This window comes from Kogia breviceps, chromosome 6 (genome assembly GCF_026419965.1).
Source record: "Kogia breviceps isolate mKogBre1 chromosome 6, mKogBre1 haplotype 1, whole genome shotgun sequence".
Classification (NCBI taxonomy): domain Eukaryota; kingdom Metazoa; phylum Chordata; class Mammalia; order Artiodactyla; family Physeteridae; genus Kogia; species Kogia breviceps.
In genome coordinates, this window is record NC_081315.1 from 93,392,734 (window position 1) to 93,681,091 (window position 288,358).

Consider the following 288,358-nt stretch of genomic DNA (forward strand, 5'->3'; position numbering starts at 1 on the left):
ACTTTGAAGCTCTGCATTAGCTGAGCTATGAAAGTAACATGCACAGAAAGGATCTTTATAATAACAGAGAATTACGTAACGAATAACTTCCTTCTGCATTATTCATTTGATTTTCATCAGCAACCTGTGCCATAAAGTAAAGCAATACAATGATGTCCACTTTACAGCAGATGACACTGTGCAGCAAAGAAATAAATTCCCTGCACAAGATCAGAGGAATTAGGATGAGGAATCAAGTCCTTTTCTGTACCTTATATTTGCATTAAAAGATGATAAAAGTTCTACATATTCTAGAAACACAAAGGGAACAGCTTTACCAATTGCCAAAATTAGAAAATGTAAAAATTTATATTATTCACAGTGGATTAGGTGTTTTATTTTTCCATCTATAAAATATATGATTAGAAATGTATCTTTCTAATTATGCACAAAATATTAATTCTAACAGGCACGTAAGAGATCTAGTCTCCCCTTCGAATTCTACATATGACAGCATAAAGCCAAGATAATTTTTATTTTCCCTGTTTTTTTTTTAGCTAGTCAGTAGCTCACTAGCATTAGAAGATTGGTCTCCTGACTCCAAGCCTAGTGTTTTTAATCCTATTCCCCCACTGAGTTTTAGTCCTTTAAAAAGTAAGTTGCTTCCATTCAGACAGGACTAACTGATTAACCCCATCAGAAAGAGTTGCTTTCATGTCTAAAGCATAGTGATGGATTTTGATTGGTAACCGAAGGCAGAATGGACCACAGTTCTATTACTAATCTAATGAACTATCCATTACTACACTAGACAACTTTTATCATCTTTTAATGCAAATGAGTCTCTGTTTAATACTTCTGCTAAGTGTGTGTCTCATAGCATTACCCAGTTGACAGGACCATTACATAAAAATGGATAGTTCATTTTGAGAATACAAAAAATATAAACTTTTCTTTGAATATTTCTGCCCCTCCAAATGAAAAATTGTCAATATTCCATAAACTATAGTTTTGATTTTTGATGTCTTTCTTTACAGCAAATTCATTAAAAAACACTTATCTAGTTCTACATTATTTCTCTAAAAGGCATAGTTAAAATTACCAACCTTCTTAATATTTTTAATACTTTCAAATTGGAGGTGTCTCTCATCTAAAGAATTCATTAATCTAAAATTATAGCCAGAGTAGCTATTCTAACCTTCTACACAGCTGGTGTGGAGGCAAGTTACCCTCAGTTTTTGTCTGTCAGATGCTCTCATGGGAAGAATAAGTCTTTCCAACCCCTTCCTGGCAAAGGGGACAGGAAGAGTCTATATTTTAGAAGCAACAGTGGTCAAGACTTAGTGGTAACATTTGTGATGTGTGATTCTAGGTGTCTGTATGAGACAATAGCATCTCACTAAGCCCCACAGGAGTCATCTAATGGTATGATTTGGCCATTATTTCTGCTGCATGACCTCAAATCCTATTTCTCTCTTTTTTTTGGAGACTCTGTGAGCTACCTAGCATTCTTTTTTATATTCACTTTCTCAACAAACCAGCTTTAGGGGATTTCTGCTTTTTTTTTTTTTTTTTTTTTCAACTAAGACCCCCCAGCTGACATAAGAGTAATTAATCATTTAATCAATATACTGTGGCCCTCAAAGCTGTCACCACCTATCTAGATTTTCAAGCAAGCTGTGACAACTTGGTTCGTTAATCTCATAAGCAACAATGTTTTTGGCTATGTTCTGTGTTTGATGTGAAAAAAGCAATAGGAATTTTAAAAGGCCCTAGCTTTGAAGTTGTTAACAATCTAGAAAAGTGGAAAAATATATGTTTAATTACTGTATAGCATGATATGTTCTATGTTAATGCAAACTTTAGTGTATTCTGGAAGCATAGATAACTCCAAAAACTCAGTCTGGATGTGTATTTCTCCAGATGCAAAATACTTTAAAAAAGCATTTTAAGAAGACAGAAGAGCATGAGCAAACTCACATAGATTGAAAGTGAATGATGTATTGACAATTCAATATATAGTCATATAATGTAAAAATCAAAGGATATAACTAGAATATCAGGAACTGACAGGAAAGCAGTAAAAGTCAGTTTAGGACCAGATAATGAAGGTCCTTAAAAATTTTGCTAAGGAATTTGAATATACACTATGGTAGACTGTATAATGTCCCCTCCCAGGATGCCCACACCCTAATCCCTAGAATCTATGAATATGCTACCTAACATGGTAAAGACGACTTTACAGATGTGATTGACTTAAGGTTCCTGGGATGAGGAGATTATCCTATATTAACCAGGGTATATAACATTAATACATTAGTCTATATTATTAATTATATTAACTGTAATCACAAGGGTCCCTTTAAGAGAAATGAAGGAGTCAGTAGCAGACATGTGACTACAGTAACAAGAGGTCAGAGTGATGCTAGGAAGGGTCCAAGAGTCAAGGAATGAGAGAAACCTTTAGAACCTGAAAAAGACAGGGAAATAGATTTTCCCTTGATGTCTCTGAAAGGAAAACAGCCCTGTCACCACCTTGATTTTAGATTTCTGAACTAAATTCAGAAACTATAAAACTAGAACTATAAAATAATAAATTTGGGTTATCTTAAGCTGCTAATTTTGTGAAATTTTGTTACAGCAGCTATAGGAAACTAACACATACACCTTACAAGAAAAAGGAACATTACTAACATTTGTAATCCAAGTGAGAAATATGCCAGATCGTCATTTTATAAAGTTGAGTTGAATGAGGTATGAAAGTTTAATCAGAGTGACATTTAGAGTTAGGAAAGATAGGTGGCATTTGCAATAATTAGTTGAAATTTTCTGTAAATGAGAAAAGAAAGGAAGGGACAATGTGAGAAATATTATAGTGGTAGAATTTGTTAATATAAGAAATATAACATGCTAGATAAAAGGGGATCTCCTAGATTTAAAACTGTAAAATATAATGAGCATTTACAATGTAGGTAGTACTCTGCTAAGAACTTTGTATGCATTGCTATATTTGTTTCTTATATCAGCTCTATGAATTGGATATTATTATCATCATCCCATTTTACATAAAGAAGATTCTAAATTAGTTAGAGAGAGTAACTTGTCACAAATCATAGAGCAACTGAACTGCCATGTAAATAGGAATGATAGGAATGCTGAGAGGAATGAAGAAAGCATGACTGGGACAACAGTGCTACTGAGCCCATAAACACAGTCTCCTTTACTTCAGGAAAGAAATGGAATATCCAAATACTCTAAGGATCTGGCTTTGCATAATGCCTCCCTTGCTAACACAAGTGTTTAGGAATATATAACTTTTGGGAAAATGTATCAGTCTCCAGAAACAGGGTCCCAAAGGACTACCAAGCAACTGTGAAGGTAGTAATCATCCCTTACACCTGGAGGAGCTGTACAGAAAGTGTCTAGGGAGTGACATACCAAAAAGTGTCCTCAGGTTCCCACATATTTGCTAACCCATACTTGAAAGTTGTCTTTAATTGCAAATGCTGGGCAAGGGGCCATACATAATGCCATATATAATTTTGAAATTGACATTGTATTTTCTGGAGATGAAAGATATTAGAGAACAATCAAGAAGTGAGGAAATCTACTCATTCTGAAAATTCAAGGTGGTGTCAAAGTTAAAGATTTAATAGAACAGTGAATACATTCAGTATCTTAACTTTCAGAGAAACATATAGCAAATATCTATATGGCAGTGAGGCTCTGAATTTTGTTTAAGAAACTATTTGTGAGATAAAGACTGGGTAAAAGCATAATGTTCATCTTATTTTTTTTTACTTTGATTTGGTAGAAATTTGTCTAGAAATCTTCTATCGTTTTAATCTCCAAGCCTGAAAAGAAACCAGAATGTTAAGTAATAAAAAAACTTTAAAATCCTTTTGAAAATTGTACAGATGTTTTAGTAGGTTTAATGTTTCAAGTGAAAAACGTCTGTATATTAAATATATTACTTTAAAACATCATAGGGAAAACCATCTTAAAAATGTGTGACTTTAAGGGGAATACTTATGAATAAATGTAGAGAATATTTGACTTAGAAATTTTCTTTCTGACCAGCCAATCAATTCTAAAGACAATTAACTTTGGGCCAACGAGCCTGTGCGATCACTTTATGATTTCACTGAAAGTTTGTTAGTGACAAAACCAGGGCGTATTCTTTGGTTGACACATGGGCATAAGTTTGAAATGGCACAAAATATTGAAAGAAGATATTACTCTGATGAATCACCCAATAAAATTCCTTAGATGAGAAGTAATGGAAAGATTTTCACTAAATATTTGAAAGAGCAATATGGGAAAAAATAATATTATGACTAAAATGACTCATATTATAGTGGGTTAAATGTGGCTACAAATTCTCCCATTGAGGGATGGAATTATTTCTATCCTTTTAAAAGTGGGAAGTGTTACTTTTCGCTCTTTGAAAGTGTGACTCTTTTGACCGATAGAGCAGAGTGGAAATGAAGATCCAGATTCAGGTCACTGGCAGTTTCATTCTTACCCTTGATATTGGACAAAATTTGTGTGCTTCACTAGCCAAACAATCTAGAACATCAAAGTTTGGAGTAGAAAAATGTTTATTGCAGAGCCAAGCAAGGAGAACGTGTGGCTCAAGCTCAGAAAACTCTGAACTTCCTGATGGTTTTCAGGTAGAAGTTTTTATAGGCAAAATTTGGGGTGAGGGCTGCAGGGTGTGTGACTTTCTTCTGATTGGTTGGCAGTGAAGTAAGATGGCAGTGTTCCAGAAATCTTGGGCTCAGCCTGAAGTTTCCATTCTCCACCTGGGTGAGGGCCTTAGTTCCTGCAGAAGAACTCAAAGATATTGTTATGTATAACCCTTGTGGAAGAACCAGGATACTGCTATAATCTCTGCACCATAGTTTCTTGATTGTTCCTCCTTTGTTTCTGCATTCCCTTACTTTCCTGATTAACAACTGTTTGAATCTGCTCTTCGGTATTTAGGAGGCTGAAGCCTTTTTCTTGCTTATAAGAAACAGGGACAAGGAAGGGCTTTTGTACCCAGGAGGACCTCACAAGATCCCACTTGGTTATGCTCTCTTGGAGCTCCGAGCCATTGTATATGGAGTCTGAATTCCCTGCTGGATAGACCAGGAAAAAAATATGAAACTACATGGAGAGAAGGGTTGCCTGTTTGTGTCCTATCTTACAGTTGTTCCCTCCAGGCACTAGTCCTATGAATAAAGGCATCTTAAACATCTCAGGCCAGACCAATCACCAGCTAAATGCTACCTTAATGCCCCTGATTATGTCATATGGGACACAGGAAATACCATCTGATCCCTGTTGACATTCATGACCTACAACATTATGAGATATAATAAAATGATAGCTGTTTTATGCCAATAAGTTTTGAGGTGCTTATGTGCAATTTGCATAACTTCACTGTTCCTCCTTCTTCTCAGCTATAAAATAGACAAGAATCTTGAAAGTTTTCATGAGGCTTAAGTGTATTAGTGCAATGTAAAGCTTTTGATTGTCATCTGTTGATTTTTAAAATAGAAACTGGCACAGCAATAATAACTGACTTTTTTGGAGAAATTCCTAGTTGCTAGGCACTGCATGGAGACTCAGTAGATGGTTGTCCCTCATGCAGAAAAATTACATTGCTAAATCTCTGAGGTTGAATAAGCACTTTAATTTTTCTCTACTGGTAGGAGTAAGTTTACATTGATTCTTCTTAGTTCAATCATCTTGCCTTGTTCTGTTAAAAGCCAACCTCTTTTCAAAGCAGTTAATCAGAGTTACAGGAAAGCTCACCATCTACTTTTATGAGTGAATGTATGACTTTGACTATATAAACAAAAATACTTTACATTTATAAGACATAATTTATAAATATTTTCTAAGCATGTCATACATTTTTCATCTAATAAATAAATCTTGTGCAGCATACAGTGAAGAATTATTATCCCCACTTCACAGATGAAAACCATAAGAATCAGACATGGGAATGAAATGTGAAGATCAATATTAAATGTATGAGCTGAGATGAGAAAAAGTTAAGACCTCTTTCAAGATATTTTGCAGTATTCCTTCTTTTCTCTGGCATAAAAATTTGAGATAAAAAAAATTGTGTTGTACCTTTTCAGATTATTTTCCTCTTTTTTTGACATTCAGGTCATTTTCTTCTAGAAGATGCATATCAGTCTAAAATGTGAATTTCAGGAATGCAAGTTACTTTTGTTTAGAAATCTCTAAATATTGCATTTGGATAAATGAATTCAAAAGTGAAATCCCAAAAATAAACGCCCAGAGAAAAATCTGAGTAAACAATTGCCAGCCATTTTTGTACAACTGTGGTACAAAGTTCTTTGTCCTGAGAGGAAAAAAAAAACAATCCCACTTAAAGTGCCTTAACATGGATGCTTAATGTGCAACAAGTGTCGTTTCCAGGCAACCTCTGGGCAGGTGTTTAAAACTGTTCTAGCCCCAGAATAAGTGTCCCTGCTGTGGTATCACACTCTTGAAAAGCTCCAGTGGAGTCTGTGGCTAGAGTTATATATAACACACATAGATATGTGATTCTCAGTAATGCATGAGATAAACAAATTGTTCTTTTCTTGAAAATCCTAGTGTAAAATTTAAAATTAAAGTAACTTTCATTTTATCAAACCCTTTGCCAAGAGACACTGTCTAAATGTAAATTAATGGGCTCATAAAGAAAATGTGAAATAACTGAATGACTAGAAAGAATATTATCAGTCTAAAAAGTATCTCTTTAACACCTACACGTTTTTTATTCTTAATTTTTAAAATTTGTAACAGTAGAGGATGAGGCCATGTCTATGAGTGCCCCCCACCCCACAGTGAATCAACAAATTTGTTAATCCGATGACTGCATGACGTAAAGAGTATGCCAAAACTAGTCATCATGTCTAAGGATTTTATGTCCACAGGACATGATATGTAGTATTTAGTCCTCTACAATTATTTACATGTCTCTACAAATAATAGCTAACCTATTTGAGTTTTAGTTTTCTGTAAAATGGAACTAAAAATGGAGCCTACCTTGGAGGCCAGTAGTAAGTATGACATAAGATATCTTTATAAATTTGCAGCATACTCTTCAACGAAAAGTGAGCTAGTCTGTACAAGTAGAAAGGCTGTGTTGACAGTGTTTAAGAACATGGAGTTAAAGAGTCTGGATCAAAATCCAGGTTCAACACCTTAAGAATTATAACTACAAGCAAATTAATTACTCTTTCTCTCTCTGATTTATTTTCCTTATTTAAGAAAAATAACTGTCTACCTCATAAGATTGTGATAAGAATTAAGTGATGTTGGGACCCATAGAAAAAATCCTGGAGCATGATGAAACCTTGGTAACTATAAGTAACTTATTTTAAGTGAAACAGCTATAATTTTTACTCCAATCCAAAGTTACCAATTAGTTCAATTTTTACATTAAATTAAGCAATTCAGAAAAATATTGCCTTTTTGAATTATGTAGGGAAAATAGTTTTCTTTTTCATTTTTGGACTCTGGGTGACATTTAACACTTTGAAAGAAATCGTGTGCAACCTGCATTCAGTAGGTATTCCTGACCATGGTGAGAGTGCCAATTCTGTGGTAGTATTCAATTTTAGATTATAATGAAATATTCCAATCTGTTTGGCTTCTCATAGACCTAGTTACAGTTTCCTAGGTACTGAGCCTATAACATTTATCTATAACTAAAGAAATATTCACAATCTAAGTAACATTTAAACATTAATATTGCCATTTGTTCAGTTATTCTTTTACTAAATCAAAATTATTTAATAAACACCATTTATATACCAGAAACAGAAACATGTACTGAGCATAAAATGGAGAGCAAAAAAGAAACCTTCCCCCACCTATTTATTAATGTTACCCAAGGGGTCAAGTACCATTAAGTCCTCTCTCCTGTTAAGCAAGTAGTCAGTGTTGGTGTAATACTAATTTATTTTAAATTGCCCTACTCCAAATACAAACCATTCTTTCATCATACTGGAAATTGAAACCAGAGACTCCCGTGGGATGATTAACTTTTTCCAAAAATTCATTTGTAACACTACGAGATTATACTCATAGAGAAGATACTATGCATAATCATATCAGAAACAGGTATGTTTGTAAATGTAATGTGTCAGTAGACATGAGATCTCCATGTAGCATAGTGCCCAGTAGATAGTAGATGCTCAAAACAATGTTGATGGAATGGGGAAATGAATGACTGCTTCTAATAATAGCAAAGGCAACAACAATCCTAACAATTTTCTATTCAGTGATTACACTTCACATATTTTATTTTTAAACGTTACAGAAGCCTTGATAATTAGATATTATCTCAATTTTACATAAAATTGAAATGAGGGCCAGAAAGTTTTAGAAGATGAAAAATCATTCCTAATAATAAGAAACTAATTGTTTCACCTTGAAATTAAGGAAAACAGGCATAGTGAGCTTTCAGGACATTCTGTAAAGATACATGATGTGAATGCACAGCTATGAACCAGATAATAGACAAGATGAAAACAGGAAGTAGGATAGTCTATTACAGATATCCCTGTACCAACATGGGGGAATCTTAATTCCAGGACACCAGACAGCAGGAGACTTAGAAAGCCACCAGGGTTAACCTACTGGCTGATTCCTTTTCCTCTCCCTGGGAGGATGTAAACTCATTGAAGCCAAGTTCTATTTAGGTATCAAAAGAGCTGAATGCTTATAAAGGGGAAAAAGCAAAAGAAAAGGCAAAAAGTTGTCTGTTTCTGAGATTACTCCTACTATCATCCAGAACTGCATATCCGGAAGCCAACTCTTTTCTTGCTGAGATATTTTTTGTTTTGTTTTGTTTTGTTTTTATGGCTAAACAAATCATACTCTTACAGAGCAGGTCTGTATGGTCTTCTGTAAAAATAAGCAGCCTACATGAAATGTTCACCAAAGTGCATAGAATGTTAAGCAGGATACTTGAGTGTTTTGGAGAATTCATGAAACTGATGAAATTCGATGTAAAATTAGTCATGTCTTTTCCTTTGAGCATTTTTTAAGGAAAATATTATCATCTTAATCAGAAGCTCAAAGGATTTTGTAAACCAAATATGGTATCTTGGGAGACATACAGTGATAAATGCTTTATGCATGGTGTATGATAGAAGTACACATAGGTTGCCATGGAATTTGAGATTAGAGTTATAGGTTCAGACATAGGCATCACAGAACAATTCTAGCAAAAGATAATACTTAAAATTACCCTTAAATGATGAGTGGGAGTTAACTGGCTGCTTTAAGATGGCAAGAACACTTCTAGTGAGAGAAAAAGTAAGTGCAAATAGACAATTGCTAAAGAGCTTGATTCTTCCTGGAAACTGCAAGTCGTTCAGTATGGTCAGAATTAAGGGTGGAAAGAGAATCACTGTAAAAATAAAAGCCCATTTCCTTGTTAACTCATTAAATTATCTTAATTCTTTAAGCCCTTTTAAGCAACAGAATCTCTTATTATCTGACAGCCTATAGCTTAAGATATTAAAGTTCAATAATAAAATCCAGTTGGAGAGGACAGGAAATCAAGAAGATACTCATTTTGCTTTTGGGGAAATAATATATTACGTTTGAGTAATAATTTCATCATTCAAAAAATAAAATAAAATAAATGTTCTGATTTTAAAATGAGTCTTTGAAGCCAATGGTAGAAAATGAAGCACTCAAAAGAAAGCAATAAAAATACTTTTGGAAAAAGATGTGTTATCAAAAACAGAAATTAAATATAGAGAGTTTCTGATTTGTGCTTCTGCTAAAATGAAAGAAAACCTGAAATCTATGAAATCAAAGATTGTAGACAAGAAGGCAAGTCCAAAGATTTGATTGAAATGATAATATTGGGAAAGAGATTAAAAATACAAGAAGTAAGGAAATGATTTAATAAAAGTAAAATATAGTGAAATCAAGTTTAAATATTTTGTAACTTATTAGTAACAGAAACAATTATATAAAGACTCAAACCAGTGATGTAGAGAACAAATTTACATTCTTAGTTGAGAATTCATAGTGAGAAGTTTAAAGGATAAAAATCATCTAAAAGAAGAGGATGAACCCTGGGTGGGTTAGGGTTAGGATTAGACTTAGAATAGGACTTAGTGCAAGAGTTAAAATAGTGTTAGCTTTGGAATTGTATCTAAAGATCATTGAAATTACTTGAAGAGTCAAGAAAAGCAGAAAAAAATAAAATATTCAAATTATTATGGAGAAAATATTTTCTGGATTGAAGAAATCACTGACTCTATAGATGACATCATTCCTTGATTTACATGACTAATTAAATAAAGGTAACAAAACCACTCTCTGGATATCTTAGTGAAATGCTTGACTTTTAAGGAAAATAAAAGAAAAAGCAAACATTCAACAACACACAGTCAGAAGAAAAAAGTTTATAAAAATTAAAAATAGGGCTTCCCTGGTGGCGCAGTGGTTGAGAATCCGCCTGCCGATGCAGGGGATACGGGTTCGTGCCCCGGTCCGGGAAGATCCCACATGCCGCGGAGCGGCTGGGCCCGTGAGCCATGGCCGCTGAGCCTGCGCGTCCGGAGCCTGTGCCCCGCAATGGGAGAGGCCACAACAGTGAGAGGCCCGCGTACCACAAAAAAAAAAAAAAAAAAAAAAAAAAAAAAATTAAAAATAAATCACTAGCCTCTGAGATATGAGCTCAGAGTCTTTATAATCCTTTACATAAGATCAGTTAATTTTCACATAATAGAATTACTTCCTTAATTTTGAAACTTGTGGAAAACATGCCAAATTGTTTTCCAAAATAAGCATAATCCTGACATCAAAAGTGATTTAACAATAAATGCTTTGTTACGAACTTGACTGTATTCAATCTGGCTTCATTCTTAATCTGCTTTGTAACATTGGGAAATGTTACAAATGTACTAGTCATCTCTGATTGCCATAAAATATAATAAAAATTTTTAAAACATAGACTGGGTGGTATAAACAACAGAGATTTATTTCTCACAGTTCTGGAGGCTGAAAGTCTGAGATCAGGGTGCCAACACAGTTGGGCTCTGATGAGGTCCCTTGCCCTCATTTGCCTACAAGGCAGAGACAGAGCTCTGATGTCCCTTCCTCTTCTGGCAACACAACTAATTTCCTCACGAGGGCCTCAACTTCATGCCCTCATCTAAACCCAATTATTTCCCAAATGCCTCATCTCCAAATATCATCACTCTGGTTACAGAGTTTTACAGGGGCACATCTCAGTTCATTGTACTTACCTTCCTTACATATAAAAATGAAATATTAATAGAACATCTTCTTTAGAGAGCTGTTGTGAAGAGCAAATGAGATAATAGGTGTAAGGGAGTTAGAAGAGATGCTAGTACATGGTCAATACTACATGAGTGCTGGCTAATATTGTTAATTATCTCTGGCCATGATCACTGATAAATAGACATAAACAAAATGTTTAACAAAATGCAGACAATTTTAATCTAGCAGTTTTATTAAAACAGATCAAAAAAATCATTCCTTGAATTCAGGGAATTTTATCATTTTATTAAACAGTATAATTCATCTTATTACTAATTTCACATACACTATCCATATTATCATATTAGGGGATAATAGAAATAATTAAAAGGAATTTATGATATGACTTAGAAAGAGCAAATACTAAAGAACTAAGTCTGAACATCATGCATCATTCTGAAAGCTTTGAGGCATTCTCATAAAAAAACAGAAAAAGATAAATATGCCACCATTAGCTAGTATTATTTAATTCTCTCTCAAAAGTATCAGAAGCCCTGAAATAATAAAGTGCTACTGTATTCATTCTCTTCAAAGAAAAACATATCTTAGGGTATAATCATTAGTATAAGTTGAAAAATAAGTATTATGTTCAAATAAACTGATTTTTGTCCTGAGAATCAAATTAATTTTATGAACACTTAGGAATAATTAAATTAAATAAAAATTAAAAATAAGATAATTATCCAATAAGTGGTACAAAAATTTAAAAATTCACTGACCTTTATAGGTATGTCTAATCAATTCTACTTTTTTTAGTTGTATTATATGCACCCTATTTTCTTTGATCTAAAAATGTCATCAATTTAAAAACAGAGGAAGGGGTCCATACCACCTTTTTGTCAATGCTGTAACAAATTATTACAAAATTAGTGGATTAAAACAAAGCCAATATATTATCTTATAGTTGTGAAGTTCAGAAGTCTGGGGTGGGTCTCACAGGCCTAAAACCAAGGTTTCAGTAGGGATGTGCTCTTTTCTGGAGGCTTCTAGAGGCAAATTGTTTCCTTGCCTCTCCTATGTTCCAGAAGCTATCAGAAGTCCTTAAATGAGTATGGGGATCCATACAATATTCCAGTTTACAGTTAATTACAAATTCTTTGAATAATATCATAAAGTATTATGTTTCATGAAGGTTATACATTCTATTCTATTTTTAAGGAAGGTTTATAATTATCATTCATGGCTTTTGTTTTAAAAATTATTTACTGAAAGGACAATTTGTAAATATGATCTCAGATGTTCTAAAAAATTATGTCTTTTTCATCTGCAAAGGGCTTCCTTTTCCAATTTCACCATTCTTAAGAACCCCAGACTGAAATCTTTTGCCAGAATCTCTCTGGAAATAACTAAGATTGCACAGGTGAGTCAGCTTGGCTTAAAAGTGTCGCAAGTATGGGATGCCATAAACTGCTGTCTCTGTAGTACGCTGTTTTCCAGTTTCTCTCAAAAATTAGATAAAGCTGCTGTTAATTTACTTAGTCTCCCATGAGAAAGATTCTGCTGACTCTGTTGCTAACAATCTTTAGAAATAACCACATGCCACCACATCACAATGGAATTACAGCTAGGGAGAGTTGTATACCAGTTGTCTCAACAAGATGTGCGCCACAGACACAACCTCCTCCTTACGGTCAATAGGACCCAGAGATTATTGACCTTTAGGGAATCTCCAGCTTGATGAAGAATTTTCTATATGAGAAAACAGAATTGGGAATAGAAAAGGAATTGTTCGATTGTCACATTGTTGTTACATTTAATACTTTATTATAAAAGTACTCAAGGGCTTGAAAATATTTTGGTTCAAACATTCAATGGGATATGTAGCAAATAATGAGTATATAACACTTTTGCCTCCAGGAAAAAATAGTCAATTTTATACGGATATGAAAATCATGTGGAACAGACCCCTCACGTTTTTCTGTGATTGAAGTATAGGTCATCATGTCAAGGGAAATGAATGAGCTAAACAATGGATTTATTGTTGTCATTTATTTTCCTCTTCATTTCCTGACTTTCAAAGTTGTAAGACAAAGATTTTTTTTTTTTTTTTTTTTTTGCGGTACGCGGGCCTCTCACTGTTGTGGGCTCTCCCATGGCAGAGCACAGGCTCCGGACGCGCAGGCTCAGCGGCATGGCTCACGGGCCCAGCCGCTCCGCGGCATGTGGGATCTTCCCAGACCGGGGCATGAACCTGTGTCCCCTGCATCGGCAGGTGGACTCTCAACCACTGCACCACCAGGGAAGCCCGACAAAGATATTTAGAATAAAGAAATCTCAATTATTTGAGTAGTAAACATATAAAAAGACATACTGTTTAATCTCATTAGATTTATTTGAATAAAAGCAAGTATAGAAATGTTACTTTTGGTATCTGGGGTCAAAACAAATAACTAATGTATCTTTAATACAGTAAAAACAACTAGATATTTTAGGGTACAAAAGAAAAGATATTTTCTCATTGATGTTTGTACGACCCATGCAGTTTATGAAACTGAAAAGGCAACATATCAACACCTAAAGAACTAACTTCTGTTAAACATCAGATAGTCTGTATTATTAAAGTATATATGTTTTATAGATACGTTTAATAATAAAGTGAGACTAAAGAAGGCAGAAAAATTTTGTAACTGAACAATGTATTTCAAAAAATGTGTTCTGTATTGTTTAGAATTTTTAATCAATTAAGCGAACGAACTAAAATTCTTATTTGCAGAACATTTTAATCTTTTTTTCACACATAATTCAGTCATAACACAGAGTTAATAATTCTCTTTTGTTTTACCTTGATCAAGATAAGATTGTTATATCACAGAACAAATACAACTATGATATAGTTCAAAAGTCATATAACTAAATATTTGCACTTTTAAGAGTTCTATAGTATTTTTATATTATATAATTTCAGGAGGATGCTGTATACTATCTCTCTTTATCCAATTGTTTCCATGAAAACTCTTATTTATTGACTCATAAGTTTTGAACTTATGAGTCAATAAATAAGATTTAGTTTTTGCTGGTGTTTGTCTATATTAGTTTTTATTTGTTATGATTATTGTTTCAGTTTTGTATTTTATATATGTATCATTTTATTATTCATTCTATATACTTTACTGTTTATAGAACTACTATTGAAAATAGTGTGTAATACTTAAAATAAAATATAAAAACTATAATTTTAAAATATCACTTCCTTTAACATTCTGTAGTGTTATTTAATTTTTAAGTATTTTAATAATCTAATTATTAAAAGCCATAAGATATATATCTAATTATTAAAAGCCATAAGATATATATCAATAATCTCTGATGGCTTCTGACCAGATATTTTTTTCAGTTAAAACATGACTTGTTTATTTTCAGATAAGAAAATGAAACTGATATTGCTAATAAAATGAAAAATATTTTAAAAATTTAACCATGCAAGAATATGAGCACTTTGCTTTAGAATTCTGAATAATCATCTTCTTTCTCTTTTCAAAATTATCTCTAGTTTTACTAATGAACTGAATAGGAGAAATTTGAACTTTGTATATTCTTCCTTGAGTATCATATATTTATATGTGTATATAAGAAAATCATCACCTTTCCTCAACTTATTGTTAGTCACTCTTCCAGTTTGGTGTTTAAAAAAGAGATGATGTAATGCAGGAAGATGAAATTATAGTCTATGATCACATAGTCAGTGAGGTTAATGATTTTTTTTCAAACATTTTGACCCCATTTATGATACACATCAAATCCAAAACTTGAGGGAGAATGAATGGCTTTGTTACAAAGTACACATACATGTTGTAACAATTGATTCCTCTCTTTGGGTTCTGAAAAACCAATCCAAATTTCAAGACCAAGTAAATAACTTTAAGTCTCTTATTAATGCAATCTTTATTAATGTTTTAAAAGTATAATGACTGTGAACCTAATAAAACCACTCTTAAAGTTTATTAAAAAACAAAATAGAACAAAAGTATATATTTTTTTCTCAACAGTGAATTTCCTTATCCCATTTGACTTGAGTGACCAAATACACAAGAGAATGTATAAAAGTTTAAGATAAAGAAAAATGATATTACATTAATAAGATAGATTACATGAATGGATAAACACAGATTCCATCACAGCTGAAAATAAGTATTTCATACATCCTAATACCTCTGAAATACAATTTCAAATCCCAAATTAATATTGCCTGTTAAAATCATGAAACAATGCAATTAATTACAACTGTTCTTTCTATCTCTTTTCTCCTAAGTCATATGCAGTCAGAAACTCTATAATGCCGTGGAACACTAATCTGGAGTTAAGAAGTATCCTAAATTTTAAATGAGATAACATCTCTGAAACTACTTTATAACTGTAGAACATAAAAAAAAAAGAATACATCTTTTAACTTATATAGTCAATAACTGGACAAAATGGAAATGGGTTCCCAACTCATTTTCAATATGTATTCAATCCAGATAATGCAGTAATTTCTTGGGATTATGTAAGGATTTTATGTTGTGCTAGGGATACATGAATTAAATATGATGTAGGATGATTTAGAGAAAATGGTACTTCTTGCAAGAATCATGTGTTGTTGGTCACATTTGATCCCCATCTGCTAAAAGTAAAACAAAATTTCTTTAAATCTGGCCCAATCTTCTTAGGAGTCAGAATGAGTAAAATATTTTCTCAAAGCAAGTTCTTCATAGTTGAAAGGTAAATTCCCTCTCCTGAGGCACAAGGAGAAACTAATATACCTGAGAAAGGGTAATAGAATATTTTATATATCCAATCTCTTCATAAAATCAAGTCCAATAAGAACAAAATCCACACTATGTTTTCCTCCAAAGCATGTGGGAATCTATGCTTTTAATATTATAGTAAGTAAATTCACAGATTGATCACTTTTGACAGGACTCTATGTTCAAGCCACAGTGCTAATCACTGTTCATAATACAAACTTGAATCATGCAGAGGGTTTTCCTCAAATGCTTTGAATGTTGCAATGTCATGTTGGGCCATCCCAATGGGCTGTGGGCTATATACAACTAACATATGTGTTGCATATCAGAAATAATCAGAGTTTCTTTCCCATGACAGGCTAACAGTCATTGTATGATACAATTTGCTTTTCATCCTGTTTTTCATATTTTTTAACTTGCAAACTTCTCTTTACATTCTTGCTAATAGTCTTAAGTCTTACTCAAAGGCACTGAATTTACTGATAATTTATGAAAAAGAGTAAGTTACCTGCATATGATTATAAACCTATATATATGAATAAATATGTGTTTATACATACATACATGCATACATCAATAACACCCATACAAACACACACACATGAGTATGTACAGATATGTATTCTTTCAAGTTTTATAAAGAAATTTATTAGGGAAAAAATCGATGGATAAATGATTTCTGGGAATATTACACATTATTTATCACACTTATTTGTTTAGAAGACCTATTAAAGATACATATTAACAATCCTTATGAAAGATGAGATGCCTTAAAATTAGCAAATATACTTAAATTAGATTGACCCAGAATTTTCTGAACTTAATTGCCAAATTGTATTGTACTTTAAATTTATTTAAAATTTTTCTACTCTCCAAAAGAATCAATATGTTGCACATGACATGTATTTTACCATGACTTTAGGCAGGGCATGTACACTTTGTGAAACTCTTGGAGAGTCATAGGATTCATCTTCAAGTAGAAAAATTCTCTGTGGCACAACAAGGACTGTGTATTTTGAAAGTAGATTTAAAATACATTACAATTTGGCATATTAGATATCTAAATTAACATTCTGAACTCTCACTTCTCTGAGTAATATGGAAAAAAGAAATATTACCTATCTAACCACAGCTTTCATAATGTGAAGAGGGATCAATAATACATACCTCAAAAGATTGTGATTATATTTGTGAAATCATCTCTAAAATATCTGAAACACACCATTGACCCATCTGAATCCTCTAACAGGCAGAAAAACCCTGTGTTGTAAAAAGAGCATGATTCCAAAATAACACAGTTAGAGATAAGGATTGAGAATTAGATTGATTGATAGATAGATAGAGAGATATGCACACATGGTACATAAAAAGAGACTAGATAGGTAAAATTTATAATGTACTTACATGACTTAGAACAAATTGTATCTGTGACACAATTCTTACATTGCTGCATTCTGTAGTACATTGTGTTCTCATTTTTGTATAACTTCCAAGAAGTAGAAGTTTGATTCCCACCTGGTCAACACTACTGACTTGGATAGCCTCTAAACTTAGTCTCAAATAATGAATTGTCTGGCCAAATATTCTATCACACTTCTGGTATTATGAGAGCTTGGCTCTTATTTATGATTAAAGAAATTATGATAGTTCACTCCTACTGTTATTGATTTTAAGTACTTAGAGCTTTAGCTTATAGGTTATACATTTTTATTTTACCTCTTAATAGTTGCCTTTTCCTCTTCTTACTATTAAGAAAATGTTTATCTGGGCAAAGAGCCAACACTATATGCCCTGCTTCCATTGCAGCTATGTATTTTCATGAGACTAATTCTGGCTGTATTGAAGTACCATGAACCATCCTGATTGGCTTTGTAGAGGAAACCTAATTTTCTCTTTTCATCCTTCCTCCTGATAGGAATGAGTACCTAATATTGAGTCATAATGGTTAATGCAGAGGACAACAATCTAAGGATGGTAGAAAGCAAAAACTGCTCTAACTTGGATTACCTTGTAGGGCAGAGTCATCATCCCTCAGTTCTTCCTACCTCCAGATTTGATATCTATGAGAGAGATAAACTTGATATAAATCTGTTATTTTGGTTCACAGTTATACCTGCAGCTGATCCTATATCCTAATTAATAAATGATACCTCACTTTTTTTTTTTTTTTTACTGATCTTCTATTAAGTATTAAAACACATATTTAGCCAACTTATAGTAAATGTACCATAGAATTATAAATATGTGCTTTTGAAGCTTCTGGAACTAATTACTAGTTTAGGAAACACTGGGGGTAGAAGAATTTTTTAAAACAATTCTATGCTGTATTCAGCAAAATTCACAATTTTGGAAATTTGCAAGATAAATCGCCCAATTTATTGAATAAACAGATGGTAAGAGTAAAAAGCATTGGGGGCTTCGTACCTGTAGAAATTGAAAGACATCAACCACACGCAATAAGTGGATATTTTTTAGATCTTTATTTGGTTCTCAATCATCTCTGATTTTTATATGAGATAATAGGGCAAATTTGAATAATTATTAGACATATGAAGATGGGATCATTGTTTATTTTTATTTAGGGGTCATAATAGTATAGAACTATGTTAAAATAAAATATTTTAGAGATAGGGTAAGATATTAAGAGAAGCCACATGCTGTGTGGAACACTTCAAAATAACACAGAGGAGGGGAAGGGGGGTTTTAGTGGAGACATAGATGAAACTGTGATCATGAAATGAGAACTATTGAAGCTAAATAATGGCTACAAAGGGGATTAATTATGTTTTATTCCTACTTTGGTACATTTTTAAATTTATCTATATTAAAAGTTATAAAATGACGTAAATATATGCTTTAGAATAAGATCTGAGATTTCTAGTTGTAGGTCAACATCTCAGAAGCTATGTGCTTTTAGACAAGTTGGTTACTTCTCTCTTTTTTTATTATATATCAATGAAAGAGAAAAGATAGTACTCATGCCATACAATTGTTATTAGGATTAAAGTAGCTCATGCTTGTAGACCACTTAGGATATTAATAATCAGTAAATGTTAACTACTAGTTGAATTTACTCAGTGTCGTTTATAGGTATTTTTGTGAGTTAGTTTAGGAAAAATGAGTTATGAACTCAAAACATATTAATTTGGGGGCATAGCCTATTTATAACTTCTATTCATAACTTGGGAATTGCTAGAATTGTAGTAACTGGAAATGAATACTTTATATTTTCCCAAATAAGTTGAAACCTTGATGGATTGAAGCTTAATGATTATTCCAAGGCAATAATAAATAAGTCCCTTAAGAGGAGGATTATTTTAAACATAAATGATGATTGAATAAAACTTACATTGATGACAATATCTTTACAGGAGAGCAATGCAAATAAATTTGTGTTTCATATATGTCTGAGGGATTTATGGAAAATTGATGCACCTGATATTATCTCTCCCTCTCTCTCTCTCTCTCCTCCTCTCTCTCTCTCTGAAATGTAGGTTCTATAGGGTCTATAAATCATCTACAGTGGAAGGATTAAGGCCCATTGACAAAATATGCATTTATATCATTTTGTAAATTCACATTAAATGATTGTTTCTGAATAAGTTTCTCTTTATAAGTGTAAAAAAGCAATGACAGTTTTATTTTCTTCTCCTCTTATTAAATAAGCACCTTTTGACGGCACCTGTACAAATCATCATATAAATGCAAGATTTCCAATAAATTCTTTATTTTTAGCTGCAGTAGACAATTTTAGCTCTTATATAATTTCTCAGCAGAATTTAATCCTGAAAACCTTTCTAAACCACGTTTTTCTCTTGACTTCCTTTTTAATCACTTTATTTTTTTCTTCCACCTAACTTGTCATTCCTTCTCTTGCTGATTTTTTGTTATCCTCTTGTTCTGCTACCCTCTTTAAATGATCATGGTATTTCCTACAGAATACAGTATCTGGTGTTCTCTTGTTTCCTCTCTAGAGTTGCTTCCTGGGCAACCTAATCAAGGTCTATGCATTCAATTAGCATCCAAATGCATATACCAGTGACTCTACATCCTTATCTTCTATCAAGACTACATTTCAAAGTTCACGATCATATATTCAAGAATAGTTTCCCCAAAATGAAACACTAAATTATCTCTGAAATTTGTAATTTCATCTTGACTTCTCCATCTAGATAAATAGCACCCCTCTTTGTGTAGCTGCTCTAGTAGGAGGATAGGAATATGGACATTCCTGCCTCCATTGCTTCTCAGGTCTGAGGTCTACTGGATCATAATCTTACAGTTTTTTTCATTTTGATCTCTTTTCTGTATTTATCCAATCTCAATTTCAGGCCTACCTCTCATCTTACCTGGATAGCTTTACAACTGGTCTGTCTGAATTCATTCTCACCTTTTCTAACTTTCTCACTTATGCTGAGTGCTTTTCCATAAGTGTATATCTGTCACTTGTCTGTCTTAAAATTATTTCTTGAGCTCCAATAACTTTCAGAGAAGAGTAAAATCCTCCCAAACTTATCAACAGGTCTAATATAATCAAATTCCTAAATTCTCTGCAGTGCCACTGAATCAGATAGAACACATTAAACCTCCTCTAAATATACCCAGAACTTTCTTTTTTTTTTTGCGGGGGGGGGGGGGCGTTCACATTATTCTATTGTTTGAAATATCTTCTGCTTTTGAAAACATCTGCATTTTTACTGAGAAGCAGCTGCAACAGCATTCCCTCCTTGGAGCATGTGCTCACTTCCACAAAATGCTGTCGGTTATTCCTATGCCTCTCTTCTCTGTCCTTCTCTAAATGTTATCATAATACACCAAGATTCATTATAATTATTGGCTTTCTTCTGCTTCCTCATACCTAACTGTGATTTTTTTAAGTAAAAAATCTTTGTTTGCTTATAAATGTTACTCATTTTTAAAAGTGCTTGATTTAAAATAAGGCCTTGTCATGTTTGTGGTTCTAAAATTCATAACAATATGTTTAGAAAAAGAGATATTCTCATTGTTAACATATTCAACCAGGGTTCAAAATTTTTACATGGTATTTATAAGATCAAACAATATGTTGTAGAATTTAAATTCAAATTTCTCTATGCTATAACTTAGGCTGGTAAATCTGCCATTTTTATCATCTTTTTTCTCTGAAAATTTTAATTTTGAAATAGTTTTTTTTTCTCTTTTTCTTTTATTTTTTTTTGTGTATGCATGTGGTTATTATTTACACTAATGGTGGCCCTCTAAATCAGTTTCATTCCTAGCTGATATAACAAAGCCAAATTATCTAAAAATCTAATGCTTTTCTTTGAATGGCAGAGTTTAGTCACTTGCATGTATTCCATTTAATACGGCAGAGGAGTTTGGATATCAACCAACATTTCTTTTGAAAATTTGAGATTATGTTTTCATTCAAAATATGAAGTCAGTCTTAGCTACCAAATTTGAAATTTTCTAAATATATCTTGTTATTTCACCAAAAAAAAAAGGGAAAAAAAATCACCCTGATTCAGCCCCCCTACTAAGTTAAAGAAAAACCTGTCATTTCAAAGCAATTTCAGTTCTTCAAAGAATAGGCTGACAATGGTAAAAGTGCAAATAATTTTTTCAAAGTTTATTTCCAAGCTTTGTTTCTTTTACAAAGTTGTTTTCAATGCATGCAGGCTTTTACTGAAAATGAAACCCACTAGAAATACATATAGAATTATTAATGAAAACTTTTTTTAACCATACAACTTTCATTTCGATGATATTTAAACCATTAGTAAAATCTGTTTATGTGACCCTTGTCTATATAAACCATAGCAAAGGGAAATTTTGACAGTTTCAAATCACCATCATAAAGTAATAAATGATTCCTTTGTGTGGTTTTGCAAGCTACCCAAGAGTTAAAAATTTAAAAGAGAAATCTAACATCAATTGCATATTTGCCGTAATGTTTAAATTAATGTATATCTTCCCATGATGGTAATTTTTTAAATGAATAACAACCACTTACATGTATGTTTCTTTGTAAAATGTGACTTCATTATTTATACCTGTTCTTCATATATAATGAACTTTATTTTCTCAGAGCATTTGGGCACAGCTTGTTGCAGAAGTCAGTTAATTTTTCACAGATATATCTGCTTTTCTTCTGTGAACATAAGTAAACTATACATCACATTTTCCCTAATAAGAGAGATCAGGTAACTGTGTCCTGCTGCATGTTACAAGTGCAGATCTGTAGCACAGTGATCTGTTCTTATGCCTCCTGCAGAAGAGCCAGGGGAGGACTTTAAGCCCAATGGAAAGTTTCCATCATATCCAAACTCTTAAATCTCTCCATCAGTGACTACAAAACAGCTGTCTTAGAGGACTGCCCATTCATGCCAGACTAGAAGTAAGATAGTATTGTGCTAAGCCATTGACAATATGGAATTTTTTATTGTATTATTTAACATATTTTGACTAATACAGAAGGAGGCTACTAATGTGACCTACAATTAAATAAAAACATATACTAAATCACATAGTAAAAATCACCAACAATGATTTGGATGTCAGACCATGTGTTCATTGAAGCTCTAGGGGCAAAGGATAGAAAGCAGAGGTTTAGAATGTGTGTTGGTTTTTAGTAGGTATGTATCACACAGTATAATTAGACAGAGAGGAGTTCATACAGGGACTTGCCAGTTGAAAAGCATAAATGAAAGTGAGTAGAGAATGACCAGAAATATAGGGCCTAGAGGGACTGGAAAAGCTGATTGCTTATAGACTCCAAGCAGTAAGAGATAAGTCTGAGAATGGTTTTTAGTGACAAAGAACTTATTAAGATTATGCCTTGGATCAAAGATCAGATTAAGGATGGGCCCACTCTAGCCTATTTTAGATAACCTCCAGATAGCCCCCGGATACATCAGATAACTTCAAGATATCTCCTTTAGGTTATGGAAGATTGGTGAGAAGGGTACTAATAAGCAAAGCAATAAATCAGTCTTGAACGTTAAGTCTATAGGAAAAAAGAAAAAAACTTTAAGCCTGGTGTATTGAACTGATTAGAAACAATTAATCCCAGCAGATAACAAGTTTTTGAGTTAATTGTGGTCTAAAGAACTACAAGGCCATGCCTAAAAAGCTTTTATTTACCCGAAAAACAATTGTAGGGTTCATGAATTTGCTCCAGCAATAAGTTCCCTGTCAATGCAGTGTATCATTGGAAAGTTTACAAGGCTTGATTCTGAAGAACCAAACAGAATAATACATAAGGGCAGAGCCAGAGGTCATGAAGAGTAAGAAACACAGTGCCCAGCAGAGAGCAGCATTAGTTTTTCATCAAGGCGAAAAGGCTTTCACATTCCACTCCCAGCAGAATTCTAGTATTGCTATGGATCAGTGCACTCCTGTGTGTTCCCTATTGTTCCTCTTTATAAAGGAGTTTGAAGTCATTCTTTTTGAATACATGGTTGGGGAGTGGGTGGAGGGATAAAGATAATTTGTCTTTTTAGTCTATATAATGCCAAACCACAAAGAGCAGTATGTGATTGATTCCCATAAGACCTTAAATTTTGAAATGGCTGCAAAGACTCAATGGGATTCTTTTTTTAAGTTTATTTTTTTCCTGTTCTAGATACTGTTTGTTGATACCTTGAAACTTCTATGCTTTTCTTACTTTGTCTCTGTGCAGTAGAGGCAAAACACTTGGAAATTACACTTCTCAGCCTCCCTTGCAAATTTAGATTCCATGAGTAATAAGAGACACTTTCATGAGAGAAAGATGTGTGGGAAGAGAGCAGATGTGAATTTTGAGAAGCTTTTGAGTTAGCACATAGAGAATACTGGTGCTATGATCAACTACAATCGTGAAAGAGGTTACTTCAAATCAGAGACTTCTGATTTTACCAAAGTCAACTTCAATTATTCCTGTCATTGGCTCTCTGGTTCTTTAAAAAAAAAAAAAAAAAAAAAAAAATTTAAGCATATGTTTCCCTGTATTCATCATTTCTTCTTTTATAAATTCTGGAGAAATTCCAATTTCCTTATCATCCCTAATTGATACATCTCTTGGGAAAGGATGTCTACTATATGTGTTCAAGAGGTAGAAAAAAGACATTTTATGTCAGGAAAGGTGGAATGTGACAGACTCTGACTAATTGTTCACCAAATCATTTTCCTTTTGGTCCTAAGCACAGAGCTAATCTACATTTCTCAGCCATCCTTGCAATCCTTGCAATGACTGCTCTCCAGCTGATGTGGTATACTGACCAAATGTCCAAGATCCATTGGAGGAGTGTAAAATCTCAGGGGTATGGTAGAGCAATAGGGGGAAGAAGACTGAGTTTGGGTCACTGTTTGAAGGACAGCCACTCAACCAGGGACCTCTGTGTTAAACTCTTCATGAGTAAAAATAAACTTTTATTATTTAACTCCACTTATTTTATTGTTACAAAAATTAATCTATCATGATTAATACACAATAATTTCATATGAATTCAGAGTTAGTGTTGAAATAGAAAATATGATTCGTGATTACTGTCATTACTATGGAATGCATACTTCCTTAATTGTGCAAATTTCAATGGGTAAAGGTTCAATTATTTGTTAAATTATTGCCATAAAGTTGGAAGTGGAGGAGGAGGAGGAGAGAAGTAGCAATGATTTGAAGACACTGAGCCCTTTCTTGTACCAGTCAAGACTGAAAAATGAACAGATTTAAAGACAGACATTGCTATAAACTTCAGACTTCTATGTCTCGGGCCAATTTTACTTCCTCCTTTGTCCAAAGATTGCAGTTCTTTCCTCTTCATTCTTCCTGCTCAAACTCATGCCACTCTTACTGTTTTTGTCATACTCACGAGACAATGGTGCAGTGGAAAGTGCAAGAGATGTGGACTCAGCAGATCTGTGAATCTGGGTGTGAATGCAGCTCTACTAACTCTGTTTTAATATCTTCAGCAAATTCTTATTAGTAAGGATGTCCAGCTTCCATTTTCTATGTAAAATACGGCTGATAGTGTACATTTAGAGTGTTTCCAGAAGATTTAAGTTTAAATGAATTAACATCTGTCTAAAATGATCAGATCATATAAATAACTCAGGAATGGTATTTTGTTCTCTTCTCATCCCTGACCTGCTTCCATTGCTCTTTCCTTAAATATTAAGCAGGTTAAAAAGTAGATATATATCACCTTACATTATTAACTATCATTTTACCAATACCAGTATCATGTATTAGATAACCTCAGATATGTTATTTAACGATAGGTTATTCAAATATAAAATAAGAATAATAATTCTTACCTTGTGGAATTATTGTGAAAATTAAAGCTAAATAGATAGTAGAAAATGTCAACTTTTAATTTTATTGCTAATTAAAACTTTTGAGAGGAGAAGCAATATCTTTTTGTTGTCATGGTAATGCCTAGCACAGTGTTAGACTACAAATTAAATAACTTAATAAATGATTGAATTGATGTAAATTGACTGATTCTGAGCCAACTTGTTTTGCTAAGACTTTTGCTTAGTTTCCTATTCCTGAGTTCATATATTTTGACATTTATCTTCCTTTAAGTCATACTTTCCAAACTATGAACATAATTTTGTTAATTTCTCAACCCGGCATTTTCCAGAATGTGTCACACAAATGACAGTTCCAAAAAGATGATCTATGAAAAAAACTAAGCCTATGGTCTATTAAGTTTAGTGTACACTAGATAGGATATTTTACCCTTGGAGATGGATGAGGTACATGAAAATATGAAGGGCTCTGCAAACTCTAGTAACTAAGAAAAATTTTATTTTTTCTTGACTCAAAGTTTCTCAAACACATCAGACAAATGAAATGCTCCTACCCTCACTACAACCACCTGCCTCCACACTCCCCATCTTAATCATAAAGCACTTACTAGCAAATTTTCAGAGCTAATATAATACGAAGATGCAGCCCTGGACTAAGCCTAAGAGAGTCTTCTATCTGAGAGATTTTCTTGGTAATGTCATAATTTTAAAAATGACATGCACATCTACCTATGCTGCATTCACTAGGTGTGATCACCTGTGTATCATTTTTGGGCAGTAGAGAGTAATCCCACTGCTTTTGTCTTTCCATACCAAGGAATATGATAAAGGTACATTTGGAGTAAATATATTTTCATTTAAGATAGCATTTTACTATTTGCAAAGTACTTTCTCATATTTTTATAAAACAGCTGCATATAAACCTTTGATCAATTATCACTTTTAGTTAGTATTATGGAACATTGCCCAGAGGCTTTTTTTTACTTTCCCAATTTTCCAGAAATCATTAAAAATTTTTAAATTACCCCAAAACTTACATCAGGACATTTAAATAACAAAAAGCACTATGTAATACATATCAAATAGAAATAGAGGTAGTACGAGAACTCCAGGCAAAGAGAGGTTAACATAGTCATTAAACATGTTTAGACACCTCAGTTTACAAAAAAGTGTTGCTTAACCCACATGCAAATACAAAGGTTTGTACATTGTTTGTGATTCAAACTTCTTTTTTTCTTTGTTCACTGATGAAACAAATATACAGAAGGATGACTGCATACACCGTGCCAAAAATCAGGAATATGATCACAAATAGGAGAACTTTCATGTGATTAATCTTATAGATTGAGCTTCATTAAACCTTTATTTAGCTTAGAGATTAGTGAAGAATATAGCCAAGCAATGAGGTTAATGTGTGTGATGTGATCTCATGGAGGGAGGGCAGTTTGATACAAATAGGAAGGACAAGAATCTATTCATTAGAGGGATAAGGAAGAGCTCAGAGCTAAAGTGATGTCAAAGCTGAGATGCTAGGTTGAGATCTTAAATTTATGCCAGACATATTTGCCAGAGATAATAAACAATTGATGGTGTAATTGAAGTAGAGGAAACAGCAATTCTAATGGTGAAAAAATAAAAATATTCTGGAATGGCAGACTCATGTAATTAAATATTTTTAGGAAGTCTGGATTAAAGATTCAGAAGGAGCAAATAACTAGACAGGTAAAGACAAAATGCAAACTATCAAGTTTGCACTTCATGGCAGAGAACATGAGGAGTGACTTAAGAGGAAATCCAGGAGGCTTTTTTCCACTAATTCATGCAAGAGATTTTTATGCAATGAATTGCAGTGATGGCAGTCAAAGTGAACAACAGTGGAAGGATACATGAGATATGAAGGAGGCTTGATGGACAGATCTTGATTATTTACTGAATGCAGGAAATCAGAAATAGCAAAAGAGTGAGAATAACAGATAGGGTTATAGCTTAAGCATGTTGCTGAGTCTGACACATGTACCATTCACTTCGAGTTCTGTGTCATACTTTATCTGTGTGAATATATCACAGTTTATTTATCCTTTCTCACACTGATAGAAAATTGGATTATTTCCATGGTTTTTCCAAGAACATTCTTGTCCATGTTTCTTCTTTTATATGTTTAAATTGGAATATAATTTCTATGTCCCATTTTATGAGAGGTTTAACTTTAGGGGATACTGTCTAACTGTTTTCAAAATATTTGCAAACACTTCAACTCCAGTCATCAATATACAGGAGATCCTATGGCAAACATTCTCTCCAATACCTGGTATTACAATAATTTTCATTTTTTCCCAATTGATTGTGTACAATATGCATTATGATCTTAGTTCTTATTTCCCAGGTTATTAATAATAATGAACAGTTTTTCATATGTTTCTTGGCCACAAATATTAATCATCAAATATAGTCAGAGGTATAAGACAATATAGACCAAACCTTTGTGCTCAAGGATTTTTTCTTTTCATGGGGGATACAGGAAAAAAAAAAAAAAAAAAAAAAAAGCCAGGAGGCTATATGCACTGTGCAGAAGGCAAAGAGTGTCAATATAGTTCATTACTTTTCCTGAGAAGAAAGAATTGAATGATGAGAAGGACAGTCCTCTTCACGCATAGGGGAAGGATAATTCAGGCTCATGTAATAAAAAAATATAGAAGTCCTAAGATGGGGATGAGTTAGATGTGTTTTAGGAACAGCAGAAAAACTGGGGTAGCTTAATTGCAATAAAAAAGGAAGAAATTATAATAGAAGATGAGTTTAAGAAAGAGGGTAGCAGCATTCATCCAACAAAACTTTATTTAATGTTTATCATTTATCAGTCATTGTTTACATAGGAAAAGCCAGGCCCAGACCCTTCTCTCAAAAAATGTGTTAAAGAACAAGTAAATATGCAAAGAATCTCTTCCTTTACTTAGTAGGTTTTGTTAGTATTTTCTCTGCCCCTCTGCAACATCTTTTATGCTTTTTGTCTCAATAATTATCTTTCTACATAGACTTTATATGATATCTATAACAACTGTTGATGGAGAAAAACATTATCCCCATAGATGAGAAAACAAGAATAGATTGATTAATAAACTTGATTAGGCCATATAATTAGTAATGTGAAGGAAATAAGAATTAAATCCAAGTCTCTGCCTCTAAGGCTAATAGAAGTTGAGAGATTTTCTTCGGTAAAAATATTATTGCCAAGGACAAATTCATGGAATGATCAACCATGTGGGCTATGAATTTTCCTGGGAGCAAAGTGGTTACACTGAACCCTGCACTCAATGTGTAGGCAGAAAGGGGTACCAGACTGATTTACATTTTTATTTTTTTTTTACTTTTCCTACAGCCACTACACTCCTACACTCACTTATTCCTAGTTGAGACTTTATTATGAATATAGAAGTAACAGTGTGTCTTATGAGCTGTAAACTGCCAGTTTAATATTTGTAGAAAGAGTATCATAGTGACTCAAACAGAACTCATGGATCATTTGTTTGTTTTGAGGGTGTAATGCTCACACTTTGGAATATTGAGCTTTCTTAGCAGTATTTATAGAGTCCCAGTGTATAGGCTGTAGGTAAATGAGGAGCAAAGATTATAGACTAAGGAAGTCTGTTTATAAACTACAAAATGAGGGGGAACAGAAGACTAAGTTTGATGCATCATAAAATCTGTTCCACTTAATTAGCTAAATTTTCAGTTCAGATAACTTATTTATCCTTCAAAATTATCTACAACAAATGATAATACTGGGAAAAGGTGGTTGACTTTTCTGTTATACAATAGGAGAACTTTAAATCAAGAAGGTATCATTAAGAGTTTATCTAATCCTAATGTATTCCAGAACTCCTATGAATTTCTTGTGTAACTTCAGAGACTTCTAGAGAAAATTTGCCCTAAATCTTTTGGTAGGCATATTTTAGAGAACCCTTAAGATCTCTATAGCAATGACTGGCTGCATATTTATATGCATAGGTGGAGATAGCCTGGGTCCTTGGAGAGAAGAGTAGAGAGAATGGCTGATCTGGGCACACATGGTTACACTTTGGGGAGTTTTCATTTTTGCTTTTGTCTGTTTTCCATAATATTCTTTCTAGGACTGGCAGATGCTCATCTAATTGCATATGAAATACAAAGAGAAAACATTCCTTGAATCTGTGTTCACAAAAATCTACAGAAAGTGTTTGTTGGATGATTAAACAGAGCCTTGGGTTGAAGAAAGAAATAAATGAATAGCCTGAACTCTACACTTAACCAAATAGTAATTTTACTGAAATGTGAAACCACTACAATTTTATTGGTTTTTCATATTTATTTTATTAAAGCCTATGGGAGAAGTTGAAACTAAAGCAAATCTAGATGTATTATAAAGCCACTGAAAAAGAATAAACTTGAAATCAAATTTGTATCTGAAATACATTGTTATCCCATTTTCAACATCTAAAATTACCCTCTTTGTATTTAAAAAAAATTGACTCATAAGCAATATAATGATGGCACATCTTTCACCAAGTCCAGGAGAAAAGGGTTGAAATGCTATGGAATAATTTCACTTTCTTGGAAAAATACAGTGAAAGACATTTCAAAGAGGAGTTCCTTGTACCCCCCATTCTATAAGATGTTGCTAAAATGTATAACAACCATTTATTTAAGGCAAAATAATCAATAGCTCAATATATGAGTTGCAATATATTTTTTTAAAAGTTGGAAAAAAGCTGAGAATACCTAAATTTTTCATTTCAGCCTAGCTAAAACAGAAGATCACCTATTCAACCCCCTGAGGAGTCAATCCTGTAGAAATTATCTGTGGCCTTCTTTTCATTTCGGGACCCAGAGATGATAGATCTTGTCTCTGCTGCAGAGTAAGGTATTCGGCAGAAAATTTGGATGCCCTGCAGAATACATTTTGCCTCATTAAATATGTCTGGATAAGCTGGTTCCGCTGGAATAGGATAGAAAAAAAAAAAAAGAAAGAGTACCTGTGCCACAGCAAAAATAGTGGAGATGGACAACAGATGACTTGAAGTAGACTTTTCTTTCTTTTTTAAAAATCTGAACAATTATTCTACTTTTGCCAAATAAGCTCTCTGTTTTTATTTTTAAGGCCATGGATATGGGGGTGAAGAGTAAGCATAATAGCATGCTCAGAAAGGCACTCCTTAAATGTTTTGAGGCTAATAATGCCTATATTTCCATTCAAAACAATGGAAATCCCATGCAGCCTCTATTACCTGGAATGATCAAGCCACAGGGGAAGGCAGAGTGCTAGTTCACTGCATTCTTGTGATAAATGTGGGAAAGCAAATTTGTTTTATATATCAAATCTTATAATTGAAAATAAAGTATATTCCAGCTCTCTGCATAAGGAAGATTCTAATTAAAATGACTGAATTTTTTTCTAAATGTTTCAGCATCTCAGTTATACCCCATAATGGTCTTTTTGGACATCAGTTATCCCTTAGAACAATGCACTCTTAGAAATAATACGAAATTGTGATGTACACATTTTGAATGCAGAATGTAACATATATGGAGGTTTATTTTTTTCCAGTAATTGACATAAGGTTTTTTCCTTAAATTTTGCTCATAATGTCAAAAGGCATGCCTCTAAAAACACTGTGATAAACTTGATTTATGGGAACTTTGTGGTCTGTGACAACCTCTAGGTCAATTCCTTACTCCTAGTATAACTAAAAAATGGTCAAACCATAAAAGGAGAAGTGCTTTATCCCCACATATTCTTAACTTTTAACACTAATACCTGTTGGTCTACTATACTTATAAAACATAGACACACTGATTGATGTGATCAAAGTTTTTGAGTATATGTTACATATTTGTCACAATACATGATTTCATTTAATGCTCACAGCATTGCAATTTTAGTATTACTTGTATTATGTATTTAGTAGCAGGACCCAGCAGAAACCAGACCCATCTAAGATGCTTTTTCCCACATCACATTGATACATAGTAAATATGGTGAAGATAATTATCATCATAAGGAAGAAAATAAAAGAGAAGGGAAAGAAAGTAGAGGTAAAGAAGAAGAAGAAAAAAAAGGATATAATGCTCTTGGGTATTTAACATGTGGTAATTAATGTCTCCATGTGGAAATTTCTTCCTAGAAATTCTTGGGATTTTTATGATTTTTTTATCCTGATTCTTGATAAAAATAAAATGAGGCAATAGGGAAACATTAAATATTTAATAATATGATATCATTTAATAAAATAATTATCCCACAGGAATTAAAGTTTAAATAAGTAGAGATGTTATTGGTTCAAAGAATGCACTGATGTCATGTCTGAAACAAGAGCAGAAAGTATTTTTATAAGTTAAGGTTGACATTTCTGGGAAGCTACATAGGAGCACACAGGAGAAAAATAGTTATGATTTTGCTTGTTGCTGTGGTCATGTTCTAAATGTGCATTCATGAACTCTTCTGCTAATGGTGAGTCACTACTGCAAAGAAAATAAGTTTGATCACATAGTATACTTTATACAAATTCTGTGAGTAGTGTCCTAAAAAATAATAAGTTTTGGAAGCAAGATAAGTACTTAAATGCCAATTTTGACAGTGCTGTTAACCTCACTAGTACAATCAAATATGTTATTTGAATACTATCTAATAACATTCACTGGAATTTTACAGTGTTTAAAAATTTGCTCTAGGCTACCATTCTTTGTAAATGTTTTTAACAGAAGAAATGCAAAGTGAAGAAGGTGTGAATATTCTTGTGGAATACTCTCTCACACATGAAATAAAAAATGATCAAAGTTCTGAATTAACAAAAGCAGTATCAATTTCAAAGGCGGAACCATAATTTATAAGCAGACAAATATTTTTATCATAAAAATAGAAAAGAGCTTATATGGAGCAACATGCATGTTAAAGATGAACATGAAGATTCTTTGGTATACACACTTAACAATTCAACCATCAACAGAAAATGAAAAAAATTCTACCTCCGAAACATTTGTGATTAAACAAATACCAAAGCAATTAGAAAGAGCAATTAATATTTTGCATGTTTAAGATAGTATTTGAAGATTCATGAGGGATAACTTTTAAGTATTCAATGTTACAGTTTCATCTTTTGATTTTTAAATGATTTTTTTTTTTTTGGTGCTTTAAAAACTTTGCCATTTATATGTGTTAATATTCCCCCTTCTAATGTTTCTACTAACAAATATCTACAGCATATATGGATAATTTTCCTTTTATTGAAATAGATAAAATAGATAGTCATATCACAAAATATAGTCCATAATCATAATGTTATCTATCTATCATCTATCTATTTATCAATTTAATAAACAAGACAACAAGCCCCAAATGGAGCTGCTTATTCTTAGCCTCATGTCACCAAACTGGGACTTACCCTAATTGTAGTTTGGCTGTCCCAGGAATGGAATCTTATACCAGGCAATCAGGAATTACCTGATTAGCACCAGCTAGGTCTTCTGCCTGATAGACCCCTGCCATTATCTAAAGGAAAGTAACTTTGCAATAACCAAATCCCTTGTTTGTATAGTGTGACACTATTGTTCCCACTTCCTTCTGCCTATAAAAGTCTTTCATTTTGTACAGCTCCCTGAAGCAACGTCCTATCTGCTAGACTGGATGTGGCCTGACTCAAATAGATTTTTGGTCAAATAGATTTTTGGTTGAATAAACCCTTAAAATTTTAATATGCCTCAGTTTATCTTTTAAATATAAGTAGATATATAACCTCAAATTTAAAACAGCCCTATCACCCTCTACCACAGACTGACTGACTGACTCTTTATTATTATGGTCACTTATTATTATTTAAAACATGTAAATAAAGTGATAAGGAAAGCGCAGAAAACCAATGATTTGGGATTCCTGAGAATTCCCAGAAATGCCAAGTTATTAATATCTATCACACATTTGGAAAATTTTTAAAATGTAGAGTCATAAGTTGATGCCACTTTATTTAGCATTTTACATACATTGTGTTATAACTTTCAGCAAAATTATTAAATAAACATCTTTATTATCCTGATTATATATATATGAGTAAAGTTTAGAGAAGGTAAGTCACTTGCCTAATAATGCTCCCCTGGTAAGGCCAGGATTTGAGCCGTGTGTGCTTGAATCCAACACCTCTACAAGTAATAATTGTCATACAATGACATTAAGCATGTAACTCCATAGTTCAAGGCTATGCTCTGCTAAATGGACCAGTTATTTGTCTTGCTACGGAATGTTTTCTAGCACTTGAATATCATCTTATTCAGTAATCAAGCTACTCATTTTCTTTAATTCCCTTATATAAGCAATGGTTCCTCCATCAACGTTGACACCTGCACCAAATACATTGGAGAACTGCTAGATTTTACTCTCTCCCTCAATTTTCAACCATTCCTTAAGTTTTAAGGATTTGGCACCTCAAGTAAGATTTCTCTTTCTTTCTCTGTTCTTCACTGCAAAAATACTGTCAGATTCTCTTACCATAGACATAGCAACAAACAATCTCCAATCCCTGCTCTCTGAGCTACAAAATTATTTTGAGATAGTATGTATATGATTTATTATATCAACCTTTCTGCTTAAAGTGTAAATAATCCTTATGTCTCTTTGATAGATTGCACTACTATTCACCAAATATTTACATTTCACTTGTTATGGTGTCCTTTTCTTCAGGAAATCAGTACTGGTCCCATGACTTGCATTGGCCAATTAAATATGAGCAGAAAGGGACACGTGTTATTTCTGGCTAACAGTGTTAAGATCAGTGGCACCGTGATAACTAGCATTGAGTCAGAGAGATGTTGTTTCATAGCCTGGGTCCCAGAGTGAAGACAACATAGACCAGTGTAATGAATGGCCTGAATTAGATGTGTTTTGTGAGGGAAAAAATGGCATTTGTGACACTGGGCATGGAGAACAGGGTTCCATTTTCTGTGACAATATAACCTAAACTACCCTGTCTGTTATAGTACCCATCATTTATAAAATCAATAGTACTCCTACAGTTTGGCATGCCAGATCTTTTATCATATGATTCCTGCCAATATTTTCAATTTCATGTGTAGTGTTCTTTCCCCATGTCCCTGCACTCTCAATGACATTTCAAAGCTTTAATGTTTTCTTAGACGTTCATGTTTTAACACATCCTTGTAATACCCATATCTCACAATATATTTTCCATTGTGAAGTCTTCCTAAAGCATCTAATACAGACCTACACCAATCCTGTCTTCTCAAAATGGTCCACATATGCCCCAAATACTTTATTAAAATTATAGTGTTGTAATATATCTGGCACATTTAGGTCCTTGACTATATAGAGTGCAGCTTGTTGAAGACAGATTATTTCATTCACTTCTGCACAACCACTGTCCAGCCTGGTGTCATATATTGTGCAGCTATTCAATAATATATTATTGAACATGTAAATGATCAGTAAACAATATATTTTGAGGTTAAATACTGATTCTTTTTAGCAAGCAACATTCAAATATACAGAGTAGGCATGATTATTTACTGCAGAAAACATTGTAAGATTTTTAATCGCCTATCTCACTTTTAAGAAAACAATATAGTAAATCAACAACTTCCTTTAAAAACTTTCACAGAGGTGAAATGTGCTGACATGCATCATTTCAGCTTTATCCAGCAAGGACCATTCATGGACAAATGCAAAAATCTTTCTAATAGTTAGGAATTTTATCACTGAACAGGAAGAGTTTTTAGAACTATTTATCTTTACTATACAGTCACAAAATTTGTAAGCTCCATGACAGCCCTATAGTTAATGAACTGGAACCCCCTTTCCTGTGTTCTAGAATTCTGTCTTTCTTTCCCACCCTTCCAGCATAATTTTCTTCCTGGTGTTAGAGCACAAATCTGTACAGTAGTCTGCATTTAATCTCTATATCTCATCTTCCCAATTCATCTTTTTTGAAAGAATTCAACATCCTATAATTTTACCCTCCATTGAACTAGAATAATTTCCACATTTAGACTATTCAGAGCCATTAAGAGAACTTTGTTTCCACTAGCATTTAATTCTACTATAATCCACTGTCAAATGCATTAAATAACAGCATCTCACAACCCTCAGTGGCAAAGACAAACTGGCGAGGAACAGCAAGTGTTTAGAAATACCTTTCTGAACCACTATAATAATCATGTCATTATTATTGAGCCGTCATATGTACAATCTATTTTATGTGAAATCAAAGTCAGTTGCTCAAATAATAACCTTTGCTATACTACACAATGCCAGTTGCAGCCTCTCATGAAAGAAATACTAGACAAGGATGCTTAATCTTCACAATAGGTATTTCTTCCTCAGTATATGGTGATCAGAAACTCGGAAAATTTAGGGTCCAACAGATAACTGTATTCTTCCCATAACTTGAGGTATGTCATAGATAACTTCCAAAGAGGGCCACCATAAAATTTTTTAAAGTCTTTATTTTTTAAGAGCAGTACTAAGTTCACAGCAAAATTGAAAGGTACAGAGACTTTCCATATACCCCCCTGCCCCAACACACGCATAGTCTCCCCAAATATCAACATCCCTCACTATGTGATGGCACATTTATTACAAGTGATGAACTTACATTGACACATTATAGTCACCCAAAGTCTAAAATTTACATCAGTGTTCACTCTTGGTGTTGTACATTCTATGAGTTTGAACAAATGTGTAATGACATGTATCCATCATTATAGAATTATACAGAGTACCTTCACTGCCCTAAAAATCTGTGCTCTGCCTACTCCCCACTCCCAACAACAACTACTGATCTTTTTATTGTCCCTACAGTTTTGCCTTTTCCAGGATATCATATAATTGGAATCACACAGTATGTAGCCTTTTCAGATTGGCTTCTTTCACTTAGTAATATGTATTTAAGATTCCTCTGTCTTCCATGGCTTGATACATCATTTGTTTTAAGCACCGAATAATATTCTATACGCTAGATGTACCACAGCTTATTTTTTCTCCCTATAAGTGCATATTATTTTCCTATTGAAGATGAAACTTATTCTCCTCTTGAGTCTGTTCTGGCCTCATGACTGCTGTGACCAACAGGAGAAGGAACAAGTTTTGTGCTGGAACTTCTGAACCCAGGCCATAAGAACACTGGCAACATTCTCTCCCTTTCTCTTGGATTGCTTCTTCTTGGAATCCACATGCCATGCTGTGAGGAGGCCCAAACAGCCACATGAACAGGCCTACAAGGAGAATAACTGAGGCCTCAGACCAATGGTTCCAGTAGAGCTCCCAGACAACTGTCAGCTCCAACTCTTTGAGTGAGGCCATTTTACACCTTCTGTTAATTCCAGTGCCACAGCTAACATCACCTGAAATAGAAGAACTGATTGATCAACAGGCTAAAGTGTTTTTGTTTTAAGCCACTAAGCTTTGGGGTGGTTTGTTATGCAGTAAAAGGTAACTGAAATAGGATTCTCCAATGAACTAAGAATTACATGACTGCTTATTCCATAGAGCAATGAATGACATTGTAAAGAAGGTAGACCTGGAACCAGATTTCTTGCATTCAAATACCAGTTCTACCACTGACAAGCTGCATGAGGCTGGTCAAGCTACTTAGCTTCCATGTTTCTCAATTTTTAATTTAAAACATGGGAACCACAAAAATAGCTATATTTCAGAGTGATTGTCAGAATAAATTGCTAATGAGGTTAGTACAGGTTTAAAATAGTGCCTTGCACATAGTAAATGTTTATATTATCTATCTTTAGTTTCTGCATGGAGTTCTTAGTCATTAAGCTGTCATTAAACTCCTTTTTTAATCTGTTCTTTTTATTCTTTGGGGGCTTATCTTCCACTATTCTTGCATCACACAAATCTTATGTTCTAACTAATCTGGAAAAGAGGTATGTTTCTGCCTCTGTAACATTATTCTTACATTTCCTGCTGTGCTCTCTTTTCCAGATTGTACTCACGTTTCAAATACTGGACTATTTCCTCTTCACTAATACTAATAATCCCCAACAATCTCACAGGTCGTGTATATTAAATTAACAATTATTTAATGAGTAGTTGCTGTGTGTCTGGCTTCATGAAAAGAGTAGTCAACAAGATGGGCAGATTCACTGCCCTACTATGGCATATGATCTAGTGTCAGTGGATATTCTTTAAGGAAACTGGTGTATTCATGACTCACCCTTAGAGATTTTGCCCCTTATTCATTTTTTTCCCACTTGATAAAGTCATTAATTCAATTTTGAAAGTATTCAGCAAACTTTTATTCATAACAAATTCCAGCATATTTATAATAATTACTTGCAATGTGCGTCCACATATCTTTTCTCAAGTTATACTGTAAATCCCATTAACATCAATAATACTATCTGCTCCATTTTGTAAGCACAGAAACTGAGAAAATGTAACCTAAATACTTGAAGCGCTAAGTGATCAGCTTGTGCATGGCTGAGTTGGAATCCAAATCTAGGTTTCCTGTATCTGAAGCCTATGATCTCTCTGATTTAGACACTTGCATTTGTTAGCTCCTGTGTTATAGATCTTAAGTGAGAATCACATATAGTTATAGCAAAATTTCTTGATCTTTAAATGTTAGAATCAAGTTTTTAAAATTATACAAGTATAGTATGCAGAAAAAGTTAGGGTCAGGTAATTGTCAAATAAGTAATATGGATCAGCAAAGGTATTACTGCAAGATCGGGGAGTTATGTGATCAAGGTTGCAGGGGGTGTAGAAAGGATGAAGAGAAAAATAAGTTTTATGAAATATGAGCTGTGAAATTTACTAGCTTCTTTTTCAAAAGAAGCATAACTATCATATTTATATTCATAAAAAACAAAAATGTTAGTAAAAAGAGAACACTGCTCATTCTCTTGTACTTAATTCAGATATGTATACCATACACAGAATACTTGTTCATACACAAGAATACTTAGAGTAATCTTTACATTTGTTATTAAAAATAAGTTCCACGGCACCCTAGAATAAATCTCCCCTTCTTTGAGTGCATCATGAAAATAGTCTTAATACCAACAAATGATTGCTGATAAAAACCCTTATTACAATGTGGTGTTTAAGATTTCCTGCTCTAATCATGATGGCTTGACAAGATTATCAGCAACATCTTTATCATCTGCCTACAAACTATTTCTCTTAGGACATATTATTTAACCTCTTTGGTCCTTACGTTTCTCATCTATACTATGAAAATTAATAATAATTTCTGCCTTAAAGGGTTGTTTGGATGATTAAATGTGATAATCCATGTAAAGTTCTTAATAGAAGACCTACATATCATAGGTGTTCAAGAAATATTATATATCCATAGTGATGATAGTAATATGGAAACAAAATCTACCTTAGAGATTTGGTAACTCAATTATATGACTACTAAGTAAATCAAAACTCTTAAGTAAATCAAGGTGTTCTTGACAGAGCACATACTCTATTCACCAAGCAAGCATAACTACATATCTGCAATTGCATCCACAAAAACAACCCAGAATTTTGTATTCTATGTCTATGTTCAAGTCAATCAAAGGAAATCCCAAAATAACATCAATAAGTCAAAGGTCACTGGCCAGCCATTCCAGTCTGGACAGCTCTGCATCAGGTACACAACTTCCACCACGTTATCCTGGTCCTTCTCAACGTTACCCCAATCACATACATCAGGCACATTCTCTTCCACCGTTTCTCATTAATTATAAATATCACAATAGCTTCTTGAGTACTTCTTAAATGTCAGAAATCTTGCTAAATTAATTTTATTTAGTCTATGCAAGCACAGTACGAAGTAGGTACAATTATAATCATTTGACATATGGGGAACTGAAGCTTAGAAAAGTTGAGGAACTTGCCTCAGTATGTGGAAGAAAAAGATTTGAAGTCAGTGAGTCTGCAGTCCACTGGTTGCAAGACACTCTGCTCTATGTCTTTCTGGTTTAGACCATACTCTTAGATTGTTTCTTTAGTGCAAATCCAATGCATCCTTCCAGGCACTGATAAAGTCTCATCTCTTTCAAATGATCCCTCCTTGATCGCTCCAGATAACAGTGATGAATCCTATTTGCAGATACCCATAATAATTATAATCTCTCATATACAGTGTAGCAATGATTTTGTCTACAAAATGTGTTATTATTTGCTGTTTATTGTAATTCAACTTTGTGTTTTCCAAGAGTCTTGCCAGATATGTCTCCCTTTTGAAATTACCTTCAACATTTGTGTATACAATTATTTACATCATTTACTCACTAGGGACAGAAAGTAGAATAGGTTGCCAGGAGATAGGGGAGGTGAATTGGGACTAACTGCTAAGAATTATGGGGTCTGTTCTGAGGATGAGGAAAATTATCTGAAATTAGTTGTGTTGGTTGTACAAAAAGTGAACATAAGAAACACTGAACTATGAATTTTAAAATCATAAATTTTATGTGAAGTATATCTCAACAAATAAATTACTTACTATGCAGCCATGAGAAGTGTAATATGACATCACTGAAAGAGTATTTCAGTATATTCTCAAGATTTTTAAAATGTAGTTACAAATTAATCTATACAGTGTGATTCAATGTTTGTCAATAGTAAAACTAAAAGGTAAACAATCTCAATTTTGCAGATAAAGAAAGAGACAGACAGACAGACAAAGACAAAATCTAGCGGGATCATAGTTTCCTGACTACGGATTGAACCACGGTCACGGCAGTGAAAAAGCGGAGTCCTAACCATTAGACCACCAGGGAATTCCCAAGACTTTTACTTTTATTTTTAAAGGGCCCTACATTGATCATGAATTAATTTTGTAAGAAGGAAAGAAAAGCAATATTTTTAACAATTTTGCAAGGGGAAACAAAATCAAGTACCATGGATGTATACCTACAAAGAAAAAGTGCATAAATAAGATCAAATATTGTGTGTGTGTTTGGTATGTGTGTGTGTGTGTGTATGTGTGTGTTTGAGAGAGAGAGAGAAAGAGACAGAGACATAGGCAAGAAAGACAAAGACAGAAAAAAGACAGAGAAATGTAGCATATTCTATCTAGAAGGGAAAAAGTCTCTAGTAAATTAGATTTAAACCAAAGTAATCATAATGCATGTTTACTTTGTGGGGCTTCTAGCACTTCCAAGTGGTCCACTCAACACAAGGGAAGCAACAAGGGCCTAGTTTTTCTTTCCAGAGCACCCCACTTCTATCTCACAGCCTCACAGCCTTTGACCTGCTAACAATTTTGTCCTGTTTATTTCCAGCAGAACTTTTACAAAGTAGTACTGGATGTTCAGGAGAGGATTCAAAACTTGAAAATCTTCAGATAATCCCAGAAAACTTTCAAAATTAAAGAAAAAAGTTTTAAGTTAGAGTGTTCTATTCAGCCAGTGTAACTGGGGGAATTCCTGGCATGGGGAAATTTTATTCTGCTCATGAGGCTACAGATTTTCTGACAACCAAAATATTAAGCCGAAGAGGCTGCAGTTGCCCTCACACTGAAACCAGTATATTTATCTTTAGAAGAGAATAAGAACTAGTCAGCAATGGCAAATAGATTGCTTGTAAACTTCCAGTTATGGAAGATTCCTTTACAAATTGCATAACTAAAGGTTATTGTTGCGGTTTACAGGCAGTTTTCCTAGAAGTCCATTGAAGATTTTAAGACTCTTACCTAAAAACTGATGCACTGTTAAAACTAATATAATACTGTATGTCAACTGTATTTCAATTTTAAAAAGCTATAATAAAAATAAATACACAAAATATTTGTGTACAACTGTATATAAAGAAAGTATAACAATTATTTCTTTGTATTTTAGGGGTTTTAACCAGGACATCCTCTAGTTAGTATTAGGAATGTTTGCTTAATTTCCAAACTTTTTTTTTTTTTTAAAACACGTCATGGGTTTTTTGAGGCTCCAACCTGATTAGTGCATGGTCAGCCATCAACTAAGGCTGAGGCACCTCTGACTGGTTTGGATTTGTTTTTTAAAATCATGTATTTGGGGCTTCCCTGGTGGCGCAGTGGTTGAGAGTCCGCCTGCTGATGCAGGAGACACGGGTTCGTGCCCCGGTCCGGGAAGATCCCACATGCCGTGGAGCGGCTGGGCCCGTGAGCCATGGCCGCTGAGCCTGCGCGTCCGGAGCCTGTGCTCCGCAATGGGAGAGGCCACAACAGTGAGAGGCCCACGTACCACAAAAATTAAAAAAAAAAAAAAAAAAAAAAAAAAAAAAATTTGCTCCAGAGTATTTTACTTGTCTCAATGTGAATGGTGTAAAAAACTGAAAAGGCCTTATGTGATATGTCTCATAATTACTAAATCAATCTTATAAAAAACTAAAAATAAATAAATAAATACACATAAAAATAAAATAATAAAAATAAAACTGATATAATGCAATTTATCTTTTTGACAGTCAGTGCTCTTATTTTTTCTTTCTTTTTAAAATATGTTTATCTCTTCCTTGACTTTCAGATAAAGTGGTATTTGAACATCACATCAAAAGGAGGCATTGTAAATTTCCATGGAATGAATATCTATGGAGATGGGCAAAATGTTAAAGATAGTTTTTCAGTGATTATCAGAAAGGGTCATATGAAGTTGGAAAATTTTCAAACACAGGTAGACTTGAGGATAAAAAAGGGAAGATAATATCTTCTCAATTCCAAGTAAACTTTGTATTCAGAATACACGGGGAGATCAGCTATAGAAAAGCCAATTATACTGAGGAACAGTCCCCACATATGGAATGTGGAAATCAAATTGAATCCTTATTCTCCACAGCAAACAGAGCAAGGACACAGAGGTCAGGAAACAAAATGAAGGGGCTCAAATTCCCCAGCTCCAGATTCATCGTGGCACAGCGTTCCCTTTATTACCAGAGCAGCAAATGTGACTGAACCAGCCACAGATGTTAGCATGTTGTCTAAGATAATAGTTTATAGTCTGTAGAATGTGTGTAATCTTCTGGGAATTTTTAAGTCAGAAGATCCCCATGTCCTTTATCAGGTGATTTTGATTTTCCCAAGAATATACATTTTTGACAAGCTGGCTAGATCATTCTGATGTAGAAAATCTACTACCCTTCCTTTGCTTTGTCTTAAATTGTTTTAGGTGTTAAGAATCTTATGCATGTGAATCTAGCAACCAGGGACTAACATGAAGAGAAAAGTAAGAAGGAATGAAGGAAGGAGTTGGCTAATAAATGAATTCTAAAAGCTACTTGGGGCTTGAATAGCAAATGCCCCACATCCTTCACATGTGTGTGCACACACACACACATAAACACACATATATTTTTCATATATGTATGTATGAAAAGAGTATATTCTGATTAATGTCAGAAAATATTTAACATATTCAAATTTAGGCAATGTCATTTTCTCTCCAACACTTAAACCTATGAAAATGGTGTGTACTAATTTCTCCAAGGAGAGGATTAATTTTATAAAAAGATAGTAGAGCAAGAACATGTATGAATATTTGGCAACAGAAAAAAATTACAATACCATCTTCATTTGCTACACATCTAACCTGTTTTCCTGACTTTCTGAAATTTCTGACTTGCATGGTTGTCGTGGTAGTAGCAGAGGTGGACTTCTCTCCTCCTCCTCCTCCTCCCCCTCTTCTTCCTCCTTTTGCATCTTTTTCTTCTTCTTCTTCTAGTTGTCACGATCCCCCAAACCAAACAGTGTGCCAATGAAGAAACCACAGGGGCACATATGTATGCATACTATTCATTGTAATAAAGAATGCCTATTGTTCTTCATTTATTTTTCCTTCTCCAGTAAACTAACCTCCACATTATAATTAAGAACATAACAATGAAGAATAAAGACTAGGTTTCCCATCCCCCTTGCAGGTAAATGTGTCCATGTGACTAAGCTTTATTTAGAAGAACATAAGCAAATGTCTTATTTCTCTCAGAAATCTTTCTTTAAAAAATAAAAGAGCTATGGCATATGAATGGCACTCTTTTTGCCACCCCCTTTTATCCTCCTGCCTAGAATATGAATATTTATATCCTGACCTATGAAAATAAATGCCACATGCTGGGGACGGCTGGTCAATGAAGGAAGGACCCTATGTTTCAAAGGTCTTTTTTTTTTTTTTTCCAAAGGTCTTTTTGAAACAAAATTAGCAACTGAGCCTGGACCACTTACCTTCCAGTCGTGTCCCTGTTCTTTACGCTTTCATCCTATCATCACCATCAACACACAAGAATCCAATCAGTTGCCCAACTCTGCTATTTCTACACTTATGTCTCTCAAAATCTCAAAACTTCTTTCTTTTCCATGCCTACTGGCATTATTAGAATCCTGAGACTGTTGTTGTTTGTTTGTTCGTTTCTTTGTTTTAATGTGAATGCTCCACTATCTCCAGCCTCTCCACACTCATACTCATTGTCACTAAATCTATACATTCTCAGCATTGTTACAGTCATGTCACATTCTTTCTCTTCAAAGATGACTCCTTAGTGATGATAGGATAAAACTCCAACACCTTAGCACACAATTAAGGATGCTTCATAGTTCTACCAGAGTCCTCCTTCATTGAACCTTTCTTGCTAACCATTTTTATTCCACCCACCCAAGGTCCCTTGTTATTTGCAGAATACATTAATATTTTCCTATCCTGAATGTATAACGATATTCATCTTTCCTTGTTAAGTTGTATTATTTGTACAGACACCAGTCTGATCCTTTTCAAGTATAAATCCATTATATCATTGACCTGAATAAAACCCAGTGGTTTCCCATTACACTTAAAAGTTTCAAGTGCCTTAACGTGACTTACTGATTGCTAATTGTTTTATTTTGGTCTGTTCTCACACATACTTGACTCTCATCCCATAGCCATATTCAGTTTATCAAACAGGTCCTGCTCTTTCCTGCCTCAAGTCTGCAAGACAAAGTTTTTGCATTGCTGGAATATTCTTCTCTTCCCTATTTTCCTAATCAACTTGTTCTAATCTCTTTAGTCTTTAGTTTATATTTAATCAGAGATGCATTCCTTGATTATCACACCTTTCAACTTAGTCCTGACCTTCTTCTACAAGATTTTATAGTCCCATTTAGTTTTAGTTTATACAGGGCTCAATAAGTTTTTCCTCTAAAGGTCCAGAGAATACATATATTGGGCTTTGTAGGCTATAACGTTTCTATCACAGCTACTCAACTCTGGTGTGATACCACAAACTCAGCCATAAAAATAGGTAAGTGGATGGATATAATTGTGTGTGATGGGCATCATCTGTCTCTGCATATTGGACTTTTTAGGTGGGAAAATTATTTGTTGTGGGGACTTTCCTGTGTATTGCAGAATGTTTAGCAGCTTTCATAATATACCCACTGGGTGCCAGTAACATCCTCAAGTTGTGATAATCAAAAATGTATCCAGACATTGCCAAATGTTCCTGGTGTCATGGGGTGGGGGGCAAAATTGCCCCCAGTTGAGAACCAATAAAATAAAATTTTATCACACTTGGTTTATAGTACTGTGATCATAGAAAGATTCTTGGTCTTTGTCCCTTGATCCTGACATAAAGCTCCTGAATCCCTTGCGATTTCCTGAGTGATGGGGTGATAGGAGCATATTTTGTTCTAGTGAGATGACTTTTAATGAGCTCCAATATAATCTTAGGATTCAACTAGTTGCCAAATATATGAAGTGGTTAAAGGATTTGAACCTTCATTCTCACTTCTGACACCTGGGGAGGAGGAGGGCTAGAGATGGAGATCTACAAAAATTCTTGAAAAACAAGATTCAGAGATCTTCTGGGTTGGCGAACACACTGAGATGCCGAGAGGCATGTGACATTCCCAGAGGGAACATGGAAGCTTTGTACACACACACACACACACACACACACACACACACACACACACACACACACACCCCTTTCCCTATGCAGCTCTTCTGTATGGCTATTTCTAACTTGTATCCTTTATAGTAATCCAGTAAAGATAAGTAAATTATTTCCCTGAGTTCTCTGAGCCGTTCTAGTAAATTATGGACACTGAGGAGGGGTTCATAGGAACCCCTGATTTATAGTCGGTCTGGTCAGAAGAACAGGTGGCCTGAGACTTGAGATTAGGGTGTGAGGTGGGGACAGCCTTTTTGGATTGAACCTTTAGCTTGTGGGATCTGATACTAACTCCAGGCAGATAGTGTCAGAATTAAATTGAATTCTTGGACATTCAGTTTGTGTCAGGGAGGTGAAGTAGTGTTGAAAAAGACTCTGGGTTTTTGATGTCAGGAGGAAAAAAAAAAAAAACCCTATCATTTGGTCTCAGAAATGTTGTGAGTAAAAATAGCTTAAGTATAAACTGTAATTTTAATTTACATATTAATGTAAGCAAATATAGGAGTCAATGCTGTATCTGATTCACTAACCACATAGCCCTTGATTATAAAAACCATGGTGTATCAAGGGACTCAATAAGTATTTGATGAAAAAATTCATGAGAGCACTAATAATCTTTTCAGGAGAGTTGCAAGGTCAAATGACAGAATTTCAGGAGTTAAAAGACAGATAATGTAGTATTTAGGGAATTAAGATAGTAAACCATATGTTCAAGGAGGTCAACAGTCAAAAGAAAAAAAGAGAAAAGCATTACCAGAGGTAGACAAGATCTAAAAAGTAAAAGGTTATTTTAAGACAGGAACAGTATGAAAGTAGAAAGGTAACTGCTAATAATAATAATAATAATAAAAAAACTAATCAGTTACTAGCAGAAGGGAGTGCTGTGGAAATGTATAATAAAAAAAAGAATTTATTCTCAAGACGAGGGCTGCTCAAAGACAGAGAAAAAGTCAGTACACTTTTTTTTTTTTTTCAGTACACTTTTAATACGAGTTTCAGGCTATGTTTTCTTTTAAAAAATTTTTAGAGTCTATTGACTATGAAAAGGCAAAATTGCCTTCAGGCTGGAGAGGCCTATTAACACCCCCATCAAGCACAGTCTTCAGCTCACTAGGCAAGCCAGAGAGGGAGAAGAAATATGTATCTGGAGAGAATGCATTTACAATGGTTAGGACCCTTAGGCCAAGAACTTTCTACTGAGACACATCTCATAGAAGGAGCCAGGGTCACCTTGCATGCTTGGGACTGTGAGAGGCAATGGTGAGCCTATGTTCACCTCAAGCCTACATGCTGTGTGAGTCACAGACTTGCATGCTGCTCCACTATCTCATCCACTGACATAAATGAATTACATCTGACTCTCTCTATTCAATCATTATTGTATCTGGAAAAGAGAATTTATTTCAAAGAAGATAAATTGCATGACTGCTTGTACACAGGTATTTTTCTTTATGCTGTTTTATAAGGATTAACTATTATTATTGAAATGAAAGTGATTAGTGATGAATCAGACATAAGTTAGGAGCTCAATTAATATTTTTTCAGGTATCCACATCTTTACCTCAGTCTCTATTGTTCTGATAAAGAAATTGTCCTGTTTATTAGAGTTCATTCTTTTCCCTTCAATGCTGGTTTCCATTTCTTGTCTTTTTCTTTTCTTGTCTTTGAGAATATCTCATCCTGGTGCAATCTAAGGAAAAAATGTGGTGAGAACAAAAAACAAAAAATTTGGAAACAGAAGACAATGATTGAAAGTAATTGTATTTATTTCTAAGGTTTCTAGATCCTGAAGCTTCAGCTACTTTGTTTTAAGAAATGGGGGTAATATCATTATTCCCCACACTGTTCTGTTTGTCAAATATTTCAATTCATCCTTCCACTAAGACTCATAGTAGGACTGCATGTCTTGAGACTCTTAAGGACAATGTGGAGTCTTCTGGTCAATGAATTTTGAACACAAGTGATATGTCTCACTTTCAGCCAAGAATGTAGGATTATGTGAGACAAATCAGTGCTTTATTTTTTCTTCTGCAACTGTGATAGAATCATTCCATAATTTCCTGTCCAATTACCTTGAGTCCCAGTGCAAGGACAACTAGTGTGAGTACCCCAACTCACTTTCCAATGTTGGACAATAGAAAAAACTAAACAAAACAAAAAAACCTCAAAACACAAAAAATAACTTTTCTTACTATAATTCATTGTGCTTTTTAAGTTGCTATTGAAACCTAATCTTGCTTACCCTGATTAATGTATAGAATGGTACAGGAAATGGGGCATTAAAGTAATTTTCTGCCTAAAACATGTAACATTGTCTTGAGAGCCAAGTGGCAGACCCTTTAGTGAAAGCTGGAAGGATGGTTATTTGTATGTCAATGTAAATATTTGGTAAAACATTAATCCATGATAACTTGAAAGGGAGAGATAACATCTAATGAACTTGAAATTTTACAGAAAGAATTTGGAAAGATAAAATGTTAATCACAAGTATAGTTTACCATTATTTTGTATTTTACAAGGTGATATAAGAAAGAGGTGCTCTCAGAAAAAAAATAGGCTAGTCCCCAAATGTGATTAAAGGAGAACAAAGGAGTCCAGAATTTTGGTTCTTACTGAAAAAGAAGAGGCAAGTTTTGTCCCACTAGAAACCATAAAAGACAAATTTAGGAAATACTTTGAGTCACAAGGACTGATTAAAATTAAAACCCCTGGCAATAACTGGATTCAGATGATGCATAGTGAATACTTTCAAGTGGAAAAATTGCTCAGAGGGAGACACTGAGAATGTGACTTTTCCATGTAAGACTAATAGACTCAGAGCATCTTACAGTTAATTCCAGAGTAAGTGGCATAGATGAAACAGAAGAGAAAAATACAGAAAAATAGAACTTTGAGTGATAAGATTAGTACATGGAGTTGATTGGAACCAAGTTGATAATTAGCCAACTATATTTTTGAAAGAGTGTAATCAACTTGGACCACTAGAGATGGCAATAATATGAAACTAAAAATAATCCTTTTTTAGTTTAGTAGGGCTGCTGCAACAAAGTACAGCAAACTGGGTACTCAAATCACAGAAATTTATTATCTCACAGTTCTGGAAGGTACAAGTCCAAGATCAAGGTGATGGAAATGTTAACTCCTTCTGATGGCTATGAAGGAAGGATCTACTCCAGGACTCTCTCCTTGCTTGGCTTGTTGATGGCTATCTTCTCCCTGTGTCTCTTCACATCATCTTCCCTCTCTGTGTGTCTGTCTCCAGATTTCTCCTTTTATATAGATACTACTCACATTGGATCAGGAAGCCACAATATATGTCAGGATTCTCCCAAGAAACTATATGTATATATGTATATATAGATATACAAAGAGATTTATTATAAAGTATTGGCTCATGCAATTATGGAGGCCAAGATGACCTTCTGTCTGCAAGTTGGAGACCCAGGAAAGCCTGTGGTGTAGTTCAAATTTCTGAAAGGTAAAGAACCAATGGTATAAATTCTCTTCTGACTCAGAAGGCCTGAGAACCAGGAGTACCAAGATTCCTCCCTTCCTCCACCATTGTGTCCTATTCAGGTCCTCAGTGAATTGGATAATGCCTACCCACATTGGAGATGGCAATACCCTTTACTCAGTCTATTGAAACAAATGTTAGTCTCTTTCAGAAATACCCTCATATACATCCCGAGAAATAATGTTTAACCAGAAATCTGAGCAGTCCGTGATTCAGTCAAGTTGACACATAAAATTGACTATTAAAATCTCATCTCAATTAATTTTATTCTCAACAATACATTTCAAAATAAGGTCACATTCTGAGGTACTGGAGTTTAGGACTTCCACATATGAATTTTAGGGGAGACACAATTCAACTCATAACGCCTTTGTTCTTCCAAAATTTCACAAGCAGGAAGGATGCTGAGAATGTTGCTCAGCCCTTATTGAGGGCACATTCTCTCATGCTCTTTCCTCAGTTGTAGCCAGAGAAAATAATGGATAAGGAAGGTCCTCTTAGAGGGTGAAGGGCTCAACAAAATTCCTGGGCTGGTGCAAATGTGTTGAATTCTAAATGACATTCCAGGTGTTTAAGAAGTTCATTATATCTTCTGGAAGCACTAGTGTTCCAGGTACTCCAACTGTTTCCTCCTCACATAGTTGTCATAAATAGAGACCATTACATTAGGACACTGTGGCCAGTGCGGGACAATCTGGCTCAAGGTGGGCAAATCAGTGATCTTCCCTGGAAAGTTAAGACGTGTCAGTGAGAAGCAGATGCTAGTTTTTCTCTTGGTACATTTAGCTGAACATGTAAATGATCACGGATGATGGCCTTGTTTGATGTGAACTGAGGAACAGAAAAAGGAGGTTGATATGAGAGGGGCGAGTGAAACAGAAACAACTGCAAGCCAAGAGATCTGCTCCTGTGTTTCCAGTAGTTCTCCAGCCAGTCCCCCTTTTTAGAGTCTATGTCTAATAGTTATTTCTGCCCTTAGTTTCCAAGAGGTACCACAGTGACCTTCTATATATCTGATGTTGTCTGATTGCTTCTGTTGCTGTTACTGTTGCTGTTACTGCAGAGTTAGCTTTGGTTCCATGCAACTAAATGGAAACTATTTAATACAGACACTACTACCTGGAGTGGAATGTTACTAAGGGTGGATACTACATATAGATAATATAATATGATATGATATAATATAATATAATATAATATAATATAATATAAGGACTGATTGAATTGAGGGAAATTATGGGGCTGTGAAGTTTTTTTCCCCAAGCCTGGAAAGATGGAAAATGATTTGTAAGTAACACAATAGTTCATTATGGAAATCAGATAATGTGCCCATGGACAGTTACTCATGTCTAAGGACCAGGCCATGGTACCAACAGCTCTTAGCTAGAATAGAAATTATGGCTAATAGGTTTAGCAAAGATTGTAAAAATCTCACTTTTAATCTTTTTTCTCCTGAAAATTGAAAATATATCCTTGTTCTGGAGTGATATAAACCCTGTGTATTGTTCTGCTTTCTATAGTCCGTGAGAAGTTCACTGAACACATTGAGAAACAAAGGGAAATATAGGAAGGATTTGCAACTTGACTCACTGCCATGAATTTTAGTAAATAGAATATAAACATTTGCTTTACTTCTTCACAATTTCAACATCTGTGAAATATTGGTGCTTTGTCATTTGGTCAGGGACTATGGTTGAGTCTCTCTGAGTGCTTCATTTGTCACTGTAACCCTCGGTATGCAATTTTGAATTTTTTGTTTCAAGGATATCATACACAAGGAATGAATGTTTTCAGTTCAATAGGTCTATACACTGTGTACAACTGAATTTTCTTAGTCTATGCTGTAAATCTGTTATACACTGCATAGCTTTTTTGCTGGCTCTTCAGTCAAGACATGCTCTTCTTTGCAAATGGACTGACTAGGATAATTCTTAGCTAAGCTACTTCTCCACTGAAAAAGGTGTAGTTAAAGTTAAAGGTTAAACTTCAGACTTCTCCAGTTTTTCAAAATTGAGAAAGAAAAATATAAGCATTATAATATTTATAGCTCAAAATAAAATTCCTCATGTATTTCCTCTCCTTGAAAGTAAAGGGTGTTTCATAACATAATTGACTTTTTGTCAGTTCCACAGTCTATCCGATGTTTGGGTTGTATACCTTTAAAGTATTCCTCCAGTTTTTATAAAGATATAGGTAGATGGATGTATAAATATTTCATGTGGATATGAACTTTTAAAACAGTTACAATTTCAAACAATATTTTAAAAATATTTTCCACTTGAAAACAAATAAGGTATTTGACATACCTTTGGAATTTGTGATTATGATTTTCAAATATATATCTTCCCTGCCTGATTTTAAAAATCATTATCGTCCTGAAACACAAAAAGTAGTTTTACATTTTTCTGAAAAAAAAATATATTTGTAGCCATCATCTTATAAAATATAGTCATAATTTAAATGGGTTTGTTAAGACAAAAGTTTATATTATACTAAGGACATAAACCACTCTAAAATCTTGGTGGGTTAAGTAACAAAGTTTTATGTCACCTAAATGCTACGTCTGTCATTCAAGCAGCCAATGTCTCTAATAGTTACTGACAGGACACGCATCATCTTAAATCATACCAGGCACAGTGCTGGACAGAAAGGAGAGCGCTTACACCAGCAATTAAATAAATATGACATCACTACTCTTTGGCCAGAAACAGTCATGTGGTCCCATACAGACATAAAGGAGGCTGGGAAGTCCCTCCTTTCATCTGCTCAGAAGGTGATGAGGACCAGATACCTATGAGCAGAGCAAATTGTTTACCCAATGGAGAATAAATTTGGAATTAGAAGTCCTAGCTTTCAATTCCATTATCACCACTTGCTGCATAATTTACATTAATAAAATTACGATATTTTTGCTACTAATCCTCCTCTGTAAAATGAGAATGCAGTAGCTGTTGTAATATTCTGAGGATCAAATGAAATCTGGTAACATACAAAACATTATATGTAAAATATAAAAGATTGCTTTTATAGAAAAATACCAGAAAAAAGAGATCCATTCGAAACAAGCAGGAAATAAAACAGATTATTTGACTCATGTATCAGAAATTAACCTAAAATTTATGCATTTGCAGGAGAGAACAAATCTATTCATTTGAGTATGTGGCAATATACCCACCAAAAAACTTCTGATGACTATTGCATTGAGCTTAAATATAAATTGACATGAATTAATGACAGGTATTTTTCTTGATGAAAATCAATATTGTTACCAAAAAAATTGTAGTTTTGATAATTTAACTAGTTATTTTTCTTCTATTTTATAATTTTTTAATTGATATTTTATAAGTGAAATTTTGATTTTGACATATTTGTGTATATTTTCTTGAATTTATCTAATTAGATTACTTTTATTCTAATAGTTTATAGCTGATTTTTTGAGCACTTCCTAGTAGATAATTATGTTTGTAAATAATAGTTTTGAGTTTTAAGTTTCACTTTTCAATATTTATATTAATTTGTTTTGTGCTTGGCCTCATCCTAACTGACTCTGTCTTAGGTTTGGTGAAGTTAGGAATGTATTTGAGTACTACCAACAGAGACCTGTAGCTTAAACAAATTGGGAGTTTATTATTGTCTGGCAAAATGGTAAGTTCAGAGGTAAATAGGTTGGGGGTTGATCTAGTAGAAACACTATATCATAAAGCTTGCATCCAACTCTTCACATTACATACTTCCAACATAAAAGGTGAAACTTTGTTTGGCTAAAACTAAACATGCTGATGGATATCACTATAAGTTCATAATCACTAATCTCTAGAAGGTCCCTGATGCTGCCTGACAATTATTCTATGTCAAGTTTCATTCTGTCTTCTCCTCTCCATATTATAATTGTATTTTCCTATGTCCTCAAAACTCCAACATCTTTCTCCCTCATCCTTTCTCTAAACTTAAACCTTTCTTTTTATATCTCTATAAACATTAAAGCAAAAAAAAAAAAAAAAAGACTTCCCCGGTGGTCCAATGGTTAAGACTCCAAGCTTCCACTGCAGGGGACACAGCTTCTATCCCTGGTTGGGGAACTAAGATCCCACACGCTGCGCCATCCTGGCCAAAAAATTTTTTTTTAATGAAAGGTAAAAAAAAAAAAAAAAAAAAAAAAAAAAAAAATTCCAGATCTCCTTATCTAATTACTATTGAATTACTTATCTAATCTCCTTATCTAATTACTATCTGTTCCCATGAGATTTTTCATATCTTCTGGTCGTTTGAAGAGCACATGGTCCTGGTTAAAGATAACTCTGAAAATTGCTCTTGAGAATCTAACCACTCTCTGCCATTCAAGAAATTTTCTACAACTTTTCACCTTTGAGTACAATGTTAGTTTGGGGCTTCTCATATATGGCCTTTATAACACTGAGGTATGTTCCCTCTATACCCGCTTTGTTAAGATTTTTTTATAAATGGGTGTTAAATTCAGTCAGCCACTTTTTCTGCTTCCATTGAGATGATCGTTTGATTTTTATCCTTCATTTTTTAATGTGGTGAATCATATTAACTGATTTGACTGATTTGCAGATATTGATCTATCTTTGCATGCTGGGAATAAATCTCACTTGATCATGGTGTATGATTTTTTAATTATATTGTTGAATTTGGTTTGCTAATATTTTCTTGAGTATTTTTGTGTCTATATTCATCAGGAATTTTGGCCTGTAATTTTCTTTTCTTGTGGTATCCTTGCTTAGTTTTTGTATCAGGGTATAGGACAAGATCAGAAATAAGACAAGTATTCCCGCTTTTGCCACTTTTATTTAATATAGTATTGGAAGTCCTAACCATGAAAATTAGGCAAGAAAACAAAAATAAAAGATGTCACAATTGGAAAGGAGAACTGAAATTGTCACTATTAGGAGATGGCATGATATCATACATAGAAACCTTAAAGAAGCTATAAAAACTGTTAGAACTAATAAACAAATTCTGTAAAGTGTCAGGATAAAAGTCAATACACAAAAATCTGTTGCAGTTTTATACACTAATAACAAATTATCAAAAAGAGAAATTAAGAAAATAATCTCATTTACATTTAAATCCAATAGAATAAAATACCTCAAAATAAATTTATCCCAGGAAGGGAAAAATCTGTGTATTGAAAACTACAAGACATTAATGAAAGAACTTGAAGACACAAATAAATGAAAGGATATTCTCTGCTCAAAGATTAGAAGAATCAATATAGTTAAAATGTCCATACTACCCAAAGCAATCTACAGATTCAATGCAATTCCTATCAAAATTCCAGTGAAATTTTTTATAGAAATAGAGCAAATAATTCTACATTTGTATGGAACCACAAAAGACCCCATATATCCAAGGCAATCTTGATTAAGAACAACAAAGCTGGATGCATCATGTGCCTTGATTTCAAACTATATTATTAAGCTACAGTAATTAAGACAGTATGGTATTGGCATAAAAACAGACACATAGATCAATGGAACAGAATAGAGATGCCAGAAATAAACCGACACATATTTGGTCAATTAATTTATGACAAAGGAGTCAAAAATATACAATGAGGAAAAGATGGTCTGTCTCTTCAATAAATGATGTTGTGAACAGGACAGACACATGTAAAAGAATGAAACTCAATCACTATCTGAAACCATACACAAAAATTAGCTCAAAATGGATTAAAGGCTTGGACTTAAGAACTGAAACCCTAAAACTCCTAGAAGAAAACATAGACAGTAACTTCCTTGACATCGGTCTTGGCAATGATTTTTTTAGTCTGACACCAAAAGCAAAAGCAGCAAAAGTAAAAATAGGCAAGTGGGACTGCATCAAACTAAAAAGCTTCTGCATAGCAAAGGAATCCATCAGCAAAATGAAAAGGCAATGTACTGAATGGGAAGAATATTTGTAAATCATATATTTAATAAGGTGTTTATATTCAAAATATATAAAAAATCTATACAACTCAATAGCAAAAACAAATAACCCAATTAAAAAATTGGCAGAAAATCTGAACAGATATTTTTCCAAAGAAGATATACAGATGGTAAACAGTTAAATGTAAAAATGCTCAACATCACTAATCATCAGAGAAATGCAAATCAAACTACAGTAGGATATCACCTCACAATTATTAGAATGGCTATTATCAAAATGACAAGAAATAACAACTGTTGGTGAGAATGTGGAGAAAAGAGAACCTCAGTAAAGTTTTTCTGGGGATGTAAATTGGTGCAGCCACTATGAAAAATAGTATGGAGCTTTCTCAAAAAATTTAAAAAAAAAACAAAACTACCATATGATATAGCAACTCCACTACTGGGTATTTATCCAAAGACAACAAAAATATTAACTAGAAAAGATATATACATCCTCATGTTCACTGAAGCATTATATTCAGTAACCAAGAAATGGAAACAATCTAAGTTTCCATTGATGGATGAATGGATAAGGACTATGTGGTATATGCAAACAATGGAATATCATTCAACCATAAAAAAAGAATAAATTCTTGCCATTCACAACAGCATGGATGGACCTCAAGGGCATTATGCTAAAGGAAGTAAATTAGACAGAGAAAGATAAATACTATATGATATCCCTTCTATGTGGAATCTAAAACAAACAAACAAACAACAAAAACAAACTTATAGATAAAGAAAACAGATTGCTAGTTGCCAGAGGTGCAGGATTGGAGAGGGGATGTGGAAGAAACAAGTAAAAGGCGTCAAAAGGTAAAAAAAAAAAAAAAAAAAAACTGAATGTCAACAATAGCAACATAAAACTATTCTTGGGTCTCTCACCAGATCTACTGAGTCAGAATTGGCATTTTAACAAGGTCCATGTTGCTAAAACTAATGGCCATTTCCCACCTCATCTTTTTTTTCTTTTTTTTTTTTAACATCTTTATTGGAGTATAATTGCTTTACAAGGTTGTATTAGTTTCTGCTGTATAAAAAAATGAATCAGCTATACATATATATATATCCCCATATCCCTTCCCTCTTGCATCTCCCTCCCAGTCTCCCTATCCCACCCTTCTAGGTGGTAACATAACACCGAGCTGGTCTCCCTGTGCTATGCAGCTGCTTCACACTGGTTATCTATTTTACACTTCGTAGTGTATATATGTCCATGCCACTCTCTCACTTCATCCCAGCTTAACCTTCCCCCTCCCTGTGTCCTCAAGTCCATTCTCTATGTCTGCATCTTTATTCCTGTCCTGCCCCTAGGTTCTTCAGAACTTTTTTTTTTTTTTTTTTAAGATTCCATACATATGTGTTAGCATACAGTATTTGTTTTTTTTTTTTTTTCTTTCTGACTTACTTCACTCAGTATGACAGACTCTAGGTCCATCCACCTCACTACAAACAACTCAATTTCGTTTGATTTTATGGCTGAGAAATATTCCATTGTATATATGTGCCACATCTTCTTTATCTATTCATCTGTCAATGGACATTTTAAGTTGCTTCCATGCCCTGGCTATTGTAAATGGAGATGCAATAATCATTGTGGTACATCCCATCTCATCTTAAGAAAGAAAGTGAAACACATGAAGAGTCTTTCCTGCTTGGTTTCTAGCACACTATGTTACCTGGTTTTCCTTTCATATCACTGGTTTCTCTTTCTTGGTTTCTTTTACAGATTCTTCTTCATCTGTTTGAGATCTAAATGTTGAAATGTCCCAGGTCTAAGTCTTTGTATTAAAAAAAAAAAATCTATCTACACCTGTCCTTTTGGTCATCTCATTCAGATTTATGGCATGAATTACCATCTATGCATGGTTGACTATCAAATGTGTATGTCTACATAGATCTCTCCCTAGACCTTAACAGAACAAAACTCAGAAGCCAACTTGACATTTACACTTAGGCATGTAATTAACATCTCAAGCTTACCATTTTCAGAACTGACCTCTTGATATGCTCTTCCTCCCCTTTATCATGCTTCTTCACCTGCCTTCTTTATCTGAATTAACTGAAATTCTACCTTTCCAATTGTGCCAGATCAGAAACTTGGGGGTCATACTGGACTCCACCTTCTCTCTTTCCACACTATGTCTGGTTTCTCAGCAAATATTTAGAATGATCCTTCAGAACATATTCAAAATTTCACCACCTCTCACTAGCCCTTCTATTCCACCCAGATCCAATTCTCTACCAAACCTCATTTTAATTATTTTCATATATTCTTAACTAGTTTCCCAGTTTATACATTTGTCCATATTCTCAACACAGTAGTTAGAAATTATAGTAATATGTGAGTCAAATCAAGCCAACTTTATGCTCTATTCTCTCTAATAGCTTTTTGTCACACTTAGATTAAAAGTCAATATGGTCTTAATACATTCAGACTGTTGTATCAAAAATACCACAAACTAGGTAGCTTATAAACAACATAACTTTATTTCTCACAGTTCTAGAGGCTAGGAAGTCCAAGATCAAGGCATCAGAGGATTCAGTGTCTGGTGAGAGTGCACTTCCTCATTGCTATATTCTGGCTGTGTCCTCATATGGCAGAAGGGGCAAGTGATCTCTCTGGGACCTCTTTTTTAACAACATTAATCTGGTTCATGAGGGTGGATCCCTCATGACCTAATTACCTCCCAAAGGCCCACCTCAAAATATCACATTGGGGATTAGAATTTTAACATATGAATTTGGGAGAACCCAAACATCAGGCAGTAGCAAACATCTTTGTGACCTACAAAGTCTTACCATATCTGGCTTCTATAAGCTCTTTGACTTTAATTTTATCACTCTCTTCCCAGTTTTCTTTGTCCAACTACAGGGGCCTCCTTACGGTTCCTCAAACATTCCCAGACGCCATTTGTCACAGACTTTTTGCCCCTGCTCTTTCCTTTTCCTAAAAGAGTCTTGACCTGGATAGCACCGTGAGTTCCCCCCCCCATGGGTTCAGGTCTATTCTCAAAATCACTCTTTAGTAAAGAATTTCAGGCAACCCTATCTAAAATGCACTCTCCTACCCTCCCAAAAAACTTTAGTGTTTTCATCGCTGCTTTGTATTTTCTACTTAGTACTCTTTACTCTCTAACATACCACATAATTTCTTTTTTTTTTCCATTTTTGTCTATCATCAATATAATTCTATATAGAAAAAATATTGTCTGATTTCTTCAATGAAGAATCCCACAAACGTGAAATAATATAGGTCATAATGACAAAGCCTTTTACCTAATAAGTGTATGAATAATATTTATTAACTGAATGAAGGAATGAAGGTTTCTTTCTTTTATCTTACATTCTGCTGTCTCAAAATTTCAGAGTGAACACTGGGGGGCCAACCATCACATCTATATTCTATGCAAAAAAAAGTTTTTTTAATGAGGAAAGACCAAGTGCAAAATATTGTCTACAGCTAATTAAGCTCCTTAAAAAAACTTTCCCAAATCCTCATACAATGGATCTCATCCACTTTTTATAAAACATAGCATATTAGGATTTTTAATCTATTTACATAAAAATTTGGTAGATAAATTTTCTTTTGTAATAGTCTTATTCAGTTTTAATATCAGAGCTAAGCCAACTTCCTTGATTTATAAAGGCTGTATTTTTCCTCGAATAGATTTTCTGCCAAAGCTAGGACAAAATTTCCCCTAGACATACTGAAGTTAATAAAAATAGATTATCTTTTTTAAGTCAGAAGTGAATGATTTAATTTGTAAAAGATCGTGTACTCATCAGCAGAAGGGGTTATTTAATACAAAGTTATATTTGCTTTATAGAAATAAAAACTTTATCTTTGGCCCCTTCATGTTAAAGACTCTGTATGTTTCTAACTCATTGTAACTCACTACATTTTTTTTTTAATGAATACTGTTACCACTCACAGAGTTTTCCAAACACTGAGCCAGAATATAGTGATCTACCCAGATACAATTTCCCTCAGTCCCAAAGGCAGCAAAACCTTCTTCCAGATACCATGTAAATATTTTTGTCATGTGTGCCATGAGTAGAAAGTATTTGGAAAGCACTAGTCTAGATATTTTCTTTGGAATTATAACAGCAAATAATCTCAGTTGCTAATTCCTCTCAAATAATTTAATAACTAGCAGGGGACTGAGTGAAACAAAATATAGTAATAAAAACCAAAAGTTAAATATTAATTAAACCTATATGAAGCTTAACATATAAAGTTTTATGGATTATTATAGAAAATGCAATTACCTTAATTCCCAAACACACACAGAATATTGCCTGAAAATCTTTATAATTCATTCCCAGCTAATTGTGTGGCTATTTGACAGTCCTAGAGGGAAGTATCAGTGTGCCCACCAGATACCTGTGTCATTTATAAATTAAGTATTCTTAGAAATGAAAAGAGTTTTGTCCTCTGAAGAAACTATATACAACAATAATCATGGTAGTTCCAGGCCTCATGAATTAACAGGCTTCATGAACACACCTCTGGGCTTGTGGATATTTGGCCACTTGCTTTTATGCACCATATTCATCACTAAGGTCACACTCTTAATACTTATGTTACTGTCTATTGTACTGACCACCTGTCTGATATGTACCCTCAAATCATGCTATTCTTTCTAACATGTCACTGTGGTCTTGAGAGCACATTATCACTCTACCAGTGCATTCCTAGTATATTAACAAGTAACACTTGCTTAGTTATAGTTCAAGAGGCTGTAAGATTTAAAGCCACAGAATTTTTGAGCAAAGTGTTTTTCTAGTACAGTTTCTCATTTGATGCCCATCAGAGCCAAAAAGAATTAGGAGAAACTAAATATTTCCATTCAAGTTTCACAGCTGAGAATGGTAAGGCAAAGTTTTCTCTCCTTCTCCTCACCATTAACCTCACCAAGTACAAGAAATGGTTAGGGATAGGCTCTGGAATTCAGTCTCATTTCCAACACTCACTGATTCTGGAATATTGGTCCCATTGGTTAAAATCCCCAAGTCTGTGCTTCCTTGTCTGTCAAGTAAGATTAAAAAGAAAATTTACCTCATAGAGCTATTGTGAGCACCACATGAAGTAATTCTCATAAAGTCCTTAGAATAGGATTTGGAACAAGTTTTGCAAGGCATAAATGTTAGTGGATATTATTATTTTTTATTATTAATTTTTGAATTTTATTTTATTCTATATTTTTATATAGCAAGTTCTTGTTAGTTATCTATTTTATACATATTAGTGTATATATGTCAATCCTAATCTCCCAATTCATACCACCACCACCTCCTACCCCTCTTCCCTCCCTTGGTGTCCAAACGTTTGTTCTCTACATCTGTGTCTCTATTTATTCCTTGCAAACCAGTTCATCTGTACCATTTTTCTAGATTCCCCATATATGTGTAGCAGAACTTCTACATATATCCTCCAGTTTCAATGGTCTATACTTCTATAACTGACCAAATCATTTATTTGATCCCCTTCCTCCTCATTAAATCTCTTTTAATTATGGCATTTTTATTTAGATGCATTAATAAGTCAAAGTTAATAAGTCAAAGGTTTATTCTCTTTCAGTAGTTATTCTGTCACATCCAGAAGAATTTACATGTCACTGATATTATACATTATTAGGTTGTTAGTTTCTCTCTCAGGGCTCTCTCATTTTCAAGTTTTTGATCCTTAAGTTACTCTTGATTTGTGCTATTCCACCCTACACATCATTTATTGCCCATAAGATGGAAAAGTCATATTTGGGCTTAAAGTGAGATTTGAAAGAAAGGTTAGAGGTTAGAATAGAACTATTCGAACTGGGTTATAATGAAGCCATTTGTGACACACTGTGGGATCATTGGATGTAAGAGAAGTACTAATTCAGCTAGGTGTTAAGATTTAGATGGCTCTGATTCATGTTGTACCATGTATCAACTTGACAGACAAATCTTATCCAAATGGAATCCAATCTCAGAGCCTTAAGAGATTTGCCCATTCCTAATTAGTGGAAAAGTAGGAAAATATCATATCCCTACTGTCCTCAGGAAAAAGAAGAAATGCAATTTGTTAATTGTCAACTGCCAGGTTGTGCCCTTTACTTGTCAGTCAGAAGGATAGTTCTGGTTACTAATTAGATCCTTTTGTACAATAGAAGAAAGGCAGTGAGTAAAAATATTTTCACTAGTGAATGTTATAATTCAGCAGATATCAGGAATAATTACCATTAATTCACTCACAGGAGGTCACATTGAAAATGCACATCTGGGTTAGTGTTTACAAAGATTTCATTTGTGACCTTGAATAGTGTTACCAAAGGTGTTAATGCAATGAGAGTTTACCAATGTATGGAAGTTCTCCTAAGCATAACTTACTTATGATCATACACATTAAGTCTGCACTTCATAAATCTATGCAGAAACTTAAATGAAAACAATCTAATTGTGCAAGCAGGAAAAATATGTTCTGATGAAAACTTGTTTTTTTAAAATATTGTAGAAGAAACAAATTCTTTAATTTCACTAAACTGAGGGAAGAACCTTTTCAAAGGTTTGAAATATTTTCAGAAAATGCCGAATAAGTTAGTTATTGGCTTGCAGATAAAATATGTAAATCAATGCTACGCTGAATTTATGTTTATCAACCTCAGCTGTACCTCCAAAGTTAAATTCCACTCTGACTACATTTTCCTGATAAGTTCTGAGTCACTGACCAGGTTGATAATTTCAGACCTTCCCCTTATTCCACCTTCAAGCCCTGACTCCTCTCTAACCCCCACTCTCAGCAGATGATCATTTCTCATAATTCACACAGAAAACTGAAGCCATCAGCTCACTACTTCTTCAACTGTGGGCCATGAAACTTATGAATTCACTTAAGTCTGCCTTGTATCTAGATTTGTCTTATTATTTAAAAAAACTCAAGATACTACCATATTGAAAAAATACAAAGCAGAAACATTACTGAATTCCTCAGGCTCCTTAAACTCTTACTTCATCTTTTTCCTTCCCTTCATAATCATAATGCTACAACTATCTCTATTAGCTATCTTTACTTCTTCAATCTGGATTTACTCTTTAAACCACTGGCTCTGACTCTAATACCTAGGCAATTAAAACACTTATTTTGTTTGGGAATGGTGGCTTGAGGTCATTGTAGGCAAGCTCCCCAGTGAAGAAGAAGAACAAATTTAGATAACTAATACTTCTCATTTTCAAAACTTAGTACAAAGCTATAGTAATCAAGAAAGTGTCATACTGGTAGAAGAATAATCATAGATAAATGGACAGAATTGAGAATCCAGAAATAAACCCTTACACTTATGGTCAATTGATTTCAACAAGAATATGATACTAAGATAATTTAGTGGGGAAAAGAATGGTGCTGAATATTCACATGCAAAAGAATGAAGTTGAAAGCCTCCCTTATACTTCACACAAAAATTAATTCAAGATAGACAGAAAAAATAAATGTTAAAGGATAAAAACTAGAGCACTCTTAGATGTAAACATAAAGATCAATCTTGACCTAGGTTAGTCAGAGCCTACTTAGATATGACACCAAAAGCATAAGACAAAAAAGGAAAGATAAATTGGTCTCCGTTAAAAAAACAAAACCTTTGTACTGCAAACAATAACATTAAAAACATCAAAACATACAGACATTATGAGAAAACATGTTTAAATCATATATCTGTAAAAGAGTATATCCAAAATATATAAAAACTCTTACAATTCAATAATACAAAAGTAAATGATAAATAATATTATTTTATGACTCAGTAACAAAAAAGAAATAATATTTTAAAAAATAATAAATAATCTGGTTATACATTTCTCCAAAGAAGGTACACAACTGGCCAATGAGCACATGAAAAATGTTTAACAGCATTATCTATTAGGGATATGGAAATCTAAACCAGAATCAAATACCACTTCACATACCCCATAATGGGTATAATCAAAAAGGATAGATAATCAGTGGAGTCAAGGATATGGAGAAATTGGAATCTTCATACATTGCTGGTGAGAATGGAAAAAGGTGAAGCCGCATTATAAAACAGTTTGACAGTTCCCCCAAATGTTAAACATAGAGTTGCTCTGTGACCTAACAATTTCATCCCCAGATACACATCCCAGATAAATGAAAATACGGTCCATGCAAAACTTGTACATTGATGTTTATAGCAACATTACTCAAGTAACCAAAATTGAAAATAACCCAAATATTCTTTAACTGATGAAAGAATAAATAAGATCATAAAATTTTGTGTATTATTTTAATAGAATAAAATTCAGCAATAAAAAGTAATGAAGTACTGATACAACATGGATAAACCATGGAAACATTATATATAATATAAATCTTAATGTCATATAAAAATTATCCCAAGTCTTAAAGATTTAGTATAAAAATGACTTTAAGTCCTTGACACCAAATGATACATTTTAATTAGATTTTTAAACAATTTTATATCATTATAAAGATTTAGATTTATATAAAAGTTTACATTTCAAAGTAAAATAAAGTATAATACATTATTATAGTTTATATAGTGTTTCCGTGTGTGTGTGTGTGTGTGTGTGTGTGTTTTCCTTCTGATTTTTTTTTTAACATCTTTATTGCAGTATACTTTCTTTACAATGGTGTGTTAGTTTCTGCTTTATAACAAAGTGAATCAGCTATACATATACATATATCCCCATATCTCCTCCCTCTTGCATCTCCCTCCCATCCTCCCTATCCCACCCATCTAGGTGGTCACCAAGCACTGAGCTTATGTCCCTGTGCTATGCGGCTGCTTCCCACTAGCTATCTATTTTACATTTGGTAGTGTATATATGTCCATGCCACTCTCTCACTTCATCCCAGCTTACCTCTCCCCCTCCCCATATCCTCAAATCCATTCTCTACATCTGCATCTTTATTCCTATCCTACCCCTAGGTTTTGCTGAACCATTTTTTTCTTTATTTTTTTAGACTCCATATATATGGGTTAGCATACAGTATTTGTTTTTCTCTTTCTGACTTATTTCACTCTGTATGACAGACTCTAGGTCCATCCACCTCACTATAAATAACTCAATTTTATTTCTTTTTATGGCTGAGTAATATTACATTGTATATATATATGCCACATGTTCGTTATCTAGTCATCTGTCGATGGACACTTAGGTTGTTATGATGTCCTGCTTTACCTACAATTACCTTACTAATCCATCAAAAATTCCCATGAAGAAATAGCAATTTTTCTCCATCATGCAGAAGGGTATATGGAGGCAAAGTAGTTTAAATGATAATCTCCAAATGATACGTGATAATTAAATAGAATAATTATTTATCTGGTATTTTCTAACAATGTAATTATAGTTATTCTAAAAGAAAAAGGCACTTTTATCCATAGTAAATAGATGGAGAGGATAATTAAGGCAATTTAAATAAGGAAAGGGAAAGGGAAAATTTTCTCAGTTTTCTAAATATTTTGGCTGAGTTCTTTTTAAGTCTAGAATCACATGAATAATTAACTAATTTCTTCATTTCTGTGTATATTTGACCTCAATAGCATGAAGTTTTATGCTTATCCGAAGCATCCAGACAATTGCTGCCCATTTTACCTTGCCACGCCCCTTCATCCAAATAAATAAAGAATTCGGATTTGTAAGTTCGAATATTTTTTAATCCTCATATTTCTTTTCCTTAATGGATATTTTAAAATTAGGGCTTCCCTGGTGGCTCAGTGGTTAAGAATCCACCTGTCAATGCAGGGGACACGGGTTCAAGCCCTAGTCCGGGAAGATCCCACATGCTGCAGAGCAACTACATCCGGACACGACAACTACTGAGCCTGTGCTCTAGTGCCCGCGTGCCACAACTACTGAAGCCCACGTGCCTAGAGCCCGTGCTCTGCAACAAAAGAAGCAACCGCAATGAGAAGCCCGTGCACCGCAATAAAGAGTAGCTCCTGCTCGCTGCAACTAGAGAAAGCCCACACACAGCAAAGAAGACCCAACGCAGCCAAAAATAAAAGAAATAATTTTAAAACAAAAAAGGTGAATAAGCACTAAAAATTCATCTTAAAAAAAAAGTTAATGAAATTAATTCTCAAGAAATTATTCAGTATAGATTTTGATTCTCATCACGCAGGAAGAGAGGTTGAAAGTAAGCTTCTCACAAGAAAAAAACATATACCTATTTTCCAAAGAGAAAAGATTGCTGACTTGTGCATTTCTAGTTAGCAAATATTAAGTAGTCTGAACTTCCTCAGATGTGGTCAGAATGCAAATTAGATAGTAGACCCACACATTTACCTATGTAAACTAACCAATGGAAATTCTCTGGAGTTTTACACAGGCTGACAACAATTCAGCTTTCTACTACAATTTGGTATGTAGTCAACATTTCAGGTTTTCTTTGAAGGTCAATGAAAACTAATGACTAAATATGGGTACAAACAATTGAGAAGATTTTTTCCCCCTCAAGGATATAGACTAAAACTATCTTCCAATGAGAAATAAAAAAATAAAAGACAAGGCTTTATGTCTGGATTATCTAGATTTATTACCTACTTGGAAAAATGTTCTACTTCACTCTTCACTCAGCTTAGAGAAAGATAGTCCTTTAAAAATATGGTTAAAAAAAAGATGAATTTCAAATTTACATTCTCCTTTAGCTGTTGTATTACTAAAAGAAATAAATCTTCAAAGTGCAAAAGAACTAAATCAGTGCTTTCTGCAGTAAATTACTTATCTTTGAGGTTTTGATTCAGATCATATTGAGATTGACCAAATCTATTATATATGGGTTTTATATTGAATATGCAAAAGCATTATTTTTACATTTTGCTTTGTTCCACTGTCTCTGTCACAATTATAATTTCTAAGAGATGTCATCATATTCATTCATATTTACAAAATAGTAGAGAATTTTTTTAATATTTATCAAAACAGCATATTACATATTCATAGATAAAATATTTGAGAAAATCACCTTCCTTGAAACAAACTATAAAAGCCTTAAAGCTCTACAGTGACAGACTTGGTCGGCCACACAGCCAGTGTAGAATTGGATTCAGCATGATTATTTCTGGGCAATAACTCAGAGCAAATAACATCAAGGAAGGCTTGCATAAATCCAGAAGGAAAAAGTGGATTTAAATCAAACTAATAGGTTGCAGAATATATGAAATATGCTTTGTACTGTGCCTTGGAGACACATGGCCAAATCCATATTCAAAAAGTAAAAACAAACCAGAGTGATTTAAGGAATAAATTACTTGTCATCATGATCTTTAAAAATGCCAGAATTTAAGGCAAAAATATAATCCTAACATTTATTGCAGCAAAAATAAATGTCAACATATCAGACTTAACTGGCGAAGACTTGTGGTAGCATTTCTACAGAATGAAAGGAACATGACAAGCTGTATTTCACATTTATTAGAATGAGATTTGGTCTTCTTTACCATAAGCAGTAGATTTAAACAATTTATTTTAATTTACTTCATGGTATTGAGGAAAACATTGACTCAGATAAGAAAAAAATGCCATATAATCTTGTTCACTGAAGCAGTCCATCAATCTCAGAAGCTAAATATGTATTATGACAACACCAAGCCTTTATAGTTAGAAAGAAGAATTGAGTACAAAATGGCTGTGACATAGTCCATGTCCCAGGCAGCATATATGAGTGGGAAATTCTGCGTGGATGCATAGTCATACATAATATATACAATAATTTTCTTGTATCTTTCCTTCACATTGCTGCAAAGCTGACAGTGAATAGTGCCCAGGCCTAAGAATGTCCTTAACTTACCCTACAGAAGTAGGTTCCTTTTTATAAAAGTTGTAATTTGTATATGTACTAAATACATAATTGTTAATTGAGTACCATTCCCCCAAATAAACAAGGTTTCTGAGCTTTTACATATTTGATATTTTGCAATCCATTTAAAGGAAATATCTCCTGTATATTCTATAGATAGAGAATATTCATAAAATTCAGAAACTATGGACAAAATGACAAGCATACTTTCTGAAGAATTGATAAAGATCAAGCATAACAATGTTTATCATATTAAAATGTGTAGAGCTGACTACATAAAGCCAATAGGTACATAAACACAATAAATAATGTATGTATGTAAATCCAAATATTTACTTACACATTGTGCATAGATAAATACTTAAATACTTTTTTCAGGAGGGCAAAAACTAAGTTTTTATTTGCATGAAGGAATGTGCCATTATACATGCAAATCTTGAAATGTCTAGTATGAAAATTAGTAATTTCAACACACTGCACTCTGCAAAGATATTTACATTTAAATATGAATCCACTTAGCAGTTAGGTAGTAAACAAAATTTCATGTGTCTAAGCATAAATGTGTTTTATATAAATATCCTAAATGTTGAAAAACTATGTCATTATATGGACTCAGCATATGCTGCCATGCTGCTAGTAAACACCAACAAGAAATTAGATAAAGTATTTTGAAATTTTCTTGCCCAGATACCTACTATGGAATTTTTATTTTAAAAGTCGCTACTTGAAAATGAAGACCTTAAAAATAAACATTGTATATGCATTTGTTTGAACATTTAACGTTAATTTTAATTGCCCAAATTCTTGCCCCAAACAATGTGAAAGTTAGTACTTTCACATTGTTTGGGGCAAGAGTGAGAAGTTGAATGCAAAGTAGGGATATAGTATGCCAAAATTTACTGCTCTCCTTAGTTTATATATACTCTATATATTCTTCTGCCAAATTAATGTGTGTTATAAAAAATAATAAATAAATTGTGTTATAGAAATTCATCTTTCAATAATGCAATTCCATCCACCATTTACAATTTTTTGTTTTCATTTTTGGCTGCAACATACTGAGAAATCTATTTTGATTAATTAGTGAAATAGCTCAATTATGATGAGTTTGCTAAATCTGAATATCCATTAGTCAATTCAGTCAATGAAAAAAAAATTAGTATGCACATAGCTCAGTGCCGGGCATATTGTATATAGTTTATGAATATATGTAAAAATCTTCTATGACAACTGGTGAATTAATTGCCTCAGATTCAGAACACTTGACCCTCAAAACTCTCCTAGTCTAGTGAAGAATACAGGCAAGTCAAATTCAGCATGATGAGTGATACAGTAAGAGTATGAAAATGGAGGAAACACCTAATTCTCATTGGCCAGACAACTGTAGGGTCAAAGGGAATTATAAGATTGTAGCTATGAAAGAGGCTGTACATGAAAAGTGATTCATAACCTGGGGTTTGAAAGATAAGTGGAGGTTATCTAGGTGGGTGAGTATGTTCTATTGGAGAACAAATATGGCATGATATAGTATGATATGACATGTTCTATTTGGAGAAATGCAACTGGCAGCATTCGGAGACATCAATATTAATAATTGTTAAAAGCTATAGTTAAAGCTGTAGGTAATTTTTGTCTTTCTCCTGCCATATATTATCATTTCCCTTCACTCAGATAAAAAGGGAATCTAACTACCCAACCAAAAGCAAAATAAGTTACCAGTTAAAGAGTCAAAGGGTTTGCACATAAAAACATTAAAAATGTATGACTCCTCTGAGTAAAAATAAAACCAAGTAAAATGAAACAACATTTTAAATTTAAACAGAAAGAATTATTATTTTAAAAATAGGGATTTTTAAGATCGATGGTTTTAAAAATTATAACGTGAATATAAATATTTTTGTTAGTTTCCTTCCAAATATGAAAACTATATTTTAATATTTAGAAGTCACATGTAAATCATCTTTCATGTTTGTTTTATATAATATACTAAAGGTATCTTCTGACTAGTCACTTTTATTTGATATTTTATTACTCCTACTAACAGATAACATGATGGTCAAAAAAAATTGGGAATTATTTTTAAGTATAATATTAATATTATAACTTTTGAATTAATAACTATACATTTCTAATCACCTACATCTAATCAAGCAGATTTTCAACTCACAAAAACTCAATTGGAAACTTTAAGTGAATCTTAGGAAGTCCATTAAAACTGTTAGCTATTTAGTATCTTTACTATATGATGAATGATACTGACTTTTTATTAGAGTAGGTATGTGTGTAGGATCATTTCTTATTATCAATGCTAAAAGTTTACACTTCCCACTTGGTGTTCTCAGTCTCTCTTCCTTACCTAAGACTCTGCAATGGCCACACAACAAAATTGGTTTTTGTCCTGATGGGATTAATATTAGAAGCCTCCTGATTGCAAGAGTATTTGGCCTCACTGCTGGCTTATGCCTCCTGATCCCAGCTTTGGCTATAAACCTGGGCTCTTGAGCTCCATCATTATTCTCCCATAAGAACTCTATTCATTTTGTGTAGTTTGACAATTGCCTGCTCGTTGTCTCTTGCTGTTTTTTATTTGTATGTATTGGTTCCCTTTGGCCATTAAAACTATACTCACTCTTACACCTATCTTGATTCATCCTGATGTACAGCTCTATCAATTACTATTTCCTCTTCTTCAACTTCAAATAAATGGATTCATGCAGTGCATATTCTTCAGTGTCTGGCTTCTTATGCTCAAATTTTTCTCATGAGATACATTCATGCTTTTGGAATACAGTAATGGTTTCTTTTTTTCCATTGTTATATGGTATTTTATCAGGTTGTATGTATAGCAGTCAAATTAGGTATGTGCAAATACAACTCAGTAATTCTATTGTCAGTGAAATGAAAAGTAAATCATTATAAAGGATCATGTACATAGATACTAAACCCACTGTTATGAGTGGTAGTAGGGCAGTGGACGCCATCTACTTCTCCCCATCTTTGGAGCAGTGGGCACGTAATTGTGAATATAAACCATGAAGGTATTCACAACAGTTAAAAGCAATTAACTAACTGAATTCTTCAAACTGCTACTAAAGTAAATACATACTACTAAAGGGAAAAATGATGTGGAGAGTAAAATATATAATTACCAAAATAAAAAGTGCAAATGCATACAATGAGAAGAGTGATGCCCATTTTCAAGAAAACAGACAAACAAATAATGCATTAAACACATTAGAATGGCTGTCTGTGAAAAGTGGATTTGGGTGGGGAAGAAAAACAAAGGAAATGAGAGACAAACTTTGAAAGAATAAGTGATAATATTTCATGAACTGAAGGTATATGATTAATTTATTACTCCAAACCTGAGATCCAACAAAAGAAAAAAAATATCTAATCTCTCCAAAATATTTGTTTCTTAAATATATCTTACTATAGCTTCTGCCATAGTCCAAGTCTCACTTGTGTCTTAAATGGACCACTGAAACACTTTTCTGTTTCATGCTTTCACTCTTTCACCCCTGTGGTCCTTTCTTCACCCAGCAATCACAGTGAGTTCTTTGAAACTTGAATCCTGTCAGTTCCCCTTCCCTTCCTTGTTTAAAATAGCTGATAGAATTTCCTGTTAGACTACTTCAGTCAAACAATTGAGTTGATTGGTATATGTTGTCGCAAAAGAGATCAAACACCATGGGAGAAATATTGGGTATCTCCATTGGAAGATATTAGAAGGGACTGGTTATAAAATTTGGACTTGTGTTGAGTGATTTTAGGTAAGGCTCATGGAAGCAAGATTTTGCTTTGGACTGGGTACTGACAAAAATGGGACATTTTTTATCATTCATTATCTCAATAATTTGCATCTAGTTGGCAGAAGAAATCTAGAAAAGTTAAAGCTATATCAAATTCTTTACCAAAAAGAATAAGCAGACACTCATGTTAGTCAAGTGAAAAGATGCTTGGTTATATTTGTGGTTTGCAGTGTGTTATTGGTTTTGTCTATGAAATGGTCTTTTGTCTCATGCCATCACAGTCACAGAGTGACATTATCTGAACTTGGTAGTACAATTTTTGTGTTTAATAGGAGAAAACCATAGCCTAGTTTTTAATGCCAGGACAAACAGCTCAAAGGTTTCTTTTCTTTTTTTTTTTTTCACTTTATTTTTTTAATCAAGGCAGATGAAGTCAGGTTTCAGGACATTAATTCATGATATCTAGATCTTTACCATTACCAACTTTGTTCAGGAAGGTATTGAGAGAATATGGTGTACAGTTGGACACAATTTGGCCCTCTTTGATCTTTTTGTTGCAGATTGAATATTTGAGTTACCTGTTGTGTAACACGTGTGTAACACACAAGATTCTGGACAGGATACATGGACCAACTGTAACACAAAAAATTGCCAAAAACAAAGTGGTCATCATTCTTTGTAATTGATTCTGAATCCAGGGTCTTACACAACCAAACCCAGGCAATGAAAACAGGTCACAAAATGCAGCTGGGACTTCTTTAGTTACAGAATTGTAGAAACTATGTATATATATTTAAAAAAACAATTTAATAACGATAAAAAAGAATTAGTTAACCTCGGAGACACAAAAATGAGTATAAAATATATAACTGAATCACAATAACGGCAGAGAACAAGAACAATGGAAGGAAGCAATGATATCTTAATCTGAGTGATGAACAAGATAATAGGGCTCTAGAGATACATTATATCTTGAATGGTCCAATGTTCTTTTTTTTTTTTTTGGCCACACCAAGTGGTGTCTGGGATCTTCGTTCCCCCTCCAGGGATAGAACCCATGTTCCCTGCAGTGGAAGCATGAAGCCTTAACCACTGGACTGCCAGGGAAGTCTCTTGAATGGCCCAATGTTCTTTATGATGCCTACTGAGTTTCCTGCTCTTCATCCTTTTCTGTGTCTCCTCTCTCTGGACTTCCAGTACCACGGACAGCCTGAATAATCACTGGTACATCTCCAGTAGTGAGAAGAGACTGTGTAAGAGTGATCACTAAATATTGAAAAAAGAATGAAAAGAGTGTGTCTCTCTTGCTGAAAGAACCTAAAACACAACCTACATCATGCTTCACATTCACATATAATTTTCTCAGATACATTTCTCCATCTCCAAGGATAAAATCTTTGTGTAGACTGTGGGAAATGAAGTTGAAAAACAGCAATTGCATCTTCATGGAGCTGCCTTTTAATGTGTACTATATCATATTGTTTTTCCATGATACACATGTAAACTCCTCATTGAAAATAGCCATTATCCTTTCCAGGCATCAGCAGTCATACCTTCAGGCTACATTCTTTACTTGCAGAATGTCTATGTTTTGTGAAATTTAGAAGTTATTTCACCAAAGACTAGATATTTATCTTCTACCCAGGTTCTCAAAGAGCCTCAGTTCACAGTAAAAAGCTTAGGTCGCCCAAAGCTAAGAGAAACTGAATAAATAAACACACACACATGTGTAAACATAAAATCATGCCCCCTGCATAAATCATAATTACTCACTTAGTCTTTATAATTGAAATGAAGTAGGCCTAGAGACACTGTACAATACCCAATTTTAGAATAATTGTCAGCAGTGTGATTGCTTGTCCCTAAGATCCATAATTGCAAAATATCTGAGATAAAATGGATAAGAGACATTATATGGTACCACCCTTTCATTTTCCAGCTGAAAAAAAATAGGCTTCAAAATCAAGTGACCTGATGTCATATTCCAAGTATTTATCTTGATGTGATTACCACTGCCCTGCCTGTGTTGTCTTAATATATTATATTTTTCCCTCTCTCCTTCCTACCATGAAAATAGTGTCATCTGCCTACCTTAAGTGACTTGACCAGGCTTTGTTTATTGTTGAGGTTTGATAGCACCATCCAGGCTCAGCGTCACACAGCTCTCTGTGCATGAGACCTCTATGAGTGGTTTTAATGATTAATCAATATATGTACAGCTTTTTGACAAATATCTGAAAATGAGTAAACATTTAGTAAATTTTAAGTGCCATAATTATGCCTAACTAGGCTGTGAGATTTCTATACCCTTACATTTACTGTGCCCTTCTATGAGTTGGCATTCCAATTTCTGGAGAAATAAATGGATTATGCATTGTCCATTCTGATGCAACTTTCAGTCTCCTCGAAGTGTTAGACAACAAACTGGTAAATTCTAATTTTCATAATAAGTTTTATGAATGAATATTTGCAGGACTTATAAGAATACAGAGGAAAAGTGAGTGCTTAGAGAATGAGTTGTTATTTCGAATCTTGTTAGCTCTTTTTTTTTTTTTCCTCAAATATATAGAATTATTTTTATTGCATTAAGTTAGGTAGTTCAACTATATGAAGAGGATGTGTATGGGTGGTGAGTAGCCAAAGGAATTAGGCCAGTTAATGTCATTGATATCTATTCTTACTATTTCCTTTTCTCTGTTTGCTTTACATTTATTTTGCTCATTTTCTAGTTTCTTGGGATAGAAACTTAGATTAAGACCTTTTCTCTTTTATAATGCAAGCATTTAGTGCTAAAAATATCCCTCTCAGCTTCATTCTACATATGTTAATTTATTTTCATTCTTATTACGTTCTCTGTATTTTTTATTTTTTTGAGACTTCCTTTTCGATTTATGGATATATTAGAACTGTGTTGCCAAATGCCCAACTGTTTGTAGAATTGCCTGATGTATTTCTACTACCAATTTCAAGTTTAATTATTTTATGATCAGTGAGCACAATATGTATGATTGCAATTCTTTTAAACTTGTTGAGTTTTGCTTTATATCCAAGATGTCATCTATCTTGGTAAATGCTCCATAAGTGTTTGAAAAAAAAGGTGCACTCTTCTATTGTTGAATGGAGTGTTCTATGTATGTCAATTAGATTTTTTGGATGGTTATTTAATTCAGTTCTATATTCTTGATAACTTTCCACCTATTATTTCTACAAATTAATGAAAATGAAATGTTGACATGCCAAAGTAGAAATGTAGATATGTCAATTTCTCATCCCATCTATATCAGATTTTGATTTATACATGTTGTGGCTGTGTTGTTTAGTGTCTAAACATTTAAAATTGTCACACCTTATTGGTAGACTGATCCTTTTATTACTATGTAATGTCTCTTTTTGTCTTTAGTGATTTTCTTTACCCTGAAGCCTACTTTATCTAATAATAAATGTTTTTCTTTAAGATAATATTTACATGGCATATCTATTTTCATTCTTTTACTTTCAACCTACCTGTTTCATTATATTTTAAGAGAGTTTCCCACAGAGAGCATACCATTGGGTTATTTTTTTCCACACTGCCAATTGTCAATCTTTGTGTTTTCATAGGTGTAAACCATTTGCATTTTAGATAATTATTGTTCCATTAGATAATTATTCATAAACATTTAGATAATTATTTTATTAATTGTGACATTTTATATTCTTTCATTTGCTTTCTCTGATTCAAAATCCTCCTTTTTTCTTACTTTCTTGTGGTTTACTGAAACATTTTTATAGGATTCTATCTGCATTTATTTATAGTGTATTTGAGTATATTGCTTATTATAAATTTTTTTTTTTAGTTTACTGTAGTTATTACGATATACATACACAAGTAATGCTTTGAAAAGAAGCATAGAAAATGTACTTCTACTGAGGGCATTTTATCCTCCTCATTTTTTAAATAAAATTGCCTTTGATGTTTCTACTGCATGCATTGAATACATCAGACAGTATTCTGATGTATTGTGATGTGCTTAATTATGATGTGTTTTCATGTGGCTTTTGTTAGGTTTATCCTACTTGGAATTCACTGAACTTCTAGAATCTATAGGTTTATGTCTTTTATAAAATTCCAGAAGTTTTCTAGTTTACTCTTTATTCAAATACATTTTTAGCCACACTCTCTCTTCTCTACATCTAGGATGCTAATTATATGAATGTTATTTTTGTTATTGTCACACAGGTCACTGGGACTCTGTTCTTTTTTGTAATCTATTTCTCTCTGCTTTCCAGATAGAGTAAATTCTACTGACCTATCTTCAAGTTCACTGATTTTATCTCTGTCAACTAAACTCTATTATGGAGCCCATCTAGCAAGATATATTTTACCTGTTGCAAGAGTGTCTATAATTGCTAGGGAAGCATTTTACTTTAAAATCTTTGTCAGATAATTTCAACATCTAAGTCATCTTAGTATTAGTTTCTCTTGACTTATAATCTCAGTCAGAGTGTGATTGAGCTGGTTCTTGTTATGACGAGTGATTGATAATTGTATCCTGGATATTTGGGGTGTCACACTGTGAAATTCTGGTACTTTATTTAGCAGGCAACTACTCTGTTTAATTGTAGTGCACAGGTCCTGGTGAAGGTAGATGCTCAGCTTTCTATTGGGTTCTGTTGATACTACCCCAGCAAAAGTGGAGTTCTGTCTCACACTACTCTGTTACAGTCAGATGGGCATACAAGCAGCTCCCAGCTGGGCACTACCAGAATGGGAGGGTTAACCAGAGTGATGACTAGTCCTTGTTCACACTGCCTTATTCAGTCTTGATGCTGATGAAGGAGTGTGAATGTTCAGTTTCCCACTAAGTCGCACTGAAACTAGGTGCCAGGGGAATTTGGAGTGCTGAAAAGCCCCAACTCATACTGCCTTGTTCAGACTCTGGACTCGGCTGAAACACTCTGGCAGGGGAATCAAAGCACTGCCTGCTTCCACTAAGCAAAGGATGGAAGATTAGCTTCCTGCTTGCTAGATGAGTACCACCATCAGGTGAGAGTTTGGAGCATGATTCCCTGCTTCTGCAAGGTGAGGGAATGGGCTGGAAGACCAGCTGCTCAGTCCTGCTAAAACCTTAAAGGTAAAAGTGCACATTTTCTGTTGATGTTTGGCTGGAATAGAGCAGGTATTTCCAAAATGCTTCCTGTTGGTAGTCTATTGTTTTCCTCCACTTGGCTAGAGAAATGAGGTTTTTCCTAGAGCTATTTTCATCTGTGCCTATTGGCAGCTCCAGATTGGAGGCTTCTGGAACTCCCTTTTCCAGAAGGGAAATGTGAGGCAAGGAGCTGTTGGACTCATCACCATTTCATTCCTTGCATTCTAAGGTCCGTAGGCAGTCTGCTCTCTTCTTTCAAGCTTTTAAAGTTTCTGTACATTGGTTTGTTGTGTTATTTCCACGGTTTTTTAGTAGTAAAAGGAAGGCTTTGGGAGGAATAGGGCTACTTTGTATTCACCAAATCTTCAGATTAAATGCCAAATAATTTTCCAGGATAATTAAATAAAGCATTGAGGATTTACTCTTATATACAAGGGATAGAAACCTCTGTGAATACTGTTCTCCCTTATTAACTTTATACATTTGATTCAGTCTCTTAAATGTTCTGAATTTTGTCTCCTCATAGAATGGAATAGACGATTTGAATTGAATAGTCATGAAACAACACACTGAATACAAATATCAATATATACATTGACCTACTTCTCTCACTCTTGTTCTTGCTCCCATCACTTTTCCTCTTTATTACTATATATAACTTATTCCTATTTCTAAAAGCATCCTGTCCTCTTCCCTCTAGGCCTATATACTCAGAACATACCTTCTATAGAGAAAATGTCTCCTGGGACTCTATTGCTGTCTTACGTGTTTGGTATTCCAAGAGAGCCAAGGACAGTGCTCTGAATAGATGAACTATCTTTTGGCCTGTGTCACAGAACTTGTGATAAAACAGTTTGAAACCATATACCACAAAAATTTCACCCGAAAACTCATTTTTGTTGGATAAGGCATTGTCTTATCTGGGAGATGTCTCACTTGACATCCAATCAATGTCCATTAATGAATTAATGTTCTATTTGTGTTACTTGACACATTAAAACAAGAAGAAGGGGTCATATCGAAATAGGACATAGATTGTGATGGAATAAAGAAAATTCTGGACTATGGCTATAGGCAGTGAATGTGATATAAGATGGTAGTAGACATAAGATAATCTATTAGTACTCCTCTGAAAGAGTTTGGGCTGGGGTAAATGAAGGTATAGGCTGCTCTGACCTAGGAGAGGTGTGAATAGGATAGAACCATAGGGATTTAAAAAACATTGTTATAGAATTTTCACAGATTTGAAGGTATGCAAGAAAATAACATTTTAAAATTACTTTTGGTGGCTAGTTTGTGTTCTTTTGACCTGGACATGTTCTGAGACTGAACCATATGTAACATTTTTGATTCAGGACATCCAGAGAATCCATGAAATAAGGCCTTTGATAATAAGGTTTGCCATTTTGCAGGCAGCACTTTTTGTTAAATAAGATCCCAAAGTCTTTGAGATAATTTAAGCAAAGATGTTAAGAGGAGAAATACTGGTGAAGCAGATGAGGCATAATATAATGTCAGATGATTTATACATAACTCATTATAGTTATCTCAAATTTCATCTAAGTTAAGGCAGCCTAAATCCATGTCATTGTGATACAAAGTCAGACAATGAATAAGACTGTGGCAATTTTCTGAAATTCAATGGCCTAAAACTATTTCAATGATATGGAATTAAGAATAAACTTCTAGGGCCAATATAATTCATATTCAACCAAACGGGAATTTTGTTTGTTTATTTAAAATGATTTCAATATTTAATTTATAAAGTACTACTCTAATATTCTTTCCCTTAGGGTTTTTGTACTCTGACATATCAACTGATCTTCTTTTGTTATTGTTTATAGTTACACTTCTTCTTTAAAAAATGATTGAACCATGCATTCTGTTAGTTCCCTAAATTATCTATTTCTCAAATACATCTGTACATGTAAATGTAATCTATACATGGCATTGAACTATAAAATAATACCTTAATATTAAGTTTATATTTTAATTTAACACAGGAAAAGTTAATTTATATATCAGTGTTATGCCAACAAGGTCAAATGGACTTAGAAAAGCATTTTTAAAAATTTTTCCTGATTTCAAGATTACTGTTTGAGAATAAAACTAATGATATTGCATTAATAATATCTCATTTGTCCCAGACAATCATTTCACCAATCCTGTCAACACTTTTTAAAGTCCCTTACATTCATTTTTAGGTTTGGATAATAAAAATTCATCTCTTGCTTTTATGAAATGTGTATAGTCCTTTCAAATAATGCCATCCACAGTTGATATAATATAAATAAGAGTTTTTATACACAAAGATGCATAAATGCAACTATTATGAACAGCTTTTGTCTTCATTTAAGTATAATTTTATGCATATACTTGCATGTGTGTATATGTGTGTGTGTGTATGTGTGAGAGAGAGAGAGAGAGAGAGAGAGAGATAATCCACATATGGGTTCAACATTTAATGCCTCTTTTAAGCTATTTCTATCAATCAGATCATCCCTAATATATACAGAGAAGTTGTTTATCTCCAAACTAGCAATTACAGTACTGCACTGATGGCACATCCATTCAAATTCACTTTCTTTCTTACTCAATATATTCATACCTTTTTCTCCACCTCCCAGCACAATGCTTCCTCATCAAATTCTACGTGTTATCTAGTGTGTCTCTTTTCTGTTCTTATTTGACAAACATCAATTCTGAATCACTACCCTTGTTTGTGTCAGTTCTTGTAATATCCCCCATGTTGGGGATGCCAATGAAGAGACAAATTTATGTTATGAAAACTGGGCACGTTTGTGTTTTGTGTCTGCTTGGCTGGACATTTTCACCTCTGGTGACATTGAAATATCTGTTGTCTTGACTTACTGTACCCAAAGTCTTCATCAGGAAGGAAGCTGTTTTTGAATATGTTCTAAAGTCTACAGAGTAATCCAATTGAAAGAAAATGATTGGGAATCATTAAATTATCTCTAACATTTACAGGGCTGTGATGACTTTATTAGCTTTGTCACATAAATATTAATGCTTTCTCCTTCAAACTAACTGTGGTTTGTTAAATCTCACTTTGACTGTCATTGAAGACATCTCTGTTTCATTGAAAATTCTCACGGCACTGGTTCCCAGGTACTTTCAAATTTCTGACTAGAATGTGTGCTTTCCTTATGATTAGACTATAGGGCAGACCTAAACTTATTTTTTATATGTTCAATCACCCGCTACTTCCATTTAGATTTAGAAATCTGACACCAGAGCTGAACAGAAAACCCTTAAATCCACAAATACATGCATTTCATAAGAATAGTTTTTTAATAAATAAGTTTAATAGGTTTCTTCTATTCCTTTGAATACTAGCACTGTCCAAATTAAACTAAGAACAAAATTAAATTGATTATTCATCCAGAGAGAACTTCTGGCTCCTTTAAAATTACTTCAAGAGGACAATTATTTGGATGGAATAGGACTAAGGTGTAGGCCTCAACTTTTCAGGCCCAGAAAGATTTTCTACTCTTCATAGATGTGACTGTTTTTAAGAGAACCTAGCTCACACTAACCAAACAGAAATGGCTGATGTAAAATCCAGAGGTTCAATTTCTCATATCATTAAAATAATACAACTGGAAAACTAACAAATGTGCATGTTGGAGATCAGTGCAAGACCTTCCAGTGGGAAAGCTCTATTGAAAAGAAACTTCTAATCAATACATTATGTGTTAAGCACACTATCATAGCAAGGAGAAACCCTTAAAGATATTAATGGCCAGAGTCATCAAGTCATTTATAATTCATCTGTCTTTTCTGTAGGAGTTTTTCTACTCAGCAGAATGCATGACTTCTTCAACTTATACGAAATATCTCCTCTTAACATCTTAGGTACACTGACATATCCTTGCTGGACGGAATACCTGTTCTAAGATGTTATGACACGTCTTCCTCTTTTGCCTAATGTCTTTCTGAGGACAGTCTTATTCAATTAATTTGGGTAATCTTCTTAAGAAATTTTAGCTTAAAATGTTAATTGGGCAATACTCTTTTAAAAATTAGTTCAAGTTTACTTGATTAAGTTTCCTTAGCTACACCCTAATGAACAGGATAGTCATAATGTTTATCATCCAAACTGAGACCCATGTTTGCATCCTATTTTGTTGAGACTACACCATAACTGGATTTTGTCAAACAAACTGGTGTATAATATTACCCTACTTGTAGGTAGTCTATACTTTTTCATATCACTAATCTCATCTGTGGAATTTAGTTGTTTCCTCTTTTTACTTCGAAATTCTGGAATTAAATTTTTGTCATTCTTGCCTTTTTTTTTTTTTTTTTTTTTTTTTTTTTTGCAGTACACGGGCCTCTCCCGTTGCGGAGCACAGGCTCTGGACGCGCAGGCTCAGCGGTCATGGCTCACTGGCCCCAGCCGCTCGGCGGCACGTGGGATCCTCCCGGACTGGGGCACGAACACGCGTCCCCTGCATAGGCAGGCGGACTCTCAACCACTGCACCACCAGGGAAGCCCCATTCTTGACTTCTTAATGACTATTGTTCTTTCCTCTATACGGTTGCTTTAGACTCATTGCATACTGTTATCCATTCCTTTTTTTCCCTCACATCTTTCTGATTTCAGTAGATTGCTGCAGACATTAAGATTGCAAAATAATAGTTGTTTGGTTACATATTATCCCTAACAGCCTTGTTAAGATGTCACAATTTCTCAATTTCATCTGAAAACTTCTTTTAGGGAAGCAAGTGTTGGGACAACCTCAACACACATACTCCAAGTCACCCCAAAATGTATTTCCCTTGGCAGAGATAATGCTATGTGCTCATGTTATGATTAGCTGAGGCATTCTGGGTAATGTAATGTATATTACCTGCAGGTCTAAAGTTTGATATCTCCCAAGAAACCGCTTCTTTTCACCTCTCCTAGATGGATTCAAAGACGCCAGTGGAGGATTCTGGTGCCATAGAAATTGGCAGAAGGATATAATTAAACTAACTTTGGCCCTGCCTTGCAGACTTTCTCTTGTCTAAGAAACAAACTTTATTATGGAAAGCCACAGTGAGTTGGGGTCATTTTACTATAGCAGTTAATCTTCCTTGACTGATACGAAAAGAAATTAATGAAAACTCCACAGAAAAGCCTGTCTAAAATCATGGGATACACTGGTGAAATAACTACATACTTGTCAGAGCACATAAGGCCTTCCAATATTTTCTCTAACCATACTTCACTGATAGTTTAAATCATTATTAAACGCATCTAACAAATATACATTAATTGCAATTTTTCTTTAGATTTAATTCATTGAATAATGTATATCAAGGCCTTACTAAATTGTCTTATCATCATACACCTGTTCAACTAATGTACATTCCCAATTTGCCACTTTGCCATTCATTCTTCTAGTGTCTAATGCATTCTGCCCAGTGTTTCCTGGTTAATCTTCATAAGGCACCATTGTCCATGCACCCCCAATGACTTCCTCTTTATGACAATATGAAGTTCAAGCATTTTAGCCTTTTATTTAAACTTTTGCTATCTTCTCTAAACTACCTAAAATGTCCAAATGACCAACTCCAATACTAATTGAACACCCCCTATATTAAACCCTATGTTAGTCATGTATCATACTAACAAGTAATTTGTACTTCCTACTTCAATGATGAAGATAATAAGCTTTATAAGGAATGACTATCCATCCCCAGATTGGATTGCTAGAAAGTGCCAGTGTGAAAACTATAATTCAAGCCATTTTTATTTTAAAGTTTGCCTATACTCTGCTAGTACTTTTGCCTTACATCGTGTTTATCTCAAAAAGGATGAGTGAAGATATATAAATGGTCATGTAAACTGAAACCATTCAAAACTATCTTAGTAACTAATAGGAAAGAATTATGATTATTTCATGAACTTTAAAAATTTTTCAAATACTGCAAACTTTCTTACTGATGGTAATAGAGGTATAGAAAAATAAAAAACAAAGAGAACTAATATTTATTTAGTGTACAAATTAAAATATTAGAAACATTGAAAATTAAAGTTTTCTATTTTTTTATAAAAAACCTACCAAGAGTTGGGGCTTCCCTGGTGACGCAGTGGTTGAGAGTCCGCCTGCCGATGCAGGGGACACGGGTTCGTGCCCCGGTCCGGGAAGGTCCCACATACTGCAGAGCGTCTGAGCCGTAAGCCATGGCCGCTGAGCCTGCGTGTCCGGAGCCTGTGCTCCGCAACGGGAGAGGCCGCAACAGTGAGAGGCCCGCGTACCGCAAAAAACAAACAAACAAACAAACAAACAAAAAAACCCTACCAAGAGTAGTTTGAATAGTGCTTGTCTTCTTCTTTCCCTATAACATACAAAATGGAGTGAGCATCTTTTCTAGTCTTTCTTAACGTGGATCAATTTCTAACATTTATCCTTTGTACTTTCAATATCATAAAAATTTCCAAGCATTTCTTAAATGTGAAGATATTTTGCCAACACTTCCTCTGGGACATTTTGATTCTTCTCCTCACAACAAATTTCCTCATTCATGTAGATAAAATTTGCCTTTATTAAGTTCTTCCTCTAGAATCAGTCTCTTGAGTGGTGGCAACGTCAACATGTATATAGTCAACTCTTTTTTCTATAACTCCACTTACTTTCTATTTGAATTCCACTTTGTTTTGTTTCTCGGTTGCATTTTCATTTTTGCTGGCCAATCTCCCTTTCAATTTTCCAGTTTTGCAAAATACCATGTGGGTTTACAGCTGGAAGACAGTGAGGCAACTGCATACTTACCTGCCTGTGCCTGACCTGACTAACAGGTGTGCAGTGACCAATCACAGACAGCATTTAAAAGAAGTGGCATAAATGGTCACTGATCATGCTATATATCTGTTAATTATGTAGAGATTTGTAGACTCAAGACCAAGTAACAAAGTTTTTACATTACACAATTATTTACAGTTAATATAGAAGCTGAAATTTGAGACATGTTGTTGGGGGACTAGTGTTAGTTAACTAAAACATGACGACTCAAATTCATACATATTCATAAATTATTCTCAAACAGTCAATTCCAATATTTATGGAAATTATTTTTTCTCTTATATATAATTTCTTTAAATCTCTACCTGTTCTTGTGACCCCCTTCCCTTCTTGATTTTTACCTAAGAATTAAGGCAGGGAATAGTCCATCATCAGCACATTTATATTTGTTGTTTTCCTCCTTCTTCTTACTCTTCTTTTTATGTAGATTCTCTTAAGCTCTAGGCCCGGAGTCCCTAAAATATGTACCCCCAAGAGGCAAGCAAGCAATACAGTTGAGTATTAAAGAAAAGGGACTTATGGTTAACTGAAGGACTCAGGTTCCTTGTGATAGACTGAGTATCTAGTGGCTCCAGAAAAATCTCAGAGATTCTTGAACCTCCGGTCATGCCAGAAAAAGGACTCAATCCTCCCAGATATTTGGAATTTTTTCCAATAGAAAGCAGAAAATTTTATTCTATAAAAATCACCTTGTATGGCAGTTCCTCAAACAATTAACAACAGAATTATCACATGATCCAGCAATTCCAGTTCTGAGTATATACTTAAAAATTTGAAAACATAGACTCAAACTGTTATACACCAATATTCATAGCAGCATTTTCCACAATAGTCAAAAAGGTGAACACAACATTAAGTATCCATTGACAGACGGATGGACAAATACATACAATAGAATAGTATTCAGCTTTAAACAGGAAGGAAATTCTGGCACATGCTACAAATGGATGAATCTTGAAGACATTAAGCTAAATAAAATAAGCCAGTCACAAAAGGATAAATACTATATGATTTCACTCCTATGAGGTTCTTAGAGTAGTTAAATTCACTGAAACAGTAAATGGAATAATGATTACTAGGGGCTGGAGGGAGGAGAAAATGGAGAGTTATTATTTAATGGGTACAGAGTTTTAGTTTGCAAGTTTTGAAAACACCTAATGCCACTGAATTATATATTTTAAAATCATTCAGATATGCTATGGATATATAAAAAAGCATGCCTTACTTTAAAACTTGGCAATTCATTCATGAAGAAAAAAAAAAAAAAAACCTGTGTAGGCAGAGTTTAATCCAAGTGTTTTAAGGGACTAATGCTGATGAAACATAATGGTGGGCTCCATAAGAAAAGACTAAATAATTGAATATATTACTGATAGGAGAGAGCTTTTGTTTTGACTTGTTGAAGGGAAACAAATTCTCTTAACATTTACATATCTGATGATTATATGACTTTCACACAGGCTAGCTTCTGCTTCAAGTAATTTTAACATTATTTTTCCTCTTCCATTACTTACATAATTCAGATCCTAGTTCTGTAGGACATTTTCAAGTGATTTCTAGTTTTGCAAAATCATGTAAAAACTTTCTAGGCCTTTCTCCATGGTTATAGCTAGAAATATTAGTCATGGAAGTGATTGCAACCCCATGGAAATATTCATGTAAACCCAAATAAAATATATCCCTCGTTAGCAGAGCCTCTTTAGCAGATTTTAAAAATGCTCATGGCCACCATAAGATGAAGATGACTCATCATGAGGGAAAGTGAGACAGAAGAGAGGTCTTAGTGGAAAGAGTTAACCAATTAAAAACAAGAGCATTCTGGGTTGAAAAATAAACAAATTGTAATTCTGAGGGAGCAGTATACAACAAAAGAAAAATGGAAAGGGTAAAGAAGACACTACAGAAAAGAGTAAAATGTGATTTAATTAATATATTAAATGATATATATTAAACAAAGTGCTGATGATATATATAAACAGTTTTACTTGGATAGTAAGATATAGACATTGGTATAACCTAGGAAGAAAGATAATGAGAATTATGGCTCCATAAGATCTCTGGGTAAGGAAATTTTTAAATTTGAAAGAGGGGGAGGGAGAAGAGATAGAGTTTTGTACACAGAAAAATAACTATTTAGCAGAGCTTTCTCAATAAAACAGGTGGAAAGAAATCCTGAAACAGAAGGCCAGTGCAATTAAACAATGGTAATAGGACAGGGAATGTATGAACTTGGCTGAGTATTTGGCAGAGAGGGAACACCAGATTTATGCACTAATGGTGCAAGATATAACAAGGAGGTACTCACAAGAGAAAGAGGTGAGTGGAATCAAGAAGACTTACTTGCCAGCTACATTTGCCATCTGTTAACATGACAGTGTGTCATCACGCAAAACTGTTCATAAACACTAATGAGTCAACTTTAAAAAAATACAACCTGTGACATCTGATGAAGCACAGATAATTGAACGTTTGTCAATTTACAGATTAAGCAAAATTCATTGACAGCCTGAGTATTCAAACTGTCAACAAAATTGTATGTCCTGTGAAAGAGAAATGCTATTCTGAATCCTGTTTTTTAAAATAATGTCTTTATATTTTTTTATTGACCAATATTTTATGGTTATGTTCAAGATATTAACTAAGACTGAAGTTCTTGGAGAAAAGGTAAAATGTTGATGAATATGATACTAAGATCTGAGGATACCTTATATTATGTACTGTCTCTCATTAATAGAAATTTGTGCAAATGTCATAAAATCATAATAGAAAATTTAGAGGAAAATAAATTTTGAGCAAGAATGTATACTGTAATTATATCATCATTGAGTTGGTAGTTGATTAAGTATATTTTCTTATTATTTCTTAGGATATGGTAGATTTTGCCATGGAAAGAGCAACAGTATTTTGGATTGTAGAAGTGGAGGGTATTTTCAGAGGCAATCATGACAGTAAAATCAAAATTCAGGTGTTTCCCTGGTGGTGCAGTGGTTAAGAATCGCCTGCCAATGCAGGGGGCTGGGTTCGAGCCCTGGTCCGTGAAGATCCCACATGCCGTGGAGCAACTAAGCCCGTGCGCCACAACTACTGAGCCTGTGCTCTATAGCCAGCCAGCCACAACTACTGAAGCCCACATGCCACAACTACTGAAGCCTGCGTGCCTAGAGCCTGTGCTCCGCAAAAAGAGCAGCCACCACACAATGAGAAGTCCACGCACCACAACAAAGAGTAGCCCCCGCTCGCCGCAACTAGAGAAAGCCCACATGCAGCAATGAAGACCCAATGCAGTCAAAAATAAATAAATATTTTTTTAAATCAAAATTCAGAGATCTCATGGGTACAATTTATTTCTGCTCTAGCAGGATTGATTATTTTCCTCAAGGTGGATGACGTGAAGACAATACTGGTGAAAAGAAAACTAAAATATAAACATCTCACTGCTACCATAGAGATAAGAGACAACCCCACTTCTAGGCACCTTCATTTTTTTTTTTTTTTTTTACTTGATCTTGTGACACACTTTTATTTCTATCATTAGATCCTTAAATTTCTACTTTTTTAAACTTCATAACAGTTGGACGGATGAGATGATCCAGGCTTTTGTTCCCTCAAAAAGCAGACAATAATTAAAGCGATCATGGTTAAGATATTATAAATGAGTAGTTACTGAATCTATTTAGATGAGAGTCAAATTGTTTACAGTCCATTCTCATGGAAAAAAATATGGCTCATTTGAGATTATATCTGAAGTTGTATATTTTCATGATTTTGGCATAATGATGTTTTACTGATGATCTTCTATGTTGTTTGGTTGAGAATCTTAGGTGTTAGATGGTAGAAGGTGCATGTATACATTATTTTAGCATGCCTAAGCCAAAAAATAGTCATTAATTATTTTTGGATACTACTTCTGATTTAGTTCATAATGATCATTGTAGTAAAACTGAATTTGAACATTATTACTAAGAATACAAGGATATAAAAAATATCTTCCCCTTTATTATAAAAATTTTACAGTTTACAGAGATTACTTTTAAGTTTTAGTTATTAATTAGGATTAAAAAATAAATGAGCATAAAAATAGTTGGCTACCATAAGGACAATCCTTTTAACTATAGTCACCCTTTAGATTAAATATCAGATTTGAAATATAGCATTTTAAGAACTGTGACAAACTAGGCCTTCATATTTTACTTTTCTTAGTAAAATAATTTGAGTATTGATTATATAATCATATGTGAAAATGTCTCAAAAAAGTCGGAACTTTTGAGAATCTGCCTAGACATTTAGGCATTAATCACTTTGCAATCCTTTTGTAACACAAAATTTGATTGACTATTATTACCAAAAATTGTTCCATGTGCTTCCAGATGAGTGTGATCTAGTATGTCAGGTAGTAATTTAAATCATTTCTCTTGAATTTAGAAATTAACGGTTTCTTATCAATAGATTCATAATTATATCACAAGATCATACAAAAATATGACAGTACTTAGTATTAGAGTCTCTTTGTTTCTTTAAAAGGGTTTAACCCTTAGGTTATTGTTGATTTTACATCATTGGCATTTGTTCTCTGGAAAGATAATTATAAAAGGAATGTTTTAAATTAGTAAAGAAATGACAATCTGAAATTGCAAGCAAGACACAGTAAACTTTTGAAGAAAAGTAAATAGTGTATGATGCATGAAGTTTTTCTTTCTCTTTCTTTCTCTTTCTTCTCTTTTTCTTTCATCATTTTTCTCTTTTTTCATTCATTATATTTTTTACCTAAGCAGTGCTATTGCCTGAATTAACTAATGGGGATGTGTCTCTAGAAAAATGGATGTATAACAGACAGGAGAATGATAGTGTTCAAGGAAAAAAAAAAAAAAACCCAGATGTATATTTTCTTTATAGTGATATATGTTCAAAAGGAATTTCAAAATGTAATAACTAAAAATATTTGTAATTATACACATAAAGTTTTTTGGCCTTAAGGAATTTCAGAGCTGATTTTTCTTTTGCTACAGATTTGCTGACCAGTCATTACTGAGATCATCAGTTTTAACTAGTAAATTTATTTCATTCAAGTGAAAAATATATTTGCTAATTTATTCCTCATTATGTTTTCTTTAACATAGGATAAAACATGAGATTTTATTTCTTGAAAGGTTTAATAAAACTATTTTTATAGAACACTTTACTTTTAATCTACTGAAAGCCTCAATTCAATAATATTCATTGAACATCCAATATATATTAGCCACTGTATTTGGCAATGAGAATATAATGCTGCACAAAAAAGAATACATTCCTGGACCGCATGCAACTGGAAGGAGCCTAATGTAGATAGAGTCAGTAGAGGAGATTTAATAAAGAAACAGAAAAATGAGCTGTGCTGGATATTGAAGAATTAAAATTTCTATGAATAGAGAATTAGAATGCTCTGTGGAAAATAAAAGGAAAAAATGGGAAAGAGCGAAGTCTTCAAGATGGTTACACAGGATGTTCCAGACTTCAGTCCCCCTCAAAGAAGACCAGCAATCAACTATACATAAATAAGACACCATTGTGAAAATCTCAGAACCTGAGGATGAGGTTGAAGCAAGCTCATGGCCACAGAGACCTAGTAGGACAGCATTAGAAAGGTAAAGGACTAACTACACTGATGGCATTGCCACCCCTGAAGCTAGGCCTAGGGTTTCTCTAGTGGGAAAAAGAGCCTATGGTGGACAGCAAGCACCCTCCAGTTCCCAGGTACCCCACTTGGGTCTCCCCTCACAAGGATCATTGGGGAAATCTTCTAGGCTTGACCACTGAGGATCAGATAGAAACAGAGAAAGGGGTGCAGGGATTATAGACACCAGCACTCAGATGTTGGCAAAGCACATTCCTCTGGAAAGCTGTGCCCCAGCTGAGATCCCAGCCAATGACTGTCCATCTGCAGAACCAAGCCTGTGACTCGACCTGCCGGGGAAGCTAGGGAGAAATTCTGCTTGGTTTAGCTTACCAACCAGAGAGCTGTACAGTCTTTGGAGCCCATCCTATGGCATCACCCAGGGAGGGAAGCAAATTCAAAGCCCCACCTGCTGCTGAATATAGTTTCCAGTGCCGCCCAACTAGGAAGTCTAATCAGAGAAACCCCACAGCATTAGAGCTCACCCTAAAGCAGGGAACCAAGCCAACAGTCCTGCCCAAATGTGACATGTAGCCTCAGGCCCCGTTTAACAAGGGGCACTTAACAGTGACCCTGGACAACCTTGGAACCACGCTACAGTACCACCCAGCTGCAGATTGGCCCTACCCAAGCACAGAGCACTGTCCCTGGTCCCACCCAAGATGTGGATGCAGCTGAAGGCCTCTCCAACCAAACAGCCCAGCTAGCACCCTTGTCCACAGGGAAGCACAATCAGCAGCCCACTTAATCATATAGCCCAGGCTGCAGCCCACCCAACTTAGGAGGCAGACTTTTAAGATTTGTATTTACCCTTGAAAAATAATCTTATGGAGGTCGTGGTGTAGATTTTTGGCAAGAGAGCTTCCATAGCAGTCTGTATTTTAAAAAAGCCTCTTTTTTCTTTTTCTGTTAATTCTCAAGCAATCCTGGTCAGGGGCTTAGTATCTCCTGGGGTGTTTACATTTCAAAGATATGATGAGATTTACATCTTCCAGGAACAGAGAAAAAAAATGCAAGTTTTCTCCCAGGAGGTTTGTGTTATATTTTTCTGTTATCATAAGTCTAAGTAAATTACTATTGATATGTAAAATGTTCCTTTGTATCAGAAAATGAACTGCATGGGGAGTTTGTCCATCCCTTGCATTGTCAATCATCCCAACATCTTCTCCTTTGTTCTCCCCACTTTCCCAGGTATTCCACCTCTTAGCATCCTAATCAGTCTTTGTCACAAGAGCTCAGCTCTTAATCCATGACAGCTTGCTCCCTCTGAGTTTTGCAAAATGACACTCAAGGTCTCCAATTTATTATCCTGTTCTCCCACCTTGTCTGCCAACCTTGAAGCCAGCAGAGCAGTGGACACCAGCACATCCTTCTCTATCCTTAGCTCTTCTTCCAACTTTCTAACTGGAGCTTCAGCTCTGGTTTGGCATTGGTGTCCAGCCTGCTAGCCCACAGTAGAGGCTGACCAATGCAGCAGCAATTCTTCTGCCTTCTTTGCCACAGTGTCTTAGATGCAGTTCCTCAAACAAGCACATCAGACCAGCCAGGTTTTCAGGGGTGTCCTCACACTCACATAGAGGTAGATGGTCAACTGAGGATTTCCCCTGTGGATGTCTCTTTCCCAAGGCCCATTTCTTAAGTCTCCTGGCTGGCTTGTCAATTGTTGGTTCACAAACTGGCCCCCATACACAGAGGGCAAGGAAAGACCCTGAAGAAAGAGGCTAACCACTCAAGATTGGTAGGTGACAGGTTTAATAATCAAGGGAACTTACATACAAGGTTAGTCTTTGGTGGCCACAAGTTGAGTAGAGCTCCACACCCACCTGCCAGAATCTTAAGGTTTATATACAGATCTTAACTGGGTTCAGTAACATGTACCATTAAGATGGTCTCAACAACACATTACTCCCTCAAGGCTGGGTCCTTGAAAGCAGCCGCTACTGTTGGAATGATGGGCAGAGTGTAATTACTAAGGACAGCGGAGTGGGGGTGAGGAGACTTTGATTGCATAGGTCCAGCTCTTGGGTCAACAGGATGTCATGTCCTCTTGACCACCTCCTCCGAAAGCATGTATACCTCAAAGGTTTAAGAATACTGTATATATTTATGAAGGTCAATTTAATTTAATGTAAAGAATAAGTTATAGATGCTAATCTGCTCTTTCATATAGGATAAAAAGATTTAGTTGAAATTTGTAATGGTTTTACAGTGAAAATGTTAAGCTAAGAGAGGTGAGACATTATGCTCAGACTATAGTAGAGGCTGCATAAAATAAGAATATCTGATAAGAAAACTACACATGCATTTTGACAATAAGAAAAAGATGAAAAATCAGAAAAAACACTTCAAATACCAAAATATAGAGTGATTTCAAAAATAATTCAATGCAATCAAGACAGAAAGAGTTGTGTTTTACATATGATATTTAACAAATGTCTATTTTCAATAGTAACAAAGAAAAGGAGGATGCAGATGATCAAATCCAATATTTTCAACAGTTTTTGAAAAGGGGACATTATTAGTCAATTGATAAAACTTGTATCAAGAATCTATATGTTGTCAACATCTGTAATTCCATTAGAATTGATTAAACTTATCTAAGAAAATAGTCTTATGAAATTATATAAAACATAATACATTCAACTGCTCATTCAATATACATTCATGCAGAGCAACCATCTTACTAAACCCACATAAAATGATCAATCTGAAATAGAATTCAAAAATTTCAACTACAAATTTATGAAGAGTCAATGTGAAAGAAGTTGAATAAATGCATCTGGAAGTAATGTCCAAAAGAACTGGAGAACAAGAATGCAAGTGTTGCATTTATCCTTAAAATAGGTTAGATTTGAAACTTTCAAAAAGAATGATCATACTTTGAACATTGATTTAAAAAATCTAGAAATATAAATACCAGTGAATCTAAAGAAGCAGAAAAAATAATCTGCCTGAGTTAGATAAATACAGAACATCACATTTAAGGGATGTAGCATGGGCTAACAGCTCTTTATTAAAAATCAAGGTTTTTGTGCAAATTGAATTTCTTATGAAAAGGAAAATTCCATTTTTCAAGCTTTTCGTTTGATTATTAATGATTTATGAGTAAGAAAGTTGGTCAACAATGCATGCCTCAATAACAAAAAAAGGCATGTCTTGTCCTTCAGATAACAGAGTACTATGAAGAGAAATTATCACATATATGGTATTTTTAAAAATATGTCACCACCTTACACCAGTCAGAATGGCCATCATCAAAAAGTCTACAACAATAAATGCTGGAGGCGATGTGGAGAAAATGGAACCCTCTTACACTGTTGGTGGGTATGTAAATTGGTACAGCTACCATGGAGAACAGTATGGAGGTTCCTTATAAAACTAAGAATAGAGCTACCATATAATCTATTAATCCCACTCCTGAGCATATATTCAGAGAAAACCATAATTTGAAATGATACATGCACTCCAATGTTCATTGCAGCACTATTTACAATAGCCAAGACATGGAAGCGACCTAAGTGTCCATCCACAGAGGAATAGATTAAGAAGATGTGGTACATATATACAATGAAATATTACTCAGCCATAAAAAAAGAATGAAATAATGCCATTTGCAGCAATGTTGATGGACCTAGAGATTATCCTACTAAGTGAAGTAAATTAGACAGAGATAGACACATATCATATGATATCACTTATATGTGGAATCTAAAAAAAAAAGGTATAAATGAACCTATTTACAAAACAGACTCAAAGACTTTGAAAAAACTTATGGTCACCAAAGCGGAAACGTGGTGAGGAGGGATAAATTAGGAGTTTGGGATTAATAACATGTATAAACTACTATATATAAAATAGATAATCAACAAGGACCTACTGTATAGCACAGGGAATTCTACTCAATATTCTGTAATAACCTACATGGGAAAAGAATCCGAAAAAGAAAGGATATACATATATGCATAACTGAATCACTTTGCCTTACACCTGAAAATAACACAACATTGTAAACTATACTCCAATATAAAAAAATAAATAAATTAGAAAAAATACAATCAACAAACAGGAGTTGGAGATGCAGTGGTACAACTATGTATAAAGTAAAACAAATATTAGAACACTACATAACTTAAAGACAAAATAATACATCTGTTAGGAGCTGAATTGTGTCCCCCCAAAATTCATATGTTAAAGTTTTAAACTCCAGTACTTTGGAATGTCACTCTATTTGCAGATAGTTCCTTTAAATATAGAGTTAAGTAGAGTTATTAGGGTGGACCCTAGTCCAATATGTAATCATAGGCCATAGGATTACAAACCTATGCCTATGTAAAACCAAATGAGTATAAATGAGTAAAGTAGAAGTAACTTCTTTCATGGTAAGCTAAAATATACTTTTTAAGAAAACAATTTTACTTTAAAATAACTAATACCTGACAAAGTATTTAGAAAATGCAAAAATTTCTAAAAAAGATTTGCAAAGTGCAGTAAAATATTTCACACAATTCATCAAATTGAAATAAATTCTTAGAAAAGTAATTTTACCTAATATTTATTTGCCTTAGTTAAAATAATATTTACTGGTGACTCCAATAAAGAAGTTCTGGTCAATAAATCAAACATGGAAAGATCAATAACTGAATTAAATTCTATTAAGATGCCCATTTCCCATTTTAAAACCAAAAAAATAAATTAAAAAAACCTATCTCCTCCCCCTCCCCCTCCCCTTCCCCTCCCCTCCCCCTCCCCCTCCTTCTCCTTCTTCTTCTCCTTCTCCTTCTTTTGTTTCTCTTTGTTTTTGAAACAAGTCTGGGTATTTAGAACACTAGTTTTGAAAAAAAAAATGAAGGAAGTAAAATGACCCTATTGCCATGTACTCACATTTTGGAATGTACTCACAAGATCCTATTGTGAGGTTTGCAGATGACAGAATATTTGATGGAATATACAGATCTTAGCTTTAAAAAATGGATCAAAGACAGCATAAGCAGAATATAAATATGAATTTTTATTTAAAATCTGAAATTCCATGTTCAGAAATTTATAGCTTGGAAACTTAAAACTGAATAAATATTCCAATACAAATGTATTTTAAGGTTCCTGACACCTAATCAAATAAATGCAAACTTGTTAAGTAAAAGGAAAAAAAAAATTAAAGATGTCCTGGAATTTAAATCAAAAATAAATTTTAAGCATATATATATATATATATATATATGTATGACTGCTCCTTGGAGAGTTCTGGTTGAAATACTTGACTGGAAGTCAGAGTTCAAACTGTATCACTTGCTTGCCATGTGCTACTTTTTTAAACACTTAGTGTCCCATTTCTCAATCAGTGCAACCTCCTTTTACTCCTTTTTGCTATATGGCACCAGGGTCAGGATATTATATTATCATAAGAGCTCATATCCATTCTGTATTTGACTTGAACTCCTTGATAATTTTTTTTCACCTTCTGTCATTGTCTTCAGACAAAGAAATTGAAGCTAAATGACGTATTCAAGGGCACTAGGCCAGCCAGCCTTATGCTATTAATTCAGATTAATAGTTTTTATTTTCCCAGTTGGATTGACCCCTTGAGCCTTGTCAACTCTAATTCCATTTCCATAAAATCGGGATAATAATACTTAACACCTAGATCAATTGAGTATCTCTGTAATTATTCTCTTATACATGTAAAGTACTTTGAGCATAGAGAGTGAAGTGCAGTCTTTTAAATTGCAAAGCTGCTTAAGAGTAAAGAGGTTGTTGAGAGATATTATAGCTCTGTTTGATTTTTGGATGAGCTGACACTTAGCAGAGGAATTATATTTATTCCCTGTTGCTCAAGATAGTGACTTTTTTTTTTGGATTGTTGGCTTTTTTTTCTCTTTAATAAAGTCCAACATAATTCAAGCATCCAAATATTATTGTCATCTCAAACAGTTACAATGGGGGACTGAGTTACTATTTATCAAAATATTTTGACCACCCTGTTTTGTAGTCCAATTCTCTTTCCCAACAGTCTAAAACCCTCTTATCCTAAGATATCTTTTCTTGCATTTTTCAAATTACTTTTAAAATTATTTGATGATCACTTAATTACTTGTTTCTTATAAATTAAGTTTACTTTTAAAATTTTATCATTTTCTCATCTTCCAATCATTTACTTATTTACAAATTTCATAGGGCAGGTATATTTGTTTATTGTTATTGTGGCAGTGGCTGTAGCTATTGACATCATTATTATGATTATGATTATTAACATTTTGATGGGTATACCTTAAACTTCTACATAATATCTAGCCATGTTGGTGAAGGTCACAGAGTTAGTAGCAGAAGTTCCCTAAAATGGGACTTCTTAATCCCCAGACCAGTTATTCTTTCCTGATACCATGCTGTTTATCATTATCTATCTATCTATCTATCTATCTATCTATATTTATACCCAATAAAATGTGTTCTTCTCCTCCTCTCTTTACATTTCTTCTTTCATTTTTCCTTTTGGGTGAGTGTGTATCAATCTGCCATTTGATACCTTTCCCAAAATAGAAAATTGCCTCTAGACTTAAAGTGCAGTTTGGAAATATAAGAGGTCAATTAAAATGTCTAACACTCAGAAATGCTGCATGATTGTCATAAGTTAACAAATAACACAGGATCATTTTAGTCTCCTCTCGTTGTCTAATCTTCTCAGCTTAAATCCCAGTTGTGACAATTAGCTCAGATAACGTGTGCATAATATTTATATTGCACTGCAAGACATACTCCACTTTTAGTATTACCTCTGCTGTGGCTCAAATATTACCATAAAGCTTCCCTGGTGGCGCCGTGGTTGAGAGTCTGCCTGCCGATGCAGGGGACACGGGTTCGTGCCCCAGTCCGGGATGATCCCACATGCCGTGGAGCAGCTGGGCCCGTGAGCCATGGCCACTGAGCCTGCGCGTCCGGAGCCTGTGCTCCGCAACGGAAGAGGCCACAACAGTGAGAGGTCCGCATACCGCAAAAAAAAAAAAAAAGTCATCTCTGCAAATTAAAACTAAAATGAGGTACCACCTCACACCAGTCAGAATGGCCATCATTAAAAACTCTACAATAACAAGTGCTGGAGAGGGTGTGGAGAAAATGGAACCCTCCTACAAGTTTGATGGGAATGTAAGTTGGTATAGCCACTATGGAAAACAGTATGGAGGTTCCTCAGAAAACTAAAAATAGAATTGTTTAGCCATGCTAAACAAATTCTGATTTTTGTCTTTAAGATCCTTGAGGCAAATTATCTTCCTTTTCCCCCTTCTCCTCCCTCTTTTTCTTCTCTTTCTCTCTCCCTCTCTCTGTCTCTCTCTTTCCCCCTTCCACCTCCACCAGGAGAAAAAGCCTGGACTAGCCTGCTGGAGTATGAGAGACAACATGTGAGACTGTTCCATTCTATAGGTAGCTTACACCGAGAAGCAGATTGCAAATTCACAATTTTCAGCAGACACATAAGAAAGACCACTGAGACCAGAAGAATGGCTCAAATGAGATCAGCCTAAATTATTGATCAAAAAAATCATGAACAAAATAAATGGTTATTACTTAAGCAATTGAGAGGAAAGTTTGCTACTGATCAATAGATAACTGATACAACTTTGAACAGGATTATATATATATATATATATATATATATTCTTTTTTTTTTTTATGTAGTACTGTCTGGGAATTATATATTTTTGGCCTGAGATCTGAGGTGAAATTTATTACATGATGAAAATAAACTTTTCAGACTTAAGATATATAAAATCCTCATTTCTTAGCGAATTTCATGTTCAATTTTAGTCTCTTCCTCAGTCAAGTTTAACCATAACTCCGTGACTATGGATGGATAATCCAAGAAACAATAATACTCTTGTCTTAGCGAAACCACTTTTATAAATAACTGTTAGATGCTAAACTTTTCTTTTTCAGTTCAGCACTGCCCCAATATAATTTATTTAAAATATTTCTAGTACTATTCTAGTTCTGGCCTCATAGTATATTACATGTAGATAATAAAGTTAAGAAATAGTGATCCCTGGCGATGAATCTCATAATTTCTTAAAACAATAGTGGTAAAATGAGTGGTGGAAAATTAATTTCCACTTCCTAGTCCCCCTTTAATTTCTATTACAATAAAATTGAAACAATCCTTAATTCACTCAACAAACAGTGTATTTACTCTGAACCAGGTATGGGCTAGGAACATAACAGCATATACAATGGAGAATAAAATAAAAATGGACTCTGCTATTATGAAGCTTATGGTAAAGCAGAGGAAGACAGAAATCATTCAAATAACCACACAAATTATATATCACAGTAAGAGCTATAAAGGAAAATAATAGGATCTATAAAACAAAATTTCAGGGGAGGTGGCCTATAATTTAGACTGGGAATCCATTAAAGTGTCCTGTTAAAAGTGACATTCATCAGAGAGTTAAAGGTTGAGTAAGAAGCAAAAATATTGCAAGTATGGGAAAGATAATGCCAGAAAGAAGGACTAACATATGGAAATGCCTTAACTTGGGAAACACATTGCTATATGAAGGAAACAGAATATCGATGTGGTTCAGTTGGATTGGGCAAGGAATAGAGATGATCCATTAGTTGGAGAGGAAGGTAGGCAGTTGACCTTGTGTGGCTAAGTACACCTTGATGAGAATTATACTTTATATCCTAAGTGCACAGTGGGTCAGTGAGGGGATATAAGGAAGTTGGAAGTATAATTCAATACATACTTTCTCTTTCTTTTTTTTTTTAGTTAAGCATTTTACAGACATAAAGTGCATAAATCATAAATATATATCTGTATTAGTCCAGATTCTTCAGAGAAACAGAAATAATAAGAGATAGATAAATAGATAGATAGATAGATAGATAGATAGATAATAGATAGATAGGTAGGTAGATGATGCATAGATGATATATTTATCACAAAGGATTGGCTGACTTGATTATGGAGGCTGAGAAGTCTCAGGAACTTATGGGTGCAAACTGGAGATCTAGGAAAACCAGTAGTATAATCAGTCTAAGTCTGAAGGCCTGAGAACCAGGGGAGCCTATAAGGTGTAAACCCCACTTCACCAATAAAAAAGATGGAGAATGTGAGAATGTGAGATGAGCCCAAGGAGGTATGCAGGAAGCAAAACAAGATAAATTCCTCCTTCCTCTACCCATTGTTTTATTCAGACTCTCAAGGGGTTGGATGATGCCCATCGACATTATTGAGTTCACTGATACAAGTGCTAATCTTATACGGAAACACCCTCACAGATACACCCAGAATCTGCACTCCCTGACCCCCAAGGCCATGGTACATAAAATTAACCATCACAGTATTCAAAGAATAATAACCAAGTGAATACACCTCTGTAACCCGTGTCTGTTGCCAGAGACCACTCTCAGTAACTTCTCCCTGTCTTTATTCCATCCTTTCCCTGGAGTCTATCATCTGTTTGACATCCAACATTTTAGATTAGTTTAACCTCTTTAAAACTTTATAAAAATGGAATCACATAGCAAGTATTCTGTGTCTGGCTTATTTTATTCTGTATGTTTCCACCTGCAGCAGCAGTACTATACTCCACCTATTTTCTGTATAATATTCTGTATTATAACTATAGCACTATTTATTTATTTATGTTATTACTGATGGGCATTTAGGCTACATCTGATTGTTCTGTAAAGCTAATGCAACCATGGACTTCTTTGTACATTTTTGTTTTACCTATGCACACATTTTTGTTGAATATATACAGAGAAGAAAAATTGCTGGACCAAAGGGTATATGTATATTCAAATTTAGTAATAATAATAAAACAGTTTCCAAGGCCTATTGTGCTCAATTGCACTTCCACTAGTGGAATAAAGTGAAAGAGAAATACATTTACTATAGGGAAAAAATAACAAAGAAACTTGTCTGTTGGGATTTTGGCATTGGATGGAAAGAAAAAAAATCCCTCCTGAGAATTCATACTCACAAACCGGTCCTCATCTGGATTTGCAGCTAGTGAGCTGAAACTTTCAAGCTGAGAATTTATTTTTAAGTGATCCCATATAAGTACCTTCAGGCACCAAGCAGAAGCAAATGCAAGTACTCTCCAGAGAAATGTTTCTTTCACTCAGGCCTTACATTATCCCATAGATGATGTTCCAGAAGAAATAAAATCAGAGTTAAAAATATATATATATATCACACAACCAATAATAAAAGAAATAGGGCTTCCCTGGTGGTGCAGTGGTTGAGAGTCTGCCTGCTGATGCAGGGGATACAGGTTCGTGCCCTGGTCCGGGAAGATGGAGCGGCTAGGCCCGTGAGCCATGACCACTGAGCCAGCGCGTCCAGAGCCTGTGCTCCGCAACAGGAGAGGCCACAAAAGTGAGAGGTCCGCGTACTGCAAAAAAAAAAAAGAAAAAAAAAAAAGAAAAAAAAAGAAAAAAAAAAAGAAATAATCATGAGCAAGAACTTACAGAAGAGACAGAAATGTCAGATTGCCAAAAAGTACAGATATCGGGGTTATAAGCCAAAATAAAATTTAATTAATTATATATAGTTTTAGATACATAAATAAAATAATTAAAGTATGAACACTTAAAAGACAATGCAAATATCTACGGAGTCAGGCAAAAGGATCAATTAACATGTAAATAGAATTATATAAATTTTGCAAATAGAATCACAGAAAGAAAAAAAGAAGTTAAATATGTTAAAGAGAAGATAAGCAATGTGAATGACTGAGAAGATGTAACATGCTTAGATGCATAAGAAAGAAGTGACAATATTCAAAAAGATAATAGCTGACAATTTTCCTATACTAAAGGGAATAATCCTCAGATTTAGGAAATATAATCAATTCTTAAGAGCATTAAGTGAAAAGAAATCTGAACTTCGACATGTCATAGTCAATCTACTCAAAACAAAAGCTAAAATAATTTTGAAAATTATATAGTGAGATAAGATAAATTGCCTACAGAGGCATCATGATGAGACTGAGAGCTGACTTTCCAATAGCTAAAATAGTAGTTAGAGGACAACATCATTTTGTGCTTTGTGCTGAGAGAGAATAACTGTGAGACTGAGACTGCATACCCAGTGGCTATCTTCCAAGAGTGAAGGCAAATAGACTAGTGTTTGATTAAATAACTGGGTACTATAACCTGCCCAGGCTGACACATCAAACTAACCATTACACACATATGAGAAGAAGCACATGGCAGGTTATATCGTAGTTACATGGGCTAGCTTGGGGTGCTGATAATGGAGGGAAAGTTAATGTGGGGGGGAGGAAGAAGAGAAGGAGTAACCAAGTGAAAACAGGGGGGAGGCATATATCTGATCACATGAAACACTGAGGGAGTATTATGTATGATCTGAGTATATATGCATAAAGAAATTAAATATATTTTTTACAAAAGAAGAAAAAAAGAATGAACACAAATAAAGACTTGCTTAGATGAATACAAATTTATGTTTGTTCCTCTTTTTTTTTTTTTTTTGGTTGCTATTGTTTTTACCACCAAAACTCTCCTTATACATATTATCTAGGTTATACTCCAGATAAAGGAGAATGAATCCCAGTCAGAAAATTGTTTGGCACAAAAAATCATGAGCCAAGATAATTGAAATATATGGATACATATAAACAAACATTTCTTGAACAAAGCAACAACAGTAATATCACATTTGAGAGGTGTATTAGTTTCCTTGAGCTGCTGTAACAAAATACCACAAACCAGGTTGCTGTATACAACAGAAATTTATTCTTTAGCATTTTGGGAGGTAGGAAGTTGAGAGCTCTCTCTGAAGGCTCTAGAAGATAATCTGTTCCATGCCTTTCTCTTAGCTTCTGGTGTTGCTGGCAAATCTTGGCATTCCTTGTCCTATAGACACATCACTCTAGTCACTGCTCCTTTGCCCCATGTCATTGTGTGTCTCTGTATCTCTTCTCTTCTTGTAAAGATACCAGTCATATTTGATTTAGGTCCCACCCTACTGCAGTATGACCTCGTTGTAACTTGATTACATCAGCAAACACCCGATTTCCAAATGAAGTCTGTCTCAGATAAGGAGGTTTAGAATTTAAACATATCTTTTTGGGGACACAATCAATCCACACAATGGATTAAAATAAGATACTAAAATCTAAATAAGAATTGAAAAGAAGAGAGAGAAAACTGAATTACATTAAAGAATTACATGTTCTTCAGTTCCTGTAATATTCTGGAGGAGAATAAAGCTATTAACTTTAGACTGTATTATTTGAACACACATGATGAAAATATTATTTGTATATAATCAATATTTAATAAAAGATTAAAATTAACTTATGGACATGTTTATGTTCCTATAGGAATAGAAAAGTTCTTAGCAGAGATCCTAAAACATAAACAAATAAAGGGAAAAAACTAAATTTTAGAAAATTTCCATATGCTAACAAAGGAGTTAAATGTATATGTTTTATGACTTCTTTGTTACACAGAACTGCTCTACAAAATGACATTTGCATCAGTGGAACTTTATATTATTCAAATTAACAAAAAAATAAATATTTTCTTCATGATCTTTCTACCTGAACTTCACAACCTCTGCTTCACTTACCTGGATTTATGCAGGCAAATATTAGATCCATCTAAATTCCAATAATAACTTTCTCTCTAGTTGAAGACAGTTGGAGCAAGCTTATTTGCTATTTTTATCTGCTAATTACCTATTTGCAAGAGAATTTTAAAATGCTACCCTAATCTATGCCCATATTTCCTTATGTTATATGCAATTCCCTGTTAGTTTGTTTAAATAGGTTATACCTTTAACAGTAATTGTCTGGAAGTGAGATTTGTCCTATGTCGGGTCACTGTTGCCTGTACCAGTTATTCTAATTTTAGGACATCACAGGCCATATGTGAGAGGGAACCAGATTCTATAAAGTTTGAGCACTGCATTTCACATTTACCAATTATCAAGGGACCTGACTGGAAAATGCAATTTTGTGAAAATTCTTCCTAGGAGAACTCTTTGCTGCAAAGGATTGATAGGTTCTTACATGTACAAATTAATTACTTTTGTCACATATTATTTGTGGTTGGTCTCATTCTTCTTGTCAGAAATGACAATATCTGTTCTAATGTAGGTCAGGAAGGAGAACAGGCTGGGAAAGTCTAGGTCTTTCTCTGTTAGCAATTAGAAGCTGCTTGATGCTTTCAGTGCCTGTGGATGAATAAAACTACTGTAACTGCAGAACCATTTTTAGAATTGTACATCCACTGAGACATTTTGACCTGCAGCAATAAACTACTAGGCAGTACTTGAACTGTTCATATCAGTTAATTAGAAAATGAATATGTAACTGAATAGATTAATTCAACAACTTACCTAAGCACAGCAACAGCAACTTCACACTTCAAACCTCTACTATCTTCTGTTTATCCCTTTTCTTTTTTTCTTTTAAGAATAATCACTCATATGTGAATTTTCCATTATAAAGAAGCCAGTGAAAACAAGTTGACATTTTTACCATTAACTGATATCAACAAATTTTATCTATGTTTCTTGAACACAGAGGCTATAACAGGCTCATCTATGAAGCTCACAAATGGCCAGAACCTTAACTCATTTGTTCTGGCTCTTTCTCTCCCTCACAAAGAAACATGGCCAGCCCACCAAAGAATAACTTGGATATTCATTCATTTACTTACTCCACAAACATTTTCCTGAATTCCTAGTGAAACAAGCATCATGGTGTAAATGAAATAGAGAGCAAGGTCGTGCTGGCTCAGAAAACTTCCTTTTTGACAGAGCAACCATAAAATACATAAAAATGATCATCAAAAATGAAATAATATCATATTTTGATATATTCTATCAATGAAATAACAAATGTTTACATGAAAGGATCTAGGTGAGTCTACTTTAGATAGAGTGATCAGGAAAGACCTCCATAACGGTGAGTGTTTCCTTCATGAATATTGTAGAGTCACTCAAGTCAAAGAAGTGGAAAGAAAAATCAAGGTTATGAGAATAGGAAATGAGTCCCCTGCCTCCACGTCCTATTCCGCTGTTGAAACTGGTAAAATGTGCTGATTACAGTTTATTAAGAAAAACACAGGGTTCCGTAAGGTTAGAAGACAGGCTGGAAATAGATGAGCAAAACACTATGAAAAGGATTTTGGATTTTATTCTACATACTTCAGAAAACAACTTTAAGCAGGGGAATCATATGCATTGCCTTGCATTTTGAAAATAAGCTATAGGCTGCTATGTGAAGAAGGGATTAGTTCTGGACGAAAGGAAAGTGGGAAATCGATTAATAGGTGAAAAATGTTTCCTTTCATTAGGATAGTGGTAATTGAGATGGAGAGGAGGGGATACCCTAGGATTTTTCTTGTAAAAGATTAATAAACAGAAACCTCGATTAACTAGGTTTGAGACACCGGACGGGGATCTATCATGCCCTATGAAGATAGCAAAACCCAACAGGAAGAAGAAATACTTCTCTTCTTTCCTGGCAAGGACTCAGCCAATGAAAAGCCATGAACTCTGTCTACTATAGCCCTCTCAACTTCCTTTTCCACTGTATAAAATGTTCTCCTTCCCTTTCCATGTGAGGCTTGCCTGAGGCTCACCATGGTTACAGACCTGAGATTGCAATTCTCTTCTGATCCTGAATAAACTCTTCTTTGCTGGAGAAATATCTGGCAGTCTATTTGTCTCAGGTCAACAGTCTTCAGCAATTGGTTAAATAATGATGTCATTTCCTAAGATGAAAATCCTGGGCAAGAACTATATTGAAGGGAAAATCATGACTTCTGTTTTAAAAATGTAAAGTTTGAAATACTTAAGCTATATCCAAGTAGATTTGTCAAGCAAGCTGTTGTAAATATAGCTCAAAAGAGATATCTAGTCTAAAAACTGTGTATTTTAGAGTTATTGGCACATAGGTGGTGTTTAAAATCTTGGAGATTGATGGGGTCTTTTAAGGAGAGGAACTTCAGGATTTCGGTGTCAGGTCAAACCATGACCTTAGGAATGGAGCCTGTGAAGGAGTAGTCAGTGAGGGAGGAGAGGCCCTTGAAGAGTTTTCTGTGATAAGGTAGAAGATGCGTTTCAAGAAAAAAATGAGCAATCAATTGTCTTGGACATCACTCACAGATCAAATGAAATGAGGAAGTAGAATTATCTAGTAGATTTGCTTCATGGAGGCCGTTGCTAGTGTTAACCAAAGCAGAGTTATGCAATCACTTGGTAGGTTCTGATTCCCTGGGAGAGATTCACTCAGCACAGCCTAGACTCACTTAACTCACAAAAGAGGAAAATGTACATCAGTAACCCTTTAGGATGTCATGGGACCTCTCTTTCCTATGGCAAAAATTATAAGCAAAATGTGTGTGTATTAATGTAATTATCCACTTAGTAGTGGAAATTCTGACCGGCAGAGGTGGTTCTTCCTGTTTTTGCCATTCTTCCACATATACCTTGTCAGATTCCAAGTGAAATAGTGTTTTCTTGATTGCATTTTTTCTGGAAATAATTCTACTCAAAGTAATAATGGAACAAGTTTCTGTCAATGTGTGGTTGTACTCCCAGACCACTTGGCCTATATTACCACTGGCAATATAAATAAGACAAAATCTTTTTATGAAACAAGCCTTCTCTGTTAAGATAAATGGGTAGATACTACAAACGTCTTGAGGATTTTTCAGTCAGTTATTATATATGAAAATAGTTTAATACTGAAGGCATACTATTTTATAGTTTCATGACCAGGTGTGATGGGCAATTATTATTTTTTTTTTTTTTTTTTTTTTTGCGGTATGCGGGCCTCTCACTGTTGTGGCCTCTCCCATTGCGGAGCACAGGCTCCGGACGCGCAGGCCTAGTGGCCATGGCTCACGGGCTTAGTTGCTCCGCGGCATGTGGGATCTTCCCGGACCAGGGCACGAACCCGTGTCTCCTGCATCGGCAGGCGGATTCTCAACCGCTGCGCCACCAGGGAAGCCCCATGGGCAATTATTTTAAATACATGGATATTATTTACATGGGCATATTCAATCTAATGGTTGTTTAATAAAGTTTCTTACCACTTTTTACTGAAAGTCCTAATCCCTTTTTATTCTCCTAGAGTTTTCAGAAACTGTGGTTTTATTTTGAAAATGTCACAGTGGCATTGCATTATGATTTGCATTCATGATTTTCAAAGTGGACACTGAAGTGTCAAAGCACACTTTTCTCCTGGGGAAGGGTTATCAGAATCTCAGAGTGTTGGGAGATGTGTAAGTTTCAAAGAGTAGCTTTTAAATAATCAATGTTTTCATTTTTAAAAAAATTAGAAACATCTCAAAAAATAAAAGGGGCATTATTTTGTCATATTTTTCAAAATGGATCCCGTTTAAAAGCTAAACTACTGTTTTGTCTTATACAACTATTTTTAAAGTAAAAGTGTATTTTATGCAAATTGGAAAAAAAATCCAATCAGAACAGAGGAATGTAAAAAGTAATATACAGTTCTGTCTTTTACCTCCTATATAATAATTTGTTTTTCATTCTTCAAGTTGTTATAGTAATTAATAAGTTCATATGCATATAATGTAATTTATGAACTTTAATCAGTAACTATGATGAACAAAAGGAAGCATTTAGTTCAGTTACTTTACTCTAATTTTCTTTGTCTCTGTTTGGCAACAGTTTAAAACTTTAATATGGAAAATCCCTAATACACCACAGAGTTGAGAGAATAGTATATATAATAGTATACATAATAATCATAAATATATAATTTCCATCACCTAGATTCAAGAACTACCAGCCTATGGCCAGTTTTGTTTTTTTTCATTCCCCCAACCAATTCTTACCCACCTCAGGTTATTTTGGGATGAGTTTCAGACATTGTGTTAGTTTCTCCCTAAATATTTTAGTACACCAATCTAAAAGATAAGAATTATTTTGCTTTGTACATAATCAAAATGTTATTATCACATTAAAAATTATAATTCATCAATATCATTAATTATACATGAGCTTATTTATTTCACAAATTATTGTATTTAATAGTTTGAATAGTTAAATCAGGATTTATGTAAAATTTCTTTATATATTTCTCTTACTCTTTTATTGAATATTTATCAAAATTTTAATACATACTCTATTTTTATATCTGTTATTTGATATCATTTTTTTTTTTTTTTTTTTTTTTTTTGTGGTACGCGGGCCTCTCACTGTTGTGGCCTCTCCCGTCGCGGAGCACAGGCTCCGGACGCGCAGGCTCAGCGGCCATGGCTCACGGGCCCAGCCGCTCCGCAGCATGTGGGATCTTCCCGGACTGGGGCACGAACCCGTGACCCCTGCATCGGCAGGCGGATTCTCAACCACTGCGCCACCAGGGAAGCCCATCATCTTCTTTTAATTAAATTTTATTTTTTGATGCTTCAACTTTAGGTGGTACACTCTGACTTCAAAGTATATAGAAAGAGTGAAGTAGTGCACTTTCACTTTTTTTTCACCTCTGTCACTCTTGGGATTCTTCGAGACTTTTGGATCTGTGGTTTGTGGTGTTTCCTTCATATTTGGAAAATTCTCATCCACGATCTCATTAAATCATTATCTGTATTGCTCTCTTCTTCTTCTCCTTAGAGACCTCAACTGCACAAATGTGAAACCCTTTAATGTTTCCTCAAACTCTTGGATTTTTTGTGTTTATTTGTTTGCTTATTGTTTACTTTTTATTTTCCCTCTTTATGTCTCAGTTTGTGTGTTTTCTATTGAATTATCTTCATATTTACTGATTCTTTCTTCAATTGTGGCTGGACTAGTGAAGAGCCCAACAGGGCATTCTTCATCTCTGATGATGCATTTTTTATTTGTGGCAGTTCAGTTTGACACTTTCTTTTATAGGAGAAAGAGATGACCAACTTACAACCATATGACAAGAAATCAACTAAACTTGTAAATTCTTAAAGTGTGGATATAGTATGTAAATTTGGAATAGCTGTGGGGCTCAGAGACAAGAATAGTTTGCATTCACAACAATCCCTTTTCCATGGGCCTGGATGAGGTGCTTACAACTGGGGGAGAAATAGGAGCATGGAGGAAGTCTTCATCAGTGACACAGGAATAGACAAAGAAGTCCTTGGCTGCTGGGAACAGACATGAAAACTTACCTACTTCACAATACCATTTTTTTCCTGTTAAGCAAATGCCTTAATAATCTAGCGTCCTTGGGATTTTACTTGAAATTGCACTCTGGCTAATCTTCCCCCTGGTCCTGTTTTTGTTTTCCTTACTCCTTTTGCAGTCTCTCATGGTAAGATTAATAATCAATTCCAGATGGATTCTAATTTCATAGTCTCTCCTGGAAAACCCAGGGAAGACAATTCTCTTTACTATAGGAAGGTAAATAAAATTAGTATGATAAATGCTGTAATCCAATTTACACATAACAGGCATTAGGACCACACAGCAGAGAGTGAGAAATTCTTTGGGACTGGGGTTCTGAAGAGACTTGAAAGATAAACGATAGTTAACCATGCTGAGATTGGGTGGTTGAGGGAGGAAGGTTTTCTACATAGTTGTAAGTCAACATTTTTACTCAAAGTGAATTACTATATCATGCTATGTAAGCTGATTATGCTTCTCAATTTTGGGGGGTGGGTAGAGGTAGCAAAAGGAAGAGGACATGAATTATGGAACATAGTGAGCAAACCATGTGTGCATGATGTTGTGTAAGATTGCCTTTGTTTGTAATTAAAAGTTCACATTGTACATTAGTACATTCATTGACTACCTACACTTGATATCCAGCTACTGAACAACACAAGGAGCCTTCTATGCTAAAAGGACAGTTCAATGTGTGAGAAAAAACTGATAGTGGAACATAAATAGTTTTAATTTACATAAAGATAAATATTAATAGATAAAAAGTTATTAAAGAGATTGAAGGTGACTTGAATTCTCTGAAATCAAATGTGATATATTTTGATGAAGGACTCAAGTGCACCTGAAATGAGTATTCTGCTCTTAGGTGGAAGGTTCTACAAATGTCAATGATTTCAAGTTGTGAATGTGTATTAAAAGCACACTAGATTGAGACTGCTTGGCTTCAAGCACAAATCTGACATTTACTAAGTCTACAGAGAAGTCCTTCTAGTTCTCAGTGTTTCATTTTCTCCTCTTTTTATTAAGAATTACATAATCTTCACAGAGTTGTGAACATTGCTGCAACTTTGAAAACAGTTAACTATAAAACATCACACAAATGAAACCTCTTTTTATGAATTCTCTGAATTCAGATAAACTGAGTCACTCTATAACCCTTACACACACCAAAATATAATAATCTTTATATTGACAGTCACATGTTCAATCTGGTTGGGTCTATAATATTGACAAATGCACCTGTTTCCATTTCCCTTTCCCTAAAATTGGGGTGAATTTGGCTTCAAAGGAACTTCTTCTCTCCCCTTAGTGTTCTTGTTCTTTTTTGATTGACATATAATCCAATGACTTTGGAAATCACATGATGAATCATAGGTGTACATGTCATTGAAAAGAAATGGCAAGATATAATGGAAAAGACAGCAGGAAAGAAATAAACACTAATTCAAATTGCAGATTTTTACTATTTAACTTGCAATGTGAAGGAAAACTAACAGTGTTGAGCATAATGAAAAACATTTTAGACTTTAATCCAAGACTATCCCATAAAACATGCCTATGGCAAGTTTCCTATTATATTTGAAATCTTGTTTTTTGTGTACAAATTATTGAGTATTAATCATGAATTCATTAACTATGATAACATATGACAGATATAATACAGTACTTGGCAAATAAGTCAATTTTAGTTTTTTTAATACATTTTCCTGCTCTTCTACCTTCTTTCCTTCCTTCCTTCTTTTCTCCTTCCTCCCTCCTTCCATCCATAACTTCCTTCCTTCTTTATTTATGCTGCTATTTATAAAATAATAATACTGGACTGTCTGAGCTCTAAAGTTTATTCTAGCTCAATGACTCAATGATAAGCTAAGACTGCATATGAAACTCTCATCATCTCTGAGAATTTACACAATCATGTCATGGATGGTGCTCTATCCTCTGGAAATATAATAGCTTCTGCCCTGGTATCAGAAGCAACTTAAATGAGTAAAATAATAAATTGGAAAATTTGGCTCTTTTCCTGAACCTACAGCACATCAAAAATACCAAGATGAAGAGTTTTGGTCAGATTCCCAGATAAGAAACCTGATTCAAAGAGGTCAAAGAGAAATTAAAGAACTCTAATATTTGAACAACAAAGCCCTTCTCTAGGATTTTCTGTTTCTCTTTGGTAAGGTTACAGGCAGGAAATAGGTAGTTAACAAATCAAACTGAAGAATATCATTATTCTCATTATTATTGCTACCATTATATTGTCAAAACGTATGAAATACAAAGCAAAATTTCTTCCTGATTTTCTATGCAACTCTGAGCCAGATTTTCTCAGTCTAAAATGTCTTATAAATATGTGAGTCAATTATCAGAAGTCACATGAACTCTTCTATAGCATTAAGATAGTGTTTTTATTTTAATGCTTTTAATATCAAATAATTATATGGCTAAACGGGGTGGGGAATTAACCTCTTATATAAGTAACGTCTGTAATATCCTTTCCAGAAAATAAATATTTTAGCTGAAATGCCTGAGCTTAAAGCCCAACTTAACCATTTGTTGCCCAGGTCACTAGCCAAAATATTTATCCTCTTATGCCCCATTTATATCTACTGTAAAGTGAAGAAAAGAACTGTATCACCTGATTTTGTAATAAGGAATAAAAATTAGACCACATATAAATAAAACACTTAACTCACAATTGCACCCATATTAAATGCTTGATAAAAGATAATTTTATAATTGAATTTTTGGCTTTTTATTTGAATGATCAGAAAAGGGAACCTAGAGAAGGTAGGTGGCTTGTTCAAGGTCACATTGCATGCTAGTGGTCCTTTAACTGTGTAAGTCACATTTCAGGGTCCTTTACTGATAATTCACAGTGACATTGAATATATCTTTATGATTAATAAAAATATTGGGATAGCTTGAGGGTTTCTTGAGTATTTTTTCTCATCTTTTCCTTTGCAAATAATATGCAGGTCAACTATTTGTATTTAAATTGTCTCTACTGAGCAGTTAGTAGGACAATATCATGTTGAAGATTTTCAGTTGAAGTGGTAGATATTTTACTTCAATTTAAAAAGAGTGGTAGATTTTTGTGTCCATCCATATTCTATTTCTTTGTGTTTTATTTTCAATATGCATGACAAAGATTAGTGAGACTAATTAGTGAGACTGCCAGAGAATGGGTTAACATTCACTACCAAATCAGACAGTACAAGCATATTTGAAACAGAAGAACTGCCTAAGTATTTTTCATAGTAAAGTTTAAGTAGCTCCTTATTTAAAAGTTACAGAAGTTGTTGTAAGTTATAGAATTAAATTATGATTTTGCTTATGGAATACAGTATGAAGAAGCATACTATTTCTCAACATGTAGTCTATGAGTCATCAGCATGAAAATCTCCTTGGGTGCTTTGTAAAAATATATAGATATCGCCATATATATACTGAGTCAGACTGTTTAAGTTGGAAACAATTCCATGGTTCACCTACTGCCAGGAATTCCCATGCCTATAAAAGTTTATATTCTTCTGGTTTAATTCTCAAAAGCAAGGTTATAGATCTGAGTTTGAAATCTAGTACGACCACATTAGATTTATAGAATGTTGGGCAAATTAATCTCATGTCTACTTAGTTTACTCATCTGTGAAAAAGAGACAATGTGAGTACCTACTTCATGGAGCTACTGTAGAATTAAATGAGCTAGTGTATGAAATCAATTTGGCACTCCATAAGTGACAGAATGTGGGCTTTGGAAGAGCTTTTTGGGTGATTCTTCACACTACAAACCATTGAGTTAAATTGTGATGTACCTAAAGACAGCATCTGATTCATGCCTCTTTCTATTTCAGTGTCTAGAAAAAGAAGTAAATTCAGAAGAGGTCTGTTAATAATACAGGTTATTCAACATTTATTCTACTCTCTACCCTCACACCCAATCCCTAGGACAATAATTTTTCTCGATTTCTGAAATTAACGTGGATCACCCTCATTCAGTACAAATACTAAAGAATCTTTGATGTCATTCTTCCTTCCTCTATATAAGTATCTCAAAATGTATTATATTTTATAGATAACTAATCTTGTAAGATGTTTCTCAAAAAAATTGTTTCATAGTCACATATGTTGAAAAATGTTACATCTACTATAAAGTTGCAGAAATGTATAATTCATATTAAAGGATACAAGAAGTCCTATATCAAAGAAACTTGATTTATTTTTTAATTCAGGATTTCTTAAACTTACTTGATTAAAGAAGTTTTTCACTGCATAATACTTATAAAGATCCTTTAGCATAAGTAATCATCCTAGTACATTCTTTTGTTCGTGTGATGTTTTCAAAATTATCCCTCTCCTCAGTCTTTTCCCTTTTGTGTGTTCAGAAGCTGACGTTGGAATTATAATTAAGTGCATGTGCAGCCATATATGGCTTCAAACCCTGATCCTTCACTTAGTCGCAAAGTTGTACTAGGCAAGTTAATTAAACTCTCTAGACCTCCATTTTCACATTTGTAAAATGGAATAACACCCACTTTTTGGTGCTTTTGTGAGAATTCTTTCTATGATGTTCATAAAGTACTTACCCCGGCCTACTGGCTGTGAGAATGACCTGTTAACTTCCTTTGGATTGATTTCCATTGTTGCCTAGAATTCTAATAATGTGAAATATCCTTATTTTCTTTTCATAACAGTTTCAAATCATTCCTTTTCTTTAAGTCATTTCAAGTATACAATGCAGTGGACTGCATTTGACTGTCAGAATGAAGCAGGTCATTTCCCATGATCATTCAGAGAAAGAGCAATTAATAAAATATTAGAACAAGAACTCTCAGTCCAACATGGGGCCTTCTTCAATGTTACCCTTATACTTGTCACTACTTTCTCTTCTGAAACGGTTGCTACCAATATCTGCTAAATTCTAAGACAAGTATAAGAGGGAAATGAAAGTCAAGCTCAGAAAGAACATGTGTGTTATATGTATCTTGTTTTTTGAGGGGTAGTGTGGTGTGGATAGGCATTATCTTTTCATTATCCCTTTCTCCTGCAACTGCTGACTGTCTCAGGTGGCAAGGGGGACTGGTAATTGGACAAAAGTATTCTAACCCTCTTGGTATATATATATTTTTAATGTAATGAAAACAGCTTCTTCTTGAAGTCTCCATTATGCACTAAAGGCAAAATGTCACCAGGAACAATAAGCAAAAATAGGGCCTTTAAAAATGATTGGTCAGGAGTCCTTATGGAACCACTCACTGGTCATCTGGTTTGGAATGAGTGGTACTAATTCCCAGCTACACTTCAAAGGCAAAATCCCCCTTCATGACCTCCATTAGCACTCTTGTCCTGGATCATACATCTTGTACCCTTAATGTTTCAAGTCTGATTCATTCTGAAGGAATATATTCCATATAAATATATGGAAAGGTTATATTTAGGGATAGTTTCACCAGACCTTTTCTAGGGTTTCAGGGGGTAGGAAAACCTTAGTGACTTAGATGTCCGCCAAGATATGGTTCTCAGTTCTTCAACCTTAATTTTTTATTTCTTTCTGCATCGAATAGCACACTAACAATGAATTATGTCCTGGGGACAGAGTCAAATTAACCAAGTTCATCAGACTGATACAAAGGTCAGGTTTCCATTTCATTAATTAAGAATGACATAGATAAACTTTTAAAAGATCTGAAATAATCTTATTTAAATAGCTTCCCAGTTAGCAGAAGTACCTAGGAAACTAGGTACTTCCTTATAACAGGAAATTTGAAAAGAGAAGGATAAGAACTTCCATGGGAAGAAAGACAATTTTATCTTGCTTGCATTATACACTTGAAGTAAATTTAAATTACAGTTGATGCCACAAGGGTTTGAACTGCAGTAGTCCACTTACAGGTGGATATTTTTCTATAGTAAATACTATAGTACTACATGGTCCGTGGTTGGTTGAATCTGTAGATAAAGAGGAACTGTGGATATGGAGGGCCAATTATGAGTTATATAGGTATCAATCCCTTAATTGTTCAAGGGTCAACTTTATTCCATTTGCTCATATCTTATTGCAAGAGCAAGAACATACAAGGTCATAACCGAGTCATCAGTTTCTCTCTTGCCTCAAGAATATTGTTCACAGAATAGAAAATTTTAAGTTTTTGCTGATATTACCTAAATTGTTTCTTGACTGGGTATTCCCTTTCAAATAACCATATTCATTTATCCAATACTTGGTAAACATTTAATGAGCTCCTACTATCTGTTAGATTCTTTACTAAGTGCTAGGAATAGAGAGATGAATAAGAAATGGTACCTGGTCACAAGGAATTTAAAGTCATAGCTAGGACAGAATGTGGATTAGTTATAAGAAAGTTGAATTAAAATGAATTACAAGACTATTTAATGAGTGTTATGGTAGGGATAAGCATGGGGTTTAATGTGACCAAAATAGAGAAAGATAATTCAAACATGAGGAGTTGGGGAAGGTTTCTTGGAAAAGATAACATTTCAGCATGCCTAGTAGTAATTAGAATTATTTTCTAACTATGGAAACTGCTGCTAAATAGCCTATCAACAAAAGAATGTATAACACTAAGGTAATCCATTAAAACAAAAAGACAAACAGTGAAAATTTGGGAAGGAAAACAATAAGGATCACTCCAGCAACCTCAAAAGCAAGAATTTATGGGGTTTTCTCTCTTGTGATACTGGCAACATGACAAATCTGATGATACACCAGTTCATTTGTTTGTTTTTGCTTGTTTATGTTTTTTTGGGTGTTACTCCATTGCCAGTTTCAAAAGGACTGATTGGGGTCAGGTGTCTATACCTGGATAAATCAGTTACAGCCAAAAGAGCAGGATAATGGAGCTTAGAAGTGATTGGTGAAGACCTAAGTCAATATATTTGGTGCTTCTCAAGGAAAAAGCTTGGTATGAGTTGGTAGTTACCCAAAGAGATACCACTATGCTATATTATAGTCTTATTAGTTCTCTCAATTCCCAATGCCCTCAGTATAAAGTTCAAGCAGTGTATTATAGCTGACAGGGCCTTTACAAACTTACACGGCTTCTGCTAATCTTTCTGGCCTTATTGCATAAGACAGCATCTTGAAATCTAAGTGCCAGCTATATTGAGTAATTCTTACCAGGTCCCATGAATGTGGCTATGCTCTTTCTTTCCTCCAGGGCTTTGCCTTTGTTATCATCTTGAAACATGCTAAAAGGTTTGAGTTCCTCTTCTTGCCTGATTTCTATTATTTTTAGCTCCTAGCTATGTAATCATTCCTAATAAGAAGACTTCATGACTCCTAAAGAATGCTCATTTGAGTTCCCACAGAAACTTGTACTTACTCCCATCATACTATAAGTCTATATTCTATCTCCTTGGGATAGAAGTCATATCCGTCCTGTTTTATATTATATTCCAAGAGCCTACCAGAGTACTAGCACATAGTAATTACTCAATAATTATATATTTAATTATTAAAATTAACAACAGCTTTAAATTCCAAATGTCTATTTATTTGTGTATATTTTTGATATTTTTCTACAAGTTATGTTTCTTTCACCATTGTGTTGCATCCTTACAGTATAGTGCTTGGAGTATAGCTCAATAAACATAGGTTGAATAAACACCAAATGAGAATAATCTTGCAATATTAAAAAATGATGTGTTCTTGTGTAAACGATAGACTCATTGGTTGCAGAAACCTGTCTGTCTTTACACCTCAACATTCTCAGGGTCTACAACAGTGCCTGGCACATAGTAGATGGCTCGTACTTCTTGTTGAATATACAGGTGAAACAGTTATCATTAATACCAACAGAGTATTAATATCCATAAAACTATTCTTATTGTGGGAATTCCCTGTGGTCCAGTGGTTAGGACTCGGCGCTTTCACTGCTGGGGCCTGGGTTCAATTCCTAGTCAGGGAAAAAAAAAAAAACTATTCTTATTGTAAGATTTTTTTTTTTTTTTGCGGTGCGTGGGACTCTCATGGTTGTCTCTCCTGTTGCGGAGCACAGGCTCCGGACGCGCAGGCTCAGCGGCCATGGCTCACGGGCCCAGTCACTCTGCGGCATGGGGGATCATCCTGGACCAGGGCACGAACCCATGTCCCCTGCATTGGCAGGCAGACTCTCAACCACTGCGCCACCAGGGAAGCCCTGTAAGAATTATTTTAAAGAAAATTATTTTAAAGAAAATTTAAATTTTCTTTAAATTTTAAAGAAAATTTAAGGTCAGTGTCGTCATAATGATCACTCAGTACAACTGTGCTGTAAAACAATGGGACAGAGGTATGTAGTTTCCAAATTGAAAAGATGGCAATTAAGCTGGCTTCATGGTCTGACACTTCTGTTTCTCTTATTTCAGTGACAACTTCATATGGACTAGAAATCATTAAGTATTGTTTCATTACATATAATAAATATTGATGGATTTCCTACAAAATAGTCAATTTACTGTTGTTTCTTATTAAAATAATAATCACAAATACTTGTCCTACCTCTCTCAGCTAAATTCAGAAGAGGAAACTTTAAACAATGTAGATATGCTAAAACACTAAGATTTTTCTTTTGTTAGGTGGGACCCCCTTTTCCAACCCCACTCCCTTTTTTCTTCCTATTTATTAGCAAAGAGGCAAAATATCTCACCTTCATGTAGGTGCAATTGGCCATTTGAGAAATGGGTGTATGTCATTTAATTTTTTGTGAGTGTCCACCTGACAGGGTAGGCTTCTGTGTATATCAATCCCGAGATCACATCCTTGAAGTAAGAATGATAATTGGAGAACAAATTTGGCTTTGAGAGCAGTAATCTTAAGACAGCCTTTCCCTTAACATTATTAGAGGAAAAAAAAAAAAAAAAAAAAAAACGTGTGATTTCTCCAAGTGAAATGGAAAGCGCAAAAGGAAAAGAAAAAAATGTTCAAAGTGTCAGGGTCTCTGCTTGTTCAAATTCTTAAAATACAGCTAAATGCACAATCTCATAAAACACTAAATGAGAGAAAGGGGGGGGGGGGAGTCCTTTTTTTGTATTCCCTCAAGAAAACACAAAAAGACAGATGGCCCAAATGAGAGGGTCTCTGGTCAGATGAGACCTTAATAATCTCCTTTTGCTTTGACAAAGGAAAGCATGTAGAGGACAACAGAGAGGAGAGAAAGATGCCTAAAAATGACCACATCTTTGACAACATGGGCTATGATGCTTCGTTTTGTTAAGTAGTGAAAGAACAATAAAAATCTTTCCTTTTATATCTTGCGCTATCCCTACTTATAAAATCCAAAGACAAAAGTTCAAAACAGTACAATTTTTTTTTTCTTTCTGTTGTATAATGAGGGAAGAATAAAGAAACTTGTTTTACTCTGTCTCTGGGAAATGAATAATGGTAAAAATAAGGAGAGAAAGCAGAAATAACCCAAACCAACAGAGCATTAAAATCTCACACAGGACTGTTTGTGGAGCTCCAATTTCATCCTTCAACAGCAACTAAAGGCTTTCTTGGATTTCAGTCTGATCCACAGTTTCATTTCCTATAAGTCAGTTATGCTTATGGAGTGAAATTCTGGACTGACTAGCATGATCCTTTTAAGCATATCTTCCTGGCTGGAAGATAAATCAATTTCCCCTTTCAAGACTCAACACCAATTCCTTGTAATATACTTAAGGAAAATCTTGGGTAGAAAACTGAATTTCAGAGACTCATGTATCCAATGTCTAACTCATTCTTTTAAATATTCCAGAAAAAAAGCAACCAAGGGATTGTCTACAGCATGAAGCATGATACAGTGAAAAAATTGTTTTATTTTGTTTGGTTTTTTTTCAAATTCTGATTGTGACCTTTGGTTGTATAGCCTTGCTCAGATTATTTAGCCTTACTGAACTGTAATTTCTTCAGATATAAAGTTTTTTAAAATCTGTACTTCAGATGTAGAAAACAAACTTACAGTTACAGGTGGTGGAGGGGAGGAGGGGGGAGGAATAAACTGGGAGATTGGGATTGGCATATACACACTACTATATATAAAATAGATAACTAATAAGGACCTACTGTGTAGCACAGGGAACTCTATTCAATACTCTAATGATCTATATGGGAAAAGAATCTAAAATAGGGGGGATATATGTATATGGATAACTACTTCACTTTGCTGTACAGCAGAAACTAACACAACATTGTAAATGTACTCCAATAAGAATTTTAAAAAAGAATGCTTGGCAGATTAAAAACCTTCCAAAAAATAAAATCTGTACTTCAGAATCATGCTGTAAAGTTTAAATATCTGGATAAATATAGAACAGAGCACATTTTAGGGCTTTTCCTTACTACATATTAAAACATCGAATATTTGTGACATGTAAAAAGCTCTGAAATGAACCAGAGACAATGGCACACTTACTGCCTTCTTAATTAACAGATTCCACCAATATAAAGATTGGTCATCTCCAGCCTATAGACCAAATTCAGTCCTCACATGATTTTGTACACAAAATTAATTGGAAGGCAGGCATGCCCATTTATTTCTATACTTTCTGTTGCTGCTTTCATGCTTCAGTGGCAGAGTTGTGTAGTTGCAATGGAAACCATATAGCCCCCAAGCCTAGAATCTTTACTATTTCCACCTTTACAGAAAAAGCTGAGGACCCTCAACTTGAAAAAGAGGAAGGAGAGGTTAGCAAAAATTCTAGACAATTTCCAAGGTTGTAAAAAACAAAAAGAAAACTCCCAAATGTATATATATATTCCTAGCACTGGTATATTCAACTTGCTCTGAGACTAATTTTATTTAATACATTCACCTTCAAAGATTTTTCCCAGTCAGTAACATAGATGGAAATGGAATATATATGTTTTGGTTCACTTTGCTGGACTTTTTTCACAATATGAGTAATATCTGTACCCTTAGAAAATAAAAAAGCTCAATAAATTGTAAAAGCATCTTGACTAAGGCCAATCATTTTTATACTCTCTTAACAATCCTCCCTCGATTTCCATTTATAATCGCCCCCTTTCTTCATAACTGCTCTCCCAAATGGCAACTAATATCTCGATGAAAAAGTGTCACTTCTACTGCTGAAAGCAACATTAATTATTCATTATTTAGTTCAAAACATTCAGTGTAGAAGGAAAAAGCAGAGGGTCAGAGAAATGACATGAACTAGCCCTCAGTGCTGAGCAGCTTCAGAGCTGAGAGGAGAATCCAATGTCTGGGCTCTGGCTTCAGTGATCCCTTAGAGACCACACGCTCCACTCCAATTTGGCCTACCCCTGTTCTAATCCCAATATTTCTATTAATATATTATCTTCCTTTTTTTGCATTTTCAACTTCTGTCTCTATCTCCTCAAACCCAGCTTAAATAAGCCATTTCTGCAGAAAAAATCATCCACTGTATTTCCCCACCAAGTTTAGAATGTCACTATTATAATTTGGGAAACAGTCGTGCACACAAATTGCTCCTTCTTTATTTTTTCCTTCTACCGCTCATGCTCTTATGCATTTTCCGTGGCCACATACCTTCTGACACGATTCTCTGTTTTATCACCAATGCCTAGCAATCAACCTACCCTGTTGTCTCCTGTGGCCCTCTTCTAGCTCTTTTCCCTGATGGCAGCTGGCTCCCTGTAGTTTCCCTTCCTTTTAATGTATTTACCATACCTTATCCCTCTGAAGACGTTTTCTTGTGACTGTCTCCCTGGTTTTCCAACCTCTCTTCTTCCACTCTCTGATGTTGTCTTCTCTGCCATTTTTAAAAATTATTATTTCATGTGTCTCATATATTACCTGTTTTCAGGATTTAGAGTAGCCTTTATTTATATTACATCCAAGAGTATGGCTTTAAAAATTATTTTTTAATTTAATTTAATTTAATTTTTATACAGCAGGTTCTTATTAGTCATCAATTTTATATGCATCAGTGTATACATGTCAAACCCAATCTCCCAATTCATCACACCACCATCCCCACCCCCCACTACTTTCCCCCCTTGGTGTCCAAACGTTTTTCGCTATATCTGTGTCTCAGTTTCTGCCCTGCAAACCAGTTCATCTGTACCATTTTTCTAGGCTCCACATACATGCGCTAATATATGATATTTGTTTTTTCTCCTTCTGACTTACTTCACTCTGTATGACAGTCTCTAGATCCATCCATGTCTCAACAAATGACCCAATTTCGTTCCTTATTATGGCTGAGTAATATTTCATTGTATATATGTACCACATCTTCTTTATCCATTTGTCAGTCAATGGGCATTTAGGCTGCTTCCATGACCTGTCTATTGTAAATAGTGCTGCAAAGAACATTGGGGTACATGTGTCTTTTTGAATTATGGTTTTCTCTGGGTATATGCCCAGTAGTGGGATTGATGGATCATATGATAATTCTATTTTTAGTTTTTTAAGGAACCTCCATACGGTTCTCCATAGTGGCTGTATCAATTTACATTCCCGCCAGCAGTGAAAGAGGGTTCCCTTTTCTCCACGCCCTCTCCAGCATTTGTTGTTTGTAGATATTCTGATGATGCCGATTCTAACTGGTGTGAGGAGATACCACATTGTGGTTTTGATTGGCATTTCTCTAATAGTTAATGATGTTGAGCAGCTTTTCATGTGCTTTGTGGCCATCGGTATGTCTTCTATGGAGAAATGTCTATTTAAGTCTTCTGCCCATTTTTGGATTGGGTTGTTTGTTTTTTTAATATCGAACTGCATGAGCTGTTTATATATTTTGGAGATTAATCCTTTGTCCATTGATTCATTTGCAAATATTTTCTCCCATTCTGAGGGTTTTCTTTTCATCTTGTTTATAGTTTCCTTTGCTGTGCAAAAGCTTTGAAGTTACATTAGGTCTCTTTTTTTTATTTTTGTTTTTTTTTTCCATTACTCTAGGAGGTGGATCATAAAAGATCTTGCTGTGATTTATGTCAAAGAGTCTTCTTCCTATGTTTTCCTCTAAGAGTTTTATAGTGTCCGGTCTTACATTTTGGTCTGTAATCCATTTTGAGTTTAGTTTTGCATATGGTGTTAGGGAGTGTTCTAATTTCATTCTTTTACATGTAGCTGTCCAGTTTTCCCAGCACCACTTATTGAAGACACTGTCTTTTCTCCATTGTACATCCTTGTCTCCTTTGTCATAGATTAGTTGACCACAGGTGCATGGGTTTATCTCTGGGCTTTCTATCTTGTTCCATTGATCTATGTTTTTGTTTTTGTGCCAGTACCATATTGTCTTGATTACTGTAGTTTTATAGTATAGTCTGAAGTCAGGGAGTTTGATTCCTCCAGCTCTGTTATTTTTCCCTCAAGACTGCTTTTGATAGCCAGGGTCTTTTGTGTCTCCATACAAATTTTAAGATTTTTTGTTCTACTTCCGTAAAAAATGCCATTGGTAATTTGATAGGGATTGCATTGACTCTCTAGATTGCTTTGGGTAGTATAGTCATTTTCACAATATTGATTCTTCCAATCCAAGAACATGGTATATCTCTCCATCTGTTGGTATCATCTTTAATTTCTTTCATCAGTGTCTTATAGTTTTCTGCATACAGGTCTTTTGTCTCCCTCGGTAGTTTTATTCCTAGGTATTTTATTCTTTTTGTTGCAATGGTAAATGGGAGTATTTCCTTAATTTCTCTTTCAGATTTTTCATCATTAGTGTAGAGGAATGCAAGAGATTTCTGTGCATTAATTTTGTATCCTGCAACTTTACCAAATTCATTGATTAGCTCTAGTAGTTTTCTGGTGGCATCTTTAGGATTCTCTATGTATAGTATCATGCCCTCTAGAAACAGTGACAGTTCTACTTCTTTTTTTTTTTTTTTTTTTTTTTTTTTTTTTGCGGTACGCGGGCCTCTCACTGTTGTGGCCTCTCCCATTGCGGGGCACAGGCTCCGGACGCGCAGGCTCAGCGGCCATGGCTCACGGGCCCAGCCGCTCCGCGGCATGTGGGATCCTCCCGGACCGGGGCACGAACCCGCATCCCCTGCATCGGCAGGCGGACTCTCAACCACTGCGCCACCAGGGAAGCCCTCTACTTCTTATTTTTCAATTTGTATTCCTTTTATTTCTTTTTCTTCTCTTATTGCCATGGCTAGGCCTTCCAAAACTATGTTGAATAATAGTGGCAAGAGTGGACATCCTTGCCTTTTTCCTGATTTTAGAGGAAATGCTTTCAGGTTTTCACCATTGAGAATGATGTTTGCTGTGGTTTTGTCATATATGGCCATTATTATGTTGAGGCAGTTTCCCTCTATGTCCACTTTCTGGAGAGCTTTTATCATAAATGGTGTTGAATTTTGTCAAAAGCTTTTTCTGCATCTATTGAGATGATGATGTGGTTTTTATTCTTCAGTTTGTTAGTATGGTGTATCACATTGATTGATTTGCATATATTGAAGAATCCTTGCATCCCTGGGATAAATCCCACTTGATCATGGTGTATGATCCTTTCAATGTGTTGTTGGATTCTGTTTGCTAGCATTTTGTTGAGGATTTTTGCATCTACATTCATCAGTGACATTGGTCTGTAATTTTCTTTTTTTGTAGTATCTTTGTCTGGTTTTGGTATCAGGGTGATGGTGGACTCATAGAATGAGTTTGGGAGTGTTCCTTCCTCCTCAATTTTTTGGAAGAGTTTGAGAAGGATGGGTGTTAACTCTTCTCTAAATGTTTGATAGAATTCACCTGTGAAGCCATCTAATCCTGGACTTTTGTTTGTTGGAAGATTTTTAATCACGGTTTCAATTTCATTACTTGTGATTGGTCTGTTCATATTTTCTATTTCTTCCTGGTTCAGCCTTAGAAGGTTTTACCTTTCTAAGAATTTGTCCATTTCTTCCAGGTTGTCCATTTTATTGGCATAGAAATGCCAGCTGTAGTACTTCTAATTCAAATTCAGGACTATGAAGTTGTACTTAAAGCCTTCTGTCTTACCTTTGCTCTTCTTTTCCTTTCTTCTACACAGAGAATCCTCGTTTTCCAAGACACAAAGGATGATAAATATATTTATTTTTAATTATTTATTTTTAATCAGAAATCATAAACACAGTGGTCTCAGAATAATATTATACAAACATCCATGGTACCCATATTTAAAATAAGCAATATAATTAATAAAATAGTAACTTTTTCTGCACTTGCTCTCCCCAATCTCCACCTCCACATTTATGCAGTGACACATGTATTGTCATGGCATATAGCTATTATTCATTATACTCTTTCTTTTGCTATTATATAGTCTTAGTTCTAGCAGTAACTATATATCTAATTCTCACTCTCAGTCTTTATGTCAATGTGTCTATTCATTTTGTGGTCTGATGCACTTTCTCTAGTACATTCTTCAGGAATGGTGCACTAGAAAAATATTTCCCAATTGCTTGCATGTTGATAATAACTTCTCTCCACCCTTTATCATTGATAGATACCTTTTACTCAGTGTAAACTCCCTGGACACTTTTTACCTTTAAACATCTTAAATATTGTTCTCTGTTTTCTTGAAGCAAATACATTGTTCTTAAAAAACATATGAGGATAAGCCATAAAAAATAACGAAATAATGCCATTTGCAGTGACATGGATAGACCTAGAAATTATCATACTGAGTGAAGTAACTCAGACAGAGAAAGACAAATATTATGTTATATCACTTATATGTGGAACCTATTTACGAAACAGAAATAGAATCACAGATGTAGAAAACAAACTTATCGTTACCTGGAGGGGAAGAGGGAGGGAGGGATACCTTGGGAGATTGGGATTGACATATACATACTACTATATATAAAATAGATAGCTAATAAGAACCTAGTGTATAGCACAGGAAACTCTACTCAATACTCTGTAATGACCTATGTGGGAAAAGAACCTAAAAAAGAGTGGATATATATATATATGCATAACTGATTCACTTTGCTGTACAGCAGAAACCAACATAACATTGTAAATCGACTATACTACAATAAAAATTAATTTAAAAAAAATATGAGGATAATCTAATTTTCTTTTTCTTGCAAATTCTTGCTCATTTTGCCTAAATGCAAGTTTTTATTTTTCTAAATATATCGATAATTTTAAAGAATATATCTTGATTTTAGTTTTTTCTGAGTAAATATTTTTAGACACACAATATGCCCTTTCTTTTGTGTGTGTGCCCTTTCAATATATTGTTTCAAGCAGCTTTTAAAATTGTCTTGATGGTTACATTGCATTTTAGCTTTGCTCTGTATTGTTGTATTATTTTGGTTTTCTTCTTTGAGGCCTCCTATTGTCCATATGTAATTTATTCCTTGCCTTTATTAAGTATTTGCTACTTTCTCTCAAGACTTTTATCTCATTCTTCACTCTTTTTAAATTTTAAAAGTTTATTCTCCATCACTTTCTATTCCTTTTAAGGCATTATCTCTTATGATTTTTCATTACTGTTTTTTTAATATTACTCTTCATAACAAATGATTTTTCTTTTATTTTTTCATTATTTACTTCATTTTTGAATATTTCTGATTTATGTGATTTTTCAGATCTTGTACAACTTTCTAAAAATATATATTTAGTTGCTTTGAAATGGTAGATTATTATAAAACTAGACCCTATCTTATCCACTCACAAAAGAATTAAAACTAAATAGACTAGACTTTAATATAAGACCTGAAACCATGAAACTCCTAGAAGAAAGCATAGGAAAAATGCTTCTTTGTATGAGTCCTAGCAATAATTTTGGATATGACACCTAAAGCACAGCAACAAATCAAAACTACACAAGTGGGACTACATCAACATAAAAAACTGTGGACAGCAAAGGAAACAATAAACAAAGTGAAAAGACAACCTATGAAATAGAACAAAAATATTCACAAACCATATATCTGATAATGGGTTAATATACAATCTCTCTTTAGAAATATGGCATCTGAGTAAAGGCATTAATGGGACAAGAGAGAGAGGCCTGAGTATACACTCACTCATTCACTCACTTATCAAAGATTTTTAAACAGTTCTAATTTTTGTCACATCTCTGCTAAGCACTGAAATATGAGTGCTTAAAATATGAGTGAAAGTGTTACTCTCCCAAAGAGATTCAGAATAACTAATATATTTTCATTGTTTCAGTCATCAATTACATAAATGTTCTACCAGTATTAACTGAATGAAGATCATCTTCCAAAAGGAGTATAAAAAAACACATAATTTGTACAAAGGATTCGAGAAAGAACTGTATTTATTAAAAATCTCAATATCACCAAGAAGGAATTCACTTCTTATAACGTTTTCTATTTTACCTCACAGTATCTGAGTCAGTTTCAAATTCTTATTGTATGTTTTTTAAAGAGTTGTTATGGAGTTTGAGTACAGAGATTCTTTCTTATCTAGATGTAGTGAGATTTTTTCTTATTGATTTTTAAAATTATTTTCTTCCCCTCTAAGATGGAAGTTGCCTTAACAATCCTTCTGAGACTTACAAAACAGAACCAGCACAAGCAGAGAGAGGTTGGTTGTTCTCTTCCTAAGAAACAGGAATTTTGTAATGAGAGCACATAACAGAATCTCCCAGAGGGCAGAAGAAGAGCTTAGCTTTCCAACTCTGCATGGGAAATGATTCACTAATTAGTAGTCCTAAATGTTAGGGGAAGAGAAATAAAAACCGCTTATATGGTATTTTGTGTGATTAAAACCCAGCAGGTAGGGCTTATGTGGTGTCGCAGTGGTTGAGAGTCCGCCTGCCGATGAAGGGGACACGGGTTCGTGCCCCGGTCCGGGAAGATCCCACGTGCCGCGGAGCGGCTGGGCCCTTGAGCCATGGCCACTGAGCCTGGGCGCCTGGAGCCTGTGCTCCGCAACGGGAGGGAGAGGCCACAACAGTGAGAGGCCTGCATACCGCTTGAAAAAAAAAAAAAAAAAGCAACCCAGCAGGTAAAGCTAAAATAAACAAATGCCTCCTGAAGCTGGAACAGGTGTTTGTGTCCTCATTGAGAAACCAAACTAAATGAGAGGATGCAGAGGGGTTAGAAGAGACCATTGCCTGAATTACCAGGATCCTGGCATTCTGTAATTCATTGCTGTTTGTGCTTGAACTTAATACTGGGTATTTTGATTTGCCAAGTTAGTTGATGATGCCTTGAGGATTAAACTTCAATATAATTAAGGAAGCCTCTATCTTCTCTTGGTAGAATTCCCACACTCAGTGCTGGCATTTTTTTCCCCTTGTTTTTATTGTTGACCTCTCTCTTCACCCTGCACTACTTAGAAATCAATTACAGGGCACAAATTAAGGAGAGTTCCTTTCACCTCCTAACAACAAATGAAAAGACACTACATGCAGGATGAATTTAAAAACAGAATATATTGGATAGCATGCTATGAAATTTAATGAGTACCTTTTAAATATCATTGTGTTATGTGATATTGGGTCCTTTTCTCCTCTCACCTTTTTTTCTCTATTTCATTCCTCACCACTTTTCTAACACACTTGCCATTTGCTGAAAGCAGAACAAAAAATGTTACTCTCATTATTTTAAAGACTTTGGGCCTCTTCTTTTCTCCTTAAATAATATAAATGCATGAAAGTCATTTTAAAGTGGTTTTAAGCAAGTGTAATTGGCAGATTTAAGAAATCTTGGGGGCAAATAATTTCCCAAACATATTTTCAATAGTTGCTTCTTTAGGATGAATCTAAGTTATTTTACAGATATTGTTGTAAGATCATATAAATAAGTAAATAGGGTATGGTTTTAACTATTTCAAAGTGCTTTATGAATACAAAAGGAAGTTGAAATAGAAGTGCTGTTTGAAGCCCATTGGGAATAGACACCACATTAAGTTGCAAAACATCTGCCAAGGACTTGCAAAAGAAGGTAGAAGGGTGGTTTTGTGACCCTTAAAACCTTCTGGCAAGAAGTAGGGATTAAGAAAAAAGAGCTTTTAGGACACTACTTGATAGCTGATTATTTACACCTTTAAGTTTTGGGATCTCAGCGGCAGTATGTGCAACTCCATCCTAGAAAATAGGAAGAACAAAACGTAGTTGTTGACTGCTTCAACAGCAAAACAAAGGAGAAGTGGCTGCCTTGAGCAACTTGTGTGCCCAAATTTTCTCAGGGAAGACTTTGTGGAGTGTTTAACTTTGACAAGATTTGGACCATGATCAACAAACGTAAGCAATAACAATACTCAGACCTGTAGATTCATGGAGGGATGTTTTAGTTACAGTAATGCTAGATTGTTGTTGTAAAGACACACACCCTACACTTTCAAAGTCTTAACAAAACAAAATTTTATTTCTGCTCATATTAAGTCCAGGCAGGTAGGAAGAAGGCTTTCTTCCTTGTAATCATTTTGGAATTCAAGGCCCCGCTATTTCATGGCCACTTTAGACTTTTAAACTCTTTCTCCCCTTTCAGCTTGGTGCTGGAAAGGCACATCTTCTTATCCACTTTGATCCAGAACTGATATATATTGGGTCTTTTCAGATCACAGGCCCACAGAGATGCAAAAGGAATGCCCCAAAATGTAGCCCCTGGCTAAGACACCACTGCAGTTCTACAGTATGAAAGAGGAGTACGCCTCTTTGGTGGTTAGCTATCAATTTCCTCAATAAGGAAGCATAAACTAGTATAAGGAATTTTAGGTGCTTTAAGATGTAAAGAGTCATAGAAAAATGAGAGGTCCTCAGGCTTCTTAATAGTATGGATGTATGAAGTGACCTCCAAGTGAGCATATGAGTGAATTTCCAAGGAATTCAATACAGCACCATTAAAAGAAAGTGTCAGCATTAAAGGCTTTCAGTAGCCAAAGTAAACATTTAGTTCAGTGTTGGTCCACTTCCTTCCATGTTTCCTAAACTCTCTTCCTTTTCTATGCCCCTCGCCCTCAATCCTAGACCCTACACTGTTGGAGTCAAAAAGGAAAAAGAAAAAAAAAAGCTGATAACAAAATGTACAATAGAAAGAAATAAAAGTGGAGAGAGAAAAGGGGCTACACGCTGCCATTGTTATCCTAAAGCATTCTCAATAGAGATACTGAGAGTAGCATGCAATACAGTTTAAGATTGTATCTTATTTTAATATATACTGGATTAGATATTAATTACTACCCAGAGAAGTTTTGATTACTTGAAAGTAAGACAAAAATAAAAATTAAAAAATAAACAACACTAACTTTTAATTTCAATCAGTAACATGGGAAAACCCTGCTCCAGAGAATAAATTTAAGGGAACAGAAAAAAAAGAATAGTTGATTTATGATTATATCTCATGAATTGTGCTTTAATCAGAGAATGGGATAAATAAGAGGTGTTGTGTTGACTATAGGAGAGAAAGCTTTTCACGGGTATGAAGTTAAATGTTGTAGTTGATCAGTGTTCTTGTTAGATGTGAACTGATTTCCATACCTATAGTATTTATTAATTATATATAATTATATTTAATACACTTTTCTTCCTTAGTATACAAAATGAGCATTATTTACTCTTTGATGATTTATGATTTGGAGGGTTTCAGAATCATTTTAAAGTAATATAATTTAAAAAGAAATAGGACATATTAGAAAAATTAACTCTCTTCTTAAGGCTTTCCTAACAATTTTCTTCCTCTTTTCCAAGTAAAATTGATCCATCTTTCTTGGCTTTTACTCTGTAACTTGTGCGTATCTGTCCTCCTGTTGGACTTGAGCATTTAGAAGACAGTGACCTCTGGGTGTGGAGAAAAGGGAACCCTCTTGCACTGTTGGTGGTAATGTAAATTGGTACAGCCACTATGGAGAACAGTATGGAGGTTCCTTAAAAGCTAAAACTAGAACCACCATATGACCCAGCAATCCTACTCCTTGGCATATATTCATAGAAAACCATAATTACAAAATTTACATGCACCCCACTGTTCATTGTAGCACTATTTACAATAGCCAGGACATGGAAGTAATCTAAATGTCCATTAACAGAGGAATGGATAAAGAAGTGGCACATATATACAATGGAATATTATTCAGCCATAGAAAGAAACGAAATTGAGTTATTTGTAGTGAGGTGGATGGACCTAGAGACTGTCATACAGAGTGAAGTAAGTCAGAAGGAGAAAAACAAATACCGTATAATTACACATATATATGGAATCTAAAAAAGAAAAATGTTTCTGAAGAACCTAGAGGCAGGACAGGAATAAAGATGCAGATGTAGAGAATGGACTTGAGGACACGGGGAGGAGAAGGGTAAGCTGGGACGAAGTGAGAGAGTGGCATGGACTTATATATACTACCAACTGTAAAATAGATAGCTAGTGGGAAGAAGCTGCATAGCACAGGGAGATCAGCTCAGTGCTTTGTGACCACCTAGAAGGGTGGGATAAGGAGGGTGGGAGGGAGTCTTAAGAGGGAGGAGATATGGGGATATATGTATATGTATAACTGATTCACTTTCTTATAAAGCAGAAGCTAACACACCGTCGTGAAGCAATTATACTCTAGTAAAGATGTTAGAAAAAAAAAATGAAGGAAATTGAGTTATTGGTAATGAGGTGGATGGACCTAGAGTCTGTCATACAGAGTGAAGTAAGTCAGAAAGAGAAAAATAAATACCGTATAATTACACATATATATGGAATCTAAAAAAAAAAAAAAAATGTTTCTGAAGAACCTAGGAGCAGGACAGGAATAAAGATGCAGATGTAGAGAACAGACTTGAGGACACAGAGAAGGAAGGGGAAGCTAGGACAACGTGAGAAAGTAACACTGACACATACACACTACCAAATGTAAAATGGGTAGCTAGTGGGAAGCTGCTGCATAGCACAGGAGATCAGCTAGATGCTTTGTGACCACCTAGAGGCATGGGATAGGGAGGGTGGGAGGGAGGTTCACAAAGGAAGGGATATAAGGATATATGTATACATACAGATAATTCACTTTGTTGTATAACAGTAACTAACACAACATTGTAAAGCAATTATACTCCAATAAAGATATTTTTTAAAAAATCAGTGACCTCTGAATTTCCTTTATTGTCAAAAATATCTGATATGTAGGTGGCCTGGTAAATAGAAAGACTCACTGATTTGAAAAAGAGGCTGAAAGTTGAGGTTTTATAATAAATCCCTGACATTATCTTTTTTTTCTTTTAATGAATTACTATTCTGTATTAAAAGTGGAACACAGAAAAAAAAAATCAGTTAATTGAGGCTTTTGGATCTTAAGTTCCTATTAATCAAAGTTTTAATGAATATAGACATAGAAGACAGATAAAGACTTTGACAAGATGCCTCTCTCGATATAATAATGAAGGTTAATATGTAAAAAGTCCCTATAGTAGAGACCCTGTGGGAGATATAGCTCATAAGTGTTCCCTACATAATCAGAATTATGTGTTTCTTTCTCTTTTACATGACAATTTCAAAGTGATACTGAGCTGAACAACCTAAGGAAAGGATTAGTCCAAGAAGGAATGATATTTCCAATAGGGTATGTACCCTTGGATAAAAGTTATCACACTTCAAGCTTGGTAGGGTTAGCCTCCATGCTCAGAAGAATTTCCTGGGTATACTTAACCTCTTCCAATTTGTAAAATCTATGTTGTCATTTACCTTCAAAGTCAAATTATAAAGGCTTTTATATCCAAATTGAGAAAACAGTCTCTTTTAATAAATTATATTGTTATTAAACCACACGTGTCTTTTTGTTAAATTTTAAATTAATTTAAGATTTCTGATACTTTACAAAGAAGTCAGCATGAAAGAAACTCTAAACTTAATCTGTTGCCATTGTCAACCTAATTGATTATCTTAGGGAAGCAGGTTGTATAGGAATGACAAAGTATGATTTGAAAAAGTATATTATCAAGGTGTTAAGTTAACTATGAAATAATCGTAGGGCTTCTAAATGTTCAGAGTCCTTCTGTTAAATGTGAAAAGAAAGTAAATGCAGTATGCTCAATATTTTTTCATATTTTCCTTTGTCTTTGGAGGTCACCAAAATTATTCCTATTTGCCAATTTTCTTCCTATTAGGTAGCACATCAGAGTAACTGCCTTGTTGAATTTCTTTGATGCTAGATGTTTATGACATGCTGGACTTCTAGTGCTTGAGGCTGTTTCTAGCACATTCTCAAAATAGAAGCTGGCTCGTATAAAAGAGCAAATCTGGATTTTTAGAGCAAAACAGTTAAAACTGCATTGATGCAAATCCAAGAGTGAGGTTAAACTTGAAGCCAGTTTAGCCAAGTACAACAGTGCAAGAGAGAAGCAATTAATTCTTCCATATTTTCCAGGGGGCATATTTCAGTGCTTCCATATTTTGGCCTCCCTTAAATACTTCTTTTCTTAAACATGTGTGCAACTCATCACTGGCCAGTACCCTTTCAAGTAGACAACCTCAGCAATTTAAACGCAGGCACATTGGGCTTTGCTGTTCTTGTTCAGTGATTGTAAGACACACAATTTGCCATTTGCCATCATTCTCTCTACAACCAATACCAAAAACCAGGTTTGTCTGTGACTCCCTATACAATTTTATTTCTGAATCTAAATATATATTACTAAATGACTGACAGAACACTCGTATCATGAAAATAACATCAAAGAGAGAAAAGAGACAGGGACTTTGGTTTAAATTTGTTCCCCAACCCACGGCATGCATTTAAGCAAATCTCTTAAACTTTGAGTCTTAGTTTTACTATTCATAAAATAAGAACTTAGGTTGAATTATTTCTTTTTCCCCCAAACTGGCCAACTGTTCGATGATGATGATGTTTATTTATACCATAGCTTTCTGTTTATTTTCTTTCATTGAAATATTAACCTTATAGAATAAGCATGTCCAAATCTTCAGTATACAATTCAAGGAATTTTTAAATATGCATGGACCACTCAGATCAAAGTATAGATTTCCAGCCCCAGTGGGCTCCCTGGTTTAGCCACTGTGTCCATATTCCTCACTACTATCTTCACTTCTGACACCACTGCTTAGTTTTTCCTGCTTTTGCACTTTATGTAAATAGAATCTTTCAGTATGTGCTTTTATTGGTGCTTGGCTTCTATTGTTCAACAATATATCTTTGAAAGTCATCCACACTCTGATGAGTAGCAATAGCTTGTTCTTTTTCATTGTGGTGTTGTATCCCATTGTGTGCGTATACCATTTGAGTTGTTTTAAGTTTTTGGCTATCAAGAATAAGGCAGCTGGTAACATTTTTGAGTGTGTCTTTCATGAAATAAACAATTATTTTGAGGGAGGAGATATATAACCAGAAACAGAATTACTGAATCATAGGTTGATCATATGTTCAACTTTAGTAATACTTCTTTATACCTATTCTGTTATTTACCTTAGATTTTTCTTTAAATTATTTTTTTTCAAATTTTAGCAAACTTATGGTTGTGTAATGGTGTACTACTATGTTTTTTAAGATTTTAACATTTTTACTTAAAAATATATTTAATACCTCTGAAACAGTAGGTTCGATGTGGTATTTTTTTAAATTTACATTAAGATAGATCTAAAATTATCACACTACAAAATATCCGTCTATATAGAACTTTAAATATTCTCATGTTAACCACATTTGTTCTAGATGATCTGTTCCTAGGTCACTTCTCTGAGAAATTTTAACTCTAAAAGAGAAGATTTCTACTATATAATCAACATTTTTTATTAAAGCAAAAGTATAAGTAGTCATGATTTCACAAGTAAAGAAAGTTTGAAAAAAGAAAACATTTCTAAAATATATATACCCAATACTATCAGGAGTTAATATGAGAAAGCTAGTTTTGAGATGTCTATGATTACAACATAACTCTTGTGGCATGTTTTTGGTCTAGTATTAGTTAAAGACTCGGTCAGTCTTGTATGATTCCATGGCTACAGCTGATTGCAGGACAGGTGGTCACAGATCTGGGATTCTTAATATCCATGGAGAAGGTGGACTCAAACTCCAGAAGCCAAGAGGCCACAGTTAATAACTATCATGATGGGGGGCCAGCTAAGGAGGTTTGACCCACAGGGGATTGAGGAGATGTCATTCCATTCGTAGGGACAAAATAGACCATTAATAAAGGTGTTGTTTAACATCTATAAAGAGAGAGAGAGAATAAAAAGGAAAAGGCAGGAATGCAAGATCAGGAAACAGTCATGCCACCTCCCCCAAAAAGTTACAATCTCTTTCTAAGTTTCCAGATCTGAGTCAATGTTGTGATCCAGAATCCTATCATTGAATAGTAGCCTGGTCTGTAATAGGAAGGATCCTGTCATAGGTCCTTCTACAGAGGGAATTATGGTCATTTACTCTGGTAATTATACACTATGGAAAAGGGAATGCCCATACATTTTGAAGCCTATTGGGCACAAAGTCTCATACCTAGAGACTCAAAGCATCTCTTCAGCCCTCCATTAGAGTGGAAGCTTAAGGGATCTAAGTAATACATGAGGCTCTCGCTAAAGTCTGGTTCATAGTGTACCCCCTGGATCCATGGACTCACCCACTGGCCATTTTCCCAATCCCTGAGTGCATAATTGGAATTTATGTGCTTGGATAATTCCCACGCTGAGTCTCTGACTTGTATCTAAGAGTTATCGTCCCATAGAAGGTCAAGGAGAGGTTTTAGCACTTGTCCCTTCTCCCACACCACAATAGTATATCCAAAACCGTATTTCATCTTAGAAGGTGGGGACAGCAGAGATTAGTGCCACCATTAAAGAACTAAAGTATACAGTGGTGATGGCCCCTATTGTATCTCCATTTACTTTGCCTGTGTGGCCTCTGCAGATACTTGCTGGGTCCCAGAGAGTGATGGTAGATGACTAAAGGCTCAACCAAGTAGTGGTCCCAACCACAACTGCTGTGGTAGATGAGATGTCAGTGCTAGAACACATTAATAAGGTTTCAGGAACATGATAGGTGGCCATTGAGTTGTTAAATATGTTTTGAACTTCAGTTACAATAGGGGATCAGAAACAGGTTGCACTCCTGTGAGACAGACAATATTTACTTACAGTTTTACTTCAGGGCTATTAACTCTCCTGGTCTCTTTTATAATAGAGTCTGAAGAGATCTGGACTTCCTATAATCCCCCAGAGACCACTACACATGATCCATCATGTCAGTGAATTTATTTGGATTGAGTAGGACAAGAAAAATATGACTAGTGTGCAGGTGGCCTTCATAGGACACATGTGTTTCAGAGAATGAGGGATTAACTCTACAAAGATTCATGGATGTGTCTGTCAGCAACCAATGACATTTGTGGGGGTCCTTTAGTCAGGTATTTCCTCCAAAGCAAAAGACAAATTGCTGCATACTGCATACCTGAACACCAACAAGCAAGCATAGCACCTGTTAGGCTTTTATTGATTCTGGAGGAATCACATTCCACTTCTATTCATACCACTCAGGTCAAAAACCTGGTGACAAAGAATCTTGCTGGCCTTGAATGGATCTATATCAGGAAAGGGCTCTGCAGTAGGTCCAGGCTGTGGTGCAAACAGCTCTGGGTCATACCAGCCTACAGATCCTTTGAATTGGGAAGTATCTAAAGTATGAGTAGATGATGCATGACCAAATGGGAAAATCACAACAGCAGCCTTACAGAATACTGAAATGGCCTCCTTAAAGGCATGGCTAAAGTAACAGTCAGAGGTAACACTGAGAAAGAATGGTATCCCATCCCTCAGAATGGAGTGTATGCACTCAGTCATAGATCTCTGTATGATTCTGTGTCCTCAAAATAAAGAATACATACAAATGAAGGGGTGGAAGCAGGTGTGATCATATTACTGTCACTCCTAAAGGCACATTGAAGAAGTTTTTACTTCCCTTCCCCACAAATCTGGGCTCTGCAAAGTTGTAGGCTCTGGTCCCCAAGAGTGGTGCATGCTTGGCAGGGGACAGGATAAGGTCTCCTTTGATATACTAGTTGTAACAACTGCCATGACATTTTGGATTCCTGGTGACTAGGAACGAGGAGGTGAGCAGTGCAGTCACCATCCTAGCAGTGATCATTAATAATACTGAGCAGCAAGACAATACAGGGCTGTATTAATACAGTGGGGCAGTGAGGAATATCTGTGTAATATGGGTGAAGCTCTTGGTGCCTCCATACTCCCTTACTGTATTGTAAATGTGAACAAACCCATGTGACAAACCTGGCATAAGAAGGTGCTATGGACTGAATGTTTGTGCCATTCCACTCCCCACAGCTTCATATGTTGAAGACTTAATCCTCAAAGTGATAGTGTTAGGAGGTGGGGCCTTTGAGAGGTAATTAATCATTAGGGTGACGCTCTCATGAATGGGATTAGTGCCTTTATAAGAAGACACAGGAGAAGGATGATCTTTCTCTCTCTCTCCATGTGAGTACATAGGAAGAAGGCTGTCATTTGTAAATCAGCAAGATAATTCTTACCAGAACCTGGCTATACTGGCACTCTGATTTTGGACTTCCAGTCTACAGAACTGTGAGAAAATAAATGGTTTATTTTAAGCCACTCATCTTATGATATCTTGTTACAGTGTCCCAAAAAAAACTAAGACAGAAAGTTATGATTATCAAGCATAAAGAAGTGTTATAACACAAAGTTGACCAGTGAGACTGGGGAGGTGATAGATAAAGGGAAGGAATTTTGAGTGGATATTGTAGGAAGGAGTTGATAAGCACCTGTTGTGATACAAACATCAACTACAGCAATGGATCAGTATTTGGTCCCACTAATGTCTCGTTTCCCCTTAAGAAGAAAAGCCCATGGAAATGTTGGAGGAGCTGGCCATGAAAATGCCCCTATCAGATCTCTTACAGCTTCAGGGAAGGGGAAGGGTTGCCATGAAATTAATTCAGCTGCTGACTTTGAAATTCATCACCAAGATTGCACCAAAACCACAATTTCCCTTGGCTGCTTCAAACTATCAACCAAACACAGTAGGGATATGAATGAAGGCTCTTTCTGAGAGCCACCAGATTTTTCTGACCAACAGCTTAGGATCAAGAACACTGACAGCCTTGCCAAAACTTTTTTTTGAATTGCATGGCATTCAAAGACCTCCCTTTCTTCCTTTTTCCCTTTCTTTGTAAGAGGCAGACCATCATCATGGTCAGAAGGTTCTCCCACCCTTCTCTGGAGCCCTCCTCATCTTTCCCTTCATAAACCTTTTATGTATCTAACCTCATCTTGGAGTCAGCTTCTTGGAGGGTACAGACTAATTTATAGGTGTTTTCAAGCACACCCTAACTCATTATACATAATTTTTCGGAAAACTTCATATCCATCATTAAGTACCAGTTTATTGGCATTAATTTTTTGGATGTGTTTTTGTGTTTTAGATGTACAGTAATCAAGATCAAATAGCAGATCCTAAATCAGCCTAAGCATAAAGGAGAGAAGAGGAGAGAGTGGGTATAAAACAAGAGATGAACTAATTTTCTTTCCTTTTTAACTATTACAGGCTAAATTTTTTGCAGGATATTGCAAATTTAACAAGAAATAATGTTCTTATTTTAAAATTTTGTTTAGTAATTCCACATTCTCTAAGTCAATGATTTTCTTTTTTTAAATGATAGATAAAAATGAATGTAAAATGATTTATTTTGTGAGATACCTACCAGCCTTTATTTGGTTTGTCAAAAAATAACAGCATTCACCTGCCTTTGAATATTTATATTTTTGTCCAGTGCTTGAGATAATTTGTATTTTTTCTTTTGTTATCACTGACTCAGAGTCAATGTTTTCAAGGCAGTTGGTTTGGTTTTAAGGTTTAGCCTTTTGTCACAGAACAAAACCAAGGCTGCTTGTCACAAAGCAAGTGTATATGCATACACACTTAGGTTATATACACATATGCTTAGGATCTGGTACTTAAGATAGATAGATGATAGATAGATAGATAGATAGATAGATAGATAGATAGATAGATAGATAGATGATAGATAATGAACTCATATGTGGTTCCTGCTTTGAACATACCGCCAATTCAGAGACTGTTATAGAGAGACTTGCAATTTGTCCAAGGTCACAAAACATTTTTTATGTCACTTCAGGTTCACTGTTATTTTAATTGTAGACTTCTATTTATTGCCTAAGTTCAGCTACTTCTTGAGTCATTTCCACATTAAATTTATACTTTTTGATAAAGCAGTTAAAGACCGAAGAAGGCCATCTCCCAAATAAAAGTAGGTATCCAGGCTCCACTATTTTTTCAACACTCCATAGAAAATTATCTTGGTTTATAATCAATGTGGAGACAGCTTCCATCAGCTTACTGCTTCTTGTACTCTTTTCCCAGAGAAGAAAGATTGAGGAAAGAAACAGCAGGTGTAGCCTAGTCCTTGTAGCATTTGTCCTCAAGACAAAGGTTTTTCTGTGGTCATTCAGAAGGTAAATGTACCAGTAAAATCTGTCCTTGAAACGGAGGCTTTCAAAAGTCTAGCTGTGCTGGTCATGGCATGTGTTTGTGTGTCCAACTGAACAAGTGTGTTTTAGAGAATTCATTTGACTTCAGTGTTGAGACATGTCATCAAGTGAGGACTATCAGAAACAAAGATGACATATTTAGCTCTGTCTGGTTTCTGTTCCTCTGTATCCAGTGGTTTGGGAGTTGAGGAAGGGAGAGGAGAATTACTATTGATAATTTTAAGCTCACTCTAAATGCCTGATAAAACAGCAACCATGTTGTAATAAAGAGGCAATAAGAATGGGAACAAACAAAATAACAGTAAGGCTAGGAAAGGTGAAAGACAGAGGGAGCTTGGGTAACAGAAGTAACATTGAGTGGTTGTAACAAGGACAGTAATTGCCTCACTCTAAAGTTCACCTTTTATGATAAAAGTAAACTTTCTTTAACTACTGTTAGGTTTCCTTTTTAAGTTGGAAGCAATTCTACAGCATAGCTGAGTATAAAGTATATTTGGATTTGTAAGACAAATTTACATTTATTCATTTAGTCACTCACTCATTCATTCTTTCAAGAACTAGGAATATTATTCCACTTCACATATTTTAGTTTGGAATACACTTATTAATTTTGCATCTCTTTTTACCAGCATGAAACTTTATTTTCTGCTGTATCCTAGTGCTTAGGACACTTTCTGCTATAAATAGTTGCTTAATAAATAATCACTGTGTAAATAAGTAATATATTATTAAGTTATCTGGCAGCAACAAGGTATATCAAGAAAATATGAATAAGATATATGAAAACTCACAAATACAATTCAGGGTTATAGGAATGATATATTTTAGTTGTGGGTGAAAAGTATGAATATGGTACAATAAAAGGAACAGTTTTCCTCTTCAAAATCCACTGATCTGAAAATACTCCAATCTCATCCCTGTGGGTATCAGACTATTATCTATTTTAATGACTTTTTGAAATATAATTGAAGTACAGAAGATATTTAAATTGTACAATTTGATCAGTTTTGGAATATGTTTTGGCTTGTAAAATCATCACCATAATCAAAATAGCAAATATTTTCATCATCCCAAAAAAGTTCTTTGTGCCCTTTTCTAATCCCATTCTTTCCTTCAGCTCTGCCTGCAGTTTATGACTAATCTACTTTTGGTCATTCTAAACTAGTTTGCATTTTCTCTAATTTTATATTAGTGGTTCATGTCATATGTACTTCTCTTCAGTTTGCTTTTTTCTCTCAACATAATAATTTTGAGACTCATCATCTATGTTGTTGTGTATCAACATTTTTTTTAATTGCTGAAAGTATTCCACTGTAAGAATATACTATAATTTGTGGACAATTGGATAGAATATACATGATAATTTGTGGACAGTTGGATCATTTCTAGTTTTGAGCTATTGCAAATAAAGTTGTTATAAATATTTTTGTATAGTCTTTGTTTCGTATGGATAGATGCTTTTGTTTCTCTTGGCTAAATAGCCAGGAGTCGGTTGTCTCAGTCATACGATTGGGTATGTCCACATTTGGAGAGACTGACAAATGTTCTGCAGAATGGTTGTACCATTTTACCTTCCCTTCAGCATTGTATAAGAGGTTCCATTGACTGAGAAAATATTTGAAGAGATTATAGTTGAAAACTTCCCTAATATGGGAAAGGAAATAGTTAATCAAGTCCAGGAAGTGCAGAGTCCCATACAGGATAAATACAAGGAGAAACACACCAAGACACACATTAATAAAACTATCAAAAATTAAACACAAAGAAAAAATATTAAAAGCAGCAAGAGAAAAAATTTAAAAAGGTACCATTGCCCCACATCCCTACCAGCATTTGATGTTTTTTAGCTATTTTAGCTATTTTTTAAAAAATATGTAGTAGTATCTACTGCGGTTTTAGTTGGCATTTCCTTGGTAGCTAATGATTTCGATCATTATTTTTCACATTCTCATTGTTTTTTGGATTCTTTAATGAAGAGTCTGGTAAAAGTTTTAGAATGATAAACACAGATTTAAGGGTGGTGGTCCCCCTGAAGAGTATAAAGGAATATGTGATGAGAAAAATACACAATGCAGTTTTTAAGTATCATTAGTGCTTTGTTTAGTAAGTTTGATGGTGGGTAAATTTTCTATTATTATTTGTGATTAACTGTTTATTTAAAAGATGGAAGAAACTTGTTGCTAATGAGCATCTGGGAAATAGTCAAAGGTAACTTCTATATCTGATACCTAAAAGATGTTTTGATAGAATTTATACACAATGAGAGCTGATGAATTCATGGACTTCAATCTAAAAATGAAGTTTCTAATTCTTAATATGATTAATTTCTTAATATAATTAATTTTTATGTAGTAAAGCTTTAATAAAAATCTTTTGAGTGTTTGAAAGGCACCTATGTATATGGATATGCAGTCAAGTGTCAAAAATGTTCATGACTGCAATATATTCTGAGAATACATTGTACTATCTATATACTTATAATGATGTAATAAGCAAAACAAAAATGACTGAAAATACAAAAGAGTTGTCCTTTTTTCTCTCCAGGTTAAAGGATTGGATTCTTGAGCCACTTATGATGTATACTCTTGTGCATAAATCTTTGAAGTTGACCAATAGAAAAATACGAAATCATGTTAATCCCTATATTTTATGGAAATTAGATGAGGCAACCTCAATCCTTTAACACAGGGCAATTATAGGATTCTGAGGTACAAAGTTTTTCACATCTTAAAAGATTGGATCGGGCTTCCCTGGTGGCGCAGTGGTTGAGAATCCGCCTGCCGATGCAGGGGACACGGGTTCGTGCCCTGGTCCGGGAAGATCCCACATGCCGCGGAGCAACTAAGCCCGTGAGCCATGGCCGCTGAGCCTGTGCGTCCGGAGCCTGTGCTCCGCAACGGGAGAGGCCACAACAGTGAGAGGCCCGCATACCACAAAAAAAAAAAAAAAAAAAAAAAAAAAGATTGGATCTTATGTGTGCTACTCTTGACAGCTATGAGGCTTAAGTTAAAAAATGAATGCTGCAAGCAAATTCCTTGAATCTGAGTTTGAAAAAAGTCATGATTATTTCAAAGCCTCTACATTTAATGGAATAAAATTAACAACTGCCTTAATAGGTTAAACAAACAAACAAAAATGATCCATGCTTTGATTAAAAGGAAAGAGAATAGAAGAGATGGGAAACAAAGCTTGAGTTAATCAGCTGATTACATTGCAAAGTTCTGAGTCTCTGGTCAGAATTCTATCCCTACAGGCTCAGCCCTACTAAGACCCAATATCTGCTAGGATTTTCCCTGTTCCTGCCTTCACCAGTCCCTGCTCTATGGTCCCTATACTTGCCTTAGGTATCCCACACTTCCACAACTCTGATGTAAAAGTGTCTCTTGTGATGCCTCATATCTAAGCCAATAAATATTACATTAGGAATGAGGAGCTACTTAAGACCTACGTTTTCAAAGTCTACGTTTTCAAGAATATGCTCTTCAAGATGAATCAGTAAAATAGTGATTGCCAACTTTCAATAAGAGAGATACAGTGTCTAGGTATAGTGACTTGAATACCAGATATTTTTAAATATTTTGTTGTGTAACTGTTTTCTCCTCTGAGATATTAATTTACAACCTAATGAATTGGGATGAAAAGCATTGTCTCTGTATGTGTACTTATATTGTTAACTCGCCAAAGTACAAAAATATTTTCTAATCTGCTCTATATAGCAGAAATATAAATGCCTTCCCTTTTTTATCATTTAAAATAAGGTTTAAAAATAAAATTGCCTAGGTCATTAGAAATAATTGTATGGGTACGAATTTTTTCCCTAAATTATACTAAGGTATGGATAGGAAAACTGATTTTTATGTGAATAGAAATGAGAGGCAGTAACAATTTTAGAAACAGTGTTCAAAAGGAAAGAAAAAGCAAAAGCTATATTTCCTCAGTGTGCACAAAAATGTATAAATTGTATAATATTCATAGAGAACAGAAATATAGAGTCAGCTAATACAGCACCCATGCTCACCCCACAAAGGAGAAAACTGACACTGTGTGGGGTTTAGTGATGGACCAAGGATCTCAGAACTCTTGAGAGTAGAGCAAGAATTGGACCTCAGGTCCTCTGGCCCATAACTGTTGACATAATCCTCCTATAGAACCCTTTTGATTTACAGTACAAAAAGAAGGAAATTGAGAGAGAAGTAGGTAATAGGAATACAGTAATACCTGGTATCACCTTTTGCCTTTTTTTTTTTTCATTTAAACATTGTTTCTAAAATTCTTACTCCCTCTCATTTCTATTCACATAAAAATCAGTTTTCCTATCCAATATGGCTTAGTATAAAAACTCAAGGAAAAAATTCATACCCATATAGTTATTTCTAATGTCGTAGGCAATTTTATTTTTAAACCTTATTTTAAATGATAAAAAGGGAAGGCATTTATATTTCTGCTATATAGAGTAGATTAGAAAATATTTTTGTACTTTGGAGAGTTAACAGTATAAGTACGCATACAGAGACAATACTTCAAAATTAGGTATTATTTCACTGAAGCTTTGACAGCCCATTTCCTTAGTATTTCCATCTGTAATAAAACCTTTCTGAAGGGACAATTGTTGGGGAAGGGGGTGGAAAGCATCTTAGAAATGTTATTCGACTTTCTACAATTATCTTTTTAAAAAGCAGCACTGGTGCTTCCCTGGTGGCGCAGTGGTTGAGAGTCCACCTGCCGATGCAGGGGACACGGGTTCGTGCCCCGGTCCAGGAAGATCCCACATGCTGCGGAGCGGCTGGGCCCGTGAGCCATGGCCGCTGGGCCTGCGCGTCCGGAGCCTGTGCTCTGCAACGGGAGAGACCACAACAGTGAGAGGCTCGCGTACCCCACCAAAAAAAAAAAAAAAAAAAAAAAGCAGCACTGTGTCTCAAGCGAGGGATTTTACAAATTACAATTTTTGACTTACTCTACTCTCATAGAACAACTTAAAGTTTTGACAGGTTCTCAAATTGCAATTACTGAAATAATTACACGTATTCCCTGCTTTTCGAAAGTTCACTTCACGGCACTTCACTTTTGCAAAAGACCTACATTAGAACTAAAATAGCATTCAGTGTTTGTTTTGCAGTGAGCCATTATAAAGGCAGTGTGCACCGCAAGCAGTGAGAATGACGCCGCCAGGCTCCTTCCCCAGGAACTACACTCAGCAACTCGGCATCCAGTCACCATAGCTTTGAACTGTCTCTGTGAGCAGCTGTACTTTATCTAGATTTATTTCTGCATCCCTTAGCAAGATGTATCCTAGGTAATTGCTTTTTCCCTTTACACCATTTCGGCTTAGGAAGGGTTTCAAAGGAACACTCTACTTTTGAATAGTGAGGGAAAACTATTTGATCTAACAATAATTGTATTTTTGAGAAAAAACATAAAAATTTGCCCCAACAATGTTTGGGATAAAAAAATAAATGTTTTAAGCAATTATTGTTTAAATATTTATAAGTATTCTTATCAATATAGTGGTTCTCGATTGCTCAGTGTAGAATTTTCACTGTTCCAATTGTGCCCTGGGAAGTCTAGTAAAAAAGCTATACTGTATATTGAAATCCATATGCTATCTATATGTTCTAGTATTATAATGACATATGATTATTTTTTACATTCATATATTATCAAATATATTTTCCTATGTAAACTATTTAATTTCTCCTTTTCTGCATCTTTCCCAAATTTACTGAAGAAATTCAATTGCACCTTCTTCCTTACTCTTAACCTGAACTTGACATTATTGTTCTATCTATTTACCATATTTATATATTTAATTCCTGCCTTCCCACCGAAGAAGTCAGCTGTCCTACATCTATAAAATGTCTTACTGTCATTTTATATCCTGGGTGAATATTTTCATTGTGATATCTGGTAAGATTTACATAAGTACTGAGTTCCAAGTTAGCAGAAGTGATTTGTGCTATTTACACACTGCTTTCTATAGGTAAAACATAATCTTGCTCTAATAACTTTTTTCCTGTAAAATATACGTTTTAGACTGGGTTGCCACTGGCAAGCAGAGTTTGAGACAAGGGCTTTGTAGCCCTTTGAAACTTTGTAGGAGTTTCAAAGACAGAAGTTGGAGATTGGGGACAGTAAAATAGATATGAGGGAAAGTCGATACTGTGATATATACTCCAGTTAGTCAAATAGTAGGCAATTGAGACTCAGTCTTGCTGGATTTTTTGAGAAACTGCCTAGAACATGCATAACAATGATCTATAGAGGCAGAGAAGAGGAGAGAGAACATCCTTTGGTCCCTGTCATCAATTGTTCAACGATTGCTATGTAAGTGTTTCCTAACACTTCCAAGACATACATGATTGAATCTTGAACAGTTTATGGCAGAAGTCCAGGGAATTTAGGGAAAGATGTATGAAGCAGTGAGTCAAGGTGCTGTCAGTGACAACTGTGACAAACTGCTTGCTACGTTAAGCAAGAGATAATGTAAAAGGTGAGCTGAGATGATGTGAGGTGGGAAGTTGTGGAGGTTTTTATTTTGGGGGTGTTCAAATTCTGATTCATTTTCCTTAATAGTTACAAAGACTATTCAAATGATGTATGTAATATTGCATGAGTGTGGTATCTTATTCTTTATAAAGAATTGTTTCATTTCATCTGTGTTGTCAAATTTGTACATTAGGAATTGTTCCAAATACTCCCTTATTATTCATTTGTGGTCTTTAGAGTCTCTATCGATATCTTTTTTAAATTCCTGCTATTCATAATTTTTATCTTATTTTTCTTTTTCATTGTCAGTCTTACTGTAGTCTTACTTTTCCATTTTATTAATCTTTTACTAAACCAGCTTTTTGTTTTCTTAATTTAATGTATTTTTTGTTTTCAATTTTAATAATTTCTGTTCTTTATTATTTTCTTTATTCTGCTTGGTTTGAGTTTATTTTTCCCTTTTTCTAAGTTCTTGAGGTAAGAGTTTAGACTATTAATCTGATTTTTTTTTCATTTTTCTAGTACCTGCATTAATTCTATCAATTTATCTCTTGGCATTGATTAAGCTATTCCACAATTATTATGTGATGCATTTTCACTTTCTAGAGTTCAATGTATTTTTTAAAATTTCCCTTTCAGTCTTCCTCTTTGACCCATGTATTATTTCATAGTGTGCGGTTTTGTTTCCAAGTATTTGGATATTTTCTTTAATTTTTCTGTTACTGTTTTTAAATTAGATACCATTATTGTTTGAGAGCACAGTCTGTATGATAGAAATAATTTTTAAATGTTCAGGTTTGTTTTATGGCACAATATAAAGTCTATTTTCCTATGTCTTTCAGGGGCAATTGATAATAGTATATATTCTGCTCTTGTTGGATGGGATGTTCTATAATTCTTGATTGTCCTATCGGTGGATGGTGTTCTTAAGTTCCTCTATATCCTTGCTGACTTTGGCTAGTTATTCTATCAATTGTTTAGATTTAATTGTGTATTTGTCTATTTGTCCTTTCAGTTCTATCAATTGTGGCTTCACATATTTTGCAGTTCTGCTATGTCTTCTTGGTGGAATTACCCTATTATATTATAAAATGCTCCTCTCTTTCTCTGATAATTTTCTTTAATCTGAAGTTGACTCCATCTGATAATAATCTAGCCACTCGTTTTCCTTTGATCAATGTTTGTATGATAAATATTTTTTCATCTATTTCAAACTGCCTATTTTGTTATATTTGAATAAATATCACTTTTCATGTTTGCGTCTGTTACCTGTGTATAGTATTATAAAATAGCCCAAGTCCTTGGAAAGTATCATCCTACCAATTTCTAAGGAAGCAATAATTCCTGTTGTGTTATCTGAAGATTACTTCAATCAGGGTAAAAACTTTGCTAAAATTGGTTTATCTGTTCTTTGGTTATATTCTTAAGGAGCATGCGGTGTCATGTGCCTTTGATGTGGGTTTTCAGGAAGTTTTGATCACATGCTCAATTTCTTAAATCTTATTTGTACACATTTAAAAAATTTAAATTGTTGATGCCTTATTCTTCAGTCAGAATTACATTAAATAATCTCGACAAGTAGCTATACCTTAGTTTTCACCACAGTATATGGAAGGAGAATCAGGATTTAGTAACCCCTTCCAAGGAGGGTCAGTGTCTCCTCACACTAATATAGAATGAATTATGAGTTTTCCTTTGGAGAAGAAGCTGTGTTTATCTTAATTGGTCCAGAGAAGACATGAATTAAAGTCAATGATCAATAAGCAGAGTAACACGATAAATATTTAAAGATTTGTCCATCAGTTTCCTGCAGAAAATAACTCTGGGAGTTAGCCTCTGTAATTTATAATTCTGCATATTTCTTATTGTCCATAGATTTTATTATGTTACATTTTTAATTTTTAAATTTGCTCTGACAATAGATGAATGCATATTCTTGTTACAAATAGTCAAACAACAGGAAAGTATATATAGCCAACTTGATTTTTCCCACTTCCTTCTCTCTACCAGTCCAATAGCCCTCCTGAAATGTCTCTTAGAAAACAAACTTATGGTTACCAAAGGGGAAAGCTGGAGGGCAAGTGATAAATTACGAGTTTGGATTAAGAGATACAAACTAATATATATATAATAAACAACAAGGACCAACAAGGACATACTATATGGCACAGGGAACTATATTCAATATCTTGTAATAGTCTATAATGGAAAAGAATCTGAAATAACTGAATCATTTTGCTGTACACCTGAAACTAACACAACATTGTAAATCAACTATACTTATTGATTGTTTGATTTGTAAAAAATATATAATGTTGATCATTCAGTGTATTTTTTCCATTAAACAAATGTTCAAGTTGTCAGTTTTGAAAACAAAAGGTATCTCTCATTGCCAGGTGACATGCAGAATTGTTAACAAGTGACATAGGATAGACACTAATTAAAAAGAACACAGACCATAAACAACTAAAATAGCTATAATAAGGCACATGAGCTGAATATAGGTTCCATATATTATCATTTTTTATCATTTTCAAATACTGTGTGTATTAGGTCTTCTTTGTGTATTCTTTCATTGCTCTTTCAGCCTTAAAAATTCCTTCTAAACTCTTGTGATGAAAACACAGTTTCTAAAAACTTTATGTCTGTCACAACTGATTTGACCAAATTGTGCATTAGTTCATAGCAGTCTCTATCTTTTTTTTTTTTTTTTTTTTTTGCGGTAAGCGGGCCTCTCACTGTTGTGGCCTCTCCCGTTGCGGAGCACAGGCTCCGGACGCGCAGGCTCAGCGGCCACGGCTCACGGGCCCAGCCGCTCCGCAGCACGTGGGATCTTCGCGGACCGGGGCACGAACCCGTGTCCCCTGCATCGGCAGGCAGATTCTCAACCACTGCGCCACCAGGGAAGCCCATGCAGTCTCTATCTTTGACCCAACTAACTAGGTTTATATCAAAGGTACCATCTAGATCTAAAGGAGATCCCTGATTTTATTTATCTTTCCCTATCGATGTGTCTTTCTCAACAGATCTCATTTAAATCCAATATTACTTTTCCATTGCTTCTGAAATCCTTGCATTCTTCAATAAATTAATCTCTCTCAAAATCTTCTGGAAGGAGAAATAAAGAAAGGCTACCTAGGACCAGATTAGACTTTATAGTTCTTAATCTCTCTTCTACATGCTGCCTAAAGTTGACCAGAAGCTTAACTTGGTTTACGGTAAAGGGTTTTATCTCTGTGATTAAATTTGCAGTGATCTAAAAAATCAGATATGTTTTGCCAAAGCAATCCTCAGACCCATTAAAATAGCCTTCAGGGCCTGGATTAAACTAGTCCTAGAGCATACTCTATTTAAATAAATAGCTTGCTTAATCAAATAATAGCTCCCCTAAAGACCTCACTCAGTGAATGAACCTTTTCCTCTTAGGATTCCTTTTACTACACCCAGATGTAATTTCTTTGCAAATTGCCTCTGGCAATATTTTTTCCTTTTGTCTTAATGTACAGATTTTTAAATTTTATATTCATTTAGTCTTCAGTGATTCCTCACTGAAGGGTTTTCTGTTGAGTAGTATTTTACTCTGTGGGAATCAACTATCCTCTCTACCTGACCTACTATACTTAAGGGATCATTTTAAGTAAGATAGTACTGTGGTATACACAGCAACATTTGATCAAATAGCTCCCATTGCTTAAATTATTTTTGATTATTAACCAGGGCATTTACTTCAGGTTAGTGGAGATTTCACTAAGCATGCTAGCAGAGCACATTTACTGCATAGGATATTTGCCTCTACAGCACTATTTGTCCACAAAGCTGGTTAAGTCAAACCACTCAGAAGAATCTCCAACAATTCGGAATCAGCCATTAGAAGATCTACTCTGGAGACATTGTTTAGTTTGTTTATTTTTATCATTTTTTGTGTGTTTGTTTTTGACCACAACTGCCTCACAGTTGTGTGAATTTCCCTATTCACAATTAACTTAATCTTCTGCACTTTTTTTTCCCCAATCAATAAAATAGTAACAAACCTCTATATTCTACAGTGCTGCTAAAATGACTCATTATGCCCAAAATAGTGCATCACGCTTAGTAAATGATTAAGGAATGTGGATCTCTTCCCCCTGACCCTTATTTCCCTATTCATACTCTGCCTACCCCTCCTTCTCTCTGTCTGTCTGTCTCTCATCACCCTCTCTCACAGTTCTTTTTTCTCTTTTTCACCTAAAAAGTAAAGTATCATTTTGCTTCCTCCTACTTTTGAATCTGTATTTTTAGCCAAATTTGCAAGGTAGAATGATACAAGAAGATTAGCTATTTGTGATGATGTTACATATGTAAACAGTTCAGCAAACTGCCTGTCATACAGTCGTTGCTTAGTAAATCCTGGTTCTGTTCTGTGTCATGACAAAGAAAGAATCAAGTTCATTCAAGTTGTGGTTGATTTTAATTGGTGCTGTTGTAATTGTTATGGTTACGATTGTTGTTGCATATGGGAGATTCTTTTTTTTTTTATTTATTTATTTATTTATTTATTTATTTATGGCTGTGTTGGGTCTTCGTTTCTGTGCGAGGGCTTTGTCTAGTTGTGGCAAGCGGGGGCCACTCTTCATCGCTGTGCGCGGGCCTCTCACCATCGCGGCCTCTCTTGCTGCGGAGCACAGGCTCCAGACGCGCAGGCTCAGTAATTGTGGCTCACGGGCCCAGTAGCTCCGCAGCATGTGGGATCCTCCCGGACTAGGGCTCGAACCCATGTCCCTTGCATCGGCAGGCAGATTCTCAACCACTGCGCCACCAGGGAAGCCCTGGGAGGTTCTTGATAATTTTGTTTTGCTTGCGTTTTCGCCTAAGGGAGCATCTTTGTGACATTCTCTTCAAAAACATTACTCAAATTTAGTTGACATTTTGCAGTGATATTTGAAAATTTTCTCATAAGTAGGGTTTTTTTTAACCGTTATTGTTATTGTCATTGGAAATGTTACCTAGTCCAAGCTCGCTCTGCTCGCAGCACGACAGGCCAATAAATCAGAGACGAGGTGTTGAGGCAAAGAATACTACGAAAAGCCGGCAGACTGAGAAGGTGGCAGACTAAGTCTCAAAATAACATCTTAACGGGGGTTTGGATGCCAGTTTCTTTTATAGCACAGAGAGGGGGAGGAGATGAGGAAGTAAAGTAAAAAGGCCATAAGTTTTGCAAATATCCCCTGGAATGGCCAGCCTCAGGGAGGAGATATTTTAATTTCTTCTTTCTTGTAGCCATCGACAGGTGGACAGAGTCCAGATGTTTGCCTGAACAAAGGCACCTTGGTTTAACATTCAGACAGAGGGGCATTGTTACCGGAGGCAGGTCATTATGTATAGACAGTATCTTTTTAGTGAACAAAAGCAGCAGAAAACAAAGGTTAAAGTAAAAGAAACCGATCCAGCATGTAGTCAGATTTGGCTCTTCCCTGTTACAGAAATAAGCATTTAAGTGGGTTTCTTACATTTACTCATTGCTTAATATAATCCAGGCACTATGCCAAGAACATTACATATACTGTTGTACTTAATCCCTCAAAAATTTTAAGAAAGCAGGAGCTGAGACCTGAAGAAGTTAAATATATTGAATATTTATCTAAAACTATATAGTTAATGAGTGGCACATCCAGAATTGCAACCCAGGACCGTCATCTTCAACCAAAACTTTTAAAAGGATCATGTGACATCTATAGTTCAGCATTTGCAGTAAAGGGTGTTGTCACTTAACTCCTTTGTCTCCTTTATCTTAACTACCTCACTTCAAATTCCCTTTATCCATTTTTCATAACTATCCAAAGTGATGTATTTAAGATATAAATCTTACTGTGACCTTTATATTTTCTTCCTAAAGTCCATCTATGGCATCTCATTTTCCCAGATAAATTACAGTCTCAAAATCAGTACTGGATCTCTTTATAAAATGTTCTCTATTTACCATCTACATGCGCCATGTTAAACTATTTGCACTTCTCCCCCCAAGTCATGATTCCTCTAGATGGCTGACATTTGTACATGTTGTTCCCTCTGCCTGGACTTCTCTTCCATCCCTCATTCCCTAATACCTACTCATCTTTCTAGACTAAGTCTGTCTATTACCTACTCAAGGAAGCTGTCTTTGATTCACCAAGGCTGAATGAGGTGTCCCATAACTGGTTGCTCTCAGAACACCTGGAGCAAATTTTCCCTCTAGCATGAATTCCACTGTTGGTGAATTTGTCTGTTTTATACAAAAGGATATGATCTGCTTGAAGGCAGGATTGTGTTTTATTCTCTTAGCATAATGCCTGTCACAGAGCTGGAATTTACAAAACAATCAGTTGATTAGAATTGAATGAAATTAAATGCCTACTGGAAAAATACCGCCAAATCAGGATTTTCAATTATGTTACCGGTTCCACATAAGACCACTTAGGGACTTGTTCCCTGGGATTTCTCTGTAAGATTGGAGCCATCCTGATGCTATGATGTGGGAAGGAAGGCTCTGCTTCTATCAGTGGCTAAGAGCTTGATGTTCCGGACTCAAGGATGTCAAGGGTAATGAAAAAAATAATATCAATCTGCAAATTTTCAGACACAATCAGCCAGGACCTTCAATATCAAGAAGACCAGAGACATCAAAAGGATCCTTATAACATGGGAATTAGTAATAGAGAAACCAAGAACTACTGAGTAAAAGGAACAGTATCAGAGAAAATGCAGATTTAACTACTTTGCTGTGCATTCTTCAAATTTGATTGTTTCTACTTTGACAAGACTCATTCTCAATGTATCAAGAATGCAACCCTAAAAACAACCACCAAATATTACGACTGTCATGGGTTTTACATATAGTTAAATTAGTTTTCAATCTTACCAAGCAAAAACATCTTGAGGTTGTATTAACTAAAGTTCCCACTTCAATTTCCATCCTTTCAGCTGAAGTAAAATGCAACTGTCAGTAGATATGGGTGTTGGATGTAATTACATACAAGTCTACTACAGCAGAAGAATGTCAGATTTTCCCCTGCCTAATAATTCTCATTATTCTATTCTGGATCCTGCTGAAGTCTCTTAGGATAATTTTGAGAGGAGAGTACAAAATGGACATCACATTTCTAGTCATCACATTTTTAATAGGAAGATGATTTCTCTAATGGAAGTTTACTCTCTTTTCTGTCACTATGACTTTATTTGCAAGGAATGGTGAAGGAGATATTTATAACATCCCTCTTTCTGAGCTTCTACATTCAGCTTTTCCATTATAGAATAGATAGCAAGTATACTGTACTTGATGCAACTGCCAGTGGAGTCCTGTTTAACTCATCCTATCAGTTTGCATTAATTAATGCAAGAGTAAGAATATTAGGTTATCAAAGAAGTTTTATAAACCTGGGGACTGAGAATAAGCAGGATCTACACCTTGCTGGATTTATCCTTGCATGTTAATGTATTCGTAGAAGAATTTTATTCACCAGTTGCTGTAGACAATGTTCTCTAGACAGGCCATTATTATTATTATTTTCTTGAAACCATGGTAGATGATTTGTTTAGTTTTGACACAAGTTGGATTGTATCTTCTTAAAACAAACTCAGTGAAGACAGATTTAATATGGATTTGCACCTAGCAGTCTGTCAGCATTCTTGAATATTTTATTATCAGAGTTAACAATAATAATTTTCCAAGTCCCAAGTTTATGCTGGTAGCTGAGCTGAAATCACATTTAAGAATGATCCATACCTTTTTAGGTCAACATCTAAATGAGAAGAAAGAGAAAAGGTGAAGGCAAGGGACTCTAGACCATGAAATTTGTCAGCCAGTGATTATATACCCTTACATCTCCTATGACATGATAGACACAAGCCTGTTTTAATTGCTTTTAGGAGAATGTTTATAGGACACTGAGGTTTTGAACACAAATAGTTTCAAAATGTTTACAATCAGTGCTCCTAGAGAGAGTATTTACCCACAGAAATTAGGTGTTGCAGTTTAAAACGGTGGTTGGGAATAGAATACACTAAGGTGAATTCGGGAGAACAAATGTAATTATTTGGTTTCAGTTTCAGTTGGACTTTGTGCATAAATATGCTGACTGTTGTAACCAAGTTAAAATATCAAAGACAGAGACTCTTGTTTTACAACCTCTTCAAGGACCTGTTCTCCAGTTGTGGTTACCAATCTCAGTCTTCAATAAAACACATTGGTGCTGGAGGAGGATTCCAACAAGGCCGGGTATCTTAGCCCTTGAGAAAAATGAAAATACACAAACCAGATAGCAAATACCATGGAAAAGATAAAATATAGAAAAATAACATTATTTTTTAACTAACTGACACTTTTCTTTTTCCCAGCTCCTTGGCTGAACATTGATCACTTCTTGAAATGATTTTGCAGTATTGTTTTTTACATTTAAAATATAAGGATATAATATAAAGATAATGTAGATTTTTCTGTTTGGGTTTTGATCAAAATTTGTTTTTGTTAGTGATAACAAAACATGGTAACTTTCTTTAAGTTTAGTAACTCAACTGTTGATGAGATGTACACTTTAAAAAATGTCATCAAATCAGCAAAACCTCTATCAAAAAAGGAACCTCATCTGTATTAACTTGACATATAATGGAACTGAATTGTTCACTTACTATTTTACATGTCTGATGGTAGGAGAAACTTCAAGAGCTTCTCCCTCTGGAAATTTCCAGCCTTGTTTTTTCTCTACCAGCCATATACTTCTGGCTACTATTGCAATCACACCTCAGGTCATAAACTTTTGAGTACTAACATAGGTGCAATGGCACAGTGCATGGTATAAGTGTTCTTAGGAGGCATTCTTATACCAGGATGGCTACCTAACAATACATACATGGACTGCATAAATACAGCCTATTAAATTTAAATTAAATGTATCTCCAACTCAGCATTGTTTACATTAATCAAAGAAAAGGGACTTCCCTGGTGATGCAGTGGTTAAGAATCTGTCTGCCAGTACAGGGTACACGAGTTCAATCCTTGGTCCAGGAAGATCCCACATGCTGTGGAGCAACTAAGCCCATGCGCCACAACTACTGAGCCTGTGCTCTAGAGCCCACAAGTCACAACTACTGAGCCCAATGCCACAACTACAGAACCCCGTGCGCCTAGACCCCATGCTCTGCAACAAGAGAAGCCACCTCAATGAGAAGCACGCACACCGCCACAAAGGGTAGCCCTCGCTCACTGCAAATAAAGAAAACCTGTGTGCAGCAATGAAGATCCAATGCAGACAAAAATAAATAAATACAATAAATAAATTTATTAGAAAAAGCAAAGAAATAAAATCCCAAGACCACTCTGACAACAGAAAGTAAAGGGAACTTGGAGTAGGAGACAGTATTCCCAACTGACTTCAGCTAAAATACTGTATTTTGAAGCGCTTGCAAATAAACACAGCAAATTCATTGCTAAGGTCCTTTCAGAGTTTTGGAAAGGGTTCATTTAAGTGGAGCCCTGAAATCTGTGCTTCCTTAATTTCACAGTAAATCAATTTCTCCTGCTGTGTTTTATTCAGGAATTACATGGTAGGATTAAGAGAGAGAGAGAGAGGGAGAAGAATGAGATAGTATAATTGATGAAGAGTGGGGAAACTAAAAGAGATAGAATAAACATCAAGACTTGATAAAGTACAAAGAGCTCTCAGCTAGGGATTATAATCATAACCATAACAACAATAATAACTAAAAGTTTTGTAGCATTTATTATGTGCCATAGTTTTCTATCTCAGAGAAAAGGCTCTACAATTATTAGCTATAACTATAATTAGTAAATATTAAGGACTCTTAAGTTAATCTGTCATCTTATAAGCATCAAACCCCTGGTTTGTAACTGTGAGTACTTTTCACTCTACAGAATCTGTATTCTTGGAATGAATACCACTCCATCCCCATTGGATCTCATAATGGGGCTTGGGACTTGATTCTTAAAAGCCATGCAACTCATAGCCAATTCATCCTGTACATTGCAGTACTGTGATCACAAGTAACAGCAAAGTGTGTAGAAAGCTTTCCAAGTAACCAAATGTAGGTGGATGTAACCAAACAAGATTTAGGTTCAAATGTAGGTAGTGTTTATTTAATACCTACTATGTGCTAGATTTTGCCATAAGTGCTTTCACAAATATTAGCTTTATACTCCTCAAACAACAAATAAATCTCCATTCATATGTACTCACTTTGGGGAAACCTAACATTAAAACCCAATGAAGTAAGCCTTTCAGGCAAGCTAGAATATTTTGGAAATTGTCAGCAACTTCCATTCATCAGTATAAATTTAAAAGCAGAATACAGAATGCTTTGGGAAACTAGAAAGTCATATATAGAATTTTCATTTGATCCTTATAATCTAGTTCAAGGGTTGGCAATCTTTCTGTAAAGGGCCAAATCATAAATATTATAGGTTTTGAAGCCTGATGGTCTGTGCTGCAACTACTCTAGTCATAGATGAGTGAAGAAATAGCCTGGCCATGTTTCAATAAAACTTTATTTATAAAAACAGACAGAGGACAGATGGGATTTGCCTCATGAGCTATAGTTTGCTGATCTCTGTGTAGTATACTGTACCTGATAATTTAAACATGACTTTTAAGAACAACAGACAGTACCTATATCTTATGGATAATTTAAGTGTTTTTTCAAGGGATATTTTTACTGTTATGATTTGCCTAGGCTCAAGACGTTAATATGAGCATATGTCACAACTCCTATGTCTATGGATTATTTAGATCCTTTGAAGATAGTTAAGTTCTCCAAAAATATTTTATTGAATCAAATTGACCCTTAGAAAGGATTAAGTAGTGTGATAAACCACTAAGGTACATAATGATTATATTCATAAAGCATTAGTCTAAGCAATTTGCTTTTCTCTAAAGATAGTGCAAATGACATGTACTCAGATTTTTTTTTCTTACATGGGAAATTACCATGCCTAAAAAGCTGTATTGTTTGAACTAACAAACATGGCTCAGGATAAAGAGTCTTTAGTATTTTGTTAATACTTTGCATAAATTCAATCGAGTAAAACATATATTTCTGTCTAGTGTTTTGTTTCTCTATTTTCTGTTTGTTTTGTTTTGTTTGTTATTCAGTAATGGGATTAGAGTGAGGATATGGCTGTGCTATCTGATCAACTTAATAAATGGTGTAGTAATGGTAAAGTTTGTGACTTTTTCTACCGCTATAAGTAAAATTTATGCAAAATACACATCCTCCTAAAGTCTATATTTATTAAAAAGAAAAAATACATAATGTCTATGGAAACTGAAATATTCTGGAAAACAAAACAAAATGAAACTTTGAAAAAAAATAGTCTCACTCTAAATACCACAGATGGGGGGAAATGTTCTCTGTTGTTGATTTCTATGCCCAGAACCGCTGACACAAGATTAAAACAAAGATAACTATAACTACAATAATTATAGTGCTATTTACTCTTCTGTTAATATGGCTGTTACAGTGCAGATGCTTACTTGAGAGCTGGCTGTCCCTCAAATGCTAAATAGCAGATAAGGACAAAACTCAAATCCCCTTTAACTGTATAAGTGATAGTTTTACAATTAAAGACTGTTTACTGGTAATTGGTTGCACATGAAATTGCTGCATAGCTCATAGTTTTTAGCATGCGGTTTTAAGAATAAAATAAACGATTTCCATTCAAGCATTTTTTGATGATTTCTTAGAAAAGTAATGCTGGGATAACGAATTATTTTTGAGACTATCAGCATTCTCGTAGGTATCAGTCAAGACAGCAGATGCTTAAGTGTCTTACACTCCTCTCACCTTTGAGGAAAACAGTTTAAAATATCTATGTGGAGCAATTTACGTGATTAGTGCATGCCTTTCACAAACATAATTGAGGACTAGATTTGTGGGAAAGGCTAGCAAATTGCTATTTCTTTTGGATTAAATTTTTGGATTAATTCAACATAATAGATACAATTTCTATATTCATATAAACACTTATGGGTAATTTATGGCATAACATCTCACTTGGCAAGTATATATAGCTGTTTTATGTTGTCTTTATTATAATAAAAATGTAAAGGAAGGCAATGGAATCTAAAGTTAGTTGGAAATGCAAACCTTTGGTATCTTGTTGAAATCTGAAAGATTTGAAAGTGAAAGATATTGGTATCTTGCTTATATATTAAAATTTGTGAGTGTATCTCCAGAAATCCCCTTCTGAAACCTCACACTGTACTCCCACTAAGTGGGGTTTTTTTTGTTGTTGTATTTTTCTTGTTGTTGCCGTTGAACTGTTAAAAATATCACCTCCCAAAATGCAGCATTAGGCAAAGAGTGGCTTCCAAAAATGATATTTCAAACGTGCTGGTATGTTAGCTTTTGGGTTGGATTTTGTTTTCTTTTTTAAAGCAGAGCATCTAAGTTATTCCCCAAAATATAATCATAGGGCAGACGATACAGTAGAGAGTTAGTAGCAAAATCACCTTTTTTCTACCAAAAGGAATTTCTCCTTTCCTAGGTGTTCAGATACCTGTACTCTGAGTCAGGATGTTTACATTTTCAGCACATCAGAAAGGGAGGAGTGGAATATGTAAGATATGTGAGGAAAAATGCCCCTAATGTTTACATATGATGTAATCACTAGAAAACAAACAAAAACTTTAAAACTTCAGTTCACCTCATTATGTTTTATTTTGAAACCTAAAAGTTATGATCCACATTAGAACATTTTCCACATTATATCCTTATAATGTTACAGAGATTGGTAAAATGCATACTGTTCTTCAGGCTTACCTGGAATTGCTAATAAACAAGCCCCAAATCCCCCAAAGTTTAACACTTGGAAACAGAATGGTCTCAGGATATTGAGAATTTGGCGGGGGAAAGGTATATATTATGTCTCCTCCCCTGATAGAACAAGTTAGAGTGCCAATGATCATAAACCCCTAGAACCACTGCAACATCACAAATGAACCATCACAAATAAACTCTAACTTATTTGAGCAGACATAGGACACATTGTGTACCAGTAACTATTGTGAAATATCAAAATTTCACCCAACTCCTTTCAACCAGGTGTAGAAAGTGAGGCAGTATATTTTCAGTAACCTTTATATTTTAATTTTTCATTAAGTAATCTAATTCAAAGTTCTCAGGCAGAGCCACTAAATTAATCACAGTAAAAGCCCTCAGACTGGATGTGGTCTGGAAGATCAAAAGGAGTCAACATCCCTAGCAAGTCACAGACACCAACATTAGCCACTTAGCAAATAGCAGTGCTAAACATATTAATGACATGGTAAATATTTAAATTTAATATTTAGATTTAGCTTCTTGATGAAACTGCTGAAAACCTAAAGCTGCTAAAACTTCTCTTATTGGGAATAGGAAGTAAAATAGGATATGATATGGGAAAAATTCTAAAAGAAGTCTCCTATAGCAACACTTAGACTTCAGAATTTTATAGGTTTTGTAGTACATTAAGGATGAATAAATTTAAAGTGTATGGGGGGGCTTCCCTGGTGGCGCAGTGGTTGAGAATCCGCCTGCCGATGCAGGAGACACGGGTTCGTGCCCTGGTCCGGGAAGATCCCACACGCCGCAGAGCAACTAAGCCCGTGAGCCATGGCCACTGAGCCTGCGCGTCCGGAGCCTGTGCTCCGCAACGGGAGAGGCCACAACAGTGAGAGGCCCGCATACCGCAAAAAATAAATAAATAAATAAATAAATAAATAAATAAATAAAGTGTATGGGGAATAGGGGACAAGGATAGATCGGCACAATAGAAGAAAATGCAAACGAAGATGCTATAAGGAATATTTATGAAGGTTTTGCAGGGAATGCATTGCAATGTAATGCCTCATAGATACATTTCCAAATGTAAAAGTCAACCTAACAACAAAAATATATGATAATGAATAACATTAGTAACAGGTCATACTGAATTCCTATTAAATGCTGAAATTAATGTTTTCTAACCATTTCCAAGTCTGCAGAGCTTTTGATCTGTCTTTATTGTATTAATGTCCAAAACACAAAGGAAAACAATAACAACAATTAAAAAAAAGGATGAAGAAAAACACTAAGATGATTTTTTTAGAATAATTGTGTTTTTGTGTGAGCTTCCAAATGTGGTGACTTCAATTCAGATTGTACTTATTGCCACTATAAACAATTATTATTTCAGTGATCATACCATGCATGGCATGGAGCTATATAAGAAAGTGCTATAATACTAAATTACCGTTAAAGTCTTTTCTTATTGTGTCTATCTATTCTTATTATATTATTATGTATTAAAGAAAGTAAATGATTCCTTAATTAATGAAACTTACAAGTAGTAAGAACTCATTTTTGGTTTTGATTTTATTATAAATCTGTAAGTAATAAGCAAGGTTGCCTAGAGTTTTAATTTCTTTCTTCTCACCTACTGAAGAAAGTGCTTAAATGAGCAGAAACTGAGAAGGCAAAGAAATCAATGGAAGCAGAATATCTTGATAATCATGAGTGGTCAAAATGAGCATATGGGTCAATCCAGGATTTTCTTTATTTTAGAAAGCTCCCTTTAATCAATCTAAAGTTCTACTTTTGAAATTTCTTTTTTATGAGCCATCTCTAAAAATATTTTAATTCATTTCCAAATTGAGAATTTTATAGCACAGCTACTCATATTACATGTCTAATTAAAATCCCAATGTTATTTGTCTAAATAACCATGACCTAAATTTCAGTGTACTCTTTAACTTTTTAATGAACAACATACTTTTAGTGTCCGTCTCAGAATAGTTTCTGATTTCACTTAATATCAACTCAGAATATTTTTGAAAAAAACACCACTATTCGCAGAGTTTATTATTTGTAAACCTGAAATTCAAACCCAAATAGTATAGATTCAGAAGGATGTTTGAATGGAGCAATAAAGCATGTGCTGGCTCTAACTTTTGATTCTGATGTGTCTGAAATGAGAGAAAATAAACTTATTTTACTTCAGTAGGCTTCAGAAAGAGCTGTGTGCCTACTGGAATCAACATGCTTTCATTTGAGTTTAGGAGGTACACACTGAGCCATGGCCAGGGAACATACTGCATAATGATGAAGAATAAAGGGAAGATTGCTGATTGCATTTCAGGATTCCATGGATGCCTTGGTCTGTTCATGCTGTTATAAAAATAGCATAAACTGGGTGGCTCACAAGCATCAAATACTTATTTCTCCCAGTTCTGGGGACTGAAAATCTCAAGATCATGGCACTGGCAGATCAGTATCTGATGAGAAACAGACAGTGCCTTCTCCCTGTGTCCTCACATGGTAGAAGGACCACAGAGAGCTCCAGGGCCTCTTTGATAAGGGCATTAATCCTATTTATGAGGGCTCTGCCCTCATGAACTAATCACCCCTCAAAGGCCCCTAAAACCTCCTAAAATCGTCACCTGGGACATAAGGTTTCAACATATGAAAGGGAACACAAATATGAATCCATAGCCATGGGTACACTGGAGTACTGTAACTGGGAGATAGAGGGTGAAGGTTGAGTCTTTAAGGATATATGTAAACAATTATAGAATTATGAGAGCAGTGATACTACTTGAAGAAAGCTTACATTTATGGCAGTGATTGAATTAAATAGGAATGTGAGAAATTGTGTGTTTAATCCCAACAGTATCTTGGCAATATTAAGCATTGGACCCCACAACTAGGACCCTGAAAAACCTCCTGCCTCATTTTAGGAGCAATTTGGCAAAAGGCCTGTATCTGGCTTTACATAGTAGTTTGGCTACTTTCAAAGAAAAAGATAAAAGAGATAACTATATATAATAAATACATTAAAACAATAACTGTAGGAAGTAAATAAAAATGATAATTAAAAGATTCATTACCTGATGGGGCTAAACTTTTATTCTTTTTTCTTCATGGAATAGCATGCCTGTCCTGTAAATAACATTATTTCTCCATATAATTATTTTTAAATACTTATGGATTTTGGAGTCAACATATGCTTACTTTTGACCGCGCTGCTCATATTCCTTTCTGTGTTGACCCTGGAAGTTTCCAATCTTGAGTGGTGTACACAGCAAGCGAAGATATATAGTCTTGGCCAGTTTCCAAAACCATTGACTCTTTCACTAAGCCCTGTTAAGTTATTAGTTTCCATGAAGCTCAAAGTATCTTCTGCAGTTTGTTACATCATACAGAGCCTACAGCAAGCCTCAGAATTAGAGCAGACATCACTATGGTTTTATTCTCCTTTAAAAAAAAAAAACCTCTTGATTAACTAGTAGATCCTGATAGAAAGGAAACAACTGACTATGACAGCCAAGCTGCCATCATCGGTTTCCAGGGGCCCATCAATTAACTATAACCAACAAGATTTTGTCTTCAAGTGAGAGTATATACGAAGAATGGGCATGAGTAGGTACTGAAGTCATATGTGTATTTCATAATCAGTGAGCTTATACTCATCTGGCCTACTCCTGCCATAGAGTTGGTTTTCCTTCAATCCACCTTTATGATCTCATGGAGAGCTCCTTTTAACCATTTGAATAAAGATTAGAAAAATGGTGTAAATATGCTTAATAAATGCACCTGCAGTGCAAAAATTAGCCTACCGTGTAGCTAATGCATTTGACTAGCACTCAGAAATATCTTAGAAGGAAAATAGAAATGTTAAAACTTCTCATGGCCCAAATATCAAGGACATCTTGTTTTTTATTTTTCCAGGAAGAAAAGTGGCATGTTTGAATCTATGGCAATTTGTGGAGGGAGGTTAATTTGTATAAAAATGATCAAGGGCTTTATAGGAACAAGAATAAATTATTAATAAGAAGAACTTTAGGGAAAGATTGTATAGAGGGTCCTTTCAGAGTGGGACCAGAGTATGAGAATATGCGTAGTTTGCAAATGCTCATCATTATAGCTCTAACCATCAAAGAAACCCATACTCACCAAGTGCAACAACTTCAACTGCTCTGGGGATGTGAGTCAGCAAATTAAATGTTTTCCCAATAAAATTCGTAGCCAAAAGGACCATGATGGGGGGAAAAAGGAAGTAGACTGTGAATAGGTTCAACAATAGTCCTCTCTTCAGCAAACTGGACTGACTCTCCTGTTGTTGAAATACAAAACTGATGCTTATTATCATGAGTAGCAAAAATCTTCACTCTCCAGTACGATTCCAAAACCATATAATGGAGATGATCCTCTCTGAACAGGGTAACAGATCAGTGCCTGGCACATGGTATAAATATTACCTATTATGATCATCATGACTAGAGGTTCATATGCATTATAATCAGACTTCTTCAGACACAGAAGAGTAGTAATTTACCCCTGATGGAATAGATACCTAAATTCATTTTACCCGACATGTCTCTGCTAGCATCACCATTCATTGGGCTTAGGAAAAAATCTTGCAGTGTTAAAGTGAAATACGTTCTATGCTATGAATCAGAGATGAAATGTATTAATGAATCCACTTAGTGCTTCCTGATACCTCCTTACTGAGTGAGAGAAACTAACAGATGACCAAAGCACACATTCAGGTAGGGCTTCCAAAGTCACATATTCTGTGGGAATAGAGATTTTGATTATAAAGTGCATTAAAGGGTCTCTCAACCAACTAAAGTGATGGCTGGAGGAAAAGAAAATGTGAAAGGGATAGTAGAGGAAGGATGTTTTAATGCAAGATTTGGTTAATTAATTAGCTGTAGAATGAGGAAGGTAGTCTCCAACTGATTTCAATTTTTTTCTTCCTTTTTTTCCCAACATTAACTGTGAAAAGTGTTGGTGGAATTTACCTTTAAGATTTTTGATTATAAGTTGCCATACATAAAGAAAGTTCCTGGACATGGATGTAGATACTGATGGAAACCCTCTGTGTCCCTCACTGGACAAAATGTAAGTTCAGGTCCCATTACCCCAGAGTTAGTTAGACCAGAGCATATTTTGGGGAATATAAGAGGAAGAATGATGTATATAAATATTTAGAGTTCAAAATAGTGAAGTGCAGCATTAACTTATATCTGATTTTGTTTAACTAGGACCTCAGTTACCTTTTTACTTTTAAGAATTCTAAATATGTGAGTTAGAAGAAAGATAAGTCTATGCCTCTTACTCTCAAAGCTAAAGGGGACCAGAAGTCACTCTCCTCAGCTGCTATGAATCTTTGCACTGAACCGTGGCATTGTCTCAGTCAACCAGAGGTCCCCAAGTGGTTCAGGATCTAGTGTTAGTGACAGAAAGTCTTGTAACATTTCACAGAGATGATGTAAAGCAGGGGTGTCAGTGTCCCCTGAATGATGAACCACCTAATAGCACACACCCAGTGACAGAATCCCCTTCATACTGTTTCTGTGGTGTAAAGATGGGTATATTTTTGGCTGCCTGGTTTCACTTGGTTTCTTTCCACATTCTGACCCTAGTTCTCCAAGGCTTCCTCTGCTGACTCTTTGAATTACTTAATATCATTGCATTAAGTTTACTTTCTACTTAAGTTAACCAAGGTTAGTTTTGCTAATTATTAATTTTTATCAATAAATATATGATATAGAATATAATCTATGAAAAATTTGGGGCCTGGCACCTAGCAGCATATCATGTATGCTATAAATGATGGTTCTTACTCCGTTCTTTTATTTTCTATCAACTCAAAGAAAAGAGTAAATAGCTCTGTTAATAACAACACATTCAGTTAAGATAACACTAGCTACTCTAACAAAAACAAAAGCACATAAAGTAGATAATGGGCAATATATGATATTTTATTTTTAACTCATGTATAATCCAAAATAAGTGCTTTTGATCTATAGTTCTTCCCTAATTAGTGATTGAGAGACCCCAAATTCTTCCATCTCATACCTCTGCCAACTTCAACACATAGTTGTAAAGGCACTGAGCTTGTCTACATGAGCTGACGGCATGAGGAAGAGTATGGAAAATCTTATATGGGCAGTTTCCGTGGGCCAAGCCTGGAAGTGATGCATGTCGTTTGTTTACATTCCATTTGCTGGACCTCAGTGACACAATCACACCATAATGCAAGGGATGCTGGAAAATGCTCTCCATCTATTTGCCTAAAAGGAAGAAAAATGAATTGACAAAGAGCTAACATGTCTTAGTGACAAATAATAATCCTCCTTTTTATATCTTCCAGGAGCCAGTGGTATACTAAGCACTTTATATCCATAATCTGACTCATTAAGTCATCACAACAACAATGAAAATAGACATTATTTTGCCCACTTTATACATGATGTAATTTAGGTTTAGAGAATTTAATTTTTCAAATACTGTGCAGCTTTGCATCAAAAGAACTGGAAAATATACACAGATGGTTCTACCTGAAAAACTGATGCTTGTTATACTATGGTACACTACCTTTTCATTTTCATCAAAGCTGTTACATTTCTCATATCAAACATACTTGGAAACGAAACCATGGTTGAATGAGCATTATTGTTGAACTATACTCTTTTACCAGTAGTCACTTGGCCAAAAACTCAAATAATATGTTTCTTACTAAATTTTTTACAAAACAATGATTTGGACCAGAAATACATAAACTATCAGAATGCTTGCAAGAATGCACATCTCCTATGTTTGTTATATTATTTTGAATCTTTGAGTTATTCCATATTAAAAATCTCTCAATCTGTGCCCCATAGTAGACCTAAATCTAGTTTGGGGGCTAAAGAATAATTATTGAATACTATACATTTCATGTATGGCAAATTTAGAAAGCAGCATTAGAAAAATCCTGATTTTTTTTTTTTTTTTTTTTTTTTTTTTGTGGTACACGGGCCTCTCACTGTTGTGGTCTCTCCCGTTGCGGAGCACAGGCTCCGTATGCACAGGCTCAGTGGCTATGGCTCACGGGCCCAGCCGCTCCGCGGAACGTGGGATCTTCCCGGAGCGGGGCACGAACCCATGTCCCCTGCATCAGCAGGCGGATTCTCAACCACTGTGCCACCAGGAAGCCCTGATAATTGAAGTTATGATGTTTCATGAGGTAAACATATAGGTACAAAGACATGATATACACTTATTTCTAATTTCCCAGCAAGACTATTCAAAATTACTATGCAATTTGCTTTTCTTAAGAAATATTTAATGGTACGTTCAAGTCAATTCCTTAGTATATAGAAAATAAGGTTATTTTTGACCTTTATTGGATGATTGTAACTTTTATTTTCCTACTGTATCAACAAGGAAAGATGAGCACACCTTTCACATTCACAAGTGAAAAATATGAAATGAACTAGGGACCAAAAATAGAATTCTTTTTCATAAAATACATTGCTTACTTTGTGAAAGAAAAGAAAGTCTACAGTTATACAGCCCAGTGAGGGCACCTTAAATGGGTTTTTATTCAGAAACAAGGGCTGTTGAAAGAACACATTTTCTGAATGGCAATTGAAACTTACGGGAATAAATGTAACCTCTTTCTCTGGAAGGAATATCTGATAAATGCATAAGTCTTATTATCCATGAAGCAGAAAGTATAATATAATCCCAAAGTCTTCGATTTTAAATAATAGATTTTCAGTAGACTTCTTCAAACAATAGCTCAGAAAGTAATAGAGTCTTTTTGAATGAAGATATTATAAAAATCATTTTATGAAAAGAGAACGTTTTTTGAGGAGCAAAGTTTTTCATTGTTTCTTTCTATCCATAGTTTACTTTGCAAACTGAGATCTTGCAAGTTGAAGGGAATTCATATGCAAATATCATAGATCTTTGCAGCCAGACATTAAAAAGAAAATGGATTATAAGGCTTTCTTTTTCATTCAGTCAGAATCATCATGTGCTCTTCCTTTTTCCATGTTATTAATAGAGAAAATTATAGATTTTCATTTTATTTACTATCTTCAAATCACTTTCACACTTCTACAACGATCTTTGTGGTAAGGCTATCCATGGTCTTTAGAGAACTACTCAGAAGAAAAGAGAAACTAAAATGATATTATCCAAAAAGCCATGTTTTTTATTTCAATTTTTTCTCTTATGAGATAAGTAAATTAGTTTTATTCTAAAGTCAAAATTCCATATCAATAGAGCTTCCTGGTTAAGCTGAAGACCTTTACGTGGTAAGTCTCCCATTTATTTTTTTCTTTTGTTTTGCAGAAGGAAGATACATCAGAGATTGAGTTTAGATGCCCCTTCCCCAGGATGAGTCTATTATACATACACACATACACACACACACACACACACACACACACACACAATGCATCCATAGGTTATAATCACAAATATAGGGGGAAATGATATTCCTACAACAATAAAATGTAAAAAGGGCTGGATCCCTTATCTATAAAGCATCTTGCTACCATTTCACTTAGCATTCTGGGTATGGATGAGAATCTAAATTGTATCTTTATATCTGTAACTATAGATTGAAAAAAAAGTACCCCAGTATTTTGTTGATTACACTGTGGGTTCTGGCTCTCTGTAATAGCTTCCATTCTAAGGTAACTGTTGAACTTGAAAATGTAACTATACAAATAAATATTGTAAACTACAGAGGTAGAGAATGAGTTTTCACTACTGTTTGCTTTATTTGAGGGCTAAGCTAACTGCTTGAACAACATCAGCTTTGTACAGGCCAATTTAAAAGCAAGATTTCCTTTAAAGCAGAATTGCAAAATAAAATAGTCACTCCATGAAGGCTATTTTGTATCAGGCACATTTTCCATGGCCTTTATCTGACTAGATATTGACAGAAAATTTGAATGAGAAATGATGTCTAGGGCTTCATTAGTCAGTAACAAATCAACTTTTGCAAAATGCCAATATGTCATTAACACCTTAACAAAAATTAAATTGTGGCACCCACAATTTAGGGCTCACCAAAGAGAAACTCAAGAATTATTTTATATAAAATCTTTAAGCTCCTTGTGCAATACAATATTTGTGAAGCTTCAAGCAATAAACTCCTCACTCAGCCTCTTCCAGCAGGACGTGGAAGCTTCAGGGTGTTAGGTGATACTTATACTGATTGTTTTCTCCATGTAGTCTCTTTTCCTTTGAAACATCAACAACAGAATGTAGAAAGGAAGCTCCATCATTATCAAGGCAGCTTTGTGAACTCACACTGAGCAGAGTATGGTCTATATTTTTTACATATTAGTGGGAGGAATTCTTTGATTTTATGCATGCAATTAAAAATACTGATAGAATCAGATCTGTTCTATGAGCTCATCATTCAGGAGCCATTTATGTAATGAAAATATCACTCCAGAGGACACAGTGGAAATGACATTACAAATAACTACTATGAATATTTGTGTACAAGTTTTAAAATATGTTTTCAATTTTCTTACTTAAATACCTAGGAGTGGAATGACTGAATCATAGTGTGGGTTTATGATCAAATAAACTGTCCAACTTAGGGATTATCTTTGAACTTTTCTATATCATTAAGTAATCTCTTTTTAAAAATCAAATTATCATTGGATTTTGGGCATTAAATCTTATGGTTACTCCACAATTTATTAAACTAATTTCCAAGGTTTGAATATTTAGGTTATTGCCATATTTTAACCCACTAAGTATATATTAGTAAATAATATTTTCATTTGTAAGTCTTTATCAACTCAGATTACTTCTTTAAAATATACAACTGTAGGGTTCCGCCCCCAGGGCTGCCGGGGATCGGGAGGGTCTTCCTAGGCTTGTGGTGCACTGGCCCACTTCCACCAGAGCCGAAGGGTCGGCTAGGCGATGCTGGGGCCAGAGGAATTGTTCCTTTCTCAAGCTTGGTGGGGTCCTGTGTTTATTTTGCCCTGCCTCCTGTCAGCATTACTAGTGGGGGCTGGCAGCGCCTTAGAATTTGTGTGACCTTAATTTGCTTTACCCATCCATCACTCCTACTTCCTGCCTCTTTCACCCTGTTCCAGCCCCTCTGGTCTCCCAGCTATTGTTAGAGAAGCCCAGGTCCTGCCTCAGAAGCTTAGCTCTGGCTGTGCCCTCTTCCCGGGATACTTTTCTTTCCCCAAATATCAGCAAGGCTTGCTGCTTAATGCCCTTCAGGTTTTGGTTCAAATGTCACCTTCTCAGTGACGTTACTCTGACACCACTGTTATACACACACCTGCCATGCCCCAATTCCCCCATCTTGCTCTTTTTTTCTTTTTTTGAACCCCATGGCGCTTGAAACCTTTCAATATACCTGTATTATGTAATTTGCTTATTTTCAGTGGTTTATTCAATAGCTGTTAGTATTTATGTGTTGGGCTATATGTTTCCCCACTATATGAAAATAAAAGTCCCTGCCCTGGTGGAGCTTACATTCTAAGGAGGGCAGATAAACAAACTTTTAACACACCAGACCTAACAAATGAAGAGGTAATAGCCAGTCTACCTGAAAGAGAATTCAGAACAATGATAGTAAAGATGATTCAAAATCTTGGAAATAGAATAGACAAATTGCAAGAAACAGTTAACAAGGGCCTAGAAGAAATAAAGAGGAAGCAAGTAACGAAGAGCAACACAAGTAATGAAATGAAAAATACTCTAGATGGGATCAGTAGCAGAATAACTGAGGCAGAAGGACGGATAAGTGACCTGGAAGATAAAATAGTGGAAATAACTACTGCAGAGCAGAATAAAGAAAAAAGAATGAAAAGAACTGAGGACAGTCTCAGAGACCTCTGGGACAACATTAAATGCACCAACATTCGAATCATAGGGGTCCCAGAAGAAGAAGAGAAAAAGAAAGGGACTGAGAAAATATTTGAAGAGATTATAGTTGAAAACTTCCCTAATATAGGAAAGGAAATAGTCAATCAAGTCCAGGAAGCACAGAGAGTCCCATACAGGATAAACCCAAGGATAAACATGCCAAGACACATAATAATCAAGCTGTCAAAAATTAAATACAAAGAAAACATATTAAAAGCAGCAAGGGAAAAACAACAAATAACACACAAGGGAATCCCCATAAGGTTAACATCTGATCTTTCAGCAGAAACTCTACAAGCCAGAAGGGAGTGGCAGGACATATTTAAAGTGATGAAGGAAAAAAACCTACAAACAAGATTATTCTACCCAGCAAGGATCTCATTCAGATTTGATGGAGAAATTAAAACCTTTACAGACAAGCAAAAGCTGAGAGAGTTCAGCACCACCAAACCAGCTTTACAGCAAATGCTAAAGGAACTTCTCTAAGCAAGAAACATAAGAGAAGGAAAAGACCTACAAGAACAACCTGAAACAATTAAGTAAATGGTAATAGGAACACACATATCAATAATTACCTTAAATGTAAATGGATTAAATGCTCCCACCAAAAGACACAGACTGGCTGAATGGATACAAAAACAAGACCCATATATATGCTGTCTACAAGAGACCCACTTCAGACCTAGGGACACTTACAGGCTGAAAGTGAGGGGATGGAAAAAGATATTCCATGCAAATGGAAATCAGAAGAAAGCTGGAGTAACAATTCTCATATCAGACAAAATAGACTTTAAAATAAAAACTATTACAAGAGACAAAGAAGGACACTACATAATGATCAAGGGATCGATCCATGAAGAAGATATAACAATTGTAAATATTTATGCACCCAACATAGGAGCACCTCAATACATAAGGCAAATACTAACAGCCATAAAAGGGGAAATCGACAGTAACACAATCATAGTAGGGGACTTTAACACCCCACTGTCACCAATGGACAGATCATCCATAATGAAAATAAATAAGGAAACACAAGCTTTAAATGATACATTATACAAGATGGATTTACTTGATATTTATAGGACTTTCCATCCAAAAACAACAGAATACACATTTTTCTCAAGTGCCCATGGAACATTCTCCAGGATAGATCATATCTTGGGTCACAAATCTAGCCTTGGCAAATTTAAGAAAATTGAAATCGTATCAAGTATCTTTTCTGACCACAACGCTATGAGACTAGATATCAATTACAGGAAAAGATCTATAAAAAATACAAACACATTGAGGCTAAACAATACACTACTTAATAACGAAGTGATCACTGAAGAAATCAAAGAGGAAATCAAAAAGTACTTAGAAACAAATGACAATGGAGACAAGACGACCCAAAACCTATGGGATACAGCAAAAGCAGTTCTAAAAGGGAAGTTTATAGCAATACAATCATACCTTAAGAAACAGGAAGCATCTCGAATAAACAACCTAACTTTGCACCTAAAGCAATTAGAGAAGGAAGAACAAAAATCCCCAAATTTAGCAGAAGGAAAAAAATCATAAAGATCAGATCAGAAATAAATGAAAAAGAAATGAAGGAAACAATAGCAAAGATCAATAAAAGTAAAAGCTGGTTCTTTGAGAAGATAAATAAAATTGATAAACCATTAGCCAGACTCATCAAGAAAAAAAGGGAGAAGACTCAAATCAATAGAATTAGAAATGAAAAAGGAGATGTAACAACTGACACTGCAGAAATACAAAAGATTATTAGAGATTACTACAAGCAACTCTATGCCAATAAAATGGACAACCTGGAAGAAATGGACAAATTCTTAGAAATGCACAACGTGCCAAGACTGAACCAGGAAGAAATAGAAAATATGAACAGACCAATCACAAGCACTGAAATTGAAACTGTGATTCAAAATCTTCCAACAAACAAAAGCCCAGGACCAGATGGCTTCACAGGCGAATTCTATCAAACATTTACAGAAGAGCTAACACCTATCCTTCTCAAACTCTTCCAACAGATAGGAGAGGGAGGAACACTCCCAAACTCTTTCTATGAGGCCACCATCACCCTGATACCAAAACCAGACAAAGACGTCACAAAGAAAGAAAACTACAGGCCAATATCACTGATGAACATAGATGCAAAAATCCTCAACAAAATACTAGCAAACAGAATCCAACAGCACATTAAAAGGATCATACACCATGATCAAGTGGGGTTTATTCCAGGAATGCAAGGATTCTTCAATATACGCCAATCAATCAACGTGATACACCATATCAACAAACTGAAGGAGAAAAACCATATGATCATCTCAATAGATGCAGAGAAAGCTTTTGACAAAATTCAACACCCATTTATGATAAAAACTCTGCAGAAAGTAAGCATAGAGGGAACTTTCCTCAATATAATAAAGGCCATATATGACAAACCCAAAGCCAGCATTGTTCTCAATGGAGAAAAACTGAAACCATTTCCACGAAGATCAGGAACAAGACAAGGTTGCCCACTCTCACCACTCTTATTCAACCTAGTTTTGGAAGTTCTAGCCACAGCAATCAGAGAAAAAAAAAGAAATAACAGGAATCCAAATAGGAAAAGAAGAAGTAAAGTTGTCACTGTTTGCAGATGACATGATACTATACATAGATAATACTAAGGATGCTACCAGAAAACTACTAGAACTAATCAATGAATTTGGTAAAGTAGCAGGATACAAAATTAATGCACAGAAATCTCTGGCATTCTTATACACTAATGATGACAAATCTGAGAGGGAAATTAAGAAAACACTCCCATTTACCATTGCAACAAAAAGAATAAAATATCTAGGAATAAACCTACCTAAGGAGACAAAAGACTTGTATGCAGAAAACTATAAGACACTGATGAAAGAAATTAAAGATGATACAAATAGGTGGAGAAATATACCTTGTTCTTGGATTGGAAGAATCAACATTGTGAAAATGACTCTATTACCCAAAGCAATATACAGATTCAATGCAATCCCTATCAAATTACCACTCGCATTTTTTACAGAACTAGAACAAAGAATTTCACAATTTGTATGGAAACACAAAAGACCCTGAATAGCCAAAGCAATCTTGAGAAAGAAAAGTGGAACTGGAGGAATCAGGCTCCCTGACTTCAGACTATACTACAAGGCCACAGTAATCAAGACAGTATGATACTGGCACAAAAACAGAAATATAGATCAATGGAACAGGATAGAAAGCCCAGAGATAAACCCACACACATATGGTCACCTTATCTTTGATAAAGGAGGGAAGGATACACAGTGGAGAAAAGACAGCCTCTTCAATAAGTGGTGCTGGGAAAACTGGACAGCTACCTGTAGAAGTATGAAATTAGAACACTCCCTAACACCATACACAAAAATAAACTCAAAATGGGTTAAAGACCTAAATGTAAGGCCAGACACTATCAAACTCTTAGAGGAAAACATAAGCAGAGCACTCTATGACATAAATCACAGCAAGATCCTTTTTGACCCATCTCCTAGAGAAATGGAAATAAAAACAAAAATAAACAAATGGGATCTAATGAAACTTAAAAGCTTTTGCACAGCAAAGGATACCATAAACAAGACCAAAAGACAACCCTCAGAATGGGAGAAAATATTTGCCAATGAAGCAACTGACAAAGGATTAATATCCAAAGTTTATAAGCAACTCATGCAGCTCAATAACAAAAAAACAAACAACCCAATCCAAAAATGAGCAGAAGAACTAAATAGACATTTCTCCAAAGAAGATATACAGATTGCCAACAAACACATGAAAGAATGCTCAACATCATTAATTTTTAGAGAAATACAAATCAAAACTACAATGAGATATCATCTCACACCGGTCAGATTGGCCATCATCAAAAACTCTAGAAACAATAAATGCTGGAGAGGGTTTGGAGAAAAGGGAACCCTCTTGCACTGCTGGTGGGAATGTAAATTGATACAGCCGCTATGGAGAACAGTATGGAGGTTCCTTAAAAAACTACAAATAGAACTACCATATGACCCAGCAATCCCACTACTAGGCATATACCCTGAGAAAACCATAATTCAAAGAGTCATGTACCAAAATGTTTATTGCAGCTCTATTTACGATAGCCAGGACATGGAAGCAACCTAAGTGTCCATCAACAGATGAATGGATAAAGAAGATATGACACATATATACAATGGAATATTACTCAACCATAAAAAGAAATGAAACTGAGTTATTTGTAATGAGGTGGATAGACCTGGAGTCTGTCATACAGAGTGAAGTAAGTCAGAAGGATAAAAACAAATATTGTATGCTAACACATATATATGGAATCTAAAAAAAAAAAAAAAAGTCATGAAGAGATTAGTGGTAGGATGGGAATAAAACACAGACCTACTAGAGCATGGACTTGAGGATATGGGGAGGGGGAAGGGTAAGCTGTGACGATGTGAGAGAGTGGCAGGGACATATACACACTACCAAATGTAAATTAGATAGCTAGTGGGAAGCTGCAGCATAGCACAGGGAGTTCACCTCTTTGCTTTGTGACCACCTAGAGGGGTGGGATAGGGTGGGTGGGAGGGAGGGTGACACAAGAGGGAAGAGATATGGGAACATATGTATATGTATAACTGATTCACTTTGTTGTAAAGGAGAAACTAACACACTATTGTAAAACAGTTATACTCAAATAAAGATGTTAAAAAAAAAAGGAAAAAACAACAACAACAACAAACTTTTAAGTAAGGGAGTGTGTAAAAGTGTATATATATATATATATATATATATATATATATACAACTGTAAGTGGAATTACTGGTATTATTGGATCAATAGAGTTACATTTTCAAAGACTCTTTGTAGAGCAGTTTTAGGTATAGAACAATTTTGAGAGGAAAGTACAGAGATTTCTCATATATCCCTCCCCCACACGTGCAAAGCCTCCCCCATTGTCAACATCAATCCTCAATCAATCCTCATCAATCCTCAATCAATCATTTTTTTTAACCAAGGATGATCTGATATTGACACATCATAATTACCCAAAGTCCATAGTTTGCCTTAAGAGTTATATATTTTTAAGTCTCCTCTTATAGAGTGTGAAATTGATTTTCTGAAAGGTTAAAAAGTATATATATTTTCAAAGAGTGAAAAAAATCTGAATTCAACTTTTCCCCCCCCAAAAAAAGTTTTTCTTCATTTGATAGAATTTCAGAATTAAAAGAAACAATAGACTTTCCCTAACCCAATCTTTTACCTAGTTCTTGTATATCCTCTGTAAATTACATAGAAGTACTTTTCCAGGCCCTGCTTGGATAAGAGAGTGTATGGGTTTTGTCTGTTGTTGGACTGCATTAATAATTGAAAAGAGTTTCCTTACAGTGAGCAGTGATCTGCCCCATTTTAGCATTTCCCACATTTTACCAAGTTTCAGATAAACAGAAACCATAGTCCAGCTGAGGTTCTGGACCAAATCTATACACTTCATGCAGTGCAGAAATGAAGACATGGGAATTTGCTGTGCTCCAAAAAATTTTCAGCTCTATCTGTACTTCACTAGTTCTCTGGCTGCATATCAGTCTTTCTTTGAGTGGTAAGTATAATTTCCTAATTAATAGTGAATGTAAGATAACTAGCTCAATGTTTGGCAAATTTCAAATACTGAATGAATACTGGATATAATTTCTATTAATTTTTAATAATTACTGTATTACTTGTATGTATAGAATATGTATTTATGATTTCTGTTTCTAATTTTGAAAAAAATAAATTTGATAAGCTTAGTTGCTAATTCTTCCATCTCTTTTTTGCTTTTGAATCATTTTAACTGATAATTTGCTCTGAAGCAATGAAAAAAAATACAACTTCTAATGTGATGGTTAATTTCTTGTGTCAACTTGAGTGGGCCATGGGATGCCCAGTTATTTGGTCAAATATGTTTTTGAATGTTTTTATGAGGATGTTTTTGGATGAGATTAAGATTTAAATTGGTAGACTGAGTAAAGCAGATTGCCCTCCATAATGCAGATAGGCCTCATCTAGTCAGTTGAAAGTGCAAATAGAACAAAAGGCTGAAAATTCCCTGAGTAAGAGAGAATTCTTTCTGTCTGACTGCCTTTGAACAGAGACATTGGCTTTTTCCTGCCTTCATACTCAAACTGAAACATCAGCTTTCCCAGGTCCTCTAGACTTCTGGACAGTGAACTGGAAAAAACAAAACAAACAAAAACAAAAAAACAAAAATCATTGGCTCTCCTAGATCTCCAGCTTCCTGACTTACCCTGCACATCTTGGGAATTGCCAGACTCCATAATCATGTGAGCCAATTCCTTATAATTAGTCTTCTTACTGTATATCCTTTCTGGAGAACTCTGATAAATACACCTAGCTTATAGAATTCAACAGAATGAACTAAGCACTGCATTTGGAAGTATAGAAAACACAGACTTGTAACACTGCCCAGCTTCCTCAGAATTAAGTCAGGATACATCTAAGATGTATCCTTAGATGCATCTAAGAAGAAAGCCCAAAGCTCTTATTCCTAGCCCTAAAAGTCATCCAGTTCTCCTTCATGTCCATATTGACTGAGATCCTTAATGCTAGTTGTAAGTCAGAGCAAGTGTAACTAGCAAAAAAGCCCTTAGGACTGATATAAAAGCCACAGTTTGAAGAGTATGAAAAATTACTAGCTATTGAGAAAAGAACTCATTTCTCTGTAAGTACTTGCTTGAAGAAACCAACTGGAAATTTGAATGACAAAATAGAGATTCACTCAATCTTGGTGTCACCCCCCCCCCACCCACTCCCTCCAAACAAAAGCTTATTTAACTTTACAGAAAGAAAATTGACAATTTCTCCAGGTTGACCTTTATCTTTTTTAGACAAATTTCTTTTTAGTGGTGGGGTAGTCTTCCAAGGTCTCAAGAGATTGTTTTCAAGGATATATTAGTTTATTTTAGAGAGGCACAGAGCTTTACTTTCTAACATTGTGCTGGATTAAATGCATTCAAATATATTGTCTACTTTGAAAGGTGTTTTTGAAAAGTTTTGCAACCATCCTGTATTTATCTCTGAAGTGGAAATTAAACATATACTTCTCTGTGCATTCAAAATATCTGTATATATCCTTCTTTTAAGTTTTTTGTATCATTATTATTTCAAATAATATATCAGAGTGGCATCACTGAAATATATTTAAATGATTATTCAGTTACATTATTTAAATAGATGGTATTTTATTGCAACTTTATATTGGAGTTTTTTTTTTTTTTGTTTTTTTTTTTTTTTTTTTTTTTTTTTGTGGTACGCGGGCCTCTCACTGTTGTGGCCTCTCCCGTTGCAGAGCACAGGCTCCGGACGCGCAGGCCTAGCGGCCATGGCTCACGGGTTTAGTTGCTCCGCGGCATGTGGGATCTTCCCGGACCGGGGCACGAACCCGTGTCTCCTGCATCGGCAGGCGGATTCTCAACCACTGCGCCACCAGGGAAGCCCTATATTGGAGTTTTAAATGAATGTCATAGTATTTTAAAATACTTTCCCACAATTGAGATAATCCTTGTCTAAAATAGAAAGCAAAGAATAAAAAAGGACCATATTTTAATGTTCCATTTCTTGCAAATAAACATGGGTTTTGCTTCGTGCATTTCCTAAGAAGTTCTTGGACCTCTTCATTCATCATTAATTCAATAAACATTTATTAAATAGCTTCTATGTACAAAATATTATACTCTGGCATTAGATTTTTATATCATGATATGCTTCTGCTTTAGAATACAGGGCCTCATATATTTTATGTCAAATGTGTTGATCAGAAATCATTTAATTTTAGAGATTTACAGCTTTACTTATCTCAACTCCTTTAACTCCTCAATTCTTAGGAACTCTTTCTAAAGTCAGTAATTCCTTTATATCAGTTCAGTGTTGAAAAACTAATAATGGTTTCCATTATGTTCAAGATAAAGTTCAAATTCCTCACTGTGACTAAAATTCATTTCACGATCTTAGCATTTCAGCTTCATCTCATTTTCTTTCCCAAATATGTGTATTTGGGAACATATATTATATAAATATATAAAACTATATGTATTTAATATACATATACATATATATATATATATATATATATATATATATATATATATATATATATATATATAAAAACCCTGTTCTTTGGCTTTGTCTTGCTTGTTTCATTGTTCAGATATCAGTTGGATGTTACTTCTTTGAAAAGGTTTTATTTCTTTTCTGAGCCAATAGAATTAGGCACTTACTCCATTGTTCTCCACTATCAAATCCTTATTAGAGGGCTCACTGCAGTATTTTGTACATTTTTGGGAGCTGTGCCTTGCAGCATGTGGGATCTTAGTTCCCCAACCAGGGTCTGAACCCATGCCCCCTGCATCATTGAGAGCTCGGAGTCTTAATCACTGGACCACCAGGAAAGTCCTACATTTTTCTTTATTTTTTAATGTTATATTTTTGTTTGGTGTCCATTAAGTTATTGAGTATAGACATTTTGCCTGGAAGATATTTGTAAATTGAGCAGGGCTTAGCATGTAGTAACCATTCAATACATATCTGATTGAATGAATGAATGATCAAATGAGTAGAGAAACTGAGACCTTGAAAAGCTAAGTGATTTACTCAATGTCAGAGAGATAGTGGCAAAATGAGGATTGGTATTCAAGTTTTCATATTTGTTGTGCAGTGCTCATATTTTTACTTCCTTCTACTTAGGTAATGACAGGTAACATTTTCTAGATTCATACAGAGTAGAAAAATATGATATTCCTAACTTAAGGCCGATAGCTTAAAAACAAAGATAAAGAGAATATGATAATCAAAAAAGAAACAATTTTTACTCACAGTAGTAATTTGATTGAGGGCCACATACCTGCTTTCAAGGCCATTCATGTACACATTCCCTATTCACCAAGGACAATTGATGGAAATAAAGACCTTTCCCTTGTCTGTTTGAGAATGTAGTGCTCCTTTACTGTAGCCTGTGCTGTGAATCAGAGATGGGCCCCACATCCTTTGGGGGTATGGCAGTTAGTGGCCAGTTACTTAGGAAAAATAACTCACTAGACTTCCTATGACCCTTCCTTATCACTACATACACAGTTGTATACCCATATCTCTAGTTGAAGATAGATTAAGCAGAGAATCAGACCAAAAACAAACAAACAAACAAGACTTTTTTCACTTTACCTTTCTGAGGGCACAATCTTGTACCATCTGGAAAGAAAGGGATGCATTTGACTAGAAATAACCAAAACAGGGTGTCTGTCAGTATTTCATTAACTTATTAAACTTATCCAGGGAAATCACAGGTCTATAGTTAGCATTTGAGAACATACACTTTTGTTGAAGGAAATAATCCTTGTGAGAGAGGGAAATGGTGAGAGGTCAGAAGCTCAGGGACAAAGGAATGAAAGTGTGGTAAAGACTAGATATAGAGTGGTTCTAATAATGTCACTCTATATTTATATAATTTAAAAGGAATGATCTAATTTTACTTTAGCCATAGCCTCAAAGTTGAGAATTAATGAGAAAATTTTTTTGGTCTCTATGACATAATCTTTTTCAGTCAACTCAGTAGTTTTATTGAGCCAATCAAGTTACAGAATATTTACCTAATTTGGGGGAAAATAGTGAAACATTAATTCACTTAAACACAAGAAATATATTAAATCTTTATTTGTCTTTAGGGTATCCCCAAAAACTTAGAAAAATATCTTTTGATACTGTTAAAATTACAAATCTTAGACACTATATCTAGTTTGCAACTAGTGCTACATTTTCAATCAGCAGATTTAAAGGTGGAACCAACCCTACAGAATGGATGCTATTTTTCTTTTCAATTTATAGATTTAAGACCTGAGACATGCAGATGTTTTCTCAGGGCCACAGTCAGAGTGTGGCTTCAGTGTTATCCAGGCAGTGGGGTGTCAGAAGCTGGGCTCATTTCAAGCCATTATACCATGGTTTCTTTCATCTAATGTGGTCATTGAGGACATTTTAGATGTGCTGCACATCTAAAGTTTATATCGTTTATCATTGTTGAAACCTTATACCTATATAAATAGCTTTCAGATAATTAAAAATTCTTTGCTTCCAACAGAAAACTTTGAACATAGAAATTCAAAAATACAGAATTATCAAGTACTATACCATTCAACTTCATTCCAGCTACTATGGAGGGAAGAGCATTCCCAGTAGTGAAAGTAGCAGGTACATTTTAGGTCAAGATTGTCTAATACTCAACTTTGAATTGTTTGTTGGTTGGTTTTTGTAAAGAACCATCCCCCTCCATTCCCCAAATATTTAGTAGAACGTTTCTGTGCACACAGGCCCATCTTCCTTATACTTTGTATGTGTCCGGTAGAGAAAGCATGATGCAGAAGAGATCAACATTCTCAGAAGGAGAGACCAAGTGTGTGAGGAATAATTCCACAAGAGGATCCTGGTTCAGAAGTTACAAAATGAAATGGATTTTTTTCCTCCCTTCCTAAAATAATTCTAAGCTAAGTTTCTAGGCCTATGAGGGATTACATAGGGAAAGGAAATGTTAACCACAGGACAGTGGAGGACTTTGGGACATCCAGCCCTCAGCATCTTATTTATAAGGGTTTTCAATGATTCCCTGTGTAGAATGGGTACCCAAAATATACATTCCATTCTTCATTTTTATCAGGATAAGGGAAGCAAAAATTTAGATATGCATCTATCTTTGTTACTGTTGTTCTTGTTGTTGTTGTTGACATTAAATGCTGGCCAAAGCTGTCAAAAAAGAAAGATTTATTTTTCTTGGGGAACACTGGATGTGTAATCCCATGGTCAGGAAAGTGTTTAAGCTGTCACCATTCTATAGCATGGATTTTCCAAAATCACCCATCATTTCCTATGATTTTCTTCAAGTCCTTAGGCAAGCAACAATGCTGCAAAGTAAGTCAGCTACAAATTTCACTGGACAACCCTTAGAATCACAACTTCACTCGTTGAAGTAGTTTGACTGAGTTATCTGTCAGAGTTTGAACATGGTATCTAGAGGCGGCTGATAAAATCGATTTGAACAATCTTTGCCTTTGCCTATGACTTTTAATAACAAAATTATAAAAATAAGCCCAGGGCTTCCCTGGTGGCGCAGTAATTGAGACTCTGCCTGCCAATGCAGGGGACACGGGTTCGAGCCCTGGTCTGGGAAGATCCCACATGCCGCGGAGCAACTGGGTCCGTGAACCACAATTACTGAGCCTGCGCGCCTGGAGCCTGTGCTCCGCAACAAGAGAGGCCACGATAGTGAGAGGGCCACGCACAACGATGAAGAGTGACCCCCGCTTACCCCAAATAGAGAAAGCCCTTGCACAGAAACAAAGACCCAACACAGCCATAAATAAATTAATTAATTAAAAAAAAAAATAAGCCCAGGAAACTATTGCCTAAGATTATAATTAATACAGTGTGCCTCTAAGCTTTATATATGTCACAACAACAACAGAACATCAAATGGGAAAAAGTTCTCAAATGTAAGGTAGTCCATAGAGAAAAGCCAATAGATACAGAATCATAAAACGCTGACTCTATGCAGCTACAAGTCCAGGGGAAGGTAAACCTTTTTTTTTTTTTTTTTGCGGTACGCGGGCCTCTCACTGTTGTGGCCTCTCCCGTTGCGGAGCACAGGCTCCGGACACGCAGGCTCAGCAGCCATGGCTCACGGGCCCAGCCGCTCCCCGGCATGTGGGATCTTCCCGGACCGGGGCACGAACCCACGTCCCCTGCATAGGCAGGCGGACTCTCAACCACTGCGCCACCAGGGAAGCCCAAAGTGAAGGTAAACCTTTGACATAACTACTGTTAGTCTGATATAAACTAAGGGATTATTCTGATATATGATTCAAAGGAAGCACTGGATAATTTTTTTGCCTTCTGGCTGCAGATGACATTGAAGGAAGGATGGACAAGGACTGATTTGGCTTTGGTCAGGATGTATTGGCCTGGATGTATTACTACATGTAGGATTTATATCTAACTCTTTAAAAAAATGGGTGGGGAGGAAATTTTTTAAGAAATCTATTCCAGAAATTTCATTGGCCCACAAAATAATTTAATATCATCAATATCAAGAAAAAAAATCTAAGAATTAATTTCCATCTACCTATGGCTATCAGGAGGAAAAATTAACTTTTATAAAGGAGGGGCACATATAACTATCAGAGATAATTGTGTGTGTAAATTTAAGTTAACTTTTATAATTTCAAATCTATTCATTTTTTTTTTCAGTGAAATAGTAAATATAAATATAGTTTATATATCAAAATATATATTTATCATGATTATAACTGATTTTAATAATTTTATTAACTGAAATATCTTCTATGAGTTTTATTCGATAGCCAAATAGACTTATCTATTTTAAAAATGTTCAACCCAAAGATTGGCAAAGTTTATAGCAAAGCCCTAATGGTCTAAATGGTCTACACTAGTAGATAGTTGTGTATAATTCTGTTAATTGAATGCATACTAGGACAATTCTTTAAATATAGACAAAGTACTTATTGAAACATATACATACAATGTATTTGATTTTATTTATTATTTTTAATTATATATATATATATATATATATATATATATATATTTTTTTTTTTTTTTTGGACACACTGCATGGCTTGTGGGATCTTAGTTCCCTGACCAGGGATCGAACCCTTACTCCCTGCAATGGAAGCACAGAGTCTTAACCACTGGACCACCAGGGAATTCTCTGTATTTGATTTTATACGATCTAAAATTGTCCAAATGATTTTTTAAAATTAATTAATTTATTTGTTTATTTATTTTTGGCTGCACTGGGTCTTTGTTGCTAAGTGCAGGCCCTCTATATTTGCGGCAAGCGAGGGCTACTCTTCGTTGCGGTGCGTGGGCTTCCCATTGGGGTGGCCTCTCCTGTTGTGGAGCACAGGCTCTAGGAGCATGGGCTTCAGTAGTTGTGGCTCGCAGGGTCTAGAGCACAGGCTCCGCAGCTGTGACGCACAAGCTCAATTGCTCTGCAGCATGTGGGATCCTCCCAGACCAGGGCTCGAACCCGGGTCCCCTGCACTGACAGGCAGACTCCTAACCACTGCGGCACCAGGTAAGGTCCCCACGTGATTTTTGAGGTAATTTCTGGAGCTTAAAAAAAATTAGATTTTTCTGGAGTGCCTACACTTATGGCCTAAAATGCAAATATAAGACTTTTGGCCCCATCGAGCTATATGCATTTTCAATAAGACATAATTTAACCCATGATGTATATGCGTTCATATGAAATTGGTTAATATTAACTCATTCCTGTGTAACTTGACTTTCTTTTCAGTTTGTAGTGTAGATTTGTTCATTATGCATGTAACATTACAAAGTACTTCTGCTAGATGCCAGGGAGTCAAGACAAACTTTTGAATATAAGAATTTTTGTCAATGTATTTGAAAGAAATAAGATTTAAAATAACATCAAACAAGTAGAGCAAGTGGAGCTCAAGTGTTCTTATAATATAATGATGTCTCAAAGACACGGTGGAAGCATTCCCAACTCTCACTCTTCACTATGTTTTAGCAGTAGGTTTATTGCCCCGACCACACTTATAGTCAAATAAATGAATGTTCTGGAAAATGCACTTCTTGATTTGGCACTGGTTTACAGAAATATCATAACCTTTACTTTTTATTCAAAGTTGGTTATAACCTGCTCTGTATATCATGGCATGAACTCAGTGTAGCATTCTGTTTAATAGACAAAAATCATAGTAAGTTAAGTCTTAGATGAAGGAAAATAAATTATACATTTATGAGTAATCTAAATAATCAGCTTTCATGCTTTAGATGTCTCTTTCCATTCTTTTATTTAAAAAAAAATCTGTTGAAGGCCAAGTAGAAGCTATAAACTTTGCTAGATGCTGGTATTTTACAGATGAATAAGACATGCTTTCAGCTCTCAAGTTGCCTAAATTCTGGCCAGGGATATTACAGTAAACTTACACTCTAATAGTTGTGTATTTAGGAATTTCACAGTCATTTGTTGTTTGTATCTCAGAAAAGCACAGCCCAAATTCATTCTCTAATGTCCCAATTAACACATATGTACTCCACATAGTTGCCTTTGGGTATATTTAATTTCTGATAATGAAATAGTATAAACTCTTCCAAAACTGTGAAACCTGTTTAAATTTATTACTTTTAAATGCATATGCCTATGAAGAAACTAATTAAATCAATTAAACATTAAAATTGGAGCATTAAAGCATGACAAAAACTGTTTTCTTAGAACTCTAATAATTTGTGTCTCTCACAATCTCTGAGGAAATAATAATTAGCATTTCCCTTAGGACTCATGAAAGGGTTCCTTTGAAGAAAAAAATGCATTATAAAATACTAGAATTTTTTATTGCCTTAAATTTATTTAGCATAAATGTCATTCCATACTTCTCATTAACTCTTACATTTAACACTTTGATAATATTTAGGTTAAAAATGTTACTTAGTCTGTCCTACTTCCATCATTCAGAGAGAGTCCTCTTTGTGTTTTATTTCACTAATTCAAAACTGTTTTAATTTGTTAATCCCTGTGATCCACAATTTCTTCCTAGAAGTAGGTTTTACAAACTAAGTAGTATCTTCCAGGTTATTGGAGCACCATTCTATAAACATAGGAAGCCAGAATGTTCTAAATGATACTCTTGTGGTTTAAATAAATTAAGAGTTTCTAAAACTAGCTACTTCATTCCAAGAGAATTATAAAGGTTGTAAATTGATATATCTTAGTTCTTTAAAGAAGAATCTTATGGATAGCACCATTGTGTTTTTGAGAGTGTAAAATACTAGTTTTATTTGGAACTGGGCAATTTATATCATTTTAAATGCAATAATAAGAATGATAAAATGAGATATTAGTGGTAATATTAAGATCATTTTAGGCTAGAGAAGCCAGTAATCATCTAATAATGTTTTAACCCAATGATACCTCTTTCCTGAAAAGTCCTTCAGGGAGATATCTGTGCAAAACAGCACAAGAAATAAAGAAAATGGTGCTGTATTAATAATTTCACAACTCTGGTTAACTAGATTGGACCAAAATTAGAGTGTTCTGCCTAGACAAAGGTTCTAACTCTAAAGAGTAGTTAAAAGCCACTTGTTGCAGTACAAGAATAATATTAACAAAAAAAATAGGAAGAAAATGCATACATGCCTACTGAAATGTACCAACATGGCCAGAAAATATCTTCACTTCCTCTCCACCAGGTCTACTTAGGCTGGGTCTAAGGAAGGTGGAAATTCAGAAGAGGAAGACAAAGATTGTAGGCTTGACTCCATAGAATCAGGATTACTTCATTTTATCTCTATTGCTTCATGTAAGTTTATATATAAAGCCTCATGAACTAGCAAATTGTTAGGAAGGATCTAGACAACAACAAAAAGAGTCATAGAAATTACTTAATACAAAGAGGCCCCCATATTAAGCAAGTAATACATAGACAAGAATAAGAAAAGAGGTAATTAAATCTGTGTCCTCTGTAAAATCCAGCCCAGCTTGACTCTCATACTGTTCACTACATACCTTTAAACTTGAAATAAAGAAAACTCAAATAAAGAGAACTCACTGTGGAATCATTGGTCTATAACTTCTTATGAGAGTTTAACAGTGACTAAACTCTAAACCATCAATTATATTGCATATGTCCTAAGTAAATTTTACTGATTACCATATTTTGCTCTAGAGATTCTCATATTCAGGGGTAGAGAATATTTGATGGTCTAGTTATATAAAATTTATTCATTTAAATTAACATTTACTGTGCCTGATGCAGTGAAGAAAGCAACAGGGTTAATATTGCTCTCATGGAGCTTATATTATGTGGTAGGGCATAACACATGAATAGATATGTAGAATGCTTAAGTATACAATTAAAATCAAGGTAAAAATGAAAGAGTTGTCAAATTTGATCTCTCTCCTCTCTCTCTTTTTCTTTTGTTTTCATGTCTTTCTTTTATTTGACCTGCCTTCACAGGGGAGGATGTGAAACTTTGGAGACAGCAAGGCACTAATCAGGAAACTAGGTGTAGAGCAGTGGAAATGGGATCCTGAGTCCTGAGCAGGTGTCATGCAGTCAGCAAGGGACACAGGCTGGTCCTGTGCTCCCATTGGGACCGAAGAGAAAGTAAAATATCACTTTTTCTATTTTTGTGGATGTTCTAGATTAGTTTGTGTGTTCCTCCTATGTGCTCCCTAAGTCCATGTTATATCACATATAATGTCTATCATTAAGCCATATTACATAGTTTTAATTTAACTTCCCAAGTAGACTGTATTTGTTTTTGCTCACAGAATAGGAGTAGTTTCTGCCTTATTCTGGATAACATCCCCAGGACCTAGCCTTGTGACTTGGAACATATGAAGTCCTAAATAAATATGCACTCAAGTAAGAAATGATAGAACATATAGAAATGATTGGAAATCCACATTGATTTAAGATCTAAAGGCTCTAGTGACACCTCAGAAAGTCAATAAATACATTAATTTGAAAACAGTGTTTTCCCTTATTTATTCATTGAATGTCTTTTAAAATAAGTCCTTACAACTTCACCAAAAATATTTCCAAATGAACAGTTGCCTAAGCTTATTTTATTAATGCTAGATTTGTAGAATTTGAAAGTGTTCATAATACCATGTGAGAGTTAAAAAAAAATCTAATGAATGTGCTACTTTTCTTATTTGTTGCAAAACTGGCAGTCAATATTTGTGTCATGCCCATCAGTATGCCTCATATACTTATTTAACATTGATATGTTAAATATAAATAAATACTAAAAATGTTAGTGGCTATGCATATCTGTATTTTGTATGATTAATTTTCAAAAGAAAACATTATCAACAGCCAAAACATTTCAGAAATGTAGTTCAGAAATGCAAAGAAGCTTTTACTAGATTAACCAACCATGTGAAAATAGCATCTTTGAACTATAGATATTTTTGCTTAATATGACAGCTAACTAAGCTTCTCTTAAGTACAATTTTTCTACAGAAACTGAGAAGCTTTTCCAACTCATTTATAGATTGGACATTTTTATATATTCAAAGGGAGATGATGCTTTCTTCCATACCTCTTCAATTCTTGGTGCTTACACTCCTAAATAAAATAGATTTTTTTCAGGTTAATAGCCTTTAGCCAAAATCTGAACTGTTTCTTGTTAAATTCAATTGCTCTTAGGCTTAAGCTACTTTTTAGATGTCCCCTTTCATAATTAAGATAAAATCCTCAATTAAAATCCTTTCTGAAACAGTTCTGGATTACTGTCAGAGTACCAAGGCTATGGAATGTAACCTAATTCACTGTTAGATCTCTAGTGTACCTGAAAATGTACAAGAATTCATGTTCATCTGAGTATACTTACCAATTATAAGTTGAACATTTCTTTGAGGCTTAATGAGTGTGTTCTTTCTTTTAATACTCATTTTGGAGTTGCAATTCACTTTCTAGTTTTCCTATCCTATCTATTCTAAACTAATTAGCCAATTCACTGTTAATTTGGTTAGGTTTTTATTTTTGAATTATTCTTAAGAAGTAAGGGAGGTTTGATATGTTATACTTTGTATCTAAGCCTTTTCTAAAATATCTGATTAGTGCTTGGGACAAATTATACCACATGATTCTTACTGTTCCATACCACTACTAAATACAAACAAGGAACTCTAAATATTACTTTTATAACCAAATATTTTTGGTTTCATTCATTCCTGTGCATATGTATCTGAATTTATCTTATTACCAATGAAAATGTTCTTCATTTATGTCAAGTTGTTTGTTGAGCTTTGAAAGCAGGGCATAGGGACACAAATCATTAGTCATGATTCAGAGAGACCCAAATAAGTGAATCCTTTTGAAAATCGAATCACAGCTTGGCCTTTATGATTTTGTTTGTGTGTTAGTACTTTGGAACATCTAAAAGTTTTGGAAAAGTACATAAAGTTTCACTATTGCAAGCACAATTCACAATGGTGAATCCAGCCAATATATAATCCCAAGAGTGAAAATAAATTAAAATAAAATAAAAGATGATTTCTAACCTAACTTCACACTTCTGTTTATCAGCAAAATGTACAAGCTTTGTTAAAGCTCAGGGTGTCAATTATCTTACTTTTTTTTGTATATTTCCTACATAATTAAAAAAACATGTTTAATATTTTAATTTTACCTTTTTAGAGCATTTTATTGCATCTGCATGAAGTGATTAAAATATTTTTGAACAAAAGGAAGAAGTATTCATGTCTGTATATGGTATTCAAGTGTTATTCATTCTCTGTAATCATGTTTAGATGGTTTTTCTCCATCTTACCTCTTCTTTTTCTTCCTTGCTTAACTATTTTTGGTCTTTACCAATATCTTGAAAACTAACTTGGAATTTTTCATAATTTCGCTCTTTCAATACAGTGAAACTGTTCTTTCTTTCAGGATCTATGTAATTCTGTGCATGAAGATAAAATAGATTCCATATAGTTTGGTCTAATAAGTAAACTGCTTATCCAAAAGTAATCCAGGAAATATCATATAATAAAATATGGTAAAAAGAAGGCCATTGTCATAGATCGGTTTTCCTGGGAAGCAGATTTGGCAAAGGAGGTTAGATGATGGAGTTTTGTTAGGGTGTGCCCTCAAGTTCTATGTGACATGTCATGGAGATAAGTTGGCCTACGATGCAGTCACAATGAGAACTTTAGAGGATCTTATGGGGCACACTGAAGCTGAGATGATCCTTCAGAGGTTTCCCAGGTTGAGGCAATGAGGTCATGTCTTTATATCCTGGCAGTTACCTATCACTGAATGTGGCCTTCTCAGGGACCAGAATTTGTCAGTTGAGACAATTCCCAAAGTGAGCTCACAGCTCAGAACTACCAGCCAACAACCTTCCCAAGAGCTGAAGGAATAAATCCTCTAGAACTGAAGGCAGTATCCGGCAGCACAGCATCCACAATAGGCAGTATGCTTAATATTATTACCTTGATATAAAATTAAAAGTATCAATAAGTTCTTTCAATTTGATGTATAATTGAAATCATAGGAAAAATAAAAGTTTAGAGTTATTCATATCTGAAAAGTGGGAGAGTATTGTCACCTGAACAGAATTTACATTTAGTACATTCTTTCTTTTATTTCTGTGCTTATTCTCCTTTCTTAGTAATCTTTCTCTCTTTTTTTTTCTGATAAATACCCATTATCCTCATATGTTTTCTCTGAATTCATAATCTCTCCTCCTTTATACCCCCAATTATCCTATTTTCTCCAATATCTTGATTTCAAATAGAAGTATCGGAATAAATAATTCTATTTAACTAAGGTATAAAATGTAATGTATATCATTAGCAACTGAATATTTGCCACAAGATGAGTTGTAAAATAATTCTTCATGAGGCATTTTCCTATAAAATGAATGTCTTCCATCCCCATTCATGTCACCTGAACCCTATTCTTGACAACCTGTAATGGGAAAGGCACTCCACTAGTGATTACTTTCCTAATCTCATATGTACCTAATAACCTCTGATTTTACAGATATAAGAGATGAAAGAGTTTAAGTCACTCTTCCAGTAACAGGCTGTTCCAAAACTGCAAGAACCTGTTACTGATCTTTCCCTTATGTCTTGATGTTTAATTAGTGTCCCCACGGCTATCACAGTGTCTAGAGAATAAAAAGTCTGAAAAATATTTGTTGTTAGAAGTAGACAGAGAGACAGGAATAAACCAAGAAAATGATCTTCAGTAATGGAACACCAGGTAACAAAGCTATCAGAAAAGGCAGCTATTTTGTGGTCAAGAATTTAGAACACATTTACTATTATAAAATTTACAATGTATAAAAGTTATGTTAAAGCTTATGTAAAGATTATATATTCTGGATTTTAAGTACCCTTAGCAGCAATTAAGAACTTGCAAAGACGTCAGCTGGGCTCCTGGTCATCACTATATTAAGCTTCTGTTGATTCTAGGACAAATAAAATAAGTAACTTAGGAAGTAAATGGGAAACACTTACTTATCTTTCCCTTTAGAGGTAATCTTCTAGAAAGTGAGAAATAGAGCATATCTCTGGTCATGTAAAACTGGACTGGATAATTTTAATGAGCCTAGTAATTTTAAAACATTGGCTCACCTTAGGACTATATCATCTGAGTCTTGTACTAACTGTGAGCTTATTTCCTCTGCTGAAAAGTGAGGTGCTTGCTCTACAGTCTCAGAAGTCTCCCCAAGCACTAACATTCTCTAAATCTATGAATACCCCTTGTTCATTTCCATCTGCATCGTTTCTCACGTTTTTATTTCTTTATGTGTGTTTTTTTGTTTCCCAGTTTATCATGCAGTACTTTTTGCAACCTTACACATTCCTCTGGGTACATTTTCTCATATATAAGGCACATTTGTGGCTAAAACATCAGAATTATACTTTTGAGAATACCATATTTTTAGCTTCTAAAATTTTAATATATGTAATCTTGAAATACTGAGTCAAACCTTGTGAATGATGTCCTGTAAGGTGTATACATTGCATTAACTTCTTAGAATCAAAACACAAAAATAAGATATTCTGAGTTCCAAAACACATCTGGCTCTACTGAATTCATGTAAGTTTTATAGACCTGAATACATATTTTACAAAATTGATAAAGAGATTGTTGTTCTTAAGACTTAGATATGGGCTTTTAATTAGAATGGCTTTTACTGCTTTTCACAGGTTTAAAACTTTCAATGAACAAGTAATTTTATTGCTTCACTGACATAAATCATTACTTTTATCATCTCTCTTTACTTATTGTTTTAATGCTTTGCTAGTTAATCAGAGGTCCCAGCTTACTATTCTTTCACTATATAGTGTTAAAACAAACACTTCTATTTGCCCGATATGCTACACATTTAATTCTTGATTTAAAAATAAACACTAGGTTAAATAGAGTTTGCAATGACTTTCTAATAGCTTAACTTAGTTCCGGGTTTTAGACTTTTAATATTTTTTCCTCATTGCTATGATCATTCACAATTTTTTCTAGTACTTAGTCCAGTGAGATTTCCAGTTTGAGTGCTAGCATTAACTTCTGGAGCCAGATCCCACTGAGGGCAGAAAGTCCATTTATTGTTACTGAGCAACAAAACCTTGTACCAGAAAAAAATATTCCCCAGTCCCACAAGCTTGCTACAAACTTTCATCTTCCAGAATGTGCCTTTTGACACAAATAGTTGTGCAAAAATTATGAAGCGCTTCTGAATAAATCTACAATATATTTTTAAAGAATAGTTCTCCCGAAGTAGCCCATGAGGAGAAATATAACAAACAAGCAAGACACTCACTGAAAAGGATGGTCTGAAATGTAATTGAAAATTGTTGTTTCACTGCAGAGAATTTCATAATTAAGTCTCCTGATTATTGCAGTGATTATTCAAGTTTTAATATATTCTAGCAAAAGTCCTTCCAGTACAAGGGTAAGATATTTTAAAGTAAGTTGCTGTTGTAGTTTTAAAAACTTTAATATCGTGTTATATTTTGTCATATGAAATCTTGCAAGTGATATTACCATTATTGCTTTGGCTCCTATTATTTTCCAAAAACTCAAATACTTTTAGATCTTCCAACACAGTACAAGTCTCTCATTTGTAGAAGTGAAGGAAGGAATACGGAGCCTTCCATAGAATTGAATATTGTCTTACTACAGATTGATTCTTCATCTGAGTCTTAATTTTAGTGATTTCCTTCCTTATGAGTTTGTAGACTATATTAGAAAAAAATACCTGCATTTTGAAGTCAGAGTGACTTGGTTTCAAATCTCAATTCCTAGCTGTATAACTTCAGAAAAAAAATGTCATTTTCTTCATGTGTACAAAGAAAAATAATTGTACCACCTTCATAATACTATGACTCTGACCGATAAACCAACTGATGCCCAAGAAACACAGTCTGCTGTCACACCTCAATAAGTACTGGCTTCTTTTCCACTAAGTGGAAGGAGACCCCCTATCTGAGCTATGTAACCTAAGCTCTGAAATTTGTGAAAAAAAGTTTTAACTCTTTTACCAAACAATCAGATATAAGTTTAAAAATTTTTTAATTAATAATAGTAATTTTTTAAAGTATATATTGAATGCTTACTATTTTCCAGGCATCACAGAATCAGGGAAGAATATAAAGTTCTTCCTCTCAAGTATCTCCATTAGGGATGAGATATAGATAGATAGATAGATAGATAGATAGATAGATAGATAGATAGATACACACACACAAATATGTGTTATATTAGAGGTAAAAGCCAACAAAAGTAAATTTTATTTATTTTCTAGGCTCATACTAGATTTATTAGTAGTGATAAGTATCTAGAAACTTTTATCTGAAAAAGAAATGGTACCTCTTTTTGGTGATTAATGATTTTCCATCTTTGCTCATAGTTATCACAAATGACCTGAGATTCATGATATGCAGTCCATGTACGTGTCACAGGTAGGGCAGAAAACTTGCATTGAGAACACTGATTTCCTTGTTATTGCAATCTTCTTTTCTTTGAAAGTTCAATTCTACTTTTTCAAAGAAAAATATATAAATGTTTGAAATATTTTCTACCTAATATCTTCTAGCTCAACCTAGTCTCCCTCTCTGGGCAACAATATTCATTTCTTTTGGTTGGTATTTTTCCTTTTATTAGTTATTTTCAAATAAGATATTTATACTTCCATTTCTTGATTCATCAGTTTTAGACATGTATTTACTTCATCACTTGTTTCCTACTGAAGTGTGGTTTACATGTATTATCACTCCCTTCTTTGCCATATCAGCATTGAAAAATCACAATTTGAATTAAAATGCATTCATTCTAAATCTTATATGTTCTGGTATAATATGTCATAATTCTAGTTATTATTTTAAAATGTATATCTAAGAAATAACTAAATTTCCTTGTCAATTGCATTATTATGAACTTCCATCAAATCTTTAACCGTGGTCATTTTTAAGTCTTTTGTCATTTAAAGACAGTTCTGGGTGTACTGTGAAGCTTTTGCAAAAATGTTCCTATAAAAGGGTTTCATCTTCAAGGAATTCATGGAAAAGACTATGACAAGTACAGGTTTCTGGTAACTGACTATACTGCTGAGCTGAATGAATAAGCATTTTCAGAACTCTAATGGAAAACTGATGAATTCATAAACGTGCTAACAAAAGATCAAGATGAAAATAAATTAATTACGTGGGACTGAGTGAACTGATGAGGATGATTATAATTTTTGTGACTTTCTGTTTGAATTAAAAAAAAAATCCTAGGCTAAAGCCAAAGGGGAAAAAAAAGCTGATTATTGAAATACAGAATGCATGCTTTTTATTTACAAAAAAAAAAAAAATGCATTCATTCTTATCATGTTGTGACTATATAATTTGGGTCGCCGCAAATTTAAGGACTCTTTGGTGATTATTTTTCTGCTATACATGTTTTTATGTTTATGGAGTTAAAATGTGCCTTTTTAAAATTACTTGCTTGGAATTAGTATTAAAAAGATAGGTATGTGTAGTCTAGAACCTCGACATCTTGGCCAGTTCCCAAATTCAAACTATTCCTGTGAAAAGCCTCCTTGCTTAGAACGTGGCACTATGGAAGGCCAGTTCTGTTTCCTAATGTGGGTGTGGACATGAGTATATATGTACATGTGGAATGTGTGGGAAAATGTGTGTTTTTAGAAGTCTCTAGCCCCAGTGTTACAGATAGTCTTGGCACCAGCATGACCTATCCTGTATCAGAACCAAAATATCCAAAGCCAGTATTATGAGTAGACATAACCATCTGTGATGTGCAAATGAGAAGATGTCTCTGCCTACTAGACATCTCCTGAATTTAGTGTAGTCCCTAAGGAGGCTTGCACTTGTACTGAGTCATCTTACTATTTCCTTGGGAGAGAAGGTAACGTATATAGAGAGATTGCCCCCTAGAGACAAGGGTTCTAAGAGCCAGAGGCAGATGACGGAGGAGCGTAGGACTCACTGGGTACACTGGGGTGCCACGCACAGTGGCACTAGGCTTTTGGATAATTGGAACATATTAGGAAACATCTAGTCCACATTTTCTCTGTTTGGAAGGAAGCTTAGCAGAGTAGAGACAGAAAGGTTTTAAAGGTTTTAAACTCTAACCTCATCATTTACTAATTTGTATGACCTTAAGCAAGTCATTTAACTCTATGCCTCAGTTTTCTCATATGTAAAATAAAGGTAATCAGTAATTACCATGTAATTGTAGGTCATTGTAAGAATTCAAAAGTTTGCATATATTTGATTTTGGAATTATTCAATAAATGAGAGTTATATTAATAGTGGAAAAAATTTGTTAAATAAAATTCCTTGCTTGGGTTCAAAGGAACTATCATCCTTTATGAATTTCAGTAAACCAATTTATATGTAAGTTAACTATCAATATTTAGTTTCCGGTTCTTAAAGATATCAGATTATCTATCTATATCTATCTATCTGTTTTGTTTTCCTGGTGGATTCTCTCTCACCATTCTCTGTCCTCCTACTTCAATCTAAACTGTTTGCTTCCTGGGCTTATTGCAAATTTTACACCCTGAATGTAACTTTCTTGCTTTCTAATGTAGGAAATCTTGGTGCCTAGATCCCATTCATTTTTCTTGTTTTCTTAAGAATGGGTATATATTAGATCATTTCTGAGCTCTTGCATATTTGAAAATGCTTTTCTCTTGGAAATATTAATTGAAAGTTTGGCTAGGCATAGATTGCCAGAATGAAATGCTTCCTCCTTACTAAGAAAGTGTTGCTCTATCATCAACTAGATCCACTGTTGCTGTTGAGTAGTCTAATTTGCTATTCAATTCTTGGCATATAACTCATTTGTTTTTAGCAGAATAATTTTTGATCTCCTACTTATCACCTGTCTTCTGAAATTTCATAATCAATTAAATAGGATTGGGTTTTGATTCTCTGTCAATTTGTCTACTTCCATGAAGGAGAAAGTCATATTAGTTAATTCATATTAGATTTTAACAATTAGATGATAAATAGCTTGACCCTGTTAACAGAACTACAGAAAATCTTAGGACTAGAACCATAAACAGGCAACGGTGTCTTCTACATTTTAATAACAATAAGATTTTGATTACTCGTTTTACATGTTTTCTTCTGTTAGATGACATGGGCTTTATTTTTATGGTGGTAACAAAGTTTTCTTTTTATATGTATTTACATGAGTCAAAAAATGGTCCATAAAATATATTGAGGAGGAAAAAAGATGGTAATCATGTATGGCCAAAACCACAAGCTGGTACATGGATTTAGCAAAATGCACAAAAGACAGATGAGAATATTGAAGGTGATGCTAAAAGGTAGTGTTACACTCTGTTACCTCGGTCTCTTTGTGTATAGGCCTAGTATTTCCAGTGCTCAAGAGCTATAGGATCTTTCATAACTTCTTTTCTGTTTGGTGTAACAGGAGCACTGTGATTCAGCATCAGTACTTTTGTTTGAGTTCCTATAGTTTCTCACCACAAAGATGTAGGGTGCAATTTGTTCAGTATCATTTTGCAGCAATGATACTGTGACTTTGAGGATAGTTTCTAGTTACTTCTCTATTTGTTTCTATCACCTAGCTTAATGGACCCAAAAAGATGGCTTTTATTTGATATCATCTGACCAAATATTTATAAAATGGTGGCCTAAGTGTTGCACTCCTTTGTTTCTTAATATGATGTTCTCAGGGTAGGAAGTTTGATCACTCTTCTTTACTCAAAGCCTTTCTGGTGGAGGATAGAGACAGAAAGATGACATGGGAAAGCAGCTGATTATTCATTGTCTGCTCTTTGGCAGAGCTCTGAAGTATTGTTCTTTTTGTGAATGTGGACCCAAGATTGATTTTATCTGAGGGTCCATCACCCAACAGATTTTTCCCATGCCTGTGTATTTTAAAAAGGAAAATAGCAGTCATCTGTTTCTCAAACTCTGTTTTCTTTGGTTCAACTAGTTGGATTAGTGATATATTTGAAATCACACTCACAGGAATGACAGGCTGCTTTTCTTATTGCATCACACCAAAGTTTTAGGCTGCTAATTAAAGGTCTTAAGACTTTTTAATAAACTGTTTTATCATCTGTGTGGTCAGGCCACTCAAGATGGCTCTTCTCTTGCTTTCTGTACATCCCCTGTTTGACTGCCACCTGCTTCACTTATAACTTACTCACATGACTGACCTTCCTGCATACTTGCCCCAGGTCCCAGCTAGTGACTGTTCTAACCAAAGGGGCAGTGAGGGGTGTGCCCCTCTGCTAGTTTCCCTGGTAATCAATAAGCCAATCTGAGGACAATTCCCCGTATACCTGGCAATCTCCCCTTCCCCCCTCCCCCTCCTCAGAGTGAAAACTGCTGCCTTGTGCTGCCCACCACTGCACATGGTGGGTGTCACTCTAGGATCTTGCTTCAGACATGTAAGCTCCCTCTAACCATTAAACTACCGACGTCTCTGTTGCTGACTCTGGGCTCTTTCTTTGGTCTTGAAGCTGGGCAAGTACAGATCTTGTAGGCCTGTGGGGTGCAGCCCAACATCATACAAGATACCATCTTTGGAAACTTAGCTCCTGTCTTGGCAATTTGTAGTATATAGAGTCCTGCATGTGTATTTTATAATAGTTGAAGGTGCTTTAGCTCCGGTGGGAGAAAAAATGGAGTGTGTACACATGTGTTTGTATAGACCTATGAATGTATAAGACTATTTTGGAAACAGTTAGAAAAGAAACTTCTTGTAATAAATTTCAGCAATCCATACTAATTTAAAGGAAACATTTCCAGAACTGGAATGAATCACAGAGACTTCACATTTAAAAAAAATTACAATAGTTTTAAATAATAGCTTGCAATTGTCATTTTTTTGTTCAGATACTATGTTAATCATTACTGGCATGTCACATTCTGATGTCCATACAATTGAACATCATCACTACTTCCCTATAAACCTGCAAGCATGTATGTTTTAAAGCACTTTGTATAAACTTTTGATCTGGGCTGTATCTTGTTTTAATAATCATTTTCACCTATGAAATAGTGGGAAAATACACATTCCTCTTAAATTGATCTAAGATACACTTCTGTTACATTAGTAAGCTAAAATTTTGAGAGGCTATTTCTCCCTATCAAGTATCTTTTGACTTGCTTTTAAAAACAGAACATCAGGAGCAAATCTATCAAATAATTTAGCATAATTGTTTTTGATCTTTTTGAGCTAATTTTTGAATGCCATTTGTTCCATATCTGAAAATGACCAAAGCCTCCAATCAGTATCTTCCAGATATTGAATGCTTCCTCAGGTATTTTGCTAATCTCTGGGTTTAAGGATAACAGGTTTAAATGGAGATCAGAGCAAACAACCTTGAGAAGAAGTACATAGTGCTCTAGTTAATGGAAATATTTTTCACATTTTATTCACATGAATAAGATGACCTTAAAACACATCCTGTTTACCACTCCACAATGATAAGAGTTCTACTGAATGACTTTAGGCAACTTAAAAAAAAAAATCAATGAAGTGATCAAAACCTTGTTAGTGGAGAAGTTCCTATCACTAGGCTATGAGGAGAACATTGTCACATTGATATATATGGCTTACTGTAAGTTGAAAGACAACAATGATTTTAATACAGAATTTAATCCTCTGTGGGCCAGGAGAAGGCATTATTAGAAGAATTGAAACACACAGTAGTAGATACTTAGTATTTTAAAGCTGACATTTTTTGATAAAATGTGCTGCTTTTTTTTTCCTTTACTCATTTTATCTTGTTTTTACATGCTCCCAATTTTTGTTTGTTTGTTTTTGTTTTGTGTTGACTTTTTTTAAAAGTTGTGGTAACAGCATCAAATTCCAAGAACTTGGAAGGTAGACACATACGTCACTTTTAAAAATATTCTTCGTTCTGACCTAGTGTATAGCACACTTACCCATGAGCATAATGGAGAACTAGAAAGAAACATCTAAATCAATTCCAATCCAAATAGGTGTTCTCTAACTTCAGTGTGTGTTAACAATCACCTAAGGACTTGTTAAAACAAAAATTGCTGAGCCTACCCCCAGAGTTTCTGATTCAGTAGGTATTGGGTGTTTATATTCCTGTTGCTTTCCCAAGTGATGCTGATGCTACTAGTCTATGGATCACACTTTGAGAACCAGTGACTTAAAAGTCTTCCTATTCTAGCCACTATTTACCTCTGCCTAAAACACCTATCTCTCCTTATCCTCTTAACTAGCATCTACCCAATATCAAAATTCAACTGAGAAGACACACCTTCTATTTCTCAAACACCCTCAGCTTAGATTCGATGTCTTTATCTGCCAGATCTATTCAGGAGACAGAATACACATGGTAATTTGAAAATAGAAAATAGAATATAAAGAATACTAATTATAACAGGGGATTGGAGTAAAGAGGGCTTGGTAGTAAGAGTTAAGGAGAACTCTAAAAAGTGAAGGAATAGCAAAGATAAGGAACAACCACTGATCCAAGGGATGTGATCTGCACTATTTCCTCACTAGAGAGGAAATAAACATGGCTCACTGAATGGCATAGAAGTCCCTCTGGACTTGCTAGAAATCTGCCTTCTTAGGTAGCTGTCCACCGGGACTGTGTAGCACACAGAATCTGGGGCTACAGAAAGTGCACATGGTATAGAAGCCTTGTGCTAGAGAACTCATCCCTGCTGCAGGAGCTGGGCACTGTGTATGTAAGAGAAACACACTGGAATAAGGACGGAAAGTCCCTTCATCTTGCAATACGTCTCCAGCACACACTGCTGACAAAGCTTAACATTATGCTATCTGAGAAAGAAAAAAATGTTTAAAGGACCCATGTTAATTTGTGCAGAAGAGCCAACGTAGAATAAATCTGGGACTGAGAACCAATATATTGGTAATTGATACAGTACTCCTAGTATCTGATCTGGGGGATACACTATGCAACCAAAAAATATATGTTGAACTGAACTCTCATGATAACTGTGTATGCTTTATTGACACATATAATGATTCCTTCAGTAGATATTATTGAATATACAATACCACTTTTTACATTATTATTTTAATCCCAACACTCACTAAGTACCTGGAACATTTTAAGAGCTCAGCAAATATTTATAGAATGCATGATTATCATATAACAGAAGTAAAATGTCAAGTCAAATATTTTGAAATGGCTTGGGATATTTCTATTTTAACTCTTTCAGAGAGAGGTAATAAATAAAACTGTAAATAGGTAAAAACATAAGTAGCCATGTCTGTTAGGACTTTTGCATTATAAAATTTAGCTAAGATTATTTTAAGAACAATACTATAGAAATACTAACAAAAATATCAATAAGTTGACCTATAAATAATTGAATTTGAATAAAATAAGATATTCATTAAAAAACAATACCCTAGGATGAACTGAAAATTGTACTGTTTTGCCAATTCTTAACTATGACAGCTATGTCTACATACATCAGCATACGACATGATTATGATAGTAAGAAGAATGAGAAGGATCTTGTACTTCAATCTCCAGAAAATAAAATAAAATGTTGTCATTAAAAAGAAGAGTGCTGCTTCATTTTTTTTGATTGCTGTCAGAGAGAGACAGAGAGAGGAAATCTCATATATTTCATTAGTGGAATAAAATAAATAAGGAAACATAGAATAATATGTGCTGTATATATGTTCATATATTTTATACATATGTACATATGTATCCCTTTTTACAAAGTGGCACATATATTGACACATTTATAACTACCAAGAGAAATAGGCAATCTTATTAACACCATTTTGAAGATGACACAACTGAGGAACAAAGAGATCAACCACTTGCTCAGAATCACACTAGTAGAAAATATCAGGACTGGGATTTAAACTTGGCACATCATTGTTATACCCTTTTCTCTTAAACACTACACCATATACATATATAAATTGAAGGTATAATTGATGTACATTATATTAGTTTCAGGTGTATAAGATAATGATTTGATATTTGTATATATTGTAAAATGATCAGCACCATAAGTCTAGTTACCAGCATCATGATACATAGATAAAGATTTTATGTGAGTATGATGAGAAATTTTAAACTCTATTCTCTTAGCAATTTTCAAATATGCAATACAGTATTATTAACTATAGTCATGATGTTGTACATTACATTCCCATGGTGCACTGGAAATTTGCACCTGTTGTCACCCTTCACTTTTTCACCAACCCGTCACTTCCAGCATCTGGCAACCAACAACTTGTTCTCTGTATCTATGAGCTTGACATTTCTTTTTTTAGACTCCACAAGTAAGTGAGATCATATGGTATTTGTCCTTGTCTGTCTCTCTGTCTGACTTATTTGACTGGCATAATGCCTTCCAGGTCCATCCATGTTGTCACAAACGGCAAGATTTCATTTTTTATGACCGAATATATTCTGTTGCATATATATACTACATCTTCTTCCATGGACACTCAGGTTTTTCCCATATCTTGTCTATTGTAAATAATGTTGCAATGAACATGGGTGCATATATCTTTTTGAGCTAGTGTTTTTGTTTTATTTGGATAAATACTCAGAAGAGGAATTTCTGGATCATATTGTAGTTCTATTTTCAATTTGTTGAGGAAACTCCATACTGTTTCCATAGTGACTGAACCAATTTACATTCCCACCAACAGTGTATGAGGATGTCCTTTTCTCCACATCCTTGCCAGCAATTGTTGTCTCTTCCCTTTCTGATAATAGCCATTCTGACAATGTGAAGTGATATCTCCTTTTGATTTTGATTTGCATTTCCCTGATGATTAGTGATCTTGAGCACCTTTTTCTGTACCTGTTGGTCATCTGTTTATCTTCTTTGGAAAAATGTCTATTCGAATCTCTGCCCATTTTTCAATCAGATTGTTTTGCTATTGAGTTTTGTGAACTCTTTTGATATTTTGGATATTAACATCTTATCAGATACATGATTTTCAAATATTTTCTCCCATGAGTAAGTTGCCTTTTCATTTTTTATTTGATGGTTTCCTTTACAGAATTTTTTTAGTTTGAAGTCTCCACTTGTTTATTTTTGCTTTTGTTACCATTGCTTTTGGTGTCAAATACAAAAAATCATCATAAGATTAATTTTTTTCTATAAGTTTTATGGCTTCAGGTCTTATATTCAAATCGTTAACTCATTTTGAGTTAATTTTTGTGTATGATGTAAGATAGTTGTCCTGTTTCATTCTTTTGCATGTAGCTGTCCAGTTTTTCCCAACACCATTTATTAAAGAGACAGTTCTTTCCTTATTGTATACTCTTAACTCCTTAGTTACAGATTAATTGAACACATGTGAGTGAGTTTACTTCTGAGCTCTTTATTATGTCCCATTGATCTATATGTCTTTTTTAATGCATTTTGATTATGATACTATTTTGATTATGATAGCTTTGTAATATAGTTTGAAACCAGGGAGCATAATGCCTCCAGCTTTGTTCTTTCTCAAGATTGCTTTCATGATTCAGGACCTTTTGGTTCCATATGAATATTAAGATTATCTGTTCTATTTCTGTGAAAAATGCCATTGGAATTTTGGTAGGGATTGCTTTTCCGCTTCATGTGCACAAGATATCTTCCATTTCTTTGTGTCTTCTTCGATTTCTTTCATCAATGTCTAATAGTTTTCAGTCTTTTACTTCCTTGGTTAAATTTATTTCTAGGATTTTATTCTTTTTGATGCAATTGTGAATGGGATTGTTTTCCTAATGTCTCTTTCTGATAGTTCATTGTTAGCATATATAAACATAATATATTTTTTTGCATATTGATTTTGTGTTCTGCAACTTCACTGAAATCATTGAGACTTTCAATGCAGTCTTTAGGTTTTCTACATATAATAGCATGTCATCTCCAAATAGTGACAGCTTTACTTCTTTCTTTTCAATTTGGATGCTTTTTATTTTACTTTTCTTGCCTAATTTCTCTGGTTATGTTGAATAATAGTGGCAATTGTAGGCATCCTTGTCATATTCCTGATCTTAGAGAGAAAACTTTCAGCTTTTCAATGTTGAGTATGATGTTAGCTATGGGTTTGTCATATACGGGCCCATATTATGTTATGTTCCCTCTGGATGCACTTTGCCGAGAATTTTTATCATAAGTAGTTGTTGAATTATGTCAAATGCTTCAAATACTTTTTCTGCATCTATTGAGATGGTCATATAATTTTCACCTTTCATTTTTTAATGTAGTATAGCATGTTAATTGATTTTCAGATGTTGAACCATCCTTGTATATCTGGAATAAACTCCACTTGATTGTGGTATATTATTCTTTTAATATATTTTTGAGTTTCGTCTGCCAATATATTGTTGAGGATTTTTACACTGATGTTTATCTGGGTTATTGGCCTGTAGTTTTCTTTTCTTGTGGTCTTCTTGTCTGGTTTTGGTATTAGGGTAATACTGGGCTCATAAGATGAGTTTGAAAGTATTCCCTCATATTCTAATTTTCAGAGAAGTATAACAATTGGTATTCATTCTTCTTTGACTGGTGGAATTCACCAGTGAAGACATCTGGCCTTGAAGTTTATTTGGGGGAGTTTTTCAACTACTATTTCAATCTCCTCAATAGTAATCAGTCTGTTCAGACTTTCTATTTCTTTATAATTCAGTACTAGAAGGTTGTATGTTTCTAGGAAGTTATCCATTTCTTATAGGTTGTCCACTTTGTTGACATATAATTTTTTGTAGTAGTGTCTTATGATACATTATATTTTTACACCAGAACATATGTTAAATAGAAATGCTGTGGCCCTACATAGGTAATTGGTATCTCCTTTCCAAACAGACTAAAGTATTAACTTCTACTTTGGCATGCTAGAGCATTTCTAATGCGGCTCAAATTTTCCTTCCCTTTCATGACCCCTGCATAAACTCTATGCTTCTGCCAACTTCATCTTTGTATCATTCTCATGACATATTTCGTCTTTTCCTTTAAATAGATTATTACTGATACTTAATATTCATGTGTCCACTTCAACTATTTTTCCATAACCAAAAGCTATCAAAACTTTCCTGCACTTCTCAGTCAGCTTATTGTCACCTCCAGTTACTTAGGCATGAAATAGTTATACCATTGCTAACTGATGGATCCGACTAAATTTAAACATTTATCCTCCTTTATCCAATGGCCCACAACCTGTTCTTTCTCCATTTAATTATTTTCTCATACTATTCAGGGTCCCTCTTTCACATACTCATTAAACTTATTCTATAGAATGTACAAGGAGGATTAATCAAGAAATAATTAATGTGGTTCTTATAATCTAACCCCACTGTGATGACTATTTTAATTGTCTCTCTCTTTTTCCACTATGGTTACTTCTGTAGTCTCTTAACATTCTTAACTTACTCCAATCCACAGTCCCTGATCCAGAATGATCTTTTTAGATTGTTAAAATATTCAAAGTTTCTTTGGCATTTCAATGGAATTTATAATCTTTAATAAGTCATACCAAACCCTGGTCATAGTTTCAGTCTCATCCTGCACTAACTCCCAGTATTCTTTACTCCTGAACTATGTAACCACTTGTAATTTTGCAAAGATATTCTGCCATTTCTCCTTGATGCCAGGGCACTCTTCGACTTACTTAAATTTCCTCTTTGAATTTCTTTTTTTTTTCTTTTTTTTTTTTTTTTTGCGGTACATGGGCCTCTCACTGTTGTGGCCTCTCCCTTGCGGAGCACAGGTTCCGGGCGTGCAGGTTCAGCGGCCATGTCTCACGGGCCTAGCTGCTCTGCTGTATGTGGGATCTTCCCAGACCGGGGCACGAACCCGTGTCCCCTGCATCAGCAGGCAGACTCTCAACCACTGCACCACCAGGGAAGCCCTAATTTTTTTTCTAAAAGTCTTACACATTTATTCAGGGTCAGCTAATTTAGAAAGTTTGTCTGTAGTCTTTGCAAAAATAAAAAATGAGCTTACCATTTCTACTCCCATATCCCTATATATTTGTATTTATTAATGTGCATTCAGATAGGCATAAAGTAACATGTTAGAACTGATGCATTAAAACATTTTTTCAAATTTACTTTTATCTTGATCTTAAAAGTAGCTTACATTAAATTGTTACAAATTTCAAAATTATAGAAAGTGTGAGAAAAATATTTTATATTATCAAGAAAATGAAGCAGTGACTGTTTTCATTTTATTATATCAATTCCTGGTATTTCTCTATGATGATGTTGCATAATTATTCAAAAAATAATTTATTTGATGTCTGTTAGAATTATCTAATGAATGTGTTAGGCCCATATTATTAAGTCTAGATTTTCTATTTTTAAAAACTAATAATAATGACAGTAAAATAAAATTTTGCTGAGCATTTACTTTATATGTGGAGCTGTAAGGAAAATATTATGTGAATAATCTCATTTAATTCTCACAGTAATCCTATGAAGCTGGTACCATTCTTTCACACATTTTCTGAAGAAGAAATTAGTCTCAGAGAGATTAAATAGTTCATGCAAGCTTATAGACCAGCAAGTGGGGTGTCAGCATTGGAAATTTTTTTATTCCAGAGCAGATGTTTCTTTTTAACATGAAGACTACAGAGGCTTTTACTTCTTTTTCTCCAATAGGATCTGCAAAATGCTGATTATCTGCTTTACTTGTTAGTCCTGGGAATATGTTTGGTTTGTGTGCTTAGCCCTGCAGCTTTTCCTGACTTGCACGCCCTGATCTTTCCTTTTCCTCTTTTTTGTCTAGAATCCTCTCTCACACTGCAGTGATGAAAAACATGATATATTTAACTCCCTTCAGGGAAAATAAATACTTGTAGATTAGGTATCAAAGGGAAAAACACAAATGAACAAATAAATAAAAATAAAGTGAAAGTAATCACACGTTGTGAAGTTATATGACACTTCTTCATCGTTCCTTGGCTGAAGAAATACTAGGGGATTATTATTTAATCATGTAATGACCAATTATATCTAAACTGCATCTTATACTATATTTAAAATTTTTTTTTTCCTGTCCTACTAGATTTTTACCTTTTTGAGTCATTATTGTATTTTTAGAACTGAAAAAATGTCAAGCACATAGAACATTCAGGAAATGCTTATTTAAATCAACTAATAAATAAACAAATGGATGGGTCATATTCTATAAGAAAACATATGCCAGAGCTACTGGGAACCATTAATCTTGCATGGTCAAATAGAGGCAGTAAACAGAGGTATCCCATGTTGTGCAACATCTCCAAAATTCAAAACTCAGAATGAATATATCTTTTCTCAATCATTACTTTAAAAAGGGAAGCTCCTCTCTATGGAAAAACTCCAGTAATAGTTACTTCACTTGCCAAGTCTTGTCCATGAAAGTAGTGGTTAAGAACGCCTACAAAATATTCCTCAATAAATGAGTCCATGAATCACTACACTCTCACCAATAGTGATATTTGAGGCTGGATAATTATTTTTTGGGGGGCTGTCCTGTGTAGGACAGTTAGCAGCATCTCTAGCCTCTATCCATTAATGCCAGGACCGTCTCCAGTCTTCACAAATAAAAATGTTTCTAGAGATTGCCAAATGTCCCTAGAGAAGCAAAACCTCAAACTTTAGGTCATCAGAATCACCCAAACTACTTGTGAAAACACAGACCTGGGCCCCATTCCCAGAAGTTCTGATTCAGAAGATGTAGGGTAGAGCCCGAATATTTGCATTTCTAACAACTTCCCATATGATCTTGGTGTTGAAGCTGCTGGTCCAGGGACCTCACTTTGAAAGTCGCCACTCTAAAAAATACTGCATTATTGCAAAATAATTTTTAAGTCAAAAGGAAGATTTGGGAATTTTCTGCATTGGCATTCAATGTTTGTGTTGGTTTGTTTGGCTTTTACAAATAGAAATGGTATTAAAACTAAACCTCAATCTTTAAAATTAAACCACTAATAGTTACATGTTTCATTAGCTCATAATACCTTTCTTTTTTTTTTTTTTTTTTTTTTTTTTTTTTTTTTTTTTTTTGCGGTACGCGGGCCCCTCACGTTGTGACCTCTCCCATTGCGGAGCACAGGCTCCGGACGCGCAGGCTCAGCGCCCATGGCTCACGGGCCCAGCCGCTCCGCGGCACATGGTATCCTCCCAGACCGGGGCACGAACCCATGTCCCCTGCATCGGCAGGCGGACTCTCAACCACTGCGCCACCAGGGAAGCCCCATAATACCTTTCTTATGTATAATACTGTAAGGTGAAATAATGTGAATTAAATTGCACTAAACAGTATGTTTTCCTAAAGCCAAAGTCAAATAAAATTGTGATTCTGCTACAGGCATTCAACAATTTTATCTTTAGCTCTAAATTTAAACTGAACATCAGCAAATATATGCAGTGGCTACCACGTAGGCATATAGAAATAATACAAATAGGTATTTCCCTACATAAGCTTATTCTGAGCATATATTAAGTCACAACTTATTTGGATAATTGAAATCTAATGCCTCTCAAGTCTAAGTTATTCTACAACACGTGAAAAGTATTAGGAAAAAAATCTGAATAATTTAGGCTAATTAGAGGTATGAAGAATGTTTCTAGAAGCTTTCAGCTATCCATATAAGTGCTGTGATTCTTCTTCTCCACCTGTCTTTTTAGTCTCAGTTTAAAGTTTAGAATAGTCATTGCTACATTTGTAAGAGGGAAAAAAGTTCAGCTAGTTATATTTGATCTTCTAGCTAATTGTATCTTGTGGCAAATATTTAGAAAGTTTGTCATATTCTTACATTTGGTAACTAAAGATGAGAAATACATATATTTAACCAAATATTTTGTTATCAAAATAATATAATATCTAACGCCAATAGAGTATACATGCCAAACATAAGTGTGATAATTTTATTTTTTAATCGATATTTTCCTTCTTTCTTGCAAATCTGATTCAACATGTTGCATGTATAAAAGTACAGTTTTTTTTTTTTTTTTTTTGCGGTACGCAGGACTCTCACTGTTGTGGCCTCTACCATTACGGAGCACAGGCTCCGGACGTGCAGGCCCAGCGGCCATGGCTCACGGGCCCAGCCGCCCTGCAGCATGTGGGATCTTCCCGGACTGGGGCACGAACCCGTGTCCCCTGCATCTGTCCCCTGCATCGGCAGATGGACTCTCAACCACCGTGCCACCAGGGAAGCCCCAAAAAGTACAGATTAATGTTATATTATTTTAAGCAATTGTGTTACTATGTTTTACTGATATAGAAAAAGGTTTCATGATCAAATAAATTTGAAAAGCACTGTGTTAAATTAAAAAAAAAAAAACAGTTTTCCTTAAGGCATGACCTATCTGAATGTTAATACACTAAATTGCTTCATCTCTTATGACTATTTTGTTTATAAAATATTTTCTGAATTTATTTGACCACAGATATCTTTCTTTAAGATAATCTCTAGGACCAATAGTCTTTAGGATGATCTTTGAGAAAGATTACTTTACAATTTTTACATCGTGTCATATTCATAATCACCTTTTTGCCAAGGCAAGAGCTGCGATCTCTATAGTAAATGTAAGAACAGTGAAGCTCAAAATTTCAAATGACTTGTACAAAGTCACTAGCTAGAAATTTCTGGCATCAAAACTAGTATTAAGCTTTTGTGCCCTGTCTTCATTTTCCTACTGTGCTCTAATGAGTGTCAAACAAAGCTTTCAGGTCACATAGTATTCAGAGACTGTAGTTCCTACATACACATGTGACATACCTGGAGATTATATATAAAACAATATTTGAGTGCATGGAATAGTCTGAATAAAGTAAAACAATTGTATACTTGGAAGATACGATATCTAGATGTGTAGTAAGGAGGGCTAGTCCAGACATTACTTGATAGAAGCATTTATTTATTTATTTATTTATTTATTTATTAAACATTTTTGTTATAAGAGCTGAAACTGATTCAATTTGACTGATGAATAACTCTTGAGTAATATATATGCTATGATGCTACCAATGAAGAAAGACGTTTTTGTCTTAAAGAAAGTGCTTTTCTTTCCTTTAAATACCAAGAGCTAAAACATTTTCATATTGAAAAGCTATATGCTTACCTGACATTGTCATTCTGAGGTGAAAAATATTTAATAATACAAAATAACTAGCAATATGACATGAATGAATTGGAGCTCTTGTCCCATCTTATTTAGTTCATTTCATTGCTGTAGTTCTAAATACATTATAGGTACTTTGTGGGCATGTACTACTATTTTTCTCTTGTTCATAATTTGTTGACTTAACATTGCACAACTAATTCAAATGTAGGAAATCAGTGATGGAAGATATGAATGTGATTGATGAACTGAATTTACTTCTGTACATATGGAAAGTATCAATGATAAAATGTCTTCTCTGTTCTCTTCATTCATTAATTTGATATTTATTAATAATATCCACAATGTGACAGCAAGTAAAGACAAAGTCTTTCTTCTCATAGTACTTGCTTTCTGTGTATACATTAATAAAACAATCAAACAAATCAACTACATATGAGAAAGCTTGACATAGTCAAAAAACTAAAAGGTCAATGTGATTTGGAGCCCAGAGATCAAAGGGTAGAGTGAGGCACATGACACTCAAGAAGTTGAGGAAGGGCTGAGCTAAGCAAAATTGTCTGCAAGGATGCTGATCTTTAATCCTAAGAGCTTGGGCAATCCATAGAAATATGTTATCACAGCAAATGTCATGAGGAGATTTGAATTTTGAAGACAACACTTAATACAGTGCAAAGGAGGAACTGGAGGGTACTAAAGTGATTGTGGGAGACCATTTGGAGGTCTGTCCTTTGGAGTTGAGTGGGAACCATGGGGGTTGGGAAGAATGACACCATTTGAGAAATAAAATTAACAGCACAAACCGTGTGATAGAATATGGGCCCTAAGGAAAAGGGAAGAAAACAAAGATGCTTTAGCCTTTTAGCACCTATAAAGTATTTTGTTTCCTGTAATCTTATTTCAGAGAAGATAAATAATTTGTGTGTTCAAGTAAATCTATGTTATAATTTTCTGGTAACTAAAATTCTTAATACTTTTTAATGACAAACATCTAGGATTTTGCAAGGTGAAGGATACTCCACTTAGAGAAGCTACATGACAAAAGGATAGTAGTGCGGGTAAAAGATTCAATTCTGTAGTAGAACCTCCTGGTTTTAAAACACGCCATGTTACATGATGTTACACCAAGGACAAACCTACACACTATATTCAGTCTGTTTAGACTATTTAGACTGTTTATATTAGTCTGTTTAGACTATTCTGGTTTCCTATTGGCAGATGTACTCTGTCCCATAAGTGAAAAGGTATTTTCTGAACAGTGAAGGTGAGTTTATAATAACTCGAGTTAAACGAATGGAAAACATTGAATTGATCAACAGGAAACTTGAGAAAGGTTAAAATAGCCTCCATTTTTATGTTGCTGTACAGTAGTGAGTAATGTTAATAGAATTCCCCTTGTGAGATTCTAAGATATTTTTCCACAGGATCCTCTGCTGTATAAAAAGGAAACAATGGCTTGTGGTAAAGTTAATTCATGCTGAGATACATTAACGGCACCACATTATTGGTTGCTAAGAGTGCTATTAACACACATCACCCACTGTGTATATTTGTGAAATAGGAGGTTTCCTTGTTTGTGGAAATGAGACACTTTCCTTGAAAATACCAAGCCCTGTGGATGTTGAGATCATTTTTTTAAAGTTTATTTATTTATTTATTTATTTTACTTATTTCTCTCTCCTACCTCCCACTGCCCAACCCTGCTGCTAACAACCACCAGGCTGTTTCTATATCTATGATCTTTTTTATTTGTTTGTTTTTTAGATTTCACTTATAAAAAAATCATAAGTTATTTGTCATTCTCTGTCTGATTTATCAGTAGAACTGGTTTTTAAGAAGCATGAAAGGAGAAAAATACCTTTATTCCATATATAATATGGCTCTTCTCACTTTGGATACAACACTTTTTACTACTATTTATTTTCTCTTTGTCCTATTTGCTGTTGTTGTTTTGTCTTTTGTTTGTTTGTTTTTACCTTAATTTTGTAGTGGTGGTGGAAGAACGTTATAAACAGAGTCACACCATGAAAACACTTGCATTCAAGTTTACTAACCTATTTTGAATATTCTAAAATAACAGCTGCTGGTTACAGAAACATCCCAGCTATGGAATCAGAAAATTCAAGATCAGATCCTGGCTGTGGCTCTGCCTCTACATACATACCTGTGAAAGTGGGGAAAGGAGGAACAATAGTTATGAAAAGCTTACATAATATGCCAGGCAGTGGGCTTGGCTTCACTTACGTTCTTTCCTTTAAATTAACTTGTGACCTATATGTTATGTTTCTCCTCTCTTTAGGATTGAGGAATCTGTGGCTCTGAGAAAGGCAGTTCCTGTACTGAGCTCTAAAATAAGAGTTATAGGATAAGTGAATTCTGTGGCCCCTTCCTCACAGAACAGTCATACAGACATACTCTCATGCCTTCCCTCACCTTTTCCCACACACATCAACACAGACACTAGCACTTAAGAAGTTAAAGAAAACAATAAGTATTGGATAACTTCATATTCTTTTTATCATTTCCTATTGCAGCAACCTTATGTGAAAGAAATATTTCATTATTTTGATTGTTTAATTAATCCTCTACTTATAAACTCAGGTTATGCATTAATGTTATTCTACCAGATATTTCTTACACTTGATCAAACACCAAAATGTATAGCACTATAGCACTTAAAAACAATAATTTAAAACTATGCTGCTGACATTTTCACACTACATTTACTTTATTCCAAAAGTGGACCCAGGGTATGAATAGAAATGTAATTCCTCACCAATTACATGGAAACAAAACAACAGTACAATTACATGATTAAAAATGAATTTTATTTATGCTTTTCCATGCATGAAATCTACATACTTCCTGCCTGGTTTGTAAATAGGCTCTGAAGTACTCTTTCGAATGTGTAATAACTTTCACTGGTGAAGTTCTCATAAAATTGTAATTATGTGTGGAAAAAATTACCTTCCAGAACTCTAAGCTAGAAATGTAGGGAGAGCAACATGAAAGAAACTCAGAAAATGTGTTTTCAATTGGCCACCCTCTGTAAATGACTATGTCAATGACATAGATTTATGAAGCCACTGATACAATAGGAATATCTATTTAGTTCATTCATTGATTTTTAAAAAGTATGATAAACTGGATTCTGGTTGACAAATATACCACTGAGAGTACTTTGCATCATAATTAATCAAACATTTAGGACATATTTAAATATAAAATCTTTCTTTTCTGTTATGTGCATAAAATTTTTTACTTACAGGAAATACTTTTTTTGTAGGTAAAGAGAAACAAACAAAAACTTCTCTGGGAGATTTTATCTGGGAAAAATAATAACAATAAGAGTTCATAAAATAAGAAACAATAGTTTATGATATATAGATAAAATCATCTAAATCAAAACTAAAAGTAGACTATAGAAAACTCTCAGCATTCCATAGCATTCTCCCTGACTTCTTGTGCATATCACTTGTGCCAGAGCCCTGCTGCTCACCACAACCTGCTTTCTTTTCTTCCTGGGCACAAAAGTAGTCCACATTTTTCAATTTCTCTTTGTTTAAGTTTTGGCTACAGTATAGTTGGTAAAGTATGAGCAGTGTAATATGTGCACTTCCAGGCCTGGCTCGTAATCACCCACCACTCCCCTCACCTACCTCCTGCTTCACGTCCTCCTGTGTGAATGGTCCTGTTGGCTCTTTCTCTTTTATCCTTTTTAACGGCTGGTCATCAAAGTGTGTGTTGGATTAGAAGGCATGTGTTGAAGAAGCAGGCCCACTGTGTGTCTTTAAATAATAAAGCGGATGAGCACCACACATTGGCCAATCTACAATTATCTTGGATTGCCTATGTGAGAAAAATCTTTCAGTTGTACTTAATCCGTTATAACTCTGGAGTTCTAATTTTAAGAAATGAGCCCATACTAACTAGTAATTAGTATATTTCACTGTTTTTTTGATCAGAATCTAGAGGATACACATAGAAAACATAGTCTAATATTAGAACATCTTCAGAAAATAATGAATAAACAACTATGTATATGTATATATGAATGTGTACAATAAATACATAAATGAAATTTCTGTCAGTAGAATTAGAAAATAAAGGAATTATCTGGACAATACATACTTCCTTAAGTTTCTAACAGATGACCAAACCTTAAAGAAGTACCAGGAGGCTGTCAGACTGTCCAAAAAGTGTGGCTGTTCATTCATTGCCTAGTCAGAAGACTGATTGAGAAAGCAATGCTCCACTCATCCATTCTTTATTTACATAGATGGAAGAGCAAAAGATCTGAAGCAACCCAAACTGAGAGGACTGTGTCCAAAACCTAGGTATTTAGCCTATTCTGTCTGATTCAACAGAAAAATAATAGAGCAAGCAGTGTTTTCTTTGCTTTTTACTTTAGACCATGCTTTGTCTGTTTCAGTGCTTATTATCACTTCCACCAAAATTGGTTAAGGAGGGGAATCTGAAAATCCGCACTCACTGGTATTGATCTACTAAACTGGTATTAGTCACATCACCTCTGCTACCTTGCCTGTATGGCCACTCAATGTCAATCATATTTTGACTACACCACTCCAAGGCATGGATTCTAATTCGTAAAATGGAACAAACATTGGCAGCAACAGACATTAGACTGCGTTACTGAGTACTGGCAACAGAAAGATGCCTGAAGATGGCATTTTTAAGGCAACATTCAATCCATTTGTTGCTATAAAGAAAACATCTCCAATATTAAGAATTCCGTATTGCCAAAAACTGAAAAACACTCATTAACTAAAATCAACGCTTTCCTTTTCTTCCAAACAACATTGTTCTCGTTTAGAAAGTGCTGAAATTTTCCACTGTTCACCAAAATGTATCTTTATGCTTTGTCAAATATAAACATTTTGTGAAAGGTCTTGCTTTAGTTATCATTTTATTTATTTTTGAAATTATTATTATTTTTTTAGTTATCATTTTAATTGTTTCTAAGAATCTCACAGATTTCAGACAAAAATATTTTTTAAATTTCATTATAACTAATCCTTTTTTCAGACTAATATTAGAATATGTAGTTTTTATAAATCAAAATCTTATAGTATTACAGCCTAGTCTTTCTGCTATAATTGTATTGTTAGCATAATTGTCCCTATATATCATTTGTTAGTAATTTTGTTGAACACCTACTATATGCAAGATACTGTGTTAGGTGCTGAGAATATAAAGATAACACAACACGAACTGATTTCTTATTTGAAACTGAGCAACACAAATATAAAAGGACTGAGGTGTGACAGTTGCACACGGGAAGGTCTTATACATGAAAAACAGTCTCAGGTTTAAAAAGAGGGTCACTATTCTACAATTTGTGATATGTCCAGTTTATATTCTAGAGCTCTGCTTGGACATTGTGTGTCTCATTTGACTCTAGAAAGGAAATAACAAAGAAGGTAGAAGATCAATAGTATTAAGACAATAATTTCAAGTGTTTTATGTAAAATTATAGTCACCCATGACATATTTTCATTTTAATTTGTTAAATTGTCTAACAAATTAAAAATTAGGATTTAATTAAATGTAACTGATACCTGCTATATATGCATACCTATTTGTTTATTTATTTGTGATTGGTTATCTAAGGCCAAGGCATTCTTTCAATGTCTTGAATAATCAAAAATAAAATATGGTTGAAGAGTGAAGTAAATAAGAAAGAGAAAAACAGATACTGTATGCTAACACATATACATGGAGTCTAAAAAAAATGGTTCTGAAGAACCTAAGGGCAAGACCGGAATAAATATGCAGACGTAGAGAATGGACTTGAGGACATGGGGAGAGGGAAGGGTAAACTGGGACAAAGTGAGAGAGCAGCATTGACATATATACACTACCAAATGTAAAATAGATAGCTAGTGGGAAGCAGCTGCATAGCACAGGGAGATCAGCTTGGTACTTTGTGACCACCTAGAGGGGTAGGATAGAGAGGGTGGGAGGGAGGGAGACACAAGAGGGAGGGGATATGGGGATATATGTATATGTATAGCTGATTCACTTTGTTATACAGCAGAAACTAACACACTTTTGTAAAGCAATTATACTCCAATAAAGATGTTTAAAAAAAGAATAAATAAAGCTGTACTAATTACTTTTTATAACAAACTCTATCAAAATTATTGTTGGTAAGTTACCTAGCCTAGGAAGCCTTTTAAATTAATTAATTAATTAATTAATTTAATTTAATGTGTTTGAGACAGATTAAAGACAAGTCGGAAAATTTGTTCTTAGGGTTTCTAAGCTTTCTTCAAAAATATTTGTAATATCATTTCTATGATAGACATTTGCATTACAAATGACCAATTCTTTATAAAAACTAATATTCTTTTTATTATTTATATATAATACAAACTATTAAATGAAAACAATAAAATTTTTTAAAAATAATGGAAAATTGTTAGATAATTGAAATAATATGCTTGTTTGAGGGATTTAAAAAAATCTACACGATTTAGAGGAGGCATGGATTCCATTACTGGATTCTGATCTCAGCTCTGTCACTATCACTTTTTAGTCATTTTAGGCAAGTTAGTAAGGCATTTAAAAATATCCATATCAGAGTAAAACCAATAGCTAATGGGAAGCAGCCGCATAGCACAGGGAGATCAGCTAGGTGCTTTGTGACCACCTAGTTGGGTGGGATAGGGAGGGTGGGAGGGAGAGAGACGCAAGAGGGAAGAGATATGGGGATATATGCATATGTATAGTTGATTCACTTTTTTATACAGCAGACACTAACACACCATTGTAAAGCAATTATACTCCAATAAAGATGTTAAAATAATAATAATAAATAAATAAATAAATAAATTAATTAATTAATTAAAATGTCCACATTGTAAATGAGGGTGATTTGATTTGATTCTTTGTCTATTTCCCATGATAAATCTCTGTGATTCAAAATATTTTGTCTAGGACTTCCCTGGTGGCGCAGTGGTTGAGAGTCCGCCCGTCGATGCAGGGGACACGGGTTCATGCTCCTGTCCAGGAAGATCCCACATGCTGCAGAACGGCTGGGCCCGTGAGCCACGGCTGCTGAGCCTGTGCTCCACAACGGGAGAGACCACAACAGTAAGAGGCCTGCGTACCGCAAATATATATATATATATATATACACACATATATATATGTATATATATATATATATACACATATATATACATATATATATGTGTGTATATATATATATATATATATATATATATATGTATATATATATAGTCTAGGGAGCTCTTAGGTATTTAGTGCCAGTATGAATTTGAGACTCCTTTCTCAAATCCAGGATAACAGACTTGGCTTTCCTATTGCAAACACAATTTCAAGGCATAGAATTAAAGATATGACCAGAATTCTACATCTTTAGAGACTGAACTAAAGATTCTTGTTCTCTTTGTATATTGAAGCCTGTTTGCCTATAAACCATTATTTTCAGGATTTCTCCTTTGACAGTTCCTGGAAGCGGGAAAGAACTGAACTGTCCCTATTCTCTGCATCATAAATTGTCAGAATTAACTGTGGAATCACATCATTTTTTTGGATACCACATAAAGTTTTATGTCAACAGTATATTGGAGAGAGCCCCCCATGTTAAATTTTGGGTTTGGGAATGAAACTAGAGTTATTTGACTTCTTTGTTGAAGGAATGAGCATTGAAAAAATCATAGGTTTGGAATAAGACAGATCTAAGTTCAAATACTATTTTTGCTGCTTATTAGCTGCCTGTTTAAAGGATGAGTTCTGATGATTAGAAATGAGTTTCATGTGGTGATTGTAAGAATTAATAAGGCAAAATGTACAAAGAGTTTGATATATAAACATAAATGTTGGTGCCCTCATCCTTTCTGTTTGTTAATCTTCTTTCCTTTCTCTTGATTTCTCACTCTACCTATTTTCAGAAAAAAAATTGTGTGCTATTAAATATAATCTCTAAATGTTATGAGGTGTTAGAGAATAGAGTTATGTTAATCCATTCTCTCATGACTCCTGTCTTCTCAATTTTATATCTAAGGGAGTATACATACTAGGAACAATAGCAAATTAATGAAAAAAATCTAATTATTTAAATAAGAGGTAGTTTTTAATATCCCATCATGTGAGGATTGGTTAGTAGCTATATAGTGGCTCCCTGACCCGTCCAGGAAGACTAAATATGCTTTTTATTTAATCTTCTCAATCTATGATTGCCTGATACATCTAACGTTTTACCTCTTTACAGTTATGTGGTGGTGATGGAAGAGGCTTCAAAGGACATAGAAAGGGTCAGACAGTTTTTGTTTTAGCTATTCAGCCTCCTAAGAAAACATACCCAATGACTGTTCCATTCTCTGCCCCTTTACAGTAACATCATGGGCCTTGGATAGGAGTTATGGAGAAAAGGAATTGTTTCTCTATCTCTTCCAAAGTAACAATTTAGGGAGAGGGAAAAATCATCCACTCTCTATGTTTGTTCACCTTTTGAATTAGTCTAACACTGATAATGGTACCCTATATTGTAGGAGTCAAGAAAGTATAAGTACGTTTCTGTTATAGCAAACTTTTATTGCAAAGAGGTTCTGTAAGAGAATCTCATGATAGAAATTTAATTTCTGTAATTTGAGAACCTAAAATGAAACAGGGCTGATATGTTAAATTTTGTAAAGCATAATCAATTGGAAAGAAGCATATTGAAGAGAAAGAAACAACTTTCGCAAACCTGCTTCATCTGCACTCCCACTAGGATGGTTACTTGCCATGTTGATATTTTTTTAATTGTAATAGTCACAATCTTTGTTTATGAAATGGAGCAATTAATCAGTTTTAAACAGGACTTTAGTGTTTTGGCTATAAAATTTACTGAAAATAGTTAAAGAGTAAAGACTTCTTGGTTTAGTTTTTAACAATTTCAACATATTTTTAATATGGGTGAGAATATATGGGCCTAGGACATCTACTGTATGACACTGCTATCACTGGATTAATAGAGTAAGGTTCTCAATGAGTTCACCTATGGTACATGGAAATAGTTTTGACATACTGAACACTTTTTTCTGTTCTTTTTTTTTTGTAATGAGATAAAATTATTTAGTAATTAAGAATCAGGCTTGAGAACAGATCAGGGGTCTCCAAATATTACCATATACTGACTTTGTGACAATGGACAGGTTACCTTTCATTGAATCATGTTTCTCACCTTAAAATGTGATGACAAGAGGATAAATGTGATAGTCTTGTAAGGATTAAATGAATTAATATAGTAAAGTGCCAGAAATAATGCCTGGGAATATAATGCACACTGTAGATTATATCAATTCTATTATTAACCAAATTGCTTTGACATTTACTCTTAATGAATTTCACTGATACATGGTTTGTTTTGTCTCCTAATAGACAATAAGTGTTAAAAGGGAAATGGTTTGTCCCTGGTGCTATATCATCAGAGTGTGCAAGTGCCTGACACACATTTTAAAAATATGATAATAAGGTAAATGAATAAGTGAATTCAATTTTTTAAAATTGCCTTAAAAGCATGGGGGGATAATTGCTTACAGAATAATAATTTAATATAATTTAATAACATTTATTAGTCACATATTACCATGTGCCTCTCTTTGACTTCATTGTTTAATAGAAACCCCACAGGAACCTTAGAGGTGGTTATCATTATTATCGCCATTTTAGATCTGAGGAATCTGACTTTCAAAAAGATGATGCATAAGTTTTTCAAGATTGCTTACTAAATGTTGAAGCCAGGATTCGTGCCCAAGTCAAGTATGATTTATAGACAAAATGTGATTTTGCTTCTTATTGACAGGGAATATGTTCTTTTTCAGATTTCTACAGAGATTTTTATGCTATAAAATATAATAATTGAGTTGAAATTAGAAATTGTCATTTCAAAATAAGTTAAAATGTTTTCAAATATGAACCTTTCAGTTATATCTCAACACACATAGCAAAAGGGACTCATGATGGCATCAAAGGGACAAGCAACTCCTTAAACTTTACGAAAGGAACTTTCATTGATTTTCATCCTGGCTGAAGGCCATTTTGAAATAAGTTGGTATGTAGCTCATAAAACTTACAATGAAAAACAACCAAACAATCAGAAGGCCAGGTTGAAATTATCCAGCAGTCAGAACTTTTGTGAAGGAAAAATACACAGTGTACCATCAAATATAGGGTAGAAATGAATTATTTTCTGCCTGATGAGGAAATAAATCAAGTAATATCCATTTATTTATAGATATAATTGGTGTTTATATATCAAAAAGATACATATTTCTGATTTTTTCAAGAATGGAAATTTAAACCAAAATAAACTATGTGAGATCCTGGTGCCAAATTTATAATAACATATTTATCAAAAGTTTGTTTTTACTTTATCTCATAGAAAAGGGCTTTAAAAAATGATAAAAAGCAGACAGTCACCTTGAAGAGTAAAAAACTGAATGAAAAACAGCCATGGTCGGATATGCCAGCCTAATTGGATTGTTGCCTAATGAATTGCATCAAACTCTTTAAAGTGAAACTTTATATCAAGAAACATTATTTTTAAGAGAAACTTTAGAAATTATGTAGTAGAAGGATATTAAACATTTCTAAGTCAATTACATTATGACATTAAAATTAAAAGCAAATATTCTATAAAGTCATAGAGATTTATGAAAAGATATACAAAAAATGGTGAGAGTAAAATATATTAATTCAATGTCCAACAAATACTTCGTAACTATGATATGCCAGGAAACATGCCAGGGTGAGATTAATGATTTCTCTCTCTTCAGTGTTTCAGATTATAGATTATAAACTATAAATAAAGATTAGGTGATATTGCCACTGATTCAGGGTAAGGGAGAGAAGTTACAGAACAACAATGATAAATAGTAAGGCAGGTTTAATTGTAGGGTGCAAAATTCAGAAATTTAGGATAGATTTTTCTGGTTATCTTTTGCTTATTTGCCTGGTATATGTCTTTATTTTCTGTAGGATTATAGGTACCCTTTCAAGGTATGAGACAAATCTGGGAAAAAAGAAGAGGCTAATTAATAAGTTGTATATGACTTATGTATACAAACTTTAAATGCCAGTGAACCAACAACTCAACCAAAAGCACCAAAAATAAAGTACCATTCATGAAATAGCCTCAGTGAATTATAACAAATATTTGAGTATCACAGTTTCAAAAGTTATTTTATGTACAAAACACCCCAAAATATTTCATGTAAATATTGATAGAAAGTAGTTATTTCTATAATTTTTATTCAAAATAAAATGATAGCAGTATATTCTACAAACTAAACTAGTGGTATCTAGAAATATGATGAGGAATAAAAGATAGTTCCTTCCCTTCACATGCTCATATTTCAAACGGAGCATAAAATCGCATAGTTAGATCAATCGATCGATGGATAGATAGATAGATAATAAAGAGATAGAGACAAACAGTTATGGTACAATTGTGTATACGTGGACTCAGAGACAGACGAGTTTTTAATTGTGCTTGGAGAGGACAGGGAAGACTTCCTAAAGAGTTCCTATATTCCTGAGTGTCAAAAGAAAGGAAACTTTTCAGACAAGTGGTATAAAAAAAGTGGACTTTCTGGCAGAGGGAACAAGTACTTAAAAATGTATATCAAGTTCAGGGATTATAAATGAGCTCAGAGGAGCAGGATCCCCAGACCATATGGGAACTTTATAATAACTGAAATTAGAAAATTGAAACTATAAAGTTTTAGATAGACTTGTCCTTACCTTTAATGAGTTTGGGTGATTGGAAACACTTGACAGATTGAGATTGAGTTTTAGAAAGACCACTCTAGCAGCAATGTGGAGATTAGTGTGCAAGAGAGAAGAAATTAGAGCCAAATAACCCATTAACAAGACTATTACAATTGTTCAAGAGAAAATTTGAAGATACATGAAATAAGGCCGTAGTAATAGAGACTAAGTGAAGGGGATGGGTTACCGTGATTTTAAGAAGTTGGACATGAAAGTACCTGTTTGTCTAATTAGATGTGGGGGTTAAATGAAAGAGAAGAATTTACACAAGTGATTCTAAAACCCTCCCTTCTTCATTAAATACATATTTTAACACACACAAATTTTACATAGAATTACAGGTAGCTTTCTCAGATAATCTGAAAGTCAAACTAAATGTATCAATCAGAATTCAACCAGAGGAGCAAAATCACTGATAGTTTATCTCTATTTCTTTCTCTACGTCTATCATCTCTCTATATTATCTATATCTATATCTACATCTACAACTTTGTCTATTGCAAAGAATTAGCTAACACAAGCATGGCTGAAGCTGCAGATTACATAGGATAATCTCCCTTCCTTGAAGTTATCTGATTATTTATTTTAACCACAGCTACAAAATACCTTTATAGCAACACTAGATTAATGTTGGATTAAATAACTGGGGATTGTTTGTTTTTGTTTTGATATTGCGCTGCATGAGCTGCTTGTAAATTTTGGAGATTAATCCTTTGTCAGTTGCTTCATTTGCAAATATTTTCTCCCATTCTGAGGGATGTCTTTTCATCTTGTTTATGTTTTCCTTTGCTGGGCAAAAGCTTTTAAGTTTCATTAGGTCCCATGTGTTTATTTGTGTTTTTATTTCCATTTCTCTAGGAGGTGGGTCAAAAAAGATCTTACTGTGATTTATGTCATAGAGTGTTCTTCCTATGTTTTCCTCTAAGAGTTTTACAGTGTCTGGCCTTACATTTAGGTCTTTAATCTATTTTGAGTTTATTTTTGTGTATGGTGTTAAGGAGTGTTCTAATTTCATTCTTTTACATGTAGCTGTCCAGTTTTCCCAGCAGCACTTATTGAAGAGGCTGTCTTTTCTCCACTGTATATTCATGCCTCCTTTATCAAAAATAAGGTGACCATATGTGCGTTAGTTTATCTCTGGGCTTATTTCTGCAGTGTCAGTTGTTACTTCTCCTTTTTTATTTCTAATTTTATTGACTTGAGTCTTCTCCCTTTTTTTCTTGGGTAGTATATTCATTTTCACAATGTTGATTCTTCCAATCCAAGAACATGGTATATCTCTCCATCTCTTTGTATCATCTTTAACTTCTTTCATCAGTGTCTTATAGTTTTCTGCATACAGGTCTTTTGTCTCCTTAGGTAGGTTTATTCCTAGGTATTTAATTCTTTTTGTTGCAATCTCCAAAATTTGCAAGCAGCTCATGCAGCTCAATATCAAAAAACAAACAACCCAATCCAAAAATGGGCAGAAAACCAAAAAAGACATTTCTCCAAAGAAGATATACATATTGCCAACAAATAGATGAAAGGATGTTCAACATCACTAATCATTAGAGAAATGCAAATCAAAACTACAATGAGGTATCACCTCACACTAGTCAGAATGGTCATCATCAAAAAATCTATAAACAATAAATGCTGGAAAGGGTGTGGAGCAAAGGGAACCTTCTTGCACTGTTGGTGGGAATATAAATTGATACAGCCACGATTGTGAACAGTATGGATGTTCCTTAAAAAACTAAAAATAGAACTACCATACAACCAAGCAATCCCACTACTGGACATATACCCTGAGAAAACCATTATTCAAAAAGAGTCATGTACCACAATGTTCATTGCAGCTCTATTTGCAATAGCCAGGACATGGAAGCAACCTAAGTGTCCATCAACAGATGAATGGATAAAGAAGATGTGGCACATATAGAAAATGGAATATTACTCAGCCATAAAAGGAAACGACATTGAGTTATTTGTAGTGAGGTGGATACACCTAGAGTCTGTCATACAGAGTGAAGAAAGTCAGAAAGAGAAAAACGAATACCCTATGCTAACACATATATATGGAATCTAAAAAAAAACAAAAAATGGTTGTGAAGAGCCTAGGGACAGGACAGGAATAAAGGCACAGATGTAGAAAATGGACTTGAGGACACGGTGAGGGGGAAGGGGAAGCTGGGGCAAAGTGAGAGAGTGGCATGGACATATATACACTTCCAAATGTAAAATAGATAGCCAGTGGGAAGCAGCTGCATAGCACAGGGAGATCAGCTCGGTGTTTTGTGACCACCTAGAGGGGTGAGATAGGGAGGGTGAGAGGGAGACACAAGAGGGAGGGGATATGGGGATGTATGTATACAGTATAGTTGATTCACTTTGTTATATAACAGAAATTAAAACAACACTGTAAAGCAATTATACTCCTATAAAGATGTTAAAAAAGAATAGGATCAATTATCCAAGAAAAAATTAAATAAAAATAAATAAATGAATAAATAAATAACTGGGTATTTAGCCTACCCAACTTGTCAAAAAGACTACCACACTCATATATAGACCTCAACTTAAAAAAAAAAAATCTCTGTTTTCAAATGATTCCTAGATTTCTTGCTCAGAAAATTGGGATAATCATCCTGTAATTAATCAAAATAGGAGAGAGAAAAAGAAAAAGATTAGTACATTTTTTGTGAAGATAAAGAGGTGTAATTTGAATTGTTGTTTCTGAAGTTACCATGGAGTGTTAAATATTAAAATATGTTATTTGATATTTTAACTGAATGTAAAAAATGCTTTTATGACAGACTAATATATGAGAAAGAACTTAGCATGCTTTCCTTAAAATAGTGTGTGGTATGATAGAGAGTGCAGGCAGGTGATGATGGGAAACCTGCATTTTAGTAGTTATTATTTCACTGGAAAGCTAGTATTTGGGAAAGATATGTAACCTCTCTGGATTTTGCTGTCTTTACCTGTGAAATAAGGAGAACAGACTAGATTGCTCTACCTTCTATTGTAGTATTACATAATGAATGCATTAAAATGATGTTTCCTAATGTAATGATGATCAAAATAATTATCTTCAAATTTGTGGGTAAGTTTGTTATTAACCAACTCTTCATAGATAGCCTACAGTCAGTATTAGATAAAATATATTAAAGTGTGGATATGAAAGAAACAGAGAGGGTTGGGGGTAGAGTACTTTCTGTGGTTACATCTAGTTATTCAAACAGTTATTTCTGCTTTCTTTTTAAATTCTAAATTCACAGAACAAAAGGGCATTTAATAGTCAAAATTTTGAAGCCATATATTTCTAGGCACTCTCTATTGATCTCACATACTTCTTTTTCCCCCAAATTGGATTTAATTTTTTTTCTAAATAGGAAAAGGAGGATAAAAAAAGATGGATATGAGAAGAAAGGAGAGAGTGAGAGAAAGAGGACACAAAAAAATATGAAGGTGAAGCAAAATCAACATTGGTTAGTTGGTTAGTTTTGCTTTTGACAGGCAAAAAAGTTAATCACTGTCATAATAAATTATTACATCTTATTTAAATCTCCTCTATGTAAAATTTCCTACATCAATGGATTATTGTTGGACTAAATGTATTTTGTGTTTTGAGCTGCTTAATTTATACTCTATTCTGCAATCCTACCACCCAGAGGCTGTTTAGTATAATTTCTGGCTGTGTTTGTTTATGAAATATACTGCTCCTAATCCATAGGTTTTAAGTATTGATGATTGCCAACTCCCCAGCGGAGACTTCTCCTTGTCAGATTTGCCACAATAGGTTAACTGGACGTTTGAAGGAAGGTAAGCTAAGGACTATTATTGAGCAAGAGTATTTTCTTTCTCTTTTTCTAATCAGTTTATCTCATTTCTTTCTATGATTCTTCATCATATCCTAGAGTTACTTATTAACATTTACACTGAGATTTAATAAGTAAAAAGAAAGTTCTCATCATAGGTTAAAGTAGGCAGTTGAGCTAAATTCTCTATGTTGGGTTTTGCTCAAAAAATGGGTAAACATTAGATTTGATTTAATTATTTTCAAAGTATATATTAATGGTATTTACTGAGCTGTCTTTTCCAAGTGGCCCAATTTACTCCCTTGTATTTTGTTTGATGATTACCAGAATGCTTTTAGAAAAACAATTTTCACATAACAGATCCTGTGCAGACCTTCTCTTGCTTTTCACAATCATGGTTATGATACACCCAACTGGCAGTGAGTATTGGCAGCATGATAAAGTAGAAAATTATTTTTTGAATTTTAAGATATTTTTTGTTTATACTTGTTTTTCATCTAGGCTAACTTTTTTCAGAATTTAAAAATATAGTCTATGAATTGGCCTGATCTTTCATCTACTAACAACTTCAGTTTCTTTGCCTAACAAAGGAAATCAAAGATTAAAATGATGCACATTGTAAAAATCATGCTGATTTCACTATAGAATGTATTTCGATTTTCATATATTGCCACCATTTCTTTAAATGTTGTGGGTATTCATTCACCACCTTTAAAATAATGAAGCCCCTTGGTCCCCCATCTTCCATGAACTCTAGTCTGTCATTCAGATTAATTGTAAATAGAATTAGTGATGATATTATCAAAGATTTTACTTGCTTATAGGGACTGATAATTCCTCTGTGATCATTTTTTAGGAGGCTATTCAAAGCTTAATGATTAATCACATTGGCAGCTTAATCATGTATAAGGCATTTTAAGATTTAAGTAGGTGGACTTACCTTAGAGATGAACTGGAAAGCTGATTCACTCTCTGAAATAATATTAAACAGACCACATCATCTGTGTGCTACCTACTCATTTTACTACTTGCCACACTCACAGCATAATTAATACTTTTCACAGTTATTTTCCTGATTCGTTGTGCAAGTAAACCTTAAGTCAAATTATAAAAATACAAAACAAAACAACAATAACATAAATTAGAAATGATACCAACAAGATCACATTAATGTAGGACATAAGCATTTCCAAAACCACCAGAGAAGGTGAGTGAGCCATGATTGAAATACAGGATAGAAATGGCAGCTTTTACATGACATGATTGGAAGGTTGTAGTGGCGTGGGGTAGTTATTAAAAATCTCTCTGTTACCAACTAGTCAAGATACCTAAAATTTCTCTATAAAATTATTTATTTTAACTAAGACATTATGTCATCCATAGTCCACTGTATACTTTATTGCTTCTGAAATATAACAGCGATTAACACCTCAGCCTCAATTAATTTAGTTAATGGTTTACACAGGTATTTAGTAACTTTGCTTGATAGTCATTGTTTCTATGGTTGGATTGCCTTATTCTCCTGTATCCTAGACCACATGCTCTGTTTCACAGGGGACACAAACCAAGAGAAATTTCTGCAAGTATAATTACTTCTTCTAGAAATTGAATTCCTCACATAGAGACCTCCGTTTTTCTCCACTGGTAAACAGTGGAGTGGGCTGTGCTACTAGAAATACACTTTAAGCTTCTTTTAACCTCTTTTTCCTTTTATTTCTTTCTCTCTATTTCTTTCAACTGAAGAGCAATATTTGGGCCATGGACCATGTGGCATCTACTTGGCTACAGAGGGTGACCCAATACAGTTAGCTACAAACTACAACTTTATAAAATAAAGTAAAATAACTGGCTCATTGACTCCATCACAAGGGGTGAATCATGCTAGTTGGGTTTATATTTTGGGGGTGGTGCTGGTGCAGAGGGCTGCATGTCCTCGAATAGTTGAACTTGAATTCTAGAAGGTGGAAAAATGAACCCGTGGAATATGAATGTTTTTTGAGAATATATTTATTTTTCTTTCTTTCTTTCTCTCTCTTTCTTTCCTTCTCTCTCTCTTTCTTTCTTTCTCCCTCTCTCTCTCCCTCCCTTCCTTTCTTTCTCTTTCTTTCTTTTTCTTTCATTTCTCTATCATATATCTATCATTATCCATCTATCTGTCCATCCATTTATCTATCTATCTATCTATCTATCTATCATCTAGCTAGCTATCTCTTAACTATTTAAAATAAGTTTAGATGTGATTTTACAGCATATGCATGCACTCTGTGAGTCTCACTATGTTATCCCAGTATGGGGTGGCTGTGTTTTTCACAGGATCATTCCAGCCAAGAGATGTACAACCTTGTGTGATCACATGCTCAAAGCCCAGAGACCAGGAACCTCCACAAATTCTTTAGGTCTGGGTTTCTCAAAGTAGTTTACATTATGCCACACATAGAAAATAATAAAATGTACTTGGCACAATGGGATAGACTGGATTGGGAACTTTCATTTATAAGAGGTTTGCAGAAAAGGCTCACTTCATTTTCTAATAAAATAAATCCAGTTTTGAAAAATATATTAATATTTAATTGGCTGCAAGTTTTAAAATAAAATACTCCTAAAATTTTAAAGAGAAAAATGTGCTTACATCAGTGATCATTGAAGTAATTATTTATAATACCTGATGAAGATTTTTAATAATGATATCTTGAGAATTTTCAAAAACACTGTTAACAACAAAAAAAGAAAAAAAATCAAACATAGAAAACCAAAAACTGGGTTACAAAAGCAATTTTAATTTTCAAACAGATCTTTGAAATTATTTCAAAGTTTACACTTTTGAATTTTTTTTCAAATAATCTAATAATAATAATAATTTTGCTTTCACTGATAGGTGTCTCTAAAGACAGAGGCAGAAGCATCTAGTAAGTGTGAATTTAGCCATTCAGGTGAACTAGCTGGAGCTTTGTCTCTCCCCCCACTCTGACTGACTGCTCTTCATCCTGTACATCATGCCCCTCAAGCACCTGTGTTGCAGGAAGAGGGAACCCCTCCAGGGTCCAAGAGTGGGCTCTGTCTAACACTCAGAAATGAATTGTCCAAGGAGACAGGTACTGACAAAGCAAGAGACTTTTTGGGGAAGGGGCACCCAGACAGAGAGCAGCAGGGTAAGGGAACCCTGGAGAACTGCTCTGCTATGTGGCTCACAGTCTCAGGTATTATGGCAATGGGGTTAGTTTCCGGGTTGTCTTGGCCAGTCATCGTGCTTGGCCCATATTTGGTCTGACTCAGAGTCCTCCCTGGTGGCAGGCACAGCTCTCAGCCAAGATGGATTCCAGTGTGAGGGTTTCTGGGAGATTAGGGCAGGACATGTCACTCCTCCCTCATCCTTTTTGTCCCTCCTGAATTCTTCTGGTTATTTTTTAGTGGCAGTACCTCATTCTTTATTGGGACCTCCTGTTATGAGACAACTCAGGAAAGTGGTTAATACCTGGCCAAGGCGGGTAGTTTTGGCCAATGGTTCCCTAACACCTGGACCAAGGAACTGTCCAGAAACTCCACGGAGACCTTGTGCACTGATGGACACAGGCACAAAATGATCCTGGCTGCTGAGGCAGACAGATCCCCTGTTGGGAAGTGTGCAGCACATCCCAGTAGAATAGATGTTGCTCATCCTTCTTCCTGACTGCTGGGACAGCTGGGAGTGCCCTCAGACCCCTGTCAGCTAGGGCTATGCTGAAGAGCACCCAAAGAAGTCAATGTCTGAGGTTATACCTGTAACCCACTCTGGACAAACTGAGGGCAATGTTTCACAGAAGAGGAATCTCTGTCTTATCAATAAACTCTCATGGGAAAACATACTCTGGATGAAAATCAACCAGAACATTGTTAACATGAGCTCTTATTTTTAAATGCCAGATGTGAGACATCTCTGAGAGAGCATTCTATCTAGGAGAAAGTGGGTACAAATTTTTCATTTAGTCTGGGGGCCAGGAAATTTTCAGTCACATTCCAGCTGACTTCAGAAACTGTTTAATCGAAGAGTGCTCCTGGAAAAAGAAATATTTTTTGTAAATTAGCAACCAGAGTTTTGGCAATTTGGCTTTTATCAAGTGATATGAGGAAGAAGATTTTGGAGATAAAACCATGTGTAGAAGAAATGAAGAGAAAGAAGTGTTGGAGAAAAGGGCATGTGAGTGTCACACTGGAATATTCTTAGTCCTTCCAGGTTTCCTACAATTTCACTGTAAACATCTGAAAATCTATGTCTCAACCCTTTCCTTTTTAGCTCTCTTAAATCTATAATTCCAGATATCCGTTTTGGTGTACCATATAACATGGCAAAAGAGGAGAAATAAGGAATAAAAAAGGGTGAAAAATTGAAAGACTGTGTTGCATGTTTTTGTTTCTGAAAGTAAAGTACACTGTTTTATTTTCATTTTATCAGTTATTTCTATGATATCACCTTATTTACAAATTTGTTTTGTTTAGTCTTTTATTCTTCCTCCCTCTCAAACATAGTCTAAATGCTGTCTAAGAATTGCCTAAAGATAATTTAAGTTGGATGAAATAGCATTAGAGTTAGTGAAAATGATTCAGCCTTTTGAGTCAGCTGAGTCTAATGTGAATTCTGTCTCCATCACTTTAAAAAATGTATTACTGGACAAGTTAGGAGTCAGGGTTTTCATTTTGAAAATTGTTCTTGTGGACCACCGCTCTGCAGGTTAAGAAAGTACGATGGCTAAAACACACAAGCATGGTGCTATTTCATAATAGGCATCCCCAAATACAGATTTATTCTCCCTTTTCTCTTCGCCTCTCTTCTTATTCTTTGGCATGGATGACATCTTACCCTGTACCAAGAAAAACACTAATCATGGATAATTGCTTTTTTAACACAATACTCTTGTCCTCAAAACATACTCATCCCTTTACCTTTACACTCTTTATCCTTTCTTGTCCTTGAACGTTTAGTAATATTCTGTAGTTTTTTTCTTTTTTTTATTCTGAATGGGTACAATTTATTTACTTATTTATTTGTACAAGAATGTTTACTGCTTTTTTATTCATAATAACCAAAAACTGGAAATCATAAAAATGTCTGTTAACAAAAGACTGGGTAAATAAATGTGGTATAGTTGCACAATGGAATACTAGTTAGCAATAAAAATGAATGAATTGCTTATACGTGGAACATGGATGAATCTTTTTTTTTTCTTGAAATATGTTTATTTTGCCTTCACTTTAGGAGGATATTTTCACCAGCTATAGAACTCTAAACTGTCTGTTATCTCCTTTCAGACTTTTAAAACTCTCATTCATCACTTGGCTTCCATCATTTCTGCTGAGAAGTTAGCTTTTAGTCTTATTGTTGCTCCTGAAAGTAATGCGTTTTTTTCTCTAATTGCTGTTATGATTTCCTCTCTTGATTTGATGATAATGTACCAAAGTGTAGTATTTGTTGCCTTTATCCTGCTTGGGGTTCTTAGTAATTTTTGATTCTGTGACTCAAATTTCTTTACCCTTTTAGAAAATTCTTGGTTATTATCTCTTTCTATATTGCTTCTTCTACATTCTCTCTTTCTTCCCTTCTTGAACCCCTATTATGTTTGCTAGAATATCTCATATGATAAACCATGTACATGTCTCTGACACTTCCATCCTTTTTGTTCTTTGTGCTTCAGTCAGGATATTTTCTATTGATCCCTCTGCATCTCACCAGTCCTCTCTTCAGCTGTGTCCAATCTGCTGCTAAACCCCATTTTTGAGTTCAAATTTTGTTTACTATTCTTCTTCAGTTCTAAAATTTCTGTTTGCTTTTTGAAAATATTGATTCCAATACTCTACTAAAGTCTTCATTTTTTTCATTTATTTTCTTGATCACATTAATTGCAATTATTTTTAAATCTGTGTGTGATAACTGCAATGATCTGGGACACGTGAATATATTTCTACTATGCTTTTTTCTCTTGGCTCTCTTTCTTGGATCCTGGTAATTTTGGATGGGATGTTCATCCCTGTGCCTGAAAGAGGGATCTGGATGAAGTTATTTTCCTCCAGAGAGGATTCACTCTAGCACTGGCAGGCAGAATGGGTAAATTTATTTTTAATAGGTAGAAAAACAAACTGCTGATGAGAATTAATTGGGAAGAAGAGATCCATTCATCTATTCACTTTTTGGTGATTTTATATATTAATCACCTACTACATTCTAGGCAATGTCCCAGTAGTTGGGACTAATCAGTGAACCTAACCCTGAATTTCTGAAATTTGCATTCTAGAAGGGGAGACAGACCATGAGCACATAAGTGTATAATATAATGTTATATAGTGATGAGTGGTATGGAGAAAACTGAATAAGTGCAAAAGGTAGAGAGTGACAAATTTGGAGAGGGCAGGGACTGTTATTGTAGAGAAAGTAGACTGGAAAGAGGTCTTTCTATGATATTTGAGCCTGGACATGATGAAGTAAGGAGTGAAACAGGTGAGTTAAAGGCAGATAGGAGGCAAAAATGAATGAAAAACATTATTTTTCCCTCTCTACCTACCTTACATTCCTTAGCTGGGGCCTGTGAGGCAAACTGATAGGAGAGAGATTAACAAGAAGAAAATAAAAGACAAAACAGTGTTAATTACACACATATGCACTGGTATTCACGGAGAAAACTGTGGCTCAAGGCAGTGGTCAAATAATTAAGGCTTATATTCTATTTTAGGCTAAACAATGGAAAAGGAGTTTTGGTATTCTGGGCAGAGGTGAAAAGTTACAGAAAAATGATGAAGAAAAATGTGGTGAACAAGAGTTGTTGACTGAAGTTTGTTATGCTGATTTAAGTCAGTGCCTTGCCATTAATAAGAGTTGTTGAATCTCCCTCTTAGTATGGGAGAGGGAGACACCTTTAATAGAAATTGTTCTTTATTTAAACAAAAACTAGTGCCTTATATTTAGAGAATTTTCTGGTTTGCTGGTTCTAAATGGCCTTTAGCTTAAAATAATCCATATGCCAAAAATGTATATTTTGAGGTGACATATTCTGGTACCCTTCATTGCAATATTTCATTGCAAAATAGTCCATCCAAGTTTTTTGTATTTTGGTGGAATTCAGTATCTAAACCAATATCTAAATAGGTAAAATTCCATTATTTTCAAAAGGGTTTCTCCAAAATTATAAGCTAGCCTTATAAATCTTACTTTATTAAACCTAATTAAATATAAAAGTATTCTGAATAAGAAAACAAAAATCTAAAATAATTGCTGACATACCAGAAATCTTGAGAATGGCTGGGAAAAAAGCGGCAAGAGATTAGTCAGTAAAGTGCAAAAATTCCTCGCTATGAGATAATATGATATATTTGAAGATGGAGTAGTCGACAATTTTTCTTATTTCTCACTTTATCTATCCCATCAGCTAGTACTGAAATGTCCTGAATATGTGAAAGTATCAATTCCTCCCAGATCTCTTTGCATTGTGCAGCTCAGCAGGTATCTTTTCAAAGGTAAAATGTTCATAGTTGTCATTAACAATAGTGGAGATCTGTGACCATGGTGAGTGCTTCCTTTGTTCCCTCTGGAACTTTCTCTTACAGCTTTTCAATTCTCACTAGTAAAATTGAATCTATCTTTTCCAGCTGTTCATCATTGGGTAATTGCATTCCTATTTGGGTAATTATCTCCTTAATGAGAAAATTACAGTTCTTCTTGATTTCTGTCATATTTCTGAGAACCAATTTATTTAGTTCAGTAATAGTAAAGGTCAGCTACCTAGAAATATTTACCTTTTTAAACTCTTATATCAGTTTCAAACTAATTCATCTGATTTTTAACTAAACTAAATCTCCTCTTTCTAGAAACACTTGATACAATCATCCCTGATTTTATGCTTATAGTCTTTATTTTCAAATTCTGGGGAAACATTCTTTGTGTAACAGGGAAGAGCTAAATCAGACTCCATGTTGGATCTGTTTCTTTGACTTTAACCTTTGCTTTTCCTTGCTCTTGTTATTATAATCATACACAATGGCCTGCTTCAGGGAACCCTGCCCCTCTGCCTGAATGTTAAAATAAAGTGCCTTTGTTCAGCTCACAGGGAGACAATCTGACCCTGCCCACCTGTAAATGGCTGCAAGAAAGGAGAAATTAACACATTGCCTCACTGAGGCTCACCATTCCAGGAGATATTTTGCAAGACTGATGACCCTTTTTACTTTCCTTCCTCACTGCCTCTCCCTCTCTATTTTGCCTTTTTACTTTACTTCCCTCTCTGATTCTATAAAAGAAACTGGCATCCAGACCCCATAAGATGGTTATTTTGAGACTTTAGTCTGCCATCTTCTCGGTCTGCTGGCTTTCCGAATAAAGTCATATTCCTTGTCTCAACACCTTGTCTCCGATTTATTGGCCTGTTGTGCGGTGAGCAGAGCAAGCTTGGGCTTGGTAACACTTGGATAGTAATCAAACAAATAATTTATGTATTTTGGTTTTAGGTTTTAAATAGTTAATTAGCATTCCTACTTAGTAACTTGGTAACTTTGGAGCTAGAAATTAGATGGAAAGCTATCGTGTTCTTGTGTTGTTTTACTTGCAATGGGGGTTAAGGACCTAATAATTTTTCAGACATGTGAGTTGTGAGGAACCCAGAACAGAAACTTGTGTGGTCTCAGAATTTCAAAAATTTTGTATAGTTTTTGCCACATAAAATGTATTTGCATTAACTGTAAAAATGTTTATTATATAGTATAGTAATACATTTCTGATGATTGTTGTGTGTGCCTCTTCTTCAGAGTAATTCATTAAAACAGTCAATTCCTTTTGAGATAAGATTTAAATTTTTTTACATATATATGACAACTAAAAAATGTTGCTCGCCACCTGGTTCTACAATAATGAAGTCACTAGACACTGCAGTCGATGATTTTCAACACACCCTGAAAGGAGTTTAGGGTGGTGATCAGGAATGAGGCAGTCTGTGCTCTGGGAAAACTGGCAGAACAAACCTTCGGACAGTTAGATATTTTCAGGAGGAAATTTTATGAACTCAATTTCTTTTATATTATCATACCTAGAAAAGCACCAAAATCGTTAATGGAGACATCCTCTCCTCGTGATTAGTAGTGACCTTCGACTGAGATATGGGCCTGGTTGCATGCATCCCTTCTCCAAAATCCCACATATACTGATCTCCCCCTTTACCTTTTTGGAGCAGTTCCTCAGAGATATCTGAGTGGCTGTCTCTCAAGTCCCAAGTAAAGCTAAACTCACAGCTCTCATGTTGTGCATTTTTTTCAGTCGACATATACAAAATATCTTTAAACATTTTTAAAGATGGTGCAAACTAAAATGCAAGTTTCAAATTTTAAATATCCAGGATAAATGTTAATATCCAGGTATAAAGTATATGAGATCTTAATTTTTTTGCAACATAAAGTCATAAAAAACAACTTGCTATGCTATTTAAAGGACTGTACATAATGTATATGTATAATGTATATCAGAGTCACAAAAACAGCAGTCTGAGTCCAATCATACCCATTTGTAGCTTTGTGATCCTGGGCAAATTGTACAACTTCTCTGAGGTTTTGGTTTTGCATTTGTAAAACAGAGATTATAACATCTGCCTAATGGATGGCTGTAAGGGTAAAATATGATAAATGCATGTAAGCTGAGTACAAAGACTGAGAAACAGTGAAGATGCAGTAAATTATATTTTATTCATTCATTTATTCAACAGATATTTATTTAGAATTTGCACCTCTTAGTAGGTTTAGGAAAAAATTATTGAATATATGCACGACCATGACAAGTTCATGTAGGAGATGAGAGTGGGAAGGACTAGTGTAGGGTTGGAAATTCAAGTTTAAATATGGTGGTCATAGGAGCCTCACTAATAATGAAATGGAGCAGGACCCTATGGTCCTTGGCCCCTATGTGCTCAGCCTGCCTTTTGTCTGTGGAAAAACTTTAGCCAAAGAGTAAGTTTAATCAGAGAAGGAAGAAAATACAGAAACAAAGGAAGACAGACAAAGGAGACCACATAGTAATAGTTTAGTCATTAAGTATAGTCAAGGACATTTAGTTCCTCCTCAAGGGCTATAGATAATATTCTGGACCATATTCTGTGAGCTGTCTTATAGATACTGAAACCCCCATCAAGTGGAAGAAGTTAATTACATTATGACCAGATTGTAGCCATGACCTAAGCTGCCACTATTCCAAGAATTATCCTCAAAGAAATGGGAAAAAAACCGACCCTGGAACTGAAGATTAACTGTGCTTGTAACAGTCAAGATGACGCTGGTCAGACCACCGTATGACCAATTTGAACATGACTGTCAGAGCTGACTGTGTTGTTTCTGCATGTAGCTCCCTCGCTCAGCCTATAAAAGCTCTTGCTCCCTGATTGTCAGTGGGGAGGGAGTCGGCCTTTGGACAGGCATCCGCTCTCCCCGCGGTTGTCAACATCCAAAATAAAGCAAACTTTCCTTTCCACCAACCTTGCTTTTTTATTGGCTTTTGAGCGGTGAGCAGCCAGACCCCACTTTTGGTTACAGTAAGATAAAATTTGAGCAAAGACTGGAGTGAGATGAGAATAGAAGTTATGAGAATATATGGGGGTGTGAAACTCAAGCAAAAGTAAAAGGAAACAAGTTCGAGGGTTTTGAGGTGAGAATGCACTCCACATATTTAAGGAGAAACAAGGCGGTCACTGGGTAGTGGGGACTGAGTGAGAGAAGAAAGCAGTAGAATCTAATGCTTACTGAACACTGACAATGTGTCAGGAATATTCTAGGTAATTTATATTTCACATATTCAATCCTAGAAAAACCCCATTGATACAGGTATTATTACCACCATTATACAGAAGAGGATATGAGGAATACAGGGGTTAAATAACACCTGGAAAGTGAGGTGCCATAATTTGAACATAAGAAGTCAGGCTTCTGAGCTCATGCACTGAACCACTGCATGGTAGGAGATGGAAATAGGAAGGGGAGGGGAGGAAAGACCATATAAACATATAAGACTTTTGGGCTTCCCTGGTGGCACAGTGGTTGAGAATCTGCCTGCCAATGCAGGGAACACGGGTTCTAGCCCTGGTCTGGGAAGATCCCACATGCTGCGGAGCAACTGGGCCCGTGAGCCACAACTACTGAGCCTGCACGTCTGGAGGCTGTGCTCCGCAACAAGAGAGGCCGCAGCAGTAAGAGGCCCATGCACTGCAATGAAGAGTAGCCCCCGCTTGCCACAACTAGAGAAAGCCCTCACACAGAAACGAAGACCCAACATAGCCAAAAATAAATTAATTAATTAGTAAACTCCTACCCCCAACATCTTCTTAAAAACACAAACAAACAAAAAAAAGACTTTAATTTGAGATGAGAAGCCACTTAAAGATTTTGAGTAGAGGAGTGTCATGATTAGCCTGAACAGGATCACTTTGCCTACCTTGTTAAGAATGACTGTGGGGAAAAGGGCAGAATCAGGGAGAAAGTTAGGAAGCACTCATAGTAGTAAAAATGAGCAAGGGTGGTAGCTTAGACCAGAGTGAATATGATAGTTAAAAAAAATGGTGAAATAATATTTAGAATCTGTATATATTGTGAAATTAAAGCCAACTGTATTTGCTGAAAGAATAAATGTGTGGTATGATGTAGTGTTTTCAAAGATAACTGTTTTCTGTCTCAACAACTAGGAAGATAGAGTTGCCATTACTTGAGATGAAGGGCAATATCTAGGCAAGAAGGTGAAGAGGCTAGATTTAAACATGTTATATTTCAGATCCCTATTAGACCTCTAAGGGAGAATGTTAAGTGCATTGTAAGATACACAAGTCTGGTTCTTTAACACATAGATAATATTTAAAGCCATGAAACTGGATGAGATTAATACAAGCAGCAGCATGGATCAAAAAATTCGAAGTCCAAGGGAACATCCAACTTTTAGCAGCAGGGAGATAAGGAGGAAGTAGGAATGAGAATGAGAAAGACTAGCTAGTGAAGTAGAAGGAAAACAAGAGAATTGTGATACCATGCACACCTAATGTAATGTTTCTAGGTAGAGTGATTGTGTTAAATGATGCTGAAAGGTCACATAAGATGAGCACTGAAAATAAAAGTAGCCATTAGATTTAGCAAGATGAATACCATTTGTAACCCTGAGAATAGTAACTTTGGTGGAATGTTGGAGGCAAGCAAAGATGTATATATGTATGTACATTGAGAAAGAGGGAAAAAGAAAGAAAGACATTTATTGGCCAATATTTCAAAAGCACTTTACACTAATTATAAATGTAAATAGTGTAACTATTGTCATATATGAAATCAAGAGGGATTCCTTTATTTTAAAGATGGTATATATAAATATACCATATCATATACCATAAATATATAGCATATATATACCTCAAATATATTTTTATGGTGATATGAATTATCCAATAAAAAGAGGGAATTGATAATGCAAGAGAGAAAGGAAAAATTCCTAACAAGATGGCCCTAGATAGGTGAAATCAGATGAGATCTAATGTACTCATGGATGAGTTTATGTTACAATCACAGAGAATTCATATGCAGTAGGAAATGAGAATATGAAGCTAATGTAGGGAGATGAGTAGATGCAGTACTCTGAGTGTGTTGGATTGATGTTCTGATGGTTTTTATTTACTCAGTGACATAAGAGGGAAAAAAGGTTATAGGCACATAAAAAATGAGTCTAGAAAGTAAAAGCCTAAGAAAAATATTATAATTGCCAAACAGAATTAAGAAACCAGTTGAGGTCAGTAGTCTTGAATTTGACATAATAATTGTCTACATGGTTATATGTTTTTCTCCAGCTTTGTTCAGATAAAAGGACTGTTAACTTTTCACCAAAATTCCTTTCATAGTAATCAAGCTATGTTATGCAAATGTCCATCCTGCCTAGAGATTTCTTTTTCACAGATTCCATTTTACCTAGGGAATGTAAAAATGTGGCAGTATCTTACCTGGGAATATGAGCAAAAGTGATATGGGAAGCTCCTGCCTCACTTGTTTAAAAGAACATTATTAGACTACACATTCTCTCCAGATTATATGAAATGAGTCATGGTCATGCCTATTACCCAACTCTAATCAGGAAGGTGAGGATAATGCTATAACAGTGGGAAAGGAGAAAGGGAACCTAGGTCCCTGGTTGTCTGCATGGAGTCCAGAGTCCCTACTAAACTGGACAACTCATCTGGATATCCTTAGTTAAGAAAAAAATAAATTTCTATTTTATTTAGGTCTTTATATTTTGGAGGTTTCTTTGTCCAAACAGTTTATTCTTTACCCTAGCTATCAGTCAAGTGAGGATGCAAGCTAAAACAAGAGTTTAGTTTTAACCAGATTTGGAGTCCTGCTAAGACATTACAAGAAAACAAGGGTGAAAATATTGCTGAAAGTATATGCATGGGAAGACAAAATGATTAGCCATGATATTTAAGTTGTGTAAGAGGGAAGTAAGGACATCAGTGAGGGAGAGTGAATGGTAATAGAAACAAGTGATATAGGGTCAAAGCATTGTGGGAGCGAAGTTTCAGAGACAGAGAGTCTAGAGAGAGAGGAGATGGTGGTAGAGAATGGAATAGTTGAAATTTAAATTTTGGAAAGTTGCAATTATTTGTAATGACAAGGTTTAGATCACGAGCTTGGTGTTACTTAAATTGATGTAGAGTGAATGATAAGAAAAACAGAGAGACAAGACTATAAGAATGAGGATAAGTCTAGACATTGAAAAAAGCTAGAATTACAGCTGACCAAAGCAGTGGCAGAGACAGTGACATTAAGCCAGGAGATACATTTTCAAAGAATAAGGATTGACCCAGGGATTGTTTAATGATTTCAAAAGGAGGGAGTAATTATTATTGTATTATGTGTTTCAGCTTAACCCCAATTAACTTAATCACTTCACAACCATGGTGTTCTTGATAATGCATCTTTGACTTCATCCAGAAGTCAAGTATTAATGATATTCCATAATAGAGGGTTAGGCTACACTTGTTCATATTATTACAACTGTGAATTTTGGAGATGTTGCAATTTGCTGAAATAAAGAACATTTATTTTTCTAGCTAGTGTTCTGAGGTGGTTTTACTTTTTATTTATTTATTTTATTTTATTTCTTTATCTTTTGCCAAAAGCAAATGCCACAGTCAGCAAGCTAAAGAGAATCGTTTGTATCACAGCAGGAAACAGAGGACGAGATAACAAAAAAACAGTGAAAGCCAACTACAACTTCCTTCCCTCTGATCACTCTCCTTTCATAACTAGAGTTCAGTAATTAAAGAGAGCCTGGCTTATTTATTGGATGCCTTGAAAAAGCAATTCAAAAAAAAAATTCTAGCTTAAGAAAAATAATGGATTTTATTTAATTTAAAATATCAGGTACTTGAAACAACATTGTAACTGAATAATTTTACAGAACTATGGAGCATCCATTCTTATGACAATTTTCTGGTAACTGTTTTTCAGAGAAATGCTAGCACCTTTAAGATTGAAAAATGTTTACATTATTTTTTACCTTCAAAGCATCTAAAATAGCAAAGGGTCTGATTTTCCTCCTGAGACCTGGGGACAATCTCATAATATATTCAAAGAGGGAATATTTGAAATGTGAGTGTGGATTTGATTTGAGAGAAAGTCTGGAAATTAACAAGTTTCAGATAAATTTAAATACACATGTTTGGGATGCAGATAGTGTGGATGGTTCTTCCAATCCTTTTTTATCTAAGGAGAGGTTTTGCATTAGACAGTACTCTCTCAATTATCTTATCGTAGAATTCCTGGCCTTCCAAGCATCTCCCCTTCTGAAGTCTAAAATGGAATTCCCAGTTTAGTGTTATTGCGTATCTAAGAACAACGCTAGAAATTTTAGGTTTTGTACAAAACAAACAGATAATTTGAAGAGAGGAATTGGTAATTTATGTATTTCTTGAACAAATAAGTAGAAATGCAGTCAGAGAGGAAGAAGCAGACAGTAAATACACATCTTTAGGGACAGTAGACCTACATGAAGCTATATATCCAAAGCAGTCCACAGTTCTTAGTTTAAAATTATAGGAATAGAAAGAGATTATTGAGACTGTTCACAGTAATGGAAGAAGATACTGGTATGGTTACATAATGGAATGATAAATAAGAGGTTTGTTTGTTGGAAAGTACAACCAGCTATCAAAAAACATATATACAGCAAAAGTTAAGATGATTGATAATATACAGCAAATGAAAGCTCTTTATAATCTAACAAGCCCCCATCTTTAAAATTAAACTGAGTTAACAGACTGGTGTATATTAATCTAAAATTGAACTTGAAAACTATAATCTAACTTAAATAAGTTAATATATATAAAACGTGTAACATAAATGAGCATAACAATAAAATTAACACCTGTAGACTCACAAATCAAAGGAACAATTATGCAAACTTGTAAAGTTCCATATGTTAAGAAAGAGTAAATGGGCTCAAAATGGAGTCACTGTACTAAGCCCACATCATCAAACTGAGAATTAATACCTAAATTAATTACAATTTCAACCTTTCCCAGGAGTAGAATCTTAAACCAGTCATTGCAGAATTACCTGGTTACCACTAGTGAGGTAACCTGCCTGATAGTCCCCTGCCTTCACCCAAAGGAAGGTGACCTTGCCTAATATAATCCACTCTTTGCTAGTAACTTCCTTGTCCTGTTTCGTTTATATAGCTTCTTGGAGCTCCTTTCTATTTGTTAGATGGAATGCTGCCAAATTCATAAATCACTGAATAAAGCCAATTAGATCTATAAATATATTCAGTTGAATTTTGTTTTTTAACACCTGCCTGTCCCCTGATGGCCTTAACTCTTCTCCAAAGACAACACTGAATACTGATTTGAGCTTATTTTTTAAGTCATTTTCTTGGTTTTTTTTTGTTTCTCTGTTTTGTTTTGTTTTACATTTTTACCAGGTATATATGTATCTATGAACGATATATAGTTTCTGTTTGTTTTCCTGAGACTTGCTTTTTTAACTCATTCATATTCTAATAGTCATCTATCATGTGTATAGTTGCTGTTCCTTCATTCTAACTATCACAGAATTTTCAATTTTTTGAATATACCACAGTGTATTTACCCATTCTTTTGTTCTGTAAGTAGATAGGGTAGAGAGTCCCTGGAGAAAGAGGAGGCATGGCTTTATGACCTAAGAGACACCAATTTTGACCTAAGCCATTTTGTGATCTAAGCCTGGCTACAGTGCTTACCCTCGAACAGGTTTCAGTAATTGCTGATCTTAAGGGAACAAAAGAATGCAAGAACAAATGACTGTTATCAGGCAAGAGAAGTAACAATAATAAAGATAATATATCAGTTGTAAAGACTCCCTATTCTGTTTCAATGGTAACGATTAGCCTGAAGCTCTCAAGCACTTGGAACCTAAAGACTGATGATGTTGACCTTTTTCGACCCTGGTGATTTCAATCAACTAAAGCTTGGGCTCTGTCAACCTTTGCCCCAATTCTATTACACCACTCATGCCCCTTCATGAATATGCATGTACCCTTAGCTTAAAAATAACCCAGTTTTGGGCTTCCCTGGTGGTGCAGTGGTTGAGAATCCGCCTACCTGTTCAGAAGACACTGGTTCGATCCCTGGTCTGGGAAGATTCCACATGCCGCAGAGCAACTAGGCCTGTGTGCCACAACTACTGAGCCTGTGCTCTAGAGCCCACGAGCCACAACTACTGAGCCCACATGCCACAACTACTGAAGCCCGCATGCCTAGAGCCCATGCTTTGCAACAAGAGAAGCCACCACAGTGAGAAGTCCATGAACCTCAATGAAGAGTAGTCCCTACTCGCCACAACCAGAGAAAAGCCCGCGTGCAGCAACGAAGACCCAATGCAGCCAGAAACAATAAATAAATAAAATAAAATAATAAAATAAATTTATTAAAAAAATAACAAAATAACCCAAATTTGCTATTGGGAAACACTGCTCTGGAAAAGATCCCCTGGTGTTCTCCTTACTTGCTGCAAGTAATAAATCCTTCCTTGTCCCATTCTTTGCCTAGGATGTGTCTTTTGGGTCAATATCCATGAAGGGGCTGAAACTCAGTGGGACCCCATGGGGCTCCTGGGAATGAAAGCCTTTCTGTGTCCCCCGTATTCTTGACCTTCCCTGAGTTCCAAAGGGCAGGTTCGAACAGTTGTTGATCAGGGCAGGGAGAGGATCCAGAGACAAGGGAGGAGCAGTCAATAAATAATAGTGCAGTCTTGGTGCAGGGTTCTGGTTCCACCTCAAGGAATACACATAACAATATCTTTGAGCTCTTCTACAGAACTAAAACTCCCAACAAATGGAAGATGTTAACTACTTGATGAAGTATTTTTCATTCCAGAGAAGATCACAGTGTGATAACATTGAGAACCAGAGAAGCTCATGAGGAGACCACCTGAGGCCAGATCAAAGCAGTGCAGGCCTTGAACACAACCTGATCCTTATCAGCAAGCCTGCCCTTGAACCATTGCTATAAAACTCCTCAACAAATCTTCTGGGTTGGGACACACAGTTTTTGATGCACAAGCCTGCTGTGTCCCCCTTTGCCTGGCAAAGCAATAAAGCTATTCTTTTCTACTTCACCCAAAACTCTGTCTCTGAGATTCAATTCAACAGCAGTGCACAGAGAGTTTTCAGCATCAGGGCGAACCTAGTTTTCAGGTAACATTTGGACATTTGGGTTAGATTTTTATTTGTTTTGCTATTACAAACTCATTTATTATTGTGTTTACCTTCTGGTGTCCACGTGCAAGAGTCTCTAAAGTGCATACTTTCAATCAAGTGGATTGATATGTTATATGATCTGGAATATAGAACTTTACAAAAGATACCAAGTAATTTTGTAAATTGTTTTTAATCCTTCCCCTTCTACCAGTACTGATATCACCATGGCCATTACATCACATATTTGAAAACATCTGGTATTATTAGAAATTTAAAATTTTTTACCAATCTATTGGATTTTAGATTGTCTCATTGTAATTTTAATTTAAAATATAAAATATATTCTGTCATCAATGATAATTCCTCTTCTCTGTAATGGTTACAGTCATTGCATTCTTTTTATTGGCTTGAGTATTATATTTTTCTTAGGAATTTTAGGAGTAATTTCTCAATTCTAATCCTTCACAAAATGTATGGAAAATATTTTTTCCAGTGTGTGATTTGTGTTTTAATTTGGAATCCAAATACATAGTGTAATGATATCTATGTTTAAATAAATAAAAATGGCTTTTAAAAATTTACTAGTAACAGGAGACATAAAAATGGGGCAAAATTAAAAAAACAAAAATATACTCAAATCCTCAAAAATAAAAATAAAATAATTTAAATTACTTATTTGAATGCTAAACCACGGTGTAAATCCACATTAAAAAAAATTGGTAAACAAGTTATTCAATCTAAAGAAAGCACATAGAGTACAGTACAGAGATGAGGCATAATACACAGAACGTGAAACATGAACAGTTAAAAAATTTCAACCTAAAAATAATTAAGGTTTCAGAGGAAAGAAAATAGCATAGTGAGGAGGTAATATTCAAAGGGACAGTGGCTGAGACTTTTCTAAAGTTAAAGGAATGAATCCTTAAAAATCTGGAATCTTTTGTTATAATGTTAGAATGGTTAACCCTTTTGCTGAGAGATCTTGATAACATTACAAAGTGCTGAAGAAGCATGAAGAACCACATGATTTTAGAACTGTGTGGGACCTTAGAAATTAAAGAGTTCCAAACCTTCATTCTATCTGTGACTATTATATATATTGAGCTATATTGAGCCATATGACCAGGTCCATTCAGTACAGGCATGTAGAGCAATGAATGCATAACTTCAGGAGTTTCCATTCACATTGACTTCAGTGATGTGAACTGCATTGGCTAGCCAATGCATTGGCTCATCAGTCACTAGGAATGCCCAAGATCATTAAATAATAGCCAGAGATATAACTCGAGTTCCTATTTCATTCTTGTAAAACAACATTGTCTTCTCAAAGACCATAAATATTAACCAGATATAGTTGTTAAAACACACACACACACAGGTTGAAATCTTACACTTAGTGTGACAAGAAATAATTTTGAAAGAAAGGAATCATGATTTGTCTTCATCCTGCTTAATCTTACCTTTTTCAATTGAGCTTTGTTTGAAACAGAGTTTGCACCATAGTTTTATTAAGCCTCTAGGTCCTAGGTGGGAAAATTCAAGCTTATAAGTGGAAAACTATCAGTGCTATTGATTGTGTCATCTAGCCCCAGAGAATTACTAAATATGTTATTTCTCAGGTCTGTCTCCAGGACTTGTTCCATGGAAGTATCTTCTTTCCTTCAGAAAAGGAAGAAGTTCTGCTTGTTTCAGAGACATGATATTTTGTTGTTTTTTCAATAACTGAGAAATCAGAGACAAATTACTAACAAAAAAAAAGAAAAGTGAGTGAGAGAGAGAGAGGAATTTAATTTTGAAACTAGTAGAAGAGTTTAGAAAGACATGGAGAAATGAACATTTTCCTTCTGACTCTGTCTGATATATTTCCATGATTGTTTTGTATAAGGTTTTGTATCTCTACTTTGCCATAGATCTTGTTCACAAGATAAAAAGACTAATCATTTTTTGTCTCCATTGTACGTCCCTGTCATGCCTAAGTCCGCAAAGTTTATTAATCCTGATTTTTCTTCTCTAGATGTATAATAGACAATTATATAAAAGGAGATATCAATTTTATGACTTAAGGGCTCAGGTTTAGCCACTAAATAACAATGTTTTTGTTCACTTTTGGATGTTATTGATGGGAGACGTGGAGGAGTTCTTACCCTTGCTCTTAAACTACTTACTTGCTTTTATTACCCTATGCAACTTGAATAACCTTAACATTTTGTAAAGTCTTTATGACATACTTCTTTGTCACCCAACTTCCATATTAAAGTTCAAATTAAAACTAGTTAAATAAGAAAGGAGGGCAGAGTCCCTTTATCCTTTGTACTCTGTACCTTTGTACTTGAAACCAAATGCAATTGCCTGGTGTCTGCTTGCTGTGAGGTAACCTCAAAGGCAAAGTCGCTCAAATGACTGGTTTTCCAGGTTACTTCTTAATGGTACTGCCTAACCTCTTACACCCATGCTGTATGGCCTTTGTACAATTGGTTTAATGAGTATATCCTCTAATTGCCCCCCGAAGTGACTTTTCTTCTAGAACATTAAGGATTTTAAGAGGTTAGTCAAACTTTTGAACTAAAAATCTGTCCTTGAATTAAGAATGTGTGTATCCTGCTCTATATATTATTTATTCCTTTCTAATGGGGAGATTCCTGATGGAAACCTTTGAAAAATTGTTTGCATTATTGAGGAGCAAAACGTTGTTTTTTTCCAGGTTGTAGGTGTGGTTTCTTTCTTCATTTCTTTATGTTATATTGCCTTTATGATTCTCACCTCCTAGCTCTACAGAACAAACAAGCAGGCAGGCAGATTGTTAGGGAAAAATATTTACTCAGTACCCACTGAAAGCCTGGCACTGTCACTGGAAGGACTCAGTCAATAATCACATAAATTAATAAGAAGAATATTTAAAATGCTGGGAATGACAACAAAGAAAATAAATAGAATAATTACAGTTGTGATGGGACTAAGGGGGCATGAATTTGGGTAGGGAATTCACTGAAGGCTCTCTGAGAAAACTGACACTTAAACAAAGTCCTAACTGATGAGAAAGAGGCAGTGGTATAAGAATCTAAGAGGAAAAGAAGGAAAAAAGTAGAAGAAAAATCAAAGAGGTTCACATTATGCAATAACCTTGAAGACTGGCAAAGAATATGAATTTCACTGGGAAATAATAAAAGGCATTAACAAAGAGGTGAGTCATATTTTAGAGAGTGTGACTACTTTCTAAAGAAAGGTGACTGATCTCCAAGGGAAACACAGCTGGACACTAGTTAAAGCAATAAAGACAGATTTCATTCAGTAACTGGTGCAGTTGAAGAAAGAGACTTCTGCAGTACGAAAATTGAGCTCACCTCCAAATACAACAAATACGATTGGGGATTGATAGCCAACAAGGCAAGTGAGGAAGTCAATGGATAGAAAATTACTAAGAGGAGACATCAAGAATAGGAAGATTCTTGCTGAACTGACCTAAGGAGATTCTCACTAAAGACAGGAATTTGCTTCAGTAGGCCAAGGACAGGGACAAAGGATGAGACCTAGTCCAAAAGAGGGCTCAGAGGATACTGTCTAATTTGGTCAAGAAGAGAGTCTTTGTCAAAATCTCTGGGTAGAGAATGTTCTTTAAGGGGGCTAAAGAGCCAAGGGAGAGAAACTTATTAGGAGACTATTATGTTAGTCTAGATGAGAGATAATAGTAGCTTTAGCAGAGAAAATTGGAAGAAATGGTTGTTTGGGGATATAAGTTTTAAGGTAAAACTGGCTGAACTTACCATCAGAAAGGAGTGAATCCAACGAGATCATGCAGCCTCCTCAGCTTTTAGGATGAGCAACTGTGTGGAAATAGCATCAATTACAGGGATGGGTAGATTTACAGAGGGATGGCAGGTGTGGGGTGTGCAGGTCAATCAATAGTCCTTTTGGGGCAGATAATGTTGGAGATACTGTCCAAAAACTCAATTAAAGTTCAGTTTGTAGCTGAAGGGTTAGAGCAGGGCTGGGGATGCCTAGAGGAGCCTTCAACAGAGATGGGTTGAAAGCCATGGAACTAGATGGAATCAATTGAGCAACAAACAGAAGGTGACACAGTTTGTACTTTGCTCATTAAGAATCAAGAAAGTACATGGAAGCCCCCATAATAAATATTCTTACATAATCACCATGTAGGGAATATATATAGAATGATGTAATAGGCTGGTATATTCCATATGATTGTACAGTGGTAAGTGGCCACTTTATATTTTCCCACAAGGGAGGAAGGAGCAGGGGACTAATACACTGAATATCTACTCTGTCATGACCTGTGATAAAAGTTTCTCATAATTGTCTTTTAATTGTCTCCATGAAGTAGTTATCATTTTCATTTTTGAGAGGAGTAAACCAAGAAATGTGACCACTTTCTGATAACACACTGCAGAGTCAGGATTTGAACCCACGTTTTTCTGGTTAAAAAGCTTGTGTAGAACTCATCTTTTAAAAATCTTTTGAATCTTATGCAGATGGGAATAAATTACTACTACCCCCAGCATATAAAGTTTAAATGCTCAGAGTGATTTGTCCTCTCAATTATAAATAGCTAAAACAAAGATCCACAGGACAGAAAAGACTGGCTTTAAGCCGAGGTTTTAATTCCAGTGAATTCCTCCAAGGCACTCTATTTTACCCCAAATTTCCTTGATGTGGCCAGAGAAGCTGGGAGCATTGCATAGAATGTGATGTTGAAAAATGGAACGTTTTACTATAGTTTAAGATCCCATTCTGGATACACATACATCTTTCCAAATTAATGAGGACTTTGGTTATTGAAACCAAAATGCCTGATTTCACTCTTTTATGGTTCATTATGTTGCACATTAACGAGCTATCTATGGGCATTTGTTTTATCAGAGTTTGTGAGAAGTTGGCCAGCCACTGTGCTGTTATTCTGTATCTCAGCATCCTTTTCTCAGAGGTACATAACAGGACTGACATTTACTTTGGATTCATAATCAATTGATAGTTTATATAATTGATTCCTACTCCCTAGAACTGCTTTTCCTATAGAGAGTGTCTGACCTTGAGGTGTCTTCGTCATTCTACTCTAAGAGTCAATAAACATTTCTTCAAATAACACAGCTTGAGGGGTGTGTGTGTGTGTGTGTGTGTGTGTGTGTGTGTGTGTGTGTATAAAGGGATGGGAAGCTAACTAAATACAACATCTAAATTTTTGTTTTTAACCAAATTCATTAGTTGCTTTGATACTGGGTTAACACTGGGCGAGATCTTCATTTTGTACTTGAATTCTTAAACATTGCCACTATTTTTTTTTCTTTTTTGGTGAGAACATTTAAGTTCCACTCTCTTAGCAAATTTCAAATATATGATGTGGTGTTATTAACTAATAGTCATGTTTTACATTAGCTCCTCAGAACTTATTCATCTTATAACTGAAAGTTTTTTGCTTTTATCAACCTCCCTATTTTCCCCACCCCCAACCCTTCACCACTTTTCTACTCTCTGTTTCTATAAGTTTGACTTTTCTCTTTTTCCTTTTTTTTTGTCTTTTAGATTCCATATATAAGTGATACCATGCAGTGTTTGTCTTTCCCACTATCCTTAACCCAGGTCACCAAACAGATAATAACTTGTTTTAAATAAGATAATTCACTTGAAGTATTTAGAAGAGTAGCTGGTGAATACCAAACACAAGTGAAGATAAAATAAATTGTGGGAGTGGGCCACATGAAAAATTGGGTACAAGGTTCAAGGCAGAGAGAATAGCAAGCATGAAAGCCCTAAGGCAGAAGGACACTTGGCTTTTTTCCTTTTAAAATTTTATTTATTTATTTGCCTGTGCCAGGTCTTAGTTGTGGGATGCAGGATCTTCAGTTGCAATATGAGGGATCTAGTTCCCTGACCAGGGATTGAAGCCAGGCCCCCTGCATTGGGAGCATGGAGTCTTAACCACTGGACCATTAGGGAAGTCCCCCAATAAAGGGATTTATTATCTTATATAACCAGAGTCCTAAAGCAGGACATCTCTGTCACTTGTAAAAGTAAGTGGTTCAACAATGTTATCAAGGATCCAGGTCCTTTCTATCTTGCTATCTACCAGTCCCAGCTTCTTTTTTTCATCGTACTCATCACCATTTGAGACAATATGACATAGGGGTTAACACAGACTCTGAAGCCAAACTGCCTGAATTTGAAACCTGGCTACCACTTTACTAAGTGTTGAGTTAAACTACTCAATCTCTCAGTTTCTGTATGTGTAAAATGGGGATGATTATTACAGTGTTACCTACCTCAGAGGGTTAACTTGAGGATTGAATGAGTTGCTGTGAGGATTAAATATGTGAAATGCTTAAGCAGCCTAAATGCCCATTGACAGAGAATGGATAAAGAAGATGTGGCACATATATACAATGGAATACTACTCGGCCAAAAAAAGGAACGAAATTGGGTCACCTGTAGAGACCTGGATGGACCTAGAGACTGTCATACAGAGTGAAGCAAGTCAGAAAGAGAAAAACAAATATCACATGTCAATGCATATATGTGGAATCTAAAAAAATGGTACAGATGACCAGTTTGCAAGGCAGAAATAGAGACACAGATTCAGAGAACACCAAGGGTGGAAAACGGCGGTAGGGGAGGGTATGAACTGGTTGTTTGGGATGGACACATATACACTAATATGCACAAAATAGGTAAGTAATAAGAACTTGCTGTATAAAAATAAAAATAAATAAAAATAAATAAAGAAAGAAAGAAACTATAGATTTAGCAGGGCCTCCAAAAAATTAATAAATCGGTAAAATGCTTGAAACAGCTACCCTAGTTCTAGTTCATTCCTCAGGCTCAGCTGTATCCTGGAGACATTCTTTATCCTTTTAATAAATTCCCCTTTCTCATTTAAACCCTTTATTTCTGGGGTTCACCACGGAGCTCCCTGCCGTCATTTTGCTTTGGCGCCATGTGGCGCCCAAAAGGAAGTGATGCGCCTGCGCTCTCCACTCTGCCTTCTGTCTCTTCCCTTAGTCGAATCTGGTACCTGTACCTTTAAGATGCTTGGTCAAGACTGAAGAATTCGGGGGCTGGCGCCAGACACTTGGCATTTTAAAGTAGCAGCATGAGGGAGAGTATGGCTGAGACAGATTTAGAGATAGGAGAGTAGAGATTACATTTGGAGTGTTATTCAGGGGCTAGATGATGTACAAATTTTAGTCCAGGGTAAAGACTTGGGTTTTGCTCAAAGAGTGATAAGAAGTTCTAAGGGAGATTGGAGGATTTTGATCAGGGAAATGACAGAATTTGACTTGTAACTTTTTAAAATGACTACTACTTAACTGTTAACACAATTAATATATATATGTATACTGGATGCACACATACACATTTATCTATCTATATACCTGATACACATAGGGCACATATATTACTGATTTATATAAAATATATAAAGATATGTGAGTCTATATAATATGTAACATGTATAAATATACATGGTCATATATATAAATATATAAAACATATCTTATTCTGTTTTGGGACCAACATTGTGTATCAACTCTGAAGACATAGAAAATTGTCCTGAATTTCAAGACATTTACAATCTAAGCCAGCCAGCAAACAAGCAAGCAAGGTCTATCTTTGGAACAGAGAAGCATGTATTTACTTGGCTTATTTAATTTAGTTTTCTCTCTTAGTGATCTTGGGTCTATCACTCATAAATGGTATAATTTTGGATATAGTGTTTAGTGTATTTGAAGCTTTCTTTTCTATGAAATAACAAAAATAACAACAGCTATTTCAGACAATAATAATATATTGGAAGGCAGGGGCTCCAAGGCACACTTGCCAAAGATAAGACCACATGAGATCTTTGTGGGGGGAAAAAGTATACAAAATATACAAAGTAGCAATCCAGTGTATGGAAAGGAGTTCAGTTATTATTAATAAAATATTTTGGAAATTAGTATATTTGAAAAAAAAAAAGGAAAGGAGGAAAGGAGAAAAAAAGGAAGTGAGGGAGGGAAATTAAGCCTATTTTATAAATATTTGCTAAATTTGCATTATAACTGTAGAGTAGTAATAGCTGATAATGAGTGCTTTCAAAGTGCCATACATTAAAGTATTTTATACATAGTAAGTTCATTTTCAAAACTTTTGTATGAGATAAGTAGTGTTTTTATTTGCACTTTACAGAAAGGAAAGTTAAGGCCTAGATTTTAGATAACTTGTCTCAGGTCACACTGTAAATGATCTTGGTGCAGATCCGTAGCAACATGGCAATATTAACAAAATTGTGTTGCATCCAATTGCCAGCCTGCTAATAAACCTCTGAGCCTCTGCTTCCTCTTCTTTAACATGGAGTTTTGATAAGGACCTCAAAACTGCAAAGATGCTGGGCCAAAACACTATGGTGTTCAAAAATTAGTAATTTTCTGTGCTCAGTTAATAATTCACCAAATATGATATATTGCCTAATATGTATTATACATTCAATATTTTGCTAGTTCTTACTCATTAAGCTTGTTTTTGAGTACCCTGCTGCTACATTTGGAATGAAAATTTATAAGTGGTAACACAAAAACAGTATATTTTCCGAAATAAAAACTATAATCTGAAAGAGGATGCAAGAAATGCAAGCTCCTTATCTCCCTGAGTCTGTAGTCATAGTTCCTGTGTCCAAGTTCCTACAAAATAATCTTATTTTTTTTAACTAACCCATTAAATAGTACTTAATCATTTTATTTAAGATACATGTAAAATTACAATAGCTCATCCAACAAAATTTTCAACAGCATACACGAACTAAGTAGCATGATCTTAGATTCCAGTCTTTTCAATTCACTTGATTTCACATAATTTATTAATTCCAAGAAACAATTTATTAAATGTGCAATTTAATGTTGTTTTATTTTATATCATTGTAACTCATTGGAGCTGAATGAATTCATTTAAACCAAAATAAACGTACTGATTTTTAACCAAAATGGTAAAGTGAGTTATGGGTGAGTAATAGAAAAAGGCAGTGGAGAGTGTTTGAGGATAGAGAATTTCCACCTCCAATTATTCACACCATCACCTCACCTCTGTCATGAAGCTGTTTTAGGTGCTCTTGACATTTTGGTTTCTTCTTGACATGAACTGCTGCTGTACTTTTTTTTTTTTTTTTTCATTTTGCAGGCACCTCAGGTTATCCACAGAATTCAGTACTCTCTGGGAATTTATTAGTAGATACATTCACCATGATTCTTATTTACATATATAATTAATGATTCTCTAGGGAAATTATGCCTTGCTTTTGAGAGGCATACATTTTGTTGGAAAACAATACGCCAGGTTGATTTGTCAATAATTTTAGGGCTGCTTACAAAATAATTTGAGAACAGTATGGATGGTCTTTTTCAGATTGTCCTCAGGCACATAACCCATGACTGAGTCCTAAGATGACTGTATAGGAAGCTTTTAATTGGAAATAATTGTTTTGCTATAAGGGCTTTTGGTATAATAGGAGCTCTATGTGTAAAGTGTTAATCATTTTGGGGCTGAACGTTCTTGTAAGAATGGAAGAGATTTGTGTAGGAGTAGTGATGGATATAGACACTTGCATGTTCAATATTGCTGATGGGCAGTCAGAAAGTCAATATCAGCAGACCTACAAAACCTGCTAATTTGGCTTGGTTGTCATCAACAGGCATCAGCAGGAGCAGTGTCCTCATTGGTCAGCAACATCAAAGTGACAGCTTTGGTTTTAAAATAGGGCAAACTTTGGAAAATACCAGTAACAGCTAAAGGTTTTCCATCTACACTGAAAAATAAGACTCTCTGGCAGATTTCCAAAACTTTTACACAAATTTGATGATGAATTGAATCCCTCCAGGAGATAGAAATAGAGCCAGTGAAGTACTATTTGTGACTATTATTGTTTATATTTAATCATAGAAATGAGTGGTCTGGAAAACACAGATCACTTAAGTGTGCCCAAGGTCATCAAACTTGGCACCAAGTATATTTATTATGTAAATTGAAGTCCAGTAACCAAGAAATTGAAAACAGAAAATCACCTTACTTTCTATATGAAGCAAAATCATCCATATAATAAAGTTTATTAAATGTTCAGGAAGGTATAAAAACAAAGCTGACTTATAACAATTTAAAAATTGAAATATTAGCTATTCCAGTTATTAAAAAAATTTCTCTATAATTTCCAAAATCAGGTTCATCTTTGGTTCACTGTCTCCATCTTTTCTTCACTCTGCCCTCTCCTAAGGCCTGCTCATCTTTTTCTTATGTCTTCAAATTCATTTCCATCCTTTATCAAATCTCACCATTTGATTTCTCTCTGTATGTCTAAGAACACAGCAGAATTAATGTTTATAAAGCACTGTCAAATGAAGTTCTTAAGCATGGGTTTTTAATTTCCTAACTTCTGTCATAAAAAGGAGGGTTTTTTGTTTCTTTTACTTTACATATAGAATTCCAGGCAATCTTATTTTGATTAATGACATAAAATGGAGAAAAACTTAAATTTTGGAGATATGAAGATAATTTGTTGTTTAATTGTGTATTTATCTAGAACAAGTTACTTAAGATTTCTCTTAGTTCATTTCAGTGAAATGAGGATAAAATAACTTTTTAAACAGGTATTATGAAGAACAAAATAGGTGACAGGGAAACCAATAAACAAAAGTTAATTCCAGTCTATTGCCCTTTCTTCCTCAATATACAAGTTTGTAAACTGAGGTCCAAGGAGTTATATAACTTCCTCATGGTCATTATTTTTCTTTTTATTTTATGTACTTTAATTTTGTTTCACCAGCTTTGAATTTCCTGGCTTGACACAAAAGAAAAAATGTCTGGTGATTTTCTGGCTAGGTGAGGTCAATGTCCTGTACACCTCATCAATAGAGCAATAGAGATGTGTGGTCTTAGATGTGTGGTCCATGGAGTTAAGAAGCTATTGCAGGCCAAATCATCCTAAAAATAAATTCCAGTCCAAAATTAGCTTACAGGAAATAGTCCCAAACTGTAGCGCTTTAAAGATAAAGGAGACAAATCAACTAATTAAATGTGGGAAAAAGAGAAGAAAAATAAAAAATAAATTTATAAAATAAATCTGGAGTAATTTCTTTGTGGAAATAGAGAAGGTTTCACATGCTTTTACTCAGGTTTTCTGTTTACTACTTGGGTCGCACCCAGGGTCTTTGAAAGAAAGCATAAGTATAAATGAACTAGGTAGAGTATAGTATTCTGGAAAGGAAAGAAGGAAAGAAAGAAGGAAGGAAAGAAGGAAGGGAGGGAGGGAGGGATGAAGGAAATTAATTTAATTAAGGTTATTTTGTAAAGAATTAGGATATTTTGAATTTGTAAATACAGGAAAATGTTTCAAACGTCATGACTTATCTCTGAATTACCTATAATTTTATTTAGTTACTTATTTATTTATTTATTTTTATTTTTTGGCTGTGCCACACGGCTTGTGGGATCTTTAGTTTCCCGACCGAGTATCAAACCCGTGCCCTCGGCGATGAAAGTGCAAAGTCCTAACCATTGGACCACCAGGGAATTCCCTGTTTTTTTTTTTTTTTCCTATCTATAAGTTTAAATTTCTGTTTTCAATCAATTCATGAATCTCTAGAAAATTTAATATGCACATGTTCATTTGCATACCAGCTTGCACACCTTACCACAATAATTTCTGATTTTTCCTCTGACAGTAAAAAAAAAAGAAGAAGCAAAAAGAAAAAAAAAGAAAAGCGGCTATCAGGCAAATTTTTGTTTTTTTTTACTTTCAGGTAATAGTACAGATGTAATTTACCACACAAAAAAAAATTCTTACAATATTTTTGAACAGTCATACCCCAAGCAAAAACTATTTTTCTTCTACAAAATTCTTTGAAATTTGTACATAATTTTTACTCCCTGGTAAGAGTGATAAATATTGCCTGACTTTTGGTTGAGATGGTGTAGGGGTGAGGTGGATCTGTAACAACCCTTTACATGCCACTAGAAAGTATACGGAAAGAAAAACTATATTTTCAGCTATTGTGAAACCTTGTGGCAATCCTATAACTAGACATATAAGAAAACCTTGGACCTCAGATGGATAAGTTTTTTTCATTGGGAAAAAAAAGAGTTGATGTGCATTCGAGAATGTTATGAAATCAAATTCATAAAACTTTAGAAGTTGCAAAATAAAACATTATTTTTTCTTTACATGTGCAACAATAGTTTTTTTTTTTCTTTAAGTTAAATCTGAATTGATTTAGAGGTGGATTACAAAAATGTCCAATTTACCTTATGCTGTCAAAAATAGTGTAAGTAGTAAAACTCCATGTCTGTATCTTTAGTGGGGAGTATGGTTAGAGATAAACCATGGCAGATAAAACTGAAGTAATTTCATGTTCTAGTTTAATTCTTCAACAAATGTGTGGACACAGAGAGTGCATCACCCAAGGGCATCCCTCTGAATTAGGCTAGTGGTAAATCACAACATAGATTCAACCTTTCCCCTACTGGATGCTTATAAACCGACAAAATCAGGTTAATGTGAACAATAAGGTCAACCACAAAAGGAAAGGATTTTCACAAAAGGGCAGACTAAGGTAGATGGGTATTTAACGATAGCAAAAAAATGGTTATTGGTCAATGGCCCACATGTGCAACCTTGAGTTCCTTAGTACATCTGGCAGACTGCCCTTTCTACCCACATCTTACCCTTTATTCCCAGAGCATTATCCATTGTCCTTAATTCCCTAAAAATGGCTTTACAAATAGCTATTTTATTTTTTTATTTTTATTTATTTATTTATTTTTATATATATATATATATTTTTTTTTTTTTTGCGGTATGCGGGCCTCTCACTGTTGTGGCCTCTCCCATTGCGGAGCACAGGCTCCGGACGCGCAGGCTCAGCGGCCATGGCTCACGGGCCCAGCCGCTCCGCGGCATGTGGGATCTTCCCGGACCGGGGCACGAACCCATGTCCCCTGCATCGGCAGGCGGACTCTCAACCACTGCGCCACCAGGGAAGCCCCACAAATAGCTATTTTAAAATGTTGCTATGTTAAATATCCTTTCTTACCCTTCAAAAAGAAAGATAAATTGTAAATATCATACTTTGTTAAACCTTGATTGTTGAAATGATAATCATATGTTGAGTGTTCATTTTGGCATGAATCTGACAAGTATCTGAAGTAAAAAATATTTATCCAAATATTCACAAAATTTATTTTTCCTCATAGAATAAAATGTGCAGGAAGCACACTCACTTAAAAAAATTAATATAGGATTCTATAAAGAAGACTTCTGCTCTGTGTATGAAGCAGAAGAAGATTCATGTTGCTTATTGCTTAGTTTATTAATATTTTTAGAGGAATAATAATAGGATTTATTAAGTGCAAAGAAACTGTTTAAATCACATGTGAAATTGTCACAGTAGATTTCTTTGCATAAAATTTAGAACTGTTTAATGTCCTGACCAGCAGCACTAATCAGTGTTGCTGGAAATCTTAGCTCTGATGGCTGGTAAGAATGTACCGAATATTATGTCACCTTGCCTGCCTGCACTTTCTCTTCCCTCTCCTCCAGCTCCCCAGGAGGGAATCAGATAATTATAGATCTCAAAAAATATTCTGCTCATAGCCTTGTAGCAAGCTGGTCTAGGAGATTGTGTATCTGAAGTTGTCAGTTCTGAAATTCTTCTATGGAATGACCTCAAGGATCAAATATATTGTAATCACTCACTTTATACAAGAGGATACGTGAGGTTAAAGGTGGTGCTGAGCCTGCTGTTCTGTAGTTATACACTAAAGCCCACATAAGAAATAGCATGCTTGCACTGAACCATGTGCAGAGGAGGTTGGAGAAAATAAAATATTTCTTGAAAGTGGGTAAAGTTTTACCAATGAAAACAGTTCTGGAAAACCTTTTGCTATAATTCCCTACATATAAGAACAAATCTTACAGTTAGCACACTCACTGAAAGATGTTTCTAATTTCAAAGAGCTCAAGAATGGCAAACTAAATGTAGAGGTGCATTTCTTTTTTTTTTTTGAGGTGCATTTCTTTTTATCATTTCTCACAAATATAGGAAAGTAAAGAAAAAGAAGACAATACAACTCAGCGAAATCCAGAAGGGTTCTCACAGCTAGGCAGCAGTGTCTCCCACCTCGGCAGTCACAATGTAAGTATGCAGTTTTCAAAAGGCAACCCAGGATGCGTGCAGGTGCTTCTGCATGCATGGGTATATACATATATGTGATTATAAGTATATTTTATTCTTAGATTTCAGTAACTCTTACATAAATCTTTAAGAAAATGTCAGCATTAAAAATAAAGAACTAAGAGACTGGCTTGAGTTGGCCACAATTTATGTAAATATTTTACAAACTTTGAAGATTTACCTCAATCGTGACCTCAAACTTCCTTGCTATTCCAGATTGGGCTTCTCCGTAACTTAGTGAACCAAGGAAGGTATTTCTACTGAATTGGGCAAACTCTGTGGTAGCTCTGTGATTTGAACAAATTTCTATTAACTTCTACGAAGAAATCACAAAATTGATTTTCATCTGTGAACTGAGACAGGATGTGAAAAATTCCCCAGCGAAAGGAAAGAAAGAAAGATTGTCGGTTATGGACATAATGCTGAAAATTATTCAGGATATTTAACATGGGATATAATTTAATCAGTCCCTCATGAAAGTCATGACAGCTCTAATACACATCATATGTTTCTTACACATTTTTGTATTGTCTTCAATATCTTCCCTTAAACAGGGAAGAAAGGGATGAGTAGCACTAAGTATATTACTAGGTTGAAGCTGCAGTGTCCATACAACTTAAATGTTCCTTCAAGCAAGATTTCAATCCTCCCAAACCAATCTTCCAACACAAGTTTCATGAGCATAAAGACACTTAATAAGTACCATTGAATGATGATTAACTTCCCAAATTACTGGCTAATTAACCTGCTGTGAATTTAATTGATGAATTCAGCCCTCCAAGTCAGAAGCTAGTAGGGCGGGCAGCCTTAAATTAGTTCTTCTTAAAAAACTGGAAAGCTAGAACTATCCTATTAATTCATCCTAAATATAACTGATTAGAGAAAAATATTTTGAAACCGTACAGGTAATTTTGTCCTTTCATTTTTAAAAAAAATGTATTTATTTATTTTTGGCTGCGTTGAGTCTTCGTGGCTGTGCACGGGTTTTCTCTAGTTCTGGAGAGCGGGGGGCTACTCTTCATTGCAGTGCGTGGGCTTCTCATTGTAGTGGCTTCTCTTTTGGAGCACTGGCTCTAGGCATGCTGGCTTCAGTAGCTGTTGCTTGCGGGCTCTAGAGTGCAGACTCAGTAGTTGTGGTGCACGGCCTTAGTTGTTCCAAAGCATGTGAGATCTTCCTGGACCAGGGCTTGAACCTGTGTTCTCTGCATTGGCAGGAGGATTCTTAACCACTATGCCACCAGGGAAGCCGCTTTCATTTTCCTTTAATACTATATAGTGAAGGTGTCAGTTCATTTTACTGTTAATGGAATCCTACATCAAAGCTTATCTTTAAGTAAGTACTATGGGCTTAGAGATTAAGGTTAAAAGTTTTACAATTTAGCAAAATATTTTTGAAATAAAAATCAGTTTCGCTGGAAGAGGTTGTGATGTGATCTGCTGGGAAATCAACATGAATAAAGTAGTTGTCCAAAATTGTCCATATTTGGAAGGGCCAAAATACATCCTTAATAATATGTATCAGACTGAATTAATGGTTTGGTCTCTTGTTGGGAAAGTTATAATTAATAAAACACAAATAACTATCATTTGTTGAGGATATTCTATGCCCCAGGCAATGCAATGCATATTATTTGAAATTTGTAAAACTTTTTGGATATTAGTGAAAATATTTTATAAGTGAAGAAATTGGACAACAGAGAAGTGAATTGCCCATGTTTATAGAACTATGGTTTAAAGCCAGATTTATGCAAAAGATCTGAGATTTTTATGCTCTTTCTTACTCCTTCAAAAGCAAAACAGAACATAACAAAACAATATCAAGCAAAACAAATAAAAATTATAATATACACACACGCACCTCTGCAAACACTACAGAAAGTTTGTTTCTATAATACTTCAGCTTCTGCCGTTCGATATGTTTATCTAAAATCAGCAAAATGTAACTGCTTTTAAGTTCTTTCACATGTTTTTGTCAGTGGTATTGCTTCAGATTGTTAAACTAGATGTTAGAAAAGCAGAGTCAAGAGTCTTAAGAAGAAATTCCCGGATGAAGGTAGATTTCCTTTTAAATTTGGCTTCCTGAAGAACACATGGATTTGAATGAAAAAAACAAATTTATTCTGTTAATTATTGAAATCAATAAAAGATATAGAGAATAAATTGTCTTCTGTGTCTTAGATTTGGAAATTATTAAAGGTTCTCTTTTTTGGCTTGGAAATTGCTATGGCATCTTATTGCCAAACTATGAGCAAATTCAATTAGTTAGAGTTTGGGAAAGAAATAGACTTTTTATTCCTAAGCATTCTTCAAAGAGCTTACCACACTATCTGGTACATACTGTAAACGTCTGACAAACCTTCACCTCCTTCCATCCTAGAACTCCCTTACTATGTGAAATTGAGCTTCTCTCAAACTGACTGAACTGAGGAAGGTATTTTGACATTGGGCAAATAGTGTGGTAACTTTGTGAAATAACTTCCTAATTTTAAGTTCACCTTTAGTATTTTATTGAACACTCTTTACTAAATATTTACTCTAAAAATGATGGTGGAGAGACCTTCAAGATGGCAGAGGAGTAAGACGTGGAGATCACCTTCATCCCCACAAATACATCAGAAATGCATCTACATGTGGAACAACTCCTACAGAACACCTACTAAACACTGGCAGAAGACCTCAGACCTCCCAAAAGGCAAGAAACTCCAAATGTACCTGGGTAGGGCAAAAGAAAAAAGAAAAAACAGAGACAAAAGAATTAGGGATGGGACCTGCACCAGTGGGAGGGAGCTGTGAAGGAGGAAAGGTTTCCACACACCAGGAAGCCCCTTTGTGGGTGGAGACTGTGGGTAGCGGAGGGGGGAAGCTTCAGAGCTGCAGAGGAGAGCACAGCAACACGGGTGCGGAGGACAAAGCCAAGAGATTCCCGCACAGAGGATCAGTGCCGACCAGCACTCACCAGCCCGAGAGGCTTGTCTGCTCACCCACTGGGGCGGGCAGGTGCTGGGAGCTAAGGCTCAGGCTTCGGAAGTCGGATCACAGGGAGAGGACTGGGGCTGGCCGCATGAACACAGGCTGAAGGGGGCTAGTGCACCACAGCTAGCAGGGAGGGAGTCCAGGAAAAAATCTGCAACTGCCTAAGAGGCAACACACAATTGTATCAGGGTGCATGAAGAGAGCGGATTCAGAGCACCGCCTGAACAAGCTCCAGAGATGGGCGCTAGCTGTGGCTATCAGCATGGACCCCAGAGACGGGCATGAAATGCTAAGGCTCCTGCTGCTACAGCCACCAAGATGCCTGTGTGCAAGCACAGGGCACTATCCACTCCTCCCCTCCCAGGAGCCTGTGCAAGCTGTCACTGCCAGGGTCCCGTGATCCAGGGACAACTTGCCCAGGAGAACACACAGTATGCCTCAGACTGTTGAAATGTCACGCCGGCCTCTGCCGCCTCAGGCTCACCCCACATTCTGTACCCCTCCCTCCCCCCAACCTGAGTGAGTTAGAGTCCCCTAGTTAATTGCTCCTTTAACCCCGTCCTGTCTGAGCAAAGAACAGATGTCCTCAGGCAACCTACACGCAGAGGCGGGGCCAAATCCAAAGCTGAACCTCAGGAGCTGCGCAAACAAAGAAGAGAAAGGGAAATTTCTCCCAGCAGCTTCAGGATCAGTGGATTAAATCTCCACAATCAACCAGATGGCCCTGCATCTCTGGAATACCTGAATAGATAACAAATCATCCCAAAATTGAGGCGGTGGACTTTGGGAGCAACTGTAGACTTGGGGTTTGCTTTCTGCATCTAATTTGTTTCTGGTCTTAAGTTTAACTTAGTTTAATATTTAGAGTTTATTATCATTGGTAGGTTTGTTTAATGATTTGGTTTCTCTCTTCCTTTTTTAATATATAGATATATATATTTTTCCTTTTTCTCTTTTTGTGAGTGTGTATGTGTATGCTTCTTTGTGTGATTTTGTCTGTATAGCTTTACTTTTAACACTTGTCCTAGGGTTCTGTCTGTCTGTTTTCTTTTTTTGTAAATTTTAGTATAGATTTGAGCACTTAACATTGGTGAATTTGTTTTTTGGTTAAGTTTCTCTCTTCTTTCTTTTTATTTCTTTTTATAATTATTTTTAAATTTTTTTCAAATTTTAATAATTATTTTTTAAATTTTTTATTTTAATAACTTTATTTTATTTTTTCTTCATTTCTTTTTTTCTCCCTTTTCTTCTGACCCATGGGGCAGACATGGTCTTGGTGCTCTGGCCAGGTGTCAGCCCTCTGCCTCTGAAGGGGGAGGGCCAAGTTCAGGACACTGGTCCACGAGAGAGCTCCTGACTCCATGTAATATCAAATGGCGAAGGCTCTCCCAGAGATCTCCATCTCAAGGCTAAGAAACAGCTCCACTCAATGACCAGCAAGCTACAGTGCTGGACACCTTATGCCAAACTAAAAACACAGGAACAAAACTCCACTCATTAGCAGAGAGGCTGCCTAAAATCATAATAAGGTCACAGACACCCCAAAACACACCACTGGACACAGTCCTGCTCACCAGGAAGACAAGATCCAGCCTCATCCACCAGAACACAGGCACTAGTCTTGTCCACCAGGAAGCCTACAGAACCCACGGAACCAACCTTAGCTACTGGGCACAGACACCAAAAACAATGGGAACTAAGAACCTGCAGCCTGCAAGAGGAAATCCCAAACACAGTAAATTAAGCAAAATGAGAAGACAGAGAAACACACAGCAGATGAAGGAGCAAGGTAAAAACCCACCAGACAAAACAAATGTAAAGGAAATAAGCAGTCTACTTGAAAAAGAATTCAGAACAATGATAGTAAAGATGATCCAAAATCTTGGAAGTAGAATGGAGAAAATACAAGAAACATTTAACAAGGCCTAGAAGAACTAAAGAGCAAACAAACAATGATGAACAACAAAATAAATGAAATTACAAATTCTCTGGAAGGAATCAATAGCAGAATAACTGAGGCAGAAGAATGGATAAGTGACTTGGAAGATAAAATAGTGGAAATAACTACCTCAGAGCAGAGTAAAGAAAAAATAATGAAAAGAATTGAGGGCAGTCTCAGAAACCTCTGGGAAAACATTAAGTGTACCAACATTCGAATTATAGGGGTCCCAGAAGAAGAAGAGAAAAAGAAAGGGACTGAGAAAATAGCTGAAGAGATTATACTTGAAAACTTCCCTAATATGGGAAAGGAAATAGTCAAACAAGTCCAGAAAGCACAGAGAGTTCCTTACAGGATAAATCCGAGGAGAAACATGCCAGGACATGTATTAATCAAACTATCAAAAATTAAATACAAAGAAAAAATATTAAAAGCTGTAAGGGAAAAACAACAAATAACATACAAGGAATACCCATAAGGTTAACAGCTGATCTTTCAGCAGAAGCTCTACAAACCAGAAGGGAGTGGCAGGACATATTTAAAGAGATGAAAAGGAAAACCCTAAAGCCAAGATTACTATACGTAGCAAGGATCTCATTCAGATTTGACGGAGAAATTAAAATCTTTACAGACAAGCAAAAGCTAAGAGAATTCAGCACCACCAAAACAGCTTTACAACAAATGCTAAAGGAACTCCTCTAGGCAGGAAACACAACAGAAGGAAAAGACCTACAATAACAAACCGAAAACTGTTAAGAAAATGGTAATAGGAACATACATATCAATAACTACCTTAAATGTAAATGTATTAAATGCTCCAAACAAAAGACATAGACTGGCTGAATGGATACAAAAACAAGACCTGTATATATGCTGTCTACAAGAGACCCACTTCAGACCTAGGGACATATACAGACTGAAAGTGAGGGGATGGCAAAAGATATTCCATGCAAATGGAAATCAAAAGAATGCTGGAGTAGCAATTCTCATATCAGACAAAATAGACTTTAAAATAAAGAGATAAAGAAGGACACTACATAATGATCAAAGGATCAATCCAAGAAGAAGATAGAACAATTGTAAATATTTATGTACCCAACATAGAAGCACCTCAAAACATAAGGCAAGGGCTTCCCTGGTGGCGCAGTGGTTGAGAATCCGCCTGCTGATGCAGGGGACACGGGTTCGTGCCCCGGTCCGGGAAGATCCCACATACCGTGGAGCAGCTGGGCCCGTTAGCCATGGCCGCTGAGCCTGTGCATCCGGAGCCTGTGCTCCACAACGGGAGAGGCCACAACAGTGAGAGGCCCGCGTACCACAAAAAAAAAAAAAAAAAAAAAAAACATAAGGCAAATGCTAACAGCCATAAAAGGGGAAATCAACAGTAACACAATAATAGTAGGGGAGTTTAACAACCCACTTTCAACAATGGACATATCAAACAAAATGAATATACAAAAGGAAAAACAAGCTTTAAAGGACACATCAAACAAGTTGGACTTAATTGATATCTATAGGACATTCCAACCAAAAACAATAGAATACACTTTCTTCTCAAGTGCTCATGGAACACTCTCCAGGATAGATCATATCTTGGGTCACAAATCAATCCTTGGTAAAATTTAAGAAAATTGAAATTGTATCACGTACCTTTTCTGACTGCAACGCTATGAGACTAGATATCAATTACAGGAAAAAAATCTGTAAATAATACAAACACATGGAGACTAAACAATACACTACTTCATAACCAAGAGATCACTGAAGAAATCAAAGAGGAAATCAAAAAACACCTAGAAACAAATGACAATGAAAACATGATGACCCTAAACCTATGGGATGCAGGAAAAACAGTTCTAAGAAGGAAGATTATAGCAATACAATCCTACCTCAAGAAACATGAAATATCTCAAATCAACAACCTAACCTTAACCTAAAGCAATTAGAGAAAGAAGAACAAAAAATCCCCAAAGTTAGCAGAAGGATGGAAACCATAAAGATCAGATCAGAAAAACATGAAAAAGAAATGAAGGAAATGATAGCAAAGATCAATAAAACTAAAAGCTGGCTCTTTGAGAAGATAAACAAAGATGATAAACCATTAGCCAGACTCATCAAGAAAAAAAAAAGGAGAAGACTCAAATCAATAGAATTAGAAATGAAAAAGGAGAAATAACAACTGACACTGCAGAACTACAAAGGATCATGAGAGATTACTACAAGCAACTCTATGCCAATAAAATGGACAACCTGGAAGAAATGGACAAATTCTTAGAAATGCAGAGCCTTCCGAGACTGAACCAGGTAGAAAGAGAAAATATAAACAGACCAATCACAAGCACTGAAATTGAGACTGTGATTAAATATCTTCCAACAAGCAAAAGCTCAGGACAGATAGCTTCCTAGGCGAATTCTATCAAACATTTAGAGAAGAGCTAACACCATTCCTTCTCAGACTCTTCCAAAATATAGCAGAGGGAGAAATACTCCCAAACTCATTCTACAAGACCACCATCACCCTGATACCAAACCAGACAAAGATGTCACAAAGAAAGAAAACTACAGACCAATATCACTGATGAACATAGATGCAAAAATCCTCAACAAAATTGTAGCAGACAGAATCCAACAGCACATTAATAGGATCATACACCATGATCAAGTGGGGCTTATCCCAGGAATGCAAGGATTCTTCAATATACACAAATCAATTAATGTGATAAACCATATTAACAAACTGAAGGAGAAAAAACATATAATCATCTCAATAGATGCAGAAAAAGCTTTTGACACCCATTTATGATAAAAACCCTGCAGAAAGTAGGCATAGAGTGACCTTACCTCAACCTATTAAAGGCCATAAATGACAAACCCACAGCCAACATTGTTCTCAACAGTGAAAAACTGAAACCATTTCCTCTAAGATCAGCAACAAGATAAGGTTGTTCACTCTCACCACTATTATTCAACATAGTTTTGGAAGTTTTAGCCACAACAATCAGAGGAGAAAAAGAAATAAAAGGAATCCAAATCAGAAAAGAAAAATTAAGCTGTCACTGTTTGCAGATGACATGATACTATACAGAGAGAATCCTAAAGATGCTACCAGAAAACTACTAGAGCTAATCAATGAATTTGGTAAAGTAGCAGGATACAAAATTAATGCACAGAAAACTCTTGCATTCCTATAAATTAATAATGAAAAATCTGAAAGAGAAATTCAGGAAACGCTTCCATTTACCTTCTAAACAAAAAGAATAAAATACCTAAGAATAAACCTCCCTAAAGAGACAGAAAACCTGTATGCAGAAAACTATAAGACATTGATGAAAGAAATTAAAGATGATACAGATGGGGAGATACATTATGTTCTTGTATTGGAAGAATCAACATTGTGAAAATGACTACACTACCCAAAGCAATCTACAGATTCAATGCAATTCCTATCAAACTACCAATGACATTTTTCACAGAACTAGAACAAAAAGTTTCACAATTTGTATGGAAACACAAAATACCCCAAATAGCCAAAGCCATCTTGAGAAAGAAAAACTGAGCTGGAGGAATCATGCTCCTGGACTTTAGACTATACTCCAAAGCTATAGTAATCAAGACAGTATGGTACTGGCACAAAAACACAAATATAGGTCAATGGAACAGGATAGAAAGCCCAGAGATAAACCCACGCACATATGGTCAACTTATTTTTGATAAAGAAGGCAAAAATATACAATGGAGAAAAGACAGTCTCTTCGATAAGTAGTGCTGGGAAAACTAGACAGCTACATGTAAAAGAATGGAATTAGAACACTCCCTAACACCATACACAAAAATAAACTCAAAATTACTTAAAGACCTAAATGTAAGGCCAGACACTATAAAACTCTTAGAGGAAAACATAGGCAGAACACTATGAGTTTAATCACAGCAAGATCCTTTTTGACCCACCTCCTAGAGAAATGGAAATAAAAAGAAAAATAAACATATGGAAGCTAATGAAACTTAAAATCTTTTGCACAGCAAAGGAAACCATGAACAAGATGAAAAGACAACCCTCAGAATGGGAGAAAATATTTACAAATGAAGCAACTTACAAAGGATTAACCTCCAAAATTTACAAGCAGCTCATGAAACTCAATATAACAAAAAGAAATAACCTGATCCAAAAATGGGCAGAAGACATAAACAGATGTTTCTCCAAAGAAGATATACAGATTGTCAACAAACACATGCGAGGATGCTCAAAGTCACTAATCATAAGAGAAATGCAAATAAAAACTATAATGAGATATCACCTCACACAGGTTAGAATGGCCATCATCAAAAAATCTACAAACAATAAATGATGGAGAGGCTGTGGAGAAAAGGGAACCCTCTTGCACTATTGGTGGGAATGTAAATTGATACAGCCACTATTGTGAACAGTATGGAGGTTCCTTAAAAAACTAAAAATAGAACTGCCATATGACCCAGCAATCCCACTACTGGGCATATAACCTGAGAAAACCATAATTCAAAAAGATACATGTAGTACAATGTTCATTGCAGCACTATTTACAATAGCCAGGACATGGAAGCAACCAAAGTGTCCATCAACAGATGAATGGATAAAGGTGATGTGGCACATATATACAATGGAATATTACTCAGCCATAAAAAGAAACAAAATTGAGTTATTTGTAGTGAGGTGGATGGACCTAGAGTCTGTCCTACAGAATGAAGTAAGTCAGAAAGAGAAAAACAAATACCACATGCTAACACATATGTATGGAATCTAAAAAAAAAAGGTTGTGAAGAATCTAGTGGCCAGAAAGAAATAGATGCCAATATAGAGAACGGACTGGAGGACATGAGGAGGGGGAAGTGTAAGATGGGACAAAGTAAGAGAGTAGCATGGACATATATACACTATGAAATGTAAAATAGATAGCTAGTGGGAAGCAGCCACATAGTACAGGGAGGGGAGATCAGCTTGGTGTTTTGTGACCACCTAGAGGGGAGGGATAGGGAGCGTGGGAGGGACATGCAAGAGGGAGGAGATATGGGAATATATGTATATTTACAGCTGATTCACTTTGTTATAAAGCAGAAACTAACACACCATTGTACAGCAATTATATTCCAATAAAGATGTTAAAATGGTGAATTCTATTCTATTGCCATATCATGAGTCAGAGGAGCTTGAACATGTCTTTGTGATTGAGGAAGGATGGATTTAATAAGCTTTTCACTTATGCTATGCATGTTTGTAGATATTGGTGATACAAATATGAAAAAATGTACATCCAACACTGTTGTTTGTTGTCATCATCCACTTACCTGCTTTCTTTGCTGGCCTTCTCATTTGTATATCCAGGTTTCCTCTGTATAACTCAGGCAAGGCAACCCCTGTCCCTGGTCTATGCATAAACCATGCTTAACCTAAGTTTAAGGCAATCAGCATGGTTCCATTTTATGTACTGGAAATGAGTATTTGGCCCAGTTTTGGCTAATATAACCTGAGGGGGATTCAGTAGGGAAAATTCTAGAACATTTTCATTAAAAAAAAAAAGCCAGAGATGAAAGAATAAAGGAAGAAAAGAAAGAAGGATGGAAAGAAGAAAAGAAGGAAGGAAGAAAGGAAAGGATGAGAGATGGCATCACTTCTTTTCAGTCAATGTGTGATACACAGTCACACCCCTATTTTGGAAATACTGAGGAATGTTTATATTTCTATACAATCCATCTAAAGTCTATAGTGATCCACTACCTTTAACAGTAAATGATCAGAAATTAGATGATAGATAGATCAAATGATAATGACCACAGCTAGATTTAGTAAGTCTGCAGTCGTTTTGGTATCTATAGTCTTTAAAATATATGATTCTGATACTGATTTTTACAATGTGTGATCTATATATTCACAATAAATGCCTGTAGTTGAGCATGGTGTAGAAAATGGTAATCTTATTTATTTAAATGCTAAATAATACTTTACAGCTAATCTTTTGTGGAGATATCAATCTATGAATGAGCTCCAGATCCCAAAAAATCAATATAAAGTGAACTTACAGTGGCATAAAGTAGCATCACTAAAAAAAAAAAAAAAAATCCATGACTGCAATACAATTTTCCGTCTTCGGAGATCCAATTTATATAGGTAGGTGTTTGAAACACAATATTCCACATGAGATTTAATCAGTTTAAAATTCTTCAAGTCAATGAAAATCAGGAGGAAATAATAAATCGATGATTATCTCAAGTATTCAAAATGAAGTTAAATCACAAAGTCACTATTAAAAACATTTTTTCACTTTGATTTGTATATGTTACTTTGGAGATAAATACAGTCAACTTAAAGAAGCAAGCTGAACACTTTGCCCAAATGATCATAAATTTAAAGGACTCTTAGCAGGCTGTGGGGCACCTCATATACTAAAGCTACTTCCTCTTATAACCACTTTTAAAGAGAAAAGAATGTTTTATCAATAAATATTGAAATTGAACTTTAGAAAGATAGACAGGGCAGATAAAAGTAGTTCTTGTTTCTCTGAAAGTGCCTAGAAATGAAAGAAGGTTTTTTTAAAAAAAAAATCATAGTAGTTTAAAAAACAAGGAAGTATATTCTCAGGGAAAATTAAATAAATACTAGAAAATGAAAATTCCTTAAAGATACAAAGCAGTCAGATGTATTCAACTAAGAAAACAAATCTCAAATACCTGTTGAAGAGTCAGGTATTTATTATTAGATATTATTTATCTATTAGGATGCTCCAGTTTCACAAATGATGAATACCAAGAATAGTATAAGGACCTATGATAACCTTTACAGTGCTTGTTGAAGAATAGTACATGGCAGAACATGGCCGGATAAGTTCCTCTTTCCTACCCAGCTTGTGCTCTGATTTCAATCACCAAGGTCTTTTCCCACAGATTAAAGCAACTAAGAAGTTGGGCTAAAGAGAATATGAGGTACCCATATTGCAAGCTTCTCAGCAGCCACAACAAAGGCTTCCATTGAAAACTCCTGGCAGCAGTCTATTTCCATGAATCACTAGAAATAAATTCCTAACATCAAGAGCCACTCTTTTGTTTCCATCCCTTAATCTTGCATAAATTCTAATGGCCAATTCTAAGCCAGTAACATACATTGAAAGGGATTCTGTAAATGTAGAATCCAGCTTATCTCCATTACATTAGCACATTTTAAGACATTTCCCAAAGGGGCTTGAAAACGGAGAGCAAAGATTACACATTTTTGCCAAATTCTAGTTTGTCATAAATAAATATGCATATAATATATTTTTCTTTTAAAATAAAAATGACTTATTTTGCTTCCTGAGGAAAATACTCCCACAACTTAGATTACCTAATTTATCAAATAGAAGCATTCCAATGAGAAAATAGATATTGCATTTTGCCATACATTAAAACTGAGACATAAATAAGGAATAGCAATATGAGGTTTTAAAATAAGTATTCCCTATGCAATCATATCATGGACACATAAAAAGTGAGATGGGAAATAAATGACTCATAGATTGTATACTCTCTGTCACTATGGATTGTATACTCCCTGTCACTAATCTAGTCTTTAAGCCTAATAAAAAAAATGTATGGCATATATTCAGGTTTTCCTGAGTTTGTCCAAACTTGTTTACTACATTAGGAAAGGAAGCAAACTAAATAGATACACCAAATTCTAGATATTTTATTCAAGGGTAAAAAGACAGAAAACAAACACACACACACACATTTCACCCTGTGTTAGGCAGAATAATGGCTCCCTAAAGATGTATATGATCAAATTGCTGGAACCTGAATTAAGATTGCACATGGAACGAAGGTTGCTAACTAACTGACTTTACCTTGTAAAGATTATCCTGGGTCATCTGGGTAGGCCTAACATAATCATAAAGTTTTTCCATAGTGGATGAGGGAGGCCGACGTGGAGGTTGGAGTGATGCAATGAGAAAAGGCCTCGACCTGCTGTTGCTGGTTTTGAAGATGGAGAGAGAGGAGCATGAGGTAAGCAGTGCCCAGGTCTTGGAGTTACACACATCTGGCTGAATAGTGTGAAAAGGTTAAGATGGAGGATGGTGGTCATACTTTTTGGGAGAACAATCAAGAATAGAGTCACAGGGCTTCCCTGGTGGCGCAGTGGTTGAGAGTCCGCCTGCCAATGCAGGGGACACGGGGTCGTGCCCTGGTCCGGGAAGATCCCACATGCCGCGGAGCGGCTGGGCCCGTGAGCCATGGCCGCTGCTGAGCCTGCGCGTCCGAAGCCTGTGCTCCGCAACGGGAGAGGCCGCAACGGTGAGAGGCCCGCGTACCGCAAAAAAAAAAAGAATAGAGTCACAAAGCCTCAAAGCATGAAGCATACATAGGAGTAGTGAAAATATGATGTAAACTTTGGAAAAATTCAGAAATATACTATCTAGCCAGATAAAAATGTATCAGCAAAAAGGAAATAATTACATAAGACTTGATGCACTATATAAGCGTGGAAAATACATGGAGTCAAAAAGATCTAGTTTCAAAACCCATAACTGCCACTGACTAGCTGTGTATATATACATAATATATAACATATATAATAATAATATATATACACATATATAAAGAGAGGCACACATCATTTCAAATACCAGATTAACGATCCATAAAATGGGTAAGGACACAATTTTATGATGAATATTGTGAAGATAAAGCAACGATATTACAAAAAGATGAGTACATTGCCTAAAACATAAAAAAAAGCCTGTAAATATTAGCTACTGATAGCAACAAAATATTTAAGCTGTTATTGAGAAAAAAAGTTAGATTTCATGAGGAAGTAATCTGTGAGGAAATTTAGGAAGAAAGAGAGAAGCATTAATTGATTAGAAGATGTGTAAGTAATGTATTCTTATTATTAATTCTGTAAATTGAAATAAATCATTATCATATTCCATTAGAAATATAGTCGATGGATAAATCTATAAAAATATTGAATCACTACATTGTACACCTGAAACTAATATAACATTGTAAGTCAGCCATACTTCAATAAAAAAAGAAATATAGTCTATTTAATGAATAGTAGCACATTGTAATAAGTTAATTTCTATTAAATGCTGTTCATTTTCTAATCTGATAAAAGATTTCTGCTAAATGTAACAGTAGTTAGGAAGATCTTCATTAATGCAATAAAGAATTTTATAAAATAGAATCATAATCACCTAAAATGAGCATAATATAAATGTCTTGATGCAAATATTTTCAAAAATATAAAAAAATTCTGTCTTTGATAGTTGTTACAATAACATATTTCACAGATACCATTCTAAAAGAGACCCTTCAAAAAAGAAACAGGACGGCTTCCCTGGTGGCGCAGTGGTTGAGAGTCCGCCTGCCGATGCAGGGGACATGGGTTCGTGCCCTGGTCCGGGAAGATCCCGCATGCCGCGGAGCGGCTGGGCCCGTGAGCCATGGCTGCTGAGCCTGCGCGTCTGGAGCCTGTGTTCAGCAACAGGAGAGGCCACAACAGTGAGAGGCCCGCGTATCGCAAAAAAAAAAAAAAAAAAAGAAACAGGAGATGTGACACTCCTATAGTCATAAATTTAGGGAACGTTATATAACCCCTCGAAGAGCCACAGTGCTCAAACACGTGAAACTTATTAAGGTTCTATGGCATCTTGCTCTAGTAATACTATTTAACTTTGTCTAGCATAGTCTTTTTTAAAAAAATTCCAATATTCTACTGCCAAAAAAAAAAAAAATCATTTATGTAACACTTATGTAACATGCCATGGAACAATTCTTCCATGGAAAAATATTTTGCAGTATACAGACTTAGATTAGGATAAGATAATAAAACAAATCTGTTGTTTTTTTAAAATTCCTTGTTTTTAATGAATGATGTTCAATGGAAGTTTCTGCAACAATGGGAATGTTCTCTATCTGTGATATCCACTACAGTAGGCACAAAAAGCTTGTTTAATTACTGTTGGTTGAAATAATTAAATACATAGTGATATTTAGGAATTATGGGCTTGTATAAACTGAAGAAAATTATACAATTTTCACATTTTAAAGGACTTAAAATGCCACCTAAGCCAAATTTAACAAGTGCAAGTATTTGAGCTGTAATACAATATCATATTCTTATCAAACATAGCCATTTTCTATCAAAGACTCACTATCTCAAAAGTTGAGGAAATTCCTATCATTTTTGCAAAGCTATAATTCTTAGAATATTCTTCCTTGTATTAGACTGAAATGTGATTTTCCATATACTACACACCTTCATAGGAGTTCAGAATAACAATAAATTACATACAGCAGCTTTTACATCAAACACTGAAACACAAACTGACATAGAGAATGAAAAGATTTATATAACTTAATCAAATCTCTTCAAGTTTAACATGAGACTTTGGAGTAAACTATTGTTATCTGCAAAAAATGATGTGACTGTCATAAGAAATGCAATATTCTATATATATGTGTATTTATATATATTTCCCCAATCTTTAAATTAAATGTTAAACTCAACATCACCTGACCAAAGATAGTATAATTTATATGCAAAACATTTTGGCTCACTGTGAAACCAGTATAATTTACTCACACCAATAAAAGTAATTGCTGAAAAGAAAGATTTATTATTCAGTCTATCTAATATATTATAAACACAAACCAATATACAGTGGCAATCAATTTATTATACTATATAAAGCATTTCATGTGGAAACCAATTTATAATAAACCAAAGACTTAGTGCAGACCACATTTTTAAAAAGCTTGATATAATTTTCACATAAATTCCATGCAAAAAATTAAAACTTGACTTTATAGATATCTCAGACAGAAACACTACTCTTTTTCTGTGTCATCAGCTTCCAAGATAGTCAAATATTTATAAAAACTAGGTTTTTTTTTTTCCATTGTGAATATGAAAGAAAGGAATTATTAACACAACAGAGGTAGATTCTCCTTTAAAAGCTTAGAATTCTTCAAATTTGGTAAGTAGTGGACTGCACTATGAAATAGCAGCTGCAGAAGCACATTTTTGCTGACTTCAATTTTATTTAAAGAAACAATTTAGCAGGACAAATTTTGCAAACACTAACACATTTCTCCACTTCACATTTTAGATTTGCTGTAGCCAAAGGAGCACTTGCCAAAGTAACAAATCCTTTGTAACTTGAAATGGGTAGGTGTTTCTAAAACATTTCAATTATTTTTTAGATAACTCTGAGAGATATGGGTCAAAACAGATTTTAGGTTTGAAAAGTGAGACATTTAGAGGCAGTCACAACGTCCTCTCTCATACAATCCATCTCTTCTGTCCTTTACACATGAATAATTATGTTCAGAGCTTTCTATGGATTAACCAGCAAGGAAGAAAAAAAATCAGGCAGGGAAATTTTAGGGGACAGCCTTCCAAATTCATTTCAATGCGATTCAACTAATTCAGATTTATTAAGGTGTGTCCATTTTACCCCTGATGAGACAAGTAAAAATAATAACCCTATACATCATGGTGGCAAGTCATTGACCCCAAGTATCTTTCAGGATTTCTTCTAAAATTAATGACAAGAGCAACTAGTCTCAAACCTGTGAGCCTAGATTATGTAGGACTAACTTTAATTTTAAGGTGCTCAATTAATACCCAATATGAGTTATATTTTAATATTAAAAAATTATTCATAATTCTGGGTAATCTGGTGACATGGGCAGATGCTTCCTTTTAAAGTGATAATTTATTTTATAAAAGTAATCTTCTCGGGCTTCCCTGGTGGCGCAGTGGTTGAGAATCCGCCTGCCGATGCAGGAGACACGGGTTCGTGCCCTGGTCCGGGAAGATCCCACATGCCGTGGAGCAACTAAGCCCGTGAGCCATGGCCACTAGGCCTGCGCGTCCGGAGCCTGTGCTCCGCAATGGGAGAGGCCACAACAGTGAGAGGCCCGCATACCGCAAAAAAAAAAAAAAAAAAAAAAAAAAAAAGTAATCTTCTCACTGTTCCTTAATATTATAAAGGCTTGTTAAACCAATTAAACAAGGAGGACATTAGACTGAGGTTACTCTAATGTCATGGTGACCTGCAGAAGAAAATAAAAATCTGATCTTGAAATTGCCTCAAGTTTACAAAATGAAACTTAAGTACAGCCAATCACAAATATCCAACTAGGCTCTAAGCTATAGCCAATCAATTGTTTTCTTACCTTGCTTTTGCCTTTTTTTATAAAAGTCTCTCCCCACTCCTCAACCCCACCCAGCTCCTGCCTGCAGAGCCCTCCTAACCACTTCCAGTTTGGTGCTGCCCAAAGGAATGGATTTTGCTCAAATAAACTTAAAAATTTTAATCTGCTTCAGTTTATCTTTTAACAGGCTTTACTTTTATACTCTCAGTTTAAAATGTTTTCATACAGTTTCTCAGCCAGTCAAAATCCTGGTCACTTTTTGCTAGTGTTGAATTTTATTTCCTTTCTCATGCCTACCATTTCGTATTATAAAATGACTGAATTTTAAGTTTGGAAATGATACCAGGCAGGACCCTGTGGGGTTCCTGGGCACAAAAGACTTTCTGTGTCTCCCATTTCTTGATTTCAGGATTTCAGGATATAGCTAGTACCTTAAGGGTATAAACCTGAGTCAAGCTGCCCAGTTTTGAATCTTAACTCTATCAAGAACTTAGGCAAAGTACTTAATCTTCAAGTGCTTTGTTTTCCTCATTTATTAACTGAAGATAATAAGATCTTAATAATTTAATAAGATTGAATGAGGAAAGTTATGTTAATAACATACTTATTACTTAGATGGCCATATAGTAAGACCTTTGTAAGAACTTACTAAGTAAATAATATTTATGAAGTCTTTAAAATACTAGACTTTCAAGGCACATTTGCAAATATGTGCTTTTAGGGAAGTGAGCACCCCTTACTACATTCCAAATTCAAAGACTTCACTGATGGCCTTATTCCTAGTTGGACATCCACATCCAGAGATATGAACCCAAGGATACAGAAGGCCTGCTGTACCTATAATGTTACTGTTAAAGAGTAAAACAAAAATAGAAAATTATCTCAGTATGATTAAGGATTACAGATGTTAGCTACTATAAAAGATAGAAGAAAAGGAAAGTAGCTTGAATGTGGAAATTAAGGTGTATTTGACTTTGATTTGTCCCAATTCTATCTTTTCATCTCCTTCTTCTCTCACTTTCATTCTAAAGTGCTTTGCTCTTTAGGTCTTGTCTGGGCTTTGTCTCCATAGAAGCTGAAGAAAATATTAACTGAAAATTACTAGTTGTGGTGCAATTTTATTCACAAGTTAGATGATCTTGTTTCCTGAGAGCTTGAATTGGAAATCCATGATTTATGGATGTGACTTTCTCCAGCTGTATCCTAGAATAGTCTTCTTTGGGAATTCCAAATCAGGAGCAAAGAGCAATTTACACTGAGACAAATTCCTCTCTCTGTGGAATTTAGCATTTTGGGAGTGATTTATTACAACTTAGCTGTGCTTGTGACAGTCTTAAGAGTGCTTTACATACATGCATGTCTGCATATACAAACTTGGATTTATTTTATTATTAATTCCCCAGAATTAAATATTTATATACCAACTGAATAGAAATCCATAAACAAATTATTTATATTATATCCCCCCAAACTGTCCATGTAAACAAATTGAAAATATTAATGTTTTAAAATCTAGCACAGAAATAATAGTTAATATTTCTAAGTCTATTTGATCAGTTGTTGATGGGTCATTGGAATACAGTTATTTCAGAGAGACAAACCATTATAATATAGATTTCATGTCCATTAACTTTTAATTGGTACTTGTCATTAAACAGAGGTGAAGAGTAAAAGAGTGAAAAGAACTAATAGTTATTCAGCAACAAAATTCAGCTAACCACTAAAAGTTTTAAAAATGGTCTGCCACTAATACTGTTTAATAAACATATCTGCATTTAAAATAACAGCAAACCCTTACTGAGAGCCTATTATGTGCCAGTGACTGTTCCAAATGTTAACTCATCTAATGTGTACTAATTTACTTAAAGCTCATAATAACTCTAAGAACTAGATGAAAAAATGAAGCAGAGAAAAGTCAAGTAACTTGCCTAAGATCACACAGCTAGTAGTGGTAGAGTCAGGAATCATACCCAGGGTGTATGATCACACACTCTATGCCATTAACTCTTATATTGCCCTGCTTCATATTGACTCATATTTGTATATATATACTAGGTTCAGAAGGCAAAACAATTTATATTTTTGTCTTACTGAGTTTCTCTAGCCCCAGAAAAACTTTGTCATGATGTAAAAGAATTTTTCCTCAGAGATGAGAGCACATTTAGGTCATTTCAGATGTTTTCTTATCTACTTCAAAAAAATAAAAGATGATTTCAGTCAAGACATAGAAAAACCTGTGGATCTGAGTTGTTTTGAAAATCAAGAAGGACAAAAGATGCTGCTAGTCCTTGGGTAATCATCATCTTACTAGGAAGATGGTGCTTTGAGATTCTTGTTGCAAGTGATGCAGCTGGAAACGGATTCTTTAAAAAATAAGTGTAAAATTCAAAAACTCTTTTAATTAAATGTGAATAACCTTAACAAAAAGTAACGATGAAAGTTTATTACAAAAAAACTATCTTGTCATATGATGGAAGATGTGAGCAAGTTTGTGTTTGTTAGGTGGAGTTGATCTAGTAAAGACTTATTTTTGTCCTTAAATTTAAATGAAAAGCATACTAGTTTGCAAATTCTTCTAAGAAATGGATTACAGGGATGTGATGAAAAAGGAAATAAAGAAAACACATTTTAAGAGACTTTACATGCATTTTTTAATTTCTATGATTTTTCTTTTTCTTTTTCTTTCTTTTGATTTTCATTGTCATTGCCCATCATTGCAAGCCCCTATCTGCTATAAGTTGGTCAGAAAATTAGTAGACTCATTCACAGCCATTTCCTGACAGCACAGTGATATCTTACAGGAATATGTTTTGACACACTCATTAATAAGATCATAGTACATTTTTCCCTCAATTATATTTATATTTTTTATAAAATATACATTATATTTATATTATTTTACAATTATATTTAGTTGGTGGCCTTGACAATTTGCAGAATTACTGCTTTATTTAAATGGGAAACAAAGATATCATTGATATGTATTTGCTTAAAATAATATGTATATAATATATAGAAATATGTTAATAAGATGTGTGCATAAGTAGAAAAATTGCTTTGCCCAGGTTTTAATATCTTTAAAAGGCTGTTGAAATATTTTATTTTCTGATTTGGGGATTCAATAATCTTCTATATCTATCTCTGTATATAAAGCATACTGTAGCACTTTAAAACAGTCAGAAATAGAGTCTTAGTCTCCAAGATCTCCGAGTATGAATTAATTTATTATACTTAGCAGAGTTTAAAATATATTTTAAAAAGATTACAGAGTTTTTGGAACTTTCATAAAACATTTACTGACAGAAAAATTTACTACCCTAAAATCAAAGCTATTATTTAAATTTCTTCTTTTTCATCACCACTGTCATCATCATCATCATCATTTTTGGGTCAACAATCAACCATCACCAGCTCCATCTTTCATTACAGCTGCTTTTATTTACCAGTATTACATATTTCTTTCTCCAAACACTTACCTTCAGAAGCACCTGTGTCCAAATGATTAATACTGGTTTTCCTCATCAAAAGTTGCCTACTCCTTTTTTCTTTTTTTTTAAGAAGTAGACTTTGATTCATTCCTCTTCTTCATATTCATCTCTATTTTCATTGCTTCTCCTTTTCATCCACTCCATTTTCTTCCACTCCCTCCTTCCTTCATTTTACAACAATTGTGACTGACAAAATCCCTCCAAGAACTTCAGTCTAGTATGGGAGACAGATAAGTAAACAGGCTACAACTATACAACTTAACAAATCTTCTGTAAGCACAGCGACTATGAGGATCTATAAAAGGAACCTGTGTCAGTCTTAAGACATCAGGATGTAACAAGAGAAAATAATACATACATATCTTTTAAGCTGAATCTGCAAAGTTCAGTATCAAAATTAGTGATAGGGGACTGAATCCAGATACTTAGCTATAAATTCATTTAGAATATATTTCAGGAATTATCATGATGACATACCAGTCTCATCAGTTTGAAACTGACTTTTAGGTAGGTTCTAGTTGATCAGTTGACCAGTTCACCCTAAGGGTTAAGTTGGAATCACAAAGTAGGTCATGATCCATAATCAGCAATAACTACTGGAGAGTGTCATCTTTAACAGTGACAAGTGAACTAATGACAAATGAATCTCTCTAAATCTTTGCCTTCTTTTTGAACATCTCTGAAAGAAAATGAAATTGCTTGAAAAATTCAACAAACATGCTCTCCTATCACTAGGCACTCTTCAGTTAATATTGTGCTATGATGCAAAAGAATATGGAGTGGTAAATGTGAACCTTTATACTACATTAAATAACATTTTATGAACAGAAATAGAGCATATAATATCTGCAGCAAAGGGGAAGAACATGAAAGATGTAATTTATTTTCTTAAAATGGCTCTTGTCTATTATATTTCAGTTCCATCTCTCTTTATAATAGATATTCTTATCAGACATTTATCTGCCATCACTTTCTGACATAATATACATCTTGTGATTTCCAGTTTTATCGCACAATAAACTTTTTATGTTCTCAAAAATAATGAGTTAGAATTGACTAAAAATAATCCACAGTATTATCATAGATGTTTCAAGCTAGAAAACTGATTCTTTGAACAGTAACTGGCTATAGAGAACAGATCTTGGAGGATTTTGAAGAATTCTACCAAAATATCCTCAAGGGATTTTATAGCTTTTATTTATATTTAAATTACAAAGAAAATTTGTTAAGATCATTACATGAAAACAAAAACAAGACAAAAAACGTTTCCCTTTTTATTTCAACATATTTTGGCAGTTTTCTCCATATTAATAATTGTGGTTAATATTAGTATAAAAGTTACTTGAGCTACATCATTTTGTTAACTTGCTTGTGACACAATTAAAGATCAGCAATGACTTTCTGTTTAATTATAATACAAACTCAAAACAGGCTGAATTTCAAAGCATCACACAGAATGATACTCTAGCCAAATCTACCAAACTTGATAATTTTTGCCCCATCTGTGAAATGTCTCCTTTTCCCTAACTTTGCCTTTACAATCATCATCACCATCATGTTACTAAAAGCTTCTAAAATCCTATTTTGTCTTAAAAGCCTTACCAGTAAAGAAATCCAATCTGTGACTTGTTCGTCTCAGGTAGTCCTGATATGCCTGTGGATCTTTCCTCTTAATCTTCTCTTACAAAATGAACTAAAATTATGTACTCTTCTATTCTTGGCATACTTGATTATTTTATAAAATGAGTAACAACAAATTGTTCTGCCTGTAGATGGCTTATCTGGATACAGGACAGATTGAATCTACCAGATTTGATGAACAACTTAGGGAAGTTAAACATTTAGACATTATACCCAGTCTTATGCCAAGCCAATTAAAAAAAATGCCTACCCGAGTGGCAAATAATTGATTAGCTTTAATATGACAAAATCATGTCCTTGTTATATGCTCATTGCCTTTTTTTTTCTGTCTCTGTATGATCTAAAGTCAAATGAAGTTTAACATCTGTAGTAGTATAAATATAGAGCAAGTGGTCCTGACACTATAGAAATATTTTGAATGAGTATTTTACTGCATCTCTACAAATTCCAGAGTACGACTCTTGTGTTAGACAACTAGGGTTTGACTCCTGATCCAATCAGTACTAGCTTCATTGCCTTGAGCACCAAACTGTAAAATGGTAATGATAGCACAACTTAATACATTTATAAGGTGTAAAGCACTTAGCACACTACTTGGCATGTAATACTTAAATGTCAATTGTTATTTTTATGGCCAAAAATAGAAAGGTCTATCAAATAAATAGAATGTTTTACATATAGATGCATTAGCACATTCATTTTGACTATTTCATATATGCATATACCGTAAACAGAAAACTACTACAAGGCAGAGATAAATCTTAAACTCTTCCTACAAGCTATCTATCACACAATCTCTGTAACAAATTTCTTACCAATAGCTTTAATAGATTATGGTGTGAACAGATACATAAAACCCACTTAATTTTTTTCCAAGAAATTATAATTCAAGAGAACACAGCTTATATGACTTTCTGTGAAAGAAAACTCTTTGGTGCCTAAAAATACTATAGGGCTCTACTCTGTGTATTACCCAGTGTCATTATTAAAATCTCACGTTCAATGTTATGAATTCAAATTATTTTTATAAAAATATTTTAAGTATGTATTTGTTTCTTGAATTCAAGGTTAAGAAAAACTCTCAGAAAAGCAGAATAGTAAAAGCAAAACAATAGTTTGAACACACTTAAGATTTCATAATATAGTGCCATGAAAACTGGTGTAGAATTTAAAAATTCTGGCAGATAGCCAAAAGGTTTGCAATAACAATGAGTTATAGATAATTAAAACATTAGATTGGCAGTGTCTTGGAATGTGTTTATCCTTTAAATGAAATATATTACTTATTATTTGAATTTTATTAATTCTCAAAAACAAACCTCACAACATTTATTACATACCAATACTAAATAACTATTTATTTTGGAAATCAAAGAAACCAAGGTTTTATTTTAAAGATATCCTAAAATAGAGTATTTGGTTCCAAATAGCCAGAAGTTTATTGTGCATTTGCATTTTTTAATATGCCTTGTGTATATTTGAAAGAATAAAACCCATTCTGGAGAGTCCAAGATGCAAAATTTCACTCTTGATTTATTGACTAGAGTTATTTTTAGTTTCCTGTATATTTTCAAGAGACTTGAGAAGTTGTTAAAGGATTTTAATTTTGCTTAATATCTAAAATAGAAAAGTAAAAAAAGTTCTAAGATATTAATTGTATTTGGGACTTATTTAGAAGATATAAGAGCTGAAGTTATCCTAAGATTTATTTCTAAGCTTTTTCAAACTCCTCCCAATTATATTAAAAAGCACACACACATAACTTAATGTAGAATTGCGGGGAAAAATCTATCTTAAGTATCAAGGAAGCTAAACTATAAACTAAACATTACTTATAATGTCTACATCTTATTTAAGAGTACAAAGACAAATAATGAAAAACAACTCTTTCTAAAAATGTCATTCAGACCTGAAAAATACTTCAAAGTCATAAAAGTTTAAATTTTATAAAAATTTTATTCAGGTTTTATTTTAGGAAAAATATCATGCATTAAATTATTCAGTCTGGGGCTTCCCTGGTGGCGCAGTGGTTGCGAATCTGCCTGCCAATGCAGGGGACACGGGTTCGAGCCCTGGTCTGGGAGGATCCCACATGCCACAGAGCAACTAGGCCCGTGAGACACAACTACTGAGCCTGCGCATCTGGAGCCTGTGCTCTGCAACAAGAGAGGTCTCGATAGTGAGAGGCCCGCGCACCGCAATGAAGAGTGGCTGTTGCTTGCCACAACTAGAGAAAGCCCTCGCACAGAAACAGAGACGCAACACAGCAAAAAATAATTAATTAATAAACTCCTACCCCCAACATCTTCTTAAAAAAAATTATTCAGTCTGTTTTATTTTAATGTGAACTGTATCAAATTATATTTGAAGCTTCAAGGCTCTAGTGGTAAGCCTGGTAGTAATTTAATTTCCATAAGAGCTCCATGACAGTGGCATTGTATAGTGTTATCTTAAATTCTTGGTTTCTGTACGTTGGCTTTTTTTGAATAATAAATCACCTCAAAATTTAGTGGTTTAAGAAAATAACATTTATTTAGTTCATAGTTCAGAGAATTAACAAGTTAGCCTGGACACAGCAAGGCAGTTCTGCTGATTTGGGCCAGGCTCAGCTGATCTTGGCTGGGTCTCAATCTTATATCTGCACGTGGTTTCCAGTTTATCTGTTAGTTCGCTGATGGTTAGCAGGGGGCCTTGCGTTTTACTCTCTGTGGCCTCTCCTATTCCAGAAATCTAGTTTGGCCTTGTCCACAACACCAATAAAAAATCTCTTTTCAAGTCTCTGCTTTCACCATTTTTTCTACTGTCCTATTGATCAAAGTCACTTGTCAAGCCCAGAATCAGTGTGGGAGATATTCCTTAAGATGTGGTAAGAAAGTGGCTGGAATAAGTTGGAGGCCATTGCTACAGCAAACTACAACAGGCACTTGAGCATTTTTATTCAATGCCAGAAACCAATAAAGCAAAAATCATTGAAAAAATTAAGATTGGGTCCCACAGATAATCTCACCTACAGGATTGTTCTTAGTAAATGATTGATAAATGTTGGCAGATTGAAAAGACTTTTTATGAAAGGCATAAATTAACAAAGCATGTCACAAAACTGCTTTCAACTAGAATGAAAACACTGAGCATGGAAACCAACTCTTTATTAGAGTGATGATTAGGATAAAACAAAAAAAGAGTGAAATCAAAAGATAGCTAATGGAGAATCTTGAAATCTAAGTGACAAATTTGAATTGCTTGAGAAAGGTTACTGAAGTAATTATTAAAAATATTATGTAAAAAAAGGCATGTATTGATTAAATAAATATAGAATAATAAATATGGGATTGAGGGATCAGGCACACTGGATAAAAATAAATAAAATAAAATAAAATAAATAATATAAAATATTAAAATATATATAAAGTATAAATAAATGTATAAATATATTTAATATTTAATTTTTTAATATTTAAAATATATAAATATAAAAATAAAATTAAAAAAATAAATAAATAAAATTAAATTAAAATTAAAATAAACTGAGAAATTGTTATTAACTTATACATTTCATAAGGACAGGACCTATGTATGTTTTTATTTATTACATCCCATTGATACCTCTATGTTTAGTGGGTTGCCTGGCATAAATTCAGAACTGATAATTATTTTCATTGACTTCACTACTCAAAGAATTTTGTTTTATTTCATTTTATTTTTTAAAATTTTATTCAAATATCAGGTTCAGTTTCCATTCACCAGACTTGACAAGAAATCCAGTACTTAGTCATCATTGGACTCTTCCTACAACTGCATGAAATTATATGTATCTCAAAAGAATGAGAACTGGGCATGGTTCTTAGTCCATGATGGTCACCATCCTTGATATACTTTTGTTGCAAAATGCTGTCAAACTGGTCCTCCACATACTGTCAGACGATGTTTCCCAGGGCAAGCAACAGGGAAGTCCCCCAGGAACCCTACTCTCTGACTGTAGACTCTTTTACAATGGGCCATGGATTCTGTCTGCAAGTCAAGAAGCTTAGAACACAAAGTCTGCCATCCCGCACCTAGGATATTGTATGTAAGTGGAAGTGAGGAACTCACAATTTTGTCAAAAATATCATTCATCAAAAAAAAAAAAAAAAAAAAATCATTCATTACAGTAGCCAAGAAAAACTTGAATGTTCAGTCTCCCACCTTTGGTATTGGACCACTCACTTCTTCCCCTCTAAGCATCTAACTAGAGGGTTGTCTTATGAGGCTTTTAAAGTATAAAGAAATTTTTTAATCCTCCTTTCACACCCTCCAACCAGTTACTTTGAGGTGCTCTAAAGAATGATTTTTCTTGGAAAAGGGAAGTAGGAAGATAAAATTGCTATAAGATTTTTTTTGAATCTGATATATTAGAGCAAGGAAAAAAATCACAGTAAAATACTCTCCAATGTGCATAAATGATATGCACATTTTACAAAGAGTAATTTAGGCAAAACAATTTTTTTTTCTACAAATTAAACAATTTACTTATGGTTAAAAAGTAGGGGAAAACCAGGATTAGGCCAGGATCTCAATTTTGTTACAGGGTTTTTTCTACTGGCTGGTTCTGCTGCTTCTGAAGCTCTCTTGATTGAAATTTCAGGTGGATCATGTACTGTGAATACAAAACAAATGCTGATGTCAAAGGGAATATGCTCTCATCCATGGATATTTACATATTTTAAGGTATTTATATAAAGAGTTTTTATCTAATACATAAGCCATTTTGATATGTAAGTCCTAAACATGTGTTTATTGACAACAAAGTGATCTCCTATATTAGTATCATTTGGTTTCTGTTTTTCTCACCTGCTTGTTGTTCACTTCTTTGTTGGGAGTGGAAATAAAGCATAGAATAAGACAGACAAATTCTCTCTTCCCGTAGAGTCCACAATCTAGTAAAGGTGCCTACAATAAGAAGTAAACAAATACATAAAAAGATAATTACATATTCTGATGAATGATGTGATGGGGTGAGTGTGTGTGTGTCAGAGGACAGGTAAGTTTTATTTTTTTTAAATTTTTATTTATTTATTTACACTTATTTATTTAATTTATTTTTGGCTGCGTTGGGTCTTCGTTGCTGCACGCGGTCTTTCTCTAGCTGCAGCGAGCAGGGGCTACTCTTTGTTGTGGTGCGCGGATTTACTGGAGTGGCTTCTCTTGTTGCGAAGCACTGGTTCTGGGTGCCCGTGCACCAGTAGTTGTGGCACGGGGGCTTAGTTGCTCCGCGGCATGTGGGATCTTCCCGGACCAGGGCTGGAACCCGTGTCCCCTGCATTGGCAGGCGGATCCTTAACCACTGCGCCACCAGGGGAGTCCCGACAGGTAAGTTTTAGATCGGAAGGTGGGGTCAGGAGAACATGTCCTGTCGAAGTGGCATCTGAACTCACAATATCAGGAAGAGAAAGAACTCAACGGCTTGATTTGGGGATAAAAGCATTCCAGACAAAAAGAGTGATAGCAAGTGCAAAGTCACTGAGGTAAGAATGAGTTTTATATGGTTGAGATACGAAAAGGAAGCCAGCATGGCCAGGCTCTCTTAATATATGGAGAGGCTACCGAGACATGGATTTGGAGATGGAAAAAAAGCCAGGTTATATGGCATTTATAATGCAATTTTATTTTAAGTGTAATGGATTTTATTTTAAGTGTAATGGCTATTTATTATACTGTTTTAATCAGGAAAGATTTTTTTAAATGTTATTTTTAGTAGTTAAGGAATGGATTATGTATTGGGTTGGTCAAAAAGTTCTTTCAGGTTTTTACGAAACACCCAAACGAAATTTCTAGCCAACCCAATAGTTATAAGAATGAAAATAGGGAGTGTGACCAGAGGATGATGTTGACTTGGGCTCGGATAATGGTAGTGGGGATAGAGGGAATTAGACGTGTGCAAAATATACCTTGGGGTTGGAGCTAGTAGCAATTTCTCATTGATTCAATGTGTATTATAGTGAAACTAGAGGAATTAAGGATTGCCCATGTTCTGGATCTGGGCACTCATTTGAATGGGAGGCTGTTTACTCACATGGGAAACTAGAAGATAACAGGAATGAGGTACGGAAAAGGACTAAGAGTTTGATTTTGTCTCTGTGTAGTCTGAATTACCTTTTAGGAAGCCAAGTGGAATTGTTGAATAGGCAAACACATATTGGAGTTGGAAGATAGGGAGCCGGTTTGGTCTGGAGTTATACATTTTCATTCTTATATAGCCACCTAAACTATAAGCACCTGGAAGGCAGGAACAAAGGGGCTACACATTTTTATTCTTTTCACAATTCATAGTATTTTTAACACTATACTAATGATGATTTTTTTTGCAGCTGCTGATGATGGTGATGACAATGATGATCACAGTGAGGTCAGCAAATGTCTTAGGCCAACAATGTAACTGTTAAGGGTACGCATTTGTAATCTCAGACACAGTCTGTAGTTGCAGGTAACATGATGGATTCTTTCAACTTTGGAGAGATGCACAGGGGTCAGGCACAGCTGGATTCACTTTAGAATGTTCACCAGGAAAGAGATGCTACCCTTTTTCCTATTTTTATAGGAACTTTGTAAAAGTGCTGGTGACATTTGTCTGAGCTTATGTCATTTGTTTTAATGAAAGTAACCTTGTTTTCTGTTAGAAAGACAAACATCTTACAGCTTGATTCCAATTGTCCAGGGAAATTGTAAACCAATGCTGATATTACTTGTTAACCTCATAGGAAATAGAATATTCCATGACTCTTGCTCATGAGAAAAAAAGCCAGTAAACCAAGGAAGCCTGGAGCTAGGTAACCCCAGGTGTACTGAGGTCTTCAATAGAAAATTCTGTTTTTCTCTCTACAAGATAAGGTCAAGTATTTATTGACACTACTTACTGGGTACCTACTATATACCAAGCAGTTTGTAAGTACTTTACATATATAATAACACATTTCATCCTATTTATCATTATATAAATGAGTTACAATTATCAACGTTTTCCAAGTTAGGAAACAAACTTTGAAAGATCAATAACAACAATAAAAATTCACCAAAGTCACCCAGGTAGTCACAGATAGAGCTGTGATTTAAACCTGATTGACTCCAAACACACTGAATCACTGAATGAAACTACTATGGGGAAAAGCTTCTTTACTGAAGTGGAGGGGAGGTTCAGGGAGGAATAAGTAGAGAGAGGATGGAACTACAAAGTGAGGGGACAAAAATCTGCAGAAGACATGCTCCATAAGGGAGTTTGCTATTATTAGCCCACCCTGCCAAATATTCTACTTGGCTCTGCCCTTTAGTTTAGTCCTCGATAAATTCTGTGCCCCAAATCCCTTTGGTGAAGCCCTGCACTTGATACTTTCATCACTAGATCATAATACCTATTTTTTATACCTTACAGCTCAAAGTATGTTTTAGGTCCATAAACACTATTTACTCTGAAGATCATCTCCCTGCTTTCTGAGGACTCTACACATGCACTGGAAATATATACTCAGGAAAGAGGGAGTTTTACCATTTCAAAGTGTAAAAATGAACAATTTTTGAGAAAATCACAGCTATCACCTGAAAGTTATGTCAATTTAGTACTCATAATATGGAAAAACTGATAGCTCTGAATTGAAGAAACTACCCTATACATCGGTAAGTAATTTTTCAGTACTCACTCACGATTTTGCTTGGACACTTGGCCTTAGCTACTCGACCTTTACAATTACCGTCCTGTTTTGAGTTAAGAAATACAAATTATCCAGAGGGGTGCAAACACATTTATTCCAGGGCAAACTTTGGGGCTAGCCAATAATTTTCACTTCTCCTTATGAGTCAAGAACTATTGATATCAAGCATCCACAAATAGGATCAGCTAGAAGCCTAGGCTGTCACCTACCATGTTGGTAGTTAGTGATGGAATTGACATCTTGAGAAACTTTAAGAGAGGACAGAAGAAAAAAATTAAAGGCTATGTAAAGAAATGGATAACCTCTCTGACATTCTCTTGTATTTCACGCATGAGCTCAGGGCAGTGAATAGATTAGCATGTTTAGTTTTCAATTCAGTAGCTGAGGTTTGTTAGGAAAGTCGAGTGATACATATGGTAGGCAATTATTCATGCTGCATCAGAAAACCACTATGAAGACACTATTAAAATATGATTGTTGATTAGTAATCATCATGGTTTCTCTAAAAAAAAAACTTTAGTCAAAATGAAATCCCTGGTGGGTTCAGACATTTGCTAATGTGTCAGGCTAAGGGAAGGTTAAGATGCCAATGTCATTAACTATGAGATCAGATGACCTAGACCATCACTTTCCCCTCTAAAGTCTGTCAATTTAAACCAGTGCTTTTATTATGATTACAATATTAGTATTATCCATGTACATTTCTAATGTATCACAGTGCTTATGTATCCTTGCAGTCACTATGATATTTCTTCTTTATAAAAAGTGACCCGTGCTTTCTCCTTGTTAAAGCACTCATTTAATTGGATATTGGTTTTAAGGGAGTTTGAAAATACATAGAACGTGACTTTGCCATTGGTGAACAACCAGCACATAGTGTAACAATAAATTTGGCTGTTAATAATAGTAATGAGAGCTCAGTATGAGGTGAATGCTATCAGACTTGCTTCTTATAGATTATCTCTAACTTTGCACAATAATGTGACAAGATATCATGAACTGAATTGTGCTCTCCCCCCACCCCATATTAATATGTTGAAGCCCTAACTTCTGATATGACTATATTTAGAGATAAGGCTTTTAAGGAGGTAGTTAAGATTAAATGAGGTCATAAATGTAGGGCCTTAATCCGATAGAACTAGAGTCCTTATAAGAAAAGGAAGAGACATACTAGGAGTGTGCACACAGAGAAAAAGGCCACATGAGGACACAGGGAGTAGGTGGCCACCTGTGAGCCAAGAAAATAGGACCCAGGAAAAATAAAAAACAGCCAACACCTTGATCTTGGACTTCCAGCCTACAGTACTGTGAGAAAATTAATTTCTGCTGTTTAAACCACCCCATCTGTGGTATTTTGGTATGGCAGCACTAGCTGACTAATACACAAGGTAAGGGTCAGTATGACTATTTGAAAGAAAAGGAAATTAGCCTGTCAAAGCTCAGTCTAGCATTCCCCATGAGTGCCTGTTGTGAGAACCAGTCCAGGCTTGCTCAATCCCAGGCATTTCTGATTTCACAGCCTGGGTTGGTATCTACAAATGCTCTTTCAGAGCTGAATTGCTCTAATCAAGTACTAATCAAGTGCTCTTGAGGTACATGGAACTTGGGATAAGGGAGTAAATATGTAAGTTTTATTCTTGTTTTTAAAATACTGTGGTGTTTGATTCTATTTTTCTGGCTTTCCCAAGCTAGGGAAGTCCGAAATTCTTGGGTATTTTGAAAGAATTTTGAGTATTTAACTCATACATTAAATACACTAATATTTATTGGTTACATACTATGTTCCAGGCATTTGGATGCAACAAATAAGGTATAATACCTCCCTAACCAGCTCCAAGGTGCCATAGTCCTATGGTAGAGAGAAGCACAAGGACAAATCATTGCAATAGTCTCTGGCAGTGCAATTAACAGTATGGTGCATGATCTCACTCCAATTTGCAAACTCTTACTGGTCTGCCATGGGATTAGTACAGATTGTGAGAGGGAGTGTTCAGAAATGACTAGAGTGATTTTGCATAAGGGCAAAATTCAAAATTCAAGCCTTTTTTTGTTTTTTGTATTTACACAAGTACTGATCTTGTCTGTAATCAACAGGGAATTAAAAAAGCAAGCAAACAAACAAGAAATAGTCCCGTATCACAGATAGATTGGGAAGTCCTCTTCTGTGTGATGTCTGTGTTTACCTCAGCTTGAGGAAGGAAGATGGAAAAGAAATTCGAACTGGCAAGCTGTTTACTGACAATTTACCACATATTTTTATTGTGTTTACTTCCACTTAGGTCAAAAGGAAATAAAAGTAATGCTGTATTTGGGGTCAGCTGTTGAGCATATTTTATTTTAAAGTAAAAAAAGAAAAAAAAAGGATTCTAAGGTAACTTTATAGAGATCAAAGTTTTCTTTCTCACCTTAGGTATTTTTGGTCTCAATCAGTAAAATAGAGTAATTGAGCTTAGATAGTAATTAGACACCCACTCCTCTGGCTTAGTTTTACAAGGACACAGAATGATTACTCGGGAGCCTCTGCTTCCTATATTACAGCTTGGCAGAGAGGTGGACCAGTCAGGAGTTGGCTCTGTCTTGAAGGCTGGGGCAAGGAGGGGGCTGAGGAAGACATTTTTCAGTTTAATTTCTTTAGGTAATGTCCGGGTCATTCTTTTCTGACTTTACCAAGATGAAAAAGTTAGGAATTCATGGGCCTAATCCTGGCCCAGAAGAATTCACTAACATCACCCTGGCCATCAGTCACATGCCTCCTGAAGAAAAGAATGTCTGGGCTGTGAGAATACCCTGTTTGAAATCAGGGTAGACAGGGTCTTAGAAAACTGGTCAATGTCATTATTAGTCTCTTGAATTTTAAGTGGATAGATTGAAAAGAAATCAAAATAAAAAATTACAAGTGGGATTGAAAAGGTTTGGAAACCTAGTTCAGAAAATACTCGGCAACCAGTGCGGTAGGACTATGCAATGTTAAAAAAAAGTTTTAAACTGTATCGGTGCCATAGGGAAAGAATTAATTCATCCATATTTGTTCATAAGTAGCACAAAGTTCAGAAGGTTTAACATCACACTTATAAGTTTACAGAAACAAGATTAATATTATATATATACCTAAGAAAAATTACCATGGCATCCAATTACTAATAAGTTTTTCCCCCTCAAATTTAAGGGAAATTAGGCTTGAATATGAATTGCTCTTGATATTCAGAATTTCACTCAGCCTACTCTAATCTAGAAAGGCAATTCGTTTTTGTCAGTTCTATTAAAAAACCTCATATACCACCTTTCCCTGCAGTGCAGTCAGCTCCCTTCTAGCTCTCTTCTTTTATTTCCTCTTTCTACAAAGGAGAACCTGTTTTGTTTCTTTTTTCTTGCAAAAATTGGGGATGGAGTATAATAGAACCCCCCCATACGCACACACTGCCCCTGTATGTGACTAGAATAAAATCTTTATGGAAGACTCATTCTCATTAGAAAGAAATTTTCTAGGACCTATTCTTTTTCCACCTTTTTTTTTTTTTTATTTTGGCTTTTGGTTTTTCTCCACTGTAGATCTTAAAAAGAAAGTCCAGTTTAAATTTAGGATATAATTTGTTTCTCTATTAGTTTGTGTAGGCTTTTCTGTACAATTCCAGATATTTCTAAGAAAATAGCCTTTTCTTTCTTTATTTATTTTTTAACAACTTTATTGGAGTATAATTGCTTTACAATGGTATGTTAGTTTCTGCTTTACAACAAAGTGAATCAGTTATACATATACATATGTTCCCATAGCCTTTTCTTTAAATGCTAAGATTCATTTGACTTTGAAATGTTATGTTTGAGCAAGACCTTGGCATTCTTAATTTGGATATATGGATAGTTTCTTCAAGAAAAGCATCATAAATTATTTCTTATGATTAACTGAAAAAAATTATTTATCTAGATATGACCTAAATCCTGAAGAAATTGGATGTTGTTGTGTCATATGAAAGATAAAGTTTATCAAATTTATAATATTTTAATTTCTATAAATTATGTACAAAATAATGGAAGTAACAGATAACTGTAATTAAACATTACAGTGTTTATTTTCCTTTTTTCCCCTACTCAATATAGCATGAAAAGGAAGAGAGAACACAGTGAAGTGGCATGCGGAATGCAATTAACAAATAATGGTTTTCTTCCATGGAAGGAATTGTGAAATTTAGAATTCCTCTGTGTTAAGATCCAATCCAGCATCTTGGATCTATCATTTACTACTTTCTCAAATCTGGAAGCTTGCTTATGCTCTCTGAATCTTAAATTGAGACTAATAATTTACCAGTATTATTATAAAACTTAGTGAGATAAAATATGAACACATGCTTCGTTATTTGGAAGGCTCTCTGTAATTGTAGATTGTATTTGGGTTTCTTGACATTTTCTTCTGTTTCTTCTCCATATAAGGCTTGAAATATTTAATTATATTCTGACCTAAAGAAAAATTGCAGTTGATTTTAAAATTATTGGCAGTGTGCACTGTAAACACACTTGAGATAATTAAACTGACATTTAGGTATATTTATTTACATTGATGTATGAAATAACGGACGTCTTCTTTGTTGTCTTCTTCTTTCTGACCCAGAATATATTGGGCTGGCCAGAGAGTTCATTCGGGTTTTTCCATAAGATGTTAAGGAAAAACCAGAACGAACCTTGTCCCAACCCAATATATATTTTCCATGTATTTCTCAGGTGCCTACTTGTACATATTGACATGTTTATCCATTACTAACAATTTATTTTATAAAAATTTTTCCAGAGTTTCCTTTTCAATTGACACTGTGATCAGAGGCATAGATTCCAGATCCAAAATATCTGAGTGGTAGAAAAATTTAGATAGGTCTCCAAATCTAATGGAAAGGATTTTCAGTACAGTGCCCTTTCTCCCGGAAGTTTTTGACATTCTTTGGCACCTATGTTAATCCAGAAAAGACAAACTTCTCTCTGGCTGCTGAGAACTAGAATTTAATTGCCCTCATTTACCAGAGGGACTCCACAGAGAGCAATGTGACAAATCACAATCTTTTCAAAGAAGTTCATTTTGACCCAAGATTACATATGTCACAGAAACATTTTCTCTCCTAATGTAACACAGCAGGAGGCAAGATTTGGGTTTCCTTCTTCTGCTGAGCTTTATCAGCTTTCTGATTTCCATGACTACAATATATCGATCTTGAATTCTCAATATTTCCAACCATCTCACACTGCTAGAATAAAGATTAATATCGTTATTGAAGATCACAAGTTGTGGTAATGTTTCTTAGATATGTACATGTGTGTTTTGGTGTGGGAATTTGTCTGTGAATCTATTGGAGGCACCCTTAATAAAAAATCTATACCCCAGAAAGATGTGAATGGTGCTGAAGTTTTAAAAAATATTTAGCAGCAAATAAATGTGAATTTCAGCCGACAAATCTACTTTCTATTTCAAGAACCTTTCACTTGCTATTCCATCTGTTTGATAAGTCCTCTGCCCCCTCCACGTCATCCCTAACCCCTGCAATATCTTGCTTATACCCATCCTCAACCACTCTCTCACGTCCACTCCTGATTCTAGAAATGTTTGTTTTTTTCCTCAGTATTTGGCAATCTGCTTAAGTAGAAGCTTTCTCTGACCACTAATCTGCATTTGTTTTCTCAATGATATGAAAGCACTTAATTTAATCTAAAAGTGTATACTATTAGCTATGCATTTATAGAACATAAGCTTCATGAAGGAAGATATAATGTCTTATTCACCATGAAATTGTTACTATCTAGAATAATGTCTGGCATACAGTGGTTCTAAATATATACTGTTATTGACTAATTGAATGAATTCAAGTTCCTTTGGATCAGATTTTCCACAAAGAAGGAGAATGAACATTTAAGATGTTATTTTTCTCAGCATTATATTGAAGTTGTTTTATCATTTTGAATATTTAATCTTTGTAACTTAAACCATTCTTAAAGAAAGGCCATGGCTTATGCCATCAGGCAGAGCTGCATCAACCTATAGATCCATTATTTACAAGCTAGGTGGACTTAAAAAATAAATTAACCTATGTAGATGTCAGTTTTTTCATCTACATATTGGGGAGAATAATATTTTCATTAATAATTTTTGTGAGACTTTATCCATGAATATACCCTTTTAGTCCTGACCTTATTCAAAACTCAAGTTTCTCATGTGCAAATACCTTCTTGAAATTTCCACCTGGATATCTAACTGATATCTCAAAACAACATTTACAAAGCTGAATTCAGTGTCTTCTCCAATTATCCCCCCTTTTAATCCTCCCAACCTGAGTATATGGTAACTGCCTCTGACCAGTTGCTTCACAACCATTACCTTGGAGGCATCATTGAATAATCTATTTCAAATCTCACAATTCATAGTCTTTAAAGTTGTCTTTTCTAAGTTAAATATGTAACCAGAATTCAACTCCCATTTGTCTAAGGCCTTTTCCCTGATTTACAAAACCATAGGCATTTTGGCAAACTCACTACCTGTCTACACTACCCTCCATCAATCTCCCCGGCTCCATTCATTGGTCATGGGCTTTCTTCCTACAACTTGAACATGTTATATACCTTATACTTCAGGACCTTTTCCAGAACAATCTTCCCCAGTTATCTATAGGCCTGACTCCCTCCTTTCTTTCATGTATCTGCACAAATGTCACTTCATCAGAGATATTTTTTGCTTGTCTGCTATGGACTGAAATTTTGTGTCCCTCCAAAACTCATATGTTGAAGCCCTAAGGTGATGATATTTGGAAGTGGGGCCTTTGGGAGGTAATTAGATCATGAAGGTGAAGTCCCCATGATGGGATTAGTGTCCTTATAAGAAGAGGAAGAGAGCAAACTTGTTCTCTACCTGCCATGTGAGGACATAACAAGAAATGGCCTTCTCCATACCAGAAAGAGAGCCCTCACCAAGAACCAAATCTGCTGGCACCTTGATATTGGACTTCCCACTCCAGAATTGTGAGAAATAAATATTTCTTGTTTAAGCCACCCTGTATATGTTCATTTGTTGTGGGAGCCCAAGCTAAGATTCTATCCTTATCTAAAATATCATCCCTCCTCATGTCCTCAGTCTCCCTCCCTATATCCTGTTTTATTCTTCTACATAAAACTTAGACTGACATATTCAATACATATTTATTATTTACTTATCATCTGTTTTCTCCCAATAGAATGTAATCTCCTTGAATTTGGATACAGTTTTATTTATTGCTTAGGACAGTAACTAGTATACAATAAGTACTAAATAATTATTTTTTGAATGAATGAATGAATGACTAATTTTGGCACTTAGAAGGTTCTTAGTAAATGATATACTTTATTATAATAATCATTTTTAAACTAAAGGA